General features: G+C 47.9%; 4 protein-coding genes and 2 long non-coding RNA genes across 30 annotated transcripts in view; 4 read left to right on the top strand and 2 right to left on the bottom strand.

Annotated features, from left to right (window-relative positions):
• The first annotated feature begins 8,108 nt into the window (after positions 1–8,108).
• Positions 8,109–42,264, top strand: MUC13 (mucin 13, cell surface associated). Of its 2 annotated transcripts, none has more exons than XM_049105404.1 (13): positions 8,109–8,249; positions 13,892–14,106; positions 15,961–16,647; positions 20,515–20,637; positions 21,499–21,605; positions 23,351–23,406; positions 26,749–26,912; positions 30,316–30,441; positions 30,772–30,904; positions 31,541–31,578; positions 33,802–33,886; positions 36,889–37,087; positions 41,798–42,264. In XM_049105404.1, the coding sequence occupies exons 2-12, from the start codon at positions 14,061–14,063 to the stop codon at positions 37,085–37,087; spliced, it is 1,764 nt and encodes a 587-aa protein (XP_048961361.1). In that variant the 5' UTR covers positions 8,109–8,249; positions 13,892–14,060; the 3' UTR covers positions 41,798–42,264. The 2 variants fall into 2 exon arrangements, with proteins under 2 accessions (XP_048961361.1, XP_025330523.3); XM_025474738.3 differs by lacking the exon at positions 41,798–42,264 and adding an exon at positions 38,211–39,448.
• An 11,240-nt stretch (positions 42,265–53,504) lies between these two features.
• Positions 53,505–169,394, top strand: ITGB5 (integrin subunit beta 5). Its single transcript, XM_025474752.3, has 15 exons — positions 53,505–53,735; positions 62,713–62,798; positions 72,691–72,895; positions 83,592–83,841; positions 93,450–93,618; positions 115,265–115,426; positions 117,142–117,237; positions 119,040–119,129; positions 128,439–128,573; positions 136,128–136,557; positions 158,080–158,302; positions 162,855–162,958; positions 166,506–166,625; positions 168,060–168,226; positions 168,852–169,394. Exons 1-15 carry the CDS (start codon positions 53,666–53,668, stop codon positions 168,945–168,947), a joined length of 2,403 nt encoding a protein of 800 aa, XP_025330537.1. The 5' UTR covers positions 53,505–53,665; the 3' UTR covers positions 168,948–169,394.
• A 2,734-nt stretch (positions 169,395–172,128) lies between these two features.
• Positions 172,129–202,348, top strand: LOC112676954 (uncharacterized). Its single transcript, XR_003146777.3, has 4 exons — positions 172,129–172,242; positions 172,710–172,798; positions 197,140–197,186; positions 200,902–202,348. It is a non-coding gene; the product is annotated as an uncharacterized LOC112676954 (long non-coding RNA).
• On the bottom strand, positions 184,104–212,215 carry UMPS (uridine monophosphate synthetase). The gene is made up of 6 exons (XM_025474765.3): positions 211,984–212,215; positions 205,231–205,384; positions 202,221–202,892; positions 200,462–200,637; positions 198,846–198,960; positions 184,104–184,476 (listed from the first exon to the last, which is right to left on the bottom strand). Exons 1-6 carry the CDS (start codon positions 212,137–212,139, stop codon positions 184,307–184,309), a joined length of 1,443 nt encoding a protein of 480 aa, XP_025330550.1. The 5' UTR covers positions 212,140–212,215; the 3' UTR covers positions 184,104–184,306.
• A 28-nt stretch (positions 212,216–212,243) lies between these two features.
• LOC125754250 (uncharacterized) lies at positions 212,244–224,301 on the top strand. 2 transcript variants are annotated; one of them, XR_007407953.1, is made up of 2 exons: positions 212,244–212,592; positions 222,629–224,301. It is a non-coding gene; the product is annotated as an uncharacterized LOC125754250 (long non-coding RNA). The 2 variants fall into 2 exon arrangements; XR_007407954.1 differs by lacking the exon at positions 222,629–224,301 and adding an exon at positions 212,817–216,003.
• KALRN (kalirin RhoGEF kinase) overlaps positions 213,914–285,026 on the bottom strand; it is a 659,950-nt gene continuing 588,837 nt past the window's right edge. For 10 of the 23 annotated variants that reach the window (XM_035710078.2, XM_025474776.3, XM_049105377.1 and 7 more), the window contains 23 exons: positions 278,542–278,672; positions 274,409–274,475; positions 273,303–273,406; positions 273,048–273,117; positions 272,678–272,764; positions 271,909–272,001; positions 271,100–271,150; positions 270,161–270,238; positions 266,645–266,830; positions 266,113–266,284; positions 262,012–262,250; positions 260,132–260,388; positions 256,383–256,506; positions 255,146–255,205; positions 239,369–239,396; positions 238,713–238,884; positions 236,129–236,250; positions 235,332–235,463; positions 233,744–233,908; positions 231,539–231,617; positions 225,553–225,753; positions 221,612–221,750; positions 213,914–220,863 (listed from right to left, as the gene is read on the bottom strand). In XM_035710078.2, coding sequence (XP_035565971.2) covers positions 220,318–220,863; positions 221,612–221,750; positions 225,553–225,753; positions 231,539–231,617; positions 233,744–233,908; positions 235,332–235,463; positions 236,129–236,250; positions 238,713–238,884; positions 239,369–239,396; positions 255,146–255,205; positions 256,383–256,506; positions 260,132–260,388; positions 262,012–262,250; positions 266,113–266,284; positions 266,645–266,830; positions 270,161–270,238; positions 271,100–271,150; positions 271,909–272,001; positions 272,678–272,764; positions 273,048–273,117; positions 273,303–273,406; positions 274,409–274,475; positions 278,542–278,672 — 3,303 coding nt within the window. In that variant the 3' untranslated portion in view covers positions 213,914–220,317. Of the gene's footprint in view, positions 220,864–221,611; positions 221,751–225,552; positions 225,754–231,538; positions 231,618–233,743; positions 233,909–235,331; positions 235,464–236,128; positions 236,251–238,712; positions 238,885–239,368; positions 239,397–255,145; positions 255,206–256,382; positions 256,507–258,072; positions 258,272–259,274; positions 260,389–262,011; positions 262,251–266,112; positions 266,285–266,644; positions 266,831–270,160; positions 270,239–271,099; positions 271,151–271,908; positions 272,002–272,677; positions 272,765–273,047; positions 273,118–273,302; positions 273,407–274,408; positions 274,476–278,541; positions 278,673–285,026 lie in introns of those variants that run through there. The other 13 variants (XM_049105387.1, XM_025474945.3, XM_025474958.3 and 10 more) reach the window with 7 other exon arrangements.

Raw genomic sequence — 285,026 nt, 5'->3', positions numbered from 1 at the left:
GCTAAGATATGTTACAACTGAAGGTGGTAGAAATAAATACGGAGCAGGAAAAGCTATAGTTGGATTCATTCACAAAGCATGAAAACATTAGGCATTTAAAGCTTATGGTAATTAGGGGCGCCTGGCTGGCTCAGTCAGAAGAGCATGCAACTCTCCATCTTGGGGTTGTGAGTTTAAGCCCCCCTTTGGAGGTAGAGGTTACTCAAAAATAAATAAATAAATAAATAAATAAATAAATAAAGCAAGCAAGCTTATGGCAATTCCGTGTATTACTCATGAGTATTCTGTATATCAGGTGTTAAGGAACCAATAGTGAACAACGGTTCAATAACAATAGTGAGCTTCATTCACTGTCAGTTGACTTAACCATCATTGGTTCTGTGAATTTCTCTCTTTCAAGACTATTTAAAAATTTTTAAGTAATTTCTACACTCAACTTGGGGCTCGAATTCACAAGGTCAAGATCAAGAGCCGCATGCTCTTTCAACTAAGCCGGCCAGACGCCTTGCTTTTTTATGAGGTATGGAAGCTAGTCCTAGTCGTATCCTGACTCGCCCTACTAGAAAGCAGTTTGATGGAGGGGCAGTTGTAAAGTTTTATTGCAAGTTTGTGAGTGCGGGGCTGAGATTAAAATCTTTCTGAGCCGGAAGAACCACTCTCAACCACTATTATCAAACAAGAATGGCTTTTGAAGTTACCTTTTGCTAAAAACCTAATAATGATTCCTAATAAACTCAACTTCTCATTACAATGCAAAGTGGCATGTACATGCAAATTTTTACTGTGGTAAAGTCATTTCAACAACTAATGTTGTATAATTCACAAGTAATGTATAGCTGCTTTCTATACTTCTCCGTGTGGTCAAAAGCTAAAATGAGGGACGCCTGGGTGGCTCAGTGGTTGAGCATCTGCCTTCGGTTCAAGTCTTCAGGTCGTGATCCTGGGGCCCTGGGATCTAGTCCCACATTAGGCTCCCCGCAGGGAGCCTGTGTCTCCGCCTCTTTTTCTGTGTCTCTCATGAATAAATAAATAAAATTAAAAAAAAAAAAGTGAAAATGAAAAGATCTTCCTCCCCATACAAATTTGCAGCCAATATATTTTTTGAACTTAAACTACGGGTTCCAGTAGTGTTTTTCAGACTTCATTACAAGTGTGAAGAAAATTTCTATATTCCAAAATCTGTTTTACTACATAGCTGAGAAGAGTATCTTCCTAAATTTCAATTATTATTATTATTATAAATTTTAATTGGAAGTAATTAATTTGCAATATAATGACATGCTAAAAGGCAACCACCAATAGAAGAATTTAATGGAATTCTATAACTGCCTTCTGAGCAATGAATATACTTAATTAAAATTACATGTTCATGGGCTGATGTCAGCATTTGACAGCACCTATCTGTGTGGACAGACATTTTCAAAATGAAATACATAAAATTTCATTATAAATCAGCATCAATAATTAAACACTTGGGCAGTCCCAGTGGCCCAGTGGTTTAGCACCGCCTTCAGCCCAGGCCCGGGATTGAGTCCCGCGTCCGGCTTCCTACATGCAGCCTGCTTCTCCCTCTGCCTGTGTCTCTGCCTCTCTCTCTCTATCTCTCTGTGTCTCTCAGGAATAAATAAACAAAATCTTTAAAAATATATAATTGAACACTTGTGATCAATTTTGATGATTGGGAACCTGATTTTGAACCTCAATAAGCAAAATATTATTCCTGCCAAAGAATTCCTTTCTTCTATTAGTAAACCAGTATTACCAAAAATTGTGCTCGATTATTACGATCTTTTAAATCTCATCAATAAAATTTATTTTGGGAATTTGTTTTCTTTCCTCTGTAAATGTGTACATGATATCCTTAATTTTGCCTCTTGGCCCACCAAGCCTAAATACTTACCATCTAGCTCTTCATAGAAAGCGCTAAGCCTGACCTAAGTCACCGTCCCACCTGTGCTATTATGATAGTAAATCTACTTCATGGTTTTGAGTCAGTAAGTGTAAAGTGTGTAGAATGGTGGTGTGTGGTAGGTGCTTTTTCAATATAAGTTATTAATATTAATAGCTATATTTCTGGAACTCTTCTGAGCTATACAGAAATTGTGGCCCTTACAAAAGGTTATCTGTAGGTGAACAAAAATGTTCTTTTGGATAGGCGTCACTAAAAGTGCCCTGCACCTGCAGTGGTTACTACTTAATCCACCCCAGGTCTTTTTTTTTTTTTTTTTTTTTTTTTTTAAGATTTCATTTATTTTGATAAGAGAGAGAGAACACACAAGCAAGGGGAGTGGCTTGCAGAGGGAGAGGGAGCCTCGACAACGTTGGGCTTGATTCCAGGATCCTGGGATCACGGGGTCACAACTGGAGCCAAAGTCCACCCAGGCGCCCTCTCCAGCTCTTTTTTTTTTTTTTAATACCTTTGTGCTTCTCCGTCTCCCCCCCTTCTTCTCCTACTTCTTCTGGTAGCAGCTTTATTGACATAGAATTTTTTTTTTTAAAGATTTTATTTATTTATTCATGACAGACAGAGAGAGAGAGAGGAAAGACACAGGCAGAGGAAGAAGCAGGCTCCATGCAGGGAGCCCGATGTGGGACTCGATCCCTGGTCTCCAGGATCACACCCTGGGCCAAAGGCAGGTGCTAAACCGCTGAGCCACCCGGGCTGCCCCTAGAATTTATATAGCATACAATTCACTCACTTAATTCAGTGCATCGCCACAACCAATTTTGGGACATTTCCATCATCCCAGAAAGAAACCAGCACTTTCTCAGCCATCATCCCCAAATCCTCCCACTCCCCCCACAGCCTTTGGCCATAACTAATCCACTTTCTCGTCTCTGTAGATTCACCGGTTCCGGATATTTAATATAAATGGAATCCTCTGATATGTGGCCTTTGGTGACTGTCATGTTTTCCCCAGCATAGTATTTTCAAGCTTCATCCACACGGTAGCTTGTATCAGTACTTCTTTTTTGTGGCAGAACAATATTCTAGTGCATGGATGTGCCAGTTTGTTTATTCGTCAGCTGATGGACGCTGGGTTCTTTCTGACTTTTGGCTATTATGCACCATGAACATTCCTGAGTAAGCATTTGTGTGGACATATTGTCAGTTCTCCCGGGGGTACCCCGAGAAGTAGAACTGCCAGGTCACATGGCAGCTCGATGTCCAATGCTGAGGAATTGTCAGACTGGTTTCCCAAGTGGTTGCACCAATTTTGCATTTCCACCAGCAGCGTATGGGGGTTCTGATTTCCCATCTTCACCAACACTTGCAATCAATCTGTTCTTGTTGTTGTTGTTGTTGTTGTTATTATTATTATTATTATTATTATTACAGTGATCCTAAAGACTGTAAAGTGATATCCAGCTCATTTTTGATTCTCTGAGATGAGGACTGGGGAAAGCCACCTTCCTCGCCCACTCCATGCGGGGTCCATGTGGGGACGCCACCCTGAGAGCCCCACCCTGAGAGAGCACCAAGCTTTTGACACTAAAATTTAAGTTTTTTTTCAAAGGAGAAGAGGCTCCCAGAGATTATGCCCCACTGGTAGCTCTTCAGTTCACAAGTTCAGACATTTACTTGACCCTCTCAGAAGGCATTATTGGGAAATGTGGAAATATTTTTCAAAGGACTACAAATACTTAGAGGCAGATTATTACCGGGGAGCTTGACTCCACAGGATGAGATGGCTTCTGGAGAGTAGTTCTGCAGAGGCCACTGCCCACCTCCCACCCTACATCCCTATGATTTACTGAGACATAAGCAGCCTTCTGAGGAGAGGAACCAGGGCCACTGGGAGAGAGGTCTCCATACAGGAAGGAGAAGTGTCCCTGGAGATGCAGGAGGCGTCCCTGAGTGTCCCTCAGTGTCCCTGAGGCAGGAGGCCAGGAGGGTGAGTGGTTTCTGGTTCTGCCCTGTGAGGCAGCTGCTTCCCTGGGTGGAGCAGAAATGGGGACATTTGCCCCTGTCAACTTAAAATAGCCAGGTGTTTTACTGGCAAAATAAGCACAGACAGGAACAACAGAAGAATTAGAAACTACGGCAGACCACAGGCAAGTCCAGAGACAAAGGGAAGGGAAAGTCAGCTTCTGTTAGCTTTTAGGAGAAAATCAGGGAGACTTGTTTGAACAAAAGTTCATTGGAGAAGAACAAGAGTTGGAGGCTGTTTCCTCACTGGCTGCCACTGGCACCTGGGGCAGGGAGGGAGCTTCCTTCTTTTTCTTAAAAGCAGGCTATGAAATTCCTATGTGAAAAGTGTTCTCCTTTGTCAAGATAAGGCTGATCTTCCTGGGGCACCTGGGTGGCTGGCTCAGCGGCTGAGCATTTGCTTTGGCTCAGTCCGTGATCCCAGGGTCCTGGGATCGAGTCCCGCATCCGGCTCCCAGTGGGGAGCCTGCTTCTCCCTCTGCCTGTGTCTCTGCCTCTGTGTGTGTGTCTCTCAAATAAAATCTTAAAAAAAAAAAAAAAAAAAAAAAAAAAAAGAATGATCTTCCTTCTTCCTGCTGGTTATACAGGCTGCAAGAAGCAGGACATGCATGAGCACGCCCCTGCAAGGACTTCCCCACTCGGCTTTAAATGAGGTCTCTGAAAAAAATAAAAATAAATAAAATAAATGAGGTCTCTGATTCTCCCACCCCCGAAGAAAGTCCGCCAGTGGAGGCTATTGTGTGCCTACTGCGTGCTGGCTTCTGGTGGGCGTCACTCTTACTGGGTGCGCTTAGCAGAGTGTTTCAAGGTGAGCCCTTCCCCTTACACATGCACCCACCACATCCTGACTGTGTCCTTCATAGCACTTTGTACAGAGGCAGCTCAGAGATGCTCATTTCAGCTCATCACTATGAACTCAGAGCCTGGGATAGAGCCTGGCACTTACAGATACTCTAAAGTATTTGGTGGATGAAGGAAATAATCTAAACTCAACACTGGCTGGTGGAATCCAAGTCTATTACCTCCCTGCATACATTATTTTGCAGTTTATTCCCAGTAAAAATAGAGTATTGCTGGAAATTTCCTTTGTTATAATGACTACCTAATATTTTTCTCAACAACTCACCAAATTTGTTTTGACCAAGCTCAGCTTTTGGATGTTTATATAGTTTTACATTTTTTCTTTCTTTCTCTTAAATTTTTTAAAAAAGGATTTTATTTATTTATTCCTGAGAGACAGAGACCTAGGCAGAGGGAAGAGAAACAGGCTCCATGCAGGAGCCCGATGGGGGAGCCGGATGTGGGACTCGATCCTGGAACTCCGGGATCACATCCTGAGCCAAAGGCAGATGCTCAACCACTGAGCCACTCAGGTGTCCCTCTTTTTTTTTTTTTTTTTAAGATTTTATTTATTTGAGAGAGAGAGAAAGAAAGAGAGCATAAGCTGGGGGTGAGGTAGAGGGAGAAGCAGACTCCCTGCTGAGCAAGGAGCCTGATGCGGGGCTGGATCCCAGAACCCCGGGATCATGACCTGAGCCACAGGCAGATGCTTAACCTACTGAGCCACTCAGGCATCCCGTTTTACATTTTTTTCTTTGAAAAATAATAGTGATACATCCTTGTACAAATGTCTTAGAGCTCATGTCTAGCTATTCCCTTAGAACAAATTCTTAGAATGGAATTGCTGGTCAAGCGATATGTCCATTTTCTCTTTTTTTTATTGAAGTATAATTAACATTTGGCATTATATTAATTTCAGGTGTATAGATTCAACAATTCTATGCAGCACCCAGTGCTCATCAAGATTAAGTGTACTCTTTAATCCCCATAACTTCTTTCACCCATTCCCCCACCCTCCTCTCACCTGGTAACCACAAGTTTGTTTGCTGTAGTTAAGAGTTTGTTTCCTGGGGCACCTGGGTGGCTCAGTCAGTTGGATGATGCCTTCGGCTCAAATCATGATTCTGGGGTCCTGGGGTCTGGCCCTGAGTCAGGCTCCCTGCTTAGCAGGAAGTCTGCCCCTCCTCCAATCCTGGCCTCTCTCTCTCTCAAATAAATAAAAAAAAATTTTTTTTTTAAAGTATGCTTCTTGGTTGGTCTCTTTTGTTTCTTTCTTTTTCTTTTTTTTTTAAAGATTTTATTTACTTATTCATGAGAGATGCAGAGAGAGGGAGAAGCAGAGACACAGGCAGAGGGAGAAGCAGGCCCCACCCAGGGAGCCGGATCCGGATTCCATCCCAGGACTCCAGGATCACGACCCCCCCCACAAAGGCAGGTGCCAAACCGCTGAGCCACCCAGGGATCCCCCTTTGTTTTGTTTCTTAAATTCCACATATGAGTGAAATCGTACAGTATTTGTCTATGACTTACTTATTTTACTCAGCACAATATCCTCTAGATCCAACCATGTTGTTACAAATGGCAAGATCTCATCCTTTTTTATGGCTGAATAATATTCCATCACATATATCTAGCTATATAGGTAGCTATAGCCATAGATACGGAGAAAACGTACACCTGTGTCTGTCTATACCCAGATCTGCATCCATCTACGGACAGTTGGGCTGCTCCACTGCTCGCCTATTGCCAATAGGGCTACAATGAACAGAGGGGAGCCTGTGTCTTTTCAAATCGGTGTTTGCATTTTCTTTAGGTAAAAGCCCAGTAGTGGAATTCCCGAATCTTACGGTAATTCTGATTTTAATGGTTTATTTCCTCGTTGATGTCTTTGCTGGCCGGTTCATCGGTTCATCAGCCTGTCGTGCACCCTCCCCCTGTCTGTGGTGTCCCGTTACTCCGGGGCTTGCTCTCTAGCTCCACACCCCCGCGGTCGGGAGGCGCAGGGTACGTCTCAGTCCTTTTCTAACTCATGGAGATTTGTTTCGTAGCCGACGGGGAGCCGGGCCGCTGGGACCGCAGGGACCCCCGCGTGGGGCGCTCTCGGCTCCCGGGGGCGGGGCGGACGGGGCTGCACTGCCTGAGCTCGGGGGTGGGGGTGGGGTCGGTGGGGTGGGAGCTGGGCGGTGCAGGTCGGACCGGGCGGCCCTGCCTGAGCTGGGGGTGGGGGTGGGGATGGTGGGGATGCGGGAGGGGGTGGGGGTGCGTGGGGTAGGGGTAGCAGTGGGGATGGGGGTGGGAGCTGGGCGGTGCAGGTCGGACGGGGCGGCCCTGCCTGAGCTGGGGGTGGGGGTGGGGATGGTGGGGATGCGGGAGGGGGTGGGGGTGCGTGGGGTAGGGGTAGCAGTGGGGATGGGGGTGGGAGCTGGGCGGTGCAGGTCGGACGGGGCGGCCCTGCCTGAGCTGGGGGTGGGGGTGGGGATGGTGGGGATGCGGGAGGGGGTGGGGGTGCGTGGGGTAGGGGTAGCAGTGGGGATGGGGGTGGGAGCTGGGCGGTGCAGGTCGGACGGGGCGGCTGTGCCCGAGCCCGGGGTGGGGGTGCAGGTGGGGGTCGGGGTGGGCGCAGTGGGACGGGCACGGGGCGGTGCAGGTCGGGCGGGGCGGCCCTGCCCGAGCCCCAGGAGTGGGGTGGGGGTGGGGATGGTGGGGATGGGGGTGGGGATGCGGGTGGGGATGGGGGTGAGGATGGGAGTGGGGGTGGGCGCCGGGAGGTGGGAGCTGGGCGGTACAGGTCGGACGGGGCGGCCCTGCCTGAGCTGGGGATGGGGGTGGGGATCGTGCGGATGGGGGTGGGGGTGGGAGTGGGTGGGGATGGGGGTGGCAGTGGGGATGGGGGTGGGAGCTGGGCGGTGCAGGTCGGACGGGGCGGCTGTGCCCGAGCCGGGGGTGGGGGTGCAGGTGGGGGTGGGGGTGGGCGCAGTGGGACGGGCGCGGGGCGGTGCAGGTCGGGCGGGGCGGCCCTGTCCGAACCCCAGGGGTGGGGTGCAGGTGGGGGTGGGGGTGGGGATGCGGGTGGGGGTGGGGGTGAGAATGGGAGTGGGGGTGGGCGCCGGGCGGGGGGAGCCGGGCGGTGCAGGTTGGACGGGGCGGCCCTGCCCGAGCCCCGGGGGTAGGGATGGGAGTGGGCGCAGGGGGTGGGGTGGGAGCTGGGCGGTGCAGGTGGGGGTGGGGGTGGGGGTGGGGCTGTGCCCGGGGCCGGGGGTGGGGGCGGGCGCGGTCCCGGGCTTCGGCCCGCGCGGAGCACGGCGGCGGGAGGGGCGGGTGCGGACGGCGCCCGGCGCGGGGCAGGTCCCGGTGGGTGCGGGCGGGCCGCGCTGCTGGGTGTCCGCCCCGGGACGCTCCCCACCGGCCTGCTCGCCGCTGCTGACCCCGCGCTGGGCCCGGGGACGTTCCAAGTGCCCAGACTTAGCAAACTTGCCAGGTAAGCGGCGCTGGCCTTGCAGCCGAGCGTGCTGGGAGCCCGTCTCCCAGGTGGGGCCCCCCGGGCCGGGGTGGCGTCGGGTCCGCGGGCTGCGGCCTGGAGCTTGAGCCCGTGGCATCCCTCCCGCGGGGGGTCCTGCTGCGGGCTTGCCCCCCCACCTGTCTCTGCCCCTCCTCCGCTCCTGGACGGGCCTCTCCCTACAGGTGACCCTGGCGGGCTGCTTTCAGGGTGAGCGGCACTCACCTGGCTGTTTCTCAGCGTGTCTGTGCAGCAGGATGGGCTCAGGAGCGTCCTACTCCGCTATCTTTCCAGAAAGTGGGGTATATCCGTTATTTTTAAGGATTCATGAGAGATCCAGAGAGAGAGAGAGAGGCAGAGACACAGGCAGCGGGAGAAGCAGGCTCCATGCAGGCAGCCCGACTTGGGACTCGATCCTGGGACCCAGGGGTCATGCCCTGGGCAGCAAGCAGATGCTCAACCACTGAGCCATCCAGGTGTCCCCTCCTTTTTTTTTTTTTTTTTTAAGAGATTTTATTTATTTAATTCATAAGAGACACACAGAGAGAGGCAGAGACACAGGCAGGGGGAGAAGCAGGCTCCATGCAGGGAGCTGGAGGCAGGACTCGATCCCAGGACCCAGAGGTCAGGACCTGAGCCCAAGGCAGACGCTCAGCCGCTGAGCCACCCAGGCGCCCCTGGGGATGTGTCCATTTTTTAAAGGTCTGTCATCCATATTCCCAGCTCCCCCTTCCCCTAAAGACTGTGGATAATAAGGTCTGTGTGTCACACTCCGTCGCCAACAGTAATTTCTATCATCCTTTAAATCTTTGCCGGTGACATGGGCCCATTGTCATAGCATCTAACTGGCTCCCAGGGCTGGGCAGCCTCTCAGGGAATTGCTCGTGAATACGTGCAGAGGTTTTATTTCAGATTTGTCATAAAGAAGATCATTCCTGAGAAAGTCAGATCAAAAATTCCTTCTTAGAAGAGACATTTCAGGGGACACCTGGGTGGCTCAGTCTGTTGAGCATCTGCCTTCGAATCAGGTCATGGTCTCAGTCCTGGGATCGAGCCCCTCATCGGGCTTCCTGCTCAGGGGGGAGTCTGCTTCTCCCTCTCCTCTGCCCTTGTGCGCTCTCTCTCTGTGTCAAATAAATAAATAAAATCTTTTTTTTATAGATATTTTTTTAAATTTTAATTTATTTATGATAGTCACAGAGAGAGAGAGAGAGAGAGAGAGGCAGAGACACAGGAAGAGGGAGAAGCAGGCTCCATGCACCGGGAGCCCGACGTGGGATTCGATCCTGGGTCTCCAGGATCGTGCCCTGGGCCAAAGGCAGGCGCTAAACCGCTGCGCCACCCAGGGATCCCTAAAATCTTTTTTTTTTTTTTTTTAAAGAAGAGACATTTCATAGATAACTTGACCAGTAATCAAAAAGGATGTCTGTCAGTATGAGGATAGCTGCCCGTTGAGCTTAAGCCCTGAATGTCAAGCTAAACGTCATTGCCCAGCCCCGTGCTGGGAGGGGGATATAGGAGCCAAATTTCCAACAACAGGCACTTCTCTGATTAACTTTCATTAGAAAACAGCACAGTTCAGCTCCAACTGCGGCTTGGTGTAGTTTTTCTCTTTTCCTGGTGTAATGTGACGTTTTTCATGGTGCTGATATTTTGTATTTCTGTTTTAGTTAACTTACTTAGTTACTTCCTCACCCACATAAGTCTGAAGGGCCTTTCTCCAACTCACCCAAGAACGTGTTCTAGCATGATGTCTTCTGAATGTCAGACAATTTACTACCATCCTCAGGATTCTTTTTTTTTTTTTTTTAAGATTTTAATTATTCATGAGAGACACAGAGAGAGAGAGGCACAGACATGAGCAGAGGGAGAAGCAGGCTCCCTGCAGGTGGGACTGGATTCTAGGTCTCCAGGATCAGACCCTGGGATGAAGGTGGCACTAAACCGAGCTACTGGGGCTGTCCGCCCCCCGCTTTTAAAGATTTTTGTTTATTAGACAGAGCTCTAGCACATGCCCTTGTGCATGAGTGGGAGGAGGAGCAGAGGGAGGATGGGCGGGGGGGGGGGGGGGGGCGGGTGGTCTGGACAGACCTCCCCACTGAGCAGGGAGCCTGATGTGGAGCTCGATCCCAGGACCCTGAGATTACGACCTGAGCCCGAGGCAGACACTCAACCAACTGAGCCCCGCAGGTGCCCCTGAATTTACTTTTAATTTAAACTTTACATCATCACCTTCCTTTATCACAAATATTAAGTCACCATAAAATAAATACAATAAAAATAAAGTGTTAGTGGGTCCTAGGTGGGTATCTCTGTCAAAGGCTCTGTGCCTGGGGCTGCTCTGTCTTCCTTGTAAAAGAAAATATCCAAGCACCAGCGCAGTCACAGACACGGGCAGTAAATGTGATTTTCTCCTGGTGTAATCAGAGTGACTGAAACACATTTGAAAAGGCAATTACTTTCCCCCTCCAAGTGAATCAGTATTTTCCAATGGTGACCACAGACCACTTAAAATCATCTTGTGTGCCACAGGCATCCTGGCTGTCACACCTGAGCACACATCAGAGTTAACCTAGAGTCTTGTTAAAACGGTTGGGGAGACGGCTGAGGCAGTAAGTCCGGTGCTGGGGCTGAAAATATGCATTTCTAAAAAGCTCCCAAGTCATGGGGCTGCTGCTGATCTGGGGAACACTTCGAGGGCGACTGCTGTCATTGCATCATCTCTCATTTTAGGAATAACTAGACTGGGGAAGCTGACAGGTGCAAAGTAGACACCACTGCGACCCCCAAACAGGTGCTAACATACTCCCTTCTGTTGATGGCAGTTTTTCTCTCGAGGAGCAGCAAACCCGAGCCCAGTACTGGCACCCCTAAGAGCTGTGTTAATAATCCCCAGCACCACCCAGTCCTCCATGAGGAAGCCTGAACTACAGTTTGTTTGCACACCTACTGGCACCTCCGTGTAGCACCTTTCAATGAGCCCAGGAGGTGAGAAGTCAGGCTACTTCCTGGGGAAAGCCCCTTCGTATAACTTCTCCCAGAGCTTAGTTCCAGAAGATGGATAATGGAATGGTGACGTCGTCGGAGAGGCCGACAGGGGCCTGATCCCACAGGGAGTGTGCATTTTATTTCAAGTGCAGCAACAGGAAGTCATGGGAGCATTTCAACAGCACAGGCCCCGCGGTTCATTTCCTCCGTGACCTTCCTCACAATGTGAGCTTACCTGGTCTTTGTTGGGTTGGTTGTTGCCCACCCTCCATGAGGGCTTCCCTGCTTTGTTCACTCCTCTGTCCCCAGCAGACACGTAGCAGGGGCTCAGTTAACACTTATGGAATAAAGGAAAGAACAGGCAAATGCCAATGAGTTTGCCTGAGGGGCAGGGGGCAGGGAGGGATGCAAAGTAAACGATGGAGTCCTGCGTCTTCAGATTCACAGTATGTTGGGGGAACCGATTTTTCAAAATAAGTTGTTGGTTGACATAATCAAATTATTCGTAAAAGAAAATTCATAAAGCAATGTGGGGAAAATACTCTCCCCTCATTTTAAAGACACGCTGCTAGCCAGACAAACTGAAACAACATTTTACATCTTTAAACACGCTTGCATGGCTAATACCCAACTCCGGTGAGGGTGCAGATGATTTCATAAGCTTTACAAAGGCTATATTCCCTTCAAAAGGAAATTCAACAACAGATATTAAGAGCCATAAAAAAAATGTTTGTTTTTTTGTTTTAACTGAGAAATAACATTTAAAAATGACCCTCTGCCTGAGAAATTAATTTCTGGGACTTTATCCCGAGGAAATACTTTCAAATGAGTGGAAAATTGTGTGTGCAAACTATTTTTTTTGTGCAAACTATTAATATACAGAACAGCACAGATGAATCTCAACATAGTTATGCTGAGTGAAAGAAGCCAGACCAAAAAATAAAAATTCCAAAACCCTAGTACATCTGTATGATTCCATTTATATAAAATTCTAGAAAATGCAAACTAATCTATAGTGACAGAAAGCCAATGCGTGGTTATCTCGGCCTGGGGTTGTGGGGAAGGATGGGCACAAGACTTTTGGGGATTGTGATAATATTTGCTATCTTGATTATGACCATCATTTCATGGGTGTACGCCCATATAGCGACTTTAAATATGTGCAGCTTCCTTTACATTCTTTATGCCTCAGTTAAGTTGGAAAATAAAGGAGAAGGAAAGGACTGGATATCCACAGTAATATGGATGAATTTTGAAATTGTTGTGTGAAGGAGGAGATCCAGACCTAGAATAGTACATACTGTATGACTTCATTTATATACAGTTCTAGAAAAAGCAAACTAGTCTCTAGTGACACAAAGGAGGTCAGTGGTTGCCTAGGTTGGGGATGGAGGGAGGACTGGACTGCAAAGGGGCAAGAGGAAACTTTTGGGTGCGATAGAAACGTTCTGTATCGTGATTTTATTTATTTATTTATTTATTTATTTATTTATTTGTTTGTTTGTTTGTTTGTTTATTTTGTATCGTGATTTTAATGGTAGTTTCACCACCATCTCTACGTAGGTGGATATACATCTATTAAAACTCATTGAGTTTGACACTTTAGATGGATCCGTCTATTGACACAAATAAACAAAAAATTGATGTAACTCGACAAAGCAAATTTAAAAAGAAAAAAGAAAAGACGGAAAAGAGCCTTCGATTTAACTTTTGGTGCCAGGAATCCTTCAGGCTGAGAATTACAGCACGGGGGTGCTGTTTATTTGTTTGGAAAAAATATTTCAGTGGGCCTCTTGTCTCGATAAGAGCAAACCTGAAATCCTATTCCCTAAATGGAGACTTTTGAGACAACAAGGAAGGAACTTTCTGTGGGATAACATAAAAAAAGTTTTGCCTTCACTAAGGTCCAAGGTAAAACTCGGACTAATCTTCCCAAGGGGTGGCTGGACTCACCCCCCTGATGGGGCTACACCCCGGGGAGCTGGGCTTCGGAGGGGAGGGGAGGGGAGGGGAGGGAGGCCTGGGTTAGGAAGCTCCTGGCCTGAGGGGCGGGCTGGTTCCTGAAATGGGAGAAGTCAGGGGTTCCCGGGCCAGAGGGAAGTCGAGAAGCCCGGGGAGTGAGGACAGGAGTCACCTGTGTCAGGTTTTTCCTTTTGCTTCGCTTCCTGAGCTGTCGCCCACCCGCCTTGGTGGAGTTAGGCCTAAGGCTACCGTGTTTGAGGGCACTAATGGGGCCGTCCAGGTAGAGTGCGGCCGTGGCCAGCCACGGGAGCCTGGAGACGGGGTTACAGAGTTGCTCGGAGTGCCCACCCGGGAGGCCACCCCAAAACTGAACACCCCCCAGTGTGGGGAGAACATGAACCAGCTCCCCGGGGTTGGCGAGCTCCAGCGGGAGGGACCGTGCGTCTCCCTGCTCCCGGGGCAGGGCGTGGAGCTCGGGGCTGTTCCCAGGAGTCACCCGCTCCTAAAGGGACATTTGGGACGTGAGGGGGTTCGCTACTCCCCCTCCCCCACCCCATAGACCTCGCAGGGATGGGTAGGCTGTTTTCAGCTATTTGGACTGTGATAAATTGGATAGAATATTTTGAACAGAAAAATACTCTCTAAGGCCAGGCCCACTTCTTTTATCTCAAAAGCTCAGAGGAGGAGACCTACCCGACGGGGGGCCAAACCCCAACAAGTAATTGCCTCTGGCTGGTTGACGTCAGTTAACGACTGGACTTTGTACCCAGAAGAGAGTTAAAGCTAAGGACGGTTGGAGATAAAGTCATTTCCTCCTTGGGTTGCCCAGCAAGGACGTCGAAAATGAAAGGCCTTATCCTCCTCGCTCTTCTCCTTTCCATAAGCTCAGGTAAGAAACATTTTATAACTTTTCCTTCCTTTAATCACCCTCGCTGTCTTGGAGGTAGACCCAGCAAGCTTCAGGCACCGGTTCCGAGGCCCAGAACGCTGATTATTTTATGGCTGGAATTCCTCTCCGGTTCTGCTCATGGTGAAGAGAGACCGAGCAGGAGGACGGGCCTCGGGACTGGCGTGTGGGGTTCAGCGCAGCAGAGATTGGTCTTCCAGAGCTCCTCAGCCCAGAACAATTCAGTAGGGGTCTGGTGCCTGGTAGCCTTTGCTTGGGCCCCCACAAGTCACTTGGACCCTAAGGCGGTGCAGGGACCAGGTTTCATCCCTGGTTCTGGCATCAAGAGTCTTTTGCCCCCTTCCACAAGGGAATCAACGTTTACCTCTGGAAAAATCCCTACACCCCTCTGGGTATTGGTTGGCTCTTCTATCAAACGTGGATGATCGTATCCGTTGCACAGTTACCATCTGGCACAGGGAAAGCCCTTGTTTGATGAAAAGAGTAGCAGAGGGATCCCTGGGTGGCGCAGCGGTTTGGCGCCTGCCTTTGGCCCAGGGCGCGATCCTGGAGACCCGGGATCGAATCCCACGTCGGCTCCCGGTGCATGGAGCCTGCTTCTCCCTCTGCCTGTGTCTCTGCTTCTCTCTCTCTCTCTGTGACTATCATAAATAAATTAAAAAAAAAAATTAAAAAAAGAAAAGAGTAGCAGAAATAGGTCAAGTTGACCAGCTGGTGAAGTGTTTTCTTCCTCCTGGAAGAGCAATTGTTTATCTCTTCAACCTTTTTTTTTTTTTTTTCCTCTTCAACCTTTAATGACTATTTGAGCCAGGCCCTGTTGAAGTGAAGAGCCATTCTGCCAACGGGGACTCACAGACCCAGGGGCCATTGGCAGGGTTTTTTTGTTTTTTGATTGTTTTATCTGAGGGTGTAGGAATTGCTTCCTCACTAAAACTTATTTTTTTTAAGGTTTTATTTATTTATTTGACAGAGAGAAAGCACAAGTAAGGACAGAGGGAGAGGGAGAAAGAGGCTCCCCACTGAGCAGAGAGCCCGAGGTTGGGATCCATCCCAGCACCCTGGGATCATGACCTGAGCTGAGGCGTCCCTCTCACCAAAACTTTAAAAAAATATTTTTTTTAACCAGTTGTCAATGTCCGAGTTCTTTGAGACAATGAAGTGTTCTAGGGGACTAATCACCGGACTGCTAAGAGTTTATTACTCCATATGTCCAGGTTTTCCTAAGAGTTGGAAAAAAGCTAACTCTGATGATCACCCTTAGGGCAAAGATGATCTCTATTCATCTTACTTTTTAAAAAATTAATGTGTCTAAAATTATTTAATGGGTAAGCATCACTAGAATAAAATTTTGGAGGAAGTTTAATACACACTTAAATGAAGTATTTTTATTTCATCATTCTTTAAACACACCCCCTTTCCAACTCTTCCTAAATTGCCATATAAATGGGAAATGAGGACGATTGCCTTAAACTGTAAAGATAAAAGGTGGCCACTTTCAGGTCATAAGAGTGCCCCCTGCTGTCATTTCCCATCGTCCTCACAGAGGACAGGCACGCAGAAACCATGCTACTTCTCAGTACTGATCTTCCTACATATTAACTTTTTGCAATAGATTTCAGTAACATTTTTTTTCGGTTTTGTCTGTTGAACTTCTCATTTTATTTATTGTGGGATTTTGTGTGCGTGTTGGAAGTGGTCATGTATTTTCGTTTTTAATGTAGTCGCCTCTGCTTTTCAGGAAAGAGTGATTGGATACAAATTAGTATTAAATAGTAGCAACTGCCATTATATATTGAATGTTCTGTCTTCTGAAACTTGGTGTCTCTCTTCCTCCAGCCATCCAGTCAGTCACTCCAAACTCAACTGCCGCCACATCAACTCCTACCACAACTCCTACCACCACACCAACTCCTACCACCACACCAACTCCTACCACCACATCAACTCCTACCACCAAACCAACTCCTACCACCACACCAACTCCTACCATCACATCAACTCCTACCACCAAACCAACTCCTACCACCACACCAACTCCTACCATCACATCAACTCCTACCACCAAACCAACTCCTACCACCACACCAACTCCTACCATCACATCAACTCCTACCACCAAACCAACTCCTACCACCACACCAACTCCTACCATCACATCAACTCCTACCACCAAACCAACTCCTACCACCACACCAACTCCTACCATCACATCAACTCCTACCACCAAACCAACTCCTACCACCACATTAACTCCGACCACCACATCAACTCCTACCACCAAACCAACTTCACCTATTTCTACCTCATTGGTAAGTATGACTTCTGTATCAAGTACAGTTTCAACCACCACTGTCACCACCATCTCAGCTGGAAGTGGCAACTCAGACACAGCTACTACTTCAACAATATCAGTGACCAATAACGGATCATCCGTCAACACAACCACACAGAATAATTCTTCAGCAGCTACTAGCAGTGTCATTTCGTCCAAGACCAGCACCCCAACCATTCCTTCCCCCCCAGGTAAGAGCCATTCCTTGCCTCAAAGACTGCTTGCTTGCAGACTCAGGGCATTGTGGAGGAGGGTAGGTAAGTGTGTTCTGTTGGTGGAGGGAAGTGGGTATAAAGACACCCAAGGTTTCCTTGCATATAAACCCCTGAAATTAAAAACTCAGAGTCACAAAGGCTAGTAGTGATGGCAGAGAGCCTAAACGATAACCCGCAGGCTTATTCTGTACCTTCCCACCTATGTCACTTCAAGCTAGGTGTGGAATGTTTTTATGAACTTGGACATCACAAATGCTCCTTCTCCCCAGGAGATTTTTACAAATAGCTTCAGCATCCCTGAGAAGGCCAGATCCAAATAAATGCTGTCTCTCCAGCCCCACTGGTCTACTTGCCTAATCTACCCAAGGAAGGAGTCAGTTCGACCCTGGCTCCTTAACAGAGGTTAGTGAAAAAAGTTACAATGGTGGCTGATCACAGTTTGAATTCATAGAATTTGAGCCTGAGGGATAGAGAGCCAAACAACAGCAATGCTCAAACAGTCCTAGACATGGTTGGGGCCATTGTCCAAAGGACCAATGTTTTGGGAGTACTAAGAGATGGCAATTGACCTCAAGCCAAAATTATTGAAACCACTGCCTCATTTCTGGAAGTTTCGTCTAGAACAGGAGCAAACCTCATCAGTAAAGGCAAACTAGTAAAAATGTTAGGTTTTGAGGGCCACAATGGGGTTTCTTTCTGTTGCAACTACTCCACTCTGCCATTTTAACATGAAAGCCATCAAGGTCAATATACAAATGAATGAGCCTGGCTGTATACCGATAAAACTTTATTCACAAAAACTGAAGACCAGTCAGATTTGGCTCATAAGTCATTGTCTGCCAACCCCTGGTCTATAATAATCCTCAGATCTAGGCTGGAAGGGTCTCAATAGATCCTGTCATTCTCTGGGAAACTTGAGGCCCAGGAAGGGCAGCAATTTGCCCAAGGTCAAAGAGCAAGCTGATGTCTCCCCACACTGACTTCTTTTGGCTTCCCCCGTGTTCTTTGACAGATCTACGAAATGGATGATTAAGCAAGTAAAGCCAGGGCCTATATGTAAGACCTGGTTCCTAGTCTGCTTTCACGAGCGAAGGGCCCGCCCTGAAGGCTAGGCCCCCTGGGCCACAGCTGCACAACCAGCTCTAGTGGAGTCTAGTGGAGTCTGGGAGTCTAGTGGAGTCTAGTGGAGTCTTTCTAAGCCATTTCTGCTTCTCCAGATGTTCTCTCAGAGGAAGGCAGCCGCCTTATGTTCTTGGCCTGACCACTAGCTCACTGTGGGGATAGGGGCAGATCACTTCTCTCTTGCCTTCAACTTCCCCAGCGTCATAAGGTGTGAGTGAACTAAATGGCCACCAAAATCCCTTCCAGCTGTAACATCCTGTGACCTTATTCCTGGCACACAGAACCAGCTGACAGGTCTGTCCTTTATTGCCAGAGAGAAAGCTTACCAGGAGTTCTTTGTCTGGTGTATCCTGAGTGGAGTTGACTCAGTTTCTTCCCTAGCATTTTCCAAATCACCCTGGCAATGCAACTGAGGCTTTTTAAAAACCCCTTTTATTTTACTTAGGATATTAACTCGTGCCTTATTAGAGGGGTGACCCTACTGTTGTTTATGAGATACTGCGCAATGCTCGCTTTCATCCCAGGAAGGCTTCCTTTTTTTTTTTTTTTTCTTTTAACTCTCGAAAAAAAATTTTTAATACACCTTATTTTTTAGAGCAGCTCTTTGTTTTAAAGATTTTATTTATTCATGAGAGACACAGAGAGAGAGAGAGGCAGAGACGGAGAAGCAGGCTCCAAAATGAGGAGCCTGATGTGGGACTCGATCCCGGAATCCTGGGATCACAACCTGAGCCAAAGGCAGACGTTCACCTGAGCCACCCAGGTGCCCCTCTATGTAGGTTTTTGAGTGGACATGTTTTCAGCTCCTTTGGGTAAATACCAAGGAGTGTGCTTGCTGGATCATATGGTAAGAGTATGTTTAATTTTGTAAGAAACTGCCAAACTGTCTTCCCAAGTGGCTGCACCACTTTGTATTTCTCTCCAGTATGAGAGCTCCTATTACTCCATATCCTCATCAGCACTCTTTTATTTTTTATTTATTTTATTTATTTGAGAGAGAGCATGAGAGGAGAGGAAGGGCAGGGGGAGAGAGAAAAGCAGGCTCCTTGATGAGCAGGGAGCCCAAGATGGGACTCGATCCTGGGACCCTGGGATCATGACCTGAGCCAAAGACAGATGCTTAACCAGTGGAGCCACTGAGGCACCCCCTATTTATTTAATTAATTAAAAAATATTTTATTTATTTGAGAGGGAGCGAGAGAGCGCACAAGCCAGGGGAGGGAGAGTGGGAGAGGAAGAGGGAGAAGCAGGCTCCTGGTTGAGCAGGGAGCCCAATGCCATGTGGGACTCAATCTCAGGACTCCAGGATCATGACCTGAGCTGAAGGCAGATGCTTAACAGATGGAGCCACCCAGATGCCCCCTATTTTTTATTTTTTAATAAAAGTAAATTAGGCCCACAGTTATGAAAGAAAAAAAGCTTAAACAGGACAAAAGTATATGCAGTAAGAACTAAATATCCCTCCTATCCTAAACCCTGAGGACCCAGACCTCTGTTTTCTTCTCCAGAGGCAATTTCTATGGCCAATTTCTCATATATCTTTCTCCAGAGGAATTTGTGCAAATACAAACATACATTTTCGTCTGTTTGGGCGTACTCTGTCCTTTTTATCACAAAAGAGAAGATGCTCTACACATTGTACCTTGTATGTAGCTTTTTAAAAAATCAGCAACTTCTACCTATAGTTCCTTTTTTTTTTTTTTTCTAAGATTTTATCCATTTATTCATGAGACACACAGAGAGACAGAGACACAGGCAGAGGGAGAAGCAGGCTCCATGCAGGGAGCCCGACATGGGACTCGATCCCGGGGCTCCAGGATCACGCCCTGGGCTGAAGGCAGCACTAAACCCCTGGGCCACCTGGGCTGCCCATACCTATAGTTTCCTGAGAATATTAACACCTCTGGATCAGTCATTCAAATCTTTTCTGAAATCAGAGCTCAGAATCATTTCATTTGACAGAGATGGAGAAAAGGGCCAGCCAAAACAACCATTTCATTTCCCTCTGACCCAACTCCACTCCCCATTCCTACCACCTCTCTAGAGAGAGGAAAGGTGCTCCTGCACCTGCACCCTCCCTGGTCTGAGGGCACCAGCCAGTGGCGTAGAAACCATTGCAGTATAACTGTCACATCCATTGAGGTCGTCCTCTCAGAAAGCCGGGGGTGCAGTGTGCCCTCATCACTTCCTCTGAGGATCTTCACTGAGCTCATCTGCAGGGTCCCCGTACCATGACCTTCCTGTCTTCACACGTCTGTATGCCTTGTACGCTAACCCAAACAGAATACCTGGTTTCTTTGGCGGGGGCGGGGGAGGGACTTCGTGCCTGTCCCTCCCCATAAGACAGCTCTTCATGCTTCTCTAGAAAATAGGATGCTCTCTTTCGAATGGTCCTGGGAAACCCTACCTAGTGGTAGAGGCCCAGACATCAAGGTTCTGGGGGATCCTTGAGATCCAGAGATGCTAAAGATGAAACTAGGTGATTGCCGTCTCTGAGCAGACTCTTGCCCGCCAACCTCTGCCTTTACTGTCGACAAGCACTGGGCCCCAGAATTTCAGCACAGCCCATAAGCTTATGCCTCTTCCAAGGGTGGGCCATGGAGTAGCACAACCAAGGAAGAGAAAGTGCCCAGGAGGAAGGCAGGAAGTTGTTAAGGTATGTTTCTGGGTGTCATCTGTTGTCATGCTGTGCATTTTTAATCCCATTTTCCTCTCCCTCAGGCCCCAGCAGTCCTTGCCAAGGAGCTCCCTGTAAAGGTGATTCTTCCTGTGTTAGCCTGAACAGTACCTACTTTTGCCTGTGCTTCTTTGGATATTACTATAACTCCTCCACATGCAAAAAAGGTGAGTTATGAGGGATGAACCCCGAGGAGCTGCATTTCAGACCTAAAGTGGAATAGAAAATGAGAACAGTGTCAAAAGTAGCCTCCAGAATAGTAGATACAGGTAGAGGATAAGTTATAGGCAACAAAGATCAGCTAAGCAGAGAAAAATCTCCTGCTTTTATCTCAGTGGCAACTAGAAGAATCACAGGGATTAGAGATATTCCAGAAGCCAAACCAGATGTTCCTATCTCAGCACTCATAATCTCATTTCTGGGGATACACTCTAGGTAAAGGACCCCAAATATAGAAAGTTTTGTGCATAAAGATGTTTGCTGCAAACCTTTCTTTCCTTGTAAGTAATCAATAGCACGAAAGCCAAAAAATGACTATCAATGAAGATAACATATATTTCATAGGGTCTTATGCAGCCTTTAAAAATAGTAGTTATGAAAAAAATAATAATAATGGGGAGGGTGCCTGGCTGGCTCAATCACTAGAGCATGTGACTCTTGATCTCAGGGTCTTGAGTTCAAGCCCCACATTGGGCGTGGAGCCTACTTTAAAAAACAAACAAATTAATAGTTATGAAGACTAGGTAATTATTTAAAAAAATGCTTATCACATAACAATACTTAAAGAAGACTCATAGAATCATAACGATATAAACTATCCGTGGAAAAAAAGAGCTAAGAGAAATACACCAAAACAAAAATGATTGTGTTGGGTTGGGTGAGATTTGGGGGTCACATTTTTTTTTGTCTTTCCAGACTTCCTGAAATATCCTTGTATATAGAATTTAAGAATAGTCTGTCTTTTAAACAAAATGGAAACTAACCCTCTTTACATTAAATATTATAAAAAGATTCTGTTTGCATTTCAGGAAAGGTATTCCCTGGGACAATTAAAGTAGAAGTATCAGAAGTATCTGGTTTGGGAGATGAAAATTCTCTGGCCTATCAACAACTCCATAATAAAGTTATTGAATTTGTAAGTATTTTCCAATCATTCTTCCTATACGAGGATTCTTCATTCTAACACTTTCTTGCAGCATGTAGGACTGGTATTCAGGTGGCACATGCAGGTACAGCTATCCCAGTCACTGAAACAGTGAAAGGCACCCTTACTGGTTGGTAAATTGGTGTCCGGTCACCCAGGCCCCTCCTCTGGGACCCCTGGGCCTCCCCATGGTCCTGTACCTAAATGGGTAATACCCAGCATGGCGGGGGGCCTTCAGAAGCTTGCTCCAAGATGCCTGGGTGGCTCAGTGGTTGAGCACCTGCCTTCAGCCCAGGGCGTGATCCTGGGGTCCCGGGATCGAGTCCCACATGGGCTCCCTGCATGGAGCCTGCTTCTCCCTCTGCCTGTGTCTCTCTGTGTGTATGTGTAGGTCTCATGAATAAATAAATAAATAAAATCTTTTAAAAAAAGAAGAAGAAGAAGAAGCTTGCTCCAACCATGCCATACCCATTGATACAAAAGCTACTAGATTTTTTTTTTTTTAAGTAGCCTTGCCCAGCATGGAGCCCAACATAGGTCTCGAACTCATGACCCTGAGATGAAGACCTGAGCTGAGATCAAGAATCGGACACTTAATCAACTGAACACCCAGGCACCCCTACAGTATTTTCAAATGGACTTGGAAATATGATGTTTTAAGACAAAATGATATTCATAGAATGGAAGAGAAAAAAAAAAACTGTTTTCCTCTCTACGATCAAACTTGTATACATTTCTATAGTAGCCTGGCTTCTTTTTTTGATGTTTGGTAAAGGAACTCCATTTGAATTAATGACTGTTACTTTTCTCCCCGCCCCCCCCCCACTGTTAAAAATGTCAAAACGAACAATAGCTTTGCGTCATTTTGTTTTTTTAAAAATTTATGTATTCATGAGAGACACAGGGAGAGAGAGGGACAGAGACAACAGGCCGAGGGAGAGGTAGGCTCCATGCAGGGAGCCCGACGTGGGACTCGATCCCGGGACCCAGGGTCACACCCTGGGCCGGAGGCAGATGCTCAAGCCCTGAGCCCCCCAGGCGCCCCAGTTTCACTTCGTTTTGATTATTGCAAGTGAATGTGTCAACATGAAAAGGGACGGAAATCTGCATTCTGGAACCACAGATATTAGGTCTGAAAGTACTTAGAGAGGACATCCAGCCAATGTTTCTGAAAGTTTAGTTTTAAGGAGAAAAAAAAAACGTAATAAGTCTCACTCACCTCATTTTTATTTTATTTTTATTTTATTTTATTTTATTATTTTTTTTTTTCACCTCATTTTTAAAAGGCCGACTGTTGATTTGGCTGGGTGCCTTCGGAGTCTGTCTTTCTTCTAGATAGCTCGGACATGTCAATCTTATTATTTTATTTTATTTTTATGTTTTTAAAAGATTTTATTTATTTATTCATGAGAGACACAGAGAGGCAGAGACACAGGCAGAGGGAGAAGCAAGCTCCATGCAGGGAGCCCCACGTGGGACTTGATCCCAGGACCCCGGGGTCACGACCTGGGCCGAAGGCAGGCGCTAAACCGCTGCGCCACCGGGGCTGCCCAATCTTATTATTTTAGAACAAAAATTATCAGAAGGTGTTTGAGCACATGTAAGGGGCAAATTGCTGCAATGAACCACATGATATTTATACAGATGAGGTTAGAAATGTGTTGGCGTGAAAGCTTCTAGTATCACGTTTCTCCCCTCTTTGTGTTTGTTATTAAATCTGGTTTCCTCCTCCACAGTTTGGGGGCGCATTTCGCAATCCTGATTATGGACAGACCGTAATTGATGGAGTAAGGTAAGTTTGCGGGGACCCATGGGATACTTTGGAGGCAGGTGTGGGTTCCCTCACCTCCGTGTCCTCTTGAGTTCTCTGCGCGGCACTAATGCCCTCCAGTGGCAGGTCCCAAGAAGAGGCGGTCAGTCTGAGCACGCACAGGGCTCTGCTCCCCGGGCACTCGGACCCGGCTGCATGGGCCGGCTGTAGCTTGGGGTGGCAAGATGCTGTCTGTGATTGGCTCCTCGGCAACCCGTACCTCTGGCCCAGGGTATCTATCACCTGGGACCTGTTTGCTTGGTTTCGTTCCTTGGCTACAAACCGCGGCTGGTCAACCTCTAGAATGTGCATTCCAGGGGCCAGGAAGAGGATTGAACGGCTCACGGTCAGCTCTTCTCATGGGGGTGGGGAAGTGAGGGAGAGAAGAATATCCCAATCATACACCCGGCCACCGGCCACCGAAAGGCCAGGAGTGAGCTCTTGTTGCTGGAAGAACGAGCAATGAATGAGCATATCAACGCAGTGGCCAGCGTCGGATGCCACGGGGGGAGCCAAAGAGGCAGAGGATTCTCAAGAAGTTAGTGATTCGGGCTTGGCCTCCTCTGAAGCCTGTGAATACACTTGCGCTTGCAGGCCAGGGAAAGAATGTTCTAAGATGAGTGGAGTTGTACAGAAAAAGCAGCCCTAATGTAGCTCTATTTTATGGTTTTACTTTGCCTCTGTCTTGATGAGCTTTGTCAAGCCCTTTGTGGAATAAGCTACGGTACACATACTTCATACCTGTGAATTCAGAGGAGATCTCCTAAAGGTGGTGAGCTTTGAGCTTGGGCAGGTGTTTTAAGGTCCCTAAAGTTTTGTTAAATCATCTGCATAACTGGGATAATCTGATTGACTTTCCTGGAACCTCAGGAGGAGTAAGTGGGGTATCATTTGAAAAACAGCCTGTACAGAGTGATTGGCACATACTTGGTTTCAACACGCGGCAGTGCCTGGCTATTCCCCTTCCCGAACAGGGACCCCTGCAAGTGTGATGGAGAGTTGGTCCCATGGGACCATTTGGTGGGGAGGGTTCCTGGACACTGTGGTGTAGGTTTCCTTTTTAAGGACGTACTGAAAGGGAGCCAGGAGCATTGAGAGGCAACCTTCTTTTTTTTTTTTTTTTTTTTTAACTTTTATTTATTTATGATAGTCACAGAGAAAGAGAGAGAGAGAGGCAGAGACATAGGCAGAGGGAGAAGCAGGCTCCATGCACCGGGAGCCCGATGTGGGATTCGATCCTGGGTCTCCAGGATCGCACCCTGGGCCAAAGGCAGGCGCTAAACCGCTGCGCCACCCAGGGATCCCGAGAGGCAACCTTCTACTTGTGAGCTCAGTGTTCTGGAGACGAACCAGCTTATGCACCTGGAACCAGCTTACCAGGGCCCTGTGTCATCTAGAAAGGCATGGCTTAAGCTCTGGCCCAATGCTCTCTGCTCTGCCCCCTGAGCTCCTTCTCTACTGTACCGATGTTGGAATTGGAAGGATCCTCAGAATTTCTCAAATCTCTCTTTGGACAGAGGAGGAGGCTCAGGCTCAGGGAGGCTGTGACTAGCCCTGGGCCAGGAAAGATGGTGACAATCTTGGGTCTAGATTTCAGGCCTCTTAGCGCCAAGCCTACTGCTCTGATCATTTATGCTAAGCCGTTTTGTCATTAGATATACGGTGGTTCCATTGTTTCCCTCTTTTTTTTTTTAATTTTTTTTTTAATTTTTTTTATTTATGATAGTTACAGAGAGAGAGAGAGGCAGAGACACAGGCAGAGGGAGAAGCAGGCTCCATGCACCGGGAGCCCAATGTGGGATTCGATCCTGGGTCTCCAGGATCGCGCCCTGGGCCAAAGGCAGGCGCCAAACCGCTGCGCCACCCAGGGATCCCCATTGTTTCCCTTTTTTAAAAAAATATTTTTATTATTCATTCGAGATACAGAGAGGGAGAGAGAGAGACAGAGACACAGACGGAGGGAGAAACAGGCTCCATGCAGGGAGCCTGATGTGGGACTCGATCCCGGGTCTCCAGGATCAGGCCCTGGGCCGAAGGCGGTGCTAAACTGCTGAGCCACCCGGGCTGCCCTCATCGTTTCCCTTTATTATAATATCTTGCCCCCTAAATCGGAGCGTACACCTGTAGGTTCTTTGAATGAATGAACAGTGGATGGCATTTCTTTCCTAGCCTCACTGCAAAATGGTGCCACAGATTTCTGGTCATTTTTCCACCGATAAAGAATGACTTGTATCAAACACTCCTTTCTCACTGCCGTGTACTTTCCACGGCCACCTCTAAATCCTATGGTCAATGAATCATTGGAGTAAGTTTTAAATTAGAATCTGAAGCCTATTTTTTTTTGGTGGGGGGGCGGATCCCTTGTGCGGTGACTGGTCCTAAAAACAGAATTTGGTTCCAATCTTGGATTTTTTTCCTCAATTGTTCTGAAGAACTAACCTGGCTGTAAACATCTAAGTAGGTTGGCTGTTTTCAAGTTTCTGATATTTATTCCAAAGTCAAAATGGAATCTAGGAAAAAAAAAAAAAAAAAAACGGGAAAAATAGATCATGAGTCCTAAAAAACATACAGTCATCGGTTGTTGAAGAGAGGAGTTTTTGAAAGTCCTTCCTCTCACCTCCACCCTCAACCCTGTCTCTTTTAGGGGTCATATCACCCGATTCCTCTGGGACAGTTCTAATCCTCTTGGATTAGAACTTGGCACAGTGATTCTTGGGGCTTCAAAGTGCAGTGCCCAGTAGAGAGGGAGACTCCTACAATGTCTTGCCCATCGCAGGCGCTCGGTGTCTGGGGATGTGACGGGGTGCTCAGCTCAGGCTCCTGCAGCCCCGCCCCCCCATTACAGTGTCCCACGTGGCCACCTGCTGACCCCCCGGCCCTCTCGGGAAATGACCCAGACTCCGTGGGGTGGATGACTGCTCTCCCTGCAAGGGAAGAATGTATACCCCCCAGTCCCTCGAAGTACAAGTGAAGTTTCCCAGCTCAGCAAGAGGCCTCCTCCTGATTTTCTACAGAGTGTGACACGTTACTGTTCCAGACATTACCTGTTCTACTTCTGGTTAGCCTCAGGCTTCTAGCTCCTACAAAGGATTGTCCACAATTTTTCCCAATAGCTAGGGATTTCCTCTGAGCACACATCGAAGAGAGAGAGATCTCTGGGCATATCAATTTGCCCTCTGACTGCAAGCCCAGGCCCCCGTACTTGGGCCCCAGTTGTGGATATAGGACAGTGGGTCAGGACTGGAGCTGGGAGACTGGGGGGTCTGGGAGGTCTGTGGATCCTTCGGTTCAGTTCATCAAGTGACGGGTTCATTTCATTTCCAGCATCCGTCCTTCAGCGAGACTAGAGATGCGTGCTGGCGGTACTGGTGTTGAGGTAACGGTCCTAAACATCTTCGCAGAAACGACAAAAGAAAATGAGGGGACCGTGCTTAAATTAGTTACAAAAGCGATTGAAAACAACACAAACAACATTCTAGGATATTCTAGTAAGCATTCAATATTTTCATTCAAAGTTTGCTTGCGGGCTGACCTTTCTGTAAACATTTCCATTCCCTGGGAGAAGGAGGCAGGAAAAGCAGGACAATTGAATCCATAGGATGAGCCCAGTTCCTGATAACCACTCTTTCTTCCTCCCTCTTCTCCCTTGCTTGCTTCTGCTCCTTTCCAACCAGCCCCCCATGTCATCCACTGACCACTTTGCTTCTCTCTTTGGACAGTAGTCATGGGCCAGTGGTCTCTGGACAGGAAAAGCTGAAAAAGGGAGAGACAAGGAGGCCTCATACCAAACTGTAGCTTCCAAATGATCACAGAAAGCCTTACTGACCCTGATTCCCCATTAGGCTGACCTCCAAGCTCCCAGCACGACTGAAACAATTCCCTTTTGCTGTGTTTCAAACCACCCCCAAGCTTAGCGGCCTGGAACAACAACCATTTATTCATCACAGTGCCACAATGTCCCTCCCTGCCTCTCTTGCCCTTCTCTTTGGTCATGCTGAGCCTCCTCCTTGAATGTAGATGCTCTGGGATAAAACACTTGACATTCTCTCGGAAAAGATGGCAGCTCCTCTGCCCTGTACCCTCTCCTTGGGCTGCCGCCCTCTTAGCAATGTCCATTCAACTCTTCTCCATCTGAATAGCATCTCCCAGCTGTAGAGACTGGAGAAAACTAGTTGTGTTTCTCTCGTGCCACCTATTTACGTGATGGCAGCCAGGTCTGGCATTTCTGTGGGCCTCGAGCGCAAAACACACACACACACACACACACACACACAGAGCCCTCCGTTCGTTTGCCCATCTTTCCATTTTACCTGTTTGCTCTTTGTTGTTGGTTTTTCGTTTGTTTGTTATTTGGGGTTTGGTTTGTGGCAAGCCTGAGCTCATTTGGGGCTCAAGACTTTCTCTGTCACATTTTTAATTTTCTGTCTTTGGTTATGGGACCTTCTTTCCATGTTTTATTTATAAATCTCATCTGGGAATTTCCTGTGCAAACCATGCCAGTTTCTTAAGTTACCTGACCCTTTAAAGATTTTATTTATTTATTCATGAGACAGAGAGAGGCAGAGACACAGGCAGAGGGAGAAGCAGGCTCCATGCAGGGAGCCCGACGTGGGACTCGATTCCGGGTCTCCAGGATCATGCCCGGGCCAAAGGCAGGCGCTAAACTGCTGAGCCACTCAGGGATCCCCTCTCCCATTTTTTAAATTTTTTATTTATTTATTTATTTATTTATTTATTTATTTATTCATTCATTCATTCATTCATTCATTTATTTATTTATTTATTATTTATTTATTTATTTATTTTCCCTTTTAAAAAAAAAACAGTTCATTGGATCATTAGCAGTTGCACTGTTAGAATTATGTTTCTAGAGATTATGTTCTTGAACTATTTTCATCTGCCAGAGTCTCATGCCACCAAATGACACCTTTCCCTTTCTGAACATTTCAGCTTACTCTCTCAAAGTCCTACTCTTGTCTCGCCTGTCACTTGGTGGTTGTCTTCCAAGGGACCCGTCACTTCTGTCTGCCTGTCAGGTTCTCCGTGGGATCAGGATTTGGTCCAGAATAGCAGTTCATGTAGTCAGAACCTCTACCTTAAGGCAACACATGACCTTGTCTTGTCTTTTGGCTCGATGAGACTTCTAGCAAGTGTGAAGAAGCTGAGGGTCTCTGTCAACACGGAGACTGACCACTCAGGTGGTCGCTAGTTGAAAATAACCAGTGCGTTCTTCAAGATAAAACTGGGGTCTCAAAAAAAAAAAAAAAAAAACTGGGGTCTCCTGTACAGTTCTCTCACTTCGGCTCTCCTTCATAATGCCCTTGGCCCTGAGCTCTGGCCTAAGTGAAACCATTTGGCCTCAACCCAGAGAATTGCTCTTTTTTGACAAGTTCTCCTGCCATCGCTCCACGCTGAGATCAGGCGTGTGGTCTTAGATACATTAACAAATGACCAAATGATGCCAGCTAGAGATGGCCACAGAGCATGAAACACCCAGCAAATGGAAGCGAGAGGAAAACACCTTTTCTTGCTCTCCAGCTTCTGCAAAGACAGATTCCCTCTTCTGTGTTAAAAGTTGTCGAATTGCTTTCCTGGACTTTTAGTTGGAGGCATTTTCAAATGGCAGATGATGAAGGAAGGTTGGTTACAGGTGTGGGTTGTTTAGAAGAGAGTAACCGCCTATCTGTTTCACTTGCTCCTACTCTTGCCCCCTAATCTATTTCCAGATTCATCTTTTTATTCCTTATGCCTTGCAGCCTGTCTCCAGACTAATACTCTTAAAAGGCTGCTTTCTCTGTTTTCATGCTTCTGCTCAAAATCTACTAGTGGATCCTCAGGCTTGAAGGATGAAAGTCAACATTCTTAGCCTGGTATTCAAACTCTGCTGTACCTGTGAATGAACAAAAGCACGATTATTGGTTGAGGTTCCTGTAGTTGGCACTTGCATTGACATTAACGTATTCAATTCTCACAACAATTGTGTGAAACAAGAATTATTAGCCCCATTTTATAGACAAAGGAAACTTGGATCCACCAAAAATCAAATGATTGAACCGACAGCTCATAGCCAATAAATGGCAGGGCCAAGATTTCTCAAACCTCTCCCGCCTCACCACACCACCTCTCCCCTGCCCAAGGACAATTTCACTACTCACTGACAAGAGTCCTTTGCTTCTTTTCATGCCTGGTTTACACCACTTGACAGACTTCACCTCTCCTTTGACTGTTCAAAACTTACCTAATCCTTCAAGTCCTAGCCTACCTCCTGTCTCCTCCATGGTGTTATCTTTAGCTAGTGGAGCCCCTGAATTCCCATTGTACTTAAAGTCTGGACTGTGAGTTGATCAGTGTGACTCTCTGTGGGCTCAGACATGTAACCCTACAAAGATGGGGCCCGCAAGTTATATAGCTACTGTGTCCCTTATAGAACCCAGCATAGAACTAAGTGAAAAAGAAATCTTGCCCTTAAACATAATTGCACTACATTGGACTGAATTAATCTGAATCGAATTAATATAAGGAAATGGTCATGGAAGGGAAAATTAGGGAGTTGGATTTCATTATTCCAGATTTTCCTCTGTTAATTCCCTAAACAGGGACACCTGGGTGGCTCAGCAGTTGAGGGTCTGCCTTTGGCTCAGGGCATCACCCCAGGCCTGGGGATCAAGTCCCACATCAGGCTCCCTGCAAGAAGTCTGCTTCTCCTCTGCCTATGTTTCTGCTTTTCTCTGTGTGTCTCTCATGAATAAATCTCAAAAAAAAAAAAAAACAAAAACAAAAACCTAACATATAGAAAGGCAAGTGTTATAACAATGGAGTGGAGTGCTTTCACAAGTTACTTTATCCATTTTGTTTTGCTGACTATATTTTTTAATTGTTTGTGCCTCTCAGATCAATCTTTGTGTGATTATTTCAATTGTGAAAAGGAAAATGCCCAGGACAAGTGTGACAATGGTTTGCTGTGTAAATGCAAGCCAGGGTTTGAAAGACCTAACCCACAGATCCCTATGTGTCTTGGTGAGTGTTCCATTTGCTTATAAATGTTCTATATACATCCTCTCCTTTTAGCATTTGCAAAATACAAGCTCTACTGCTTGTTTGCATGTGCATTCCAGAGTCTGAGGAGTGTGGATTTGGGCTTTAGACACACTGGCCTGGACTGAAGCCTTGGCTATGAGCTGGTGAGGCGGCCCATGGGCAGCTTCCCAGGGAGCCCATTATATGCACAGCCAGGGAGCACCTCACTTTACCCAGAGAAAACAATATTTAAACGCTGTGCTCTGTGACCTATCACTTTGGGGTTGAAGAGATTGTTTCTGATAATTACTCCCAAATTCTCTTTCGAAGCTTCTGCTCCAACGTGTCCTGACACCTGCAATGCAAACAACAATAGGCAATGCTTAGTGAACAAGGACAACACGGGCGTTGAATGCGTGTGCCTGTCAGGCTACAAGGAAGATGATCATGGGATCTGTCAAAAGTAAGAGAAATCACTCCTTTTTAATCTTACCACAACTGGAGCTAGCCAGAAAAGGATAGAACTTATAGACATATGAACGGATTTAGGGCCGGGATGTCGTAATGCTGCCATAGGTTGGTAGGTGTGAGAGCACCATCGTATCATCGTCAGCAGCATCAGCAGTTGTTGAACATTCCCTGTGTGTTGGAAACCGTGCTAAGTAATACGTGTCACCTGACAACACTGTCAGAAATGAAGTCCTTCCCCATAGCAGAGAATGTAAATAATAAGCTCACAGGGCAGCAAAAAAGTGGCAGAGCCACGTGGTCTTGCAGCTGAGGGGGCCCCACAATGCTCCATGCCTCTGGGGTTCAGCTTAGCTTGAATAGCTGCATCTTCCTGAAGCTCAGAGGATGGAGTGTTCAGTCAGTGGGAAATGGGGCCCCCTGGAATTGTGTCCCCGCTCAGCCCTCCAGAGCTCCATGGAGGGTGCTCCCCTGGAGAACATGAGCATAAGGAAGAAAGGAGGACGAGGAGAAGGAGAAGAAGGGGCGGGTAGAAAGAAAGGAAGAAGGAGAGGAAGGCGTGGCGGTTGGGCGGGCTCTGGCGTGCTCCCCACAGAGACTCTGTACTACAGTTTCCATTATTGTATTTTAGGTGTGGATTTGGCTACGGTGGAGTCAACTGTGAAGACCGTGAGTACACAATTTCCTTTTTTTTTTTTTTAAGTTTTGCTTTGTTATCAAGTTTCTGAGAAATATGGAACACATTCACAATTCAGCCCAGGACTCCAGAGTCTCTGGCTCCCTTCATAAAGAGCGAAAAAACCTGCCTGCCGTTTGTGTTCTGGGTCCTGGCATCCCATGCCTGCCCTTAGGCCATGGGCAGCAGCACCTCTGTTATAGAAAACAGCAGAAGCCAGCCCAAGGGGAGGGCTCTGGACTCGGCCAGACCAGAGGGGGGCATCCTAACATTCTATTCATTGTCTACATTGGCTTAAATACGGGTTTGCTGTTACTACAAAGATAAAACCAGTATATCCCAAAAATGTTCATGGTCGTGGGAGAGCAAAACTAAAAACCATTTAAATATGGAATCTTTCTGTCCCAGAGCTATTTACTAGCTTGTATGTGTTGTTTGCAAGTCCAGGTGCTTCATTCTCTCCCACGCCCCACCCCCACCGGATTGGGACAATATTAACATATATTTTTGATGATATTATATTTTATTTATTTATTATTATTTTTTAAAAGATTTTTATTTATTTATTCATGAGAGACACAGAGAGAGGCAGAGACACAGGCAGAGGGAGAAGCAGGCTCCATGCAGGGAGCCTGACGTGGGACTTGATCCTGGGTCTCCAGGATCAGGCCCTGGGCTAAAGGCGGCACTAAACCGCTGAGCCACTGGGCTGCCCTGATATTATATTTTAAATTTTACGTAATGAACTAAAGACTGGTGATCCAAGATGAAGGAAACATTACTGTTGGCCTCCCAGCCAGCCACAAAGTTAGTGATAAAAAATGCTCTGAATTTCTACCGAATTTTGCTGCAAAGCTGGATTTGTTAAGTCTTTTATTCCTTCCGGGCTTTCAGCATCCACACCTACAAAGTGAGAGGTTCGGACCAAATGGCCTTTGTGGTCTTCCCCAGACGCGGCCTATGCCCCCATGAATTGAAGCTGGAGGTGGCCTGTGTTGGCAGTCACGAAGCAGAAAGAGGCAGGGCTCTAGAGCAGCTCTGTCCAATAGAAATGTGATGTGAGCTTCATATTTAATTTCCAGTTTAAAAAAATTTTTTTTAAGATTTTATTTATTTACTCATGAGAGACACAGAGAGAGAGAGAGGCAGAGACACAGGCAGAGGGAGAAGCAGGCTCCACGCAGGGAGCCCGACGTGGGACTCGATCTTGGGATTCCAGGATCACGCCCTGGGCCCAAGGCAGGTGCTCAACCACTGAGCCACCCAGGCGTCCCCAGTTTTAAAAATTATTATTTTTTTCTCTTTTTTTTTTTCAGTTTTAAAAATTCTAAGTGAACTTCTTAGAAATAAGTGACCTTGATTTCAATTTTAATTTTTTGATTTTTATTTCGCTTAACATATCACACGTGTTTTTCGCCACGTAATCGATATAAGAAGTTATTCGTGAGACATTTTCCTTTTTTCCCTTCCGTACCGTGTGTGTGAGATCTGCCGTGGGTGCTCTACTCACAGGCCACCTCACAGCCACGTTGTCGTGCAGCAGACGTGGAGGAGGAGAGTGGGTAGCCATGGGCTCTCCCCTCGCGGACTCTCTTAAGCCCCTGTTAAGGGATCCCTGGGTGGCACAGCGGTTAAGCGCCTGCCTTTGGCCCAGGGCGTGATCCTGGAGACCCGGGATCGAATCCCACGTCAGGCTCCTGGTGCATGGAGCCTGCTTCTCCCTCTGCCTACGTCTCTGCCTCTCTCTGTGTGTGTGACTATCATAAATAAATAAAAATTAAAAAAAAAAAAAAAAAAGCCCCTGTTAAGTGACAAATTTCACTCCAGCCTAGTTCCCTTCCTTATCAGCAAGGCATGGTGGGGGGCAAAGGCCACAGAAGTCAGGAAGGGACGCGCCCCTCGATGGAGATCGCACCTCCCCCGGAGTCCAGGAAGGCCCTGCCCGACCGCAGCCTCCTCTGTGTCTATGGCCTTCTCTCATGGGGCGAGGCAGCCTCAGCTGATTGGGTTCTACAGACACAGTTGTGGGGTGGCACTGTAGGGGCTGAGCCACCCTCTCACCCAGCCTGTCACCCAAGCTGGCCCCGGTGGGCTTGGGGCCCAGAGCCCAACTGTCTTCTTCACCATCGTAAACCAGTGGGGGCCCACGAACCTGAGCAGTAGACTGTGGGGCTGCTTGTGGGAGGCTGTTCATACCCTTGGCTTTTCCTTTACAGAATTTCAGCTGATCCTCACTATCGTGGGCAGCATTGGCGGCGCCCTCATTCTCGGCCTGGTGATCGCATTGATCTGCTTGACAAGGTACGGGGTGGACACGTCCCGTTCTCAGGGCACAGCAGCACCAGGGGCTCTAACCACAGCCAGCCGTGCTGGGGCAAGAGAGGGGACATAAGGCGAGCCTTCTCCAATACTATTGGCTTTTTTCCTTAACCTTAATTTGCTTTGGCTTCTATAAGCCATAGATGATTACTGAAGAAAACAGAGAAATGTGTAAAGGGGCACAATTAAAAAATCACTCCCAAAACTTCCCACCCCGAGCCAATGAACATTCTGGCATATATCTTTCCAGATATTTTTTTCTTTTAAATGATATTATAGACATAATTTTGTATCCTTTGTGTGGAGTTGTTTTTTTGTTTTTTGTTTTTTTTTTTTTTTTTTTTTTGTGAGAGAGAGAGAACATGTGCAGGGGGCTGGGGCGGTTGGTGGAGAGGGGCAGAGGTAGAAAATCCCAAGAGCACAGAGCCTGACTTGGGGCTCGATCTCATGACCCTGAGATCTTGACTTAAGCTGAAACTAAGAGTCAGATGCTTAACCAACTAAGCCATTCAGGTGCCCTACCCTTTGTGTTAAAAAATACATATTTCTAGGGTTTCTTTTATTATTATTTACTTACTTGAGAGAAAGAGCAGAAGCAGGAGGAGGGGCAGAGGGAGAAGGAGAAGCAGACTCCAAGCTGAGCAGGGAGCCCGACATGGGGCTGGATCCCAGGACCCCAGGATCATGACCTGAGCCGAACCCAGATGCTTAACCGACTGAGTCACCCAGACGTCCCCCCCACCTTTTAAAATATATTTGTGAAGGTTTCTTTTTGCTTAACACCGTAATGTGACATAGCAATCGTTTTCTGATGTCACTGAAAAACTCTGTTAGCAGTTTTCCATCCCACTGATGTTGTCAAGGGTCACTGGACAAGGCCCTGCCGGCCCAGGAGCCCGCGGCAGTGGGCCCAGCACCAGTGTCAGCTGAGCCCCGTGACTTGTTCTCTCCGCCAAGCCATGGTGCAGCCTGGTGTCTTAAGCACTCTTCCTAAGAACTTGAGTGGAGTCCTTCTGTTTATTTAACAAATATTTAGATAAAAGTTCCCTCCATCAACAGGGACAGGGAACACTGTTACCTCTAAGCTATCCGAAACGTGCCAGGTGGGGATGCACTTTGGTCCAAACAAGCTGCTTGTTGGTAACATTTCACTCCTATTTTTTTAAAAAAAGATTTTATTTATTTATTCATGAGAGACACAGAGAGAGAGAGAGGCAGAGACACAGGCAGAGGGAGAAGCAGGCTCCATGCAGAGAGCCTGACGTGGGACTCCATCCCGGGTCTCCTGGATCAGGCCCTGGGCTGAAGGCGGCGCTAAACCGCTGACCCACCAGGGCTGCCCTTCACTCCTATCTTTATGTTTTGGCAAAATAGGTATTTTCGCACTATAATGTGAGCAGATAAATAGATTTTGCTTCTTCTTTTTTCTTTTATTCCAGTTTGATATTAACTCTTACTCAAAGCCTGAATTAATAAGGATGCAAAGCTGAGAGCTGGAATGTGAGCTTCCCTTTTCTAGGAAGAGGGCCAGAACATTCTGTTCTGGAGCAAGGCTGTCTGCTCCTCTCCCAGGAGGATTGCATCACTGTCTTGGGTCCCCAGCATCCTCGGGGGCTGCTCGTGGGGCCTTGTGACCCCCCTCCCCCCCACAGCTATGCATCTCAGCTCCTCCGTGCCGCAGAGCCCCTTTGCCCCCAGTGCAGCCTAGGTTCATGATTCTGGGGAAAACACATCAAGGATTAGAATTTCCTGCACATTTCAAAGGGAATGAAGCTTCTTGCCTCCGGTCCTCAGTGAGGCAGGAATGCCCTCAAAGGGCGGGACCTCTGCTGCAGGCCGGGCTGGCCACCAGGTGTACAGGGTGGACGGGTCCTCCCTGATGACATTTCCGGCAGGTGCCACTCATTCTGGGAGTGCCCTGGGGGCATCAGAGATGCGGCCTCTCCACTCCCTACTGGGGGGGGCGGGGTCAGTGCAGGCACTGCAGGGGCAGGTCTGTGGGCTAGAAGGAAGGGTCGCAGGTGCCTTCCTCACCACCAAGTGCTTCCCTTTGGCTTTGAATGCTTGCCCCTTGAGGGGCTACAGCAGAACCTGCAACATACTTTTTCTCCTTGTAAGACCTTCCTACCTTGAACTGGTTTTATTGACCAAGGTGCTTCTGTAGACGTTGACTTTGTTTGAGTCAAAAATCATTATATCGGGCGCCGGGGTGGCTCAGTCTGTTAAGCGTCTGCCTTCTGCTCAGGTCATGATCCCGGGGTCCCGGGATAGAGCCTCCTCCCGGGCTCCCTGCCAGTGGGGAGCCTGCTTCTCCCTCTCCCTCTGCCTGCCGCTCCCCTTGCTTGTGCTCCTCGTGCTCTCTGTCAAATAGATAAAAGTCTTTAAAAAACAAAAATCATTGTGTCACATATCTTTTCTCCTTAACTTCTATGATTATTTCCATATGTAATTCAAAAGCACACTTAAGAAAAGTGATATTATTAGCAAAATTTGCATGAGACCAAGGGAATTGGGTGGCAATGTTGGATCAGTGTTTACGTTCTAGTTTTAATGGGTAGAGAGAGCTAGGAGACTAGAATATATATAGTGTGTATATATATGTATGTATAGTATATATACACATAAATAAATAATATAGCGAATCTATAATGAACGAAGTAGTGAAGTATCGTGAGTAGCAGGGCATCAGGTCTAAGAACTTATTCTTAATGGTTCAAAAACATTAACAATTGGGGAATCTGGGTGAGGGACGTATGAAACCCTGTGTAATTTTTGGTTTGTACCAAAATGATGTATATGCAATATACAAATATATGTAAATCCGAAATTCTCTCAAAGTTTGAAAACATTTTTATTTTTTTATTTTTATTTATTTATTTTTTGAAAACATTTTTTTTTTAAACATTTTTAAGAAAAGAATATCAACGTTTGCTTCGAGGAACTTTCTGCCATCGTCTGATCCTAAATCTCCTTACCATTTATAGGTCAAAGAACAAAGACAAGTATATTGAAGAACAGAACTTGATTGAGAACGACTTTCAGAATCTGAGACTACAGCAGACGACAGGCTTCAGCAATCTAGGAGCAGATGGGAGCATCTTCCCTAAAGTCAGGGCCAATATCTCCGGTCAGCCACAGAATCCCTACGCAAACCACAGAAGCATGCCCCGTCCTGACTACTAGGTGAGTCAGTGGTCTTTGGAGTGAAATATCCTGGCGGCAGCCTTTTTGGTTTCTGTTTTCCAATAAAAAGAGAAAGATTAGAGGATGCTCCCTCCTGTTGTTTTGGTTTTGGTTTTGGTTTTTTGCTCCCTCCTATTGTTAAATGCCCACCACTTGGTCCCTAACACTGACCATCTATGTGACTTTAGACGCATCACTTCATTTCCCTGGCCTTCTGTTTCCTCAGCTATAAAAAGAAAATCAGTTGAGATGCCCTTAAGGTCCCTTTACATTATGAACTTGTATGGATATGACTCTAGTCGTCGTGATGGCAATTCCCAGGCTGTTTGAGGACCTAGGACCGAGGTCAGGCCTGGGAAGAAGTGCTGGAAGTAAACATGGTTCTGTCCCTTCCTTCCAGGCTGCCCACGTCAAGGCAAATCTCTCCCCCCGCCCACCCCACCCCACCCCACCCCACCCCCACCCCCACCCCCACCCTCCCAGACCTCAAGGCATAACCTGATCAGTTTCTATGGAGATAAAGCAAGTTAGGCTAGGGCTATTTTATTTCCCTTGGGAAGACTTTCAAGGAGCATGGCCTATATTCATTAGATTTGTATTGGGGATCGTGCTGCCGTTGCTTGGTGTGGGCTGAATGAATCTTTAAGAAGCAGCTTTGAGGGGGATTCCTGGGTGGCACAGCAGTTTGGCAGGCGCCAAACCACTGAGCCACCCAGGGATCCCCATCCAGCATAATCTCTAGAGAGAAACCCTTAGAGGTAGAGTGAACACGGGATTTAGAGCCAGACCCAGGTTTGAAGTCTTGCCCTTTCTGGTGCTCGTGTTAGCTGTGTGATCTTTGACAACTTCCTTGACCTCTCTGGGTTCGTTTTCTCATCTGTGAAATGGACAAAACAAAGCCTACCTGGTAGGATGAAAACTAAATAAGCTAATAATGGGGAGAGAACCTAGAGCAGTGACTGTTCTAATCTGAAAAACAGTGTTCAAATAGTTCAAATAATGTTATTTGAAGTAATGTCCGTAATCCTTTAATTTTTCTCCTGTATTTCTTTTGCACTGCTTCTAAGAGGTGTTTTTTTTTTTTTCCTGCCCCCCTCCTCTCTTTCTCTCTTTTTTCGTCTAGAATGGTAAAAATTGGGGCCTATCCATGGCCCTGAACCCAATGTATGAACTTTCCTTTTGAGTGTTTAAAAGACTAATGGAGAAGTGAGCAGCCGGGAAGATCTGGCCTTTGGTATTCATCTGCCACCCAGCACCCAGCCTCTCTGGATGGAAGTTGTGACTACTTGCAATGCATGCAGCTTGTTTGCTAAGTACCTACGGAATTAAATGCACATAGATGCTATAAGCACTTGTAAGACAGTTGATTTTATCCAATCAGTACAATGGTTAGGTATTTGGTGGTTTTTTTTTTTTTTTTTTTTTTTTTGGTCCTGGCAGGGCAACAATAACCACTCCCAATCTAGAGGAAAGCCCCCCAAGATTGTGGACGCCTGGGAGAATGTTGCTTTGAGCTGATAGCCTACAGATCCACGACCTCATTCTGAGACTCTTCCGCATCAGCTGTGTAGGCCCCAGGGCATGGAAAGAAATACCATCTTGTAAGGTTCTCAGGTTAATTCTTGACCAAGTTAAAATAGGATGCTCCTTCTGTCCAGAGTAGGCATTTCATCACGCTTGCCCTGGGTGCCTCACACCAAGGAGACAGAAAAAAACACGTCCCTCAGCTTTTTGGGGAGAAGTGACCAGGAACGCAGGATCTTTTTGATGTGCCTTCGAAGGCCCAGACTAGAACTGTCCACCATGAAGTACGTTCTAGAGTTTTTGAAATGCCAGTAGGTTGGTGGAGGTAGGGAGAAAAAAACGGTAAAACCAAGAGTGAGAGGAATAGAGGCCGAAGGAAGGTAGGCAGGAGGAGGAGCGCAGGAGAATGCACGCTGCATCCACCCTCGTCCCTGGATCCCCTCCTCCAGGAGCCAACAGACCTTTCCTCCAATTCATGTTCTGCCCACAAGCTGGAGCCTAAGGAAGTGTGAAGCTGAAACCCCAGAAGCCAGAGCTGGAAGGCACTTTGAAGCTGCAGATTCTGTTTGGTGGATGGTGAAAGAGGGAGCCTGGGTCCTGGATCCAGATGCCCAGCCTCCTTGTGATGCAGATTCCAGCGACCTCATGGAGGACTCCGCTCTCCCTGTGGCGCTGCACACGCAACCACCTCCCGCATGCGCCTTCTGTTGTGTTAATAGGGCCCTTGTTTGTGTCTCCTATCTGGTCCCCTTGCAAGTTATTTTTATTTGTTGTTACTATTATTTGTTCTTGACTATTAACTAACTATAAGAGGTAACAAATAAAGTGTCTTTGGTAGGTGGTGTCCTTCCTTGTGTTTGGGGCCTTGGGTGATGCACATAGCAGGGAGTCTCTTTCTTTCTTTTTATTTAAGAAATTTTTTTTTAATTTGAAAGATTTATCCTTTTTTTTTTTTTAAGAGGCAGGGAGAGGCAGAGGGAGAGAGAGAGAATCTCAAGCAGACTCCCTCCCCCGCCCCCCAGCACAGCCCTGACGTAGGGCTCGGAACCGATATAGGGCTCACTCTCACGGCCCTGAAACCATGACCTGAGCCAAAATCAAGAGTCAGACACTCAACCTGTTGAGTCACCCAGACTCCCTTAGTCTCTCTCTTTCTTTTCTTTTCTTTTCTTTTCTTTTCTTTTCTTTTCTTTTCTTTTCTTTTCTTTTCTTTTCTTTTCTTTTCTTTTCTTTCTTTCTTTTCTTTTCTTTTCTTTTCTTTTCTTTCTTTCTTTCTTTCTTTTTCTTTCTTTCTTCTTTCTTTATTTTTTCTTTTTCTTCTTTTTTCTTTTTCTTTTTTTTCTTTTTCTTTTTCTTTCTTTTTCTTCTTTTTTTCTTTCTTTCTTTCTTTCTTTCTTTCTTTCTTTCTTTCTTTCTTTCTTTCTTTCTTTCTTTCTTATGATTGTATATATTTATTCATGGGAGACACAGAGAGAGAGGCAGAGACAGGCAGAGGGAGAAGCAGGCTCCTTGTGGGGAACCTGATGTGAGACTTCATCCCAGCACCCTGGGATCATGACCTGAGCGAAAAGCGGATGCTCGACTACTGAGCCACCCAGGTGCCCCGCCCAGTCTCACTTTCAATAGCAAACATAACACGTGGCAAACCAGATTGAGTGATATCTGCAGTCCTCATTAGGGGCTGTTAGATCATCCAGGGTAATTTTTAAATCATGTAATAGATATTTTTGGCTGCTTCCCCAAACATTTTGGGTGGGACCAATCTGACCCCCAGCTCCCAGGATGGATCTTGCTTGGCCCAACCCAATCGGTGGAACCCCAACCCCCCTGCCAGTGATTGATTCAGTGACCACGTGGCATAAATGAATGCAATTAAGATAAAGCCTAGATTGCATTTATTTATTCATTTTTAAAAGATTTTATTTATTTCCTTGAAAGAGAGAGAGCATGAGCAGGGTGAGGGGCAGAGGGAGAAGCAGACTCCCCACCGAGCAGGGACCCTGATGTGGGACTCCATCCCGGGACTCCAGGATCATGACCAGAGCTGAAGGCAGATGCTCAACTGCTGAGCCATCCAGGCGCCCCTAAAGCCTAAATTTCAGTAGGATGCTTGGAGAAAGAGAAATTCTTTGTTCACTTAGCAAAGTGGGCTTAGGGATGTGAGGTCTCAGACTGCTTGGTTTTTCCTGAGCTCACAGGTAGAGGAGGGCAGAGCTAAGAGAACCATGGAAAAATGGAGCAGGAACTCCGATCAGACCATGCCTGAAGCATTGGACTTTACTGTTGGTCCACTGTGAGTAGTTATTTCTATTTTTGGAGCTGAAAGCATCCTCACTGACACCATTCGTGTTTACTCTTGCCTTCTTAAGGCTAGGGGGTAAATGGGATAAAAGAAACGCCCTTTTGAGCTACTAATACCTGTAAAGAAAAAAAAAAAAAATACCAGGCAGCCTGGGTGGCTCAGCGGTCTAGCACCTGCCTTCGACCCAGGTCCTGATCCTGGAGACCAGGGATCGAGTCCCACGTCGGGCTCCCTGCATGGAGCCTGCTTCTCCCTCTGCCTGTGTCTCTGCCTCTCTCTCTCTCTCTCTCTGTGTCTCTCATGAATAAATTAATAAAATCTTTAAAAAAAAAAAAACACCTGTAAAGACACTAGCCATTAATCAGCAAACAGCAGCAGAATTAATGTAGATGTAACTTAAAATTGGTTAACCTTGTGATGTGTCCTCACAGACTATCTCTTACCTGCATGTTACCTCCTTTACGCTTGAAGACGATTCTGGATTCATTTTAGAAGTAGGCTGTTTGAACCTCTTCTAGAGAGTCCCACCATCCTTGTGGCCTGCTGCACCACAGCATGCCGGTTTCCACCACTTCTCGAATATCCTGGGCCATATAAACTCCAGGCTTCATGAACCAGAGGATCATCCATTTTTAGAGACTTTCATTGCTACTGTTTAAATAAGAAGAATGCCGTAAATATGCATATTTGTAATGTTTTTGAAAATGGCTTTCACATTCAAACTTCCAATTCTTGCATAATATGACCCACAATTCATTTGTTTCTGCTCACTGGGAACTTTGCAGAAGTCTTCCAGGCTGATTGTCCTGGAACCTTGGAGGGCGGTCGGAATGAACTTCCCGCGATGCGAATCTGATCACCACGCTCCCTTTTATGACTTTCAGGGGTTCTCCACTGAGAGGATAAAGTTCACAGAACTGAAGCAGACTCCTGTGGCTCATCACCCCTGGTCACCGGGCTGCTGTCACCAACCAGTCCAGCTCTGACTACTTCGCCCCTCGCACCGCTCCACCCCCCAGCAGGAACACTGGTCACACCTGCTGCTCCGCAAACACACCTCCTCTTCGTACCTCCATTTGTCCACTCATGCTGTTCCCTGCACTCGGAATGCCCTTTTCCTAAAATCTTTTTTTTAAAAAGGGAGGGGGTGCCTGGGTGACTTGATTAAGCATCTTCCTTTGGCTCAGGTCATGATCCTGGGGTCCTGAGATCCAGCCCCACATTGGGCGGGGGGGGTTTGCAAGGCAGGGAGTCTGTTTCTCTCTCCCTCTGCCCCTAGCCCTCTCTGCTCCCGCTCTCCCTCTCCCTCTCTCTCAAATAGATAAGTAAATAAAATATATTTCTTAAAAAGGCCCTGTTCCTTCAACCATCTAATAATCACCTCCATCTGTCTTGATCAACTAAACTATCATCCCCTCTGACCAGCTTTCCCCAATGCTCTCCCTCCCCCCACAGCACTCCTCAGCAGGGACATGCCTCCTTCACATCCCACGGGCATCCCGGGCATCCCGAGGCCACTTCCCCCAGGAAAGCAGGTGCACGGTGAGTCTGTGTTTTCTTCTCCCCAGCACAAGGCCCGGCGTGGAATATTAAATGATTGCAGAACAGCAATGTAAAACGGACTCTCCCAGCTTGGTCTGGAAGAGTCTGGTTCATCACGTGGTAAGGGCTTCCCGAGCCCATCGAACCTTGTCAGTGTCTACACTTCAAATATGTACAGTTTATGGTGTGTCAGTTATAGCTCAACAAAGCCATATTTGTAGGTGAGGGGCGGTCCCTCGCACAGGGGCCCCTCCAACCTGGACAGAGGCATCCTCCCATCACAGCCCTAAGGCAGGAGGGGAACGTGTCCGTGTTATGTGTTATTCTGCTGGTCTCTCCCTAGACTGAAGGTTCTGAGGTCAGCCCTGGGGGCAAGGCCCTGCCAACAGCAGGGCTCAGCTGTCCATCGGAGTCGCCTGACAGGGTTTAAAACTCTGGTGCCCGGGCCCCATCACAGAGCCCTCCTTGGCCGAGGGCAGCCTGAGCATCAGGATTGCTTAAGTCGGGCAGCCCCGGGGGGCTCAGCAGTTTAGGCCGCCTGCAGCCCAGGGCGTGATCCTGGAGACCCGGAATCGAGTCCCACGTCGGGCTCCCTGCATGGAGCCTGCTTCTCCCTCTGCCTGTGTCTCTGCTTCTCTCTCTCTCTCTCTCTGTCTCTGATGAATAAAAAAATAAAATTTAATTTAAAAAGGATTGCTTAAGCCCCCCAGGTGACTGGAATGTGCAGCAGATTTTGAGAATCGCTGGTTCAGATCAGCGAGTGGTTGGACTTCTCACAGCCAAGACCCAGATCACATCATTTCTCATTCCTTCCCCCGAGAGTCTAGAAACCAGGAGTCCGTGGTGCACAAGAAGCTTCAGGGGACTCTGAGCTTCCTTTGGAGAAAGAGGACAGGCCTCCATTTGCCATTACCAGCAAAACAATTTGAAACTTAAATCCCTGGGGCAGTTTTGCCCCTGAACCAAGTCCCCCCACCAACCCTTCCTAGCGGCAGGGCAAATTCCATGGCCAGTAGGTGGCGTTGTACGCTTTGACTTGCAGAAAACCCACCCACTGGTGGGGGCAGCTCTTTCAAAAGGCTTGCCATCCTTAATTTTGAATGCATTACTTCTAAATAATTTCCCCTCGAGTTTTTCTTGGTCTCTTCAATCCTCCTCACTTTTGTGCCAGGGAGACATGAATGTTAGCTCCCTCTTGTAATATCTGCACCATTTTTACTGGGTCATTAGAGATCATACATGGTTCCCTTCCTTGGCTCTAAAATACCTGAGTATTGAAGTAGTATTAACATCATATTATGGTGCATACTATTTGATACAACTATTCAGATAGTCAATGTTCTCTTTCTTTTTTTTTTTTCTTTCGAGGGGGAGGAGGTAAGGGAGAGGGAGGGAGTCTTAAGCAGGCTCCATGCCCAGTGCAGAGCCCGATGCAGGGCTCTATCTCACAACCCTGAGATCATGACCTGAGCTGAAATCAAGAGTCCGACAACTGACTGAGCCACCCAGGTGCCCCATCGATGTTTTATTACATGGTGATTTTCCAAAATAGAAAAAGGAATCCATTTTCATTGAAAATTCTTCAGTGAAGATAAAAAACAAAATGCCACCGGGGCGGGGGCGGGGGAGGTCTCTTTCATCAGCTTTCATAAGGTGAGCATGTCTGCCTGGATTTTGTTTTTTTAAAAGATTTTTATTTAGGGCAGCCCTGGTGGCACAGTGGTTTAGCGCCGCCTGCAGCCTGGGGTGTGATCCTGGAGGCCAGGGATCAAGTCCCACGTCAGGCTCCCTGCATGGAGCCTGCTTCTCCCTCTGCCTGTGACTCTGCCTCTGTCTCTCTCTCTCTGAATAAATAAATTAAAATCTTTAAAAAAAAAAAAAGATTTTTATTTATTTATTCATGAGACACAGAGAGAGGCAGAGACATAGAGGGAGAAGCAGGCTCCATGCGGGGAGCCCGATGCGACTCAATCTGGGACTCCAGGATCACGCCCTGAGCCAAGGGCAGATGCTCCATCGCTGAGGCACCCAGGTGTCCCATGCCTGGGTTTTTTAGAGAATGAAGTTGGGGAGAGGCCTGGGGCACCGGATGGGGGTCTTCCCCTCAACTTCCAGCTATGAAATGTGGGGTCTTTTATCCAAAGAAGCTTGGGACAAAATCACCAAAGGCTTAATAATTCCCACAAACCTGATTTTCATAGCCCACAGTCATGACATATGGCCCAACAGAAGAATTTTCTTCAGCTACCAAGGTGAGAGAAGGAAAACATTCTGCACAGGTCAGTTCTGGAAGGTTTGGACTAGGTATTGAAGGATGAGTCCGGGTTTACTAGTTGATAAAGATCAGGGATAAGGCCTTCTGTGGAGAGGAAACACCAGTGTGCAAGGGTGAGAATGTGTTTGTGAGGCTGAAATGCCGGGTTGGGGTGTGAAGCGCCTTGCATGTTATATCACCATTGGATTCCTGGTCTTTCCATTACATTATGAAGCAATTATGAAGCCTTCTTTTTCTAAAGAGCTGGCTGGCTAAACAACTCTGATTAGCAAAGCTTTTACTCAAGTCCTAGCTTCTGATGTAGAGCAATGTGCAAGCCCTCGGTGGTCTCTTTGGAAGGAGAGAGGCCAGCTTGTCATGTAATGGCTTATGGGCAACCCGCCTTGGGTCTGGCTTGGCTCTGTCCTGCGCATCACTCAGAAAACAGTGATTTGGGTGACCTGGTCTAAGAGCCACAAATCCTCATAGCTAATTACATTTTGATCTATTGATCTGAGGGCAAAAGGCCCTGTGTTTGCTGTCAGTGCAGATTTAACTGTGGGTAGGGACGAATGCTGGAAGGGCAGCTATTAAGCATGGAGCTCCGTGTAATGAAAGGCCTACTGCAACCCTGGAGGGGCCACCTGTTTAACATGACTTAGAAGACTAGTAGGTCAAAGCTAATGCCCTTGGAAGTCATTGAGGTCCACCTCCCAAATCGAGGGAGTACAGAGTAGATTCAATGAATAATTATTGAATGCCAATTGAGCCAGGAGACATCCGAGCACCCCACACACGTGAACGTCCTTTATGTTAACTTATTGGTCCTGGGCGATGCCTGGTACAGTTGCAGGGGCTGCCTCCTAGGCTGCGAGGCTGGAGCTGTGGGGGTGTGGTGCCAAGTATGTCAATAAAGTCTATGCCTTGTGATGGAAAAAAAAATTATTGAATGCCAACCATGCCTACTGTGTCTCCTATGTAGGAATTTTTAGATGTATTTACTAATCTAACTTGCACACAAATATATACTAAAATAATCGCAAGACCACCTATTAGATGGCATTGCACTTTAGAAAATGTTAAAATATTTCTGTATTTTTTTCTCTTTTTTGAAGAGTTTTAATTTATTTACGAGAGAGAGAGAGAGAGCACAAGCAGGGGGAGCGGCAGAGGGAGAGGGAGAAGCAGACTGCCTACTGGGCAAGGAGCCCAACACTGGGCTCAATCTCAGGACCCTGAGATCATGACCTGAGCCGAAGGCAGACACTTAATGGACTGAGCCACCCAGGTGCCCCAAGATTGATTGATTTGAGGGGGGCAGGGGCATAGGGAGAGAATCTCAAGCAGATTCCCCAGTTGAGTGTGGAGCCTACATGAGGCTTGATCTCATGACCCTGAGATCATGACCTCAGCCCTGAAACCAAGAGTTGGATGTTTAACTGACTGAGCCACCCAGGCATCCACCCCCCCACCCCAGCCACATTTTTGAGTAAGTGTGGCCTCTGGAAGGCTTGTGGTCTGAATGTTTAGTTGAACCTAGGAGGAACCTCTGGTGGGCACTGCAAGCATCACGTTTTATGATCTCTGAAATGGCCAGAGCAGATACCGACTTCTCTCTACTGAAGTCAGGGAAGAGGAAATTATCAAAGAAGGAGCCTACAAACACAGTAATTCAGACAGGGTGCTGATGGAGGCTCCTAGGACATCATTTAAAGAGGTGGGGTGAGGGATCCCTGGGTGGCTCAGTGGTTTGGTGCCTGTCTTCATGCCCAGGGTGTGATCCTGGAGTCCCAGGATCGAGTCCCACATCAGGCTCCCTGCATGGAGCCTGCTTCTCCCTCTGCCTGTGTCTCTCATAAATAAATAAAATCTTAAAAAAAAAAAAAAAAAAGAGGTGGGGTGACCATTTTCAGAGTCTACTCTCAAGACAGGACCTCACAGTCTTCCCACAGGCCTGGCATCCTCTGTTAAAGGGCAGTGGTTTTTTGAAGGACAATTTTTAGTGGGTACAACAGGTTATGTAAACAAGAGCTTGCTGCCTAGTGCCAAACACATTCGACTTCACAGGTAGTAATTATAAAGCCAGGTCTGGCATGGACTAGTCTTCTCTTTCCACATGAGCAAACTGAGGTCCAAAGAGGGACAGGCAGTGGCATGGTTGTTCAGCTAGGTTATGGCATTGAGACTGGAATTCAGTTCTTCTGATTTGGAGCCTAGATCTCTCATGTTCCTCTACTAGCAATTTTTTTTAATTTAGTTTATTTATTCATGAGACACACACACACACACACACACAGAGGCAGAGACACAGGCAGAGGGAGAAGCAGGCTCCTTGCAGGGAGCCTGACATGGGGCTGGATCCCAGCACCACTGGGATCATGATCCAAGCCAAAGGCAGATGCTAACTGACTGAGCCACCCAGGCGCCCCTAAAAAAAGTTTTCTAAAAAGAAAAGACACATGCCAAGATTAGTTGAAAAATATTAACAACTTTTACTGTAATTGTATTCATGGATATTATTTTAAAATGTTTTAGTTCACAAAAGCCAGAAAACACACATTCCCTCCGGAATACATAGTCTTAAAAGTCTTTTCAAAACTAGCCTTTGAAAAATTGCTCCCAGAAAGATATAATAATGAGTGTTTTCAGAATTGATAATTATATGAACAGAGAAGGTGAAAACTTACTAAGGGTGTGCTAGCTATTTTGTAAGTTTAATGCTTACATATGTTTCTTAGCTCCAGAGAAATACAACATTTCTAGGACTTACAGCTACATTTGTACATTAAGAGCAACAACATAAACCCCTTTCCTTATTACTGAAAATCTCTGTCAAGACCTGCTCTGTGTCCTGTCTCTCAGTGTGAAATTCTATCCACCTCAGGCTGGGTTGGCACAGGGATTATTCTCTCCTAACCAGGACCATGGTGTAAAGGAGGAGAAAAACCTATAAGGAACATTTTCCTATACAAAGAAATAGAATTTGGTATTTTTAATTTTTTAATTTTTTATTTTTTAAAGATTTATTTATTTATTTATTTATTTATTTATTTATTTATTCATGATAGACATAGCGAGAGAGAGAGAGAGAGAGAGAGAGAGAGAGAGAGAGGCAGAGACACAGGCAGAGGGAGAAGCAGGCTCCATGCTGGGAGCCTGATGTGGGACTCAATCTCGGGACTCCAGGATCGCGCCCTGGGCCAAAGGCAGGCGCTAAACCACTGAGCCACCCAGGGATCCCCAGAACTTGGTATTTTTAAAATAGAAAGTAAGCATTAATATTAAAGAAAATTTTATGTATGTTTCATAACCCCATTAATTGCTGCAAAATAATTTTCTAATATTCTATCACTGGGGTCATTCATTTCTTGCTCTGTGACAAATCCTAGGCATGACTGCTAAAAGCAGAGTAAATTAAGTAAATTACCTAAACTGAGGCGAATACCGTAGGGCTGTCTCCCCCTTCCACCTTGAACTCCCCCCCCACCCCCGCATATTACATTACGACTACGTACTGGTAAAAGATTTTTGATCTGAATTATAAATTGAACTTCAGAATGTGACAACGCACTGTGGGAGGGAGTTAGCATGTAAATCTGAATTGTGAAACAGAAAGGTTTTAACTAGTCTGATTTTTAAGCGTTTAAAAAAATATGGCAAAATACACATTAAATAAAATTTACCATCTCAGCCATTTTAAAGTGTACCGTTCAGTGGCATTAAGTGCACTCACAATGTCGGCGACAATCACTGCAATCCATTCACTTCTAGAACTTTTCCATTGCCCCAAACTGGAAACCCTGTATCCATTAATTAATAACTCCGCATTCCCCCTTTCTCTCCAGGCCCTGGTAACCTCTATCACACTTCCTGATTCTTCGAATTAGTCTATTCTAGAGACCATAAATAAGTAGAGTTACATAATATTTGTCCTCTGCGTCTTATTTATTTCACTCAGCACGTTTTCAGCACCACTGGGATCATGTGTTGTGTGGTAGCCTGTGTCAGAATATCGTTCCTTTCTCAGGCTAAATAATGGCCCATTGTATGTAGATACTACATTTTGTTTTTCCATTCATCTGTTGATGGACATCCGAGTCCTTTCCACCTTTTGGCTTCTGTAAATAATGCTGCTTCAGACAAGGGTGTGCAGCTAGCCGAGTCCTTCTTTTTCAATTATTTTGGGTATATCCCCAGAACAGGAGTTGCTGGATCATAGGGTAATTCTACGTTTAACTTTTTGAGGAACTAACATTGTTTTTTTTTTTTAAGACTGTTGTTTATTTTTTATTTTTTTATTTTTTATTTTTGTTTTTTAGTTTATTCCTAGATATTTTATTGTTTTTGGTGCAAATGTAAATGGGATTGTTTTAAGTACTTTACTGAATGTTTTTTCTTTTTTCTTTTTTTATAATAAATTTATTTTTTATTGGTGTTCAATTTGCCAACATACAGAATAACACCCAGTGCTCATCCCGTCAAGTGCCCTCCTCAGTGCCCATCACCCTTTAATCCCCAGCCCCCGCCCTCCTCCCCTTCCACCACCCCTAGTTTCCCAGAGTTAGAGAGAGAGAGAGAATCCTCAGGCTGACTCCTCGCTGACTGCAGAGCCCATCCCACAACCCATGAGATCATCACCTGAGCAGAAATCACTAGTTGGAGGCTTTACCAACTGAGCCACCCAGGTGCCCCCTGTTTTAAAACTAGGAAGAAACAGGGGTGCCTGTGTGGCTCAGTCCATTAAGCGGCAGACTCTTTCTTGATTTTGGCTCAGGTCCTAATCTCAGGGTCCTGGGATCACACCTATCCTTGGGCTCCAGGCTCTCGGCTCCTTGCTTCACAGGGAGTCGGCTTGAGGATTTTTCTCTCTCCCTCTCCTTCTCCCTTTGCCCCTTGCTCCCCACCCCTCCTTTATGCTTGCATGTGTACATGCACTGTCTCTCTCAAATAAATGAATAAATACACCTTTTTAAAGAGTAAATAAGGGCAGCCCCAGTGGCACAGGGGTTTAGCGCTGCCTTCAGCCCAGGGCGTGATCCTGGAGTCCCAGGATCGAGTCCCGTGTCAGGCACCCTGCGTGGAGCCTGCTTCTCCCCCTGCCTGTGTCTCTGCCTCTCTCTCTCTCTCTCTCTCTAAATAAATAAATAAATAAATAAAATCTTTTTAAAAAAGAGTAAATAAAACTAATAAGAAACGGAAAATATCTCTGGGTTGTCCTTGTTCGAACTTTGAGAGTCAAACCCAATCCAACCAGCAGTCTCCTTCAAGCTCAGAAGCTCAGCAATGACCAGCAGGGGGATGTGCCCAGGGCAGCTACAAGGGAAGCTGTTCAGGGAGCTGTGGGAAATGCTGTCTGTCTCCCTTCATGAAGGGGTGCATCAGTGCACCCTGACTTTGCCGACTGGAGGAAGTCAAAGCATTCGAGAGGCACTTCTACCCTCCAGCTTCATAAAAAGAATAAAGAGTTCTAGAACAGGATAAAAGCCACAAACCCAGAAACCAAAAGCTTCGGAGGGATTAGAAAAGGCATTTTCAAAGTAGTTCTAAGATAATGGAGCACGGAAGAAGGTTGTCATCATTTGGGATTCAGTGGCTAACGGCAGGTCTGGGCAGGTTGGGAACCACCAGGTGGGACAGGATGGGAACGGATTTGACTGCAGCGCTTTCCAAGTGCAGTCTAAGTAAATAGGGGCCTGTAACTCCCGGTTTCCCTGTCTTTCCAGCCCCTGGTAACCTCTATTGCACTTTCTGACCCTATGAATCTGCCTGTTTTAGGTATATCATATCGGCAGGATCATACAACACTTACCTGTTTGTATCTTGTTGATTGCACTTAAGCGAATAAGGGTCCGACCTGTGCATCACCGTATTGGGGGTGGGGAAGGTGATGCACAGAAGACCGGACATCAAAAGGCCTAAACTTGGAGGATGCCAGATAAATGCAAATTAGCATGCTTATCGATGCCATTTACTCAGTTGTTGAGACTTAGTTAAGTCCTTCTATCTAATCTATCCTTCCATCTCAGCCAGACAAATCTTCTAAAATCACCACTCGGCACATCCCAGTTCAACCTCTCTGGCTTCCCATTATTTATGATCATTGCCTCCCAAGGCTGGATAGGAGTTGCTCCCAAGGCCACTCTCCTGAGGGACAGAGAGACTTAAGATAGACCCAGGGAAGCCTCTGCAGCACCAATTCTACTGGCAAGTATTTGGGGATAAGCATGACTGACTGTTATCCCAGAACAAACACAAGGATGGGATTTTAGTGCAATGTTTGCCTGCGGTTTATGGACGAAATGCTGGCCCTCAGTGGAATTTGGAGCTCTGCCCCCAGGCACGGTATACTACGAGAATAATAAGTTTACTTCCTCAGGCATCAGGGCACCACCTTGGCAGAGTTGGGAGGGGAGGGGGGGTACAAACGAAGATTAAATTCCAAACTCCTTAATCTGGGCAATCAGAACTATCTCCACCTGGCCCTTCAGAACTATCACTTTCCTCTTTACTCTTTAACTGCTTTCTGTTTTTGTTTTTATTTTTTTTAATTGTACTTTTATTTATTCGAGAGAGACTTGATAGCAAGAGAGCACGAGCAGGGGGAGGGACAGAAGAGAGGGAGAAGCAGACTTATGGTCGAGTGGGGAGCCCACACGGTGTCGGATCCCAGGACTCTGGGATCATGACCTGAGCCAAAGGCAGACACTTAACTGACTGAGCCCCCCAGGAGCCCCCTGCTTCTATTTTTAATAAAGGCATTCTGAACCTTTGGACAGGCAGCCCAGCTCTGTCATTTCTTCCAGCAATTTCTCACCTCTGCGCCTCACTTTTCTCGTCTGCATAACAGTGAAGGTGTGGGGAGGATTATGTGAGTTAACATGGCAATTCAGTGGTGTGCCTGGCTAGCCGGTTCCCGGCCGTGGTGGGCATCCCTGTCACTACTGCCCCGGGCAGGAAGGCCACCTCTTCTCCTCCTCCTGCCTGTAAACCATTCCAGTCCTTTAATTAAAGATTTTATTTATTTATTCATGAGAGACGCAGAGAGAGAGAGAGAGGGGGGTAGAGACACAGGCAGAGGGAGAAGCAGGCTCCATGCAGGGAGCCCCATGCGGGACTCGATCCCAGGATCCCAGGGTCGGGGGGCGTCAGGACCTGAGCCGAAGGCAGACGCTCCACCGCTGAGCCCCCCAGGTGCCCCTAAACCCTTCCAGTCGTAATGCACTCATTCTGTCCCAGTCCAGCCCACCTGTTCCTTCGCAGGCTGTCGGGGGGGCTGGAGGGGGGCAAGCTCCTCACCCTCACTCACCTCCCAGCGGCAGTTTCAGCACCAGCTCCTGCGTAAAGGACAAGGTGACAGCGGAGCATCAGTTTTAACAGTTTAGCTGCACGGAAACCGCCCCTGGGTCGGGGTAAGGGAAAGGGGAGGAGATGGCAGCTGGTCCAGCCTCGAATCCTGGGAGAGGGCAAGGCGTTAACCGGTAAAGGGGGCCTTAAGGGGCGCCCCTCGCCCCGCACGCCTCCCCCCCTCCCCGACCCAGCGCATCTGCTCGCCTGGCTCCTGCAGGCGCCCGGGTCGCGGCTCCAGCGAGCGCTCCCGCCGCGCTGCGACTTTGGGGGGCCCGGACGGCGAGGTCCTGCGGGCGTCAGGAGGTCCCGAGGTCCAGCAACCCAGGGGCGTGGGGGGGGGCGCCCCAGGGTTGTGAGGGGGGAGCCCCAGGGTCGTGAGGGGGGAGCCCCAGGGTCGTGGATGGGGGGGCGCCCCAAGGTCGTGGGGGGCGCCCCAGGGTCGTGGGGGGCACTCCAGGGTTGTGAGGCGGGAGCCCCAGGGTCGTGGCTGGGAGCGCCCCAGGGTCGTGGATGGGGGACACCCCAGGGTCGTGGGGGGGCACCCCAGGGTTGTGAGGGGGGAGCCCCAGAGTCGTGGCTGGGGGCGCCCCAGGGTCGTGGATGGGGGACACCCCAGGGTCGTGGGGGGGCGCCCCAGGGTCGTGAGGGGGGAGCCCCAGGGTCGTGGGGGGGCACTCCAGGGTTGTGAGGGGGGAGCCCCAGGGTCGTGGCTGGGGGCGCCCCAGGGTCGTGGGTGGGCGCCCCAGGGTCGTGAGGGGGGAGCCCCAGGGTCGTGGATGGGGGGGCGCCCCAGGGTCGTGGGGGGGCGCCCCAGGGTCGTGAGGGGGGCGCCCCAGGGTCGTGGGGGGGCACTCCAGGGTTGTGAGGGGGGAGCCCCAGGGTCGTGGCTGGGAGCGCCCCAGGGTCGTGGGTGGGCGCCCCAGGGTCGTGGATGGGGGACACCCCAGGGTCGTGGGGGGGCACCCCAGGGTTGTGAGGGGGGAGCCCCAGGGTCGTGGCTGGGGGCGCCCCAGGGTCGTGGATGGGGGACACCCCAGGGTCGTGGGGGGGCGCCCCAGGGTCGTGAGGGGGGCGCCCAAGGGTCGTGGGGGGGCACCCCAGGGTTGTGAGGGGGGCACCCCAGGGTTGTGAGGAGGGAGCCCCAGGGTCGTGGCTGGGGGCGCCCCAGGGTCGTGGGTGGGCGCCCCAGGGTCGTGTGGGGAGCGCCCCGCAAGCGCGCGCGGCAGGGCGACCTCACCTGGGCGCCCCGGGCTCCGCGTCCCGGGCGGGTCCCCGCGCGGGGGGCGGAGCTGTCCCGGCCCGGCCCGCCCCGCCCTGACCCAGTGGCCGCCGCGCGGGGCGGGGCGGGGGGCGGGGAGCGGGGAGCGGGGGCCGAGCCGGGCGCGCGGCGGGGAGGAAGGGGAGGAAGGGGAGGGGAGGGGAGGGGCGCAGGCGGCGGCGGGCAGAGCGCGGCGGCGCGTCCCGGAGCCCGAGCGCCGAGCCCGCCCCGCGCAGCCGCGACCCCCCGGGGCAGCCCGGGCCCGGCCGCCGGCGGGCGCTGAGAGCGGGGCATGCGGCCCCCGGGCCCCCGCCGAGCCCGCCCGCGCCGCCGCTGAGCCCGGGCCCCGCCATGCCGCCGGCCCCCGCGCCCCTGTGCGCCTGCCTGCTCGGGCTCTGCGCGCTGCTGCCCGGCGCCCCAGGTGAGCCCGCGGCGCGCACGGGCCGGGGGGCGCCCGGGGGTGGGGGCCGGGGGGCTCGCGGGTCCTCCTGCGCAGGCACCCGGCGCCGGGGAGGGCGCGCAGCCGGGGCACAAAGCGCCCCTTGTGGCCGGCGGGGGCGGGGGCGCGGGCGGGGGCTGGTCCCTCGGCGCTGCGGGGCCCCGGGCTCCGGCCGCCTCCCTTAAAAGTTGGGATCCCGCCCCCCCCGGAACTTCCACCGCACACCCCGAGGGCGGCCGGCGCCCCAACCGCAGCAGCCCCCCGGGCCCCCCCATCGGATCCCTCCCGCCGGGCTTCATCCCGAGGTTTGCGGAGCTCGCCCCGGACTTCTCCGGACTCCGGAGGACTGCGGGCGGGGGCGGGGGCGGGGATGTGCCGCGGCTCTGCTGCGCCGCTGCCGGGGGCTGTGCCGGGAGCCCCCAGTGACCGCTTTAAGTTTTCGGAGGCGAGACCCGGCTGCTTGGGGCAGCCCGGAGGCCCCAGGGGAAGGATGCTCCGGTGGCGCCGGGCTGCCAGGCGGAGAAGCCGCCCCAGGCCCTCCAAAAAAAAAGCAGGAAGCTCCGATCTTTCCCCTCTTCCCCGAGGAAGTCCTTGTGCGCTGCGGTGCAACATTGGTGCTCCATCGGTGCAACATTGGTGCTCCATCGGTGCAACATTGTTGCAACACTGGTGCTCCATGGGCGCAACATGGATGCTCCGTCGGTGCAACATTGGTGCTCCATCGGTGCAACATTGTTGCAACACTGGTGCTCCATGGGCGCAACATGGATGCTCCATCGGTGCAACATTGGTGCTCCATCGGTGCAACATTGCCCCGCCGGCTTGCTAGCCGGAGATGCCCTGCATTGCTCTTGCAGGCCAGGCGGCCGGATGCGGGACTGTACCCCTGTGGTGCCCCATTTACACGAAGGCACTGAAGGTTCACCTCGGAGAGGAGGGTTCTGGGCAAACAAAAACCTCCTTTAGGCCCGAATTCAGACTCAATACTACAGCAAGACTTCTTTAACGGAAAAATAATCACTCTAGAGCTTGGAGTAGATCAGTGGTTTCCAGACACCCATCTGGCAACCAGCAGCGCCCTCGGTGATGTTTTCCTGCGTCCTGGGTGGGGGGTGGCAGGGAATGCAACAGGGAAGATGAAACTTGTTGTCACACATAGGAGTTTATCTTTGCCAGTGGTCCCCTGCCTCACAAGGACTGTCCTTTAATTTGAAATGATGTCTTTATTTTTGGTGGGAAAACTTTTTAATAACTTAGAGTGGTGAGAGAGGATAGTTTTTCTTTTTTTGGGGGGCAAAATTTTAAAAATCTGACAGTCCTGTGTCCATTTCCCCCTCCTCTTTTTCTGTTTGTTGGTCTTGTTCTATTCTTAATGTTCTGTGAGATCCCAGGGTTTGGGAACTGCTAAAGGGAAGGATTTCTAAGTTCCCCTTACAGCTTGGCATTCTCTGATCCTGATAAAAACTACAGTGTTTTTCCACTTGGGAGGAATTCTTTTAATACATTGCTTTACATTTGCGAAGCAGTTTCTGTTTTTCACGGCTCACACGCATCTTCACAGCGATCTCCACCTTTCAGATGGGCCACAGACGCCGGAGTGACTTGCCCACTCTCCTCGTCCGCGGATCATGGGGCTTTTCAGGCCAGGGCCCTTTGTCCCACACGATGTGGCTTAGCCAGAGAGAGAAGCATCGAGCCGCGGTGGTTTATTTCTAATCCCTGCGAGGTTTCCTCTTCTTCGCCGTTGCCCTCTTAGAGCGCAGCCAGCCCGCGGGCCAGCAGAGCCTGGTGGAGCAAGGCCGTCGCTGGCTTCCAGACCTGTCATCGCCCTCTTAGCCCTGGAGCTTCTCACGGTTAGCAGGGGCTGCCTCAGATCTGCGTGATTTCTCCTAGTGCCCCAATGTTGGGGAGCCAGCTTCAAACAGTTTGAAATAGTGTTTCTTTCTCCTCGCTTCCCTTTCCTTCTCTTTCTCTTGAAGTATGGCAGGTACTTTTTCCCAGAGCTTGTTTCCTGTCCTGCTCCTAGGAACGTGATTGGAAAGAAAAGCCTTCGTTGCCCAATGAAAGAAAGAGGTGACCTGCAGGGCCGTGCCTGCCTGGGTGTCCCAAGGCCAGTGGCCAAGTTGCCCATCTGTTGCTTTCACTAGACTTCCCTCCCTAGGTTTAATCCAACAGGAAACAGACTTTTAATTTGAGAGGGCTCATTGCAAACAAGCCCCTGGCTGGCTGACAGCCCGCCCTGTCCCACTGTTATCTTCTGCTCTCCTTATACCGCGGCCAAGAGCCTGCAGACAGGACTTTAGGACATGGTCTTCCCACCGAACCAGGGAAGGGTTTCTCTGGGGTGAGGCCTTTGCTCCTCATGAAGGAAGGGGCGGAGCGTGGTATTGATCCTGCTGCAGGGCTGGAGTCATGTTTGCTATCATAGTTTATTAAAAAAACAACAAATGTTCTTTCAGGAAATGCCCGGTAAATTAGAATGCTCTAAATGCCAAAGGAGCCCTTTGTCCTGTTCAGCGGGCTCCTGTGGGCGGCACTGTCCCATCCCCTACGTCGCAGGTCCTATGGCCTGGGAGGGGGCCTGCTGGAATTCGGCCTCGGCTTTGCAGCTCTTTTCAGGTACCCAGGCCTAGGTTTAGTAATAACAGGGCCGCGGGATGCCAACAGTGGGCTTGGTTTGGAGACTGCTCTTTACCCTAGGTATTTACATTTTAGCTCCACCATCCTGGAATTAGGGGGGCTTTTTATAAGGGGGATTGAGGCAGAAGAGGGCAGGGTCTAATTAGCTCTAATTAGTATTCTCCTCCTGCTTGTTCTCCATGCCTATTTAGCCTCTGAGGCAACGGAGAATTAAAATATCTAAGTAGTTGGCGAGAGGCTTTTTGTGCCTGCCTGCCCTGGTGACTAGTTTCTCTTCCCCAGCCGGCTCCTGGAAGTATTCTGAAAAGTTGTAACGATATCAGTGATGTGGAGCAGTTTTGCACTGCTTAAATAATAGTGTCCTTTTCATGTGGCGGCGTGCAGCTGGGTTAAGGGGGGTGTGTGTGTCTCTTTTCACAGGTATTTTCTGTTGGCTCCGGGGCAGGCTTCGGAAAGCCCAGAGCTATAGTTTGTTTGCTTTCTTTCCAGTTGGAATGGGATTAATGGGCTTCGTAAATATAAAGGAACACTTTCTTTATAGGCATCCGTTTGTTTCTGAGGCTGCTTCTTGCTTCTGTTGAATGCGGGGTTTGATTCCTGGGCCACCTGGTGAAAAGTTTGCTCCTAGGCAGGCCTCGACACATCCCCTACTGGGGATGCTTGGAGGGGGAGGTAGTGTGGTCGGCACTCCCTACCAGGGTCCCTCCCCTGCCCGCCCCCACCAACTCCCCCGCCAACGCCAACACCACCCAACACCACCGCTGCCACCGCAGTTCATAGGAGATGGTTGCTTGCCCCTTGTAGAGCTGGGGCCTGCTCCTGCACTCGTCCCCTTTACCTGTTTCACGCTCCCACTCAGAGTGATTCTGTTAAAACTCAAATCAGATCATGCGATCTGCTTAAAACCCTCCAGTGGGGCAGCCCGGGTGGCTCAGCGGTTTAGCGCCGCCTTCAGCTCCAGGGTATGATCCTGGAGACCCGGGATCGGGATCGAGTCCCATGTTGGGTTCTGCTTCTCCCTCTGCCTGTGTCTCTCATGAATAAATAAATAAGATCCTTAAAAAAAAAAAAAAACTTTCTAAAAATGTAGTTTTAGATTTACAGAAAAATTGAGAGGATAGTAGAGAGAGTTCCTATATACCCACACTCAGTTGTGCCTATTATTAACATTTTACCTCACTATGGTACATTTTTTACAATTAATGAACGACACTAATATGTTATTACTAAAGTTCATACTTCATTTATTTATTTTCATACTTTATTAAAAAAATTTTTTTTAAGTAGTAGGGCCTTTTTAAAAGCCCAACAGGAGCCTTGAACTCATGACCCTGAGTCCCATATTCTACTGACTGAGCCAGCCAGGTGCCCCTGAAGTTCATACCTTAGTCAGGTTTCTTTAGTTTTTACCCAATGTCGCTTTTCTGTTCTAGAATCCATTCAGGATGTCCCATAAATTGAGTTGCCACATCTCCTTAGGGTCCTCTTGGCTGTGACGATTTTTCAGTGTTTCCTTGTTTTTGATGACCTTGATGGTTTTGTGGACATATTTTGTAGATTGTCCCTTTGATGGGATTTGTCTGATGGAATTTTGGGTTTTTGGAGGAGGCCATAGAGGTAATCAGTTGCCTTTTAAAAAATTATTTTTTTGAGGGCAGCCCGGGTGGCTCAGTGCTTGAGCATCTCCCTTCAGCCCAGGGCCTGATCCTGGAGACCCAGGACCGAGTCCCGCATCGGGCTCCCTGCATGGGGCCTGCTTCTCCCTCTGCCTGTGTCTCTGCCTCTCTCTCTCTCTCTGTGTCTCTCATGAATAAATAAATAAAATCTTTAAAAAACAATAAAATAAATTATTTTTTGAACAGGTAATATAGTCACATGATTTTTTTTATGGTATAACAATTGTACAGTGAGAAATCTGTTTTCCATTCTTCTTGCCCATCAGTCTAGCATATTGCCTTGACCCCTTTCCGGCAGAGATTATCCCTGTTAGGTTTCTTTATGTATCTAGAGTGTTTTCTATACGTATGTTATAAATATTCCTGCCCTGTCTTTATTGAAAGATAGTACTAGACCCACTGTTGTACATCTTGCCTTTTATTTTTAACTTCGTGATATATCAAGGTAAGGCTCACATCAGGGAGCACGCACATTCTTTTTCAAAGCTGCACATCTTATGCAATTATATGAATTGGTGTTTCAAAGCACAAGTCCTGTCTGTCAAGCTGGATGTTTTGCAGATGTGTGATGTTCAGAAAGGCAGTCTTAGATGGGAACTCAGACTGAGATAGAGCCTTCCCAGGGCATATTTACAGCTTGTGGTGACATCTTTGGATCAATGACGATCTAGTTGCTAGATTCGGACCCAGAAACATTTTGTCCGTTGTGTGAGAAGTTTTGGGGGGCGTGGCTCGGGGTGTGCGGAGAGGCACTCCAGCGGCTTTGCCTCTTGAAAAAAACCAAACAAACAATAATGAAATGTTTTTATTTTCTGTTGTCCTGGCATCGGTGACTAAAATGTAATTTAGGATCATGAGTAGCCCACTTCCCGCTTGGATCATGAAGGTGCCACACAGGAACTGTTCTGAATATCGTGATCTGTTCTCGTTTGTGTGTTTTCTAGGTGAACACACACCCTAAATACTCATGATGCTTTTCCCACTATCCCAGCTGAGTGGTGTCCTGTCCCCTCTCCCCCTCTGCCGGTACTGGGTCACTCCAGCTTGGTACTCGTTTCTGTTATCCCATGGAATGTTTGGGATCAGGAAATTCTACTTGCTGGATATGTGCTTTAGAAGATGTCGTCTGACTTTGGCCATTTGGGGTGGAAAGAGATAGGGAGAAGCTGCATGGAGGGAGGCTGGCAGGAGGCCACTGCAAAAATCTAGACTAAGTGCAGAGGCCTGGCTTGGGCATCGTGGGGCAGGAGGGGGCAGGCAGGAAGGGTTGGATTAGGAGAAACATTTCATACATCTTGAAGGAATGATCGGCCGGACATGGTGGCTGCCTGGATATGATTGATGAAAGAGAGGGGTGAGTCAATGAGTCTCGGAAGGAGAGCATATTTTTAGATTATGGTTTGCAGTAAACCCTGGCTTCAGAGATATTAAGGGCCTGCAGGCAGTTGCAGTTGAGCTGGAAATAGTCACAGCGCAAACCAAGAAAAGATGTGGCCATCGCCTGGGCCACTAGTGCCTCTTTCCGTGACCTAGACACAACATGCTGACATTTGTGAACTCTAGCTGTTTAGCTTTTTATTCATTGCTTCCGTCCTTTCAAAATGCTGTTAGTGCAGAGTGACTCATCCAGCCAAATCCAGACTCTGCAATATTAATAGGTGGGGAAAGGAGAGATGCCAAAGGGAGGAACTCTAGCGCTATGACATGTATTAGCACCCAACCTGTGCTTCTGGGTCTGGGAGTACTTGTCTGCTACCTGCTGCCTGGCACCCTGAGCTCCCCGGGAGCAAGGCCTGGCTCCTCCATCTCTGTATTCCTAGCGTCCCCTAGTCCAGAGCTTGGCATTTAGTACATGCTTAGTGCAGGTTTTCTTGAATATGAATCCGTCCCAGTAGCAGCCTAATCTTAGAGGAATCATTTTGAGTGCAATAAAACTACTATTGCATGTGAGTATGTGCTAGTAATAGAAGCAATTAGTAAAGCAGGACAGTAAATATTTTACAGTTGTTCAGTATGTTTTCATCCCAGATGTCTGCCACTTCCTTGGAGCCTCTTTGGTATCACATCCAAGATCTTTTGAGGCTGGTGGAGCAGGAGGCCAGAGCCCAGTCTGTCCGGGCCAGAGCTGGTGACCCCTTACTGCCCTGAGCTCAAGAGCCGTGACCCAAATTCCTAGAGCTCACGGATGAGGCCGTGGCAATTAGAAAGTGGTCTTTGTGAATTTATGTCGGTCGAAACAGAGACATCAATGAAACATCTGACCTCAAATTCCTCTCTGATTGAGGGCCTGTTATCAAGAGGACCCCGGAGCTCACTGGTCACCCCCCCCACCCCACCCCGAGTCTGGGATGGCTTAGCGATTGCCAGGCATCCCCCATATGGTCACTTGCTACACAAGCGCCCCCGTTCTGACCTCGTTCTTGTAGATGGGGCTTGTTTCAAGGCACTTACTCTCGTTTTCTCATGTTTTCATCTCTAAAATGAGCTGGCTTGATTAGCTCACTTGAAGACATTTCTAGCTCTGAGGATCTGCAGTTCCAGTATTTTGTGGAAAGGGTTTTATTCATCAAAGGAAGTGTTATGCCACAAGGGCCTGAGTTTGTATTTGGTGAAGAGCGCAGGGGAAAGTCGCTTTTGTTTCCCGTGTGATCCTCTTCACCCCACCTTTGGGTTTCCGACACATAAGGAGCTTTGGGCACAGAGTAGAACTGGCATTTTGAAACTCTTTCGGCACACATTTTTTTTTTTAAGATTTTATTTTTTTATTCATGAGAGGCACACAGAGAGAGAGAGAGAGAGGCAGAGACACAGGCAGAGGGAGAAGCAGGCTCCATGCAGGGAGCCCAACGCGGGACTCCATCCCGGGACCCTGGGATCACGCCCTGGGCCAAAGGTGCTAAACTGCTGAGCCACCCGGGCTGCCCCCATTATTATTATTATTTTTAACGCTTAAGTGCCTATTTAAAAGTCATCAAGCGAGTGGATTCACTTTAAAATGAGGAAGGAGCTTGTCACTGTGAGCAGGAGCCAGGTAGGCCCTAAGTCCTGGTTGTGCATGGTGGTTGGTCCCAGCTTGTTTCTCCAGAGAAGTGTGTCCCGGGTCCAGGACTTGCATCCAGGAGATCCTGGCACAGGCCTGGCGGTGAGATTGGGGTCCCGCAGCTCTGTGGTGCGTTAGGGTTCTAACAAGGTGGCTGATGGGGCCCTGGGGGCCCAGAATTCAGGGTTGGGGTCTCTGCCTGGGGGAAAGCCTGACTGTACCCCCTCCGGGCCTCCCAAGCCAGCCCACCTCCCTTCCCAGCATGGCATCTCTGGTCCTGCCAGTCTCTCCTCCCTCCTATCCCGCAGGCCATTCTTATTCCAAGTGGTATTTGTTCCCTCTGGGGTTCCTCAGGATGGCACAGGATGGCTCCCCATGTCACTCGATTTCTGTTTTTACTGCTAGTGACAAGGGAGAAGCAGGGAGTTAAAATTAGCAAATTTAGGAAATGCTGCAGTTTTGAGATGTCTTAACAATAATCGTTTTGAATGATGTTTTGTGGAGTTCACTCCGTTGTCTCCTCCACTCTTCCTTTTAATCTTTTTGGCTCATTTCCCCCCTTACGCTTCGAGCCCTTCTTTGTAGGGCTGATGGCCCTGCGTTTCTTTTTTCCATCAATTCAGTGGGTCTCTCTCCTCTTGACACTCAAGGCAATGACTGGAAGAGATAAGTGGGTCCACTAGTGATATGGGGGCTGAATAGAGCCATTTTCTTTCAGAGAAAAACCAAATTGCTCTTGATCAAAAGAAATGTATCCTTGAGGAGGAAGGGAAAAAAGGGACCGTAAGTCTCACCAAGGACACCTGCGCTGCTGGCAAGGTTGTGGGGGGTGGGAGTGGGGTGGGGTGGGGTGGGGAGTTGAGGGGGGTGGTGGCTTTAGCTTCACCACCACAGTTCAGATTTATGGAAGAGAAGGGATTGGCCTTGCTTCGAAATAACCAACCTTCACAATGATAAAGGAATTCTCTTCTAATCTTAGTTTCTGTTGTTTTTACCAGGGGTGGGTTTTGAATTTGATCAGGTGCCTCTTCATTTGCCCAGGGAGGTGATGATACGGTTTTTCTTGTTTGACCTACTAACAGGTATACGGAATTACTGGATTTTCTTTATCTTAACCCAACATTGATTTCCTTGGTTACATTCTTCTTCAAAGATTCTTCTGGCTTCTTTTGGTGCACTGGGATTTGGTATGATAGTACTTGATTTAGGACTTTTCTTATGCCTGAAGGAGAGCAGTCTGTTCTCTCTTTCTTTCTTCTTCGTACTATTTCTTTTGGTCATTTTGGGTGGACTAAGTGTAATGATGCCTTCGGTAAGGGAGGACCTACTGTGTTATGGGGGTAGAAATCTAAGTGGGTCCAGGAGAAGAAATAGGGGTTGCTAACACAAGTGTGCATGCTTAGTGGGTGCTCCAGAAACTGTCGGGGATTAGCCTCAGCCAATGTGCCTTGACCTGCCATTAGCCCGGGGGCCTGTGCCCTTCAGCTGTACCCAGACTCCCTGCTAAAAAAGGAAGTGACTCCTCCTCCCAGCCCATTCAAAGGCCTCCTCAATAAGGCTCATGGCCAGGAACTAATTGGTACATCTTTATCTTTCTTTGAAGGTCTCAACATATGCACTAGTGGAAGTGCCACCTCATGTGAAGAATGTCTATTAATCCACCCAAAATGTGCCTGGTGCTTCAAAGAGGTAGGTCTGTGGTGGTAGGCGTGGTGGGAGGGGCCTGGCTACACCCAGCGCACACGTCGTCGACTGTGCAGAGAAAGGGGGTATAGATTTTGCAAGCTGCCTCCTCTTCTTTTTCCCAGGGCGATGACAAAGCTACATTTTTATAACGTGATAAGTTCAGTTGGGTCTTTAGATAGTATTAAGGGTTTTAGTCCTATTTTAGGAAAACAAGATCTTCCTTCCCTTTTGTCGGGGAGCCAGTTGTGACTCTTGTATAGTTTCCTGCTATTTGGTAAAAGATCTAAGCATGCGAAGTGACTTTGTTGTATAATAGTTCAAAACGTGCGTGGGTGGGCGGCATGTGAATGGAGGCCAGTCATCTTCACGTGGCTTATCTGAGGATGAGTTTTATGAATCAACCTTTCTGGCAAAATTAAAAATAATGGCTGCTGTTTCTTCAAGCCCTCTAAGAAGGGTTATAAGTTCGGGGAAATGTTAGGCATATTGCTGTCCTAAAGCAGTCACGTATCAGAACTTGGTGGGCTCATCAGCAAATGATCAACTTTTTTAAAAATCACTGCTTTGACGGAAATTTCTGGGTCACTTTTCAAAATTGATATTAGAGCACGGGGCACACACCCTCCTTGCACGAATGCACTGTTAAGGTCGTAGATTTTTTTAAGTGTTGATTTGTTTTAGAGATAGAGAGAGTGCACAAGTCGGTGAGGGTAACAGAGGGAGAAGGACAAGCAGACTGTGCTGAGGGCAGAGCCCAACATGGGGCCGGATCCCACAACATTGGGGTCATGACCTGAGCTGAAATTAAGAGTCAGACGCTTAACGGACCGAGCCATCCTGTTAAGGCTCTCCTGTTAAGGTTATTTTTTGGAAGAAGCTAAGACTTGCCACCTTGGACAGGCTCAGTGTCTGCAGTTCAGTGCATGGTGCCTGGCTCAGGAGGACAGGAGATGGCTCCTGGGAGGCTAAGCTTCTTTGCCATGATGGAGCCTCAGAGGTCTGGGGATTGCTTCAACCTTGGATGGCTACAGACAGTCGTGTGGGGAAACCCACGAGACTCCACACACTTTGTGCATAGTCTTGTTGAAAAATCGAATGCTCAGAGAGGTAAAGTGACTTTTTCAAGGCCACACGCTGTGCCAAAGCTGGGTTTCTATCTGGCGTCTCGGACTTCTGAGCCCAAGCTCTTTCCCCTAGGCCTCTTATGTGTGCCCTCTCTAGAATTTTTTTCTAGCAGAGAGTGAGATTACTAAATAAATGATCCCAACCCCAATAAATATTCCCAAGATATGAACACTTCATTGTGTATGTGCTTAGTTGTGGTGTATTTGTTGTGAACTTTCTCTAAAACCTTTCATACCCTGTGACTTGCACAACAAATCCAAGTTCCTTGGCCCCTACCTGCCTCCTCACCATCATCCCCCATCGGGAACTACCCGAAAATCCCCAGAGAGCCCTGCCTGATATACGCTCTCATGGTTTTCCCTGTGCTACTCCTCCTAGAAGGTCTTCCTGGCTTCTCCTCCTTTCCCTAACATTTTGTCGTCTAGTTTCCAAGACTCAGCTCTGGACTCCCCTACTCTGTGAAGACTTTCATGGTTTTTCCCAGACACATCGTCCACTTCTTCATCCATCAGTCCAGTACACCCATACCATTGATATAAGAATGTTCTCTCTCTCTTCTAGAAAGTCAAGGCACATAAAACACAAGGTTTTATGTGTTTTCATCACTGTTGTATCCCCAGGACCCAGAGTGTTGTGGGGCACACAGTAGTTGCTCAATAAATATTGACTGAAGGATTTCACTGGTTTGCTATTTATTGCGTGTCTGCATGTGCAGGCCAAGACCACTTCTTTGTCTCTCCATATTCTCTACTTCTTTGATGACACTTAAAAACGTTTTATTATGGGATGCCTGGGTGGCTCAGTGGCTTAGCACCTGCCTTTGGCTCAAGGAGTGATCCTGGAGACCCGGGATCAAGTCCCACATCAGGCTCCCTGCATGGAGCCTGCTTCTCCCTCTGCCTTGGGCTGGGAGGGAGAGAGGAACGTGGACGTCCCCCTGGCTCATGGAAATCCGTTCATGGTCACTGTGTTAGGAAACAAAGTCAAGGGCAGCCCGGGTGACTCAGTGGTTTAGTGCCTGCCTTTGGCCCAGGGCGTGATTGTGGGGTCCCAGGATCAAGTCCTGCATCAGGCTCCCTGCATGGAGCCTGCTTCTCCCTCTGCCTGTGTCTCTGCCTCTCTCTCTCTCTCATGAATAAATAAATAAAAGAAAGAAAGAAAGAAAGAAAGAAAGAAAGAAAGAAAGAAAGAAAGAGAACAAGGAAAGGAAAGGAGAGGAGAGGAAAGGAAAGGAAAAGAGAAGAAAAGAGGAAAGAAAAGAAAAAAGAAAAGAAAAGAAAAAGAAAGAAAACAAAGTCAAGAGAGCCAGGTTAACGAGGCCATGCAGGGGGCTCCTGGCTGGCTCAGTTGGTGGAGCATGCGACTCTTGACCTCAGGATTACAAGTTCAAGCCCCACGATGAATGCAGAGATTCCTTAAAAATAAAATCTTTTAAAAATATTTTAGATTTTTAAAAAGATGATTTATTTGAGAGAGAGAAAAAAATGAGCAAGCAAGCAAGCACAGGGGGAGGGAGAGCGAGAGGGAGAAAGAAACCCAAGCAGACTCTCTGCTGAGTGTGCAACCGAACATGGGGCTCGATCCCATGACCCTGAGATCATGACACAAACTGAAATCAAGAGTCGGATGCTCAGGAGCACCTGTGGGGCTCAGTCAGTTGGGCGTCTGCCTTCAGCTCAGGTCACGGTCTCGGGGTCCTGGGATCAAGCCCCACGTCGGGCTCCCAGGTCAGTGAGGAGTCTGCTTCTCCCTCTGCCCCTGCCTGCTGCTCCCCCCTCGGACACTTGACTCCCTGTGCCACCCAGGCACCCCAAAATAAGATTTTTTTGTTGTTGCTTTAAATTTAAAAAGCAAAACAAAAACAAAATCAAAATAAATAAATAAATAAAAAGCCATGCAGCAGAACTGGGTACAGAACCAGCAAGAAGCGCTGAGTGGGCCCCAGAAAGCTCCATCCCTGTGGGAGAAGACAGCAATGGGGGAGCGGCCTGCGCAGGGGAGGTGGAGTGAGGTTACCAGGAGTGTTAAATGCAGAGCAAGGATCCCCTCCCCACCTCCAGTAAAGTAAGAAAGGACTGTGAGACGGAGAGACGGGGAGTCCCGACGGGACGTGTTGGGCGACCGACTGGTGCAGGTAGGCAGCGACAAGGCGGGCGGCGGAGCAGCATCCACATGAACACACGGTTAGGAACCTGCCCCCCCCACCGCCCACCAGGCACCAGGCCTCGATGTACCCACGCATCACGCGCCCCCCGGTGCCCGCCGGGCTGTGGTTAGGATGGCCCTCGGCCGCACCTTCTCTGTCTCCTCGCTAAAGGGCCCATCAGAAACCACTCCTGAACTGCCCGGACTCAGCTCCGAGACTCACGAAGGCCCGGGGGGCAGTTCAGCCCCCAAAGACGACGGAAAGCTGCTTCCCCGTGCAGGCATCACAGGAAGTTGTTCAGCCGAGACCGAGGCCCCGTCCAAGCCCAGGGCCACTGGGCCAGAGAGGGAACCCAAGTGTGGGCTGCGGCGATGCAAGGCTCCTCGAGATCACGTCGTCCACTATCGACGCGAGCACATCAGACTCGTGGAAGTACCGGCACAAGGAAGAAAAGAAACCGAAGATAGACCGCTGACCCCGGCTTCCAGATCCCACTGCTTCCGTTTGCTAGAAGATACCACGGATGACAGCGGCCGGCTGCCGGGGAACAGGCGTTCTGCTCATTAGCGTCCCATCCGAAAGCCCTCGCGCGCACCGGTCTCACTTCATACCCAGGGAACACTGGAGGGTGGCAATTTCCACCTTCATTTGACAGATCGAGAAACTCGGAGGAAAGCTTGGCAAAACTGAGATTTAAACTTTGGTTTGGGGGCACCTGGGTGGGTCAGTTGGTTAAGCATCTGCCTTTGGCTCAGGTCATGATCTCAGGGTCCTGGGATCGAGCCCCTTGTTGGGCTCCCTGCTCAGTGGGGAGTCTGCTTAGGATTTCCCTCCCTCTCCCTCTGCTCCTTTCCCCCTGCTCATGCTGGCTCTCCGTCTCTCTCTCTCAAATAAATAAATAAAATCTTAAAAAAAAATAAAAAATAAACTTCAGTTTTCTAACGACATGTTGTTTAAGCCCATCTTTCTTATCAACTATGACTCTGCCGGATTCTTGGCTGGATCTGAGGAGTCCAAGATGAATACGACATAATTTAGGTTTTCAAGAAGATGATGATTTAGTCAGTAACAGGCATGAATACAAATTAATACAATAAAACATTTTTAAAAGATTTATTTATTCATGAGAGACACACAGAGAGAGAGAGAGGCTGCCCTTGACTTTGTTTCCTAACACAGTTTACCGGTGGCTTCAGACTCACCATCTGGCATCAAGAACAGCTTCCAGACTCTCCTGTACCCCGAGACCAGGAGTTTGGGGGGCTGCGAGTCCTTGCCTCTGCTCCCCTGTTCCTGCTGCACACAAGACGGCGTTAGAGGTTAATTGAACCTTGGGTGACCGTGGTCTGGGTCCCCAGCACGAGAGCCAAAAAGCGAGGGCAGCCTGGCAAACCCCCAGTGGCATCCGTCTTGCAGCTCGGGCGGGACTGCGGTAGCATCCCGGGTGGGCTCCTGGGGGAGGTGGCGGCGGCCGGCCTGTGACCCCCCCTTGGGCTGGGAGGGAGAGAGGAACGTGGACGTCTCCCTGGCTCACGGAAATCCGTTCATGGTCATGAAAGGACTGATCGAGGCCGATTGTAGATGCTTCAGAGATAATTGCTCGGGGATCGGATGAGCGGCTGAAGGCTGCAGAGGGATTTCTCCGTCCCCCGGCCGGGGCCACGCGTGCCGGCGTGTTCCTCACCGCAGACTCCGGTTTGCAGCGCTGGCCTTCTCCCCTCGCCCCCCACGCCCCCGAGGGCTCCCAGGGAGGCCGGCCTGTGCCCCCCTCCCTGCCAGGCTCTCCTCTGGGCACCGGTTTCCTCGTCTTCGTCCCAGAAGCTGGCCTGTCGGCCTCCTTTCCTGCCGGGGTCCCTCTTCTCCCAGGGCCTGCTGTTTCTCCGCTCCCCCCACCTGCTGTTTCAGAAGCCAACAGGGATCCCCCCAGCAAAACCACCACCCACATCTGGTTAGAGTTCCAGCCTTCAGCCAGAGGAGGCAGGTGGCGTGCACGTACCGAAGGGCATGTGGCACGCTCGGACAAACCCGAGGGAACCCAACCCCTGGCTTTGGCTGCAGGGGAGAGAGACTGGGGTGAGCAAAGTGGCCGGGGCGTGGGGTGTTACCACGTTCCAGCCAACCGTGGAGCTCATCATAAGCCTCCACACAGCAGGCGATGGAGGGAGTAGAGGGGAGAAGGTTGCCACAACTTGCAAAGGCCAGTGTTGTCACTAATGAAAGGGATCTACCTTTGGAACACTTCTCTTGTCTTTTCTACATTACCCCAGAGTGACCAAAAGCCATAAAAGATGTTTCAAGTTCCTGTTCCCATTCTGTTTCTGCTCTTGGAAGTTTGCCCATAATGCAGTTTCCTTTTATATATCCTTGGAGGGTCGACAGGTGTGTTTCTTGAGACCGTGGACAGATGCTTCCCCCGTGAGCTGGAACCCCTTCCAGCACGGAGCCTCGCGAACGCGTGTAAGCAGTTGAGCTGCGCCTCATTAGAAGCCCTTCCCGGAGCTAGCTTCCATTTTCCCATGTTGAGATGAGGTCTCCCCTCTGCTTCCATGCCTGTTTTTCTGCATAAGAGAGAATATTTATCCTCCAACTTGGACAGATGGCAGGAAGATCTCTGCCTTGGGGGCAGCAGGGAAATACTAAATTCTAAGGGATGGAGTCTGTGGACCCAGAGTGAGTTGCCTGCTGCAGGATTTACCATTGCCTTTGTTGAGATGGCAGGGAGGTGATGCAAAGAGCGCAGGGAGGTGACACAAAGAGCTGCAGGCAGCTGAGGCCAGGTGAACTGGAGTTGCTTGGGTGAACTTAGGCATGAACTCTGGCATCTGGGCCTCTGCTTCCTCACCCACAGAGAGCACGGGACTGGCACCAGCTGATGCTTCCCCTTGGAACTTGCTGTATTCTGGGTCTAGGTGTCAGGGCTCTGGCCTCTGAAGGACAATCCAGAGAAAGGCTCAGGAGTGGAAGAGAAGCACTGGGGCTTGTGGGGTCAGCATTCCCTGTGGGGCCTGCAGTGCTCTCTGTCCTTTTCTTGGGCAGCAAGAATCTAGGGCTAGAAATTAGTCATGGCTCTTTTCAGACTCTGTGCCAGATGGACCTTCAGCTACTGTGGGAACCCCACCATGGAGGTAGCTCCCTTATTCTCAAAATGTGCTTCAGACCTGCAAAGCCCACAGGTGCCTCGGGTGGTGTCTTTGACACCTTAGAGCCCTGGGACAATGACAAGACTCAGTATCTAGGCAAAGATGTCTCAGAGGCTGTTGGACACATCAACGTCGGGCCTGTCCTAACAGAGGCCACTGAACTTTGCAAAATAGGTGAAGATTGTTGACAAACTGATGATAGAGATGGATAGCACTGAGACTAAATTTGGTACAGGCGCCACAGTAGGGTGTCCCTTGCTGTGTGTGCAGCTGGAGCTCCTGAGAAGGGGGCTCCCTGTGTTGTCCCATTGCTGACCCGGTTGGCACTTTTGAGGTCACCTTATGAGTTGCAGTTTGTTTTATAGCAGGCTCTGTGCCCAACATGGGCCTTGAACTCACAACCCCTAGATCCAGAGTCTCATGCTCTACTGACTACTGAGCCAACCAGGTGACCCATAAGTTGCAGGTTTAATGTGGTCATTGGTAGTTCTCATATGGACAACCAGGTGACAATAGAGAGGTTGGTGGCCCTCCCTCACCTGTGCAGGAAACTTCAGGGAAGCCATGTGCATTGGAGTGGGGGTTTACCACAACCTCGAAGAAGAGTATTAAGGGGAAATAAGGGGAATGAAGAGTGCCTTGCTCCTCATGTCCTAGAGATTAAAGAAGCCTCAGAGCCTCTAGAGTACGTTTGGGAAAGCCAGACACAGATCAAGTTATAAGTGGTTTGGGTGTGGCTGCCTCTGAGTTCTCCAGGTCTGGGAAGGATGACCTGGACTTTAAGTCTCCTGATGATCCTAGCAGGTACATCTTCCCTGGCCAGCAGGCGGCCCAGTACAGGTTCTCCTGGTAGTGTTTGTCAAAAACCCCTTTGAGCAGGATGACTGGGAAGATTGGATGAAGTTCGCCCTAAGTGTTAGTATCCAGGCAGTAGGGTGTGATCTCGATGACCAGGCTGAAATGGATTGCCAAGGGGTGGATTAGGAATCATGCAACTACCTCTTGCTTAGAGTGCAGCAGGATGGCTCTGTGGCCTAGTCTATTCCAGAATGCAGGCTGCTCCAGATCAATCAGAAGGGTGTCCGGGGAGACCCATCACTCTGGGGAGACCAAAGAAGCTTTCGTTGCCAACTGGGTGGCAGAGGTGTGCACTGGACTGCTCAAGACAGTGTACCTTGACAGTCTGAACTGAGCCAGGCATAACCAGCTTGTCAAGTGGAGGAGCTGGCAGCCAGGCCCTGTAGGCCAGCAGGAAGTTCAGAAATTCTCGCCAGGTAGGCTCTGAGCAGGTGAGCCCCTGAGCCCTTCCAGCTCGGGACAGCCAATTAGACCACCGCTGCAGGCAGCTCAAGACAGCAGACCGCTACTGCAGGGCCTTCTGGAGGTTACCTCACCTTTCCCCCACCCCTGTGCTTTTTTACTGCTTCATCCAAATTTCTACACCAGCTTGACCATTTGGAAGCCAGTTAGGAAAGCCTACCGTTGAAATCTTGTATAATTTCAAGGAAAATCATTGTAAGCGAGAATAATTATTTTTCTCACCTGTTCCACATGTGTGTGGAGCCACTTATACTTATGGCACCGTCCCTGAGGTTGACAGGTAAGATCTCCAGGGGTTCGATATACAAAATAAACATTCAGTTGTAAAACAAACAAAAATGACAAATCACAGAGGCCCAGAACAACACATCTGGTTTTACGTATGTAAAAACACTGCAAATTCTTGACTTCTTGGTTTGGAATCTTGTGAAGGCTCTAACGGGCACTGGCCAGCCCCGGGGCATCCTCGTGTCTGTGGTCCTGCCAGCAGTCTGGCTCCTAACACGACAGTGAGGACACTTGATTCATTTGAGGCTTTCTGGCAAAATGTTACAGAGGCGACAGGAAGGGATGGGCATCATAACTCGTCCAGCCATCAGGAGGATTATCCAGTCCAGCACTGGCATCCAACCAGCTGGTGGAGGCGATCTTATTTTCTACCATTCACCAGTGAAAGGGTGTTAAGAGAGAAACCCAGGTTTGCTTTGCTGCTAAAAATTCCCTTACTGGAAAGAAAAAAAATTCCCTTACTGGAAAATGATCAATACTTACCAAGTACCATATTTTATAATAGAGGATATTATTTCATTTTAAAGTGAATGGCCTATGGACATCTGGGTGGCTCAGCGGTTGAGCATCTGCCTTCAGCCCAGGGTGTGATCTTGGGACCCCGGATTGAGTCCCACATCAGGCTCCCTGCATGGAGCCTGCCTCTCCCTCTGCCTGTGTCTCTCATAAATAAATAAAATCTTAAAAAAATAAAATAAAATAAAATAATTAAGTGAATGGCCTAAACTCCTGGTGCCCCCGATAAGGCTGGGTCGTCCTGTTACCCAGCCTTCTCCTAAATCCGGCTTCAGAAAAGAAAGATATATCTTATCAGGGTGGCTTTATTGTTCAAACATGGTAAAGATTATAAGAAAGAAATGTAATTTTGGCCCATCTGCACTAATACCTCAACAATATTCAAAAAAATTTTGTTTTGAATCCTAATGCAGATATAATTTTATTTTCTGATTTTTTTCTTAGTATGTTTTGAACTTTCTTTTCACTGTTCATAATTTTGAATGACTGTCTTCTATGGAGGGCAGAGACCATGTTTTTCTTATGGTTGAAGGTTTTAGGTTTACAAGTTTATAAGATCGTGCTATTCTAAATAACATTGCAGTATATATCTTCTAATGGAGTTTCCCCTTTTTTTTTGATTGACTTCTTGGGATAAATTCCTGGGAGTGGACCACTGGATCAAAGGGCACAATGTTTATTGCCACGTTGTCTTCCAGAATGGTTGTGTAATGGGCAGTGCCTGCAGGGTGGATGAGTGGGCGCCTCAGAGGTTAACTCTTGATTGCCTAAGTGAATGATAAGTACTTGTCCACTTATATGGTATCTTTAAAACATTTTTAGTTGTGCCACTGACCATTTCAGTTACTCTCTTCCAGCTAATCGTGCAGAGACAGGCCCATTTTCCTTTAGGAGAATTTTGATCGTTGGAGTAACAGCTGAAACCAAACTTTTTTTTTTTAAGATTTTATTTATTTTTTCATGAGAGAGACAGAGAGAGAGGCAGAGACACAGGCAGAGGAAGAAGCAGGCTCCATGCAGGGAGCCCAACGTGGGACTCAATCCGGGGACTCCAGGATCAGGCCCTGGGCCAAAGGCGGATGCCTAACCACTGAGCCACCCGGGCGTCCCAAAACCAAACATTTTTATTCTGCATTTACAGTTTACAAAGTACTTTCAGGCCCAACACCTTAATTAACCCTTGTAATCCTTGGTGAGGCATTTGGGGTCAGTGTTCGTCACTCCCCACATTTGGATGATGAAAATGGAGTGCGGAATGTGGCAGATGCACCAGATGCTGATGCGCCTACAACGTGACACCTCACATCTGGGAAGACACCCTGAGCACTTTTCTGCTCTCTGCCTGTGTTTCTGCACCTAGGACTTTGGCAGCCTGCGCTCCGTCACCTCTCGGTGTGACTTGAAGGCAAACCTGGTCAAAAACGGCTGTGGAGACGAGTTTGAGAGCCCGGCCAGCAGCACCCAGGTCCTGCGGAGCCTGCCTCTCAGCAGCAAGGGCTCCAGTCCCGCCAGCTCAGACGTCATTCAGATGACGCCACAGAAGATCGCCCTGAACCTGCGGCCGGGTAAGTGCCCTGGGGATGGGACGCGTTCGTCGTGCCAAGGTGAGCCAGTGCAGGGAAATGGCAGAGCTTGGCCCAGGCCCCAGGAGGCAGAGTACAAGGCTCCCGTGGACAGATAGGTATCTTTGCTATTTGTTTAATCAAGGTAAAATATATGTAACATAAAATTTAGCATTTTAATCATTTTATTTTATTTTATTTTTTAATTTTTTTTTAAGATTTTATTTATTTATTCATAAGATACAGAGAGAGGCAGAGACATAGTTAGAGGGAGGAGAAGCAGGATCCATGCAGGGAGCCTGATGTGGGACTCGATCCTGGGACTCTGGGATCATGCCCTTAGCCGAAGGCCAGACGCTCAACCACTGAGCCACGCAGGCGTCCCAGTTTTAACCATTTTAAAGTATGTAGTTCAGCAGCATGAGATACATTCACCATGTCTATCACCACCGTCCCTCTCCAAAACTTTTTCATTATCTCAGCCCGAAACTCTGTGCCTATTAAACACACATTCTTTTATTTTTTTTCTTTAAAGATTTATTTATTTACTTGAGAGAGTGTGTGTGCACATGTGCTCTCCAGAGCAGAGAGGAGGGGCAGAGGGAGAGAGAGGGAGAGAAGCAGACTCCCTGCTGAATAGGAACCCCATGACCCTGAGATCAGGACCTGGGCTGAAGTCAAGAGTCCTAGGCTTAACCAACTGAACCATCCGGGTGTTCCTAGACGCTAGTTCTTGATTCCACTCCCACCTTCACTCTGGCAGCCACTATTCTTTCTGGCTTGAGGAGTTCGACTACTCTCCATGCCCCATATACGTGAACCCATACAGTACTTTTACTTTTGTGTCAGGCTTATTTTACTCAGAGCATGTCTTCAGGGTTCATTCACGTTGTAGCATATGTCAGAATTTGCTTCCTTTTTAAGGCTGGATTAAACTTCATTGTTTAATCCAGCCTTATACTGGATATTATACTGCATTTTGAATGTCCATTCATCCATCGGTGTTTCCACTTTATGGCTATTATAAATAATGTGATTGCAGTTTATGGGAGGATACTGGTAGGTTTACTCCCTAGTTAATACAAGTTTCTCAGGAAAGTGCTGCTTTCAGGAAAATGTAGTTTTTCGTGTCAGCAAATTCCATTTGAGTCCATGGCATGCTGAAGGGACAAACTTTTAGAGTAGAGGTATTTTGTTCTATGACCCTAGGACCTCTGCAAGCCCTAGGATGGATTGTGATATGAGGAAACAGATTTTGTGTACCTACTGTGTCCTAAATACCTAGCCTACTCTAAGGTAGCTAATACCATCGTCCACATGAGGAACGACCGGCTCAAGGTCTACCAGTTAGAAATGGTTACTCCGATTCAGTCCCAGGTCTTTGTGTCTAGAAAACTCATGTTTTTTTCTAGTTCATCCCTTTTTTAAATATAATATTCTACATTTACATTTAGATTTAGAATTCTACATTTAGATTCTACATTTGTTGTGTTGTCAAAAAGTGGATATGCATAGGTTCAAATTAGAAAATATCACATTTTGAGAGAAGGTAGCTTATTTTCAAATTCCTTTGATTTTTTTAGCCTTTTATTCTATCTCATTGCCTAAGAAACCATTGGCAATCACTGCTTCCAGATGGTTTGCTTTAGACTTCAGGGCCACTTGGAGCCGGTGGCAGGATCATGGATGTGGCTAGCCATCCTGGGTTCCAGCTCTAACTCCGGGCTGAGCTTGCAGGACCCAAGCAGGCTACCCCACTCTTTAGCTCTCCAGGTCTTTGTCACCTTCATTCCTCACAGCCATGTTCAGAGGCTTAAATGAGCCTTTTTGTATAAATAACACTTTAAAAAGTCAAAATTTCCGTTCTTTACAAAGAGTAGCAGCCAAAGATGCAGATTCTGGAGTCAGCTAGGTCTAGGTTTGAATAGCGATTCTCCGTGTCTCAGAGATGGATTTAGCTCCGTGCCACCATCACAAGCACTTAGTGATGCTGGTTGTTGGTGTCATCGTATATTTAAAAATGTTTAATCTGCCTATTGAGTTGTTTTGGGAATAAGAAATGAAAGGAGGATGTACGCAGCTCTGCTAGAGAGAGAGGCACAAGCTACTAGGTTGCTGGGGATTAATGTGGGGATTAAGGGACACTTAGCCTTTTTGTTTGGTGAGATACCACGCTGAGAGAGAGAAGGAAGGAAGGGAGCCCTTGCAAAGGCCTGTGCCTGAGTAGGGAAGAGTCAGCTGAGCCTCTGTGTGGGCAGCTAGGTGGTGGTGTCCTCTGGGTCGAGGTAACTCCTCTCCATACGTGAAGACAGGCTCAGGGTCAGGGCTGTGACGGAGAAGGGGATGTAGGAGTTGTGCAGAATGTTAAGATTATTTGAACATTGTGTGGGATAAGAGTAGCTATCAATTAATGTGAATGATGTATCTTCTCTCTTAGTTAATCACAGTAAAACAGTAACTTAAAGGAAATTCTTCAGAAATCATCCACTTTTTAAAAAAAGATTTTATTTATTTATTTGACAGAGAGAGAGGCCACAAGCAAGAGATTTTTATTTATTTGACAGAGAGAGAGGGTACAAGCAAGGGAGCAACAGGCAGAGGGAGAGGGAGAAGCTCCCCACCCACCTCCAGGAAGCCTGATGCGGGGCTTGATCCCGGGACCCTGGGGTCATGACCCCAGTTGAAGGGGTCACCTGAGCTACCCCGGCGCCTTTCATCCACTTTAATGCAATATTATTTTTCATTTCTACTAGACTCTGTCTCTATTCTCATATTCATAATTTTCACATACTTAAGATGTATTTATAATCATGCGCTGATGTCACTTAATAATTAACAAAGACCAAAATCCTTGTCCATCTTCATCAGAAAAGCAAGTTTGTCAATCAAGTTTATAGTTTCAGGTCATCATCAGAGGAGGTTTTTAACTAATACTTTTGGAACTCCTCATTTAGAATTGTTCTCAGAGCCTCTGGTTTTCTCTCTAAGAAATATATACCTTCATGGTGGCAAATCCTTATTCTTTAGGGTAGAGTTAGTTTAGGAAAGTGTTGAAGGTCACACAAAGCCAGAGATGCCACAGTTTTGTTTTTTTTTTAAACAATTTTAATTCTACCTAAAATCACAATGAAGGTATGACTCTGAGGCCGTTCTTTGATTTGATTTGCCACCTGGCTTTTTAAATAGCCCCCAGCGAGGAGTTAAAGAAGTGATTCAAGTGAAGGTAGCCTCCTTGGGCAAAGTTTTCTTGGCATTGCATTTATGCACAATACTGATTTATGCATAAAGCTCAATATAAGCTCAATTAAGGAAGAAAGAAATCAGTCTTTTTTTTTTTTTTTAAAGAAATCAGTCTTATTTTGATATGCTTGTGGTTGTGCTCTGAGTCATCACATATATAAGCCATGTTTTAGGGATCCCTGGGTGGCTCAGCGGTTTAGCGCCTGCCTTTGGCCTGGGGCGTGATCCTGGAGTCCCGGGATCGAGTCCCACGTCGGGCTCCTGGCATGGAGCCTGCTTCTCCCTCCTCCTGTGTCTCTGCCTCTCTCTCTCTCTAGGTCTATCATAAATAAATAAATAAATCTTAAAAAAAAAAAAAAGCAATGTTTTATTTTGCTTATTGAATTGTCTTGGAAATAAGAAACTAAAAAAGGGTGTTAGTGGCTCTGCTGGACAGAGAGGCACAGACACTGGATTGCCAGAGATTAGTGCTGGAATTAGTTGAGGTTGCTAATTTTATAAGTCAGGGCATAGTCACATGTCCTGGTAAGCATTATGACACAGTTTCTGATATTGGAAATAAAATGGAAAGCATGATCCTATTTTTATACAAAATCATGACATGGGTGGTGTGTGTGAGCTCTCTGGTTGTGTGGAAGGCGTGCTGATGGAGAGCCCATTTCTGGGAGGTCAAGGTGATGGAGGGGTTGGCTGCCCAGTTCAAATACACCTAAGCTGTGAGTATGTTTGTCTGTAGATATGAGCACTTGGAGGAGATCTGATGAAAATATGAATTCCGAAAGGTCTAGAACCTTGCAAATATGTTTCTCAAATATAGAAACGCCTGAAGCCAATGAAGCCTCTTAAAACCTTAAGAATTTTAATTGTTTTTAAAGAGGCAAACCCCAGCTATTTATTTATTTGGGGGAAGAAGAGGATTTTATGTTGCAGTTAGCAACATTCAATTTACCAAGTGCGTAGTTAACCTCAAGGTAATCACCCCCCTGACTCTGCAGAAGGCTTTCAGGTCTAGTGGTGGGTTTTTCCATTTTTTATTTTTAGAAATGCTTTTTTTTTTTGGTCTCCTCCCTTGCCCTGCTCCCCTATACCTCATAATACATTCATAATACATATTTGTTGAGTGAAATGTAACACTTCGCCAGCCTTAGACTAGACTAATCAAAGACAAGCCTTAGCGTACTATGAGTGATACTTCAGGAAAGCAAAGTTACTGTTCCAGGTAAGCCTAGGGGAAAAAAGAAAAAAGAAAACTTTTCCTCTCTGTGGATCTTTTTATTTTTGCTTTCTTTCTTTTTTTTAAATTTAATTAAGATGTGATTCACATGCCATAGAAATCAACCATTTTATGTTTATTTTATTTATTTATTTATTTATTTATTTATTTATTTATTTATTTATTTATTTATTTTTAAGATCTTATTTTTAAATTAAAAAAAATTTTTTTTTTATTTTTAAATTTTTTAAAGTTATTTTTTTTTAGTGATCTCTACACCCAATGTAGGGCTCAAACTCATTACCCTGAAATCGAGTTACATGCTCTTCTGACTGAGCCAGCCAGGCGCCCCAAGTCATCATTTTAAAGTACATAATTCAGTGGTTTGTAGTATATTTGCAGCATTGTGCAACCATCACCATTGTCTCATTCCAGAACCTTTTCCTCACCTCAAAAAGAAACCTGGTATGCATTAACAGTCACTCCTTATCTTTTCCCTCCTGGCCACATTCCACCTTAGGCAACCACTAATCTACTTTCTATTTGTGTGGTTGTGCTTATTCTCGACATTTTATATAAATCAAAGGTATGTGGCTTTTTATGTCTGGCTTCTTTTACTTTGCAAAATATCTTCAGGATTCATTGATGTTGTAGCATTTATCAAGACTTCCTTCCTTTTTATGACCAAATAATATTCCTTTGTATATGTACAGACATGCCACATTTTTGCTGATGAGTATTGGGGCTGTTTTCACTTTGGGGCAATCATGACTAATGCTACTGGGAACATTCATGCACAAGTTTTTGTGTGGACATGTGTTTTCAATAATCTTGAGTATATAACTAGTAGGAGTAGAATTGCTGGGTCATATGGTAATTCTATGTTTAACTTTTTGAGGAACTGCCAAACTCTAAGTAGGATTTTGTGTAAACACAGGATCATGTTTTCCATTTTGTTTCCAATCCTGGAAACTGTATGTCAGGAAAACAATCTAAAAAAATTCTCAACAAAAGATATAAACTTTAGAATAAAGCTTATTGAAACGGTAAATAAAAGGCTAGTGGTGGTTCTGAAACACTGGGGGCAGTTAAAAGGTTTACTTGTCATTAATTTTCCTTGAGCCCATTGGGTAGTTGTTTTTTTTTTTTTTTTTTCATATTAAAGCGTTTTATTTTGAAATAATTGTAGGCTCACAAGAAGTTGCAAAGGTAATAGTGTTCTGTTTTTGTTTTTGTTTTTAAAGATTTATTTATTTATTCATGAGAGACACAGAGGGAGAGACAGAGACACAGGCAGAGGGAGAGAAGCAGGCTCCCCCAGGGGAGCCTGATGCGGGACTCGATCCCAGGACCCTGGCATCATGCCCTGAGCCAAAGGCAGATGCTCAACTGCTGAGCCACCCAGGCGTCCTCATAGTGTTCTTATATACCCTTCCCAGCTTTCGCTGATAATGTCATATAACCAAAGTACATTATTGAAACCAGGCAGTTGACATTGGTACAGCGCTATTAACTAACCTAGGTGATTGGTTACTTTTGAGATGGGTTTCCTGCCAGCCTTTGCCTGTGCTGCTTTTTTCCCCCTTCTCCTCCAAGCTTCTACTTTGGAGAAAGCCAGTTACCTGACTTAGGTATTGCGTCTGCCACCCAGACTGATAAGAAGCACATACCTTATTAAGAAGTCTAAGAAAGACTTGATGGTGGATGGAGAAGAGGTTGGCTATGCATAGGATGCTTGTGCCTTCCCCCCAACATGTGTAAAGTGAAATCCTAACCTCCAGTGTGATGGTATCAGGTGGTGTGGGGTCTTTGGGAGGTGATGAGGTCATGAGGGTAGAGCCCTCATGAATGGATTAGTGCTATGAATTAAAAAAAAAAACCCCAGAGGGCTCCCTTGTCCCTCCTGCTGTGTGAGGACACAGCAAGAAGCTGGCAGTCTACAACCCAGAAGAGGGTTCTTACCAGAAATCAACCATGGATCTTGATCTTTTTTTTTTTTAATAAATTAATCTTTTATTGGTGTTCAATTTACCAACATACAGAATAACACCCGGATCTTGATCTTAGACTTACTTGGAGCCTTCAGGACTGTGCGAGAGGCATTTCTATTGCTTAAAAGTCCCACGCAGTCTGTGGTACTCGTTAGAATAGCCCAAATGGAGTAAGACAGGGTTCTTTTCTTTTTTCTTAAAGATTTTATTTATTTATTCATGAGAGAGAGAGAGAGAGAGAGAGAGAGGCAGAGACACAGGCAGAGGGAGAAGCAGGCTCCATGCTAGGAGTCTGATGTGGGACTCGATCCCGGGTCTCCAGGATCACACCCTGGGCTGAAGGCGACCCTAAACTGCTGGGCCACTGGGGCTGCCCCAAGACAGGGTTATTTTCAAGGAAACTAGGAATGCCAAGGCCTAATGCTTGGGGGCAGACACTGGTGGAGGTCAACCATGTCTTCCCACGGTTCCTTCCTTGGTTCCATCTGTCAAGAGTCTGAATTCTGGAGTAAGGAGTAGGGTGCGTTATGGCACACCAGCCTTGTCCTAGGCCAGGGAGCCAATTCTTTGGTTCTAGGTCTGGATTTAATTCTGGGATACTGATTTACCTTCTGCTACAGTAAACAGAAGAGCTAGATGACAGTCAGAAGGTGTGCACCTGGACCCTAATTCCTCGCTCAGCAGAGGTCCTGTTTGTAATGTAGCTGATTTTAACATGTCCCTTCTTTCTGTTAATTTTCGGCACAGAAGGGTAATTCTGAGGAATCAGAAACTACTTCTATTTATTGAAGGGTGGCAAGAGTCTTTAGTGGATGGAATACTGCTGTGTCTGAACACTTGAACAAAAATCAGTCTTAAAAACACAAGAAGTTGGGACGCTTGGGTGACTGGGTGGCGCAGTGGTTGAGCATCTGCCTTTGGTTCAGGGCATGATCCCAGGGTCCCAGTATCGAGTCCCGCATTGGGCTCCCTGCATGGAGCCTGCTTCTCCCTCTGCCTGTGTCTCTGCCTCTCTCTCTGTGTCTCTCATGGATAAATAAATACAATCTTTTTTAAATTTGTGTTAATAAGATATTTTAAAAAATAAAATCAGATATAATTGAGGTCACGGTGAACTGACCCCTCATTCTGAATGCAAATGATATTACCCTCTTTCTTACACCCTTCCCTTTTTGGAAAACTGGGAGAAATACTTCTTTTTTTGGGAATCCCTGGGTGGCTCAGCGGGTGAGCACCTGCCTTTGGCCTAGGGCGTGGTCCTGGAGACCCAGGATCGAGTCCTGCATTGGGCTCCCTGCGTGGAGCCTGCTTCTCCCTCTGCCTGTGTCTCTCTCTGTCTCTCATGAATGAATAAAATCTTAAAAAAAAAAAAAAACAACCCAAAATACTTCTTTTTTTGCGTTTGCAGCCCCCAAACGGGGAGGGGTATGTGTGCTTTTTCAGTAACCAATTTCTCTTAGAATTTGATGCCAGGACCTTTCTCACTTGAGAGTAGAAGCCTGCTGAGCACATACAAACTTGTGTGTCACACCTTGTTTCCCTTTTTGCCCTCACGTCTGGAAAATGTGGAGTTACATTTAATGCCCAAGGCCGTAGCCATTCACACACAAGTTTCCGGCAGAATTTTCTGTCTCCCTTTTTATCCCTACAGGAAATTGCTCTAATAACTGACTTTTGGGGGCAGCCCGGGTGGCTCAGTGGTTTAACGCCGCCTTCAGCCCAGGGCGTGATCCTGGAGACCTGGGATCGAGTCCAGCGTTGGGCTCCCTGCGTGGAGCCTGCTTCTCCGTCTGCCTGTGTCGTTGCCTCTTTCTCTCTGTCTCTGTGTGTGTGTGTGTCTCTCATGAATAAATAAATAAAATCTTTAAATAAAACAACAACAGACTTTTGGAGGCACTCAGGTGGAAGCTTTTCTCCTCCTGTAAAGGTGTTAGCAGACATTGTCTCCTTTGATCCCCGTAGTAGTGAACATCCTCCCATTTCCCGGATCCGGAGCGTGAATAGCAAGTTTAGAGGAGCCCGAGGTCTCCCCAGTTCTTGGTGACCAGAGTTCCAGCCCAGCTGTCCTTCTCCAAGCCTCGCAGCCTCTTCCCTCCCTCAGATCCCTCTCCAGATGCAAGCCCTGGCCTGGTCCTGAAGCACCCAGATGCTTCTACCACAAAAAGGCAGAAGTGGGTCTGCATTAAAGAAAATGTAGTCGGGAACTTGGGGGGAAGGGCACAGGCGACCCCGCAAAGAGGTCAGGGGTTGGACAGAGGGGGGGGGGGATTGCAGGCTGCACCCCCTGGGGCCTGGGCCCGCCTCTCCTCCCTCCTGCCCTTCCCCCCCCCCCCCCCCCCCCCCCCCCCCCCGCCCGATGTGTCATCCAGGCCTGGGAGGGGCGCAGCGCCCGACCGCTCCGTCCGCCTGATGGGAGCCAGAGGCCGACCTCGCGGCAGTCCAGAATTCCTTCTGGAAGAAAGCTCCAACATTCCTGTGCTTGAGTCAGGTTCTGATGGTTTTTAAAAGCCGGCTCCTATGCGCAGGGGCCCCAGGGACCGCCCCGCGGCGGTGTCCGGGAGGGAGGGAGCAGCCGAGACAAGTCTGGGGAAGCGGCTCGGGCTGTCACTCAGGCAGCAAATAATCATAATAATTTGCCTTGGTTGGGGCAGCCGGGAGCGCCTGTGGCCTTCATCAGCTGCGGGGTACCCGGGCTCAGGATGCTCCCGGGGTCACCTCCAGAGGTGGAACCTGAACTGAGGCCCTTTGATCATTGGGGTCTCCGTGGTCCCGTCAATGCAACAGGCCTCTGTGGGGTGGGAGGAGGGCAGGGGGCCCCTGTGGTTGGGCTCCCTCCCCCGCAGGTTCAGGAAGGCTTCAGCCCGCCGGCTGTCCGGCTGTCCACTGGAGGACAGGTTCGCTTCCCTGGGGGGTGGCCGCCAGCAGACCCGGTGAGGACCCAGCTGGGGGAGCCAGCTTCACTGTGGCACCTCTGAACACCCAACGCGTGTGTCCGGATTTCAAATGTGGGTGCAGCTTCTCGGCAGAGAGAGTTTAAGGGCGTGTTGGTGCCTCTGAAAAATGAACAAGCCCAACGGCAGATAAAATTGCCTGGTATGATTGCTTCTTGAAGTTGGTTCCAAATGATGTGTTTTTAGAGCTTATGAAATAATTTAGGATCATCATCCTGGCATGAGTCCTCTGGTTGTTGTGCTGACTTGGGCCTTTCTGTAAACCCTGGGAGGTGACCCTGCAAGGCCACGCCTCCCAGGCACCGACTTTTCATTTATTTCCCTCCGAATTCATTCCTCCTTCTCCTCTGCCCTGTTCCTGTGGAACCAAAAGTTATTTTCTCTCTCTCTTTTTTTTTTTTTTATTTTCTCTTCTTGTAGCTGGTAGACAAACCCCGTAGCGTTTCTTTTTTTCTTTCTTTCTTTTTTCCCCCTTCATGTTGATGGTGCTAACATTTGGAATCTGTCTTCCTGTATTTATACATATACCTTCTGATGATAATGATTCATATCTCTGCTATCCCAAAATGTCACGGATGCCCAAGAACTAAGTACTATTGTCCATAAGTGGCTAGGGAAATAGAAAAGGGTGAAATAGAATAGAAAATGTGAAAAAAGAAAAAAAAAATGTGGCAGAAGCATACATTTTTTTTTTTTTAAGATTTTATTTATTTGTGAGAGACACACAGAGAGAGGCAGAGACACAGGCAGAGGGAGAAGCAGGCTTTGCACAGGGAGCCTGACGCAGGACTTGATCCCGGGACCCCAGGGTCACACCCTGAGCCAAAGGCAGACGCTCAACCGCTGAGTCACCCAGGTGTCCAGAAGCATAAATATTTTTGCCCTTTTAAGGGGTATTTTAAGTAACTGTGTGTCTCACCGCCTTGGTCCTCTTTCTTCCCACCTCAGTTCTTACTCATGCACATATCTCCTTTTGTTTATTCCCTCTTTTCTATTTCATTTCCCCCCCCCCCCTCCAGTCTCCTCCTGGTCACACTCCCATCAGAATACTACTGGGGAGACGAGTTGTTAAAGAGTCCCCTTAAAAACCTGAGCTAAGTATTTGGAAGGAGAACCTATAACGTCCCCCTCAGCACCATGTTCCCTTCCATTACTGTACTTCCCAGAAAAAATACTTCTGCCAAAAGGCACTAAAAAAAAAAAAAAAAAGGCAAGAGGGGCCTAGCTTTGAAAGTGAAATCCATCCCTTCAGCCCCCAGCAAGTTGGATGACCTCTCCTGTATACGGCCTCTCTGTTGGCACAGGTGACAAGACTACTTTCCAGCTGCAGGTTCGACAGGTGGAGGATTATCCTGTGGACTTGTACTACCTGATGGACCTCTCCCTGTCCATGAAGGACGACTTGGACAGCATCCGGAACCTGGGTACCAAACTCGCTGAGGAGATGGGGAAGCTCACCAGCAACTTTCGGTTGGGGTTTGGGTCTTTTGTAGACAAGAACATCTCCCCTTTCTCCTACACAGCGCCAAGGTACCAGACCAATCCGTGCATCGGGTGAGTGACCAGGAATCCTTCTGTTGGGTATTTAAGGGCGGGAGAATGGAGTAGCAAGAAAACGTCGCCCACAGAAAGGGGAAGGCGTATTTGGGGGCAGGGCGGGAGCAGACTTCGTGTGTAGTGTGATCGGTGATGACCCAGTTCTGTCCCCCTACCGCTACGTGTGAGGGCATGAGCCGTTGCAAGGCTGTAGGGAGCTATGATGATCGGAGCTCATTTGTTTTCCTGCCTGTCTGACACTCAGCACTGTTTTCTACATTAAGACTATGTTGTCAGGAAGTGAACGCCCAGACGTTCCGGGAGGGAGCGGGCGGCGGGACAATGTAGACTTTGCCCTTGTGTAGGGTGACCCGAGGTCCTTGGGGACAAGCGTATTATTGGTTGTTTTTGTATTTACATAAACTTACCTTGACAAAATGAGATGGAAATCCTGTGTTTTCAAGGTACGACTTTTTCCCCCCACTGTAAGTCAGGTACTTGAATCAGAAAATATTTGACATAAAAAAAAAAAATATTTGACAGATTATCAGAGAGCAGGAATATCTAACTGCCACAGCACACAAATCCAAAAGTATGTCATGATGGAAGTTTAGTTCCTGTTCCTCTAAATCTAGATGAAGCTCCTGGTCAGTGGCCACCTGTCTTCCAAGCAGGGGCTCAAGGACCCAGGCTCTGTCCACCCTCTACTTCTTCATCTTCCACATGTGGTTTTTATGGTCATTGCGTCCAGGTGATGGCTCATAGGAGGAGCTGAGGGGCCAGGACTTAGTGGCCTTTGCCTCTTCGGCTCCTGCGTTTTATCAACCAACAGAGTCCTCACAAGGAGGCTGGAAACGAGGTTAGCTGTGCCCAGGAAGAAGAGGAAGCAGGGTTGGTGAACAGGACTCTGCCATCGTGTACTTGTTGGGGGGTGTGGGGGGGTCATAGCCTCCAGCTTCCCTAAGGCAACCTCTATAGGGCTGGTTTCTTTCCAGTCTTGCAAATGTTCCCATAAATGTTTGTGACAATGAGTGGTAACTTCCAACTCTTTCTTCCTCATCGCTACATTCAATGTTAGTCAGGCTTTGGAATATCAGGCCCCAGGAGAGTTACTAGGTAAGAAACAGCTAAGACTTAGGTTCTTTTTTTTAAAGATTTTATTTATTTATTCATGAGAAACAAAGGCAGAGACACAGGCAGAAGGAGAAGCAGGCTCCCTGCAGGGAGCCCGACGTGGGACTTGACCCCGGGTCTCCAGAAACACGCCCTGAGCCAAAGGCAGATACTCAACTGCCGAGCCACCCAGGTGTTCCCAAGACTTAGGTTCTTACCAAGTGTCAGGCACTGTATGAAATGCCTTGCACCATATGGATTATCTCATTGGAATCCCATGACAGTCTTTTGAGGTCTCTATGGTAGCCGTGAGCTTTGCCAGATGAGGAAACCGACACTTTACACAGCTTATCCGAGATGACACAACTAGTAAGGGGCAGCCTTGGGGCAAGAATCCAGACAAACTGCTTTAGAGTTTGCATTCCCAGTGACACGGTGCTTGCTTTTCCCCATCCAAAATCACACAACAGCACAGATGCTTTCCCAGAGTCCAGTTAGAAGGTAAGACCCGTCCTCAAACCAAGCCCATTCTCAAGGTGCTTTGCCTAAGGACAATGTTAGGCCCATGCTACTGTCACAGTCCTCCAATCTCGGTGGCTCAGCACCATCAGAGCTTATATCTTGCTTGTATAAAATTTGTTGAGGGTTGAGCTGCTTCCCTTGGCAGGGGACTCAGATCCCGGCCCTTTCACTTTATGGTGGCATTTTTGATTCCTGGGTCACTTGGCTGCCGCCAGGGAGGAAGAGCACTGTTTCTAAGCCCATAAACCTGTCCAGCTCCTCAGCTCATCTTCAGCAGCCTCAACAGCATCCAGCCCTGGGTTGGGCTGGGTGGTTGGGACGTGGTGGTGTTTTTATGGTGGTCATGTATGTCCTCCTTAATCTTCCCAGATCCTCTGGATATTCTCCTTGAAGCTCCTCTAGATCATCCCTTACCGTTTGGGAACTGACCCAATGGTAAGAAAATAAAAAAACAAGAAAGAGGCTTAAGGACAAAAGTGATTCTAAGTTATTTAACTGTGAAAAGGCCTGGCGTCACCATTTGCTGGGTTTCGCTTTCTCCTGGCCACAGGTGGCTACTGGTCCTGCTGGTGCCACTATCACTCTGGTCCTGTCTCCAAGGCCCCTTCAGCTGAGTCTCGGTGCCAAGTGTCCTATGATTGGAGTTTTGCTTCTTACCTGGTGTAACAGCATCTTAGCCAAAACTTTCTTCAGTTCATCAAGAATCGTGATCCTGTTTGCTGCTTTTTCACCCCTGCCCTCTGATTGAGTCCTGTCTCCAGACGGACAGGGTGTGTCTCCGCAGTCATTTCTCCAAGGACCATGACTGTGAGATATGCTAGAGTGAAAGCCCGGAGAGGACGAAGGATTGGCTCTGGGAGCTCAGCATCCAAATATTCAAGGCTATCACCCACCACTTTTCCAGAGTCCTTCTCTGAGCCCTAGAAGGCAGACCCGGTTGTAGACAGTGACAGTCCTCACAGTGAGCACAGACACTCTGAAAGACCCACGGGACAGGAAATCTAGTGAAGAATGGGTGTTTCGAAGGAAGCATCAGGGCTAAGTTAGGCAAATCTCTCCTCCAAGCTGGGTGCCACGTCAGGGGGTCCCTCTGCGGCTCAATGAGACAGGCTGGGGTTTATCTCCCCAGGACCAGGCAGTGGCAAGCGGGTGTGGTGTCCCAGGTCTCGGAGGTCCCCACTGCTCCTGGGGAGAACGGCGAAAGGTGGCTCTTCCTGGGTCCGATCCGGCCTGTGTGTGCTTGGTTTGCTTTTCTAAATTTTAATGGCATTGCGTATTAGTTACCTACATTTTAAAAAAAACTAGAAGATTTGACCAAGAATAACCAGGATGGGGGCACCTGGGCGGTTCGGTTGGTTGAACATCTGGACTCTTGATTTCAGCTCAGGTCGTGAGATGGAGCCCTGCTCAGCGTAGAGTCTGCTTCTTCTCTCTGCTCCTCCCCCTGCTCGCACTCTTTCTTTACTTTTTTTTTTTTTTTGCGCTCTTTCTTTAAAATAAATTAATAAAATCTTAAAAAAAAAAAAAAAGAAGAAGAAGAAGAAGCAGAACCAGGATTTGCACGTTTTCTAGAATGAGGAGGACGTCTGGCAGAGCTGGGCTTGTACCTAGCCTTGGCCGCCGCTGCTGCCACCACTCTCTCGTGTGACGCCTGACCCGCTTCACTCGCCTGCCTTTCATCCCTGGCTCCGGGCACATGGTCTGTGATCCTCGTCTGTTCTTTTCCTTCAGCTAGTGTGCAGAGAAGTCACAGCGCTCTTCTCAAGCTCCAGTGGCATCTTGCTTTGGGCTTTTCTCCCCCGTGGGAGTGGAAACAGCTGTGACCCCCAGGGAGTTTTGGGAAGATGGGGTCAGGAGGAGTGGCTTAACCACCTGTGCAGGACACCTCGGAGAAGAGAGAGCTGGCTCTTCATGGGTCTTCCTGAGGTTTGTCCCTCCTCCTGCTCCAGATAGTTCTGCCAAAGGATCAAAATTCTAGACTCATCCTTTCCTACCTTAGAATGTGCTAGAAATGCCAGAACTGAAAGTAGTACCTGGTAAGTAGTACCAGGGCTGCCATAATAAGAAAAAAGGTGTAGCATAATTTAATCATCTGATTAAAGAATTGTTTTTTTTTTCTCATTGTAAGTTTTTAAAATTTAAATTCAATTAATTAACATGTATTATTGGTTTCAGAGATAGAGGTCAGTGACTCATCAGTCTTATATAACACGCAGTGCTCATCCCATCACGTGCCCTCCTTACTGTCCATCACCTAGTTACCCCATCTCCCACCCACTCCCCTTCAAGGACCTTCAGTTTGTTTCCTGTGATTAAGAGTCTCTTATAGTTTGTTTCCCCCTCTGATTTTGTCTTGCTTTAATTTTCCCTCTCTTCCCCTATGATTCTCTGTTTTGTTTCACAAATCACATCTGAGTGAGATCATATAATTGCCTTTCTCTGGTTGACTTATTTCCTTTAGCATAATATCCTCTAGTTCCATCCACATCATTGCAAATGCAAGATTTCAGGTTTTTTGATGGCTGAGGAGTATTCCATTGTGTATATATACACCACTTCTTGTTTATTCATTCATCTGTTGATCGACATCTGAGCTCGTTCCATAGTCTGGCTGTTTTGGACATTGCTGCTCTGAACTTTGGGGTGCAGGTACCCCTCAGATCACTACATTTGTATCTTTGGGGTAAATAGTAGTGCAATCGCTGAAACACAGGGTAGCTCTATTTTCAACTTTTAAAGGAACCTCCATACAGAGTGGCTGCACCAGCTTGCATTCCCACCAACAGTGCAAGACAGGGTTCCCCTTTCTCCACATCCTCACCAACATCTGTCATTTCCTGACTTTTTAATTTTAGTCTTTCTGACCGGTGTGAAGTGGTAGCTCAATGTGGCTTTGATTTGTATTTCCCTGATGCCGAGTGACGTTGAGCATTTTTTCATGTGTCTGTTGGCCATTGGTAAGTCTTCTTTGGAGAAATGTCTGTTCATGTCCTCTGCCCATTTCTTGATTGGATTATTTATTCTTTGGGTATTGGGTTTGGTAAGTTCTTTACAGATTTTGGATACTAGCCCTTTATCTGGTGTGTCATTTGCAAATATCTTCTCCCATTCTGTAGGTTGTCTTTTGGTTTTGTTGACTCTTTCTTTTGCTGTGCAGAAGCTTTTATCCTAATGAAGTCCCAATAAAGAACTGTTTAATTGCTATTCTGAGTAACAGGAAGAGTGTCATGGGGGAAAGTCAGGTGGTGTTCACTGATACAGGATTTGAAGGATTTAATGCAACATGTTATCTTTGGTCCTGAACATACTTTCTTCTGCTGGAGGTAGCTTGTTGTTAAAATACATGTCATGTCTCTGGGTGCCTGGGTGGTGCAGTCATTTGAGCGTATGACTCTTGGTTTCAACTCAGGTTGTGATTTTGGGGTGGTGGGATTGAATCCCGCATTGGGCTCAGTGTGGAATCTGCTTAAGACTCTCTCTCCTGGGATCCCTGGGTGGCTCAGCGGTTTGGCGCCTGCCTTTGGCCCAGGGTGTGGTCCTGGAGTCCCAGGATCGAGTCCCGCATCGGGCTGCCTGCATGGAGCCTGCTTCTCCCTCTGCCTGTGTCTCTGCCTTTCTATCTGTGTCTCCCATGAATAAATAAATAAAATTAAAAAAAAAACTCTCTCTCCTTCTTCCCCCTCCTGTGCTTGCTCATGCTTTCTCTTTCTAAAAAAATACATAAAAAAAAAAGAAATATATGTCACATGTCACGTCACATTTATTTGTGCAATCTAAAAAAGCCAAATTCACAGAGACACAGTAGTGGACTGGTAGGTTGCTGGGGCTTGGGGGCTGGGAGGTGGGAGAAATGGGGGAAAGGTTGGTCAAAAGGTACAGACTTCCAGTTATAAGAGGAGTGTGTTCTGGAGATGTAATGTACAGCACGGTGATGACTTGGAACGTATACTTGTATACTTGGAAGTTGTTAAGAGAATAGGTCTTAAATGTTCTCGCCACACACACACATATGGAAATAGACATGAAAAACTTGTACAAGAGGGATAACACATTTCATCCTTCCTCATTTATGTTTTTTCTTACCCTTCCTGTATTTCTTCCAAGGGGACATAGTATTCCTTCACCACCTTGATGGTACGATTTTGTTGTCTTCTGGAGTATCTTATGGCTGATGTGAAGTCTGCTGTCCGTCTAATGGCTTGCCTTCTCTCTGGTGGCTTTTAATATTTTCCCGTGCTTTTCATATTCTATAATGATACGCATTTCAGTGTGTCTAGGCTGAATTTACTTTTATTTACATTGCTCAGAATCTGGTCTGCTTGCTTAGCCTGAGAATACATCTTTATTCTTGAAATTTTTCAGGCATTTTTCTCTTTTCATCTCCCCTTCATTTTCTAACGCTAATTTCCATAAATAGGAAATTTCTTCTAGTTTACTATTTTGTTCTTCAGTTGTTTCATCCGTATACTGAAGTTTCAGTTTTAAATTTCACTATTTGTTGTTTGATTCTTTTCCAAACTTCTATTTTTTTATACTTTTTTTTTTTTTTTTCCAGAGCCTTCTGACTTTTTTCCTTCTAATAATATCCTGTTCTGGCTTTGGTATCTATTCTTTCCTCCCCTTTAATGTCTTCAATATCCTAGTTTTGCAGTACTTTAAATCATTCTCTTATCTCTGTTTCTTGAACTGCGGATCATTTAGTTGGTTGCATTTGTGGACATTCCTTCACGGTAGTTTGTTTCATTAGCTCCTCTTCATCGGAGGTGATTTTCCATGCAAGGATCACAGCCCCAGGCATGCTGGCCTGTCTGCGTCCTTGCAGGGCGGTTGTATGTTTGCCGCTGCCAGGACCCCCTGAGTTTCAATGGGATTAGTTTTCCTGTTCATTTCTCAGTTGAGGGGTTCCTTCACCATAAAAATAGTGAATTCTGGCTTGCTTAGGCCTGGAGTTTACAATTTTTATGGGTGATTCATCTCGCTCTGGGCCTGGAATGGAGCTTCCTTGCTTCTTTCCCAGGCTGGAATTTTTATCTTTGATTTGGGGGCAGGGCAGCTCTTTGTGTGCTCAGCTTTGTGCAGAGAGCTCTGTTCCAGTGCCTTATCCATCCCTGTTAAACTCCTGCCCCCAGCCCTTGCATCCGCTCGGGATACATCCAGAAGCTCTTTGGCATGAGCTCTTGCTCCAGGCCCACCTAGTCTCGTAAGCGTGCTCATTTGTTGAACGATTCTTTTTCTTCATTTCTGGCACTTGGGATTTCCCTGCTAAACGTCAATATTAACATTTTGAAAAAATTTTGTGTTATTTAGCAGGTCTAAATGTTTCGAGTAAGGGGGATAGGTCTTTCCACATCAGCTCATCCATTAATATTGTCCTGAAGCCCTGGATTATTTTCTGGATTTGTCTGAATCTGGTATCTTTAAATTGTAATCACTTTTCATATGTACATGCTCCCCTAGGCAAGTTAAGCATATATATATTTTTTATCTTCTTGGTTCATAATCCTTAATTTAGTAACTCCCCATACATGTCCCTAAACGGGGCTCTATGGATAGATGCAGGGTAAGAGATGGAGCCTTCCTTGGCCGTAGACCCCCAAACCTTCACTTTACAGACCCAGACCTTCAGTTTACTTAAATAAGTTAAATTAAATAACTAGTCACAGAAGACATCATAATTTTTTTTTTTAAGATTTTACTTATTTATTCATGAGAGACACACAGAGAGAGGCAGAGACACAGGCAGAGGGAGAAGCAGGCTCCATTGCAGGGAGCCTGATGTGAGACTTGATCCTGGGACCCCAGGATCACAACCTGAGCCGAAGGCAGGCACTGAACCCCTGAGCCCCTCCAGGTGCCCAGGACATTGTGACAACCAACGGGATCTGCGTGACAAAGCCTTTTTCTTCACACTAAGAGATTTGGTTATAGTAATTTCTCTGCCGTGAAGGCTTCTCTGGCAAACATATTTTTTAGTGCCTGACTATTTAATAAATAGTAATTCTCCAATTAGAAATATATCTACTTAATGCCGTTAGCAGGAATGAAAGGGAAAAGGTGGAAAATGCCGAGCTAATACTGGTGAGCCTTTCACAGCTTCTCCGGCTTTCTCACTGAAGGACAGCTGCTCCTCTGTTCCTCTTCCTCCCTTTCCTCAACCCACCCGATCAATTGTGACAACACACAGCCGCCTGGAGTCCTAAATCGCGGACCAGCACGGCACAGAGAGATGTGGTGGCTTGGGGGAAGGGAGCTGGTGTATATTTACTTCCTCCTGCACCTGTCCGCTTGTCAAATAACTACTGATGGGACCTCAGCTCCTTCTTCCGGCTGGGAGTATAATGTCTGTGACCTTTTCTCCATGGCAAAATGAGACGGGAATAAAACGTTTGGGTGGCCTGGGTCATACAAAAATCTGTCCTGTCCAAGCACAAGGTGTGGGTAAAGATTTGGGGAAGAAGGAGGGAGTGAAACAAAGGGAAGGCGGACAGATGGAGAAAGCATGTAGCTCCTGCCCCCTGTCCAGAGAGAGCAGGGCCTGTAGGGCAGTGGGGTGGACTCTGTCCAGAACCGGTTTGTCGTGGTAACAGGTGGATGAAGCAGGCACTGGAGGTCCCCAGGGAGAGTGGAATGGCCTCGTAGAAACTAGAGGTTGCCTCTCATTTAGGGAAAAGGAGCCTGTCCAAACCTGCCCTGGCAGCAGTTAGGCAGGATCCCCAGTAGTTGCTGAGCCTGTTTCCCTTCCCACGTACGCCGCTTAAATTGGGTTATAAAGCCTTCCCTCTGTGCCTCTCCTTTAGTGGGTTGTTTTTTTTTTTCTTTCATTTTTCATTCTGAAAGAGAGGCTTCCCTAACATGGCCCCCAACTGCGCAGTCTGTCCGTGTGCCTTCCTGGCCTCCTGTTGGTCCATCCTCACCCTCACTTCCACCCTCTGGCCTCAGGGCCGTCCTGTCCTCGGGCTCCCCACGTGCTCTCCTGCCACAGGGCTCTTGCACGTGTGCTTCTCTGCAGCTAGGACCCTCTCCCCCCTCACCTGGAGAAGGCATTTGTGAAACAATGTAAGGCCTCTCTTCCTGTGTCAGTGGCCACATGTCAAGCTGAGACTCCTAGATCCATAATTGGGATCTGACTTCCTCCAGGTATGGGGCCATGTGGGAACTCTCCTACTGACTGAAGATGCGGTCATCCAGTATCACAGGAGAAAGAGGCAGCACTAACATTCCTTTGAGGTGCAATACTTGCCTCTTCCCAAATCACCAGATAGAATTTTCCATTCGAAGATGGTTGGTTTTTGAATTTCTGCTGCATTTAGGAGAACTGGTCGTTTGTCATGGCAATATTTGTAAAAGGAATGAAGAAGCAGAAAGAATGTTTTCATTCCTGTTCCTTTAACATTTGCTCATGTGCCAGAACGTCCTGGCACACGAGGATCCGTGAGTGGCTTGGCGCAACGGGATTATGTGACCTTTTGGCACACGGCGGCAGCGGAGTTGCTGCGGGAAGCTGGTTTCTCAGGGTAGCTCTGTTCAGGCTGCTCCCACTCGATATCGCCCCCCTTCCTCAGCCCACAAGAGCCTTCCCTGCTATGCTGCTAGGCCGTGGCGCCCGAGCCACTGGGCAGCTCGCACCTCTCAAGGCCCACGCCAGGGCTCCTCCAGGACGTCTTCCTCCGACCACAGTGGCCCACCATTATCTCTACTTTTTTTGAACCATTTTTCATTCCGTCCCCTTACAGCCTGGACATACTACTTGCCTGTGCCTGAGGCCTTGACGTCTGTAGAATAAGAACTGTGTTGTTTCCTCTTTGGGCGCTCCAAGGAGAAACCGTGCCTGTCCCAGGGGCACACAGTAGGTGCTGTCCCAGGGGCACACAGTAGGTGCTGGAACATACTGACGGGTGCTGCTTGAGGCCCTCAGTGAACACACAGAGTACTTGGTTGTTTAAGATTCACCTACAGTGATGCAAAGTGACCCTTCTCTTCTTTCTCTCCAGGTACAAATTATTCCCAAACTGCGTGCCCTCCTTTGGCTTCCGCCATCTGCTGCCTCTTACCGACAGAGTAGACAGCTTCAATGAGGAGGTTCGCAAACAGAGGGTGTCCCGGAACCGCGACGCGCCTGAGGGGGGCTTTGACGCCGTCCTCCAGGCGGCTGTCTGCAAGGTAACCTGGTTTCATCCCTCCGTGTGGGCGGGCTTTGGCACTGCCCGTAGGAGACGGCCGATTTTGAGCCACCCCGGCATGTGGTTCCTGTCCGTTCTTACGTCAGAGGGTGAGCTCAGGGACCCGTGGGGAATCTACAGCAGTCACATCAGCTGGGGCTCAGTGATGGCTCAGAGATGGCTCAGAGCTGGTGCGTCCCTGTGTCAGGGTGTGGCTGTGTGCAGTGGATACGGTCTCTGCCAGAGGACAGCTGTTCTCTGTTTGTATGTTAGGCCCTTTTGCTGCTTTTCAGGGGAAAAAGGCCAAGTTCAAGCCCTGTGCATAGAAGCTTGTTGAGCTTGCTGGCCCAATTTTCGTAAATCTTAAAGATTGCTGTATTAGGGAATCTGGCTGAAGAAGAGAATTGCATGTCATCTTAGGTTGCATTTCTGTTTGTTTGTTTTTCTCCAGCTTCTCCGTGATATATGAATCCATAGGGAGGACGTAGACTTAGGTCAGAAATGAACTCATGCTTTGAGAGGTTCCAGTCTCAGTGAAATATATAAATGGAATGTTGGTAATAACTTCTTTTTTTCCGTAATTGAAGTATAGCGGACACATGATGCCACATTAATTTCAGGTGTGCAACGTAGTGATTCGATAGCGTATGTATTATGCTGTGCTCATCACAAGTGCAGCTGCCGTCCACCGCCATACCACACTGTCACAGAACCATTGACTATATTCCCTACACTGGACCTTTCATCCCTCGAAGTTATTCCTTCCAGAACTGGAAGCCTGTATCTCCCTCTTCCCTGCACCCATTTTGCCCGCCCCCCATCCCGCCCTCCCAACCTCCCATTTGGCAACCATTAGTTTGTTCTCTGTATTTATGGGTCTGTTTCTGCTTTCTGTTTGTTCGTTCATTTGTTTTAATTTTTAGGTTCCATGTAAGTGAAATCATAAGGTATCTGTCTTTCTCTGATCTATTTCAACTTGGCGTAATACCCTCTAGGTCCATCCATGTTGTTGCAAATGGCAAGATCTTAATCTTTTTTTATAGCTGAATAATACTCCATTTCGTATGTGTGTGTATATATCTTTCTTTATTCATCTACTGATGGACATTTGAGTTGCTCTCATACCTTGGCTATCATAAATAACACTGCAGTAAACATAGGGGTACATAGATCATTTCAAGGGTTTTCATTTTCTTCGGGTAAATACCCAGTAGTGAGTGGAATATCTGGATCATGTGGTGTTTATATTTTTAATTTTTTTAAAAAAGATTTTATTTATTTATGAGAGACCCAGAGAGAGGCAGAGACACAGGCAGAGGGAGAAGCAGGCTCCATGCCGGGAGCCTGTTGTGGGGCTTGATCCCTGCACCCGGGATCACGCCCTGGGCCACAGGCAGACGCTGAACTGCTGAGCCACCCAGACATCCCTATTTTTAATTTTTTGAGGAACCTTCCTGTGATTCCTGGCTGCACCAATTTCTATCCCCACCAGCAGTGCAGGAGAGTTCCTTTTTCTACTTGTCCTCCCCAGCACTTGTTAGGTCATAACTTATTCTTCAACTAATTTTCTACTGTCAAAACCACCACAGAAGATTTTGAAGGCAGTCACTCGTGAATTTGCTATCCCAACATATACTTTTACAATTCTTCCATAGTGGTTATCCTAGAGCAAGTATAAATGATCATGCTTTCTTGGATTTGAGGGCAATCATTGGGTCTCCCATGTTTGGGGGGAGGGTTGGGAAAGGGGACTGGAACTCAGTTTGGAGAAGCTCCTATTCATGTACTAAGTGGAAAGCACTTAGTTGTCCACGTACATAGTTTCTGACCTCCGAGAGCGTGTGTTCAGTGTGTCACAGACTCACTTTTCTCCACTCAATCTTGACCAAGTGCTAAAAGGGCCACAGTTGTCCCTTCTGAAATAAAAAGTTGAAATGGTAGGCAGGGAGGGATAAAAGGAAGGAAAAAATGGGAAGAAAGTGCAGTCTCCTACTGTCTGTTGTCATTTGCTATGTTCTGGGGGCCACCGCTGGAGAAGGTCTCCCGTGGCTCCCTATCCAGGACTGCTGCAGCGTGACCTTCGCAGCTGCTGGCCAGAGCCACATGGATGGCTTCAGAGGCCCCCGGTGCTCTGTAGGAGTCCAGGAAGGCCAGGCGCAATGTGGCTAGGATGTGGTCTGCTCTCTGTCATTACAGAGAGCTGTCACAATATGGACCACTTGTGGATTGGCTTCAGAATGAAAAATTATATTTTTGACTGGCATTCAGGCATTGATGGTACGAGGCATCGTCTTCACAGATATGCTGTCAAATCCGCTTCTTGGCGGGGACAGATAGTGCAGGGAAAACAAGGTCCCTCCCATGGCCCCATCTTGAGAATTCGGTGGATTTTCTTTTTTGCAGGGAGGAAATCCTCTTGAAAGCTTGGGGGAAAGAACTCAGTGACAGGAGAAGCAACCCCTTGTTATATTAATCCTGTTAGCGTAGTTGGAGTGGCATGATTGGATGCTGGAGGCACAGTGGTCTCCGAGACGCTGCTGGATCCACTCTGGTGCCTGCAGAGCCTTCCTTTACCACCCCAGGCCCATGCAAATCTTCTTCCCTCTGGAAACTTCGTATATCAAGACTTGAGCATTTCAGAGATGCTGACAGATTGCTTGAATTCATAGCCTGATCTGGTGTGGGAATTCCTGTTGCCTGAGAGGTACTTCATGGGTATGTTTCTGTCCTGTGTCTGCTGGCATTCCCTCCCTCCATGGCCTTTGCAGTCAGCAAGTACCTAGAACGTTAACAAGTGCTTGGAAGCATGGAGTCTGGGAGTCAGCAGCTTCTTTCTCCCTTACTATTCCTTTTCACGTGTGTTTATGTTTGGAGACATATCCAGAAATTTCTTTCGTACTTGGAATCACCCATAGAAGAAATGCCTTCCTTCCTGGTTCACCACACCCTTACTTACAGAAGCCGGATATTGAAAGTAGGTTTCGCTTACCCTTTGAGGAAAGACTACGTAACAATCACACCCTTAAAGGACATGTAGAGGCTTGTGAATAATTCTTAAGATAAAGTAAGAGCAACAGAGAGGAAGTGGTCAAACAGATGATGCTAGGTTACAAACAAAAGAAGAATGTGGAAAAGATGGGAAGCGAATAGAACGAAACATTAACAGTCACTGTCGCTGGTCATAGGACTATGTGTGATTTTCATTTTCTTTGCTGTTTAGTAAATTTTACGTTTATCTACATTTTCACGATGCGTTTGTATGATTTTTTTTTTAAGTTAGAACGAAGCATCTCAAACGTACAAAAGTAGAGAGAACAATGGAATTAAACCCATGTACTCTTTTCATCTTTGACAGTCATCAGCTCCTAGCCGATCCTGTTTCATTTGTGTTCCTCATCGCTCTCTCTCCCATTATTTGAAGCAAATCCCAGATATTTTAAAATGATATTTAGATTTTTTTTTTGATATTTAGATTTTTAAAGATAATTTGATTTTGAGAGGGATTTGTGGGTTGTTTTGTTTTGTTTTGTTTTGTTTTTGAGTCCTGAGCATTTCTGGCTCTGTTTGCCAAGTTTTTTGCTGCCTCCTCATTGTTGCAGATTAAAGGCCCTTCCACTTAATCCCGAAAACCAAGCATGACAGCACCTGCAGGCCTGTGAGCTGTGCTGGGAGAGCAGGGTCACGGAGGCTGGAGCTGGCTGGGCAGCTGTGTCCCTCACCCTCCCGCCTCCACAGCAGAGTGACCCCGAGCCCTTGGCGGTGAGCTGATAAACGGCTTGAGCAGCTCACAGGGGAAGCTTTGTTCTGCTTCCATTCTCCCCCGGGTTTTCTTGGGATAGACTGTTATCAGCTTGTGGGATTTAGGGGTATGGAATGTTCACATGCCTGACCTTAATCCCACCTCCGCGGCCCACTTTATATTTCTTGGAAAGCTGTTCTTTGCAAAAAGAAGGAAACTGTTTCCCATTTAGGATAAGGACCCTGATTCTACGAGGACAAGTCTTTTCTTTTCTCCCAGCCTGTCACACTGCTGCGAGAGACCCCTTGAAAGGCGCTCACAGCTAAGGGACGCCTCTGCCCTCAATGCAGGCATTCTTTTCCCAATGCATTCTGTCCGGCTAGGTTGCATAAAAAGGAATGCAAACTGCCCTTAGTTTCTTATCTTTACCTAGAAATCTATCCTCCAGCCTTTGTTGGTTAGAATAATAATTTCCCCATTACCACTTGTATTGCTCCCCCAGGACTCTGTAGAAGTTGACTCTAGGTTGTTTATTCTCAAATTGTGTGGATAGAAATGTGATGAGTGGGTCGGACTGGGACTGGGGCTGGGGCTGCTTCCCCTTCTCCCTGAACTGGGCCTGCCCTTGGCCTGGCAAGACAGGGGACGGGTGGCCAAAGAGCTCTGCATTCCAGGTTGCCAGTCACCACTTTGTTGTTGTTCACGGTTAAAGAAGTGACCTGCGAACTTGAGCTTGGCTGGGTGCATCCTGGCCGCAGAAGGTTCTAGGGGCTGCTTTCTCCAGTCAGACAGAAAGTAAGATCTGGGTGACCCAGCACATTCCCCTTTTGGCTTCAGCTTCTAGCACCCCAACATTTATCCTCCACATCCTTCAAGCACTTTGGTTGAATATTGATTCTCTAATTTTGCATTGTTTGTTAGATTTTTTTTTTAAGATTTTATTTATTTATTCATGAGAGACACAGAGAGAGGCAGAGACACAGGCAGAGGGAGAAGCAGGCTCCATGCAAGGAGCCTGACACAGGACTCAATCCTGGGACTCCAGGATCACGCCCTGGGCTGAAGGCAGATGCTAAACTGCAAGCCACCCAGGCGTCCCTGTCCCTGTTTGTTAAATTTTTAAAGCATTGTATCTCCTCCCAGAAATAGGTGGATGAGTCAGTCTCAAAGCAAACAAAGTAAGTTTACAGGCTGAGTTAAGAAGTCTGTGGCATGGGTTGGGTCCCTTTATGCCTTTGTTGATGAGAACATTCTAATCTAAAATGGAGACCACAGCCCCAGAGTTGCTGGGGGGAGGACAGCTTCACTCCGGCCACACTTTCTGCAGGAATGCAAATTCCGGGGACCTCTAGAAACAAAAGCAATTGCTGCCCTTGCTCAGCCCTCACCCACGCTCCGAGCGTTTCACGTAGGTCCTCTCTGATGCCACAGCAGCCCTTCAGGGTGTCTCGGGCGGCGGCTGAGCCTGGCCTTCGGAGAAGGACCCGCGTGGCACAGGAGTCGTGAAACGTACGGGTCGGAAGGGCGAGGGCAGGGCCTGGCAGCGGGTCTGGTTGACTCTAAAGCCCGGGCGCTGACGGTCGCCTGGTGCCTGGCGCTTCGGGGGCCCCAGACCGTGGCACGCAGAGCAGGGAGGACCTGACTGTGCAGGCTGAGCCTCTTCCACGCCGCCTGGCTCGGTGCAGGCCAGCCGACCTCCCGGGGCCTCGGAGCGCCCATCTGGAAGGTGCCAGGAGGTGGGATCGGAGGGGGAGCTCCGGACACCATCCGGTTGTGCGGCCCAGTGCTACTTTTCATAAAGGGCTCGTCGTGGCCCCGCCCCGTCTGCTCAGAGCCCTCGATTTGGCTTTTTCGGGCCCTCCTGGTGAGGCTGGGGCCTCAGGCCGGGGGTGGGGGGGCTGCTACGGATCCCGCGGAGGGTGGGAAGTTCCCCATCCCTGGGGTCAGGCCCAGCTCTGAGAAGTTTCCACTCTGCCCTCCCCCCTCCCTCTCGCAGTGTCCCCCACAGCGCTGATCTGGGTTTTGTTTTTTTTTGGTTTTTTAAAATTTTTGTTCTTCACTTGTTTGGCTGACTTCTTTCAAACCTCAGACTTGGGTGGTTTTTCTTAAGCATGAGTTGAGAAACGGAGGGACTTGCTCGAAGCAGGTAGCTGTCCTCGGCCCTTCCTGACCCCTAAGGAACTCCCTGTCATGGTCCGTGTCCACGCGGTCTGGGTTCTCCACCGCCCTGCGCCAGCTGCTTCTGCAGGCTGATTGTGCCGCACCCCGGGCCTTGCTCCACCCAGGAGCTCTGCCCCTGGCTCCGTGTCTGGGGACACACCACGACGGTCTGGAACTGCCCTGTGGCCACCTGGGCAGGTGTGTAGGCCCTGTGCCCAAGCCCACGTGGCGTTTTTGCCGGAGGTGGTGAAGATTCTCCTGGGCTTTCTGTTTTGCAGATGCTTGTGGTTTAATGTGCATTTTTGAATCTTGTAACCGTTTCGCCCCTGAGATGATGTTTCCTCGTTCTGTCTGGAGCCTGTGAACTGTGCTTTGGGCATCGGCTGCCCTGCTGACAGCTGCTTGTTGACATGGGGCCTGGGGATGGACGGAGGGACATCTCAGAACTGTCACCAGGGCGGGGACGGGAGCTTCTGTCTCTCTCTCTGTCCCCCAAAACACGGCTGCCGTGCCTGCTTCGAGGCTGTGCGCGCCCCTGGGCCTGCGGGGCTGATGAGGGCAGGGAAGAGCCCTCCTGGGGAGAGGGTGGGAGGCTCACTCCACCCTGGGCTGTGTTACCATGCCTGGTGAGGATGTCCCTGTTTCAGTTCAAGTTGCCGGCTCCCCTGTGCTTTAAATGGCCTTTGGCAAAGAGGGAAAGAGGCACGGATTGATTCTTGGGCTCTTCTGGCCCTGCTCTCTCTCCAAACCTCCACCCCAGGCCTCTGCATTCCAACCACGGTGACCTTGACTCCGTTATTTCTAACTCATGTAGGGAGGGCCCTTTGCACATGCTGTTTCCTCTGTTTGCAATACTCCTACTGTATTCCTGCTTTTCTTTCTTTTCCTTTTTTATTTTTATTTTTTTTGATTAATAAACTCTATTTTGGGGACAACTGGGTAGCTCAGCGGTTGAGCGTCTGCCTTCGGCCTAGGGCATGATCCTGGGAGTTCTGGGATCGAGTCCTGCATCGGGCTCCCTGCACGGAGCCTGCTTCTCCCTCTGCCTGTGTCTCTGCTTCTCTCTCTGTGTCTCGCATGAATAAATAAAATCGATCAATCAGTCAATCAATCAAACTCTGTTTTGTTTAAGAGCAGATTTAGGTTCAGAGCAAAATAGAAGAGAAAATACAGAGTTTCCATTTACCTCCTATTCTTGCCGCCCTCCCTTCCAGCCCCACGCCACCCCACCACCATCAACATCCCCCACCAGAGTGGTATATTTGTTACAATCCATGAACCAGCAATGACACATCGTTATCAGCCAAAGACCATAGTCGACTCTGTGTTCACTCTTGGTATAGTTCTATGGATTTGGATGCACGTACAATGACATGTTTCCACCATTGTTGTACCATACGGAACAGCTTCACTGCCCTAAAAATCCTCTTTGCTTCGCCTCTTCATCCCTCCCTTCTTCCCCTCAAACCTGCTTTTCTTTGACTGTCTAATCTCTGCCTACTTATGCATCAGACTTCCACTTACTCGTCTATGCATCGAGGAAGCCCGATTGAGCCTCCTGATGAGGTCAGAGCACCAGGCCCTTGGTCACTTCTACTCTGGTTACCATTTTATTTGTATTTGAGCCACTCTTTGATGTCTGCCTCCCCTTTGAGACAGTAAGACCCCTGAAGGCAGGGACCCAATCTCTTTTCTCACTACCATATTTCCCTAGCACCCAGCACATTGCCTGACACATAACAGGACCCTCTTAAACATTTGGTGAGTAAACAGATGCCTTGTTCTCACAGATTCATTAATGTTTCTAAGTTCAGGAACCTGGCAGGTCCACCTGGCTCCAAGCCCATCCGCCCTCCTGTTGGACCAGGCTGCCTCCATGTCATTTACTGCACTGTGTATGCATCCATTAAAGAGAACCAGAAGCCCCATTGTTGGCCATACTTCCAGCTCAGAAAGTAGTTATCGAGTGCCCAGTGCGTGTTCAGGGGCAGGTGCGGTGGAGAAAACTGAAGAAAAATGGGAAAAAGTCCCTATCCTTGGGGTTTGATTTGAGCTTGCAGATCCACCAGTAGGTAATAAACAACCTATGTGTAAACATTAGCGGGAACCATGTGAAGTTACTGATACTTGATGATCAATGGTACTTGATACTTGACTAATAGTTTCTGCTAAAAAAAATAGGAACTTCATGTGGTTCAGCTTCACGCATTCCAAATACTTCTCTTCTTCCATTTGGATTGGACTGTCCCGTAGAGTCTACATCAGACACGATCTGTTGCATGTTATTGGGCTTGGGCTCGAAGGGAATGTCTAAATCCTGACTCACAGGCCAAGATTTCTTTCCCCAAGGAAAGAAATATTACACTTTTGCCCTCCTTAGGTTTAACCGCAGAACAGATTTTTTAAAAAAAATGTTCATTGCGAAGTACGGATGGAAGCAGGAAAAACAACTAATGGGAACATAATTATTGTTATAAAGTGACAGAAATAGACTTGAATGTGAGCACGATTGGGGGGGCCAATCAGAACTCACCCCTGTTGTCCTCATGGGCCGGTGTCCATGGCTCCCGAGTTCAGAACTGCTGTGGGATCTGCCTGCCGGCTGGTCAGACAAACCCCCTTTTCCTTCCTCATTTTCTCCCCCAATCTTGTTCTCCCTCCCAGTACTTGCCGGAAAGGGTAAGGTACAGTGATTTGTTACTACTTTTGAAGACTGCTGAGTGGGTACGGTGTGCAGACTCTGTGTTAGGGGCTGTGAGGATGCCTGGATGAATGAGCCACAGCACCTGTACCTGTGAGCATCACTCGGGCTGGAAGACAGGTGCTTGTCCGACAACCTGCGGTACCAGCGGAGCACACAGCGGAGTGCCCAGAGCTGGCCCCTTAGGACCTACTGACTGAATCACAACGTTCCTCTCCCTCAAGGGGTCACCTCCTTCTCCTTGCCTCTGGGTCTCCCATACTGATGAAGTTATTGATTACCATTGGTTCAGTGCTTTGTGAGAGCCAGGCTTCATGCCAAGTACTTCAAAGGGCTCATTTTACTTCATCCTCGGAATGTGGTTTTAGTGTCCCCTTTTGACGAAGAAACAAGCCTGGAAAGGTTGAGTAATTTCTCAAGGTTCTGGCAGCTAGAAACGAGAGAGCCAGAGATGGAACCGTGCCCACTCACCTGCCTCCGAGGCGGGAGTTCTTCCCCTTGATGTTAAGAGTGCCTGCTGACCGTTGTGGTCACGCAGGGGCAGAGCAGTGGGAGGCGTGTGCTCCTGAAGACAGCGAGTCTCCATCCAAGGAACCATTATAATTTCCCACACGAGGAGGACCGAAACAGTCCTCGGGGAACACGGTTGTACGTGCTGCTGTTCTCTGGAGCTAAGAGTTTCTTGTTTATCAGGAAACAGTTACAACGTGGCTCTGTCGGCCCTGAGGACTTTCCAGGGAGCCCACTAGTGCCGTCCCACGGTCAGAGCACCGATGCGCGAGCGCAGTGAGCCCTTGGCTTCCCTGTCTGTAAAATGGGACTTTGACTATCTGCCTTCTCATCCATAATTCAGGGCTCTACTCACAGCGCTGTGGCGAGACACTTTTCCAGATGGTGGGTCTTTTCTAGCAGTGAGGGAGCGAGTGGGTGATGGGTGACTCGTCAGTGCGGACGGAGGCCCATGGGCTGTATCAATACCTCCACTTTAATTAGATTGATCTTGAGGTCAGAAGACCCAGTCATGGGACACCCGGGTGGCTCAGTGGTTGAGTGCCTGTCTTCAACTCAGGGCGTGATCCCCAGGGTCCTGGGATCGAGTCCTGCATTGGGCATCCCATGGGGAGCCTGCCTCTCCCTCTGCCTGTGTCTCTGCCTCTCTCTGTGTGTCTCCCATGAATAAATAAATAAAATCTTTAAAAAAAAAGAAGAAGAAGAAGACCCAGTTCTGTAAAGGTAGTGTTTCCATCCTCACTGAACATGCTCCTCGGATGACATATGGATTCCAAGCCGCCTTGTGTTTGAACACCGTGTACCAGAGAGTGTTGGGAGTGTCGCCTCCAAACAAGCAGGCCAGCCCACGTTCATTCGGGCGGGACATCAGCTTTCCTCACGTTCCCAGGAAACAGCAGTCCAGGCTCTCCCTGGCACTCTCCCGTAGGGGCATTCTTGAGGCCACCCTTCTCGCTGGTCATGCCCTGTTATGGTCCCTGTGTGTACGCAGGTTGCTCTGAGATGGATCTGGGGACTGACAGACCTAATGGGAGCCCAGTGTCAGCCCTGTCTTCCTCTGTGAGGTCAGATCACATCTGGGGAACTGCCTGTGCCCAGGGGGCTGTGTTTAAGACACATGTTGACGGTGAAAGAACAGAGGACGGTGAGTAAGTGGCTGCTGCTGGGCTTGGAAACCAAATCTTAGGAGCAGTGGTTAAAGGTCAAGCAGGAGGAGAGATACCAGGGAAGAAGCATCATTGACCTCAGACATCATTGCAGAAGAGGGAGTAGACTCCCGCGGCTGTTCTTAAGGGTGGGAGGTGTGCTGGGGCAGCTGCCAGGAAGTAGGGTCAAGTTCAAGGTAAGGAGGAGTTCTCTAACCAAGATCTCTGCTCAGCAGCGGAGTAGGTTGCCAGATGGGGCAGTGAATGTGTGCAGGGTCCCCCCTGCCCTTGGGGTGGGGACACCAGAGGATGGCTCCTCGCATGGGGCAGGAGCGAGGACAAGACCACCTCTGGGATTCCTCCCAAACTTCAGGTGCCGTGTATTTCCTGTGAGTCAGTTTTGTGCCCCGTCACCGCTAGTGTGTGTGGTCTTGGAGTAGTCCGTTCCGGCCGGTCTTCTGTGGCTCCTAGCAGTGCACCCCCTAAGCGGCATTTGTGTTTGGCCGCCATCACCGTGAACTCCACCATGCATGCTCAATTGTGTGCCAAGCACAGCTTCCTTTGACCCGGTGCCTAGAAAAGCTTTCCCTGCCCCCAGTGGCCTTTCCGTGGAGCCACCTTGCCATGGGGTAAAAGCCTGGGTACAGTGGGGAGCTGTTCAGGGAGACCCAGGGACAGATTGGAGGTTAGCAGGGGAGATGGAGCCTTTTTTTTTTTTTTTAACGTTTAATTATTTATTCAAGAGAGGGAGGTAGGAGGGGCAGGGGAGAGGAAAAGAATCTGGAGCAGACTCAGAGCAGACCTCAACACGGGGCTCCGACTCATGACCCTGGGATCATGACCTGAGCTGACACCAGAGTTGGAGGCCTCACCGACTGAGCCACCCAGGTGCCCCTGGAAGCTTATTCGTGATCTCTTGAGTGACCTTCCTCGTTTGTCCGACTTTGCAGTCCCTGATGATGACAGAGAAGCCACATCCTCTGCTGCCCAGTCCCCATGCTGTCCTGGGCCAGAAGTCAGAAGTAAACAAGCCAGCAAATTTGTCTTCATTCTTGGGAGGAGCCAGTTTTATTTTTTTCTCCAGGCCAGGAAGGCCTGGTCTGCCCTCTCCGTTCCCGCTTCCCCATCTTGCAGGGACTCCTGTCACAGAGCCCCAGGTCCCCCTGACTGACTCTCAGGCCTGGCTGCCCGGTTTCCCCGTGACCATCCCCGCTGTCTGCCCGCCTCTCCCAGCTCCTGCTTCTGCAGCTCGTAGCAGACAGCAAGCGATGCCGTAGCCATCGGTGCTTCCCATATTTAGGCATTTGAACGAAGATGTTTGTTAGATTGGGAAGCATACGAGATAGCTGGTGGAATTGTGAGGGATGTGGTCAAAGCTTCTGGCCTTGCCAGGGAGGGTTTCGGTGCCCGGCTCCGACTTTGTATGCTCATTTGCTCGCTCTTCACTGAGTGCCGAGCGCGGGGCGGCTGCAGTGCTCTTGTGATTCCAGGGCTGGGGCTCTGAACCCCTCTCTCTCTTCCCTCAGCTCCAGATCTCTGCTGCCGAGGACAAATTCCCTACTGAATTTTCCACCCTGGGAAAGTCCTCTCTGGCCCCAGGCCCAGTGAGACGGGTCCCTACAGAATTGGAGGGTTGGCCTCCAGGGACATTGGGTCAGCGATTTGGGGCTTGGTGACAGCTCCCTCAGCCACTCCTTACCCCTGACACACACCCACAGTCCCTGGGTGGCTGCTTTCCACCTAATCAGTCACCTACCCGTGTAGACTGCCTTCCGGAGCAGCCGGGCCACACTGCGTCACCGTCACACGTCCCTGCATGGTGGAGGGAAGAGGCCAGGAGGAAGGTGGGCCTCCGGCTGTGCCCACTCGTCTACAGCATTTAGGAGGTGAAGGGAAAATTTTGGAAATCGTGGGTAGCCTTGCCCGAGGGCTGTGGCTCGGCGTAGGAATGGACAGCGTGGGACTGGCCAGTGCTGGTGGCGGACTAGAGATGACAAAGATAATAACGAGGTTTCTAGAGAAGGTGTTGTCAGAAACGGGGAAGCCTGGAGGGGCGGTTGAAGGGGGTAAGGATGGTGCTGCATCTTCAGATGAGCTGAATTCCGGGTGACGGCAGACCTAGGAACAAAGCTCAGGAGAGAGGTCAGGTGCAGGGTGTGATGGCCAGTCATCCAAGCAGATCTCTACAAATGGGAGGAGGGGCGGGGCGTGTTAACCATTGACCTCAGCCACCTGCTGGGAGAGCAACCGGAGGGGCAGGGGTAGGACAGTGTAGGGGGCCCCAAAGGAGCTCCGAGTGGGCACAGAAGCCCCAGGAGCGAGGCCTGCAGTGGCCATGGGATTGGTTCTTTTCCTTGGCTGCACATGGGGCTCCTCCGGGGAGCTTTAAAAACCCTGAGGGCCGGGTAGCAGGTCAAGCCCAGGGAGAGGAGGACCCCTGCGCATTAGTACTGGGGAAGCTCCCCTACAGGACCCGAAAGTGCAACCACAGCAGAGGACCGTGGGTGCACGCGGGAAGGACACAGGATCCGGGAACTGCTGTCTGGGGGTCACATGGAGAGATCTGATGAGAAGAAATCATGGAGAGGGCAGCCCCGGTGGCTCAGCGGTTTAGCGCCGCCTTGAGCCCAGGGCCTGATCCTGGAGACCCAGGATCGAGTCCCACTCGGGCTCCCCGCAGGGATCCCGCTTCTCCCTCTGCCTGGGTCTCTGCCTCTCTCTCTGTGTCATCAATCAATCAATCAATCATAAAAAAAAATATCGTGGAGAGCAAATAGAAGCCCTGAATCTGCCAGTCTTAGAAAAGAGAGAGAAACAAGTGAGATGGGCAGCGTAGCTGGGTCACAGGAAGAGTTATTCTCAGCTGGTCATGAGCTGGTCATTTTAGGCACATGGAAAAGGAACGGAAGAGGGAATGACAGATGGAACAAACTCGGGGTGGGAGGAGCCCTCCTTTGGGGACAGAGAGCTCAGAGAGGCCAGGAGGATGCCCCTCTGACTGAAAGGCGTCCTCGGGCTGCGGGACCAGACCCTGCGAGCCGCTGGGAGGACACGAGGCCGCAAGCCCTGTTACCTGTCTCTCTTGGTGATGAAAAAGGTGGGGTCCCCCCCCGAGTGGGTGCAGGGATGGGGCTTGGAAGGCCGAAAGAGACATTGTGGCGAATTTGATGTGGATCTGAGCCCCAACCAGAGGGAGTTAAATGAATCGTGGCCTTGGCCAGGTGCCAGAGGTCTTGCTTCCGAATCTGGTCTATTTCCACCCGCCCAGCCCCTGCCATTTTCCTCCAGGGCTGACCTCTGTGGCATCTGATGAAACCGACTTTGAAATATTTTGTTTTTAGTCTGAGACATGGAGGAAAAAACATTTTTTAAAGGATTTTATTTATTTATTAGAGAGAGAGCACGAGCAGGGGGCGATGGGAAAGGAGAGGGAGAAGAGACTCCGCACGGAGCAGGGAGGCCGACTCGGGGCTCTATCCCAGGACCTTGGGATCGTGACCTGAGCCGAGGGCAGTTGCTTAACCAGCTGAGCCACCCACGCACACCAAGACATGGAGAAAATTTAGCTAAATACATAGGTCTGGGGTTTGTTTTTTTTTTTCCCTCTTAAAATGATTTTTTTTTTCCTAAAAAGAAAATATATTCAATCTAAAAGTATAGAAAATGCAGATGAGGGATGCCTGGGTGGCTCAGCGGTTCAGCATCTGCCTTTGGCTCAGGTCATGATCCTGGGGTCTGGGGTCGAGTCCCACATCGGGCTCCCTGCATGGAGCCTGCTTCTCCCTCTGCCTGTGTCTCTGCCTTTCTCTGTGTGTCTCTCATAAATAAATAAATAAAATCTCTTTAAAAAAAAAAAAAGAAAATGCAGATGAGCAGAAAGGGGAATAAACATTACCCATGACCCTGCAGTGCAAAAGCAAGATTGTGTGCTTCTGAATTACAGACTTAAGGCACAGCTTCGTAACTCCACGGAAATAACGAGGACAGTCGTGGTCTGTGCCCCTCCTCTGTCACCCTCCCAAGGGCCCCCCGTTCAGTCGGTTTTATAGGATTTGCATTTTAGAGAAGAAAAGTGGTCCTGGGCAAGATTGAGTAATTTGCCCCAGGCCAGAGAGACAAGCTGAGGCAGGTGTGGGGCCCACGGGAGGCTGGCCGGGGACAGCCCCCTACGCCTGCCCTGCTGCCACCAAACGCAGGAACGTGTCCAGGCCGCGCTCCCCGGCACATTCCTGACATTTGTTCTGTTCATGTCATTTCTTGTATTTTAGAGTCTTTATGAACAAACCAAGTCTTCTTTACACAAAACAGCTTTATTGAGATCTAACTGATGTACAATAAACTACACATATGGAAAACGTACAGCTTGAGCGATGTTGACGCGTTCACACCCCACCTGTGAGAGAGACGCACATGTCTCTATACACTGCGGTTGAGATAATGAGCGTATCTTTCTCTCCCTGGTGAGTGTTTGTGCTCCTTCATCATTTCTCCCTCCTGTGTGTCCTGCTCCACACCCCAGGCAGCCACTATACATTAGTTTGCATTTGGCTAAACTTGTATCGGTTGAGTATATATATATATATATGTATGTATACTTGTTTGGCCTGGTCTATTTCACTGAGCACAGTTATTTTGAGATTTTTCTATGCTGTCAAGTGTCTCCATCCTTTCCTTTTGTCACTGAGTAGAACTCTATTGAATGGATGGACCATAGCTTGTTTATCCGTCTACCTGTTGGCAGATACTTGGGTTGTTTTCGAGATCTGGTCGTTTTTGCCTGTTAACATTGAGCCCCTTTAAATGTCCGTGTTCCAGTGTTTGTGTGGATGTTTGCCTTTATTTCTTTCATTTTTCTAGCTGGGAGTGGATTTACTGGGTCATCTGGTGGGTGGTTAACTTTTTTAAGAAACTACCGACTGTTTTCCAAAGTACACTTACCCTTTCCCATTCCTAGCGGCAGTGTGTACTCCACATCTCCATCGACATTCGACGTGGTCGATCTTTTTCATTTCAGCTGTTCTGTTAGGTGTGCAGGAGACTCTCACTATGGTTTGAATTCAAGTCTTTTTTAAACTTTCCAGTATGCAGTACTTCATCGTCGCTGTGATGGTTGTGGAGCCTCCCCAATCAAGCAGTGAAAGGTGAAGAGAAGAAATGTAGAGATTACTAGTGGTCTGAGAGTAATAACTATAGACTTTTCTTTTGTAGCCCCCTCTTTTATGTGCTAAGGGCTTTTTAATATGTTATGTCTACATCTAACATCAACCCTGCAGAATAGGATTTCCTCCATTTTACAGATGAAGAAGCCAAGGCTGAGAGAGGTGTCTCAGTTCGAGCAGAGCAGGTTTGGCCTCAGCCTCATCTGTTCAGAAGCTCACGTCCTCTGGCTCCCACACCGCATCCATTTTGTAGCTATTCTTTCTTTGTTTTTGTTTTTCGTTTTTTTTTTAATATTTTTTAAAGATTTTATTTATTTATTCATTAGAGACACAGAGACAGAGGCAGAGACACAGACAGAGAGAGAAGCAGGCTCCCTGCAGGGAGCCTAATGTGGGACTTGATCCCAGGACCCTGGGATCACGACCTGAGCCCAAGGCAGATGCTCAACCGCTGAGCCACCCAGGTGCCCCGCTATTCTTTCTTTGAAAAGAACCTCCCACTTTCCCACTATTGCCGTCTGCCCCAAACATGGAAAACAGAACGTAAGCCTTCAAAATAGTCCAAGCCTTCAAAATAGTCCAGGCAGACGGTAGGGAAATTATTTCTAATGTAAATTCACTGTGGAGTCACTGCTTATATAATCTGAGCCCAAAAGCCTGGGTGAATGAATAAGCATGTCCTGACTCATTCCCTGCAGCCCGACCTCTGGGCCAAGTTTGTTAACGTCACTTACATAACAAGAGTCCACTTCAGAGAAAACAGAATTATTATTATTATGCTGTGCCGTTCTTTGTTTGTAGAGCTATTTCTGTTTCAGATGCAACCTTTCAATTTAACTAACATTTATCTTGGACCCAGCGGTCATTAGCTGAGAGCCTGCTAAGTATTTTAATGAATTCTTAAATTTATCCCCCACCCCCCCCACACACATACACCCCTATTACTAACAAGAAGAATATTTTTGAGGTGTTAAATGAATTGGTCAAAGCTGCACAGGTGATTCAGGGATGGCAATGAAGGGAAATGGCTCTCTTGGGGCACCCAGGTTCTCTGTTGCCCTGTGTCCTGGTGGCCAGCCTCCTTGAGGTTCCTACAAGCTTCCTCCGGGAAGCTGGCGTGGAAGAAAAGAAGATGGAAACAGTTGAACAACAGATCAGCATTTGAAACCCGATCTTGTGAAAGTTGTACTTGCTTGTGAAAGACAGCTGGGGGGACAGTGGTTAAAAGAGAATGATCCTGCCTGTCTTCTCACCCCTAACCCCAATCTGGTGCATGTTGTTTCAGTTGCTCTTACTCTCTCTTTCATAGAAAGTAATGCTCATTTCTCACATGGTTTGCAATCCCACCCGCCATCATCACATTGGATGCTTTGTTTTCCACTTAATGTTACACAATGTTTATACATAATTTCATACTTTTTTATCATTTCTAATGGCCAGAGAGGAGGTATCTCTGTTTACTTAACCATTCCTGAATGGGAGGGCATTCACATCTTTCCCTGCGTGTCACTACTGCTGAAAATACTGCTGTGTGTATTTCAGAAAGCTTCTTGCAGATGGAGTCCCTTGAAGTCGAATCCCTGAGTCTAAAGATTTTTTTTTTTTTTGAGAGAGAGAGTGAGAGAGAGCATGAACAGGGGGAGGGAGAGGGAGAAGCAGACTCCCCACTGAGCAGGGATCCCGATGTGGGGCTCAGTCCCAGGACCCCAGGACCATGATCTGAGCTGAAGGCCGACGCTTCACCGACTGAGCCACCCAGGGGCCCCTAGATGTATCCTTCTTGAAGGGTTTTTTTGTTTGTTTGTTTGTTTGTTTGTTTGTTTGAGGTCCAGTTATTGAGGGATGATTTACCCAGAGTAAAATTCACCCTTTTAGGTGAAAGTCTTCCAGCCAGGGGATCCCTGGGTGGCTCAGCGGTTTAGCCCCTGCCTTCAGCCCAGGACGAGATGCTAGAATCCCGGGATCGAGTCCCATGTCGGGCTCCCTGCATGGAGCCTGCTTCTCCCTCTGCCTGTGTCTCTGTCTCTCTCTCTCACTCTGTGTCTCTCATGAATAAATAAATAAAATCTTTTTTTTAAAAAAAAAAAAAAGAAAGAAAGTCTTCTAGCCAAGTCTATAGTGAAGAGAGAGATTATTTCCCTCACCCCAGAAAGTTTCCAAGCATCCCTTTGTTGCTGAGCTCTCCCTTTACCCTCTGCCTTTGGCAACTACCAATTTGTGTCTGTCTCTATATTTTTGTCCTTTCCCAAGTATCATATGAATGGAGTTAGACAGTAGGTTGCATTTGGAGTCAGGCTTTTCTCATTTATCATCATCACGCTTTGGCGATTCCTCCAAGTTGTGTGTATCAGTAGCCTTGTTCCTTTTTGCTCAGAATAGTACTCCCTTGTATAGATGTACTGCATTGTATCCCTCTGTTCACCACTTGATGTACATTTGTTTCTAGTTTTGAATGATTATGAATAGCTGCTATAAATATTAGCATAGGGGGGCACCTGGCTGGCTGTCAGTAGAGCATCCGATTTTGGGGTTGTGAATTCAAGCCCCGTGTTGGACGTAGAGATTTCTTAAAAATAAAATCTTAAAAAAATATATATTTACATAGAAATTTTCATGTGAGCATAGGGTTTCGTTTCTCTTGGGTAAATACCAAAGAAGGGGATTGCTAGGTGGATGGAAAGTATATGTGCAACTTTATAAGAATCTGCCAAGCTGTTTCCGAATTTGCTGGAACATTTGTGTTCTCACCAGCAATTATGAGAGCTCTAGTCATACCACAGCCTTACCAGCACTTGGTATTGCCAGAGTTGGTGTTTCTGCCATTAAAATGACTATCTAGCGGCTATCTTATTGTGGTTTTAAGTGCATTTCCTTAATGACTAACGATGTTGAGGCGCCTTCCATGCACTTATTTTCATCCCTGTCTCTTCTTTGGTGAAATGTCTGTTCAAGTCGCTATCTTTTTATTTTTATTTTTTAAATATATTTTATTTATTTATTCATGAGAGACACAGAGAGAGGCAGAAACACAGGCAGAGGGAGAAGCAGGCTCCATGCAGGGAGCCCGACGTGGGACTCGATCCCCAAACTGGGATCCTGCCCTGAGCCAAAGGCAGACGCTCAACCACTGAGCCACCCAGGCGTCCCAGTCGCTATCTTTTTAAATTCAGTTGTTTTCTTTCTTTTTTTTTTTTTTTAATTCAGTTGTTTTCTTACTGATCTTGGAGTTCTTTACATATTCTGGATACAAGTTCTTTATCAGATTTTTTATTTCTTTGCAAATGTTTTCTCCCAGTCCGTGCCTTGCCATTTCATTTTCTTAATGGTATCTTTCAAAGAGCAGATGTTTTTAATTTTGATGAAGTCCAATTTACCAAATTTTATCCTGCGAATCATCTGATCTAAAAAACCTTTAGACTCTTCAAAGGTCACAAAGGTTTTCTCCTATCCCTTCAGAAGCTTTAAAGTCTTAGGTCTAGTTAATTTTTGTATACAGTAATAGGTATGGGTTGAGCTTCATTTTGTTTCCCACATGGATGTCTAACTGTTTCAGTACCTTCTATTGAATTGATATGTATGTGGGTCTATTTATCTCTGTCTTGCTCAACTGTCTATATGTTTACTGGGTATCTTGATTACTGTGACTTGATAATAAGCCTTGACCTTAGATAATGAGTCCCTCAACTTTGTTGTTTTTAGATTATTTGGCTAGTCTCCATTGTTTGCCTTTCCATATGAATTTTATTTATTTTTTTATTTTTTTATTATTTATATTTTTTATTTTATTAAAAAATTTTTAAAAAAAGATTTTATTTATTTAATCATGAAAGACACCCAGAGAGAGAGAGAGAGAGAGAGAGAGAGAGAGAGAGAGAGAGGCACAGGCACAGGCAGAGGAAGAAGCAGGCTCCATGCAGGGAGCCCGACATGGGACTCAATCCCGGGTCTCCCGGATCAGGCCCTGGGCCGAAGGCGGCGCTAAACTGCCGAGCCACCTGGGCTGCCCTATTTTTTTTATTATTTTTAAAATATTTTATTTACTTATTCATGAGAGATACACAGAGAGAGAGAGAGAGAGGCAGAGACACAGGCAGAGGGAGAAGCAGGCTCCACGCAGGGAACCCGATGCAAAACTCGATCCCAGGTCTCCAGGATCACATCCTGGGCCAAAGGCAGCACTAAACCGTTGAGCCACCTGGGTGCCCTCCATATGAATTTTAGATTCAACTTACCATTTTCTCAAAAAGCCCTTCTGGGCTTTTGATTGGGATTGTGTCAAGTTTATCAATCAATCTAGGGAGAAATGACATCTCAGCAACATTGATAGTTCTGATCCATGGAAACTATTTCTGTCCATTTTTTTAGGTCTCTGATTTTTTTTTTTCTAAAGATTTTATTTATTTACTCATGAGAAACACAGAGAGAGAGGCAGAGACACAGGCAGAGGGAGAAGCAGGCTCCCTGTGGGGAGCCTGATGCAGGACTGTACCCCAGGACCCTGGGATCACAACCTGAGCCAAAGGCAGATGCTCAACCACTGAGCCACCCAGGCATCCCTCTAATTTTCTTTAAGGTTCTTAATACACATTGTCAAATTAAAGATTGTTCTACTTTCTTGTCAGGGTGTTTAGCACATTGTTGTGTCCTCATGGATAACAGATTCACATTTTTCCTGCAAAAAGCACTGTTGATTTTTATTCTCTCTCTCTCTTTTTTTTTTTAAGAGATGGGGGAGCAGAGGGAGAGAGAGAATCTCAAGCAGGCTCCATGCCCAGCACAGAGCCTGAGGTGGGGCTCCATCTCACGACCTTGAGGTCATGATCTAAGCCAAAATCAAGAGACATCTAACTGACCGAGCCACCCAGGCGACCCTACACTCTCTTGATTATGCTTTATCTCTAAGCATCCTGCCCTCCATTCCACACTCCATGGCTTACAATGTACTGCTTTATTTATCTCACCGTTTTAAACTCTATCAAAATCTAACGATATGTGCAGAAAACTATGTAAGAGTTCATCTTGGCAAATTTTCACAAGGTGGAAATACCAGATCAATGAGCAGAACGTCAGCAGCCACCCAGAAGCCTCCTTGCGACCCTCTTCAGTTATTAAATCCCCTTCCAGTCCTGCCGCCAAAGGGAACCACTGTCTCGACTTCTAACACCACACGTTAGTTTTGTCATGGCTTAGATTTCATTGCTGTCAGAGACCTTCTAGGTTGATTGTTCTAGGTCCCCAAATTGTGCTTGGCCTCCTCTTTGTGCCTTTGCTTGTACCTACAACACCCACCCACCCCCTTCTGCTTTCTCTTTCATTTCTTCTTCCAGCTTTCCTCCCTGCTCAGCTTGTTTCCTGTGCCCTGGGAAGACTTTCCCTCCTCCTCCTCCTCTCCCGTTTCCATTGATGTTGTATGTATCTTCCGTAGCGCCCTCATGATGTGTTGGAATTGTGTTTCCATTTGCCCATAAGCTCTTTGGGATTTGGAACAAGTTCTTCTGTGGACCCTGTGCTTTCCATAGGCCCTGGCACACAGCCAGAGGTCAGCAGTTATATGTTGGATGAATGTTGAGAGTCAAGGAGACTCATCCTCCAAAGGTTAGGTTCCTCCTCACAGGAGGCATCCTGCCCTCAGCCCTCATCGGCTTAGCTTCAAACCCATTTTTTTCTTCCTCTCGTTAGTCTGACTTTTTTGTGATTTATTATTATTATTTTTTATTTCTATGCTGCTTTTGGAGCAAGGGAAAAAATAGTGTAGTTCTTTAAGGCTATTACACTCATCAGTATGGTGAGAGAAAACAGGGTGATGCCCTCCACCCCTCATCTGCCAGAAGAACAACAGCTCTTCACTTGTAAAGTCTGTGAATCCAGCCCTCGGCTTTCATGTCAGGTGCTCATGTGTAGATAACTCGCAGTATGTTTAATACTTCATGTGTTCACTCTGCTACCAAAATATTCAGGGATGTCCTTACACTTTTGGTAAGAAAGTGGCCACCAGGTGTGGAGGTTGGTCTCTGTGCACGTGGGCTTCTCCAGGGCAGGCTGTGTCTCTTCTGAGCTCTGTGGTATCCTCCCTGAGTGGTTTCTAGAGTGCTCCCCCTCTATGCATGTAGGGGAATGCCTCTGAATCAGACCATGACCCCGGGAGATGGGCCAGTGCCCTGTCCAATGTCCTGGGGCAGGCTTGGGCAGCCATCAGAAATGCTTGACACTCATCAAACTTCTCTCTCTCTCAGGAGAAGATCGGCTGGCGAAAGGATGCGCTGCACTTGCTGGTGTTCACTACGGATGATGTGCCCCACATTGCACTAGATGGAAAACTGGGGGGCCTGGTGCAGCCACATGATGGCCAGTGTCACCTGAACGAGGCCAACGAGTACACTGTGTCCAATCAGATGGTGAGGGCTGGGGACCTTTACCCTGCTCCCGTGATCCCACCCGTGGTCCAGGTGCTCACCTGGCCCTCTACTCATGGACTTTCCATTCTGTTCTGGGAATTTGATTTTTATTCCATCTTCTCCAGCCGGGCTTCTAAAACTCCTTATTAACTCAGAACATTTCTCACAGATTTTTGTAGCTGATTCATCTTTCTGCCATTGTTCACTTAAACGCAAGCGTTTAGTTAAGGAAGAGGTGACCTGGGCAGACAGGATAGATCTCAGAGGGTGGAAGAGATCTTACAGGAGGGCAGGGACTATGCACCTGCAGAGATCAAAACTGGGATAGAAGTTATATGGCAAAACAAGTGAAGACAAAGCCTTGTGTCTTCTAGAAATGGGCTCCCTGAGGCACTGAGCTCCATCAGTGTGAGGAGTGTGGCTGCAGGTGTCCTGTACAGAATGGGAGGCCCCAAGGACCTTCCACTGTCAATAGTCTAGGACCATGATCATGTCATTTAAAACAATCCGTGCAAAACTTCAAACAGGTATACTAGTAGGCCAGTGAAATGAATTGTGTACCTACCATCCAGATGCAACAGTGATCAAGATCTTATCACACTTTCTATGCAATTAAAAAAAAAATCTATACTCCCTTTCCAAATCCACTCTGGTGTCTCACTAGAGAGAAATATTTTATCATTTTCTTTTTTAGGCAAGCCTATTTTCTCCAGTTCCTTCCTTCCTTCCTTCCTTCCTTCCTTCCTTCCTTCCTTCCTTCCTTCCTTCCTTCCTTCCATCATTCTTCCTTTCTTTTTTGATTAAGGAAAAAATTATTGTTTTAAGAGAGGGAACGAGAGAGAGCATGAGCAATGGGGAAGGGGAGTTGGAGCAGCAGATCCCCACTGTTAGGGGGCCTGACATGGGGCTCAATCCCAGGACCCCGAGATCACGACCTGAGCCAAAGGCAGATGCTTAGCCACCTGAGCCACCCAGATGCCCCTGTCTCCAGTTTCAGACTTTTCATATTATCCAAAAATAATGGAGCCTGGAAAAAGGACTCATAACTATAAAACTTGATAGCTATAACGCTGATGAGAACCTCTGTACCCATCATTAGCCCTTAAAATCCTTAGACTTAGATTAGACTGCCTCTTGGCCTCCCCCTTCCCCTCCTCCAGGCCCTTCCCCCACCACAGCCCAACTTCTAGTCCAGAGGTCAGCAAGCTCTTCTGCCCATCCTGAGTCATGAGCAGGACCTGTGAGGGGCATCGGCAGGCCCAGTTGTTGGTCTTAGGGGAAGGAAAATAGGGCAGGGAGATAGGGAGGAGAAGTCTTAGGGAAGAGAGGAAAGATAACAGGTGCTGATGGTAGATAGTAGGATGTGGTGGCTGGATTCTGCGGAGCCTCTATTCTCTGCCCCATCCCTGCCAAAAAGATGGCAGCACAGACTAGGTATGGGAAGCTCCCACTCATCATGTCTCCATTCTGGCTTGGGGGGGTGGGGTGGGGGGGATGCATCCAGTTTGGGAGGTGCCAGAGGGTCCTTTCCTGGAGATCTCTGCATATTTCCCCACTTTGAAGCTGCCAATGGGGCCTGGTTATTAAGGGTGGCCAGGGGAAAATGCTTTTCTTAGCAAGTGATGAGTTCCTGAGTACATGTTGGAGCTGGGGGCTGGTCTCCCGGCCTGTTAGAAATGTTACCGCCTTGACCTTTTTTTTTGCCTTCGTTCTAGGACTATCCGTCCCTTGCCTTGCTTGGAGAGAAATTGGCCGAGAACAACATCAACCTCATCTTTGCAGTGACAAAAAGCCATTATATGCTCTACAAGGTATGCCTGGAGGGAATGAGGGGGCTGGTGGCCTGATTCTGGGGTCCATGGTGACCCCAGGGTGAACAGGAGATTAGAATGTGGGGCTGACGGAAGTGTGGGGAGGCGGGGTGAGGAGCATTACCAGCTTTGCTCTTTGTGGGAGGAGATCCAGAGGAGGGGTGGAATGTGGCTCTGTCTTGACCTAGTGGAGAATAATAGCATTGAAGAAACTATTAGCATTCCCCCAGCAGCGCAGGCCTTTACAAGCAACATAAACATACGGTATCTAGTTTGCTCCTGAGCAAAGCTTTGGAAATAGTATGAGCTCCCATTTTGCAGGCGGTGAAATGGATATCCAAAGTGTACAGAAAGCCCAGGCATCGGTGCAGGCTACATCACTAACTCCATTATTTGGAGTTTTTATGCAAAACTTCATAGGGCAGACCAGGGGGTGAGTCTGAGACAGGAATTCCCAAAGACAGCAACAATGTCTTGAGTGAATAGAGCAGTCTGTGCATGAATCTGTTCCGTCTAAGAGACTTTTCCTGGGTCAGCGTCCGGAGCATCATTATAAGCTCCCCTCGTGAATGTGTTCTTTCTCACAACCATAGGCAGATCGCATTTTGAACTCGAAGTCTCCGAGTTGCTCAAGGAGTGTTTGTGTAAAACCCAGCTCCCCTCTGACTTCCTTTGCCCTAGGAGGTTATGAGAACTGAATCAGCAAGCCCCCCCCCAGCCCCCCCCCCCGAGCCCTGCCGGCCCCTCGGACCGCCAGCCCCGGGCCCCTCTCCAGTCTGCTCTTAACCATCTACAGAAGAGCCTCTGTCTGTTTTCCTCATGCATCTGCCTGAGACTATCACTGATAAAATGCCATTGACATCTACTTGAGCTCTTTCTCCTCTTCCAGTCCGAATTGATTTTAAAAGATGAAAACGAGGGATAAGGATTGTTTTTCTCGTTTTGTGCAGCGGAAGCTAGCAGGACAAAACCTGTCCGTTTCCAAGTAACATCTCTAAAGAGTTCGCTTGCACAGACGCGACTGGGTGTGATTCTGGATGCTTCAAGAGAGAAGCCATGCACTGTGGCCCAAGCCGTCCTTGATCAGAACCAAGGCCACCTTGTTCAGAGAGTAGGCCCGTGCAGTCTAAGGCCGGCCGAGAGCAGTGGGTGATTCTAGAGGTCTCTCTCACTTTACTAAGTCCCATACTCAGGCACTAGGACGAATGAAAGAGGAAAGGCAATCCCTTCAAGGCTGCCTGCTGTGCCCCGGGGTTTCACCCAGACTTACCCAGCTGTCCCTGGGAGGCCACCATTCACATCTCAGTTCCTCATTCAGGATAGAGATCATACTGAAGACCCTTGGAAGAATTTCCTCTTTTACTCTTGCTGAACAGAGTGAGGGCATCCCTGAGCTGAACCTGGGAGTACAGATCTCTGTAGACTTAAGGAAAGATGGTGAGAATATTCAAGACCACGTTGCCTGTCGAGGATGGAGTTTCAGAGAGTTGTCTGTTACACGCGGGAGGGGAGGGGTCTTCCAGAAGGAACATGACATTCTAGTTTGGGAACAGAGCTCATGGGCCCTCCACACACAGGCTTTCAGAGGTTGAAATTCCACAGCCTGCTGCACAGCTCTGCTCCCCGGGGCTGCTTCTCGCAGCTCCTTGGGGCGTCTTCTCCAGTTCATGGTGTGAGAGTGGGGTGCCGGGGGGCCCTTACTGGTCTAGCTCAGGAGAGCAGTGCTTACTCTTTGATGGTATAGAAGGGCAAAACTGGCTTATATTTCTTCTTTCTTGCCTTTTTTTTTTTTCCCCCTAAAGAATTTCACAGCCCTGATACCTGGGACAACAGTGGAGATTTTACACGGAGACTCCAAAAATATCATCCAACTGATTATCAATGCATACAATGTAAGTCATCAGTTTCTTTCCCATCGCCACCTCCACCCTACCCGCCCCACCAGGGCTCCACAAAGCTGATGTGCACACCGGTGGGCAGTGAATTATGCAAGATTTTATGTATTTATTTTAGAGAGAGTGTGTGAGAGCATGAGCAGGGAGAGAGGCAGAGGGAGAGGGAGAAGCAGACTCCCGGCTGAGCAGGGAGCCCGACATCAGGCTCCATCCAGGACCCCAGGATCATGACCTGAGCTGAAGGCAGATGCTTAACCAACTGAGCCACCCAGGCGCTCCTTTGCTGCCTGTCTCTTGAGTTTGGTGCCTTCCTCCTTCACTCAGGTTTAGAGTGGAGAAGACCATCCTACTTGATGCGTCCTCTCCCCTCACATCTGCCCTCTTGCCTCTCCTCAAAAGTTGAACCCAGGGGGATCCCTGGGTGGCACAGCGGTTTGGCGCCTGCCTTTGGCCTAGGGCGCGATCCTGGAGACCTGGGATCGAATCCCACGTCGGGCTCCCGGTGCATGGAGCCTGCTTCTCCCTCTGCCTGTGTCTCTGCCTCTCTCTCTCTCTCTCTCTCTCTGTGACTATCATAAAAAAAAAAAAGTTGAACCCAGTGATCAGCAAATGGCTCCGTCAGACTCGGGCCAGTGGCCCCTGCACACGTGTAGGTGCTGATTTCACTATGGCCTGGGCCCATCGGAGCACCATGCTTGGGTGGGCACCAATTCCCAATTCTCTGCACCCGCCCAGCTGCCGTGGCGATCCTGCCCGTGCACTGGCTGGCAGTGAGCAGCATGCACGCTGACCCTTGCCCCATGGGGGGGCAGGACACGCAACATTCCCCAGGCTCTTAGAGCTTTGCGGAGGAGAGCTGCAGACTAAAGCAGAATATAAGAATCTGAGAAGAAACAAAAGGTCTTTTGCCTACCCGCTTAGATCTGATTGTAATTAGGGCCTTCCAGGGGGTGGGGCCGGCAGGGCCTGGAGAGTTCTGTGCTCTGTAACTTGTCACATGGACTTGGCTCTCTCTGAGTCGTCAGTGTGGCAGTCACAGCTGTCCCTTCTGCATGCCAAGCCCATTTCTGTGATCCCCAAACCTTTCTCCTACCTATCCTCCTTTCCATCAGTTCTACGTAGCCAAGGAGTACCTGGCTCATACCTCCTTTCCCCGGGAGAATGGCAAGCCCAGTCCCTTGTGCTGGCGTGTGTGGACCCTCAGCTGGCCCTTCCCTGCGTGGCCTCACTAGGGTTGTGGCTTCCAGCCTCTGCCCGCCCCTCATGGGGCCTGGTAATTCCCAGACTGGAGTTCAGAGTGCACCTTCCTGTTACAGCAAAGTTATGGATAAAGCACATACAGTTTAAGTAGTTCTCTTAGTCCTAGATTGTGTAAAATAGACAGTTGGGGGCTAACCTGGGAACCTTATTATCCACTGTGGAGTCACATGTGTGGGAGAAAACCATCTTGCTTCCCCAACCGTGACGGATAGACAAGTGACTATTCGGAGCTCCGCCTTTCCAGCGTTCACTTTGTCAACCTGCTGATGCAGCCAGTGTTTTGAGTTATAAGATGCTGCTCAGCGGGACCAGGAGCCAGAGGTAATGCCCCTGCCACTGGGGTGCCCCAGAGCCCTCCCTTGATCTAGGGAGCTTCAGTGTCCTAAGGGCGGTGAGCTGCATGGCAGTGAGGATTTGTGGATGGCTTTCTGACCCCTGCCCCCCCGTCTATTGTAGGTAAGGGTGCTCTTCCCCTCACAAATGCTCCAGTTCCTTCTCAGTCCTGGAACTTCCTGTTGAGAGAAACCAAAGACTTCCTTCCCCTCTTCCAGCCCATTCCCCAGATACTGACATCCTCTTTTCTGTTCTCGGATTTCTAAGTCTTCACCAGACCCAGTGGGCCCGGGTTTTTCGGGTTCACCTTATCTTTGGTGGTTTTCACATTTCCTCGGTGAGTGGAGACACAACCTACCGAGAGAGTGTGTCTGAGAAGAGAGTGGGTGGGCGAGGGAAGGGGCCCAGGCCTGCCAAATGTCACCCCCTTTGTGAGGGCCACTCCTTAATGTGAAGCCCTTTGACCTCAAGCTCTGGACACTGGACTAGAGGAGTCAGAGTTAGAGCCAGACCCCCCGCCTGGTGCTGTTCTCCCCGTCTGTCGGGGGTGCAGGGGCTGAAAGGTCCCTGGGTAAGGAGGGGGTGGCTGCTGGACCCTTTCTCCCTGTGTTTGTGTGTGTGTGTGTGTGTGTGTGTGTGAGAGAGAGAGAGAGAGAGAGAGAGAGAGAGAGAGAGAGAAAGAGAGAGACCATAGCTTGCCTTCTGCCAGGCCAGGGCCTTTGAAGAAGAAATGGCTGAAGGGCAAGCCCATCTTGGGCTCTAGGGTGGGGTGAGGATTTCTTCTGGGTTTCTGGGGAGGAGCCCCCTCCCAGCATTTCCATCCTCAGTCAGCTCCTGAGTTCAGATCCCGTTGGGAACCTGGCTGGCCTACCTCAGGGGCTCCCCCAAGAGCACTTCCTGCTGAAGGTCTAGGCTCTCTGCTCCCCATGGCTTTAATCAAGGAGGACATAATGACTCTGAGATGCATGGAACTGGCTGGATGGGAAAAAGCACTCTGCTCCATTGGTGCTTCATGTGCCCAAGTGGTTCTACTCTTTGACATTTGTGTGGGACCACTAAACACGAGGGAGCACAAGGCATTATTGCCGGTTCCCTGTGTGGGAGCTCATGCATGCCTGGGGGTGTTCTTTCTCTGAAATATGTTACAGTGGCCCCGAGTAGGTTTATTACATATAAATTCTTTTGTTTTAAAGATTTTATTTATTTATTTGACAGATCAAGAGAGCAGAAGCAGGGGGAGCTCAGGCAGAGGGAGAGGGAGAAGCAGGCTCCCCACTAAGCAAGAAGCCCGATGAGATGCAGGGCTTGATCCCAGGACCCTGAGATCATGACCAGAGCTGAAGACAGACACTTAACTGACTGAGCAACCCAGGAGCCTCCAAATTCATTTTCTTTTTTTTTCTTTTTCAAATTCATTTTCTTAATGAAAATTTAAGGACCTTTGTAACATGCCCTGTGTGGTTGGCAGAGATTGGGAGAGGAGTAGAGAGCCCTCTCTGCTACTGAGGAGTCAGGGTCTGGATGAGTAGAGAAAATGATCTTTTCCAGGCAGGAGCTACATTTAATCTGCAATGACTCCCCTGAGGAACTCTGGGAGTCCATGACTGTAGTTCAGATGGCTCCTATGAAAGAATGTATTAGGGGCGCCTGGGTGGCTTAGTTGGTTAAGCATCTGCCTTCAGCTCAGGTTGTGATCCCACAGTCCTGGGATCAAGCCCGCTTCTCCCTCTCCCTCTACCTATTGCTCTCCCTGCTTGTGCTCTTTCACTCTGTCAAAGAAATAAATAAAATTGAAGAAAGAAAGAGAGAGAGAGAGGAAGAAAGAAAAAGAAAAAGAAGTAAAGAAAAAGAAAAGAAAAAAGAAAGAACGAATGAATGAATGAACATGTTAGGAAATGAGACACACAACTTATGAATGAACATTGGAAACTCCAACTCTTAAGATGGCTGATTCTGGAATGCTATCCACAGGGACGATTCAAATTCAGTGGAAAAAATTTTAGAGCGGTGTTCTTGAGATCATGAACAAAATAAACTGCAGATTTAAAGTGTAAAAGTCATCAAGTTTTGACATATACACAGTTTTGAAACCGTTGCCACCATCAAGATACGGAACATGTGTATCAGCCCCAAGAGGTAGGATCGTTGATAATCCCTACTTCTGCCCCTCCCTTCAGTAGGGATTTTAAAGATACTAAATACACAAATATGAGCCAGCAAGGTGTTTGGAGGAAAGTCTAGTTGGTGGAAGCCGCATTGGTGCCTGTTGGCGCTCAACACTGACTAGTACCTGTTTCGCTGGCTGAGGTCATTTCTGACAGACCAGAGGCCAGGGCCGGGCCTCGAGGGTGTGCGTGCATGCGTGTGTATGTGTGTACGTTTAGCTCTGCTTTTCCTTTCTCCTGCTTCTCTCCCCGGCCTGTGTCGGAGCCAAGCTGGGACTGGCCTGTTTGCTTTCCTCTGTGTCACCTTACTGTCTCGGCGGCTTGTGGTGGGTTCCATGTGAGTCATGCAACAGATGACTAAGTCTGGGTGTTGACTTTCAGCTCTAGAGAGCTGGCCAACCATCTGTGGGGACATTCTGAAGAGATTTTGGTTGAAGCACATATAACAGATGAGATAGCGGTAGGGTTTAGCTAGGCTGAGGAGGGAGCAAGATGGGAAGGGTATGTTTAAGTCCATGTCTTGCAGACTCAAGTCTGTTGTTTGCAGCTTTGAGAGTGTGCAATCTTCAACTCTGGGCTTTGATTTATATATTTTTGCTTGCTGTGCCAAATTCTTCATTTTGAGAGATTACCAAGTCCTCCCAAGGGCGTTTAGCAATGTGGAGCTTGGCTGTACTGTAGGTGCTAGGAGAGGTTCTCTCCCAGAGCCCAGAGGGAGGCTGTGGGTGCACACCACACAGAATACCGGCATTGTGTCACATTGAGAAAGGGCAATAAGGACTCAGAATCACGGAGGACTCTTTTCAGAGTGGGAAAGAACAGAAGGAGCTGGAAACTGCTAGACTTGCGTGTGGAGGGTAGTGTCAGAGGCTGTGGTAGATGTGTCCCCTAGCGGAGCACACGTTCCTCTTTTTGTTGTTGCCATAAAGTGTGCACCCACCCACTCCACAGCTGGTCTGACTTAAAGCAATTGCAGATGTGTCCTAGGATGAGGAGTAAGGACATCTCCTCAGGGGCACATCTGGTGGGAGCTAATCGAATTTCAGGAGTCATATATAAGTCTTCATGCATAAGAACTGCATTGCCTATGGCTCTGATCCTCTACTATATTTTATGCTCCATTCCATCCATTCATTCATTTGTTCAACAAATATATACTGATGGCCTAATGTATGGCAGACATCATCTACACCTTGGGCAAAAAACAGTGAACAGAACAGAGTCCTACCCTCTGGGAGCCCATAGTCTTTTACAGGAGATAGACCTTTATGACCAGAATACAACCTGACTGTACTTTCCAAGGCCAGAATACTTCAGGGAGAAGGCCTGGTTCTCTCCTACCTGCCTCCAGCAGCTGAATGACTCTGGACGAAGCCTCTTCTTTGGCCGTAGTTCCCACTTCCATAAACTGACAGGTCTGAACTGAATTATCACCATGATTCCTACCCCCTCCCTGCAAAACATCATAAGAATTTCTGATTCCTGTGGGGAACAGGAATAACACAAACTTCAGATCACAGCACAAGGCTTTGGGTCTTAATGGCCAGAATGGAGCATAGGTGGGATTTCCACCTATTGTAGTTACCAGTTCATTCAATAGGAGTTCCAGTCCCCAGTGCTCTTTCTCCTCCATTAATGCTTCCACGTGGCAGCTCTAAGCAGATCCTCATGGAGAGGGAGCACTAGTGTTCCCTCCCAGTGTCTTGTTGGCAAACCCCAGCACCCTTATGTTTTATGTGTCTGATACTAAGTTATATTTTACATAGCTCCAGTATACCTGACCTTTTTATGATCTATTGATTTGCCTCATTCTCATAGTTATTCACAATTAGAAAATACATATATTTTAAATTGACCTTGTCTTAGAGTATAAATCTGCAATAATCAAAATAGTATGGTACTGGCACAAAAACAAATACAGAGATCAGTGGACAGAAAAGAGACTCCAGAAATAAAGCTACAGTTGCATGGACAATCAATCTGTGACAAAGTAGACAAGAATATACAATGGAGAAAAAGTCTCTTCAACAAATGGTACCGGGAAAACTGGACTGCCACATGCAAAAGAATGAAATTGGAATGAAAGTTAGAGCACTTTCTAACATACACACAAAAATAAATAAACTCAAAATGGATTAAAGATCTAAACGTGAGACCTGAAACCACACAAATCTTTTTTTTTTTTTTAATTTATTTATGATAGTCACACACACACAGAGAGAGAGAGAGAGGCAGAGACACAGGCAGAGGGAGAAGCAGGCTCCATACACCGGGAGCCCGATGTGGGACTCGATCCCAGGTCTCCAGGATCGCACCCTGAGCCAAAGGCAGGCAATAAACCGCTGCGCCACCCAGGGTTCCCGAAACCACACAAATCTTAGAAGAGAGCATAGACAGTAATTTCTCTGACATTAGTCTTAGCAACATTCTTCTAGATGAGTCCCCTAAAGAAGGGGGGGGGGAGCAAAAATAAACTATCGTGATGCATCAGATTAAAAAGGTTCTGCACAGTGAAGGGAACCATCAACAAAAAGACAACCTCTAATAGAATAGGAGAAGATATCTGCAAATGACATATCCAAACACAGGGTTAATACTCAAAATATATAAAGAATTTTATATAGCTCAAAGTGCCTGGCTGGCTCAATCAGTAGAGCATTTGACTCTTGATCTCTGGGTCATGAGTTTGAGCCCCACGTTGGGTGTAGAGATTACTTAAAAATAAAATCCTAAAAAAAAAGGATTTATACAACTCATTACCAAAAAAGAATCTGATTTTAAAAATGGGTAGAGGACCCAAATAGACATTTTTTGGAAGAAGACGTACAGGTGGCCAACAGACACATGAAAAGATGCCTGACATCACTAATCATCAGGGAAATGCAAATCAAAGCCACAATGAGGTATCACTTTACACCTGTCAGAATGGCTAAAATGAAAATGATAAGAAATAGCAGGTGTTGGTGAGGATGTGGAGAAAAAGGAACGCTCGTGCACTGTTGGTGGGAATGCAAGCTGGGGTGGCTACTGTGGAACACGGTATGGAGTTTCCTCAAAAAATTAAAAGTAGTATTGCCGTATGATCCAGTAATTCCATTACTGAATATTTACCCAAAGAAAATGAAAACGCTAATTTGAAAAGATATGCTCCTGTGCTTATTGCAGCATTATTTACAAAAGCTAAGATATGGAAACAACCAAAGTGTCTCTCAGTGGATCAAGTAGTGGTGTATATACACAATGGAATATTACGCGGCCATAAAAGTGATATTGTGCCATTTGTTATAACATGGATGCACCTAGAGGATATTGTGCTAAGTGAAATAAGTTGGACTGAGAAAGACAAATACCAAATGGTTCTACTCATAAGTGGAATCTTAAAAAACAAAAAAGGAAAGAAAGAAACAAACAAAAAGTAGAATCAGACCTATAGATAAAGAGAACAAACTGATGGTTGCCCGAGGGGAGTGGAGGTGGCAAATTGGGCAAAATGGGTGAAGGAGAGAGAAAGCTTCTAGTTACGGAATGAATAAGTCACTAGAATAAAAAGCACAGTATGAGGAATAAAAAAAGTTTTTTGACCTGTATTTTGAAAATCATTTTAAATTTCTTCCACCAGGTCTGAGCCCCTTAGCATAGTTGCCATTAAAACATCACCCATTCATTCACCAAAAGCTTGTGTTCAAGCCTAGGGAGAAATATGATATGGCTTTTGGGACTCACAGCTCAGTGGGGAAAGCAGCTTTGTCCAGAACTAACTGTGTTCAGCAGGAGCACGCGTGTATGTGGAGAGGCGCTCGCGCAACTCCCTGCCAGTTGAGGCTGGCACAAGAAGAAGTGGCTTTAAGAGAGAGAGAGTATTTTTAGAGTTGTAGAAGCACTTGGACAATTTGTTGAAAAGGGGAAGACTATTTTTTGCAGAGAGTTTTTTCAACAAGCTATTTGTTGAGAAAACTACAGGTCGAACTTATTTGAGTTTAGCACTACAGGCTCAGCAAAAAAAGAAAAAAAAGAACCCCATGAGAGGGAGAGGCCGTTATTCCAGCCATCTGTTCAATTTGTCCCCTGAACTGCACCTGATAAAGGAGGGTTGGGGCCTCGAGGCTCATCAGTCAACCTTGGGGTCCGTGTGTCTCTCAGAGTGTGTGTATCCTGCCGTATTGAATTTACTTCATGTATAAACATTTATTTTTTGTAAGACGTGCCCCTAGACACATGCCAGTTCATTGGGCCTTAGCCTCCCACGTGTGTCCTCCTGAGGGATTTTCAGTGGCCAGTTTTTAGACTTTACAGGCGTCCAGAAAATTGCACAAACTTTTCACAAACTAAATACTTCTGAGTATCCAGCATCCAGGTCAAAACTTGATTATTACTAACACCCAGAACCACCTCTTGTGCGCTCTTCCATTGCTTATCCCTGCAACGATAACCATTAATTTTGCCTCCTTTTAAATTTCATATAAGTAGAATCATACAGTACATATGCTCTTTGTGTCTGGCTTCTTTCAGGCCGTGTTATAAGATTCATCTATGTCGTGGAATGTAGTTGTATTTCATTAATTGTTACTGGATGGTATTGTGCAAACACACCATGATTGTTTTGTTAAAAGTCTGTTCTACTGTTGACAAGCATTTGGGTGGTTCTGGTCTCTGGCTCTTGCAGGCAGTGTTGCTATAAACCTTCACGTAGGTGTCTCTGGTCAGTACACATCTCTGTTGGGTACAATCCTGCAGTGAATTGCTAGGTCCAATGTTGGTCCAAGCATCGTAGATGTTGCCCTAATGGTTTTCTCAAAGCTTGTGCATATTCACACTCACACCAGCAAGGTGAGGGCTCCAGTTGCTCCACATCCTTTCCAACACCTGATATTTTTGGTCTTTTCTTTTTTTCCATTCTGATGGGTAATTTTGGCTCGATTTTTATTTCATTCCCCATCTTGAGTTCATAATCCACATGTAAGATACTATTCTTTCAGAACGTAGTTCAAAACTCAAAGGATGTGGCCCTCATCTGATGGAGGGTGTGAGTGTGAGGATTGACAGGTTCCAGGAGAGAATGCCTACTGAACTGGTTTTGAAGGTTGATGAGATGCTAGCCCAGGGAAGAGAAGAGAGAAGAGCCGTTGACTAAGGGAGCATTATCCTAAGCCCATGTTGACCCCCAGAGTCTAGAGAACACATGGCAAGAGTTGAGGATCTGCGTGTCCAAAGCTGAGTGAGGATGAGAGGTGACTCTGGAAGAGCGAATGGGGACAGAGCATCCCCCCTTGGAAGCAGATAAAGTTACCATATGGCAAGTGGACTATTGTCAACTTCTCTGAGCTCACGGCGGGAGACTTTGGGCCAGGTCTAGCAAGGTGGTGTGTGGGTGTGGAGAGAAGGGAAAGGATGAGGAGGGGGCAGGGAACCAAGGGAACCACTGGCTCTTGGCATTGGCCTGGCTCATGAGTTAGAGACCATCATGCGGGCCTCAGAGAACCAGTGTGGAAAACATCTCCACTGCAACTTGTACTAAATGGTTCTGGCTCCGTCTTCTCTCTCTGTTCAGAGCATCCGGTCTAAAGTGGAGCTGTCTGTCTGGGATCAGCCTGAGGATCTTAACCTCTTCTTCACTGCTACCTGCCAGGACGGTGTGTCCTACCCTGGCCAGAGGAAGTGCGAAGGCCTGAAAATTGGGGACACGGTAAGTCCTCACCTCCAATTATACCTGTTAGTGTTGGTCCTCGTTCTTTGGCTCCTGGTAACTTCTGTGACTTACTAGAGTCCTTCAGGGGTTTATATTCTGTCTTCCAACTCAGCATCCTGGGGGGATGTCTGCTATGTGTTGTGTCTTCAGGGTGCCAGGCGGACTTGTTAAAAATCTCCAGGCGGTAGATAGCATTGCCACTTGAGGCTTCCTCCACTTGACATTGTGCCCTTAGTATTTTAAACCATCATTATTTTCATGTGCCAGGGATGAAATTAGGTTGGGGAGGGTATGGTGGGAACGAATCTAAGAGAACTGCCCTTCATTCCTAGTCCTCCACAGCTTGTTCTGTGCTTTGGATAATCTGATCTCACTTTTCCCTTCTGCAAAATATGAAGAGAGCCGTCCACTTTCTCTCATTTGATCGCATGGGATGGATAACTCCCCAGCAATGGAAGGCTTAGAAGCTTTGCGTGGATCAAGTGGGTATAATTAAATGACGAGGAGGAAACCTTGTATGTAAAGGTTTGTGCTTGTGTGCCACACCAGGGCCTTGAGGAGAGGGAGGAGAATATATGGGTGATAGGAACAGAGAACAAACACACGGGCACAGGGGCAGGCAGAGTGGTGATGGAGAGCTGTCCACATGTCTTCCAGACCTTCCTGCTGCCGTGGATCCTTTCCCTGCCATGTTGACAGTTTCATTGCCGAGAATATAGAAAGACAGAGAATGTTCTCTTCCCCCACAAAAAAGGAATCTAACTGAAGCCAAAAAATTTATAGGGACCTTGAAAATAGATGACCATATCTTTGGGGTGTTAAGCACTCATGATGGCCATGGTGGATATAAGCAGACTTAGACCCTGGGCTCCAGGGAAACAACTCAAAGAGATGTAGGTAGAGCCGCATGGCTGGTTGCACCTCGGTATGGTCTTCTGGGGCTTTCCCACATGCCATCTCTGGTCACAGCTGCCCTTCACCCATTGCGACACACAGGCATCCATCTCCCCTGTTCTAAATCTTACTGTGGTGCCTTGCTCCACCACAGGGACAATTCAAAATATGGTGTCAACATTGAGAAAGTGAAGGACTCTAATGAGTAAGTAATAAATCTTGATTTAAGACATCTTTTTTCCAAGTTTTCTTCTGTTAAAAAAGAGGGCCCAATGAGTTGTTAGATGATACATCATTAAAAGTGAAAAATGATTATTTATGGCATTTAACTCAGAAGGTGCTCCTAGAATAAGGTGACATTACTGTAAAAAAAATATTTCTAGTCTCATCTTCCTAATTCTATGAATCAGGCTTTTTGGAAGGTGTACTTTATTCTAGATAGATGCAAAATAGGAATAGAATTAATCCTGGACTTATTTAGCAGTAAGTAATATTTTACCCATACGTGAACTATTTGGGTGGGGAAAGCTTCGTCTCACTACTTCTGATAAAATTTTATAGTTAGTACTTGTCAGATTTCACAATATATTTATGTTGTCTTGACCGGTTATAATGATTAATCAGTTCAGGTGATTTTTTTGAAAAGCACGGAAGCCTAATAGTCACAAGGTTTAAAGAGAGGAGTTTTTTTTTTTTTTTTTTTTTAAGATTTTATTTATTTATTTGAGAGAGACAGAATATGTGAGCAAGACAGCACAGCAGAGGGAGTAGCAGGGAGAGAGGGAGAAGCAGGCTCCCCATTGAGCAGGGAGCCCGACTCGGCTTGATCCCAAGACCCTGAGATCATGACCTGAGCCGAAGACCGCTTAACCAACTGCACCACCCAGGTGCCCCTAAAGAGACAGTTCTGGAAAACAGAAGGAGGCAGAGATAACCAGGGAAAGGGACACACAAGTGAGTTCTTTAGATCTGTGGGTAAATGTCTGGTGCAGTGTGTCAGGAAGGCAAAAAAGCATGAAAAGCACCCAAACAAGGAGCCCTTTACCTGGAGAAATAGGTGCAGCGGGCCACAGGTGAGAAAGAAGATCCACAGCACACACACGAGACACCTGGGTTTCAGGAAAGTCCTTGACAAGGTCTGATGGTGACCTTACAAGTCAGATAATCATGTAAGTCGATGACAGCGCAGTTAGGCGGACTCGTAGCTGAGGCAACTTGCTCCCTAAAAGTGTTAGTAACGTCAGCTGGAGGAGGACCTGCGTGAGGTTCCACGTTCTCTCATCTGTTCGCGGTCACTCCTGGCTGCAGTTGAACTCACAGAAGACCTGCTTATCAAATGTGAGAAGGTCACAGAACTGGAGAACGCAGATTATCTCATCACACAGGAAAACCAAGGTCTAAAATCACTCTCAGCATTCAGCTGGCTTGAAATCATAGGGCTGATATCTTGCATTTAGCTCAGAAGATTAACAGGGTAGAGGAAATTCGGTTTGAGAGTGATTTTTAAGAAAGAATCGGACAGATTCTGATCCTCAAAGGCTTAATGTTGAATGAACAATGTCGCTTAAAAAAAAAAAAAAAAGGAAAAAAAAAAAAGGGAAAAGCGGCAGCTGAGGTCGCGTTAACAGAAGTATTCTGAAACCCCGGAGAGAATGGATCCTCTCTTCTTGGTGTGGGTCAGACTGCATCTGCAGTTCTGCATTCAGTTCTCTCTCTCCTCTCTCTTTTTCAAAGGACGAGTGAGTGACAAGTGTCACGATGAATTGTCTGGAAACCAGGAAGGTCAGAGGAACTCATGTTTGTTGATAATAATGATAATCCATAGGTTTCTTTTGGGATGCAAGAAACTCAAGCAGTTTTTACTGCCTTAAGCAAACACGAGAAAGTTGTTTCGAGACTCTTGGGGCCCCTCGTGGGCTCGGGAGGCATGTGCAGTTAGCCTTAGGAGCCACGATGAGCTAGCTCTCGTTCAGCAGTGGGGGAACTGCCCTGTGAGGACAGGTGAGAAGAGCGGAGCCAGGGCTTTCCGGCTGTGATGCTGGTACCTTAGACCACCTTTCCCTGGCCTCTTGATGGCTGTGATTCTGATCTAGCGTATCTGCTTCAAAGGGTTCGTTTCAGAGCAATGTATGACAACAAAGAAGCACCCCCTCCATAGGGAGCATCATTTATTGAGAGCTTTTATGCACCTTCCCTCATTCAGTGCATGCACCCCAAGACTTGGGGGGGCAGGGAATGGGGTGCTGCGCTCATTGCTGCTGAGCATCCTGAGCTTTGGGAGCGTGACAACCCGCCCCAGATCCCCCAGCTAACGAGTGGTGGACTTGCAACTCAAGCCAAGATCTCCTGACTAGTCCTCCTGACCGTGGAGGCAATAACACGAGTTGTATAAACCCCATTTCATGGGGATTTACCGTGACCGCGGCTTCCTCTGCTTCCTGCAGCACCTGTAAGGTACCCATTACCCTGACTTGATGTGAGAAAGACTGGGGCTCCAAGGGGGGGGGACCCGAGAAACTTCCCAGAAGTCCTGCTGCTATTGAGCCATGCGCGCTCAGAGTCAAATCTGTGTTCTCCCTCATGCACTTGGGAAGCAAATCTTCCTAGGAAGCCCCAGGTGGCATCACTACCGCTTACGGACAGACCCCCTCATGTACAGATTTTGGGTTTTGCTAGGATAGCTCGGGAAACTGAGAACATTGGCTAGAAGATGAAAAAGGACTTTAAATGGCATTTTTTCCCCACGAAAACAAAAACAAAAAATCTCGGTTATATTGGGATGAGTTGTAGAGGATCTGAAATAGGGACAGAAGAAAGGAGCTTCTCCCACACTCATCGCCCTGGACAGCTCTTCCCCACGGGTGGTCAGCAGCCCCCTTTGGCTCAGAGGGAGGCCCCCAGGGTGGCTCACTGTCCAGTGTTGTCTTGCTGTCCAAGAGGCCACGGGCGTCACATGGCCCCTGGCTCTACTGCAGGGGCGGTGGCAGCAGCCACTCACCCGTCCCTGGACATGCTGCTGCCCCCAAGGGGGAGGGTGGCTGGAGTTGAGGCTGCAGAGGCAGGCTTGGGCCACACGGGTAGGACGTAGGTGCCAAGCTAAGGTATCTGGCTGTTATTTGGCAGGTGCTGTGGTTTGGGGAACGGCAGGAGGCAGGCGGAAGGGCTCAGGAACTTACGTGGAGATTCGGGATTAGGGAAAGCGGTCAGGATATCCCTGGGTCTGGTCCGTAGATGAGGACATGGCCTATGGGGGTGTGTGGGGGTGCAGCCTTGGGACGGCTGGGTTCAAGTGGCAGCCAGCTGAGTCTCACCCCCTTGTAACTAAAGCTTCCTGCAGAAACGGTGGAGGGGGACCAAACAGAGGCATTATGCTCACTTCCAGCCAGACGCCGTGGTCTGGTGACTTCTCCTGCATCCTCTGGGTTAGGAGATCTCTCCGGCAGGAAGCAGGAGAGTTGGTACGGGGCGAGGGACAAAAGAAGTCCGCCTTAGATTAAGCCTTGGAAGTGTCAAATCCAATGAGGTCCCCTTCTCCAGTGATTTCAGTTTTTTCCCTGATTTTCCTCCCCTGGTCCCAACACCAGCCAGTGCTGACTGAGTGGGCCTGGCCACTGGGAGTTGGCTTTCTCATGAGCTGACTTTGACAAATCAGTATGCAAGTGGCCAGCCGCGTAGCCCGCGCTAACACCCGGCACAAAGGACCTAGTGAGCCCCATCACGGGCTTCCCACAGCGTCCCCCTCTCCTGTCCCCTCCTTTGGGGCTCTGTTACCCCATGCCCATGCCCAGCGCTTTGTTTCAGCGAGCTCCTGGTGGACTTGGCATCGGTACAGCCCCCGGTTTGGTGGGTTTGGGGTGGGGGCTGGGCAGCCCTTTTGAAAGCGTGGGTCAAGCCAACAGCCCTGTGGGGAAACCGGGAGCATCCCAATGAGGCTTAAATAACAAGACTGGATGGGAGGGAGGCCTGCTGTGTCCATGACCTTCCTCTGGAATCTCAGAGTGGGAGATGGAAAGTCTCCAGGAACTGGGGGAGCCTTCAGTACCGGTTGAAGTCCACAGTAATCAGGAAAAAGTCTCGTTCCAGCTGCTTGACAGACTCTGGATTCTTTCCTGATCCCTCCGGGAAATGGACTCTGCAAGGAGGGTTAGCAGAACGGATGGACTCGTTGTTCCTAAAGGACTTTTTATAGCATCCCTGTGCCCGGCAGGACCTGCGAGCCCCAGTGGCTGAACTAGACGGAGCCCTTGTCTGGTTATCAGGTGGCTGGTCGCACGCCAGGCTGCGTGGGCCCGACAGCTGGGACGGGCCGGTCGCGGGCTTGGCCAGGGAAGGCCCCTAGGACGCCTGCGGGCCAGTCCTCCTTACTCCGCCCGCCAGGCAGGCAGCCTGTGAGCCTTCCTGAATCCGGGGAGCTGGCTGCCTGCGCCGACGCGGGGGCTCCCCTGGCTTCTCCACTCACTCCCCGGCGAGCACAGACACGTCGGTAAGACCAGGGACGCTTCGTTCTCTTGTTACTCTGTCCCTTGATGCCCGCAAGTTTCCCTGGGGGCAGGCGATGCTCACAGAGCCACTCCTCCCAGCTCTTCAGTCATTAAACCCCTTTGGCTCGCGGTCTCGGTTATCCCTTTGGAGCTTATTCCACTTCTGACGCCTTTGGGAGGCGAGAGCTTTCCATTTAACGAGGCCCGCACGCTTGTAGCCTTGGGAGCTCGTGGCCCTGCGCAAGTCATGGCTTCTGTCCGGAGGGACGGATGTTCACCTCCGCTTTCTCGACAGCCCTGTGGGCGGCTTCCGACAGGCTTCCCACCTCTCTCCTGTCTGTCGGTGTGGGTCATCGCTAGCCCAAGGCCGGGAGGTCTGGAGATGCCTCGTCACCACCTTGGGGATCACCATCGCGTGGTGCTTCCAGTTAGCAGGACGGCCTCTTCCTCTGTACCCGGATGTGGACACTGAGCATCTGCTGCATCCCCTACGTCCAGGGGATGACGTGCCAGGGAGAGCCCCGCCCCACCCCACAGCGCTAAGCTCCCCCACCCACCAGCCGTGTTTTCTCTCTAGTGAGTGAGAAGGCCTCATTTTAGGCCCCGTGACCGAGACCCCGGTGGGGATGCCCAGCACGGTGCCTGGCGCAGGGAGGCACCTGACACTCAGGAACTATTCGTGTTTGTTGTCATTAGATGGATTTCGGTTCCCGGGTGGGTCCTCATCTTGCTTCCTTACCCAAGAGCCCACCGATATATCTCAGGTCCTTGAAACTTGGCACTGAGCTTGCTTCTGTCCATTTCTCCCCTTGCCTCCTCCTACCGTCTGTGTAGACCTGGAGGGTGGGGGTGGGGTCGTCCCAACCGTCTGCAGCTGGTTGTGCTCTCCCAGCAACCTCTGACTCTGGCTGTTGGCCATCATCCTCAGTGCACCTGTCCAACAGCACCTCCTGGGACGCCCCTTGGCTGACCCCACTTCCTGGATGTCTGTCGTTGAGGCCTCTGGAGTCACGCCTGCTGCCAAGACCCGGCTGAGCGCTGGGTCTGCCCTCCTGCTCAGTCTCCTCTGCCCCCACCCTGGGGTGTCCCTGGATGTCACAGAATCTGAGGGGAGGCCTTTTAGAGTTCTAAAGACCCCAAAGTGATAGGGATCTGTAGAACGTTTAGAAAGAACATGTTTTCAGTGTTCTCCAAAAAGACACATTGTTACCTAAGAGTGGCCAGTAAAGCCAGTTATAGATGACTTTTTAAAAAGAAAAGGAGGGCAGCCCGGGTGGCTCAGCGGTTTAGCGCCGCCTTCAGCCCAGGGTGTGATCCTGGAGACCCGGGATCGAGTCCCACGTCAGGCTTGCTGCATGGAGCCTGCTTCTCCCTCTGCCTGTGTCTCTGTGTCTCTGCCTCTCTCTCTGCCTCTCATGAATAAATAAATAAAATCTTTAAAAAAAAAAATATTTTAAAAAGAAAAGGAAAAAGAAAAAAAATAAATAAAAAGAAAAGGGATTTTATTTATTTATCCACAAGAGATGCAGAGAGAGAGTCAGAGACCCAGGCAGAGGGAGAAGCAGGCTCCATGCAGGGAGCCCGACGTGGGACTCCGTCCCAGGACCCCAGGACCATGCCCTGGGCCGAAGGCGGCGCTCAACCGCTGAGCCCCCCGGGCTGCCCCATGTGCTTTGTTTAAAGAGAAATAGTCTGTCCGTGTGCGTGGCGTGTGTCGTCTGTGATGACTTGTCATCTTGTGGGAGATGCAGCTGGGAGGACCAGTCGGAGGGAGAACTGGGGCCACGTAGCCTTTGGGTGTGTCTGCAGGGAAACAGACCCTGTGGAAGGGACCCAGGGCCCTCTCGTCCCTCGTCGGGGGCGCAGGTGCCAGGGTCTGGGGACGTCTGGCCTGTGAGGTCAGGGCATGTCCAGCTCGGGGCCTGGCACAGAGGACGTGGCCAGAAGGGATTTGCGGGGTGCGTGACTTTCATCGTGGGGAGGGGGGGGCACAGGATGAAGGTGAAATGCAGGGGGGCACCCCCTCCCGTGACCTCAGGCCGGGCTGCGTGCCCTCTGCGGGCAGGGGCCGGGACCCCCCGGGGCGGCTCGCCCGGGCCCCTGGGTGCCGGGGAGGGGGGGTTGGTGGGGGCCCCGGCCGGCCGCGCCCCAGCGTCTGCTCTCTCCCTCCACGCAGGCGACCTTCGAGGTGGCGGCGGAGGCCCGGGGCTGCCCGGGCGGCCCAGCGGCGGCCGCGTTCACGCTGCGGCCCGTGGGCTTCCGGGACAGCCTGCAGGTGGCCGTCGCCTACCACTGCCGGTGCGGCTGCAGCGCGGGCCCCGAGCCCGACAGCGCCCGGTGCGGCGGGAAGGGCACCTACGTGTGCGGCCTGTGCGAGTGCCAGCCCGGCCACCTGGGCAGCAGGTGCGAGTGCCAGGAGGGGGAGAGCCAGAGCGGCCGCCAGCACCTGTGCCGCGAAGCCGAGGGCAGGCCGCTGTGCAGCGGGCGCGGGGAGTGCAGCTGCAACCAGTGCTCCTGCTTCGAGAGCGAGTTCGGGAAGATCTACGGCCCTTTCTGCCAGTGTGACAACTTCTCCTGCGCCAGGAACCGAGGGGTCCTCTGCTCAGGTAGGCTCCCCGCCAGCCCGGGCCCCCCTAGGGCGCATCCCCCCCCGCAGGGCGCCCCGTCTGACCACCTGCTTCCCCCCGGGAGAAGGCGAGGGCAAGCCTTGCCTGCCACTGGGCCTGGGAGGGGGGACCAGCGAGCAGGACACGGCGGCAGGCCCAGCACCCGCCACGTGCCTGTGGACCCCCAGAGTCAGAGGGGTGGGCTGTGCGTCCTCCAGGACTTACTGGCACAGCATTCCTGACAGGTAGGTGCTTAGTTTCTTCTTGATTGCCTCCCGGGACGGGGCGCTCCCTGGGGCCGGGAGTGGTCCTTCCCTTGTTAGACATCGTGTTCTTCCCCTATCGCTGCTTTGACCAGTCGCTGTAGACTTAGTGGCTCAAAACAACACAAATGTGTTCTGTTACTGTCCTGAGAGTCAAAAGTCCGAAGTGGATATCATTTGGGTAAAATCCAGGTGTCAGCGGGGCTGCGTGCCTTCCCGGAAGCTCTGGGCAGGGGGAATCCATTCCCTTGCCCGTCCCGGCTTCTTCTTTTTTTTTTTTTTTTTAAGTTTTATTTATTTATGATAGTCACAGAGAGAGAAAGAGAGGCAGAGACATAGGCAGAGGGAGAAGCAGGCTCCATGCACCGGGAGCCCGACGTGGGATTCGATCCCGGGTCTCCAGGATCGCGCCCTGGGCCAAAGGCAGGCGCCAAACCGCTGCGCCACCCAGGGATCCCCCGTCCCGGCTTCTAAGGGCTGCTCCTAGCCCCTTCTTCCATCTTCAAAGCCAGCAGCGTGGCATCCTCAGACCTCTCGCGGAGTCTGACTTCTGCTTTGTTGTTCCCTCCCTCTCTTTCTCTCTCTGACGTTCTGGCTCGCTCTTAGAAGAAGCCTTGTGATTCTGTTGCACCCACAAGGGTGATCCCAGAGTCTCCCCATCTCGAGATCTTTGATGTCACCGCTCCTGGGGTTCTGGGGATCGGGCTGCGGGTCATCTCTGGGGGCCATCATTCTGCATCTCCTGCAGATGCGGTTTGGAAGTTTCTTTTTGATTGAGCAGAAAACTGTTTCTCAGTAATTTCCACCCGCTGATTCACATTCTGGACGCCCTCCTCCATATGACAGCCTGTCAAACCTCTGAAAATTCCTTAGGTTTCTCTTTTCTTCCTTTTTTTATTTTTTTCGGGTCTGTTCTCTTCTTTCTGCACTAGACACCGAGTCTCTCCCCCCCAACCCCCTTCTCAGAGGGCTCTGTTGTTGAGCGTGCTTCTCAGAATCGAGGGTGTTATTTGTCATCCTGGAGAGCGAGGGCCCAGCCCACAGTTCAGCCAAACATTTCTGTGATCTGGGCGTTCCACTTCCATTAACGCACCCTAACAATGTGCCCACTTTCCTTTGTCTCGTCTGTGAAACAGCACGTGATACTGTTGAGCTGGGGTTTTTTTTGTTTTGTTTTGTTTTGTTTTTTAGCTTTGCTACCAAAAGCTGAAGGTTTTTTTTTTTTTTTTTTTTTAATTTTTCAAATGAACTACAACCAAGCCAAGCTTTTGTGGCGTCATGTTTGAGCACTAAAGTTTTTTCATGTAAGCGTAAGACTTTCCATGGATTCTAGTTCTATTACAGTTTGGCCGTTCCCCATTCTGGGAGTTGCATTCTGAGATGAGATACAGTAAAATCGTGTCTCAGGGGGTTCATTCCATCCAACACCAGGGCTGCCTGCGAATCCGGGGAGTGCAACAACCTTAGGCAGGATTGTAGTTCCTCTGGCTGTGTATGCTGTTGTTGCTGGGATTCCTCCCTCGAGAGTGGGCTTCCAGCTGGGACGCACTGATTTGGAACTTTGAGTATAGGAGGGAAGATAAAGCAGAAACATGGGACGCAAATCAGAGCATATAAATGACCTGTCGGGATGCCTTGGTAGCTCAGTGGTTGAGCATCTGCCTTTGGCTCAGGGCATGATTCTGGGGTCCTGGGATTGAGTCCCACATCAGGTTCCCCACAGGGAGTCTGCTTTTCCCTCTGCCTATGTCTCTGCCTCTCTCTGTGTGTTTCTCATGAATAAATAAATAAAATCTTAAAAAAAAAAAAATGACCCGTCACTGTGAGAGGAATGACCATCCTTCTTTGGAAGGAGCAAGTACTGCGAGTGGCCCAGACGTGGGTTTGCAGGGGAGGCCTCCTGGGGCTGACCACACAGGGAGACAAGTATGAGGACACCCGTGGGAGCGGTGGGGCCAGCATGGTCACAACTGGGATTGCTCCAGAAAGTGCAGGCCATGTGACTGTCATAGAGGAACGGAAGGAAGATGTCACGGGGAATGTCACAGGTGGAAGAAATTAGGTTTCTTCCTAATTTCTGAGTGTGCCACAGGGATCTGCTCTTTTCTCTGTCAAAGTGAGGATAGATTGGGATTCGCTGGATGGCTCTGAGTTAGCAGAAAAAGTGCTAAGGGTCAGGCAGTCCTGAGTCTAAATCCCATACCACCACCTGCTGCTTGTGTCACTTTGGGCTTCAAGCTCCTGTAAGCAATAGAGCTCGTGCACACGGCACCTAGCGCTCGGCCTGGGATAACAGGGCTCACTGAGCCCTTGGTCCTTTCTGAGTCAATGCCACCCCTGCTGGCCAGTGCAAGAGGGGCCATCCCTTCCTTCCCCTACCCCCCCCAACCCCACCGGCCCCATAAACTGCCAGGCATTGCCTCAGGGGTTCCAGCGTGGTGAGTGGCCTCCCAGGCCCTTTTAGTCTCCCATAAAAGCTCCAAGGAGCCTGGCAGTATCTATAACTGGCTTACAGCAGTGTTTTTTGTTTCAAACATATTAGCAAATAGTCTCATGAAACTGTCTCTCCTTTCTCCTCTGCTATGTCTTTATCCAGAAGGCTGCTCCTACCATATTGTGTCCCTATTGCCAGGGAGCAGGGGCTTCCAGGTCAGATGACGTGTGCAGAGTCCGTCCTCCTAATTCATCAGCCTGCTGCCCTGTGGCTTCCCTCTCATGCTTTTGGGTTTCCTGCCTCAAAATGGCTCATCGCCCTTCGTTTCTGCGTTATTTTGAAAACTGAAGAAGAAAGACCTAGACGTGGCGCTTGGTAGGAGGCAGGGCCCAGCGCGCGGTAGATGCCTCCTCTCCTCCCTCAGATGTTAACATTTCTCTGAATACAGCACAGGGCCTAGGGGTGCAGGGCACCCTTGCATTTCGGATTTCCACCCCGGGGGGTTCTCTCCCTGCACTCCATATGATCCGTACAACCCTGTGGTACTGGGAGACTCTCACACGTCCCTGGGTAGAGAGCAGGGAGGCTCTTGACGCCCCGGAGGCTCCCCCACACACTGTGTTTCAAGTCACTAACTTCTCAGCATGGCTGGGGTGGTGCGTCTTTTCTCCTCCCCCCCCCCCCCCCCCCCCCGCCCCATTGGAAAAGCCATGCACGTTCACAAAAGAAAATTCGAAAACCGATCCGATCGATAGTTGTCTGGTCAGTCCTTGCCGTCTGCCCCCTTCTTGGTGACCAGGGTGAGTGTGGACCACCTGGTGCTCCCGGAGGAACTCTTCCCGCACTGGTTCACACGCGTTCCTTCCAAAACAGTGTGCTCGGTCAGATAGCTGGAGAAACATCCTGAGGTTTGGAAGAGTAGAAAGAAGTGAAATAAATTGTTCATAATTCCGTCGATCATACTTCAAGAGGTTAGTATCTTGCTTTCCAAACTCTTTCTTCTAAGTATACAATTTTGTGTCTTGCTTCTTTGGGGTAATATTCTATCCTAAGCAGCAGTTAAGCTTGAATGACTGTAATACCTCATTGATCGGAACACTTTGGCTCTCCTGCCAGCGCCTCCCCACGTACCCTCCCCACCCCTTCGCTTGAAAAGCGACAACTAGTCAAAACGCGAAGCTCTCCAAGTCTTAGTGGGGAAAACAGTTTCTGGAATGAGGTCACTGTTGTGTTTGATTATTTAGGAAGGACGTAAGACGGAGCCCGGCTCCAGGCAGGATGTGCTGCTGCCCTTGAGCGTAGCAGCTCCTCCGGCCACGTGTCTCCAGCATCGAAGCTGGCGGCAGGGACGGGGCGGGAGGGGGGTTCCAGCCCCCAGTGCCTTGGCACGTGGGGTGAGCTTGGGGCTCCCGCTCCGGAACCGTGCCCGTGGGTTTCGAGTTCCTGGACGGCTGTGATGTTTGGGGTTTTGTGGGCGAGAAGTCTGTTTCCCGACAGCCCCTCTGGTCTGGAAGGTGCTGACTCAGAGGCTGGGGAGCCGCTGACTTCAGCGCTCTCCCACGGTCCCTCCCGCCCTGTCCCCGCAGCCTGGCCCTGGCCCAAGGGGCCCCGTGCTCGGGTCGGCCTCCGGCGGGGCTGCAGCCGAGCTGGGCACGTCCTGGAGAAGCTCCTTCCGCTTCTCTCTGGTCCCTCAGTCAGAGGCTTAGAGCCCCTTGTCCCGTTGCCCTCCCCGGCCCCCAGAGAGGACCAGGGGGGAATGGGAGACAGTCCCGGTTTGTAACGTGTCATATGGCAGGAAAGTCAGTAGAGGAGCAACCAGACTAAGGTCCATCCTCAGTTGAACAGCTTTAGTTACTACTTTTGGGGCACATTCTCACGGGAACGTGTATGCACTTGGGGTAGCTCTGTTTCCCTCTGGATTCTAGAAGCAACAGAACCGCAGACTGTCCCCGTGTGTGCAACGGGAGCTTTTCGGAGCCATTGTGAGGGTTTCTGTTCTTCTGAGTCTCATGAAGCCTTGATCTCTCAGCATCCCTTCTTGACCACTGGAGCAGGAGAAGTAGGACATGTCTGTTTAGTTGCTCTTAATGTAATAGAAGATTATTGCTCAAACTTTGTTCTTTGTTGCTTACCATACGCAAACACTGCATTTCCTGGGATTTGAGCTACTCCACTGTGGTAAGCTGTTGAAATCACGCTCAACCCTGAAGCTTCCAGCACTCTGCGTAGTTCAGATGACTGCACTGGGGTACAGTGAATAACTCGCTAATGGTCAGCCTACTTCTTGGGTTTTTACATATTGGGAAAACATAAATCAAGCAGGATATGGAATTTTTTAAAAGATTTTATTTATTTATTCATGAGAGACACAGAGAGGCAGAGACACAGGCAGAGGGAGAAGCAGGCTCCATGCAGGGAGCCCGACGTGGGACTCGATCCCAGGACCCCGGGGTCATGACCTGGACAGAAGGTGGCACTAAACGGCTGAGCCACCCGGGCTGCCCAGAATATGGAATTTTGAACAGAGCCCTTTTGGTCTTGTGACCACAAGATCCTAAAAGTGAATCTAAGTAAGCTCTCAAAAAGTTTACTTTCTCTAATAGGCTGTTTGGTCAGTTTTTATTTTATATTTTTATTTTATTTTATTTTATTTTATTTTATTTTATTTTATTTATTTTTAAGATTTTATTTATTTATTCATGAGAGACACAGAGAGAGAGGCAGAGACACAGGCAGAGGGAGAAGCAGGCTCCATGCAGGGAGCCCCATGTGGGACTTGCTCCCGGGACCCTGGGATCACGACCTGAGCCAAAGGTAGATGCGCTTAACCACTGAGCCACCCAGGTGTCCCACATTTTCTTTTTAATATAGATTTTTGTATAGATGTATAAATCCTCTAGTATGTGGCAGGCAAGCAGAGGTTAAGGGGCATCAGGAGTTCTCTCCCAAACATAAAAAAAAATGGGGAGCGATGGTAGTGGCATCATTTCCAGCGGCCAGAGCCAGCCTCCAAGCACAGGCTCTGGGTCTGGGCTGATGGCTTCCAGAAGGCTTCACGAGGCTCTGCGACACGTCTCCAGTTACAAGTCCCTCTGACATTAAGGCTGGTTTTAGACTCCCCGATTCTTGCCAAATGAAACACCTCCTTTGGCAACAGTCACCCAGCTATGTTTATAAAAGTATTTCTCGCCATATTTATCCTGTTTTCTTCAGAAATGTGATTTTCACCCTGAGGATAAGTATCCTGGTGGCTGTTCTTGGGTCTGTGATCTCAGTTGTACTTTCTGCCACCGCGTCGAGATTCTCATACTTCATAAATGGCTTGTTACAGGACCGTGTTGAATGCAAGTCCACAACACAGGCTTTGAAAGGTGCCTTTTGCCACAATGAGATGCCACCTCACACCGGTCAGAATGGCTAAAGCTCACAGGTCAGGAAATGACAGATGTTGGCGAGGATGCGGAGAAAGGGGAACCTTCCTGCGCTGCTGGTGGGATCGCAAGGTGGTGCAGCCACCCTGGAAAACAGTGTGGAGGGTCCTCAGGAAGTTGAAAATAGAGCTACCCTATGACCCAGCAATTGTTGCACTGCTGGGAATTTACCCCAAAGATACAGATGTAATGATCCGAACGGGTGCCTGCACCCCATTGTTCATAGCAGCAATGTCCACAATAGCCAGACTGTGGAAAGAGCCCAGCTGTCCGTTGACAGATGAATGGATAAGGAAGATGTGGTGTAGACACACACACGCGCACACACGCACACACACACACAATGGGATACTCCTCGGCCATCAGAAAAACTGAAATCTTGCCATTTGCAAGGATGTGGATGGAACTAGAGGATATCATGCTAAGCAAAATAAGTCCGAGAAGGACAATTCTATGATCTCACTCATCTGTGCGACTTAAGAAACAAAACAGAGGATCATATGAGAAGAGAGAGAAAATTAGAACAAGATAAAATCGGAGAGGGAGACAACATGAGGGTCGCTGGAGAGGAGGTGGGCGGGGAGATGGGGTAACTGGGTGACGGGCATGAAGGAGGGCGCGTGATGTAACGAACACTGGGTGTTATAGAAGCCTGATGAGTCACTGACCTCTACCTCTGAAACCAATGATACATTATCTGTGTATTAATTGAATTTATTTATTTATTTTTAAATTTGTTGTCTTTCATACGTCTGTAGTCCTCATTTGTCTTTTTTTTTTTTTTAAAGATTTTATTTATTTATTCATGAGAGACACACAGAGAGAGAGGCAGAGACACAGGCAGAGGGAGAAGCAGGCTCCATGCAGGGAGCCCGACGTGGGACTGGATCCCGGGACCCCAGGATCACGCCCTGGGCTGCAGGCAGCACAAAACCGCTGTGCCACCGGGGTTGCCCTGTATTAATTGAATTTAAATGTAGAAAGAACAATATCAGAAAACACACATACACAAAAGAAATATCCCATCAGTAGAGACTGTCCAGGTAGTTTTTATTTATTTGTTTGTTTGTTTGTTTGTTTATTTATTTATGTCCAGGTAGTTTAGATACACAAAGAAGTTTAAAATATCAATTTTGCTAGCAGTTTTCTCCTTTTCAGTGCCCTGCTTCTTTATTATTGCTAATTCAGATCATAGGAAAAAAAAATCAACCTCCATAAATACAAGGCGTGTACAATGAAAAAAAAGAACAGTGCCTTTTGAATGAACCAAGATCTGACATATTTAATTTTCTGGAAAGGGGCCTCTTAGAGGGATTACTGCCACGGTGTGCCTCAGGTGGGAGAGCCTAGAAAACTCTTCAGGTTTTTACATGTATATCAATCTCTGCTCAGTTTGTTGATGGTGTTACTGAGAAATATAAAAACACAAAAATATACATATTTTTCAGAGAAAGGGCCTTTTTTCCCCCCAAAGGAATATCTGCATCTTGGTTTCCCTTATCTGCTATCACACAAATCCTAATTATGCACGTGACAGCAGAAGTCGAGGGTCCTGTTCCCTTGCAGAGCACTTGGAATATGGAGGCTCTAAGAACAGAGTTTGTTACAGGATTCTTCAGTAATTAGGATCGTAAGGAATGCTGTATCCCTCATTAGTAAAGACACTTCTGCAGAGGCCATTTACCAGTGCATGTTCAAATCTGGATCCTAAACCTGCCACTCCCCCTTTCTACCTCTGTGACCTTGGACTCTAGACTTACCCTCCCTGACAGATATTTTTTTCAAGTTTTTTTTTTTTTAAGATTTTTTTATTTATTCATGGGAGACACAGAGAGAGAGAGAGAGAGAGAGAGGCGAGACACAGGCCAAGGGTGAAGCAGGCTCCATGCAGGGAGCCCGACGTGGGACTTGATCCCAGGTCTCCAGGATCAGGCCCTGGGCTGAAGGCAGTGCTAAACCACTGAGCCACCCGGGCTGCCCCTTTTTTCAAGTTTTTATTTAAATTCCAATTAGTTAACATACAGCGTTAATAGTAGTTTCCAGCGCATGGTATAGCGATTCAGCGATTCCATGCAGTATGCGGTGCTCATCATGACAAGTGCCCTCCTTAATCCCCATCACCCATTTCACCCGTCCCCCACCCACCTCCCTTCTGGTAACCCTCAGTTTCTGACAGGTTTTCTTATCTGTCAAATACCCCAGAGAGTTGTTGTGAGCATCTAATAGAACAATGTCTGGGGGCCGCCTAGGTGGCTCAGTCAGTTGAACGTCCAGTTTTGACTCGGGTCGTGGTTTCAGGGATGTGGGATCAAGCCCCGCATCAGAGTCTACCTGAGATTCTCTTCCTCCCCCTCTGCCCTTCCCCTCCTTTCTCTCTCTCTCTCTCTCAAATAAATAAAATCTTTGAAAAAGAAAAAAAAAAAAAAAAGAAAGAAAGAACAATGTCTGTAAAGCTCCTTGCATGCTGCCTATCCATCAGGGGTGTTGAATAAATGTCACTACCTGGCCTCCTCACTGCACCCCTTCCTGGAGGAGCATTTTCTTCCACAGAGATAAGCATCAGACATTGATGGCATCAAAACACTTTGGTTTCAGAAGTTCTCAACAGGCACCCCTCGACCAAGAATTCTCTAAGCAGGGGATCCCTGGGTGGTTCAGCAGTTTAGCACCTGCCTTCAGCCTGGGGCCTGATCCTGGAGACCCAGGGGATCGAGTCCCACGTCGGGTTCCCTGCATGGAGCCTGCTTCTCCCTCTGCCTGTATCTCTGCCTCTCTGTGTCTCTCATGAATAAATAAATAAAATCTTAAAAAAAAAAAAAAAAGAATTCTCTAAGCATTCCAACTGTATCCAGACGTTGCTCGAGTTCACTTGAAAGACAAAAAGGTACCAACATTTAGGGCCTAGTCCTATAATGAAACAATGCAGCTTTCAGACTAGCCACCTGAACCGGGCACACTGGGCTGCTGGTCTCTGGGGTCAGCCAGCTCCTTGCATCTTGTGATTGGAGAAAGTTCTTTGGGAAAACCAGAGCCGTAGCGAGTATCCGATGGCGGTGCAGCTGCAGGTACGGAAACCGTGATCTCTGATTTGATCTCTGCAGGCCATTTTGTTTTAGGTGGGTTGCTGATTTCCTCTCAGTCCGTAAGAGCGCATTGAGCATTGTTCACATGCCGAGTGTTGTGCTGGGCGCCACGGTTACAGAGCTGGAGTTGCTTGCAGTCTTGAATTAATTTATTTTATCTTATTTTTTTAATTAATTTCTAAATGTTTGTTGCCCCTAGAATTTTCCATGTCTCAGAAACTTGCTGGGTTTGAGGAATGAGGATATGAATCATTCATACTTCTCCCTTCACCATCTGACTTTTATGAGCTCTTGAAAGACAAGGGAGAGAGGATGGGGAAACCATGTTGGGAACCTGCCTTGTTCCATGCTCTTCGCTTAGCTCTGGGAATGGAGTTTGCTTACTGCCCAGATCTTGTTTCTGCAAAGATCTTAACAATTCACCGGTGATCTGAATCACCCGGGATCGAATCCCACGTCGGGCTCCCGGTGCATGGAGCCTGCTTCTCTCTCTGCCTGTGTCTCTGCCTCTCTCTCTCTCTGTGACTATCACAAATAAATAAAAATTAAAAAAAAAAAAAAAAAAAGAAAGGGAGACGTGCAAGAGCAGCCCCTCTGATGAGGACCCTGAGCACGCCTTTGAACTTCAGGACGTATCCTTAAGGGCATGACACTTGTGAAAGAAATAATGAGACTTAGAAAGCAAAGGAAAATCCTAGGAAGACCGTGAGAACGCTAAAAACAAGGTCTCGGGAATGTATGGGGTTGAGTGGTATTAGTTTTTTGATGTTACAGACTAACACTTTAGACAGTTTTCCGTTCTTAGTTAAATTGAAAACTGAGACCTCCAGTGTTGCTTTCATTTCTTGGTTGTTGAGCTGTGGCTTTGAGTTTGGTCTTGATTTGGAAACTGTGACATAATTGATTATCGGCCTCTGCTGCTCGGTGCCTCTGGAGGGGTGGGGCGGAATTGGATGGAGGAACCCTGTTTTCCTTTGGGGTGAGTGTCCATGACTCTAAGAACACTGACCTAAGAACCCCACCCACATGCAAATACTCCCTGGTGTCGGAAGGTTGCTCTGAGTGAGTCTGACCTGCTGCAACTTTTGCTTGCTGGGTCTGGGACCCCTTCCTGAGCCCTGCCCGTTGCCCTCTGACCCAGAGAAGGGGGTTGCTCCAATCATTCCAACCCACAGCCGCCACCCCTAAAAGTTTTGATCATGTGACCCCGCCATCCCTAAGCTAAAGGAACGTACTTCCCAAGTTGGTGTGTTATTTCAGCATTTTGCTCTCCCCACGAGCAAGCACTGAATAGTGGGATTATGTGCGTCTCGTGCCTTTCCCCGTAGCATCAGCCACATACACACACAGTGGGTCAGCATTTGTATTACCTGTTCAGCCGTTCACGCTCGGGGAAAGTGAAACCCAGACCCTGGACTAAAGCTCACTCTGATTCTTTTAAGTAGAGGCTTAAACTCACAACCCTGAGATCAAGACCTGGGCTGAGATAAAGGGTCAGACACTTAACCTACTGAGTCACCCAGGTGCCCCATGTGATTCTTGATTATAGAGTCACACCAGGAGAACCTTGCAAGTAAATAGTTACCTCATTTCTACCTAATTTTACTTGTTTTGATGCGCTTGAGGCCCTGCCCAAATCTCTGGATTATGGACCCAGCCTTCTCTGCCGCCACCACCCAAGCACTGAGCCCACATTTTCCAAGTCTTACCTAATAAGTGCTCTCTACTTTAGTCAGAATTTTAGGAAACATTTAGTGTCTGTTTTCCGAAGTGAGTGTCCGTCTGGGTTACATAACGATGTAGCAGACGCAGCAGACCAGACTGAAGGACACACGTGAACCAGGACACTGGCTGAGGTACCCGTCCTTCTGGGACTATTACCTGATGGAAGGTGGAGCATCGTTCTCTTTGTATTCAGTGGGTGTCTATCAGTTGTTACTGATTATGCTGAACCCACTGTCTTTAGATGAACCTTTGTTGGCCTGTTCTAACTTATAAACACTTTTGACATGAATGATGTCATTTAGCTGTTGTTACACTACCAGGTGATTGATGTGGCTGTTACGGATCTGACCCAAGTGGGGGAGGCTGTGGCTGGGAAGATTGGCCTATTGGCCACACTCCCCACCAGAAGCCCACCTCCCCCTGCTCTCCTGGGGGTGTTCTTGGGCAGCTGCTTCCTGCCATCTTGTGGCTTGGCCGAGCTCCTGGCAGCCCGGCTTCAGCGTGGCCCACTCATGTGACATTCCAAGCCAGCCCCGTCCATTAAGAGTGCTGCATCCGGCTCTGAGCAGTGGCCAACACGGCAACCGTTAACCAACCACAACACGACAGGTTTCCAGGTTGAAAACAGTAACCCTCTCATCCTGTTGCAGTGACTGAGAAGGTAGGGAATTCAGGTCTCTCCAGATGTGGTTGGCATTCCCCCAGAGGTGCCTGCCAGGTGGATTGGGCAGGGTAAGCCAAATTCAAGATGTTGATCTGAGAAACCTCTATTTCTTTTGGCCACAGGCCGTCTGTTTTTCTGAGTCAGCATTCCTTAGGATCCTATGAGGACTATGGTTCATCTCACTCAGCTGTTTACAGGCCTCTTTGAAACTGGAAAGATGGGTTCATTAAAAAACATAGATTTTTTTTTTCCACCTTCCATGCATTGCTTTAATCTCCTGTGATTGATAGAGTCGGACCAGAGACCAAGTCCTTTCCTTGCTGCCCTCACATGAAATGCAGTAGTAAATCGAGGGACTTGGCAGCCAGGCAGCAGCATTGAGAAGTCAGATGCTGAGACAAGGAAGGCAAAGGCATCCTTTGGGACTGCTGTTGCCTTTGACAATGGGGTCTTAGCTTTCCAACCAGTGCTGCTGTCTCATGTTGTTGGGGCATTGCCCCTTGGGGAGCACCACCAGTTGACCTTGTCAGGGCCGGTGCATCGACACTAAGCCAAGGACAGAGGCGCCGCTGGCCCCGAGACCTAAGATGCACCATTGTGCACATGTCTGAAGAGCCTCTTGCTAGAGAAATCCGAACAATATGCAAGATCAAAAGTGGGGTACAAAGCTTGTGACTTCTGCTTGACTGTGACCTACCAAAGGAAAGAGAATTCTTACCCATTTTTTTCCTCGTGGTGTTCCAAATCTCTGGACTTTTTGGACACGTGTTAAGAATTTGAAATATCTCAAGAATCACATTTGAGTTCCTAAGGCTCCGTAATACTTCTCCACTCCCTCTCTAATTTACAGCTTTGGATGGCTTCCCTCCGGGCTTCAGGCGTGTCCTGCTGCTGTGCCCAGCCTCTCGCCACATGTGCTGAGCATCTACTGTATGCTCGACAATTCTAGGCATCGGGCAAACAAAAATAAAACGCTTCGGCAGCTCCTTTGCAGGATCCTTGGCCTCTAGAGACCCATTCAGTGCTGGCGTGGTCACCCTCTACCAGTGCCCCCTCGAGAATCTCGTCACGCCCACACCGACCCGTTGCCCAAACCTGCTCCTGAGCCCCCTTGAGCCGCTTGACTTCTCGCATCTCCACTGGGCGTCTTCAGCGCACCCCAGTGCCAGGCTGGCTCTAACCCATCTCGTGCTCTTCCGCCCGCCGTGCTTCTCTTAGGATTCTCCTTAGCTCCCCTTCGCCCTTCGATGGGTTTGTGGAAGCTTGAAACCCAGGGATCTTCCCTCCCCTCCCCTCTCCTCACCGCCCACACCCCACCTGCCAACCACGTTGTCCACGGACCGCTACGGGTCTTTGAAATTCACCTTGTCTACGCCCCCTTGGCCACCGTCCGGTCTACCTGCGCTGCCCGCCGCGGGGCGATTGCTGCAAAGAACGTGCTAACGGTCAGCACCTCGTGGCTGTTTTGCAACGGTCAGAACCTGGGGTGACTCGGGGGGTAGCCGGGGATGGTGGGCCACAAAGTAGAAACACGGAAGCTGTGCCGTAGGTGATGAGGAGCCGGGAAGGGCTTTCCACAAGAGTGTCGCCACATGGTTCACATTTTAAGAGAATGTGGCAGCCACGGGGGAACGGCCGTGGGGCAGGGCCGGCGCACGATGGGAAGGCAGCCAGGCCGATGCCGCCTCCGGGCGTAGGGGTTTATCGTTCCCATTTGGGGCCTAAAGGATATACTTGACTCTTTAACACTCAGGTCTCCTTCCTCCAGAATCTCCCTCCTCCCCTCTCTCCAGTCCATCCATTTGTCCACCCACATCCACATCCCTACAAGAGGCCTGTATCTAGTTCTACACCCTTGCCTCCCCTTCTAGTAGATCTCTCCTCCTCAGATACTTCCCTTCCTGGCTGCCCAACTGTATTCATCTTCACGAATGCACTCGTGTGACTTCGGTTTTTTTTGCACCCAAAATGCCTTCCCCCCTCTGGCTATTCCAAAACCTGTAGCTGAACTTGGAGCCTGTGACAAGCTGTCCAGATTTCCCCCTGCTCTGCCCTCGCGACCGTGGAGGAGGAGCGATGGAGTCCACATGGTCTACTGCCTTTACTTTATGAAAGAGGCCAAGGGATTTAATGGTCAGTGATTGAAAGAGCCGGTCTTGGGGTGCCTGGGTGGCACAGGCTGTTGAACATCCGGCTCTTGGTCTCAGCTCGGGTCATGACCCTGAGATTAAGCTGATTAGTGATAAAACTAAAACAGCACATAGGATAAATGTTCAAGGAGCCCAGGGCTCCGAGTCAGGCTCCGCCCTCAGCGTAGCGTCCACTTGAGATTCTCTCTCCCCCTCCCCCTCCCTTTGCACCTCCTGCTTGTGCTTTCTCTCTCTCTACAATAAATAAATCTTAAAATGGGGACACCTGGGTGGCTCAGCGGTTGAGCCTCTGCCTTTGGCTCAGGGCGTGATTCTGGAGTCCCCAGATCGAGTCCCACATCCAGCTCCCTGCATGGAGCCTGCTTCTCCCTCTGCCTGTGTCTCTGCCTCTCTCTCTCTCATGAATAAATAAATAAAATATTTTTAAAATAAATAAATAAATACATACATACATACATACATACATAAATAAATAAATAAATAAATAAATAAAAATAAATTAATCCGGCTCCCTGCATGGAGCCTGCTTCTCCCTCTGCCTGTGTCTCCGCCTCTCTCTCTCTCTCTCATGAATAAATAAAATATTTTTAAAATAAATAAATAAATAAATAAATAAATAAAAATTAATCTTAAAATAAAAAGAGCCAGTCCCGTAGATGAGTCTATTGCACATTTTTAACTGCACCACACCCTGGGCTCCTTGAACATTTATCCTATGTGCTGTTTTAGTTTTTATCACTTAACCATGACTGGATTATGCTACAGAGGCAGCATATGTATGGTTAAGAATATGGGCTCCAGAGCCAAACAAACGTGGTTTAGCTCCCCGCCCTGACACCTACGTGCTGTGTAGCTTTGGATAAATTACGTGGCCTCATTTGGACTCCCTGTGCCTCATTTTCCATCTCTGAAAATCAAGGTGGTACTGGTACTGTGGCCCAGGGTGTTGGGGAGGGCCGATGAGATTATCCAGGTAAAGCGCCTCAAACAATGCCCAGCCCATTATGAGTATGCCGTGAAGTTTTTCAAGGTTAAGAGGTTTTAAAAATGGCTTGGTGTCTCCGTGAAATAAAAAAATCTCTTGGGGCAGCCCGGGTGGCTCAGCGGTTTGGCACTGCCTTCAGCCCAGGGCATGATCCTGGAGACCCGGGATCGAGTCCCACATCGAGCTCCCTGCATGGAGCCTGCTTCTCCCTCTGCCTGTGTCTCTGCCTCTCTCTCTCTCTCTGTGTCTCTATGAATAAATAAATAAAATCTTTAAAAAAATTATTTAAAAAATCTCTTGACGGCAGCACATGTCCATTCTCAGCCGCACAAGACAAAGAGGTTGCCAGTCTGTACAGTAGACAAGGCTCCATCCCTCTTTCATGGACAAGGACTGGACCGCTGCCCAAAGACCGCCAGCAGGTAGCTCGGCTTGCACAGTAGCACCGTCGAGAAGAGCCGTCCCTGAACCGAGCGGTTCCTGGGCATTTCGAGTGGAGTGACAAGGACAGGACGGAGCTGGTGGGAGGCCAGGGACGGAGAGCGGAGTTCGGGCTGGGTGTGGAGCCAGGCGCCGGGCTTTGTCGGGGAGCACTGCCCTGGGCCCGGGGATGCGGCCTTTGCGGCCTTGCAAGGCCGGGGCACGAAGGGCCCTCGCCCCTGGAGGTTGCTACAGGGCCCCTCGGAGGGAGGGAGCAGGAGCAGGCCCTGTGCCATTCAGAGATCCCCGTTCCTTTCCTGGAACCAGAGTCAGTGTACGGGAGGGAGAGGTGACGCGGAGAGGGGGGCTGCCCCCTGGGACCAGACCCGGAGCCACCCAAGAGCGGGGACACGGGAGGCCTGCTGGGAAAGCCCGGGGCCCGGAGGCCGGGCCATGTCCGGCGGTGCTGCCCGCTTTGTGTCTGTGCTGGGCCCTGCCTGCCGTGCGCCCGCAGGCCCAGGGTCCCTCACAGGCAGAGGCTCAGGGGCTCGGAGGTGGTTGCCTGCTTTTTTTTTTTTTTTTAAGATTTTACTTATTTATTCATGAGAGACACACAGAGAGACAGAGAGAGGCAGAGACACAGGCAGAGGGAGAAGCAGGCTCCACGCAGGGAGCCCGATGCAGGACTCGATCCCGGGACTCCAGGGTCACCCCCTGGGCTGAAGGTGGTGCTAAACTGCTGGGCCACTGGGGCTGCCCTCAGTCTAAAATGAAGAAACCAAGGGACAAAGGGGATAAGTGCCAGGAACCGCTGGCTAGTGGCAGATCCGAGGCTGGCTCAGGCATCCGGGCCTGGACGCCACGCGTCCCGCCCACGCCCCTGCCCCACCTTCCCGGTGTTTCCTTGTGCCCACATTCTCCAGCACCCGCGTTCCCCAGTAAACAGGCTCCTCTTCATCCTGAGCCTCTGCGGAGGTCCTGTGCCCTCTTGCCTAAGCCTACTGGGCCTTGGGAACATTTCGGGCAGGCGGAGGGCCGGGCCCCCCGTGGGCTCCCCCAGCTTCTCAGGACCCCCTTTACACATGCGCTTTCCCCCTCTGACCCCACCTGCGCCAGCCTCGACTTCTCCCCTTCCCTGTCACTGACGACATCCAGGCCCTTCCTATGCTCCCCAGAGTCCTTGGCCGCTGCCTCACGCTCGCGTCTCCCCAAGCCCTGCGTCTCCCTGCATCTCCCCGTTGCCCGGCGCCTTGGCGGCCTAGCACCTGCTTGCGTGGCTCCAGGGGCATTCGCAGCGACTCTAGCTCGTCCCTGGGCAGCCCCGTGTGCCACACGCTGAGTTAGGGCCTCACCTGCAGGAGCACCAGACCCCTCGGACGTCGCCGTGTTGCAGCCACGAGGAAGGCCTTGTCCTCATCGACGGACGAGGAAACGGATCATCGGACGGGTTTAGGGACCTGGGCCTGGGGTGACGTCCTGAGTGGCGGAGGACAGACTTGAAGGTGGCTCCGCGGGACGCTTGGCGGCTGGGCTCTTGAGCATCGCACTCAGGCCACAGCCCTTGCCCCTCAGCTTGTCGCCTCCCTGTCTCCCCGCGTCCCCCTCCGCTGTGATCTCTCCTCTCCGGAGCTTGCCGTTCCCTGGATCCCTCTGTCTCCCCCCGAACCTTCTCTTCTGAGTCCGTGTCTCCAATCAAGGAGTGCACACGTGTCCCGTCCTCAGAAGACCCTGCCTTCCTCCCCATCTCTTCCTTACTCTACGCAACCCGGGGCCTGCTTGCCTCCTCTCCCTCCGGCGTCTGCCCTCGGCCCTCCAGACTGTGGCGAAACCTGGCAGCCACCTAGAATTTGCCCTTCTTGATCTCTCCTTGCCCTTGCCGGGCCTTCCTCTCGTGTCCCTGTTGGCTTCCAGGCCCCTGGTTCTCCTCCCTCCTCTCCAGCAGCTCCTTCCCAGCCGGCTTCGAGGGCACCCCTGCCTCTAAATAGCCGCGATTCTACTTCATAAAAGGAGGGAAGGGGCCACGTCTTGGCCCGCAGCCCACACAAGCACAGTGTTGCTGATGGAAAGCTGTTGAATTCTGTGGAGCTGAAATTCTGTATAAATAGACACATTTACAACTTCCTGTCCATTTAGCCATCAATCATTGTAACAAAGGTAGTGCTAATAACAACTTGCACATGGAGCGAGTCACAGCCTACAAAGTGCTTTCACATGCCCTTCAATAGCCCTCCCTACGTGCAGTGAAAATATTTTTATGTCTGCACAGCATTAAAGGGGCATCATTAAATTCAACTCCCTTTGCCAAGGCGTTGGAGGTAACATTATCAACGAGCTGTGTTTTGCTGAAGGGTCCTTGCTTCGGCCCTCTGGGTGCTGTTAGCCAGGATCGTGTCCCCAGCCCCCCCATTTCACTGTACTGGTGATGGGTAAGGTCATTGATCCTTGGGACGGGGCCAAATGACCCCTGTTGTCATAATAACGTGTTCCTAGTAGGAGCATTAGGGGAGGCTGAGGGCTGACCAGAGACATGGGGAATCTCCGTGCGTGCAGGTTGAGGCCCGGCCTAGGATCTGAGACATTTGATTAGGCTAAAGCGTAACCAGACTGACCTGTAGGTTTTGAAGACCTGTATGAGTCACACGTTTTAAAGGAGACTTGGAAACTGTAAACAAGATGGCAAGTAGTTGTATCTCTCTCTCTCTTTTTTAATATTTTATTTATTTATTCATGAGAGACAGAGAGAGAGAGGCAGAGACACAGGCAGAGGGAGAAGCAGGCTCCCTGCGGGGAGCCCAACATGGGACTCAATCCTGGGACCCCAGGGTCACACCCTGGGCCAAAGGCAAACGCTCAACTGCTGAGCCACCCCAACGCCCCAAGTAGTCGTATCTTATATCGGCTCTTGCCCCATGGTAGTCCTGTGTTGAGGACCTTGAGGCTGCGCCAGGGCTCCATGGATCAGCAGGTGTGCCACAGGCAGGAAGGCGGGCATGCAGCGTGCACCCCGTCTTTGCCGTAGCTGCTCAGGCCGCTGGTGCAGCCGCAACACCAGCCCAGGAGCTTGCAGCTGCAGCCCCAGTTTGGCTTGTTGGGACTTGACTTTGGATTTGTCAAATATCTGAGGCCAGAGGCCACATGGACGAGGCTCTCCTGTTGTCCTGCGGCCCCTCAGCAGCTCCCCAGGTGCTTGCCCCCCACCCGCCCCGCACAGGGAGGGGAGCTGGGGCCACTCATGCTCCGCCCACTTTCTCTAGGTGTCTTGCACGCTGCTTCTTGCCGTGTCCTTGCTGCTCAAGGGTTGGGGGGGCTTTCTGGAGTGGCTCCTGTCTCTGGTGGCGAGTCCTGTCCCTCTTTTGCCCATGACCCCCAACTTTCTCTGCGTGAGCGCTAGGTCCGGGGCACACTCAACCTCACTGACCGCTGGCTGGCCCTGGGGGCTCTTGGGTCTGTGCGGCATCAGACGTACCCGACGCCCCCCCGGCTTATTGCCGGTCCGGCGTCACGGTGGAGGGTACGGAGCAGCGGGCACCTGGCCGGCCTTCCCCGCAAGCAGATCCCATCACTCCCAGGCCCCGGCACCCCGGGGAAGCGAGTTCTCCCCTCCGCACGCTCACGCACGCACTTCACCTCAAACCCAGCTCTCCCACAACATAATAGCCTACGTCTTCTCCAAAGCGTTGGCCCTTTGGAACGCGACGTCGGGTCATACTTGGCTGCTGTATTGCTGCCGCGCGCTGGAGCGGGACGGAGAGCCCTAACTTGCCGCAGCAAAGCAGTCCCTCTGGCCTGGGTCCCATCTTGCTGCTTGCAAATACGGCCCTGCCCTTGCCCTTCACTTTTTGTGCTTCTGCTTCACGGGAAGGTGTGATGTGCAAGCTGTTGCAGCGTGCAGAGCTGTATTCGAAACCTGCCCCGGAAGCACACTCGCTTTGAGCTGCCTTTTGGAAACCGCACTGATGGGTAGACAGAGGGGCGGACAGGAGCTGGAGCCGCGGGTAACCTGCTGGAGTGAGGGCGGCCAGCCCCTGGATGGTCACCGTACAATCCTTGCAATGTGGCTGCAGGTCTGGAAGTTTTCATAATAAGAGGGTAGGGGGAGAATGACCCCCAGCAGTGACCCATTCTTAATTTAAAACAGGCTCTTGAGTGGTCCAGCCCTCGAGGCTGGGAGTGAAGGGGTTGTGCAGATTGGAGCCACTGCATCCAGAAGACTTCCTTCCTGCGGGGGGTGGTTTCTTGCCTGCCGTGGCCTGAACCCCGCACTGCTCATGGGCTGGGTGGCAGGAGGGGTGTGCAGCCTCCGCCGCAGCCAGTTCCCCCCACCCCTGCCCGCCGGCTGGCCACCCCCACCCCTGCCTGGTGTAAGCCTTGAGCAGGGCAGCTGCTCCCTCCTGTGTTGCTCCTTCACATGCCAGCTTCTAGGCAGTTCGCTGCACTCCCAGCCGCCTGCTGAGCCAGGCCTGGCTCTCCTCCCCCTCCCCAGAGGGCTGCCATATGCCTGGGCGCTGCCTGGGAAGTGGGAGGGCGCGGATCTGCCGTGGCTCCCAGCCCCTGTGCGAAGCGAGAGGCTGTCTGGCCCCGGGCGCTTGGGAGACTTGGTCTCTCCAGATGGCCTCCCTCCTGCCTACAGATTCTGGGCACCCCAGAGCTGATGGAGCGGGAGGGGCGGGAGGTGAGTGGCAGGCGAAGAGGCTCTTTGCAGTTAGATCCTGACCTCAATTGTGGGTCACACTCGTTGGTGGTCTCGCAGAAGGTGCTGGGATCCAGCTGCCCGGAGGAAAACGCGAGGCCTCCACCCACCAGCCCGATGCCCCCCGCCCGCCACCCGTCTCCTGCTAGTACATAAGCGGGTGCTCAGCAATGCAGACTTTCGGGCCTTTTCATCTTAGCCTTAGCAAAATAGCTTCGGGAAGGAACACGTGCCACCAGAGTAGTACAAGGCATATTAATGAAGTTACGTGCCTCGGGTGGCACTGCTTGCTGCCTGTGTTAGCGCAGAGGGCCAGGCGTCCAGGGCCAGGCTCTTGGTCCCCTTGGAAGCTGGTGCTCTTCATGCTTTTCACTGAGCGACACGTTCGCTCACCACACTCACACAGGCTTGTCCTCTGAGCCGAGTGAGCCCCTGCCCTGCACCTGCACGACCTCAGGGGATGCCCGGTCAGTCCCCCGCTTGCAGGCCGGGGAGAGGGCCCCTCCTGCGAAGGACGGACGGCTGGGCGACCCTCAGCTCTCGGTTAGGGCTCCTCTGCCCTCTTCCCTCCCGAGAGGCAGTGGGTGCTGGAGGTCAGCCTCCCTGGTGGGAGCGCTGGCTCCGACCGTCACCCAGCCCCTTCATCTCTGTGTCTGGCTACGTCAGCCGTGGGTGAGGATGCCAGCGCTCCCGGCCGTGGGGCATGGTGGTAGGAGCTGCTCAGGTTTACGCTCTAAAGCCTGGTGTGCCCAAAAAAAAAATAAATAAAATAAATAAAAAATAAAGCCTGGTGTATGTATATACACCGCTGTCGGGTCAGCCCCCCCACCCCCACCCCGCTGCCCTCGGCACCGGCTCCTGAATCCTCCTGCCCTGGGCCACGGGCCTGAGGCCCGAGCGAGAAGTTCGCATCACTGCACGCTGGGGCTGTAACAAATTACCACCGAGTCAGGGGCCTTTCACAACCCAGCTGTATCGTGTTCTCTTGAATCCTGGAGGTCAGAGTCTGAAATCGCTTTCGCTGGGCTAAAGTCATGCATGGTGTTGGCAGGGCCCTACTCCCTCCCGGCTCTGGGGAGGATCTGTTTCCGCCCTCTCCAGCTTCTCCAGCTGCATTCCTCACATTCCTTGGCTCTCCGGCCTCTTCCTCCATCTTCAAAGGCAGCAGCTAGCGTCTGGCTGCTGTTGTCCTATGGCCCCGGCCTTCTGTGATCGGATCTCCCTTTGTCTTCGGTGGACCCTTGTGATGGTATCGAAGCCACCGGGAGAACCCGGGAGATGCTGTTGTCTCCGAATCCTTCACGTAGTCACGTCTGCAGTCTCTCTTGCCGTAGGAGGGGATGCCCACGGGTCCTGGGGATGAGGATGCGGGCATATTTGATGGCCATTCTTCACATGACATCTGAGGCAGGAAGAAGCTCTCTGGGGTCCTGGTCCTGTGGCCAAATGCTGAACCAACTTGGAGCGCTGCCCCAGACCTAGCTGGGCCACACAGGCCTGGGCCCCCTGCTGTCAAAGCCAATGGGCACTGGGCCCTTTCTGTCTGCCCAGACACCACTGGAGGCCCAGCCTCGTTCTGTTGGCTTCCCCGGTGCCTGGCGCACGGCTGGTGCTGGGCACTTGGTCATGTGTTGGTGCAGGCGGGCTCTGATGTGTGTGCTCTGTGTGTCCCTTTAGGCCACGGCGAGTGTCACTGTGGAGAATGCAAGTGCCACGCGGGTTACATTGGGGACAACTGTAACTGCTCCACAGACATCAGCACGTGCCTGGCCAAGGATGGCCAGGTCTGCAGCGACCGTGGGCGCTGTGTGTGTGGCCAGTGCCAGTGCACGGAGCCGGGAGCCTTTGGAGAGACGTGCGAGAAGTGCCCGACCTGCCCAGATGCTTGCAGCACCAAGAGGTAACGGCGCCCTCTCCTCTCCCCCGTGTCTCACCCCAGACCAGGCCCGTCTTCCAGCCCATCGGCCCCCGGGGCCGGCCAGCCTCTTCCTCCCATCTCCTACATCTTCCCCTGCCCAACCTTGCTGGGGAGCGAAACTCTTACTAACAGTGACTCCATGTCAGCAAAACTGTATATTAAAATAGAGTCTTGGGCAGCCCTGGTGGCACAGTGGGTTAGCACCGCCTCCAGCCCGGGGTGTGATCCTGGAGACCCGGGATCGAGTCCAACGTCGGGCTCCCTGCGTGGAGCGTGCTTCTCCCTCTGCCTGTGTCTCTGCTTTTCTCTCTCTCTCTCAATGTGTCTCTCATGAATAAATAAAGATCTTTAAAAAATAAAATAAAATAAAATAAAATAAAATAAAATAAATAAATAAATAAATAAAATAGTCTTTGAGGGGCACCTGGGTGGCTCAGTTGGTTAAGCATCTGACTTTGGCTCAGGTCACGATTTCGGGGTCCTGGGATCAAGCCCTGCATTGGGCTCCCTGCTCAGTGGGGAGCCTGTTTCTCTCATTCCTCCCTGTCCGTGCTCCCTCTCTTGCTATTTCTGTGTCTCTCTCTTAAATTAAAAAAAAAAAAAAAGTGTCTTTGGAATGCTGGTTCCATGGGGATTTGGTAAGAAAATAAAAACAGAACAGAAAAACAAGACTGCTATTCCCAAGTGTAGAAGTTAGCAGATTATTGAGTTAAATTGTTATTATTATTTAAAGATTTTATTTATTTATTCATGAGAGACACAGAGACACAAGTGGAGGGAGAGGCAGGCTCCATGCAGGGAGCCCAACGTAGGACTCGATCCCAGGACCCCAGGATCATTCCCTGGGCTGAAGGTGGTGCTAAGCCGCTGAGCCACCCGGGCTGCCCTACTGAGTTAAATTAAACTGGTTTTAGTACCAAAATAGTGGCTTCTCAGAGCCTTTCGACTGCTGTTGAGTATTTCAAAAGGGTATTTAGTATGCATCTGTTTTTCAAATGAGCTGGACCCCCCCCCAATACTAATATTTCCTAAATAATGTTGCACAGGACACCCGTGTGGCACATGCTGCTTTGAACAAAACATAATCAGAAGGTAGACTGGACAGGAGGCCGCCCGACCTAGATAAGGCATGCCAGGAGCAGACCACAGTGGCTTTTGAATTTTCTGCTCCATTTATAGAGATAATGGAATGCGGGCCCCGCGCTGCCGCTGAATGCGGAGATTGTCTGGGCAGTGGGCACCAGGCCTCCGCTGCCCCGGCCACGGGGTCCCGGTCCCCGGGTCTGCCCGTCCCCCTCCCACCAGAGGGCGAATGCGAGGGAGCGACAGGGATCAAGGAGCTTTGCTATCAGGAAGGCAAGAGTGACCATTCCTCTTGAATTTTGCTGGAGAAGCAGCTGTGTCAGCATCCTCCTTGCTGAGGGGCCTGCAGGGAGGAAGCGGGCACCGATAATCAGAAACCAATCGTAACACAGACCTCGTTTCTCTGGCTGGGGAACGCAACTGTGCAGTTTTCTTTTTCTTTTGTGTGTGTGTGTGTGTGTGTGTGCAGTTTTCTTTTTTTTTTTTTTTTGCAGTTTTCTTTTGGCAGAGCTCCCCTCCACACGTCTGATCCGATCGTGGAGGCCTCGCTGCTCTGGAGCCTGCCCTTGCTCAGCAGCGGTGGGTGGCAGGACCCCTGCTGGGGCGATTGCCTCAAACCAGCCGGGCGGGGGTACAAGAGAGCTGGCTGCAGATCCAGAGACCAGATAGGCCCAGATTTTATTGCGTGTAATTGGAGAAGAGCGAGGCAGAGGAAGGGAGAGGAGACACAGATCCCCTTTAGACCTGCAAAGAGTGGAGAAGTCACGGAACCCCGAACTGATTTCCTCCTCCTCCCCGGGGAGGGCGGGTGGGATGCTGGAGCTGGGGCCCAAATAGCTGTGGCCAGGCCGAGTGTGGGATCACACGTTTTAGGGCAGACGGGGGGCCCCTCTCCAGCTCCGTGGGCCGCAGCTCGCAGGTATGTGCCCCCTGTCCTTGGGGCCCGCGGGGTCGGGGGGCACCCGAGGACGACACACCTGGAATCAATAAAAGTAGAAAAAGCCGCTTCTCCCCTTCTGCCGGAGCCACAGGCAGCATAGGTTTGGCGTAGGTCGGTTAGAAGGCCCGACTACCTTCGCGTTAGTCAAAAGGGCACAACCGGGCAGCCCGGGTGGCCCAGCGGCGGTTGGGCGCCTGCCTTCAGCCCAGGGCATGACCCCGGGGTCCCAGGATCGAGTCCCATGTCGGGCTTCCTGCGTGGAGCCTGCTTCTCCCTCTGCCTATGTCTCTGCCTCTTTCTGTGTCTCTCATGAAAAAATAAAATCTTTTAAAAAAAATTGTACAACCACCATCGCTGCAAACATTTAAGGCGTCCACTTCCTAGAAGCCCTGGCACTGGATGATTTATTGCCCATTCCGCGACACCAGAGACCAGGAGAGCTGAGGGGCCATGAGGAAACCACGATCCCCTCTGAATCTTGGGGCCACGCCTCACCCTCCATCTCTTTGCTCGGTTGCAAGTGTTTTTTATTTTATTTTTTTATATATTTTTTAATTTTTTATTTTTTCTGCAAGTGTTGTTTTAAACAAACCCCCCTCGCTAGTGACGGAGGCCAGTTCCCCGCTCGCTGCTTTGCCAGGAGCCACCAGGTCGCCGACGCCCTGTGTCGTGTCTGTTGTGTCGCTTGGCCCTGCGACCTCGGAACAGGCCGCTCCGCTCCCTGGCGCGGACCGAACATCCCTTCACCTTGGCTGAGGTCACACCAGCCTCAGCTGCCTCCAATTAACAGGCCCTCCCACTAAGCGTCTCAGCAGTGTGTGCAGAGGGCCAGCCTTCGAGCGCGTGACTCCAGCGTCTCCCCAGCTTCAGCCCGGTGGGCGGGGCCTCCAAGTTAGCCGGAGAATTAGGGAATGTTCTCGGAAGTGGCCCCGTGGTTTAGTGACAAAGCGGGGGTGCAGGTGGAAGGCTCGGGACACCTCTGCTGAGGCGGAAGGTGGCTTGGGGGCCACCCGCGGGGTGTCCATCCGGGCCTTCCTGCCTCCGGCCCAGTCTCCGCGGCCTCCACTCTGGGCCTCTGCCTGGCCTGGGGAGCGTGGGGGGGTGCAAGCGTTACCCACCGGTTTGTACCTCCAGAATGTTTGCAGGAGGCGTTCCCAGGGGAGTGGCATTTGATGGCCGGTTCCGGGGTACAGGGACTCCTGGGGACATCTTCCTGGCTCTCCCCCGCAGCGCCTGGCAGAGGCACTGAGGCTCCCAGGCCCCCGGGCCTCCCCGTCCCTGGACGGGTCCTGATGAGGCGCCGCTCGCCTCCCCCGGGGCCCTGGAAACGGAGAAACCGGCCGCAGTCTCAAGGAATTAAGAACAGGGTGCTGACCCGGCCGGCCGCGCAGGTGGTCGTGCATCCCCCGTGCTTTCTTCCAGAAAGCTCTGCAGACAGCCGTGCTGCTGGCCACGGCGGCCCTGGGGGGCCCCCCTGCGCTCCGCACACTTGGCTCTCGGGCCGCACCCCAGGCTTCCCCAGGAAGCGGCTGTTTCCAGGGTGCTCTCCTCCTGGCAGGCCCCGGGGCCCCAGCCCACTCCCCCCGGGGCTCCGTTTGGGCTCCCCCATCCCGCCCCCTGCTCAGCGGGGAGCCTGCTCCTCCCTCTCCCTGTGCCTGCTGCCACCCCCCACCTGCTCGGGCTCTCTCCTTCTCAGATAAGTAAATAAAATCTTAAAAAAAGAAAAAATGAACTGTGCACCTGAGATGGGAAGAGAGGGGCTCCAAGGGTCTCTTTTTGGCTCCTAACCCACTTTCTCCGGGAGGAGCCTGTCACCCTGGTGCCTCTACCAGAGGCTGGTGTAGACCAACTCACAGGAGGGAGAAGGGGCACCAGGCTGAGGGGCTCCCCAGCGCCAGTTCACAGGCCTCACGGTGAACCTGCCCCAGAGGGGGGATCCCAGGGCTGTAGTCAGGCCCTGGCCGCAGTATTTTCTGGAAAGCCTCCCGCCCCAGGAGAGTCTAATATGTAGGAGGCTTGAGGGCCCTGCCCTGGCGGTGATCCCCCAGTGGAGATCTTGGGAGCTGGGGCGACGTGGTGTGTACATCAAGCCCTGGCCAGTGGGGTGTGAGGACCCCTGTGCAAGGGCCAGAACACCACTTTTTAATCACTCTGAAGTTTCCTGCTTGGGGCAGACTCCTCGCCGGCGTCTGATGCAGCAGACTGCACCCGCGTTTGGGCTCCTAAAGTCAGAAATTGAAAGGTCTCCAACCTGCAACTTGACGTGTAGACCAGACATGCCTCTAAGCTGACACGTGTTCCTCCAAGGACCCTCTGGCTTCCCATATAACGGCAGTCAGGGGCCAGCAAAAACATTGGCTGAGGCCAAAAATCTGAAGATGGGATGAAGTTAGAGCCTTCAGGGGCCCAGGCCCGGAAGGACGGTGGGCCACGCACCCCTGGGGGCCCCGTCACTGGCGGGGAACTACCGCTCGGCATCTAACCCCCGCATTTATCACCTCTCTTCCAAAGGGACTGCGTCGAGTGCTTGCTGCTTCACTCGGGGGGCCCGGCTGAGAACCAGACCTGCCACAGCCTGTGCAAGGATGAGGTGGTCACACGGGTGGACACCATCGGTGAGTGTGCCCGCGTGGCCCTGGGCAACCGTCCCCTTTTATATCTTGGCAGACGCCTCAAGGCTTCCCCACAGTGGGGACGATTGGTGGTTGGGGCGGCCTGGGGGCAGGGCGTTGGGGGAGCAGGGCTGTTCGAGCCTTGAGTTAGGAAGCACAGCGTCAGGGACTTGGGGTGCCTGTGCTAGGCTGTCTGCAGGGCAAGACCTTCATCACAGGTGTGCATCGCTGGCATCCGGCCCTTGCCTGGCCGCAGGTCTCAGGCTCTCTGAGAAGCCAGTATGTCAGGACAGGTCGTGTTAGCTGCTTTAACGAACCAACCCCGGACCGCGGTGAGTCAGCAAAATCTAGGTCATCCATTGCCAGGCCGCTGCAGACATTGCTGGTTGACAAGGCCTTCCGTGAGGCCATTCAGGAGCCAGGCCCTCCCACTGCGAAGGTTCCACCCTCCTCGAGGTCCGTGGAACCCTCCCCGCTCATCAGCACATGGGGGAGGACAGCGAGGGATCACGTGAGACGCCTATACGGGCCAGGCCTGGAAGGGGTGCCCGCGACTCCCACCTGCGTTTCTCTGGCCAGAACTCAGCCGCCTGGCCACACTGACCTGCAGGGGTCACGGGAAATGTAGTCAAGTTCTGTGCCCAGGAGACGGGGAAACCATGTTTGATGAACGGCTGCCTGGTCTTTGCCACATTTGGGCTCAGCCTGGTGCGGCTGTCACGATGCCGCAAGGCGTAGAAGGGGCCGAGCTCTCGTGGGGCCCGGGTTGCACCTTGGCCCGGCGGCCGGCATCTGTTCCTGCAGCTCTCCGCCGTGCCTTGGTCCGTCCCTCTGGCCCCGCAGCTCACATTTGAGGCTTCTTCTCATTCTAACCACTCCCGTTTGACGCCATCCATCCATCCCTGTGCCTTTGCCCCTGGACAAGTGGCTCCGAGCCCATTTCTGGGTGGGCGCCCCAGGGAGGCTCAGACCGAGGTGCACAGACCTTTGCTCCCCACCGTCTCTGGGCCACCTCCGGCCCTCTTCTAGCACAGCCACTGCTCTCCTGGCCGAGGAGTTTTTAAGGGTAAGGGATGCAGTCACCTATCTTAGCCCTCGATGCACACGCGGGCTTTGGAACAGGTCTGGCAGCTGTACTGACCCCTCTCCAAGCGGCCCTGGGTCGGAACCCTCATGCGTGCTGGTGGCGATGCAAAATGGGCCGCTACTTTGGGAAATGGCCTGGAAGTCCCCCCCGCCCCAAATTCAATAGGGTCTCCACACAGTTCAGTAATACCACTCCTGGGTAGGTACACGGGAGACCTGAAAACACCAACAAAACCCCGAGGAGGCTCGCAGCAGCGTTGTCCCTAAGAGTCAGGTATTAGAAACCACCCAGATGTACGGGAACTGGCGAACAGGCACGGTGTCCCGACACGCGCTGCCGCGGGACGGATCTTCCAAGCGTCCCGCTGTGCGGGAGAAGCCGGACAGGTGCAGGACGCCTACGGCGGGATCCCATCCACGTGAAATGTCCAGAACAGGCAAAGCACAGAAGCAGAAAGTCGATGGGCGGTTGGCAGGGGCTGGGGAGGGAAGGGGATCGAGACCGACTGCTAACGGGAAGGGTTTCTCTTGCGGGTGATGGGAATGTTCTGGAATTAGATGGTGAGAAGAGTCGCACAACATTGTGAATATACTAGAATGACAGACGTGTACGCCTCAGATGGTGAGGGAGAAACAAGCCTGTACCACGGAAGGGCTTCTGCCTCAGGCTCCCTTGCTGGCAGCCCTGCCCGCTGCCCCTGCCCTCGGCTGCCCAGCCTCCCGTCTTGGCCCTGACGCGCCGCCTGCAGAGGCGTCCTTGCTCCTGCCCCCTTGGTGTTCGCCGACCACTGTGGCCCGGTCCTGGCTCCTGAGTACGTGGAGCCCTGCGCTGCGCCGAGCCTTGCTCGTTGGGCGCCTACTGTGCACCGGGGCGTGGGCGAGTCCAGGCGACCAGCGGGGAGCCTGCGGAGTCGGTCTCCTGCCACCCTCCTGCCGCTGCCTCTGCTTGCGACTGGGGGCCTGGCTCGCGGCAGGTTCTGCTCGCAGACCTGGGGCAGGGGCCCCGCCTAGGCACGACTGGCAGGAGGGACAAGCCCCCAGGGATGCGCCCGCGCTGGGGCAGCCGCCGCCGGCCTCTCCGTGAGAAGGCGTCTGCTCAGAGTCGCTGTTTACCCTTTCCCTCCTGCTCCTGGGCCTTGTTCATGCGCGATACGCTCACACTCACCCAGTCCAGGCCTTCAAATTTGATAACCACACTAATTTGTCTGATTCGAGGTTAAAACTCCTTCGAGGGGGCAGCCCCAGTGGCGCAGAGGTTTAGCGCCGCCTGCAGCCCGGGGTGTGATCCTGGAGACCCGGGATCGAGTCCCACGTCGGGCTCCCTGCACGGAGCCTGCTTCTCTCTCTGCCTCTCTCTCTCTCTGAATAAATAAATAAATAAATATTTTAAAAAATAAAATAAAATAAAACTCCTTCGAGCGGTAGCGCTGCCAAGGCCAGAGGTGAAAGGCATTTCACGCCATAACCTCAGCCCACTGGCCGTTGCTGCGATGTCCCCTCCCCTTCCCCGGCCCCCTTGTCCTCCTGGAGATCAGTCTCTTTCCCAAAGAAGCCTTGGAGTGCCGGTGACACCTGGACAGGGGCTTGTGCCTCCGTCGTGTTGGGGTGACAGCGGTGTGGGGCCCGGCGGGGAGTGCTGCAGGTGATGGCTGGGTGGGCCCGGGCCCCACGCCAGCAGTCCCCACACTGGCCCGCTGCATCTGTGGGTGCAGGCAGCACAGCAGGTGCCAGACCCTTGTCCAAACGTCCTCATCCCCCTTGGTCCAGGCTAGCATGGAGCTGCTGACGCTTGCCCGCTGCAGCCGGCTTGCAGCCAAGCTGGACTCCGCCGTGAGCCCTTGTCCCGGCCCCACAGGCCCCGGGGTGGCTCCTTCTTTTCTGTGTCGCTTTAACATCCAGAGCAATCCCCCTTGCCAGCCTCACCCCCAGGCTTAATGCCAGCGCCTCCTTCTGCTTCACATCACTCCCAGCTGACACCTGACACCTCAGACTGTTTGAAGAGCCCCTCTCTTGCATCCCCAGGGAGGCCTCACACCTCAGGGCATTCATGTCCCCAGAGCTACCCAGACTGTGCTAGAGCTGCTGCATTCCTGACCTGAGAAACCTGAGCTCATCTGTAAAGACCCAACCTCCCCTTTAGGCCTCTCTGCACCCCTTTCCTTTTTATTTTTTATTTTTTAAGATTTTATTTATTTATTCATGAGAGACACACAGAGAGAGAGAGAGAGAGAGAGGCAGAGACACAGGCAGAGGGAGAAGCAGGCTCCATGCAGGGAGCCCGACGTGGGACTCGATCCCGGGTCTCCAGGATCAGGCCCTGGGCTGAAGGCGGCGCTAAACCACTGAGACACCCGGGCTGCCCTGCACCCCCTTTCCTAACTGAGGTGCTTGGCTCCCCGCCTGTGCATCACCATCAGCACGCCGGGTTGCTCAGGGTGGACATTTCTGCTTGGTTTTCTTCCAGTGAAAGATGACCAGGAGGCTGTGCTTTGCTTCTACAAAACCGCCAAGGACTGTGTCATGATGTTCACCTACACAGAGCTCCCGAGCGGGAAGTCCAACCTGACAGTCCTCAAGGAGCCAGGTGGGTACAGGCCGGCTCTGCTCCCCGGGGAGCTCGGCTTCTGACACGTTCCCCTGCTCCGGGCTTGTCGCCCTTCTGTCCTCACTGCCTTTCCAAACTCCAGAGACAGGAGGGTCATCATTTCTCATAAATTCCAGGATCTGGGGTGTCGGGGTGGCTCAGCGGTTGAGCATCTGCCTTTGGCTCAGGGCGTGACCCCGGGGTCCTGGGATCGAGTCCCTTGTCAGGCTCCCTGCAGGGAGCCTGCTTCTCCCTCTGCCTGTGTCTCTGCTTCTCTCTGTGTCTCTCATGGATAAATAACTAAAATCTTTTAAAAAAAGAGAGAGAGATTGAGACCAGGATGTAAGGCGGCCCCTACCCAGCTCTGAGAGTTTGGAAGAAAGGAGGGCATACGCCTGGGGACCCACTGCTGGGTGGGGCTCGGGGGGCATGGTCTGCAGGCAAGGAGACAGAGCATTGGGGTAAAAGCCACGGCACAAGCCTGAGCTGCGCGGCTGACGACGGGGAGCAGCTGCAGGGTCTGCAGAGTGCATGCCTGCGGGTGTGGACGGTCCAGGCTCCCCTCAGGGACATCTGGGTCCGCACCCAGCTGCAGTGCTTACCTGCCCGAGAAGGGTTAGATGGCCATGCTCGGCTCCCGGGCCACTGAGGAGGTCAGGCCTCAATGGCGACCTTGATAATGCCGCCTCATGCCTTGGACCTAGGGAATCCGAGTTTCTAGTGTGACCCCTTTCATTTTTCTCCAGAAGGGGCTCAGGGTGAGGAGAAAAAGATTTGCTCCCTTCAATTTCCAGCATTGCAAACTGTTTTTCCAAATTGAGCCAGACCACATAATGTGCCCTCTCGGGGCCAGCGGCGGAGGGACCAGCCCAGGACGCATGCCTGCAAGAATGAGGCTTTGTCTTCAAGTGCTGGCTTTGCGGTTCTTTGAAAATAAGCACATTTGCGTCAAAAGGGCCCCACTAAGGGCTTACAAATGTTGGCTGGCCCCCAGCCCAGCCCTTGTGGATGTGGCTCCAGGAGGCCTCCTGCCTGCGCAGTCTGCTCCTGACACCATTTACGGGGAGGCTGCGGCCCATCCAGTCCGGAGAAGGAGCACTGGCGCGAGGGGCGGTGCTGCTGAGCACACGCTGCACGCGGCCGCCCAGGGTCTGGTCTGCTTGTTGCCACACGGAGACCCGCTGTGTGGTTTGCAACAGGCGCCATCCCTCCTGGACGCTTCCTTTGTGCGCCTCGGAGAACACCTCTGGCCCCCTCCCCACCAGGTCTTCCAGAAGCAATGGGAGGACCTAAGCGAGAAGAGAGGAAAGGCATTTGGTAGAGGCGCCCCTGTCGCGCCAGTTAGGTCCCAGGTGGGGTAGGGTGGGGTGGGGCCGGCAGGCGCGTCGTGCTATCCTGGTGCCTTCGCTCACTCTGCCTCCTGGTCCCCTCCAGAGTGTGGGACTGCCCCCGACGCCACAACCATCCTCCTGGCCGTGGTGGGGAGCATCCTCCTGATTGGGATTGCGCTCCTGGCCATCTGGAAGCTGCTGGTCACCATCCATGACCGGAGAGAGTTTGCAAAGTTCCAGAGCGAGCGATCCAGGGCCCGCTATGAAATGGTAAGCCGAGGGGATGCTGGAAGTAGGAAAAAGAGGTCAAGCTCAGAGGCGTGGTTGAGGTCACACAAGCTTTAAGGCCCGCTACCATCTTTGCCATTCAAAGCAAAGAAACGAAACGAAGTCCCATTCTGGCTGCTGAGAACGCACGGCCCCCCACAGACCCAGCTCAGGACGCTCACGGGCCAGTGGCACGTGGCGCAGCCTGGGCAGGAAGCATCTGGATGGCCCCAGGGAGCCCACAGACTCAGCAAAGGACCTCAGGTTCTTAGTCTGTTGCAGCATCTATTTGCACGAGTCTTGCCTCCCAGGCCAACCGTATGCCCCACCCTAGAGACTGAGTACAGTGAGCCCCCCTGAACCCACAGGAAGTTTCTCTTAAGGTTGGAAGGGACTTCAGGGATGGGCTGCTCCAGCCCCTCGTTTCAGGGGTGAAGAGTAGAAGCTCCAGGACTGGGAGGGTCTTTCCCAGGGCAGGGCCAGGCCTGTGGCACAGGGCGGTCACCCCCCCTCACGCTCAGGCCGCTGCCGTCTGGGGTGACCTGCCAGGGAAGGGCCTCTAACCCTGAGCGGCGTCTGTTCAGACGAATGGACGCAAACACGTGCTCTTGCCTTGTGTGTTCTGTAGGCTTCCAACCCTCTGTACAGAAAGCCCATCTCCACACACTCCGTGGACTTCACCTTCAACAAGTTCAACAAATCCTACAATGGCACAGTGGACTGAGAGCCCCTTCTCCTCTGAGGGCCACAGGGGGCTGACGACAAGTCAGAGACCAGTACGCCTGGCACGGCCACTCGACTAGATCGTGGCCCCCGAGAGGGACAAGTGCACACGCCTTCCTGTGACCCTGGGGGCCAGGAGCCCACTCCCTGCACCGGGAGGCAGCCCGTGTGCCACCTAGCTGCTGGGCCACAGCCACGCCAGGCGGACACCCCTCCGAGCCCGGGAAAAGGCCCGGGACCGCGCCGCTCTCCGCTTTCCGCACCACGTCCAGCGCGTCGTCTCCGGGCACCGCTGGGAGCCCAGGCCGCCTCTCCCTTCCAGGAGGGCTGAGCCTCCAGGCTGCCCAGAGGAGAAGGCTCTTGGGGAGCGTCGGAGTGTTTAAAACCAACACACGCTCTGGCTTTTGTGTTGATCATTTTTATATGAAATAAAAAGATCGTGCATTTATGGTATCGTTCTGATTACTGCAAATGGTCTGCCTGGTATCTGTCCTTGCACAGGGGTGTGGGTGATGGGATCGTGGAGATGCCTGCCGAGGGCACGGAGCTGCAAATGCCAGTTTCCCAACTCTGTCCGTGTTGGTTTAGTACTTTTGTAATGAAAGGGGGAAAGTTTGGGATTGAAAGTAAAGATTCAAACCAAAAGAGTGTGTGTTTGCCTGACATTCTCTGTGGCGTGCGTATTCCTGTCCAAAGTGGTCCTACGCGGTGCCCCCATGGGGGGTGGAAAAGACTGTGTCCTTCCTCAGGGGACCCAATAAGCCAGTCCGCTGTCCCAGACCTAGGCTCCTCGGGGTGCTTGAGGGAGAGCTGAGTCTGTGCCTTTGGACCCTCCCGGGTGTGGGGTAAAGGGCGAGCCCCGCCCTAGAGGCTGAGAACCACCCACCGGCCTGCCTGCCCGGCCCCAGGTGCCGAGGCTGGAAATGCATCCTGCTCGTGAAGAAAGATGGGATGGGACTTCCGCCCACGGGCACTTTCTACGTGGAGAACAGTTCCTTTCCAGCACCTCCCCAGTCAACCCCTGTATCCCAACGAGGCCCAGAGCCTACTTCAGTGTTTCTTCCTGCAGGTTCCTGAGGTCCCCTCCGGTTCCCCTGAGACTGAAGGGCCCCGACCAATTCTCTGATCCTGCCCCCCAACCTCATGAGAGGCAAGTGTGAGGGAGGGGCAGTCACTCGCCCAGGGACCAGGGTGTGAGCTGATGACAAACGGGCTAGGCCGGGTCTCCGCCAGCCGCCGCGCCGGCCTCCTAGCGCCCGTGCACTCCAGCAGCATCTCTTCCCCTGATCAGTTTTTCTGCTCTGGGCATCACGTCAAGGCTATTAGGCTTTCATTCCAAAAAGTTTTTTTTTTTTCATTCCAAATTTATCTGTCCTCAGCCTTGGTCTGATGTCCCTTACTTCACTTTGGCGAACACTGAGACAAGGGCCTGCCTGTAAATAAGGCCTCTCACCTGCGGCCAATACGACAGATTCATGCCTCAAAGCCTTTATTGTAGTGGGGGCACCTGGGTGGCTCAGGTGGCTCGGGTCATGACCCCGGGGCCCAGGGATCCCCAGGCCCTGGGGTCGAGGATGCATCGGGCTCCCTGCTCAGCGGGGAGGCTGCCTCTCTCTCTCTCCCTCAAATAAATAAAACCTTAAAAAAAAACCCACCTTGACTGTAATAAAGCGAAATGTAAATAAATATATAAAATGGATCAACTCGTGGCTTTGAGGCTAAATTGAGAAAAATACGGTTTTGGAAGAAACTGGGTTTCTCTTCTGTTTAATTGTGGGTTTCCTGGAGACAAATCATTTGCTTGCTGAAAGTCTTCTATTCGGGGATCCCTGGGTGGCTCAGCAGTTTAGCACCTGCCTTCAGCCCAGGGTGTGATCCTGGAGACCCGGGATCGAGTCCCACGTCGGGCTCCCTGCATGGAGCCTGCTTCTCCCTCTGCCTGTGTCTCTGCCTCTCTCTCTCTCTCTTTCATGAATAAATAAATAAAAATTAAAAAAAAGTCTTTTCTAGCAGGCAGCTCTGTAAGGCGCTGAGCCACAGTCTAAAGGCTTATCTGCTCCTGGCGTCCACCCGACAGGAGTTGGGAGGATCCGGCCGGGCCGCCCTCCCCAGCGGCTCCCGGTGCCCTGCTGCCCCCTGCGGGAGGCTCGGGCCAGGCTGCTGGGCGGCCTCGCTCCTGAGCCTCCGACCCTGCCTTTGATTCTTACTTATTCCTCCCCTCCGCCCTCCGTCTATGCCAGCCCCCGCCCCCAGCACCAACGGGGCTCCTCAGCACGAATAGGAGCAGGACGTGGAGGGGGCTGCGGGGCGGCTGACCCGGCCCTTCCTGCCGCCGCTGTGGAAGCACCTGGACATGCAGGGAGCACAGGCGGCTCTGGAAAAGCCTCTCCCCACAGCTGTTTGGAAGGATGTTAGGGAGGCGCCTGCTGGAAAGGACGTGGGCAGCCCGGGGGGGCTCAGCGGTTTGGCGCCGCCTCCAGCCCAGGGTGTGATCCTGGAGACCCGGGATCGAGTCCCGCATCGGGCTCCTTGCATGGAGCCTGCTTCTCCCTCTGCCTGGATCTCTGCCCCCCCCATGAATAAATACATAAAATCTTTAAAAAAAAAAAAAAAAAAGAAAGGACAGCTGGGGGCTGTTTGCCTTTGTAATTCATCTATAGCGACTTAATATACGGGTCTCCAAATGGTACTTACTTTAATTGATTTTAAACGACTTTTTCTAATTGCAAAAGGAAGACATGGACAAGATGGGAAACAGAGGTATCCTCAAGACAGAATCTTTTCTCATCATACCAAGCAGGGTAACCACTCTAGCTTTTTGTGTATGGCTTCAGTCTCGTTTTTTTTTTTTTCTATGAATATATATGTAATTTTGACCAAATTAGGATTTGTCGGACTGTCGCTCTCCTTAAGAGGACCAAGACCTTATTTGACCAAGACCTAGTTCTTTGTCAAACTAAAGGAAAAGCTACTCCTTTGGGGGAAGAGATGGGCTTTTAAAATCTGTTGAATTAGGATCCAAGCTTGAGGTTGATTGTCAAGAAACTCTTGGGATAGATTTCGGGTAACAGCAAACAGATGGGGAGGTGGGAGGGGAGGAAGGACCTTTCTCTCCATCGAGGATCACCTGGTAACTGGGTAGCTCCTCCCTCTCTGCGAGGGCTGCCAGGTGCAGGCTCCCTGCCAGCTTCTGGAAAGGCGCCTGGGCCTCCGGCCACCAGCAGGCTTGGTGACGCTGCAAGGGGCAGTGGAGGATGGGAGGAGGCTGACAGCGCTCGGCTGCAACCCCGGAGGAGGTGAGGGGTGGACCCACGTGTCTGAGGCGCCGAGGGGCCCGGGACGTGGGTGCTGAGCCGCGCTGGAAACGCCACGGGCAGGGCGCGTGGGGCAGTGAGGCCTTCTGGGCCCTCCGCGTGGGCCGGGGGCTGGGGAGGCCTCCTTCCGCCCCCCGCCTGGCTTCTGTCCCCCGCAGCTCAGGGCCCCCAGCATCAGGCCCTAGACCCTTGGGGGAGGGTGGGAAGGGCCCAGAGTGAGGCGGGGAGAGTCCTGTCTGCGGTGCCCTCCTGGGCTCCCACGGGCCCCCTGCTGAGCTCGCAGCCCTGGGGCGGCTGGTGAGAAGGTCTTCAGATCCAGTTCCTTTCTCTAAAGAGCTCAGTGCTGGCAAGTTCTGCTCCTTTCTTTTGTCACGTGATGGGGCCTGTCTGGGTATCTCAATGGTCAGGACGCTGGGACCTAAATGCAACAAGCCTTTCCCTCCACACAGGATTTTGGGATCCTTCTGACCCTGTCCTGCTCTACCACTTCTTCACCGTAAGGGCCTCCAGTTTTGTTGCAGAAGGGCGCATCCAAACTGTAAGTAACCCTAAACCCCAACCTTCGAGGATAGGGGGCTACTTAACCTCTCTGTGTTGTGGGCCCTTTCAGCATTCTGGTAAATGCTACCGACCCCTTGTCAGAATAATGCATGTAAGTGTGTAAATGTAAACATAACCCAAAAGTCTGGACCTAAAACTCTCCATCTTAGTTTGACTCCAGGAACACCCTCGAAGGCCTGTCAGTTAAAGCTTTGTCGGTCGGCTTAGAATAGCAAACCCCTGAGTCGAAAAGCAGCTCCCCCGCCCCGCATTGGACCCTTACAATAGGCCCACCTGGTGCTCAAGGAAGGCACTTCTGCGTTTTTACAAAGGATGACCTTGAGGTCAGCCACCCCGCGGGGTGTGAGGGCTGACAAGGGAGACCCCAGCTCAGGGAACCCTGCTCTGGTTTGACGCTCTTTCCTCCACACCGCACGTCCTCCCGGAGACGTGACTGTCGGCTTCTTATCCCCGAGCTCACGTGTAGGGGTGGTCACATGGTGCTTGTCTGTCTTTGTCGGACTTCTCTTAGCACAAAACTCTCTAGGTCCATCCGTGTGGTTTTAGCGGCAAGGTCCCATTCTTTTTTATGGCCGAGCAATATTCTATTGTATATACCTATGGGCATGTGTACACGTGTGCGTGCACATCCCGTCGCCTTTATCCATTCATCTGTCCATGGGTACCTGGATTGGCGTCTGTAACTTGGCTATTGTAAATAATGCAGGACGTTTCCTTAGATAGGCACCCACCCAAGGCATTTTTTTCATGGAGGAAACTCCACCCTGTTTTGCACAGTGGCCACACCGGTTTATATTCCTACCACTGTAGGTAGGGGGCACTTTTCTCCACATTCTCACCAACACTTGTTATTTCTTGTTTTTCTGATTCTACCCAGTATGACAGGAGCGAGGTGACATCTCGTTGTAGTTTTTTTTTTTTCTTTTCGTTGTAGTTTTGACTCGCATTTCCCCGATGATGAGTGATGTTGAGCACCTTCTCGTGTGTCTGTGGGCCGCCTGTAGGTCTTCTTTGGAGAAATGCTTATTCAGGGCTTCTGCCCACTTTTTAATCAGTTGGTTGTTTTTCTTGGTTTTGAGCTGTTTGAGGTCTTTATATATTTTGGATATTAACCCCTTATCAGATGTATCATTTGCAGATGTCTTCTCACATTCCATAGGTTGCCTTTTCTTTTTTTCTTTTTTTCTTTTTTTTTTTTTTGCCTTTTCATTTTGTGTGACAGTTTCCCTTACGGTGCAAAAGCTTTTTATTTTGGTGTAGGCTCAATAGTTCACATTTGCTTTTGTTTTTTTCCTTTGCCCAAGGAAACATCCATAAATAGGTTGCTAAGGACAGTGTCCAAGAGATTACTACCTATGTTTTTTTTTTTCTAGCAGTTTTATGGTTTCTGGCCTCACATTTAGGTTTTTAATCCATTTTGAGTTTATTTTTGTATACGGTAGAACATGTGATGCCTCTAGCTTTGTTCTTTCTCAGGATTGCTTTGGGTATTTGGGGTCCTTTGTGGTTTCACATAAATTTTAGCATTTTGATAAAACTTTGGTATTTAGACAGGGATTGCATTAATTTGTAGGTTGCTTTGGGTAGTAGGAAAATTATAATGATTCTTCCAAACCATGAGCATGTAATATCTTTTCATTTATTTGTGTCATCTTTAGCTTTTTTCATCAGTGTCTTTCAAAGTATAGGACTTTCACTTCCTTGGTTAAATTTATTCCTAGGTGTTTAATTTTGGGGAGTGCAATTGTAAACAGGATTGTTTTCTTAGTTTCTCCTTCTGCTACTTCATTATTAGTGTATAGAAATGCAACAGCTTTCTGTATTAATTTTGTATCCTTCAACCTTACCGAATTCCTTTATTCTAATAGTTTTTTTCTGGTGGAGTTTTTAGGTTTTCTACATACAGTATCATCATCTGCAGAGAGTTACAGTTTTATTTCTTCCTTGCCATTTTGGATGACTTTTATTTCTTGTCTGATCACTGCAGCTAGGACTTCCAGTACTAGTGTTGAGTAAGAGTGGGGAGGGTGGACATCCTTGTCTTGTTCCTGGTCTTAGAGGAAAAGCTTTCCATTTTTCAACATTGAGTATGATGTTAGCTATATGTTTTTCACATATAGCCTTTGTTATGTTGAAGTATGTCCCCACTAAACCCATTTTCTTGAGAATTTTATCATGAATGGATGTATTTTGTCAAGTGCTCTTCTGCATCTACTGAGATGATCACGTTTTTTTATCCTTCCTCTTGTTAATGTGATATATCATGTTGATGGATTTATGCATACTGAACCACTCTTGCATTGGAATAAATTGCACTTGATCATGGTGAATGATATTTTTAAAGTAGTGTTGAATTCATTTTGCTGATATTTTGTTGAGAATTTTGCATCTATTTTCATTGGGTTTTGGTTTGGGGTTGTTTTTGTTGTTATTTTTGGTAGTGTCTTTGACTTTGGTATCTGGGTAATGCTGACCTCACAGAATGAATTTTTCCGTCCTCTGTTTTTTGAAATACTTTGAGAAGAATAGGTATTAACTCTTCTTTAAATGTTTGGTAGAATTTACCTGTGAAGCCATCTAGTCCTGGGCTTTTGTTTGTTGGAACTTTTGTGATTGTGGATTCAATTCATTACTAGTAATAAGTTTATTTAAATTCTTTAGGGGTGCCTGGGTGGCTTAGTCAGTTAAGCATCTGCCTTCGGCTCATGTCAGATCTCAGGGTTCTGGGATGGAGCCCTGAGTTGGGCTACCTTCTTCGTGGGGAGTCTGTTTTTCCTCCTCCTTCTGCTCCCCCTGCTTATGCTCCCTCCCTCTCTCTCTCAAGCAAATAAATACAATCTCTTTAAAATACATATATATTTTTTTTATTTCTTCCTGATTCAATTTTGGAAGATGGTATGTTTCTAGGAACTTCATTCATTTCTTTAGGGGGTCCAATTTGTGGCATACTATTTTTTTGTAGCAGTCTCTTATAATCCTGTGTATTTCTGTGGTGTCACATTTATTATTTCTTCTCCATTTCTGATTTTGAACCCTCTTTTTTTTTTCGTGATGAGTCTAGATAAAGGTTTATTGAGCTTTGTTTATCTTTTCAAAGAACCAGCTCTTCGTTTCATTATTTTGTTTGGTCTCTATTTCATGTATTTATGTTCTAATATTTATTATTTTTTTTGCTGCTATTAGCCTTGGGCTTTGTTCTTATTTTTCTAGTTCTTTTAGGTATAAGGTTAGGTCGTTTGAAATTGTTTCTTGAGGTAGGCCTATATCACTATAAACTTCCCTCTTAGAACTTCTTTTGCTAGGCAGCCCCTGTAGTGCAGCTGTTTAGCACCGCCTGCAGCCTGGTGATCCTGGAGGCCCAGGATCAAGTCCCACGTTGGGCTTCCTGCATGGAGCCTGCTTCTCCCTCTGCCCGTGTCTCTGCCTCTCTCTCTCTCTCTCTCTCTCTCTCTCTCTCTCTGTGTGTGTGTCTATGAATAAATAAATAAAATCTTAAAAAAAAAAAAAAAGAACTTCTTTTGCTATGTCCCAAAGATTTTGGACTACCATGTTTTGTCTATATGAATTTTTTTACATTCTTTTTGATTTCTTCCTTGACACAATCATTGTTTATTAGCATGTTGTTTACCCTCCATATGTGTTTTTCCCAGATTTTTCTTGCAATTGATCTCTAGTTTCATAGTCATTGTGGCTGGAGAAGATGCTTGATGTGACCTAAACCTTAAATTTATTGAGACTTGTTTTGTGGCCTAACCTGATCTATCCTGGATAATGTCCCATGTGCACTTGAAAAGAATGTGTATTCTGATGTTTTTGGATGGAATGTCCTATATAGGTTAGGTCCATCTAGTCTGATGTGTTATTCAAGGATATTCTTGCCTTATTAATTTTGTATCCGGATGATGTATCCATTGATATAAGTGGGGTGTTAAAGTCCCCTACTATTATCATACTTTTGTCAATTTCTCCCTTTATGTTCATTAATGTTTACTTTATGTATTTAGGTGATCCTAGGTTGGATGCAAAGATATTCACAATTGTTATGTCCTCTTGTTGGATTGATCCTTTTATCATTATGTAGTGCCCTTGTCTTTTGTTACAATCTGTTTTAAAGTTTATTTTGTCTGACACAGGTATCCTGTGTCCCTGTGACCCTGACTCCCTGTGCTCTCACCTCCCACCTTCCATTTGCATGTGTATTTTCATCCCTTCACTTTCAGTCTGTACGTGTCTTTAGATCTGAAGTAAGTCTCTTATAGGCAGCATACAGATATACCATATATATTTTTTTTTTATCCATTCAGTCATCCTTTGTTTTTTGATTGGAGCATTTGGTCCATTTACATTTAAAGTAATTATTGAAGGCAGCCCTGGTGGCACAGTGGTTTGGCGCCGCCTGAAGCCTGGGGTGTGATCCTGGAGACCTGGGATCGAGTCCCACATCGGGCTCCCTGCATGGAGCCTGCTTCTCCCTCTCCCTCTCCCTCTGCCTGTGTCTCTGCCTCTCTCTCTGTGTCTATGAATAAATAAATAAAATCTTTAAAAAAATAAAGTAATTATTGATAGGCATATATTTATTGCTATTTTGTTCATTGTCTTCAAGTTGTTTTTGTAGCTCTTCTCTATTCCTTTCTTTATCTCTGCTCTCTTCCCCTGTAGTTTGATGGCTTATGTTAGTGTTTTGCTTGCATTCCTTTCTCTTTATTTTAATGTGTCAACTACAAGGAGTTGTTTGTTTCTTTAAGTAGGCTCCATGCTCAGTGTGGATCCGAATGTGAGCTCACAACCCCAAGATCAAGATTTGAACTGAGATCAAAAGTCAGGGTGCCTGGGTGGCCCAGTTGGTTAAGCCTCCAATTATAGGTTTTTGATCTGTGGTTTCCATTGGGTTCATACACAGCATCTTTTTTTTTTTTTAAAGATTTTATTTATTTATTCATCAAAGAAAAAGGGGGGGTGCGGTACAGACACAAGCAGAGGGAGAAGCAGGCTCCATGCAGGGAGCCTGATGTGGGATTTGATCCCAGGACTCCAGGATCACACCCTGGGCCGAAGGCAGGTGCCAAACCGCTGAGCCACCCAGGGATTCCCCATATACAGCATCTTATGCATATAGCAGTCTGCTGTGATGGTCACTTAAGTTCTAACACATTCTAAAAGTACCAAACTTCTACTTCCTCCTCCATGTTCTGTGTATGCCAACTTTTACATTTTATTTTGTGCATCTCTTGACTAATTTTTATGGGTATAAATGATTTTACTACTTTGATGTTTTAACCTCTATACTGGCTTTAGTAAGTGATTAATCTACCTTTACTATAGGTTTGCTTTTACCTGTGATTTTTTTTTTCATGATTTTCCTCTAGTTACAGACTTTTCTTTCCACTTAAAAAATCTTTAATTTTTCTTTTAAGGCTGGCTTAGTGGTGATGAACATGTTTAGGTTTTGTTTGGGAAAATCTTTATTTCTACTGGATAGAATATTGGCTATTGGGTTTTTCCTTTTCAGTACTTTAAATATATCACGCCACTCTCTTCTGGCCTGAAAAGTTTCTGCCAAAAAAATCAACTGATAACCTTATGGGGTTTCCCTTGTATGTACCTGTTTTTCTCTTGTGGCTTAAAAAAAAAATCTCTATCACTTTTTTTTTTTTTTGCCATTTTAATTATTATGTGTCTTGGGGTGGACCTCCTTGGGTTAATTTTGTTGGAGGCTCTCTGTGTTTCTTCAATCTGGATGTCTGTTGCCTTTCCCAGATTAGAGAAGTTTTCAGCTATCATTTTTTTAAATAAATTTTCTGCCCCTGTCTTTCTCTTATCCTTCTGGGATCCCTATAATGTGAATGTTATTACACTTGATAGTGTCACCGAGTTCCCTTAACCTAGTCTCACTTTATTACTCACTTTTTATTTTTATTTGCTGTTCAGCTTGGTTGCTTTCCTTACTATGTTTTCCAGATTGCTGACCCATTTTTTTTTTTAAGATTTTATCCATCTATGATAGTCACAGAGAGAGAAAGAGAGAGAGAGAGAGAGAGAGGGGCAGAGACACAGGCAGAGGGAGAAGCAGGCTCCATGCATCGGGAGCCCGATGTGGGATTCGATCTCGGGTCTCCAAGACCACGCCCTGGGCCAAAGGCAGGCGTTAAAACGCTGCGCCACCCAGGGATCCCTGCTGACCCATTTTTCTGCGTCATCTAATCTGCCGTTGATTCCCTTAAGGTATTCTTTATTTCAGTTATTGAATTTTTCAGCTATGTGTTTTTTTAATATGTTCTATTTCAAAAAAATAAAAAATAAAAATAATAAAAAAATAAATATGTTCTATTTCTTTGTTGAAGTTCTGAGTTCATATACTCTGCTCAAATCCAGTGAGTATCTTTATGACCATTACTTTATCAGTCATGTTGTTTATCTTTATTTCATTTAGCTCTTTTACTATGATTTTTGTCTTGTTCTATTTGGGACATATTCCTGTATCTCTTCATTTTGTCTAATTCTGTTTGTTTCTATGTATTAAGTAGGCCAACTACATCTCCTGGTCTTAAAAGTAGTGGGCTATGATAGAAGAGGTCATGTGGCACCCTATAGTGCAATCCCTGCCAGTCACTAGAACTAGGTGCTCCAGGGGTGTCCCCTGTGTGGGCTGCATGTGCCCTACTGTGAGCGTCTGAGCCATGGTTGCCTTCAGCCCAGCCAGCTGCAATGACCTGCTCTCTGTGGGTGCACTGGGCAGGGTTTGGTCTCCATGCTGTTGAGAGGCCTGTTTGAGGCCACTTTGGGCTCGCTGGTGAGTAGGGCTGGCAGTCAGACTTGTGTCTGCAGTTAGCCTCTGTTACAATCTGGGGCAGGGCTTGCTCCCTGCCTGGCTAAGTGAAAGGCTCGTGTTGGTGGGCAGAGCTGGCAATCAATGTGCCTACCACAGGTCAAGCAGCCATTTCTTTTGGAGAGATCACTGAAAGCAGCCAGAGGTGAGGACCACCAAGGCTGATTCTTGGTGGAATAAGATTTTTGTCTTCCTGGTAAGCAGGGCTGGATGTGGGAGAGCTTCAGCACATCATTAAGTGTATTCATTAGCTATCGTTGTGTAACAAACCACAGAATTCCATGGCATACAATAGTTAACCTCTATTATCCTGCTCACAGGCTTATAGACCAGTTGGCTCTCCTGTGGAAGGTTGGTGTGGGCTCCTCGCTTTTTTTTTCTTACTCTTCTGAGACCTGTGGGCTAATCAGGGCATGTTCTTCTTATGGTTGTGGCAGAGGTGAAGTTAGGGTGAACAGACACAGGAGTCTGGGTTCAGAACGAGGACCCTGTCACCTCCACCCATATGCCATTGGCTAAAAGTAAGTTACATGGCCAAGGCTAACATCAGTGGAATTTGAAAATATTCTCCATCTCAGACGCAAGGAACTGCTGTGTCACATGGCGAAGTTTGTGGATTCAGGGAAGGAGGGAGGATGGGGACAATAATAGAATTGCCACTTTAGTTTGGGTACTTTCTATTGAATCTCGAGAGCAATGGAAGAATATGCCTGTCAAACTGGGATTGATAGGAAGGAAAACTGCCCGTTGTCTCTTATGATGATAGGAAAGTCCTTTTGAAAGTTTAGAACCTAAGTTCCATAATGACAACAACAGTGATAGGTTGCTTCACTTCCTGTGTTTCATAAATACTGGTTGATTAACTGGTGAAAGAATATACATATGTAAATCTACATATAGACATAAAGGGGTAAAAAAAATGAATTGAATGTACCTACCTATATTGAAAAGGAGTAAAAAGAATATAACAAAAATACCAAATTAGAGTCAAGAGACAGGGATTCTTATCCTTACTCTGCTTGTAATGAGCTCTTCTGAAACGTTGTGCACATCATTTCTCATTGGGCCTCAATTTCTTCATCTGTGAAATGGGGTGATTGGATTAGATGATCTCTACAGGGCTTCCGATTTCAGTTTCCTGATTTTTTTTTTTTTTTTTTTTTAATTCATGAGAGACACAGAGAGAGGCAGAGGCACAGGCAGAGGGAGAAGCAGGCTCCCTGTGAGGAGCCTGATGCAGGACTTGATCCCAGGACCCTGGGATTACCATTTGAGCCAAAGGCAGACACTCAACCACTGAGCCACCATGGTGCCCCAGTTTCCTAGGATTCTAAGTCAGCACTCCAGCTGCTGGCAGATCCCATATCTACTGGCCAAATATCCCCGCTGTGCCTCTGCACCACCAGCTTCCACCTGATGGGCCCTTTAAGAGGCACAAGTTCAGTGCATCTTGCTCACTGGTGTGGATCTGAGTCTGAGCCCTGAAGGGGTAAGACCGGGCTCAGGATTATTGGTTATGGCAGGCATCGCCCCTCAGGGCCTACAGTCTGCTACTAGTCTGATTCATTTTTCTGGGTAAATCTTTATCCTTGAAGTTCAATAATTTTTACAACATATGCCTAAGTCTATGCTTTTGTCCCTAACTCCTGCCTAGAATGTAGCGGGCTCTTTTACTCTGCAAACTCAAGTTTTTTTTTTTTTTTTTTCCAAACTAGAAATTGTCAGTTATTCTTAAAATGATTTCCTCTCCTCCCAGAATGTCATCTTTTTTATTCATGCATCTGTCCTCTAAGGCGCTCATCTACTCCCTATTTCCATTTCCTTGTCTCTGCTCTGAATTTTGAGGATTTCTGCCACTTGATCTTCCAGCCCACGCAGGTAGTTCTCAATATTATCATACCATCTTTAAATTTTGCATCACACTTTCAAATTCAAAACTAAAATCATTAAAAAAAAAAAAAAAAAAAACAACTAAAGTTATTGAAGTGCTCCCAAAACGTGGGTCTTGTTATTTTGGTCTCTGAAGTGTGATGCTTCCTGTGGCGACTCACTCTAACCAGAGGCCTTTTGCTGGGCCCCGTTCCAGGTACAGAAAATACCGCAAGAACACGAGAGTGAACCCCTGCTCTCTCGGAGCTCACACGTGTTGTGGGAGGTTTTCTCTTCTTTCTTCCCCCCCTTGCTGGATTTCCCAGGCACTTTGTCTCCCTGTGGCTCTGCGCACCTTGAGGGGGGGGCACTCTACTAGGGCAGCAAACCTATGGCTGGGTGGGAGGCCTGCACACTCGGAAGGGCCAGCACAGTAACTGAGGCTAGGCTCCATCAGAAGTCTCCGTTCCTCCCAAGCAAGGGAAATCCAGTTGACCCTCTGGTGTACACACACACACACACACACAGACACACACACGTGTGTGCCACTCCTCCCTCCCCACTATTGTTCCCTCTTCGTACCTACCTTGACGGAGACAGCACCTGGCACCTGCCCTCTTCAGAGATCCTGGTGAGGCCTGTGGTCACACTTCCAGGTTTTACCCCAATGAACCCAGGAACCATTTTGTTCAGAAGAGATGGGTGAACAGGAGTTGAGAGGAAATAACATTAGAGACGCCTTCCAGGTGCCACTTTCACCCTCCGTGCCTTTTCCCAGACACCTTACCCAGCTCCAGGGGCCACGTTAGGGAGCCCTTCCTAGGGATGACTCCCATCGGCAGGATTACGGTTGGATTGGGACTGAAACTCCGGGTCTGGGTTAACCAGTGTGCAGTGACCGGTTGGCCATTCTAGGTCTATACCCCTGTGGCTCCGCAGTGAGGGGAGGAAGACCAGGGTTCTTAGGTGCCTCCAGCACTACAAACCAACTGGCTTATGTTTTACTAACTGCCTGGATACTAGACGAGGCCAGGGATGGCGTTCCCCACCCGGTGGTCTTATAGACGTTCTGGGCGCCCTGTGAGGACTGTTCCACCTCCCTCACTAGGACAAGTTGTAATGCTCAGAGCCTGGGCTCTGTAAACACGCCCCGACTGAGAAGGGGCTACACTATCTACCTAACGCCTCCAGAATGCTTCCATGCCGAACAGTACGCTCGTAGCTCCTGACGGCGCCGAGTTGTCTGAACCAGTTTGTGTTCCAAAGCTCTGGGAGTCCAGACCACCTGGGTTTTTGCTTAGATAAAAGGCCTGGAAAAGCACTGGGCTTATTCTCAAACATCAAAATCAGAGGAAGCACTTGCTAGAAATGTAGATTTCTAGGCTTCACCCCGAATCTGAGGCAGAACCTCTGGTGGGGCCCAGAAAGCTGCATTTTAAATGCATGGTTGGGGCCTCGGATTCCCTTCCGTCATCTAGTGGGCCCTGGAGGAGTTTCAGTAGCAGAGCAGGCCGGGCCGACAAACTGATGTGGCGGGAGCTTAGGCTTGCGAAGGGCGGCTACAGACTGCAGCACAGGAGGGAGGCACCAAGATGGCTCATTCCATCCCATCAGCTCCGTAGTTCTGAGCGCTTCTCAATGTGCTGGTGGAGGAAGAACCGAGCCTTCAACCGCGATTGCCCCACTGGCACACAGCACTACTCAAGCCCTTTGAGCATGCAGAGTGGGGGCCGTTTCAAAATGGTCACCTGAGCTCACACTCTTCATTCCCCTCCCTCCAAGATGCTTCCTGAAAAGACAAAAGAACTACAGAGAATTGGGGTAAATCTCTATCAGTACTGGAGAAGAGGAATCGTCTAGAAACTCAGACGAACCTGTGGGAAACAGTGTATTTGGGGCCAGGGGAGAGGGGACACTCACAGGGCACATGCAGGAAGGGGGATGTCCCTGGCCCCAGCTCAGCAGAAACCCAGAACTGCTGAGAACAGTGTCCGCTCTCTTGCTGGGCTTTCTCTTTATTTCTAGTGAAGGCCGACTTCCCGGTCCATGACAGGTGCGGTGATTAGGCAGGATCCTGAGCAAACCATCAAATGGAACCTTAGATGTCTTGACACTACGGTCTTTTTTAAGTAAATGAAAGAGCAGCTTGTCCACTTGTAATCCACGTGAGGCAATCCACCTGTGACTGGCAGCACAGGTCCACAGCTGCTGCCTCAGTGACAGAATGAGTCAGGGCGCCTCACCCTTGGGTGAAATGGAAGCCAGATGCTGGCTTCAGGGTTACAGCTCCCATAGTCTGCCCCCCCCATCCTCCCTCTGGATATGTGGACAATACTAGTAAGAAGGAAAGGAGAATAGCTAATATGTAAATATCATTTGGGCGTCACATAAGACACAGAATAAAGGACACATGAAATATTGCACTGGTTTGAGTCTTTTGAGGTCTTAAAATTTTTGTGTCACAGCAATTACTCAAAAAGTTGATCTAGAGATGGGGGAAATGCTTGAATGTGAAAGTCCCAAACACACACAGAACTCTGACTGCCTGACCAACATCAGTGTCAATAAAAAACAAGAACAAAACAAATGTGAAAATGAATTTATTTCAGTAACAATGCAGTGATTACTCATCATTCAGTATTTCCTAAAGACTGTCAGAAATCCAGAAGTCGCTCCGACACAGAGCCCATGAAAGAATCCAATCCACTAAGTGCTGCTTACTGTTTCAGGCCAGTGCATCTCAGGAGACAATGTAGCTTCGAGGTCTTCACAAAAAGGTATCCAACACACTCAAATACCGAGTCTACTCAAATAAGCTTCCCAGGCAGCTTTTCGGTACAACTCAGCTGCTTCCAGACGATTAAATGATGTTATTATGCCCCGGCCTACAATGATGATATCAGAACCTCGTTTGCCAATAACTTCCTGTGGGCTATTGTACTGCTGGCCAAGATTATCCCCTGCAAAAACACAAAAGTCACTCTTTAACACAATAGAAAAAAAAAAATCAAGAAACCAAACAACTACTTTTCTGGAAAAGTATCTAACTAGCTCTAAATAAGTATGTGCCGTTGCTCTCCATGCTGCTCCTGGAGAGCAAGTGATTAAAAGCAGGTGAAGGGACTCCTTGGCTGCGCGAGAGACCCTCCTCGCCAATGTCGAATTTTAGAGCATTTATAGTTAACAGTATCAAAACCCAGTAAATCTCTTATGTTGCCAGAAAAGGTTATTACCAAAAAACCAAAAACCAATAAAAACTGGCCTCACCACCAAAGACAACTATAGTACACATCTCAGAATCACTGTGACACGGTTGGAAAATTCCTCACAAACCTCCAACCTGACCACAACCATAGCCCCATCAAGTACTCGGACTATATACAAACCCTAATCCTGAATTTTGACTTCCTATACTCTATCATATTTAATTAAATAACTTGTTTAATTGAAGTATAATTGACATATCCTATAATTCAGCTGCATGTCATAATGATTTGATATTTTTACACATTAGGAACTGATCTCTAAGAAAAGTCATTACTGTCACCTCACAAAGTTACTTCCATGTTGATTATGTTCCCTATACTGTATATTACATCCTCATGGCTTATTTTATTTTATTTTTAATAAATTTTTATTTATTTATGATAGTCACAGAGAGAGAGAGAGAGAGAGGCAGAGACATAGGCAGAGGGAGAAGCAGGCTCCATGCTGGGAGCCTGACGTGGGATTCGATCCCGGGTCTCCAGGATCACACCCTGGGCCAAAGGCAGGCGCCAAACCGCTGCGCCACCCAGGGATCCCTCCTCATGGCTTATTTTATAACTAGAAGTCTGTACCTCTTAATCCCCTTCACCTGTTCTGCCCATTCCCCAACTCCTTCCCCAACTGATAACCAACACTTTGTTTCCTGTACCTAGGAGTCTGTTTCTTTTTCTTCTTTTTTTTTTTTTATAGATTCCTGTATAAGTGAAATTGTAAGGTATTGGTCTTTGACTTATTTTACTTGGCATAATACCCTCTGGGTTCATCCATGTTGTCACAAATGACAAGATTTCACCGTTTTTTTAATGGCTGAGTAACATTCCATTATGTGACATATTCCACATCTTTCTCCATTTATCTATTAATGGACACTCGGGCTGCTTCCATAGCTTGGCTATATGTTCACCCAATGAACATATGGGTGCATATACATCTTCAAATTGGTAGGTTTTTTCTTCTAGTAAAATACCCAGAACTGGAATTGCTGATTGTAGGACAGTTCTTTTAATTTTTTGAGAAGCCAGGACTGTTTTCCACAGTGGCTGTATCAATTTGCATTCCTATGCAACACTAAGAGACCACGGTTCCCTCTTCACATCCTTGTGAACACTTGTTATTTCTTGTCTTTTTGACACTAACCACTCTGATTGGTGTGAGGTGATATCTCATTGTGGTTTTGCTTTGTATTTTCTTTGATGATTAGTGATGTTGAGTGTCTTTTCATGTACCTGTTGGTCTTCTGCATGTCTCCTTTGGAAATAGGTCTATTGAAGACCTCATTTTTTTTTTTAATCCAGGGCATTTTTAAAAAAAATAAAATGCATAAGTTCTTTATGTATTTTGGATATTAACCTTTTATCCTGATGTGATGTATTATTTGCAAATTCCTTCTCTCATTCAATGCGTGCCTTTTCCTTTATTTGATGGCTTCCTTTGCTGTGCAAAAGCCTTTCAGTTGGATGTAGCCCCAATATTTTAATTTATGTTGCCCTTGCCTATGGAGACCAATCCAAAAAAATATTGCTAAAAAGTAATATAAAAGAGCTTAACTGCTTATGTTTTCTTCTAGGAGTTTTGTAACTTCAGGTCTCACATTCAAATTTGAATATAGGGCAGCCCGGTGGCTCAGCGGTTTAGCGCCACCTTCAGTCCAGGTCGAGATCCTGGAAACCCAGGATTGAGTCCCATGTCGGGCTCCCTGCATGAAGCCTGCTTCTCCCTCTGCCTGTGTCTCTGCCTCTCTCTTTCTGTGTCTCTCATAAATAAGTAAAATCTTTAAAAAAAATTTATTTTGAATTTATTTTTGCATATGATGTAAGAAGTGTTCCAGTTTTCCCAACACCATTTGTTAAAGAAACGGTCTTTTCCCCATTGTACACTCTTGTCTCATATAAAAGTGTTTATCTTAGGTCTCTCTGTTCTATTCCATTGACCTATGTGTCTGTTTCCATGTCAAATCCATATGACTTCAATTACTATAGCTTTGTTGTTATAGTTTGAAATCAGGGAGTACAATACTTCCAGCTTTGTTCCTCTTCCTCAAGACTGTTTTGATTTTTTTTTTTTTTTAAGATTTTATTTATTTATTCATGAGAGACACAGAGAGAAAGAAGCAGAGACACAGGCAGAGGGAGAAGCAGGCTCCATGCAGGGAGCCTGACATAGGACTTGATCCCAGGCCCCCAGGATCACTCCCTGGGCTGAAGGCAGTGCTAAACCGCTGAGCCACCTGGGCTGCTCCTGTTTTGACTATTTGAGGTCTTCTGTGATTCTATATAAATTTTAGGATTTTTTTGTTCTAGTTCTGTAAAAAAAAAAAAAAAGTCATTGTTATTTTAATGGAGATTGCATTGAATCTATAGATTGCTTTGGGTAATACCGACGCTTTATAATTCTTTCAATCCATCAGCACAGAATACTTTTCTATATATTTGTATCTTTAATTTCTTTCATCAATGTCTTAATAGTTTTCAGAGTACAGGTCTTTCACTTCCTTGGTTAGATTTATTCCTTGGTGTTTTATTCCTTTGGATGCAATTGTAAATGGGTGTTCTCTCTCTGATAGCTTATCGTTAGTGCATAGTAACAGAACTAATTTCTGTATGTTTATTTTGTAACCTGCAAACTCTACTGAATTCATTTATTCTAATAGTTTTATTAATAGACTCTTAGGTTTCCTGTAGAGATATATCTCATTTTACTGCACTTCACAGAATTTTTTTTTTCCTTCAAATTGAAGGTTTGTGGCAACCTTGCATTCAGGAAGTCTCCTGGTCTCATTTTTCCACTAGCTTCTGCTTACTTTTTATCTCTATCACATGTTGGTACTTTTCCTATTTCAAACTTTTACATTATTATTCTATTAGTTAATCTGTGATTAGTGATCTTTGTTACTAATTTTATTGTTTTGGGGCACAATAACCTGTGCCCATGTAAGATGGTGAACTTAATAAATATGTGTGTTCTGATTTGTTCCATCACCAGCCAGCTCTCTCCTCTTGTCCTTTCCTACTCCCTGAGACACAGCAATACCGAAATTAAGCCAATTAAATAACTGTAAGTGTCTAAGTCAAAGGAAGAATCACGTCTCTCACTTTGAATAAAAAGCTAGAGATGATTAAGCTTAGTAAGAAAAAGGCATGCTGAAAAAGCCAAGACGGGCTGAAAATTAGTCCTCTTGCACCAAACAGCAAAGCTGTGAATGCAAAGAATAAGTTCTTGAAGGAAATTAAAAGTGCTACTCTACTGAACTCTACTGTAAGTAATACCACCTTATTGCTGATGTGGAGAAAAATCTTAGTGGTCTGGATAGAAAAACCAACTATAACACTTTCTTAAGCCAAAGCCTAATCCAGAGCGAGGCCCTAACTCCCTTCAATTCTATGAAGGCTGAGGGACACCTGGGTGGCTCAGTGGTTGAGTGCCTGCCTTCAGCCCAGGGCGTGATCCTAAGTCTAGGATCAAGTCCCATATTGGGCTTCCTGCGGGGAGTCTGCTTCTCTTTCTGCCTATGTCTCTGCCTCTCACTCTATCTCTCCCATGAATAAATAAATAGAATCTTTAAAAAAATAAATAAATAAGGTTTAAGGAAAGAAACTAGGGGTAGGGGCACCTGGGTGGTGCAGTCAGTTGAATGTCTGACTCTTGGTTTCAGCTCAGATGATCTCAGGGTCTTGAGATCAAGCCCTGTGTCAGGCTGAGCTCAGTGAGCAGTCTGCTAGACTTTCGCTCTCCCTCTGTCCCTCCCCATCCTCTGTTCTCTAAAATAAATAAATAAATCTTAAAAAAAAAAATAATAAGTGTAAGGAGAAGCAGCCAGTGCTGATGTAGACGCTGCAGCTATCCAGAAGAAAGCTCAGATAATTCATAGAAGTGGCAACACTAAACAGAATTTCAAAGTAGATTAAACAACCTTCTACTGAAAGATGATGCCATCTAGGATTCTCATAGCTAGAGAGAAATCGATACCTGGCTTCAAAGGACAGGCTGACCCTCTTTTGGTTGAGTGTTGATGCTGTTTGTGACTTTAAGCTGAAGCCAATGCTTATATACCATTTCAAAAAATCCTAGGGTTCTAAAGAATTATGCTAACTCTACTCTGCCTATGCTCTATAAATGGAACAGCAAAACCTGGATGACAGCACATTTGTTTACAACATGGTTCACTGGCTATGTTAAGTCCACTGTGGACACCTAGTGCTCAGATTGATTCCTTTCCAAATGTTACTGCTTACTACAATATACCTGCTTACCCAAGAGCTCTGCTGGAGATGTAGGAGATTAAGGCTGTCATGCCTGCTAATACAACATCGATTCTGCAGCCCATAGCAGTAATTTCAAATTTCAAGTTTTTATTTTTTTTTAAAGATTTTATTTATTCATTCACGATAGACATAGGGGGAGAAAGAGGCAGAGACACAGGCAGAGGGAGAAGCAGGCTCCATGCAGGGAGCCTGATGTGGGACTTGATCTGGGGACTCCAGGATCACACCCTGGGCCAAAGGCAGGTGCTAAACCGCTGAGCCACCCAGGGATCCCCCTCAAGTCTTATTATTTAAGAAATAGATCTCATGGGGGCACCTGGGTGGCTCAGTCAGTTAAGCATCTAACTCATGACTTCAGCTCAGGTCATGTTCATGGGTCTTGAGATCGAGCCTGCATCAGGCTTCATGCTCAGCGGGGAGTCTGCTTGAGGATTCTCTCCCTCCCCCAACTCTCTCTCTCAGGTACGCATGTGCACTCTCTCTAAAATAAATAAAGAAATCTTAAAAAAAAAAAATCTTGTAAAGCTATAGCTGCCACAGACTGTGATTCCTCTGATAGGTCTGGGTGGGAAGGGATAGGAAGAGGTCAAAATATCAGCATTAGCAGGAAGAGTTTGGAAGTTGCTTCCTGCCCTCATGGATAATTTGAGGGGTTCAAGATTTTAGTGGAAGAAGTAAGTGCAGATGTGGGGGAAACAGCAAGAGAACTAGAATTAGAAGTCAGGCCTGAAGATGTGACTAGATTGCTGCAATCTCATGATAAAACTTAAATGGATGAGGAGATGCTTCATATGAATGAGGACAGAAAGTGGTTTCTTAAGATGGTATATCTACTGGTCAAGGTGCCATAAAGACTGTTGAAATGACAACAAAGGATTCAGAATATTACCTAAACTTAGTTGATAAAGCAGTGAAGGGTCATGAGTTCAAGCCCTGTGTTGGGCTCCACAGTGGATGTGGAGCCTACTTAAAAAAAAAAAAAAAAAAAAAAAAAAAAAAAAAAAGCTGTCAAACAGCACTGCATACTATAGAGAAATTGTTCATGAAAGAAAGAGTCCCTCGTACAACACACTTCACTGTTGACTTATTTTTTAAAATTGCCAAAGCTGCCCCAATCTTCAGCAATCACCACCATGATCAGTCAGCAGCCTTCAAAACTGAGGCAAAATCTTCCACCAGCAAAAAGATTACAACTTGCTGAAACTCAGATGATGGTTAGCATTTCTTAGCAATAAAATATTTTTTAATGAAGATATGTACTTTGTTTTTGACATAAAGCTACTCAACACTCTACAGTATAAAATACTCTATAGTATAAAAACACAACTTTTATATACACTGTGAAACCAAAAGATTCACTTGACTTGCTTTATTGGAATATTTACTGCAGTGGTCTGGTACTGGAGCTGCAGTATCTCTGAGGTGTTCCTGTGTATAGTATCATGCCATCTGCAACCACTGAGTTTTACTTTGTCCTAATTTGGACGCTTTTTATTTTTCTTGCCTAAATGCAGTTGGTGGACTTCCAATGCTTAATGAGTTTTTTTAATTTAGGTATAATTGACATAGAACATTAGTTTCAGGTGTTATGACAATGATTTGGTATTTGTACACATTGCCAACTCACCACAGAAAGTAGTTGACAGCTATCACCTTGAGTAATTACAAATCTTTGTGTGTGATGAGAACTTTTAAGACTTTTACTCTCTTAGCAACTTTCCAATACGCGATACAGTATTATAGTCACCATGCTTTACATTACATCCCTGTAATTTATTTTATAACAAACTATGTACCTTTTGACACCTATAAACTTGTTTTGTTTTTAGATTCTACATACAAGTGAGATCATGTGGTAGTTGTCATTCTCTGGCTTATTTAACAGCATAATGGCCTCAAATGTTGCAAATAGGAAGATTTTATTATTTTTATGTCATAACATTCCATTGTGCGTGTATATATATTAGTATATAAAATACATACATATAATCGTATATACACACAGTATAAACACATATATGTATATATCTTTATTCATCCACTGATGGACACTGAGGTTGTTTCCAGACTGTAGCTATTAAAAATATTGCTGCAATGAATACAGAGGTGCTTGTATCATTTTGAGTTACTGTTTTTGTTTTCCTTGGTTTAACACCCAGAAGTGAAATTACTGGGTCATATAATTTTAATTTTTTGAGGAAGCTTTACACTGTATTCTGTATTAGCTGTGCCAATTTACATTCCTGGCAACAGTGTACAAGGGTTCCCTTTTCTCCACAGCCTTGCCAACACTTCTTTTTAATAATGGCCAATCTGACAGGTGTGAGGTGATATCTCACTGTGGTTTTGATTTGCATTTCCCTGATGATCAGTAATGTTTAGCAACTTTTCATGTGCCTGTTGGCCATCTGTATGTCTTCTTTGTAAAATGTCTTTTCAGATCTTCTGCCTATTGGTTAATTGGATTGTTATTTTCTTGGCTACTGAGGTATATATACATCTTTAATGTATATTTTTGGTATTAGCCCCTTATCAAATAGGATTAACAAATATTTCCTCCAATTTAGTAGGTTGCCTTTTAATTTTGTTGATGGTTTCCTTTGCTGTGCAGAATTTTTTAAATTTGATATAGCTCCTTTGTTTATTTTTTGCTTCTGTTGCTTTTAGTTTTGGTCAGATTCAAAAAAATCACTGCCAAAACTGGTGTCAAGGACCTTACCCACCTCTTTTCTTCTAGTTTTATGGCTTCAAGCCTTATTTCAAGTCTTTAATAACCTACTTTGTATTAAATTCTGTGTAGGGTGTAAGTGACACAGTTTGCTTCTTTTGCCTGTTTTTCCAACACTGTTTTATTGAAGAGACTGTCCTTTCCCCATTATATATTCTTAGGTCCTTTGTCATAAATTAGTTGACCATATATGGATGGGTTTATTTCTGGGCTTGCTACTGTGTTCCACTGATCTATGTCTTCTATTTTTTATTTTTATTTTTTTAGATTTTATGTATTTATTCATGAGAGACATAGAGAGAGGGACAGACATAGGCAGAGGGAGAAGCAGGCTCCCCAGGGAGAGCCTGATGTGGGACTCGATCCCAGGACCCCAGGACCATGACCTAGGCCAAAGGCAGACGCTCAACCCCTGAGCCGCCCAGGTGCCCCTCTGTATGTTTTTATTTCACTACTGTTTTGATTACTATAGCTTTGTAATTATAGTTTGAAATCACAGAGTGTAATGCCTCTAATTTTGTTGTTCTTTCTGAAGATTGGTTTGGCTATTTGGGGTCTTTTTTGAATCCATACAAATGTTAGAATAGTTTGCTCTGTTTCAGTGAAAAATCCCACTGGAATTTTTATGGGGAATACACTATTTTTAGTAGTATGGACATTTTAACATTAGGTCTTTCAATCCATGAACATGAGTATCTCCCCATTTATTCGTGTCATCTTCAATTCTTTCATCAAGGTCTTCCTCTGGTTAAATTTATTCCTACATATTCTTTTTAATGCCACCGTAAAATGTGATTATCTTAATTTCTCTTTCTGACAGTATGATTTTTTTTTTTTTTTTTAGATATATTTATTCATGAGAAACACAGAGAAAGGCAGAGACATAGGCAGAGGGAGAAGCAGGCTTCCTGTAAGGAGCCCAATATGGGACTAGATCCCGGACCCCGGGATCATGCCCTGAGTCAAAGGCAGACACTCAACTGCTAAGCACCCAGGTGTCCCTCAAATGTATAGAAACACAACAGATTTTGTATCCTGCAACTTGACTGAATTTTTTGGTGGAGTCTTTCAGGGTTTGCTATATAATATATACTCTCCAAACAGTGACAGTTTTATATCTTCATTTCCAATTTGGATGGCTTTTGTTTCTTTTTCTTGACTAAAGTCTGGGGCTAGGACTCCTAGTACCATGAAATGAAAGTGATGAGAGTGGGCAACCTCGTCTTGTTCCTGATCCTAGAAGAAAAGCTTTTATCTTTTTATTGCTGAGTACGATGTTAGCTGTGGGCTTTTCATACATGGCCTTTATTATGTTGAGGTATGTTCTCTCTACACTCACTTTAAGTCTTTATCATAAATGGATACTGAATTTTGTCAAATGCTCTTTCTGCATGTGTTGACATGATTATATGATTTTTAAATTTTGTTAATGTGGTATATCACATTGATTTGTAGAACTTGAACCATCCCTATACCCCTGGAATTAATCCCAATCATGAGAAACAGAGACAGAGAAAGACAGCCACACACACATAGGGTAGAAGGAAGCAGACTTCCTGCTGAGTGTGGAGCCCAACATGGGGCTTGATCCCATGAACCATGACATCACGACCTGCTGAAACCAAGAGCTGGATGTCCAACTAACTGAGCTACCCAGGCACCCTGGTGCATGATCCTTTTAATTCACTGAATTCAGTTTGCTATTTTGTCGAGGATTTTTGCATCTGAATATACTGGCTTATAATTTTCTGTTCTTGTGGCATTCCTGTCTGGTTTTTTTTTTTTTTTTTTTAATTTATTTATTACGATAGAGAGAGAGAGAGAGAGAGAGAGAGAGCAGAGGGAGAAGCAGCAGGCTCCATGCCGGGAGCCCAATGTGGGACTCAATCCAGGGTCTCCAGGATCGCGCCTTGGGCCAAAGGCAGGCGCCAAACTGCTGAGCCACCCAGGGATCCCTCCTGTCTGGTTTTGGTATCAGATTTATTTTGGGGCCTAACACACTATCTACCCTGAAGAATTTCCCATGTGCACTTGAGAAGTATATTCTATTACTTTTGGATGGAATGTTCCATATATATATTAAGTCCATCTGGTCTAATGTGTTATTTAAGGCTGATGTTCCTTTACTGGTTTTCTGTTTGGATAATCTATCTATTGATGTAAGTGAGGTATTAAAATCCCGTACTATTCTTGTATTACTATCTCTCCCTTTAGGACAGTTGATGTTTTCTTTATATATTTAGGTGTGCGTATGTTAGGTGCAAAAAGATTTACAAATGTTACATCCTCTTGTTGGCCTGACTCCCTATATTATGTAATAATGTCCTTGTCTCTTATTGCAGGCTTTGTTTGAAAGTCTATTTGGTCTGATAAAAGTCTCTTTCTTCTGGTGTCCACCCGCACGGAATATCTTTCCTATCTCTTCACTTGTAGTCTATGTATGAAGTGAGTTCTTATACTTTGCTTACATCTGAAGTGAGTCTCTTGTAGGCAGCAATATGGATAGGTCTGGTTTTTCAAATCCATTCAGCTCCTCTGTCTTTTGATTGGAGAATTTAGTCCACTTAATTAGTTAGGTATATACTTATCACCATTTTGTTAAATTGTTTCCTGGGTGTTTTATGGTTGCTCTGTTCTCTTGCTCTCTTCCTTTGTGGTTTGATGACTTTAATTGATATATCTGGATTTCTTTATCTTGTGCATCTACTAAAGGATTTTGTTTTGTTGGTACCATAAGGCTTACGTATAACAACTTACATCTATTTTAAGTTGATGACAAATGTTTAACAACATTCTAAAAGCTCTACATTTTTCTCCCTCTCCATCTTTTACATTTTCTTTTCTTTTTTAAAAATATTTATTTATTTACGATACAGAGAGAGAGAGAGAGAAGCAGGCTCCATGCTGGGAGCCTGACGTGGGACTCAATCCCAGGTCTCCAGGATCACACCCTGGGCTGAAGGCGGCACTAAACCGCTAAGCCACCAGGGCTGCCCTCTTTTACCATTTTCAATATCACATTTTATACCTGTCTTACAACATATCCTTTAATTTTTGTAGTTACAATTATTTTTATTACTTTTGTCTTTTAACTTAGAAAGACCTAATCTGCTACCTTTACTATATATTTACCCTTCCAGTGAGATTTGTTCTTCTATGTTTTATTCTAATTAGCATCTTTGTTTCAGCTTAAAGAAGTCCCTTTAAGAATTGTAAGGCTGGTTTAGTGATGATGAACTCCTTCCTCAGCTTTTACTGTTCTATAAAACTCTTTACACCTTTCAATTCCAAACTTAGTTGAGTAGAGTTCTTTGTTGGAAGGTTTTTCTTTGAGTACTCTGAATATATTTCACCACTCTCTTCTGGCCTGTTTCTGCTAAAAAAAAAAAAACTCGGTAAGTCTTACTGGGGTTCCCTTGTATACATACAAGGGGGTTTTTTGCTTTTGCTGCTTTTAAGAGTCTCTCCTTGCTTTAACTTTTGACATTTTATTTTTTTCTCCAAGTTTTAAAATTCCAGCTAGTAAACATACAGGACAATTGACATTTTGTGTCTTGCTGTGGATTCTTTAGATCTTTTTTGGAACTTTCGGGGCTGCCTGGGTCTGGATATCGGTTTCCTTCCCCGGGTTAGGGAAGTTTCCAGCCATTACTTCTTACACTAATATTTCTGTCCCTTTCTCTCTTCATTTTGGGACCTCTGTAATGTGAATGTCAGTCCACTTAATGCTGTCCATAAGCTATCTTCACTTTTTTCATCTTGCTGCTCTGATTGGGTGAGTTCCCCTACCTTGTCATCAAGTTCACTGATCCTTCTGCTTCATATAGTCTGTTTTTAAAAAAGATTTTATTTATTTATTCATACACACATACATACATTCATGAGAGACAGGGAAAAGCAGGCTCCCTGTGGTGAACCTGATGCGGGACTCCATCCCAGGATCCTGGGATCACTGCCCTGAGCCAAAGGCAGATGCTCGCCCACTGAGCCCCACCCAGGTGCCCCTAGTTTGTGTATTTTTTAATTATTATATTCTTCAACTCTGGGACTTCAATTTAGTATTTTCTTTTCTGTTGAAACTCTCACCGTGTTCATCCATTTTTCTCCTGAGTTTGGTGAGCATCTTTAGGACTATTACTTTGAACTCCTTATCAGGTATTTCATTACTTTTTCTGAGGTTGTATGTGTCTTATTCTTACATTGGGAATATAAAGCCTTTTGTTTCTTCGTTTTGCCTGTTGCCTATTGGTTTTTATACATTAGATGAAATAACCACCTCTCCCAGTCTTGAAAAAATGGCCTTGCAGAGTAGATAAAATTTATCGTTCAAGCAATCTATTATATTTTTTAATGGCTCCCAGCAGTTGGAAGTATGCCAAGACTTGTCAGTGTCCCAATCAGCAACTAGATTCAGGCTGACTGGAAGCCAGACCCTCAGGCAAGAGCTTTTAAAATCAAATATATATAGTTCTGTGAGATCACAAGCATAAGCCCTATTGGCCACCAGAACCAGGTTATTTGGAGGTATCTCCCCAGTGGCAGTAGCAAAAATCAGGGCCCCAGATGAGCATCAAGACTATTTTTTGGGAGATACTGGCAAGCTGTGATGAGGGAGAGTGTAAAGATGGTGTCTACTAGCTTTGTTCCTGAAAACAGCTCTGTAGGTCCCAGGTATGTGCCAAACCTAAAGCCTGACCTCAGTCTCAAGCTCCCAAACAAGCAAATATGCCTCTTTCATAGAAAGACTGGTAGAGGTTGCCTGCCAAGAACTGTTGCTTTGACTGTTAATAGTTCCATGGGACCCAAGACCATAAGCTCCTCTGGCCTCCAAAGCTAAGTGAATAGGGGATGTCCCCTGGGCAGCTGCAAAACTCGGGACACCAGCTATAAATAAAAACTCCTTTTTGGATAATACTGGTACTATGGATTGTGGCAGGGGTAGAGCATGAAGATTAAATGTGTGTGTGAAATTAGGTGCCTGCTCCCCATGCCAGCACTTTATTACTACTTCTGAGCTGGGACTTAGAGTGAGTCCAAGTACATGAGCCCTTTAAGAGACTATGGCTAGAAGCCCTGTTGGTTTTCCAAAGTTGGGAGTACTTGATATGCAGTTCAATCCCTTCACTCTTTGATTCCCCCCACCCACCCTTTTCTAAAAAAAGATTTTATCTATTTGAGAGTCATGGAGATACTGAGAAAGCACAGGAGGAGGACCCTGGGATCATGACCCGAGCCACTCAGGCGCCCCTTGACTTGTGAGATTGCGTCCCAGCCTTTCCTCCCCACTCTGATGTGGTTTTCTTCCAATCTCCCAAATGTACAGTCCTTGCTCAGCCAGACTTTAGGTTTTTGTTTTTTTTCCCCAGAGAAAATGTCCCGTAAATAGCTGCCATTTCTGTGTCTGCGGGAGGAGGTAAGTTCAGGATTTTCCTACATTACCATTTTGTACCAGAGCCCCACATTTTCCTTTTAAAATTCTGTTGCTCTTTGGCTTATTTTTCAAATTTAAGATACTTTAAATACTCCTACAAGGCTAGATCCTATCTAGGCAAAATAATTATGGGGCTTATGATGAACATTAACAGTTGTTAAGCACAGTATTAAGACATCCTGTGAACTGCATTACATACCTCATTATCTAATTTAAGTCTCTTGACAATCCTTTGAAGTCAACACCGTGATTATCCCCATTTATACTTTAAAACGACACCAATTTAAAGTAACTGTCTTGTCCAAAGATACTGACTCAAAACATTCAGTGCAAGTTAAAATGTCAAAGGTTGTCAAGCCCTAAGGCAATTGTTACAAAGCCTGAGATGGGTAAGTCATTCTGCTGCAGCCTATTCTGAAGCATATAAAATCTGTAAATGGTATAGGAAACTGCCACTATTCCTTAACTTTTTTGAAAGATTTTATTTATTGCTGTGACTGGGTGGCTCAGTTGGTTAAGCATCCAACTCTTGATTTCAGCTAAGGTCATGATTGCAGGGTTGTGGGACTGTGCTCAGCACAAACGTTCACTTGCTCTCTCAAATATATATATATTTTAATTTTTAGAGAAAGCATGTAAGTAGGGGGTAAGAGAGGAAATCCAAGCAGACTCGCACGGGGCTTGATCTCACTACCTCGAGATCATGATAAAACTGAGTGAGTTCCTTTCTGCTTAGTCGGCAGAAAACATCACAGAAAATAAAAGTACAGTTAAACCCCAAAAAGGTGGAATCTTCCTCAAGTATGGTTATATTATTTATATACATAATTAACCTTGAGAGAGCTGACAGGAATCTGCTAGTTTAGAATTCTTGTACAGCATATTGTTCATTCCTCCAACATTTCTATTAATATTTATGGACCATTTATGAAACACAGGGGAAAAGGTAACTCTGGAAATGCAATACAACATCAGAAATATAAACCATTCTCCAATTCAATGTGCATTTGTGAGTATATACAAAAGAAAGGATACAAAAACACACCAATTATGTGATTATCTCTGGAGAGGAAAGCTAGACTGGGGAATGAATGGTGCATTGGAGAGAGGACTAGTATAAAATCTACTTTTAACATTCTTCAAGTAACTTCTATTCCACTCAGCTAGCAATTTTTCTTGCACAATTCAGGAAATCAAAGCCACCGAGTCCCACAGAACATTTAAAAATACATATTTTTATAACCAGTTTATTCCCTTTACTATAGATTATATTTGTCCTGTTTTTTAGCCACTATTACTACTTGTCTCAGATTGGTGAAAATGTTATTTTGAGAAACATGAAACACACTCAAATTAGCACATCATGGTTCTTCAAAGTCTTCTAACAACTAACCATTGGATTTTATATAGTCTAGAGCATTCTTCCTTGATCACAGAATGCCTCTTATGGCAGCATATTCAGAATATTAGGAAAGATTAATCAGTTTTTAGGCATATTTCAACAAAATATCTAGGTTGGCTTCATAGATTATTACAGTCCTAGATGAACAAGCTTTCTCTTTAGCAACTTTGTAATAAGACAAAATTTTACTGCCTGTAAAGAAGCATTTTGGAAAAACCACGACAAATAAACATATTTACCTCCTGCTTCTAACTGAACTCCTGGAGTCAAATGAAGAAATTCTGGCTTCATGCTTACTCGGGAGCCGGAAATAAAACCAACCACAAATTCAGAATGCTCCTCTGCCATTCTAACCTAAAAGGAATGTAACAGGACAGATTACAAGTAGTTAATTACAGTGAAAAATAGTTCTATAAGTAAAATATCAACTCAGGTAACTAATAACAAACTTTCACTATTTTACAAATGTCTTTCATATCTAAAACAGATAATCTTAGGGCAACCCAGGTGGCTCTCAGCGGTTTAGTGCCACCTTCAGCCCAGAGTGTGATCCTGGAGACCCGGGATCGAGTCCCACGTTAGGCTCCCTGCGTGGAGCCTGCCTCTCCCTCTCTGTGTGTCTCTATGAATAAATAAATAAAACAGGTAATCTTAGATATGAATCTAGATACATCACCCATTATCACCCTTCTCCCAATTAATCATACCTTAAAAACATGAAAGAATCCTATACTGTGTGCATCTAAAATTGAGATGCTGAATAATAATGCTTGGGAACCCACCTGCTTCTGAAGAGGGTATGTGGAGGGTACTCTAAAATACATTAATAATGGTATGAAACTAAACTGAAGACTTACTGCCTACACCTCCGCAGGGTACTACTCCATACTCGAACACCTACCATATAAAAATAGCTATGTTGTTAAGACCTAGAGAAATCTCACATTTTACTATATTTCTTTCTTTAACACTTGCCAATAACTTATCTCCACTATTTCCATTCCTTCTCTTCACATTTATAGAAGTTTCCCTAGAAGGCTGTCTTTCATGAACCTCCTACTGTTCTATTTGTGTTGCTACCAAGTATTACCACCTACCAACAAGCAATATCTTGTCCTTGAGCCAGACTCCCAGAATGCGAAGTATTAGCACTGACTCATGGACTGTCTATGAGATCTGGGAAATCACATTTATAGTCAATTTAGGGGTGAGATTAAAACCTAGCCCCATGGCCATGTGATTTCATAGCTCCACAGAGAATATTTGAATATAAAAATTTTTTTTCATGTAAAAATTAACATTAAAATTCCTATTACTTTTAAAAGTAAATCTGTAAAGGAACTTTTTAACTAATTATCCAGCTCATTTTATTCTGGTGTGCAGGTGTTAACATATATGCATTATAGGAACTTTTAATAATGGGGGGGGGGGTTACTGGAGAAAACACTATGTCAGAACTCTAGTTTTCTCACACAATACCAATCAAAAGCAAAGACTTAAAAAACATTAGGCTGTTGTGATGAGAATGTGCATCTCTGCAGACTTGGGAGATTCTGAGGAACTGCATGTCTGAAGAAGCCCTTCAATTTCAACTCATGGCAAAATGAAACAAAAAACCAACTATCTAAAGACCAGGCTGACCAAACACCTCTCAATGTTTGTGGCTCTTAAATGCCCACTACAAAATATAAAATGTTATTATCAGGAAACTCTAGCCACCTAGCATTACTGTCACCCTAACAGCTGTTTTTTGGGGAGGAAAAGTTCCATTAATCTCAAATTTAAGATGTTTGCTTTCCCTGTAACTTATAGCACAAGAGTCCTGGCCTTCTATCACCCCATCCCTGTCACTTACCGCTGCTTTAGTATAGTTGCCTGTAGCCAAGGAGCCAGCAGAGCTCATCTCTGCAATGAGTAGGCACCCCCGGTGCAAAGGCAGGCCTACTTCTCTCAAGCCTTGCACAACCCCCGAGCCTGGCACCACGTGAGCATTGACCAGATCTGCCCAAGATGCTATTTTGAAGACTCCACCTAAAAAGTTGAAAAGAAGATAATGGTTTTTGTTTGCATATTGCCTTTTTTTCCCACCCCAACTACACTCTCAAGTAATCTCATAATAACATGCTAATGAGACAGTGAAGCCCCTGGAGAACTGCAGTGATTACCTGGTGACCTATGGGTTCATCTGTGAGACTGTTCACCTGGTGACTAGTTGCAAGAGCACGATGAGCAGAAAGTCTTATAATTTCTGCACTTAGTTATCAGCAACACTGATAAGACTGGTTTTCCTTGTAGGCTGAAAGCTTCTAATGGCCAATAAACCATGCAAGTAGAAATGGGACTGCAGTGGGAGATGGGCATTTAAGGCTGAAGACGCCAGCATTCTAAAATGCCTCTGAGGATGACCAGCGTTCATTCTGCAGGAATCTCTCAGCAACTTTGCCGTCTCTCAAAGCTTCTACTTGTTCCTTAGGTCTCTTACTGTCAACAGGCAACTATATTCACTTTAAAAGTGGACAGCAGGGGATCCCCTGGGTGGCTCAGCAGTTTAGCTCCTGCCTTTGGCCCAGGGCGCGATCCTGGAGTCCCCGGATCAAGTCTCACATCGGGCTCCTGCATGGAGCCTGCTTCTCCCTCTGCCTGTGTGTCTGCCTCTATGTCTACCATGAATGAATGAATGAATTAATCTAAAAAAAAAAAAAAAAAAGTGGACAGCAATACCCTTAATCGACTTCTGAAACAACTATATGCAAACCTGTAGAGTTTGTGTAACTCTTATATTAGTAGATAAAGCAAGCAATGTGATGATGGTGGAACACCTTAAGCACAGGTAGAAAAGTCACAGACAAATCTATCCTAAAGAATTAAATCTATTCTAAAGAATTAAGCACAAGCACGTACTACTTTAAGAATAACTGTTATCTACGAGATGCCTATAAAGTGTTAACCCTTCAATAGATATTTTATCCTGTTATTTAAGCAAAAAAAGCTGTCCTATACATTATGGCAGAAACTTCCATAGAACAGGTAGAAAATTAAAATTTTTTAAACCAACATATGCTCTATTTTGAGTTCCTATTTAACAACAAAAAAAGTACACCAACAGATTTTTTTTTTGCCAAAAATAAATGTTACAACTTTATACTTCTATTTCATTATTTCCTCTATCTCCAATTTTCATTTCTCAAATATTCAGAACTGTGTTCTGCCAAAGCCAACATCTGTCATTCTTGTCTGCCTAGAACCTGCATCCCCTTCTGGCATCAGCACACCCATTTTCTTTGGGGAAATTACCTTTAACCACAGCTTATTTCAAAAAATTTATAGTTAACCAGAAGTGGGGCATATATCACCAAGCTAATAAAGGTATTATTCTATAACCCAGGCCTCAGTGACTAGTTTTGGGTAGGCATGAGGAATGTGCCTACCTGAGAAGGAAGTTGAGAGAAGAAAGCAGAGCTGAGATGGCAAGAAGTCCCAAAAGACTTGTACTTGAGCTCCTAGATCCAACCATCCCTGACAGACTGTTCTATGGCTGGACTTTCAGTGATGTTTCCTTTTGTTCTTCAGGCAGTTTAGGCTAAATTTGTTTTTGCAGGTTCCTAAATACTTACCTTCATACTGTTTTTTTACTGTGTTTCCTATATCTGCAAATTTCCGGTCTTCAAATATTAAGAACTCATGGCGTCTTGCCAGAGCTGTTAGCTCCTTCATCACATCCAGAGTAAAATCATTCAAAATATCTACGTGAGTCTTGAGTATGCAGATGCTGGGTCCTAAAGCATCTGCTAGCTGTAACAGCTCTCTGGACTCTGAAATATCAGCAGACAGACAAAGATTGGTCTCTTTCTTCTGCATAAGCTTGAAAAGCTTCGATGCAACTGGGTGGATCCTGGGCAGCTCTGCACGTGCACCAAAGCTGAGTTCTCTGGGAGCTTTGTTTACAGAAAGGAGTGAATCATTATGATTAGCTGCCACAAAAACATTCTCCTGAATAAATCTCTTCACTCTCTCGACCATCTCAGCATCAATTTTTTTCTGATGCTCAAGAATCTCCAGCATTTTGGACAATGTACACACTGAGTGAAGATGGATCCCATGTGCCTGCAACTTGTCTTTGCCTCCTTGCTCTCTGTCCAGCAGCACTATGGCATCAGTGACCTTCAAGCCCTCCTTCTGAAGAACCTCAACAGTTTCTAAAACACTAGATCCACTGGTGACAACATCTTCAATGATCAAACAGGTTTCTCCTGGATTAATAGCTCCTTCTACAAGCCGCTTTGTACCTAGAAAAGAAAAAATACTAATTTCAATTTAAAATTATTTATTTCAGCCAACTCAAGATATATCTTGCATTATAAATTTGGCATTGATGAAGAGGTGGATGACCTAAATCTTATTTTCTGATAGTCTGAGCTACTTCATCCCTGATAAATCTTCAACGAGCCATGATTACCAGTGTTCAGTGTTCCTGTATCTGAAAATTCTCAGTTACATATATAGAATATTTACAGCAAAACTAGCAAATTCCCTTACAGTGTAATAAACACACTTAAAGTGTTCATGATCAAAATTTCAAATATGGGGTTTCTTAAAGCAAGATAATGTAGACCAAGGAAAGTTATGAAACAGTAACCCAATATAATGAACCATTCCTTTTTCCATCAACAAACAAGTTCATTATTCAAGATTAGTCAAACAGCAGGCCTTTTGAGGAAATAAAGAGAAAAAATATTCAGCAACCATTTAGATCCATCACTACAACTTTATGAATTATATAAGCAATGTGAGTGAATGTACTTCCTCACTCCAACTCCCACCATATACCTGCAGATAATCTACACAGACTATAGACTCATTTTCTAGTTTCCACAATCAAATCTGTCTTAAATTAGTGAGCAATTTGTCCACTGTTTGAGCTTTATCACAGGTACCATCTTTGCCTTTCCCCATTTCTTTCATCCCCTTAAACTGGCAAATTGAATTGAACCAGCTTAGACTAGAATGTAAGACTATGACACATACATACATAATTTCTGATCTTATTCTAAGAAATATTTTTAAAAATATAAATAAAAACAATAGCTTCTGCATGGGCAGGGATTCATACAGATAAACACTGTGCCATCGAGCAGCAAAAATACTGTTTTAAATGGAGAATTTCAAAGTATAACACACACCCTAAATGCTTCGCCACTTAACTCATGGTCAGTCTTGTTTCAGCTACATCCCCACTTTTTTCCTCCCCTGACAATTTTTAGAAGCAAACCTTTGATGTCATGATTTTCATCACAAAAATTTTTAGAATGCATCTTGTAAAAGATAAGGACTCTATTATAAAATCTAACAAAAATACTACCACATTAACATAAAGCACACACAAAAAAACATTAATTCCCCAATGTTGTCAAATTTAAAGTCAGTTCCAATATTTTCAGATTGATTAAAAATTTTTTTTTGGTAATCTCTATCCTCAATATGGTGCTTTAACACTCAACCCCAAGGATCAAGAGTCCCATGCTCCTTTGACTGAGCCAGCCAGGTGCCCCTGGATTGATTTTTTTTTTTAAGATTTTATTTGGGAAAAAAAAAAAAAAGATTTTATTTGGGGATCCTTGGGTGGTTCAGGGGAATCCCTGGGTGGCTCAGCTGTTTGGTGCCTGCCTTTGGCCCAGGGCGTGATCCTGGGGTCCCGGGATGGAGTCCCACATCAGGTTCCCCACGTGGAGCCTGCTTCTCCCTCTGCCTGCGTCTCTGCCTCTCTCTCTCTCTCTCATATGAGTGAATATAATCTTTAAAAAAAAGATTTTATTTATTTATTCATGAGAGACAGAGAAAGAGAGAGAGGCAGAGACGCAGGCAAAGGGAGAAGCAGGCTCCATGCAGGGAAGCCCGATGTGGGACTTGATCCCGGGACCCCAGGATCATGCCCTGGGCCGAAGGCAGAAGCTCAATCACTGAGCCACCCAGGCATCCCTGATCTGTTTTTTTAAAGCAAGCTCAACAGGGCACCTGGCTGGCTCAGTTGGTTGAGAGTCTGATTTTGGCACAGGTCATGATCTCAGAGTCTTAGGATGGAGCCCCACATTTGGTTCCCTGCTCAGCGAGGAGGCTGCTTCTCCCTCTGCCCCTACTTCCCCCCCTGCTTGTGCTCACTCTCTGTCAACTAAATACAATTTAAAAATAATAAATAAAATATAAATAAAGCAAGTTCACATGTATAAAACATACCTTATAACCTACTGCCAAGGACCCATGAAAATAAACCTTCCTTTAGAGAATTTTATGTGGCATTTCTCTTTATGCAATTTAGATTATAAACATACTAGGAAAAGTAGGTGTTCTTACAATATTCTGACGAGAGAAGGATTAGTTAAAAATGTTGGGTTTCATAGATATGGTGCAAAAGAAGCACTTTTCAACATTGTTTAGTCAATACAAAACATTTTACCCCTAGACTCTAAAGGAAAGGAAGGCGATTTACATAATAGTTAACTAATCCCTAAAGGACCTATGAAGAATATTCAAGGCAACTTTGGCAAACATCAGTGCCTAGAAGAAGAAAAAAACTATAACATTATCAGGTTACATATCAACTTAAAGCATACAATATTTTTATTTTACCATAATCCTTTGTTTCTTTCCTTCTAATAAGCATTGGAATTTGGTTGGTTGAACAGATAACTGTAGCCAATGGTAAAGCGGTATAAGGTACTCCACACACAGTGTCAAAATTGATTCCTGCATTTTGGGCAGTTTGGAATAAAATATCTGCAACCTGTAAGAAAATGAACACAAACTAAATATTATTATCTTAAATGGTATATAAATCATGTTAACATAATATTAAAGACAGTAATAAACTAATAGAAGGTAGCCTCAAACTTGATCAGAAAAGTATGTATGCCTTTTTGTTAAATGACCTCTCTATAAATTCCAGTTACAAATATAAAAACACAAGAATGAACCCACTTGTCTAAATGACTCAGAGTCTGGGACACCTGGGTGGCTCAGCGGTTGAGCAGCTGCTTTTGACTCAGGGTGTGATCCTGGAGTTCTGGGATCAAGTCCCACACTGGGCTCCTGCATGGAGCCTGCTTCTCCCTCTGCCTATGTCTCTGCCTCTCTCATGAATAAATAAATAAAATCTTAAAAAAAAAAAAAAAAGGGGAGGGGGTGCAGCCCGGGTGGCTCAGTGCTTTAGCGCTGCCTTCAGCCCAGGGTGTGATCCTGGAGACCCAGGATCAAGTCACACGTCAGGCTCCATGCATGGAGCCTGCTTCTCCTTCTGCCTCTCTCTTTTTCTGTCTCTCATGAATAAATAAATAAGATCTTAAAAAAAATAAAAATAAAAAAATAAATGACTCAGGGTCTGCTCTGAGAGCAACACAGAACGTGTTGGGGAAGGCTATGATGATGACACCAAAGACTAAGAATGGCTCCCAGTCCTCTCAGTTTCCCTTAGTAATCCATTATGATTTGACTATTTAAACCTTTCCATACACCTGGTAGCTACATTTTCTGCCTGAAAGAAGTCTTACTGAGAAGTTTCATAAGAGAAACTAAGAGAACAATACTACTTAAATTGCATCAAAAAGAATAAAATACCTAGGAATAAATTTAACCAAAGTAAAGACCTGTACACTGAGAACTTTAGGATGCTAGTGAAAGTGAAGGCAGAAATAAATGCAATGGTATTCCCTGCATATGAATTATAAATGTCTATATTACCCAAAGCAGATACAATGCAATCCCAATTACAATGGCATTTTTTTTTTTTTACAGAAATAGAACAAAGAATCCTAAAATTTGTATGGAGCCCCAAAAGACCCCAAATGGCCAAAGCAGTCTTAAGAAAGATACAGCTGAAGGCATCATACTCCCTGATTTCAGACTATACTACAAAGCTAGAGTAATCAGAAGAGTGTTCTATTGGCATAAAAACAGATACATAGATCAACAGAACAGAATAGAGCCCAGAAATAAACCTACACTTTTGTGGTCTATTAATTTATGGCAAAGGAGCCAAGAACGTACATTCTTAGGAATGGGAAAAGGACAATTTCTTCAATAAATGGTGCTGGGAAAATTGGACCACTATCTTACACCATATACAAAAATTAACACAAAACAGATTAGACTTGAATGTAAGATCTGAAACCAAAAAATTCCCACAAGAAAACATAGGTGGGAAGCTCCTTGACATAGGTCTTGGCAATGATTTTTTGGATTTGACAGCAAAACTAAAGGCAACAAAAGCAAAAATAAATAAGTGGGACTACTTCCAACTAAAAGGCTCTGTATGGTAAAAGAAACCAACAAAATGGAAAGCAACAACAACAGGGTGCCTGATTGGCTCAGTTGGTTAAGTGTCTGCCTTCAGCTCAGGTCACGACCCCAGTCGTGTATCTGTCTCCTTCTCCGTCTCCCTCCCTTCGGTTGGGTGCTCACTCACTCTCAAATAAACAAATCTTAGAAAGGAAGAAAGAAACCCACCCAAAATATTTGCAGATCATATATCTGATATGGGGTTAATATATAAAGGACTCATATACCTTAGTAACAATCAACCCAATTAAAACATAAGCGGAGACCCAGACAGACATTTTTCCAGAGAAGACAAATCACCAACACATACATGAAAAGGTGCTCAACATTACTAATTATCAGGGAAATGCAAATCAATACCACAATGAGATACCATTTCACCCTTGTCAGAATGGCTACCATCCAAAAGAGAAGAATAAGAAGTATCAGCAAGGATGTGGAGAAAAGGGACCCTTGTGTCCTGATGGCAGGACACTATGCAGCCACTATGAAAAACAGTATGGACGGTCTCAAAATATTAAAAATAGAACTACCTTATGACCCGGCAATTTCATTTCTGGGTATTTAACTAAAAAAACCAAACCAAAACACACTGATTTTAAAAGATATGTGCACCCCTATATTTACAACAGCATTTCCTACAACAGCCAAGATATGGTAGCAACCTGGGTGTCCTGTGTGGTACAATGGAGTATTACTCAGCCATAAAAAAAATGAGATCTTGTCATTTGTGACATGGGCAGACCCTGAGGGTATTATACTAAGTGAAATAAGAGAAAGACAAATACTATATGATTTCACTTATATATGGAATCTAAAAAAAACAAAAGAACAAACCAGAACTAGACTCATTCTCTAATGGCCTAGCCGTTGCCAGAAGGGAGGAGGCGGAGAAATGAGCAAAATGAGTGAAGGAGGGTGGGAGGTACAGGTTTCCAGTTACGGAAATGAATAAATTATGAGAATTAAAGGTACAGAATAGAGAATAGTGACAGATGGTAGCTACACTTGTGGTGAGCACAGCAGGAAGTAATTCATCCAATCATTATGTTGTACACCTGAAACTAAAGTAACACTGTGTGCCCGCTATACTTCAGTTTAAAAACCATCCAACAAAAGTAAAAAGAAAAAAAGAAACAGATTCATAGAGAGCTGGCAGTTAGAGCAGAGTTGGGTGGGGGGGAGATAGGAGACACAGCTGAAGGTGACTGAGGGTTTAAAATAAATGTCACTGGGAAGAAAAGTACAGCATAGGGAATATAGTCAATAATAATGTAGTCACTTTGTATGGTGACAGACGGTAACTACACTTATTGGGGTGAGCATTTCAAAATGCATATAATTTCAAATCACTATGTTGTACACGTAAAACTAATATGTAGTTTTACTATATATTATATATAGTATACTATATATGTATAGTATACATCAATTAAACATTTTTAAAAGGAAAAAAAACATTTTTAAAAGGAAAAAACCCTAAGGACTCCACCAAAAAACTATTAGAATAAGTGAATTCAGTAAAGTTGGAGGATACAAAATCAATATACAAGTATCTATACCTGTGCTTCTCTACACAAAGTAGCAGAAAGAAATCAAGAAAATAATCTTATTTACAATAGCATCAAAAGGAATTAAATACCTAGGAATAAATTTAAGACCATTAAGACTCTGATGAAAGACACTGAAGATGACCCAAGTAAATGAAAAGATACATGATGCTCATGGATTAGTAATATTAATTCTTGCTAAAATGTCCATACTATTCAAAGGGAACTACAGATTCAATACAATCCCTATCAAAATCTTAATAGCATTTTTCACAGAACTAGAACAAATAATCCTAAAATTTATGTGGAACCACAAAAGACCCAAAATAGCCAGAGAAATCCTGAGAAAAGGGATCCCTGGGTGGCTCAGCAGTTTAGCACCTGCCTTCGGCCCAGGGTGTAATCCTGGGGTCCTGGGATGAGTCCCATATCAGGCTGTCTCCATGGAGCCTGCTTCTCCCTCTGCCTGTGTCTCTGCCTCTCTCTCTGTATCCCTCATGAATAAATAAAATCTTAAAAAAAAAAAAAAAAAAAGACAAAGCTAGAAGTATCACAATCCCAGACATTAAACTACAAAGCTGAAGTAACCAAAACAGTATATAGTACTGGCACAAAAAACAGACAAACTGATCAATGGAATTGAGCACCTGGAAATAAACCCACTCACTTATGATCAATTAATCTACAACAAAGGAGGCAAGAATATACAATGGGGGGAAAACAGTCTCTTCACTATATGGTGTTGGGAAAACTGGACAGCTATAGGCAAAAGAACTAAACCAGACCGCTTTCTTACGCCATGAACTCAAATGAATTAAAGGCCTCAATGTAAGAACTGAAACTATAAAACTCCTAAAAGAAAATATCGGCAGTAAACCCTTAAAATCTCCTCAGACACAGGCAACAACAACAACAAAAAACAACTGGAATACATCAAAATAAAAAGCTTTCGCACAGGGAATAAAACCATCAACAAAACAGAAAGGTTGGGACGCCTGGTGGCTCAGCGGTTAAGCACATCTGCCTTCAGCTCAGGGTGTGATCCTGGAGTTCTGGGATCGAGTCCTGGGATCGATTCCCACATCAGGCTCCCTACATGAAGCCTGCTTCTCCCCTCTGCCTATCTCTTTCTGTGTCTCTCATGAATTTAAAACAAAAAACAAAAAACACACCAACCAAAAAACAGAAAGGCAACCTACTGCTTTTCTCTCTCCCATCAGTATGGGAGAAGACATCTGCAAATGACATATCCCGTAAAGGGTTAAGTCCAAAATATACAAAAAACTCATACAACACAGTATCAACAGAACAATCTAAAAAAATGGGTAAAGCGGGACCCCTGGGTGGCTCAGCAGTTGAGTGCCTGCCTTTGGCTCAGGGCATGATCCTGGGATCTTGGATCGAGTCTCGCATCAGGCTCCTAGCAGGGAGCCTGCTTCTCCCTCTGCCTGTGTCTCTGCCTCTCTCTCTATCTCTCATGAATAAATAAAATCTTAAAAATAAATAAATAAAAAAAAATTCATTATGCTCAGTATTCACATGTGGCTAGTGGCAACTCTACGGGATGGCACACTCAGAACCTTCAATTCAGGGTGGTCAGCAGTCCTGGCTGGTAGCTCATTGGATAGACCCCACCTCAGGCCCTGCCTCTTAGAGCTACTGGATCAGATCAACACCGCTCAACAATATTCCCAGGTGATTCATATATACTCAGAGATTGAGAAACACTGTGCTAGGAAGCTCTAATTTGTACAACAGGTTTCGTTATTTTGACCAAAAAAGTGCCTCCATCAAATAGGTCTATCCTCCGGCCTTCATTTTCGCTCCTGGCTACAAAGTGCAAAATAAAATCCCCCTTTCTAAGCAATAGCACTTCCAAACATCTTAGCAGGAGCAAGAGCTACTGAATTCTTTCCCCACCCGCATTTTCCTCTGCCCCCCACAGTTGTTTTCTCAGAGTTAAATACACAGACCTCCTTGGACTGTTTCTGTGCTCTGGACAGTGCCCCAAACTGGGCTTCCTGGCTCTTGAAAACCATGTGTCAAAGCCTGAGGTCAACGAGCAGGCTGCTCTCTGGGTCCTGATAAAAGACAGGAAACTCGACTTTTCGTTTGTGGGCCCAGTTCCTGATCTCCCACAGAAGCAAACCCTCAAAGCTTGGGCTCTATTTCTTATTTCTGCCCAAAGCACACATCTTTGGGCAGAAATGTATCTGCTTCATTAAAAAAAACAAAGGAAGCGAGGCGGCGTGGGACTCTCGATCTTGGGGTCGTGAGTTCCGGGCCCACACTTCAGCGTGGTAGTGGTAGTTAGAGATTACTTAAAACAAACAAACAAACAACCCCCCCCTTTTTTTTAAACTTTAAAAAAAGGTCTTGCAGAGTAGCGCCTGTTCACCAGCACATCCTCAGAACTTAGAAACTCTAAAATGAGTAGGGATGCGAGGGGCGGGGGGGGGGGGGGGGGGGGGGGGGGGCCCTGTAGGGCACCTGCCTTCCTTCCACCCAGGGCGATCCTGGAGTCCCCCAGGGCCAGTCTTGCATGGGGCTCCCTGCATGGAGCCTGCTTCTCCCTCTGCCTGTGTCTCTGCCTCTCTCTCTCTCTCTCTCTGTGACTATCATAAATAAATAAAAATTAAAAAAAAAAAAGATCTAAGTCATTCAGCCTCCTACATACTAAAAACAGATCAAATGTGTAACTTTCAAAAGTAAATCCATATTGAATTGCTAAATAAAATAAAATATAATAAACAAATAAATAAATGGTGTAACTTTCTGAAATGCCTTTCGTCATGGTGATTTCTGACTCTTTACGTACAAAAGAGCCTCGTGCCCCTTCCCTGGGGCGCCCTCTTCTTTGTGAGGACTGTGTGTACCGAGCCGCTGTCCGAACTTGAGCCCATATAAAACTGCCTCCTTTTTCTTTCTTTTTTAAAAAATACTTTATTTATTTATTCGTGAGAGACCCAGAGAGAGAGAAAAGCAGAGACGCAGGCCGAGAAGCAGGCTCCGTGCAGGGGGCCCAATGCGGGGCTCTATCCTGGGACCCGGGGTCACGCCCTGGGCCGCAGGTGGCGCTAAACCGCTGAGCCACCCAGGTGTCCCTTCCTCCTTTTCCTTCCCTTTTTTTTTTTTTTTTTAAATCTTATTTATTTATTAGAGACCCAGAGAGAGGGGCAGGGACGCAGGCCGAGGAGAAGCAGGCTCCGTGCAGGGGGCCCGACGCGGGGCTCTATCCCGGGCCCCGGGGTCACGCCCTGGGTCGCAGGCGGCGCTAACCGCTGAGCCCCCCGCCCCGGCGTCCCTTCCTGCCCCTGCAGTCCCCAGGAGCCGAGCAGCTCCCGGCCCCCGGGCTTCTGGGGCCGACGCCCTGGGTGCACCGCGGAGGCGGCCGCCGCTGGGCCGCCCTGCTCCCCGCCCGCAGCGCAAGTCATTCCCGCGCCGGCCGCCCGCTCCCTGCTTCCGGCCCCGTTCCTCCCTCTCCCGGGCGGGCGGGCACCTGGCTCAGAAGCCGCGGTCGCGACACGATGCCACGCAGATCGATGTAAACCGGGGAGGAGAGCCCGCTCTTCAGCACGAAGTCCCCAAACTTGAAAGCCTGCACGTCGTACAGACCGCTCACCAGGGCGCCCAGCGCGGCCTCCGCGGCGGCCATGTCCGCGCGCTCCGGGTCGCGTGCCGCAGGGGCCCGCGGCGCTCCACTGACGTCACGCGAGGGAGCCCCGCCTCTTCCGCCCTCTCTTCCGGGCGCGCCAGAGGCGGGGGGGGGGGTCCTCCCGCCGCCTGCGGATGGGGTCGCTGGAGTTCGGGGCTGCACGTAGCGAGCCTGATTCCCGAGCCGTAAAGCGCAGGCTCTCCAGACAGACGGTAGGAGTCCTGCCCGCCCCGCGGCTCAGGGCCCCCTCGGGTGTCCGCTTCCGGGCCGCGCCGCTCCCCGGCCCGGGCCTCACCGAGCGGTCCCGATGGAGCTCCCCGCCTTCGTGGCCGCGGGCTCCTGCGGCCGTAAAGCGCTTGGCCGGTCCCCGTTCGTGACGTCGCGCTGCGCCCCGTGGACGCTGGAGGATGACGTCTTCATCCCGGCTGGGGTAGCTCAGCGGCTCGGCTCCGGGTAATGAGTGCGGGGCGGGGGGGGTGCGGAGCTGCTGGGTCTTGCCAAGTTGACCCGCAGATCCCAGCGAGCCTGGTCTTTAGGAATAGATCCCTTGAGGTGGGGGCGGTTCCCGTAGAAGGCGATGCTTTAAAGGATGTCCTTTAGAGGCTCATGATGCTTACTCATTTACATTGATGCCGACTTCATTTCTATATATTTAATTTTATTTATTTATTCGTAAGAGACAGAGACACAGGCCGAGGGAGAAGCAGGCCTCGCGCAGGGAGCCCGACGCGGGACTCGATCCCAGGACCCCGGGGTCACGCCCTGGGCTGCAGGCAGGTGCTCAACCGCTGAGCCATCCAGGTGTCCCCTCCTTTTTTTTTTTTTTTTTTTAGGATTTTATTTATTCATGAGAGACACAGGCAGAGGGAGAAGCAGGCGCCATGCAGGGAGCCCGACGCGGGACTCGATCCCAGGACCCCGGGGTCACGCCCTGGGCTGAAGGCAGGCGCTAAACCGCTAAGCCACCCGGGCTGCCCCATTTGTCTATTTTTAGTGTCTTTTCTTTGTGCTGACCAGCCCGTGGGATGAATCTAGGCGTCTCTTTTAAGATCTTATCTATTTTGGGGATCCCTGGGTGGCTCAGCGGTTTGGCGCCTGCCTTTGTGGCCCAGGGCGTGATCCTGGAGACCCAGGATCGAGTCCCGCGTTGGGCTCCCTGCATGGAGCCTGTTTCTCCCTCTGCCTGTGTCTCTGCCTCTCTCTCTCTCTTTCTGTGCCTCTCATGAATAAATAAAATCTTTAAAAAAAATCTTCAAAAAAAAAAATAAATGAGATTTAAAAAAAAAAAAACCCACATTTTTGTTCTTGTTGGCAAAATAAGCTGATCAAAACACTTTTCATCTCTGACACTCTAGCTAATCAACATTGTACCCCGAATCAGCCTCATTCACACTTGGGTGGCGCACACAGACCTGATCCCGTCCGTCGGCATAGGCTAATCCAGAGTCCATAGCATGATGCATAGATTGGTGAGATCCAGCTCAAACGGCTTGACAATTTCCTAACATAGTTGGTACCTGGAACACCAGAACGAAGTGAATGACACAGCTGAGAGTTACTTTTTTTTTTTTTTAATGGATAGAGAAATACCTTTGGATACTTCTCCAGGATACAAAATTGTTGCTTTCCTCCCATAATCCTGGGCAAAAAGTGTTGTAATAATAACATGATATTTTCGACTTGTCAAAGCCTTCATATACTTGGAGAAGAGAAAAAAAAATTACCCTTTCCTTTGAACAATGGTTTTAATTAAAAAGAAAAAGACCACCAGAGATAATATCTTTAGTATAGTATATTTATAGGAATGCATAACTTGTGAGATGTACATTTTGAAGTTTCATCCATAACTTAGAACATTTACCATAGTCATAATAACAAGACAGCAGGTCATCACTTTACAACATTACACATGGGTGATTTTGACTTACAAATAAAATATTTACAACCTACCTTTACAAAACGACGTTGTGTGCATACAAAATGAACTGCAGAAAAATTTAAAAATAATAAAACAACCAAAAACCCAGAAGATACACTTAAGGCAGACCAGCAAGACACTGAAATAATTAAGGCTGTGGAATTCTTCTGCACCTTGAAAATATAGAGCTATTTATCAATACTGTGGAGTGATTTTAAATCAATTGTTACAAGCCTGATGGAAGTATGTACTTATATGTATATGTATAATGGTCCCTATGGGGAAACCTATCCATTTATGGATAAGGCCCTTTATCTGAATGGCCAGAGAAGCCCTCCAAACTCTCAAAAGACCTGGTGGGGAGGGGGGTCACTCAAAACCAATAGGTGCCAAGGCAGTTTGCAAACCAACTATTAATTATTCAGACATAAAGATACCCCTACCCTAGGTAAACAGCCTAAACGATGGTCCCATTATGTTTCAGGCTTTGTTCACTTTTCTTTGTGGACTTCAAAGGACAGCAAACAGTTCACACATGAGTAGACTCTTAACTCCACCCATCAGCCCTAATGGTTTTGAATGGCCCTAAAAGGTTTTCTAGTAGAAAAACTGACCGACCCGGGCTGTCTTCAACTGGATAGATTTCTGCATATGAGCAATAACATATACATACATATTATACACTATATACATGTACAGATGTACATATATCCATATTTTCCAACAGTTTGCATTTTTGATCACTACCGTTCTCTGACTAGGATCTCATTCTGACGGGTATGTTTCGGTTTTCACAGTCTTCACATTTGTCCTAACTACTGGTGTTACTCACCTTCCCCATAGAGTCGGCTGGAGTTTGGCAGAAACAGAAGTAAAAGCACCAGGATCAAAAAAATCAGACACAGAGATGACAGATATGGCTTAAGTTAGTAAGAGAAGATGTATGTTTTGTTAACTTCAAATTCATAACCACAGTCTCTGAGATCATGGTAACAGTCCCCATAATACTCCAGGATGTGGATTTATTTCTTGATAGAAGTCAGGCATTGATGGAACTCTTAATGCTAGCTATCCCTGGGCTAGCAAATTAGCTTGCTTCAGTTAAGTTGGGACGCCAGGAATTTTATTTGCACTTTTCCCCCACCACCCTCCCTTTTTTCAACTAACCTCACCCTCAGAAGTAACAGGTATCTGAAAAGACAGTTGATCTTGATCATTTGAACACAACTGAATCGAATCACATTTTAGAATCTCCCAACGAACAGGCTGACAGGAAAACACGATAGCCTATGAGTATTTTAGGCTTTCATAAGTATTAATTTCAAACTTTCCATAAGTGTCCCTGAAAGATGAAAATATGTCTTAGAATAATTGCTTTTTCGTCTCCTCTAACTTCTATACACATGGAAAATGCAGAAATGCCTTTCACTGAAAACATGGCCTGTGATATTTCTGTGTTCTATTTCTATATAGATTTCTCCCATGAGTAATATTTCCTATTAAAAATGTCTAGTGCTATGGACAAATTTCAGCTCTTTTTAACCCTCTAGAATTAACGAGACAGCTGAGAGCCTTGTAGTTATTAGAAAACAAATATTAACAGAGTAGCTTCCCTTTTCCTAGTGGAGTATGTATGAACCTTGTCTTTTCTAACCACCCCCCCCCCCCGATTTATTAATTTCCAAAGGATCCCTAGACTTTAAATAGTTAAGAAAAGCCATAATGCAAATAAACCCATTGGAAGCTCGAATACTATGTTAGTTAGCCTAACCCAGACTCCATAGAGATGCTACACAGGAGAAAAAGGAACAGGAGAAAAAGGAATAAAGCCCACATTTCTCAAAACTGAACAAGGGAGTGGTGAGTTTGCACTTTTGCCCTACTACAGAGACCCATATGTTTGCAGTATTTCCTCCTCTATCAAATTTGTGGGACAAAGTTTCGGTTAATACATAGAACCACTATCTAGTTTATAATGCATTTGCTCTCTCATGTTCTCACAAATCTAAATTTCCATGCACTTTCACGTAGGCAAGCAAACGAGGAATGACTAACTCATGAGCACTGAATCATGGAGACTTTGGGAAAGCAAATATGCTACTCCTGAAACACCTGATTATCTCAAAAAAAAAAAAAAAAATCCAAGGTTTTCCTTCCAAAATCCAACAGTTCAATTCACTTCTACACCCATGCATGTAGTTTGCCCCATGTAAGGGATGCTGATGAGATTCTGAGGAAATGAGTTGTGGTATCAAACAACACTTTATTCTCACTTCTGCACTTCCAGGGAGGAAAGTGGCTGTTTGAGTTGGTCTCTGTCAATTTTTCCAGAGCATAAAGCTTGAGAAGAGAGAGTAGCAGTTGCTTTGGAGGGCATCCTATTCTGGGTCTGCCATCAGAAATATTGGAGAAAACAGTTTATTCACACAAGACCATCAGCTCTCCTAACCTTTTTCTGTAGACAAGCTTTTCAAATGATTGAAATTACAGGCTAAGACCAAGTAACATTTAGACAAAGAGCACCTGGTACTTCCAATTAAAATCAATTTACACAATTTATCTTATGAGTTTGCAAATGGTTTCCTAAAACATGAATATTGAAAACCCGGAATGTTCAAAGTCACTATCAATAAAATCCTTAGCACTGGCAGTGTATAGCACTTTAAGAAAATCAAAGTATTTTTTAGACATCCCAACTATGCTATTTTTGCAAGATTCCTATGAGATTAAAGTCCCTCCTCCTTCCACCACCACCAGCGCTCCCATTTTAACAATGGGGACATTTGGGACAGAAAAAACAAAGACTTTCTGTAAGAAAGGACGAATCAGGAAGAGCTGAGGTTGAAACTCAAGAATTCCTGGCCTCACCCTATATTCAGATGTTTTCATTGAAAAGATAGTTTAACATAAAAAAAAAAATGCTGCAGTATCAGTCAATCTAAGTACAACGAGCTTCTTTATCTCCCATCCTCCCCTCTGAAAGGCACTACTATTTATAAAGGCTTTGTGAATGACAAAGCGACAAAGTGGTGAAGCCAGCTTTTCCTCTGCTTCCTCTACTCCCCCAAAAGTGTTATGGCTGTGGGGGTCCTGAAGGACACCTCCGACATTACAATTTTTTTTCTTAAAAATTTTCCCACATTCAGCTGTAAGTGAATATAAATCTATTTAATTGGAAATAAATGTAAAAGATGCAGTAAGTCATATCTTTAAAAAAGCATTATGAGTTGTCCCTGATCTCTTCCTTCTTTCTGCATCCCACCCTTACAAAACGAAACAAACCCCAAAACTCTATGTAACAAATATAATAAGCCAAGCAAGAAACTTATGACTTTAACCAACATTAATTTTTCCCATTTCAACTGGAAGTTCACCCGCACGAATTCCTAGTGAAGTTTCGATTTCAAGAACTACGACAATTATGGTGGAAGTGGACCATTTTCTCTTCTCTCCTCTCTCTACCACAAAGTCATAAATATCTGGCAAAACAGGTACATGAAAGTGGTTTCTAATCCTTTTTGCTTCAGGCAGTTGCCCACAGAGCAACCTCAAGTACACTTCCCAGCCCCACCTGCAGGGATTCCTTGTTATTTCCAACTGGCTCTGGAGAATTCTTGAAGCAGGACTGCTGTGCATTGGGGAAGGAACAGGGGCTTTTGCAGACAGGGCACCTCTCTGTTAGTTTTCTTTAGTTACCAAACTATATAAAATACACACCCTTTCTCTTAGGGCCTCTATTAAATTTACTCTAGTCTAATGATTGTACTTTGGCTCCAGTTAACAGAATCAGACTACTTTTCATTTCTACGTCTAACCTCTCCTGTCTCCTCACTTCCCCAACGTGTGTACGTGGGAGGAGGGGAGATCCCACGCAAGCCCACACCGGGGGCGTCCCTGGTACGTTCTGATGTAAACGCTGATATCGAAGCTTTGGCTCTAACATTCTGTCAGCTGCCCTCCCACAACAGGATTTCGCGAATGCTCCTCTGTGCCCTCTCTGCACACTGTCCAAGGCCCTCATCTTCTCCAGCAGAAACTCAGCCCATCTCTTACATGGTCATAAAAACTCTAAAGGACTCAGCAGGGAGTTCTGTAGTCCTCGTACACAGTGGACAAGACAGACCTTGCCAAGCCGCACTTGATGGGTATTCGCAACCCTCAGCACCTGCCCTCCATCCCGAGATGAGCCCTTGGGACCAGGCTCTCTTCTTTTAGGCTAGATCTCACAATGAAGACATGTTTACTAAAAGGCTTTTTTTTTTTTTTTTTTTTTAGTAAATGTTTTAAATTTTAAAATATCATATCAGATAGTATTTGTATATACACGTAGGTTTAAGTGGAGACTAGGGGGTTTGGTCAGGGGCGGGCTCGGAGCAAGGGCGCCTTGGTGACCCAGGGTCATTTGGAACTAGGAACCAAATACAGGTGGAATCAGTATCCAGGTATTTGGTTAATCCTAAAAATACGAAGTGCTATCTAGTCTTATTGCTTGTACTTCCTACTAATTGGTTAATCTATAATCTTGGATGGGATGAGGTGGAGGGTGAAGGAGGAAGTCGACTGATGAGTATTCTCAATTCTACATTTCCGCTGTGGGAAGAAGTGTTTTTATATATTAAAGTTCAGGCTTCGTTTCCACCATTCTTTTTCATTTAGATAGATTTGTAATTCTATTAATCCTCCCTAAACTCTCTGCCCGCACTTCTGTGCCACACGCTTCGAATTTTCTCCATCCTCTCATAGGAGAGAAGTGATGCCATTCAACCTGATTTGAGGACACATACTTGAGTTACAGTCTTAAAATATTATTTGCATAACAGCAATTTTCAAAACACATCCCAGAAAACAAAGGGTGGATCATGTACCAACACAAAAAAAACCCCGAATCTTCCCCCAAAACAAAGAAAAACAATCATGAAATGCCCAGGCTGAATTTTTTTTTTCCCCCACTAGTGGGGTAAAGGGCAGTTCAGAATCACCTCGTGTGGAGAATACATGCCAGAAAGCAGCGTTGGCCTCAAAAGTGCAATTAGTCCTTTTGGTCCGGGGAAATATCAGCGGCTGAGTGGTGATAGGTACGGCAATCACAGTTAAAACTCAATGCTCTGTTAGAGTGATATATCAGATTTTATTCCATGGCTTCAAAAAGGACTTAGGACCAGGCCTTTAAAGGCCTATATGGCTGCCTCCTTTTGGTAAGTACCCCTTAGCTTCCACAAGGGGTTAGAAATAAAGCAAGCCACCTTTCTGAGCACTGCATTCTACAGCTGTAGAAGAAGTCAGAAAGTGTTGTTCCGTTGTTCGTAGGAACCGTAGGAAAGGTTTCTATTTGCCCTTTTGTGTGAACCTGTTATATTCATTACCTAGTTCGAACCGAGTGTAGACATAAAAATAGCCCCACAACTCTTAACTGTATTTGGACTGATTTCCCGGCAGGCTTTCCTGCCAGATTAACTCTGAGCTGCCAGTGAATTTGGGGGTAGCGTTTCATATACAGAACCTCTGTTAATCAAATAGTGGTGACTGAGAGAAAAATCTTCTCATTCACAGGTTGCAAAAGGGTAACATTGCTTTCTCTTAATGCACAGGTTCTGGTAAAAGATTTCTATACAAGATTTATAAAATGCTCTAAAAAACTTGTCATCTAATTGTGCTTAGTCAAAACAATGTAATGCTTCGGTAAATAAATTACTGTCTTAACTGGAGCACTCAAAGTTACTTATGATTGATCTCATATATACCTCTATATTATAAAACTCTGAAACCTGAATGGGATATATTTTACCGTATGTGTATATGTATCCTATTAAGAAACTATATCTAAGTAATCTAAACCAGAATAGTTGACATACATGACATCTCTGTTAAATAGAACTTTTTTTGCTTAAAATTTCAGCAGAGTTAGAAACCGTCGATACTCACTACAGTGAGCTTCGGCTTTGCCCAGTTAACCACGCATTTTGGAACGCACTGTTCACACTTTATAACAGCTAACATTCTTGTCATCCTTGCCCCCCTCTTTAATGCTTTGGGTGACTCTTGGCATCTTTCTCTCTTCTAACTGACCTTCTGAAAAGCCCCTGGATTTAGGGTAATTTTACTGCTGCCCAGACCCTGAATAACCACTGACGAGGTTTAAGAGGTACATCTCTCAAGCCAGAGAACTGCATGGAGTGAACTAACAGAATTATTTACAGACATTCAGTCTTGCTTTGGTTCACACTGCACTTCCATGTGGAACCCCAAGGGCTAGGAGACAGCTACGTCCCTTGGTTCACCCGGTTGACAATGTAGCTCTTGACATTGGGAATGGGCCGCACGTCGTTCTGATGCTTGCGGCGCTCGATGAAGCATGCCAGGCGGGAGGTGTCCAGGGGGATCTTGGAGTAGCTGCCGTTATGAGGCTGCAGCCAGGGATGCTGCAGGCAGGTGGCTGCCGTGGGCCTCCTCCGAAAGTCCTCCTGTAGGATCACGTTGATGAAGTCTCTGGCAGCATTGCTCACGCCACAGAAGTATTCGTGCGGGAAGCTGAAGTCCACCCTGCACACATTGATACAGGTCTCCTCTTTACTCTCATCCAAGAAGGGGGACACCCCACTCAGCATGACATACGTCAGAACCCCGATGCTCCAGATGTCTGTGCCCAGGGAGACGGGGATGCCTTGGATCACTTCCGGGGCAGCAAACTCGGGGTTCCCCAGCAGGTGGTGGATGTGGAAGTGACCCGAGATCTGGACAGCATCCTCCAGGTCGATGAGCTTCACCCGAGGCACCGGGATGCGTAGGTCAATGAGCAGGTTTTCGGGCTGAGGGGACGCGGGCGTGAGGGAGAAGAGAAGGCAAGTTCAGCTCCCCGTCCCGACCACCCGCAGGACTCTGGTGGCTCACCCACGGCTCTGCTGTTCTGTGACAAAGCCTAGAGCGCGAGAAATTGCCTACGCAGAGCACACGGGCGCCTTTAAACTAGACTGAGTTCTGGGGCGCCTGGGTGGCTCAGTGGGTGGAGCACCTGCCTTCAGCTCAGGTCATGATCCCGGGGTCCTGGGATGGAGCCCCACATCGGGCCCCCAACGCTTGGGCTCTCCTGCTCTCTCCAATACATAAATAAAATCTTAAAAAAAAAAAAAAACTAGACTGAATTCTGAGTTTGGGCAGCATTTCAGAGAAGCTGTTTGACATTTCAAATCATGTCTTCTCAACTACCCCCTGCTTCTCCACTGGCTCACAAAAAGAATGAAACGTTCAGTTTGGAAAACGGGGGCTTCTTTTGGAGCACCACAGAGACCTGACATTTATGGGCTTCCTTCCAAAATGTCAGGGGTAAAAGTGGTAGAAGCTTCCCCACCTTCTCTCACCCCAGATGTCACCGTGACTCCGGTGTGTTAATTCACGGAGAACATGCTCAAAGTTGTGTGATGACCCAGTCTCCGTTTAATATTTGTAAGGATTCTAATCTATGTCAATAAAACGACTTAGACTGTACATCTCTCAAGGGTAAATGAGTGACAGGTCGGACTTAGCCATTTCCCTGCGAGGGCAGCTATTGCTTATTACCTTTATGTCCAAATGGGCAACCCTGCAGTTGTGAAGGTACTGGAGAGCTTCCATGATGTCCCGGATGTAGAAGGCTACCTTCTCTTCCATCAGCTCGTCATGATTCATAAGGTAGTCTAAGAGCCGGCCATCATCCATCCTGGAAGGGGGAGGAAAAGGCAAAGGAAGTAGGTCTGTAAAGAAATGGCAAGCTGACTCATACAAATCCGTCAGAGCTTTAAAATCTCTCCTACTCCCTCTTACAAACGGAGGTCTATGCTGCCACACATGCATATTGTATCTATTTGTTTGCTTGTTTACTTATCTGTAAGATTTTACTTATTTATTCGTGAGAGACACCGAGAGGAGAGACACAGGCCGAGGGAGAAGCAGGCTCCATGCAGGGAGCCCGACGTGGGACTCGATCCCAGGACCCTGGGATCACAACCTGAGCCCAAGGGAGACGCTCAACCACTGAGCCACCCAGGTGCCCCACACATGCATATTTTAGTTAGAGCCCCAAATTAATGTTTAGAACTAAAATCAGTTAATTTAAAAATCACACATGTGATGTGCTCCACGGAAGAAATCTGTGTAACCTGAAGACACATTCTATGTTATTGAACTTGAAATTTTCTCACGAGGGGAAAGGTCTGACACTCCATTAAAAGGTTAGATTGCAAAGAGAGAAAGTCTTGAGAGAGAGAGAGCGCGCACTTTCTGATTAACAGGACGCCTGGGGGGCTCAGCCTTTGAGCATCTGCCTTCAGCCCAGTTCCAGTGAATTTTGATTCACTGGAACCTGGTGGCTGTGAGCTGCCCCAAAAATGTTGTGCAAATTCCTTTCATTTATCAGTTTTCAGTTGAGGAAAATAGAAAGTGGGCAAAGTTTGTCTTATGCAATCTTGACCCTTTTTTGGATCCTTTGCCTTTTGAGCAATTTTCTAATCGTAAAACCCGTGACCGAGAACATGGATGGTGGAGCCAGCTAGATCCAGATTTTTTTTTTTAAAGATTTTATTTATTTATTCATGATAGTCACACACAGAGAGAGAGAAGGGCAGAGACACAGGCAGAAGGAGAAGCAGGCTCCATGCTGGGAGCCCGACGTGGGACTCGATCCCGGGTCTCCAAGATCGCTCCCCGGGCCAAAGGCAGGCGCCAAACCGCTGCGCCACCCAGGGATCCCTAGATCCAGATTTGAATCCTGATTCTATCACCTAGAGGCCGGGGGGCTTGGGACAAGTCAATTAAACTCCGTGTTGGTTTCTTCATTTTTAAACTGGAAATCACAACAGCAATCACGTTATGAGGGCCGTGCAAGAATCAAGTGAGACAATGAGGCCTTTGAACATAATTGGTAGCAGTCGTAAGTGCTCAGTAAACAGTATTTCCAGGTCCCCCGCGCCCTCTTAAGGAAGGAGTTGACCAGATGTCAGACTGCTATTCTCTGTGCATTGAGCTGACAAAGGCACATTCCCCAGAAATGCTCAGGCAGGGGAGCTTGAGCCAGAGGCAGAAACGACCTTACCTCCTCCCCACCCCGCCCCACTCCAGCCAAGTTTCCCTCCCCTTCTCTAGCCGGTTCCTTCCCTCCTGGTCTCTCCTGCTGCTCTCCTTGACAGGAGTGAAGCCCTAGGACCCTGCCAAGGGTGGGGTGGGTGTGATAAGCATGGAATGAAGTAGGATTGGGTTAGGTGCACCCCACCCTTCTCGCAGCACTGCTCCCAGACCTGCACGTCTCAGCACCAGGCTCACTCTCAAAGCTTTTGGGTAATGCAGATGCCCAGGCCCCCCTCAAACTAGGCGATCAGAACCTCGGTTGCCTGACGGAGAAAAGCTCTACAAGAGATTCGGGTGGCCACCAAGGAGGTGATCTCTGGTCACAGGGTTTACCTCAGGCGCGGCCTCTCCACTGATCTTTCCTGGACCTCTAGTCCCACAAACACATTTCTATGTTCTCTCACAGCAACTCTCTCCAAAATACATGGTTCTTTCTCAGCATTTGCCACGTTAAACTGAAATCATTCACTTGCCGATTGGTCTTCGTCATCAGACTTTGGACTTCTCAAAGACAAGAGCCACCATCTTCTCATCTTTATTCCTTCCCCGCGGGCCCAGGTCCACACAGACGCTGGCCCACAGGGAGTGCTCAGTAAACATTTGCTAAACTGGCTCAATCCGCCATTCATCTGATTTAATCCCTGTAACATCTCTGAGAAGTGGAAATAATTCTTCAGACTTCACAGATGAGGACCTGAGGCCCCGGAATCTAAAGGCCCTGCCCCAAATCACAGAGCTGGGATCAGAGTCCAGGCTCTTCATTCAAGAATTGCACTGTGGCAGCCTGGTAATCGGCATGGCTCCTTGGAACGATGCAAGCTGGCCAATGTGAAGGGGCAAAGGGTCCTGGGTCTGCCCTATTACCTTGATACGCAAGTGATGATACCTTTTTACTGGAACTCGGGTGTCACACATTGTCACATGTAAATGAAAATAGTTCACTGCCAACAAAATACACCTTTTGAGTTAGGAAGCTCCCAAGAAACAGGTTCGGTTCTGGCAGCCTGCTTATAAGTGTGTTTGTTAAATCCAAGGTGACAGTTGATCTACTACACAGCTATGTAACGTATCACAAAAGAATTACAAATATTAATAGAGTTGGTTCTGTTTTGTTTCTTTTCAACCAATTAAAAAAATGTAGCTAAAGATATTTCGCCTTTTGGATGTCTTTTTTTCAACATAAATAAATTTTAGGTTACTGCTTCAAAGGCCCTCATACACAAACACCTGGACAAACCAGCACACAAGAGCCACACTAAAATGACAACTGAAAAGCTGTAATTGGGGGCACTTCTGAACATAGGCTCATGCGGAGCCATACACAGCACTGGTCTTGGGTGCAGGGTCATTGGCAGGCATCTGATGACATTTCTATGAGGGCTCCATACTTCTGAAAGGACTTTGTTCTTTTTAGCCTCTGTTAGACCCTTGTGAACCACAGGACACGATCTCTGTTCTTAGCTTGGGGGCCATAGTGGCAGAGAATGTGCTTTATTTGATGCGTTCCGGGGCCAAGTATATGATTGCCCGAGTTTCTAGAAAATCTGGAATGAGTGGACTATTTCAAAGGTAAGGCCCCACTTTATTTTTTATTATTTTTTAAAGATTTTATTTGAGAGAGAGAGAGTGCGAGAACAGTGGGAAGGGGCAGAGGGAGAAGGAGAAGCAGACTCCCTGCTGAGTGGGGAGCCTGACAGAGGGCTTGATTCCAGGACCCTGGGATCATGACCTGAACTGAGGCAGATGCTTAACGGACTGAGGCACCCAGGCATCCCCAGGTTAAGGCTCCACTTTATTTTTTTTTTTAATTTTTAATTTTTAATTTATTTATGATAGTCACAGAGAGAGAGAGAGAGAGAGAGAGAGGCAGAGACACAGGCAGAGGAAGAAGCAGGCTCCATGCACCGGGAGCCCGATGTGGGATTCGATCCCGGGTCTCCAGGATCGCGCCCTGGGCCAAAGGCAGGCGCCAAACCGCTGTGCCACCCAGGGATCCCAAGGCTCCACTTTAAAAGGAACTTCTTGGGTGGTAGACCGTGGAGGCTGTGGCAGTGGAGCGATGCACAAACCCCTCTTTCATTTCAACTCCACCCCTGTCAATAAGCCAACTGTTGATAAACTTTCCCTAAACCCCTGCCCAGTCCACGAGTCCATAATAGAAAGAACATGAGAATCAGAGCGTGGCAGATACGGGTTCATGTCCCAGCTTCCCTAGTTGTAAGGATCTTCCTTATTGCTGATTTTTCTAATTGATAAATGGGAACCACATTTTTATAAAATGGATGGGACGTACAACACTATGTACACCGCAGGACGTTGTACAAAACGTGACTGCCACTTCCAGCAGACAATAAATAGCCCAAACAGCTGGAGATCCCCTAAGAAAAGCCTGTACTTACAGTTCTAAAATCAGGATGTAGGATGTAGGGGACTCATAGGTGTCATGGAGAGTGATGTACTGGGGGTGCTGCAGGTGCTGAAGCAGGGCAGCCTCGTGGGCAGCTTGCTCTTTTTTCTTCATTTTTTTGCTGACGAATTTCACGGCGACATCCTTGCGGGTAGCCTTGTGAATGCACTTCTTTACTATGGAGAAACGGCCTCTGGAAGGCGAAAGGGAGAAAGCATGTTGCTAAGCTTCATCAATCAAGTAGGTCTTGTTTTATTCAAGGATGCGTGAAGTTTTATCTGAAATGGTTAGACTAACATTTTATTAGGAATCCTACTTTCCTCCTTTTAAATTATTATGTTATCTTTCAGAAAGGCCATGTTTTCCTTCCTTAGCATTTCAGGGTTCTTTGAGATGCGGAAAACTAATATCGTTTTTAGTCAATAGATTTCTCCATCACTTTGAACAACCACCACGGGGTCAGTTTTCTAAGTGGAGTATATTTCTCTAAAATACAACAATAATAATAATGTTAAAGAAGGAGGAATTCTACTCTGATAATTTCAAAGACTTTTTTTTTCAAAGACATTCTCTAAAGAGACAAGTTTTCTTTTTTGTTTTTCATATTATCTTGGTATTTATTATCTTGGTATCTTCCTAATATACACAAAAGTAGAGAGAATAATAGATCTGTGCACCCAGCAGCCAGCTTCAATAATTATCAACATTTTGCCAATTTTATTCCATCTATTCCTTTCCTACCTCTTGCCTTTCCCTGTAGTATTTTTAGCAAAAATCCAGATATCATGTTATTTCACTCATAAATACTTCAGTTTGCATTTCTAATTGACAAGGACATTTAAAAATGTATAACCACCATGTCATCTTCACATCTAACCAAATTAGCCAGACCTAAAATAGAATGGTTCCCAGACTCAGCTGCAGCCCAATAGGAGCTAGTAAGAAAGTGAATTAGAAGGGGAACTGGTCAGCAATGGGACCAGAGAAAGGGAGTCAGAGGTGACAAGCAGTGCCACCCTAGGCCTGTCCCTGCGGCACCCTGACCCATGAGTAGAGGAGTCAAAAGAGTCCATCCCTCTAGGGGAAATGGCTGCATCCAACACCATGGGTACCACGAAGATTGTCCAGCTGACTCCTTGACCTCGCTCTGTGCTCACCAAGTGACTTTCTGACAATAATAATGTTTTTCCGTGATAGATTTTCACTAAAGAAGAGAATATGCCAATCAATACTAATTGATTAGCAAATACTAATTGAATGCCCATTATACAGAAGACGTTATTCTTTTTGCACAGTAAGCAAATATTTGGTCAAACTGATAGTTCTATATCATAAAATAATAAATTACCTTTTTTAAAAAAGTAATCTCTATGCCTAATCTGGGGCTCCAACTCATGGTTCTAAGATCAAGAGTTGCATGCTCCACTGACTGAGCCAGCCAGGCACCCCTTCATTATGTTTTTTTTTTTTTTTTTTTTTTAGATTTTATTTATCTGAAAGCCAAAGAGGGAGAGAGCACGAGTGTGGGGAGGAGGAGAGGGAGAGGGACAAATAGACTCTGCATTGAGCCCGGAGCCTGAGGCAGGGCCCAATCTCACTACCCTGAGATCATGACCTAAGCCAAAGACAAGAGGGAGGCGCTCAACCACCTGAGCCACCCAGGCACCCCCATTCTGGCTTTTAACAGCACTCTCTTGTTTGATTATCAGAGGTCATTCCTTCCAGAGGACTTTGGATGCATGAAAACAATTGAATGCTAAGGAGAGCTCGCCTGAACTGAGTGGCCATGTTCAGGTGCTCCTATATCTCAATTTTTAAAAAGGGTTTTATTTATTTATTTGAGAGTGAGAGAGTTAGGGCAGAGGGAGAAGCAGGCTCCCCACTGAGCAGACAGCCTGATGCGGGCTTGATTCCAGGACCCCAGGATCATGACCTGAGCCAAAGTCAGCTTAACCGGCTGACCCACCCAGGTGCTCCTGTACCTCAGTTTTTTAAAAAAATTGTGCTTATCGAAGTTATGCATCCCCATGATTTAAAAAGTCAATTAGCTTTAAGGTTTCTTATTAAAACAAATAGTATCCCATCCTCCCACCCCCATTTTCCTCACTTAAGTGGCAGTTTAACATACTAGTTAATTATATTTTAGCCTATTGTTTGGGTAGTCTATGTCTGTGTGGCTAATTCTTGGTGTTTGACACCAACTCTGGAAAGGGAGATGTTATCCTCTCTCCCCTCCCTGTCCCCATCACATGGCCACTTTCTCCATCCCGTCCTCCCAGCAGAATGATATTTTAATCAATATTCAGGGTTTCCGTTATTGCAACTAGGTCAGGGGCTATGCACAGTTGAAGCTCAGTAAACTATGAATATTTTCCTTTTCGTGATAGAATTCAGTCCTCATTTCTGACAAAGAGTGCTCCTTCTGAGGACCACTCCAAGATTAATCTGGGACTAAGAAGTCACTGCAGGGTAACTGAGTGGTGGTTTATATTGTAGTTCAGTCCTCAAAGCCTTGCTCAGCTTCAGTGCTTTGTGTTCTATCTCTGCACAGCTTGAAAGCAGCCCAGGATTTGTGTTGTTCCATGCACAGAATTAGGGGATCTCCTTCTTTGGCTCTTCTCATTGAGATTTCCCACACATTCTTTGGCTCCCATGGGCCCGTCTTTCTAGATGGGATTCCTTCAGAGTTTTAGCTTCTTGCTTAAGTTAAAGCAAGGAGACAAAGAAGGGAGGCAGGGAATGGCATTTTCCTCCTTTGTTCAGCTTGAAGGCGATCCTCTTTCCTGCCTTTTGGCCAGAACGATGGGTTTCTTTTGGAGCTGCTCCCTGTGCATGCTGCTCAGTTCCCTAGTTTGGCCCACCCTTGGGTTAAACCCAACAAACCAACCAGAGAATTCACTGCCACTGTCCTGGACTCGCTTCAAGTTTTAACTGAGCTCCCCATTCTCCCTGTTATTTGCTTTTCAGAATCTTGAGGTAGTTGCTTTTTGGTATTTTGTCCGGGGATTCTGGTTGTCAGTGGGAGAGATGGGCTACCATGGGCTTACTGTCTACCTTGGCCCGCTCTGGAAGCTGGCTGACTCTAAAAGCTGGAGACTGAACAGTGTTTGGAAGCTTTGAGTGTGGGGGGTGGAGCCTGTCAGCTCGCCCAATCACTGTAGGGTGGATCTGAGTGGATGGTTTAGTTGGGAAAGCTCCAAAGTCAGTATCTTTAAGACTTTCTTCTTGGGCTGGCCAGATTTCCCAGAGAAAGATCCTCCTACTTCCTGCCTGGGCAGAGAAGCCCCAATTGTCCGCTTGTAGAAGCTGAGTGGTTAAGAAAGCTGGGGTCCCGAAGACCCAGCATGGATACAGTCTCGTAACGGGCCTGTCTGCAGGGAGGTTCTGCTGCCCCGCACTGTGCCAGCGTCCCTGAGAACAGAGGCACTTGGTTTTACCCTGTCTGGAAAATGGACCTCCAGCCTTTTCCTGGATGGGGTGGGACAGTCCTACAGCTGCCTGCAGCTGGAGAGGAGATCTGGAGCCACAGTCTCTCACACAGAGTGTCAGCCCATCCTTCCAATTTCAGCATCCTCTTTACACCACTTTGCCGAGGTACTTGACGCTGTCAGGACCCAGGCCTTTGAGGAATTCTGCTGCAAAAGTTGTACTGGCTCTTACTTGACCCCACAACTGACTTGGATTGAGTTCCCCAGGTCTCCTAGGTCATTTGTCACTCTCTCACTTGTTTTCTGCTTGGATTGTGTTACTATAGTTGTCTCTCCTTCCAGTGTCCTCCTCCTTATGTGCCTGATCAGAAAAATTCCTTTAGTGGAGATTCAGTGATTCACAGATGGCCGTGGTCAACTTGCAGTCCTGCCCTGGCCCTCCTACTTTTTTGGATCATGTACAGGTAACCAGTCAGCAATCCCAGGGGACAACCCTCTGGCTTCTTTACATTGCAGTGGTGCCCATCTAGCTTATTTCAGGCTAACCGTGCCATGCTCAAATACTCTTTCCTTCTGTAGATGGACTTCAGGAGTGAAGGTATTTCTTTTGCACCATCGTTTTTATAATACTTAATTACCATTTTTAACAATATAGTCCTATAGGCCCAGAATTTTAGGTTTAAGTGTAATAGAGAACGTTGACTCACTTTTATGGCTCACAGATACCTTTCGTGTGTCTCACATAAGTATGTGTTTTATTTCCCTTCTATTAACATACAGTATTTTTGAAGGATCTTCTGAAAATACGAGGATTCTACTTGGAGGGGAAAAACCTTCAGATTGTTGGGGATGAGATTAAAAAAAAATCAATTGTTTTGAACAGATCAGAAACTTGATCTCACCTTTGGGAAATACTAAAACATGCACCTCTTCTAGCTAAAACATGCCTTAGCCTATGGCTATCAACAACAAATGCACGTCTTGGGAAGGAATTCAGTGGTGCGTCTAGGTGATATAAGCAGTTTCATTTAGAACCAGGTGGAGATTATACTAGAATCATACCTAGCTTCACAAAACTTCAATACAATGGGGCAAACTACATTTTAATTGCTAGAGCTTATTTTTTGACAAAAATTGCTACAGTGAGCGACCACATATGCTAGTAAAACAAACACAGGCTTCAGAATTGGGTAGCTCAAGGTTGGAACCTTGGCTCTACACTTACCAGTTGCGGGACCTCAAAATCATTACATAACAAAGCCTGGGTTCTTTTTCCCGGAAATCTACTCAAACACCACCTCACGGTGTGGTAAGGATTAGATTAAACACATCTCATATAATATCTGTATGGTATTTGGAACACTATAGATACTCAATAAGCATCATCATCAACATCGTGTAAATTTCCATTGGCCTTTTTTATTCCTCCCTCTATCCACACAAAGTAGAGTGAAGGTTGGTTTTTGAAGAAAGGTATAATGATGAAAGGTCATGAATTACATTGTGACTCCTACCTAAGAAATGGGAAAGACAAACATTTGGGCTCTCTCCACAATCTGTCACAATTACCCCACTTAGGAAATTTTATGCTTCATTGGGAGACGTCAATCAGAGGCACAGATGATGGTAATGGCCCACCGTTAGTGGGTGCTCTTTTATTTATACATCTGGGGAGGGTGGAGGACTTCCAAGAGACCTTCTCACCTAGACCACCTAGACCACGTGCAAACTAATGCACACATAGAGATGAACCTCCTTTTTGTTTCTTTCCATCAACTATTTTGTGAAACAGGTGACAGATTTTTTGTTTCATTAAAAGTCATATTTTTATCTTTTTATTTTTAAGGACACACCTTTCTAACCAAACTAGAGAGAAATAGAGGTTGTGTGTGTGTGTGTGTGTGTGTGTGTGTGTGTGTGTATGGGGAAGGGGGGTACCAGACTGGAAATATCCATAAAACAATGTGATTGGGCTTGACATATGGACATATATAGAGACCTGAACCAAGAATTAGTGGTTATACCTTCTTCTCAGGAATGCATGGAACTTCTAATGAAAAACTGACCACGTACTGCAAGTAAAGCAAGTCCCAACAAAAGTCAAAGGGTCAGCATCATATAGATCAAGTTCCTCAACTACAATGTGATTAAGTTAGAAATCAGTAACAAGATAATTTGTAAAAACCTCACAGTTGGAGATTTTAAAATATTTCTATTACAATTAGGTCAAAGAAAAAAAAAAATCACAGTTGACCTAAATGATAATGAAAGCGCCACGTATCACAACTCAGGAGCCGTTGCTAAAATAATACTTTGAAGTCTGGGACTTAAATCCATATATTAGAACAGAAGAAAGGCTGACAGTTGATGAGTGAATCCTCCGACTTAGTGTAAAAAAAAGTGCAATAAAAATACACATAAATGTTCTAATTTTTTCTTACTCTAGCGAGAATACATTTAGTAAGGAAAACAACACTAAAAGCAAGTCATTATTCTGATGTGATGATGTTAAGTGCTCACGAACGAAGGAAGTGAAAACAAGGTCATTACCTTCCAATTTCATTCAGCTCAGTATAAGCTGAATCAAAATTTTCCTTCCAAGAAATGGTGGCACCATCAGCAGCAGCATCTTTGGAAGAGAGAGAATCCGTTTATACTGAGGAAGTCATACAAGAATAAAGAAAAGGTCAACAGAAAAGCTCCTGCATGGCCCCAAAGCAATTCTCGTGACCAAATATGGAGTCTAACTCGGTGGGAAAATGCCAGGATTCTCTGAAATGTGATTTAAAAAAATATCATCAAAGGGGACGCTGTCAGGACAGAGTCAGCAACCCCCCCACCCCCACCCCTGTGCCATCTACAGAAACAAAAGAAAACTCGGGACAATCAGAGATGTGACCTCTGGGTATTTTAGAAATTTGGTAGAAAAAATTAAGAGAAAGAAAAACACATGGGAGGTCTAGAAAAGCCAGTGAGGATCAGGGCTGAGGGGGCAGCAGCCGAGGTTAGGGGACGAGTTACAGGCCCAGAGCGGGGAAGGAGAATGTGCTCAGAACCTCCTAACCGCGGTCACGGTCACTCTGCTGCGTCAGTGAGGGCTCCCGGCACTCTGAATGATTGAGCTTAGCCCCAAATACAGGCCTGAGCACAACGTGTGGCAGCAATACCTTGTATAATGTGTTCATTTCACACACACACACACACACACACACACACACACGTGCACACTCACACAAGCATGCACGCCGAGACGCATTTGTGCTGTCCTGGGGACCAAGTCTCACAAGGTGCAAAACAGGGGGCAGGATTTAGTCAGCGGCTTGGGAGGCGAGGACCCAGCGGGCCAGGGGCTCTTCCGACCCGGACGCCCTCAGGCCACCCAGAGCACAGCCAGGCTCACGCTCAGGTGCCTGTGTCTGTGGAATTCTGATGAAACAGAGACCCAGGGCCCAGGGTTCCCAGCGAGTCATGGGTCCAAGGGAGCAAAGCCGCTGGGAGGGAGCTGAGCCCCTGGGGACAGCCCCTCCCAGACCCAGCTAGGGGACAGGGGCTGGACGGTAGCTGAAGGCCCTAGAAGGCTTGTGAGGCCGCCCTGGACACCCTGGGATCCCCTTAGCCCAGAAACACACAGGCTTGTGGTCTCTCCAGGGCAGTGACCTCCTCCACCCCGACACACACGGGCCACTCCCTCGTGCCAGCACGGAACCCCAAACTACTTGGGGATTTCTTCAGGCTGACAAGTGTGCTCTTCCAAAATGTTCTTGGATGGGCGGCCCGGGCGGCTCAGCGGGTTAGCGCCGCCTGCAGCCCAGGGCGTGATCCTGGAGACCCGGGATCGAGTCCCACGTCGGGCGTCCTGCGTGGAGCCTGCTTCTCCCTCTGCCTGTGTCTCTGCCCCTCTCTCATGAATAAGTAAAAAAACCAAAATGTTCTTGGGACCAAGGTGGCTTGCTGAGACAGTGAACAGGTGGGATTTGTAAAATACTCACACCTAGCTAGTTGTAGGTGTATCTAAATTATCTGACACGTCTACATAAAAATGTACCCACCCTGAGGAGCGCCTGGGTGGTTCCGTTGGTTAAAAGTCGGCCTTTGGCTCAGGTCATGATCCCAGGGGCCTGGGATGGGGCCCCAGGTGTCGGGCTCCCTGCTCAGAGAAGAGCCTGTTTCTCCTTATCCCTCTGCCCCTCTCCCCACTCACACGCATGCTCTCCCTCTAATAATAATAAACAAAAAAAATCTAAAAAAACCCCGTATCCACCTCGAAAAAAGACATTCTGGGAAGGCTGGGTATGGGGAAACTATCAAATACTCTTTTTGATCCAGATCTTTCAACTGGGCTGCTTTCCTCTCCCAGTTTAAGTGGTGAATGGGGCTGAGATGCTTCGAGGCTCACTCCCGCCAGGAAGGGGTTCCCAGGGGAGGGGACGTTGGGTGTTCCCACCTAGGAAAGGGGGCAGATAGCGTCCAGGTGACTCCTGACTCCTGCCAGCCCCTCTCTGTTCCTGGAGACGTACTCAGGTGCTCAGGGACCCTGGTAGGCCCAGGGTAGACACGGTGGTGGGACCGTGGTGGGGGTGGGGACCTCACTTTTGCTCTGGGTGAAAAACCAGACTTTTCAGCAGGTGTCTGCAACTGACGCTGACTTGAGTCCCTCGAGCCTCTTACTTGGCTGAGCGGCCGGCCCATCCAGGTGGCCCCACCTGGCCAGGTGCCCCCCTCCGTGCCCCGGGGAACCCCACTCCGGGGACTCACCGTACTCCGGGAGTCGCACGAACTCCGAGGGCTCGCTGGGAAGGCTGATCCCCCAGGGGTTACTGGCGCTGACTCTGAACTGATAGGGGCTCCCGGGACTGAGGTCCTCGATGACCAGGTAGGTGTCCAAGGTCGAAGCTACCGACTGCTGCCAGGCCTGGGAACCTAGTGTGCGATTTCCGAGGAGCGGGGAAGAGAAAAAGCCAGGGGGACATCGTTGCAGAGGCCTTCGGCAAGCAAACAAAGGGACGTCGACACACTGCATTCAAGGAACAGTTGTGCTTGCTGCCTGGGTCACCTGTGGCCCTGCGGACGCGGGGGGCCCGCAGAGGGGGCGAGAAGGCCGAGGTTGATCGTGCAGGACTTACCGAAGGATGCGTGGCCACTTTTTAACGAGGCATAAAAATGTGTTATAAATAACAAGATGAAAGAAAATACGCATTTGGAAGCGGAAACAGAGGGGAGCCGGCCAGGCCCCAGCACTCCACGCGTGAACCACACTGTGCAAGGCGGCCGCGTAACCCTCTCCTTTCACTTTCACACTTAAACCGCCAGAAATCCCGCGGGGTTGGGAACGTGGGAAACTGAGGCTCAGAAAGATGAGATGATTTTCCTCAAGCCAAGTGGCATGATGGGCTGAGAGCTGAGCCGGCTGCAGAGTACTAGCCTTGCAGACGTGTCCCCTGGCTCAGCGCGACCCCTTCTGGGCCAAGAGGGGGAGACCCAAGAGCACAGCAGCTTCACAAAGATGCAGAAACCATCAGCTTTGTTGCGTAGACGAAAGAAGAGTTGAAATACTCTGAGTAGTGGCGAGTAAAACAAGTGATTTGGGTTCTGGGCACAAACAATTGCTGGAAATTCAGCTGCATAATTCCCCATGTGGTTCAGGGACGTGCTGTTAACAACCAGAGCCACCGGCAGCCTCTTGTGTAACCGATTCTTGCTAACAGGCCACAGGTTCGGGTGCTTCTAACTGCGATGAAGGTGTGCACCCTTAGCAGGTAAACATAACGAACTTACAAAAACGAATGGTTTTTAAGAATCATTATATGCACATATGTATATAAAATTTAGAGGTCACACAAAATATATATGAGATCTATATTTATATATGTGATCTCTAAATTTCATCTGGGGGTGGGGGGTAAAGCCCTGCTCGTGCTACCCTCGTTATCACTCCGCGGGAAGGATCAGGAGCCAGTGAACTTGACACCTGGGTCTAATGCCCACCCTGCCTCTTAGGAACTCCTGTCTCGTGTTCCTTAACTTTCTTTAGGTTTTAGCTTCCTCATCTGTAAAATGGGCCTGATTGCCCCATTTGTCTGGGTGATGGGGCTTATTAAGAACAGAAATGCACGCAGAGGCAGGCAGGAGGCCTGCCACACGTCACTATCACTTTGGCAAAAACGCCTGCTTGAAGCTAGAGACCAGAAGGAGGCTGTAGTCTGGCACTGAGGTCTTTACGCTCAGTTGGAAGACACAGGAAGGAACAGGCTGGAGGGCATGGAAGCAAGTAGTTTAGGACTCTGAAGGGTCTCCTTTTGAGAAAGAGAAGAAAGAAAAAGAAGAGTGGGGGAAGCCAGCGCACCTTCCTCTCTGTACTCCACGGTGTAACCAGAAATTGTGCAGTTGCCCGTGCTGGAGGGAGGCAGCCAGCGGAGGATCACGGAGGTGCAGCTTCTCTCCTGGGCAATGGGGCGGTTAGGGGCCGCTGGGACACCTTCGGGACAGAAATTACGGTCAAGTGCTATTCCTGCAGAACGTGGCATTTTACACCAAGGTTGCACATTACCTAGGAAACCATACCCTCCCCGTGTCTCAAATTTTTTCTCTGGCCTTCTTCACCAAGGGGCGTACCTTTCCCCAGGCCCTGGAGAGGCCCGGCAGATACTCCTGGGGGCTAGGAGTTCTTCCTTGGGCTAAAGACTGCACGCTGGACGTAAAGCTTGGCCAGAGGAGCCATGCAGGAAGGCATGGGGGGCCGCAGGTAGCTCTCAGCGAAGATTCCTTCTCTTTGCCTTTGCTGGACCTTTACTTTGGGATTTCACAATGGACCTTTTGTTCCCCAGGTCCCAGGGAGCCCTTGTAACGTCCACTTAAAATGTTTGATTAACACAAATTCATAGAAACAGGAAATAGAAAGGTGGGTGGCTGCCAGGGACGGTGGGGAGAGGGAACGGGAGCTGTTATTGAATGGATATGGGATTTAGTTTTGCAAGAGAAGAGTTCCAGGGATTGGTCATACAACAATACGAATGCACTCAACACTACAGGATGTACACTTAACATTGGTTAAGATGCTAAATTTCATGTTACAGGTATTTTACCATAATAAAAAAATATTTTGAAAGTCTAAAAAGCATTAGACTAGCAAAGAGCCTGTACCTTGCACTTTAACCGTAGCAGATGTAGACGTGGTGCCGTGGTCATTTGTTGCTATGCAGGTATAAATCCCACTGTCTTGGGGCATCAGATTGCAGATCTTCAGGGTGATTTCTCCCGAATCACTAGAGATACCAAAAAGATGCTCTTCAGACTCCAGGAATGAGACAATTGACTGCTGGGTAAAATCCCATAGAGTGGACACACGGTGCGCTGAGCTGAATCCTCAGGCCCAAAGTATCCTCCAGCTCTGACTTTCCCAACACACCTTGGGGGATCACCTTGTCTTTCTATGCTCCCATTTCTTTGTGGGGGGAAATTCTTGCCACCCTCATCTCCCATGTTTGTTGTATATCGGGTACAGGGATAGAAAAGGAATGCAACGAGAGAAGAATCAGAAAATGGTTTGAAATCTATAAAGTCCTATACGATATTACTGGTTTTATTACCACTAGGAACTTTGTCCTAAAATATTCTCAGCCTCACACATCAGTAACAAATGGTACAAGAAAATGGAGGGGTGGGACGCCCGGGGGGCTCAGCGGTTTAGCTCCTGCCTTGAGCCCAGAGCATGATCCTGGGGTCCTGGGATCGAGCCCCACGTCGGGCTCCCTGCGTGGAGCCTGATTCTCCCTCTGCCTGTTCTCTACCTCTGTGTGTGTGTGTGTGTGTCTCTCTCTCTCATGAATAAATAAATCTTAAAAAAAAAAAAGGAAAATGGAGGGTTATCTGGGTGGTGGAGTCGGTTAAGCATCTGACTTGGTTTTGGCTCAGGTTATGACCTTGGGGTCCTGGGATTAAGCCCCATGTTGGGCTCCGTGCTCTGCACAGAATTTGCTTAGGATTCTCTCTCCTTCTCCCTCTGCCCTCCCCCATGCTCTTTTTCTTTCTAAAATGCGTGAATAAATCTTAAAAAAAAAAAAAGAGAGAGAGAGAGAGAAAAGAAAATGGAATGACTGAGAATCAAGATACTTAAGTATTTCAAACTCTACTATGGGACCCTCAAAACAATTAAGTGAATTAAGGAAAGGACACATTTCACCACTAAATGCTAACTTCCCCAGTAGTCCCAATCGGGGGTCCAGGATATCACAAGGGAAACACTGCTCGGAAAGGGTGAAATGCAGCAATCACGGTCAACCCCGCTCCCTCCCCACAGCCTGCTGCTCTTTTGGATCCTCACCAAGCACTGACTCTCACACCAAGTTCCAGGGGTCCACTGATCTTAGGACCTGGCCATCCCTGGCCATCTTTGCTGGGCATACCATTTCATATGAATAAATTTTTTTTTTTTAAGATTTTATTTATTTATTCATGAGAGACATACAGAGGCAGAGGCACAGGCAGAGGGAGAAGCGGGCTCCATGCAGGGAGCCCGACGTGGGACTCGATCCCCAGGACTCCAGCATCACACCCTGAGCCAGAAGGCAGATGCTTAACCACTGAGCCACCCAGGTGTCCCCATATGAACAAAAATTAAGTTAATGGATGGGAGTTTGATTCTAGATGATTCTTTGATAAATGCTTAAGCACTTAGGGCTTGCTACTGCTTGTGCACTGTAAACAGCAGTACGCCATAAAGTTCATCCTCAGTAGCAATAAATAAATAATAACAGAATGATTTGGAGGCAGTCAACTGAGTTTTTTTTTTTTTTTTTTTTTTTTAATAAAAAGCCTTTCTGTGTAGAAGCATATTTATGGCTGGATTTTGTGTTTAACATTGCATATTTTGGAGCGAGTCTTTTTTCCCCCCTTCTTCTATGGAAATTGTTCTTAGGCTAGTGGAGGAATTAAATAGATCACTGTTTCACTGGAACCCCGAGGGACACAAAGGGAGCAGGATATTGGGATGTGAGACCCACATCCCTTCCATAGGTCTGGAGCCTTTGCCTCTACTGCTGACATACAGAGTGTCTTGGGGATCCTTCGGGAAAGATCAACCAACCAGGTGAATGTAAGTCAGTGACTGTCAAAGCTCTTTGACGGTATGGTTTATGCTTGACCTGAGAAATAAAGGTTTATGTTTCTATTTGTTGAATGTGGGTCTAGAATACAGTCTTTCCAAACTATTCGTGTAGGTTCAGGTGTGCCTGTGTGATGCTGAGCAGCGTGTGACCCTGTGCTGCGCATCACCCAGCTGTCTGACAGGCTCAGTGGCAGGCCGCAGTGAGTGGTGGGGGCCGTGCCCACAGCACGGCTGTGTGAGAGCACTGTCTCGAGAGCACGCTTTCATGAGCCACCCATGTTGGTTTTTTTTTAATTTTTTTTTAAATTTATTCATGAGAGACACACACAGAGAGAGAGGCAGAGACACAGGCAGAGGGAGAAGCAGGCTCCATGCAGAAGCCCGATGTGGGACTTGATCCCAGGTCTCCAGGATCACGCCCTGGGCCAAAGGCAGGTGCTAAACCGCTGAACCACCCAGGGATCCCCGCCCGTGGTTTTTGACTCAATTTCTCTCCTAGCCAAGGCCAAATATTTGTGCCAGAATAAGCTCCAAAGCAGCTGTCCTCCCGCAGAGGCGAGGTAACCCAAACAGCAGCTGCCCCGAGGTGCTGGGGGTGTCCACGTGGGGCGATCCACTTACCAGGAGGAGACGGTGTATGTGGCCGAACTGTTGTCAGTGTCAAGGATGTTCTGGTCTGGCCCCTTCCAGGTGATGGTGGGCTTTGGCCGTCCACAGACTTTGCACTGCAACGTCACTGTGTCCCCGAGCAAGCAGGTCACATCCACCAAGGGCACAAGGAACTCCGGGGCCACTGTGGTCCAAGCGACGTAAATCAACATTTAGAACAAACAGAACAAATAGTCATTTTACAACACAACCTTCTCATCCCCCCACCCCATGTGTGATGATTCAAATAACCTTCAGCTTAATACTGTTGGACCATCTGTGTCCCATTAAGAAGTATCTTACAAATAGTAAATGTTTATCGTAGAAAATCAGGAAATACAGATAAAAGAAGGAAAAGCTCCACGATGTCCTTCCTGGTACAGAGGTTACTACTGCGAACATTTTGGTCTAATCCATACACCTTTGGCTTTAATCCACACACATTTTCTTCCACAAATCATACGTGTTGCAAGTTGTGGTCTTTTCCAACCCAGCAGTGTATCCTAAACACCTTTCCTTGTCCATAGCGCGGAACTACATCACCATTGTGTACGGCCTCTTCCTCACTGATGGACTTGCCACATTTATTTAGCCAATCCCCATGTTGTCAATCCTACTTTTTAACTCACCTTCTTGGATGAAATTTGGATTTAAGATCTGAAAGACACAAAGAAACAGAAAATTGCTTAAATCCTAAACTAGTAAAAGAGAACAGGAGGGCTTTTTTTTTTTTTTTTTTTTTTTTTAACCCTAGTGAGTAAAAAAGAAGTACAGTTTAGGGAGATGGAGCCTGGAGTCCAGCCTTTATTGTTTGCGACCGTGTCCCCGTGGCAGTCCCCACCCCGGGGCACCTGCTCAGCCTTCCTCTCTACGCTGGTTCTGCACGTTCCTCTGGGCGGCCCAGGGCCCCAGGCAGGTGTATCAGGGCCCCAAGCTCTGCTGGCTGCAGCTGGCCTTTCCCTCTCGCATTTCCCTTCCTCACGGCTCTTCCTCCCGGTCAGATGTGTAAAGGCCGCCCTCCCTGGCCTCCTTCCACATGCACTCGAGCAAGGCATTGGTGCCGATTCTTCCCGGCATCACGGATTTTCAAAAACAGAGCACCTGATGTGGGCCAAACCGGAGGGGCCGTTGACATTAACCGATGACCTCTAACCCAATGGTTTCCTCCCACATGTAGCCCCCTCCCTCCCAGGAGGGGAATGTTCCCTTCAAGCAGCTACACGCGGAGCTTGTCTGGTGGGGAAGGTCCTCCCGTCCATCCTCTCCCCAGCGTGGCCTCCTGTCGCCCAAGCCTCCATGGGGCAACTTGTAAAGCACTGACCTAGGGGGTCTAGTCCTTTCGGCTGCTTAGGTGAGACAGACCCAGGCCCACTAAGCATCAGTCGCATGACTGGTTGGCAGAGGCACCGCGGGGGCTCTTTACACACACTGTAAAGGCCGCCTCGTGTCCCCATGGCTTGTCACGGAAGGTGGACTTCTGGCCAACTAGCCATGCCGAAAAGTCACCCCTTCTTGATTTTTCTCTCATCTTTTGTTTTATCGCTAAGCACACGAGTGCAGGTTCACCCTTGGTGGGGTGAACAAAACATGGATTTTGGAGTCAGAAAGTCTGGGGCTCACCTCCTTTGTTTCGTATGATAATCACTTATGATCTATTATATCATTTTCCTTCCCTATAAAATGGGGATAAATAATACTTGTCGCAAAGTGTTATTGCAGAGATCGAGTGAGAAATATATGTCAAGTGTTGGCACAATGCTTGATGGATAACAAGCGTTCAGTGACCACTTAAGTAAAGAAAGATGATCTACTGCCCTACGACCCAGCAATTGCACTGCTGGGGATTTACCCCAAAGATACAGATGCAATGAAATGCCGGGACACCTGCACCCCGATGTCTCTAGCAGCAATGTCCACAATAGCCAAACTGTGGAAGGAGCCTCGGTGTCCATGGAGAGATGATGGATAAAGAAGCTGTGGTCTATGTATACACTGGGATATGACTCAGCCATTAGAAATGGCAAATACCCACCATTTGCTTCGACATGGGGGACCTGGAGGGTATTATGCTGAGTGAAATAAGTCAATCGGAGAAGGACAAACATTATAGGGTCTCATTCATTTGGGGAATTTAAAAAATAGTGAAAGGGAATAAAGGGGAAAGGAGAAAAAATGATTGGGAAATATCAGAAAGGGAGACAGAACATGAGAGACTCCTAACTCTGGGAAACGAACTAGGGGTGGTGGAAGGGGAGGTGGGCGGGAGGGTGGGGGTGACTGGGTGACGGGCACTGAGGGGGGCACTTGATGGGATGAGCACTGGGTGTTATTCTGTATGTTGGCAAATTGAACACCAATAAAAAATAAATTTACAAGAAAAAAAAAAGAAAGCTGATCTAATTCTAGTCCTTTCCCTTCCACTAAGCAGCCTATTGTTACAGAGGCTTTTCTCCAAGTTTCTGTTGTCAAATTCTTCTCTGCTCCATAACGAAGCCAGACAGCTCACGTGCCTCCCAAATGGCCCATTGCGGCCTTCCTACTCATCTCCCTGTAACCACTCATGTCCTGTGTGAACACAGTTTCTGCTGCTGCTTCCCTTACGTGGGATCCACGTGAGCCCTTTGGAGCAAGATGCTATCTTCCCCCTTAGGATTCTCCTTGGCGAACCAATTGCCCACATATACCACTCCGGGTTCCCACGAGGTGAGCTGCGCAAAACTGCAATGCCAACTCTTGGGGCTGCGTGTCTTGAGACTGAGCACTACGGGGCCCTCTGCTAGTCTCAAAGGTCATGTGCACCACTGCCCGGCCTTCCTTAAAATCTGTGGTTCTCAATCTTTAACCTGGGCAGCTTGAAAAACATTAAAAGACCGATGCCTGGACCTCAGGCCTAGAGATTCTTCTAGTTGGTGTGAAGTGGGGGGCCGGGCGTGAGGATTTTTGAAAGCTGCTTGCAGTGAATCAACAGGCCGCCCTGGTTGGAGGGCAGCTGCTGAGAGCGCCCTCTATCCAAGGGAACCGGCCTCCGGGAAACCAACTCCCTGCCCCTGAGGCTCCTCTGGGGTGGGGTGGGGATATGTGGGGGCATCTGGTAGAGGCTGCTTTTCCCACACCTAAGAGACCCCTTCTAGGTGAGGAAGCCCAGGGCTGTGGCAGGGGGACAGCCAGGGAGCATGGTAGGCAGCAGCACGTCACTCGTGGCAGTGCCGGGGAGGCCACAAAGGTCTCCTCCAGGCTTAGGCGAGGCCAAGAGAAGGACATCTGGACCATCAGCTCACAGTCAAAGAAAAGGAGATAAAGAAGATTTTCTAAATGTTATCAGTGCTTATCACAGGGTGATGAGATCAAGGGCGGCTGTTCCCCCCTTCAGAAAACATTGTTACCTCCTCCAGGCTGCTGCAAGATTTTGCAAGATAGATGCCAGAATGGAGGCCCTACCCTGAGGATTTATAAAATGTCTGAATTTTGAGAGATTTTTTTTTTCTTTCTCTTCTTACCTGGGAGTTCCAAAAATCCTGCAGTCAGTGTGTTTCACTTTTGTAATGTTTTTTAAAGGAAAAAAAAGGTGGGACACCTGGGTGGCATCTACATTTGGCCCAGGGAGTGATCCTGGAGACCTGGGATCGAATCCCGCATCGGGCTCCCTGCATAGAGCCTGGTTTTCCCTCTGCCTGTGTCTCTGCCTCTCTCTGTGTGTCTTTCGTGAATAAATAAAATCTTAAAAAAAAATAAATAAAGGGAAAAAGGGCACAGTTGGAGCTCCTAGACTGTAGGTTCCTCAAGGACAGGAGCACATTACCCTTCTTGTACCTCAGACCTCTAGCCTGGCTTCTGCTGTGAAATGGGCATTTAATACATGCTGGTCTGTTGGATGAATATTTGATCTTTGTCCTCATTCCAGTTCTTCCAAGAATTGGGAATGGCTCATAAGTAGAATCTGGAACTAGGTCCGGACAAGCTATAAAATAATTACCCCAGGGCATATTACTAATAATATTCAACCAGAACCTGCTTTTAAACACAGAGGGAAAGCAAACTTTTGGGAAAATGATGAAAAAAAAAAAACCCCAATAAAATCCATTGCCTCTGAGAAAGGAGGCTCTCAGAGGCCTTCCACATGGGAGGGAACGTAAGCTTCAGCAGCAGACAGAGCACATTGGTCCAGGCCCCAAGCCAGACAGGCTCTCTTGCCTTGGACAACTTTCTTAAGCAGCTTAGGCCTCAGTTTTAGCTGTAAATTGGGGATAATCATGCCCACGTGAAAGCTCGTTGGACCCAAGGGCTCATTTGTTTGAGGATTTATTGAGCTGCCTGTTGGCTGTGGTCAACAGTGAGCAAGGCTGACACGCTCACCGCTCTCTTTGGGCTGAACCCCTGGTGGGGGGGGAGATGGAACTCAGTGACCTCTGCACGCGTCCAGGATGGCGCCTGGCTGATGTTAACGACCAGCCCTCCACAGACACGGAGCCCTGCCTTCTCGCTCGTCCCAACGCCCCTGTTAGGACTTTAGGGTAGAAACGATTTGGGAACGCTGCCAGCTTCGTCCAGTGGCCTGTGTGTTCCATCCTGATGGGAATCCACAAGGGAGTAAGACAGTGATTACACAGCAGGAGTGACAGGGAGGAGACAAATGACACATGGAAGAGACACATGGCACGTTTCTATGTGAACATTTTAAGTGGGGTTTCATGAATCCGCACTGTGGTAGTACTTCCATAAAACAGCACCCCAAACTGCTGTATAGGGAATTTCTTGCCTTTTTCCTCTTTCTCATCACTCCCAACTGCATTCAGGATATTATTAAACACACACATTGTCTAAAAAGCAAATCTGGGCACTGGGAGGCTCAGTCAGTGGAGCGTCTGCCTTCGGCTCAGGTCATGATCCCAGGGTCCTGGGGTGGAGCCCCTCATCAGGCTCCCGCTCAGCGGGAAGTCTGCTTCTCCCTCTGCCTCTGCCTCTCCCTTGTCCCCCGCTTGTGCTCTCTCTCAAATAAATAAATAAAATCTTTTAAAAAATGAAAAAAAAAAAGCAGCTCTTCCTAGTTTGGATGTAGACTTAGTGGGAAGTTGGAGAGAAAGGTTGCCAACAAGCCTTCCTTGCAGGTTCTCTGTCTGGAAGGGGCCGTGGAAGGCATCAATCTTCATCCCTCTGTCTCTGGCCTGGCCCAAGCGTTGCCGATAATGGTAATAACACCAGTGATTCATGTAACATTATCTAGTTGGCAGAAACCACTCACAAACTCCTTCATTTGCTCATCCCAAACTCTGGGAGCATGTGCCAAGCAGGTGTTATTTGTTCCTATTTCCAGATGAGACAGGGAAGTACGTGTAAGGTCACACAGCACTCCTTCCACGCCATTGCATTCCGGGCACAGGCAAGGTCTTGGAAAAGCATTGTGACACTTCGTCATTGATGCCAAAGGCCTCCCTACTTACCTTTGCTCCCCAACCTTCTTTGCATCCTATTTCTACCTAGCCCTCCCCTTTCAACTCCTTTAGCAAGGACCGAGAGCCTGGCTGAAATCCACGCTAATGCTTTTTCTGACTTTGACTCTGGATTATGCCCATGGAAGATTCCTCTCTCATTTTTCCTTTCTACTTTGACTCAAGTTGGAGTATGGACTGGAAGGGCATCATGACAGCCTTCTAACACCGTAGTGGAACAGCCCATGCATTTGTCTAAGCCTTCCTGTGGACTATAAGGCCCACGTGGGCAAGAACCTTGTTCACTCTAATTGCCTTGGAGCCTAGCACACTACCTGGCACAGAAGACTCCATGGGTATTTGTCAAATGAATCAAATAAATAAATAAATAAATGGGAGGGACTCTAATTTGGAGGAGGACAGTTGATGAAGTGTCTTGCCATGAACTTAGAGTGTTTCTTCTTTCCACCATTGGAATGACTTGCTCTGGAGTTTCATGAGTCAGTCCAAGCCTGAGAGTTAGCCAATAGTGATCTTTTCCCCCTCTCTGCTCTTCCAGAGGCTGGTACCTATGGCTCTGATCATGTGCTTCTGTCTATCATGACATCTTCCCTGCATGCTATCACCTTGCCAGACCCATGAACCCTTTGAAGAGAGTAATCCTTTTTCCATGTTTTATGCACCATTTGTCATGCTGCTTAACATTGCATCTTGCACATAGTGGAGGGCCAAGCAGTTGAGTCAAATTAACTCATCCAATTCGCAGACTAGAATCTAGGCCCCCTGACCACTGTGTTTAATGATCATTGTTGGTGTGTGCAGAGACCTGAGCCATCATATCAGCCTGGGCCTGGAAGGGTTCATCATAAGCTACACATATTTCTTGAAACCTAATGTTTTCCTTCCTTAGAAAGAGTTTGAGAGTCCATGGAGAGTGGCAGATGGAAAAGAGGGGAGAACCAGAATCGAAATGGTTAAGATAGTTGAGGAATGATGTTGTATAAAATGCACACGTCCTCTCTCAGGAAGACGCAAACCCGGGAGGGCAAGGCTGGTATAGACAGGGCTTGGGAACTGCTTTTATTTGAACAGCAGAGGGCGGCAGGTGGTCACGCTTGCTCCTCGAGGGAGAAAAGAACCACCACAGTGTGGCCCACCCGCAACTCCGTTTGTTCCCTCCGGAGACAATTCCAATTGTTTTCTTCAAAACGGGAGGGCAGCGAGGTAATGGGAAAGAGTTCTAGGCAAAATCAACCAGCACTGAATAACAAGCTGAGCTTTGAAGAAATCTTCAGTTTCTCTTTCTTGCCAGTCAACGTCCAAGATTCTGGCCCCGTGTCCTGAGAGTGAGGGCAAAATTCTTGTCTAGAAAACCAGGTGTCAATTGACAACAGAAGGAAAACACTCCACCCCATTTTCCCCCAATCCCTCATCACCGGTCACAAAACACGGTTCAAAACCCTGTATCTAGAATGCAGAAGGAATCAAAATGGCCAAAAGAAACTCAAACCAAATGTTCTAAACTCATCTCAGAACTACCTTGAACGAACCCAGAATCTGTACAGTCAGCCTTGTTTTCCTATCCCCGTTGTGCTTTTTTCATGGGAATCTCTGTTCGGAAGAGGAAGGGAAGGGATTTTAGATGATTTTTAGTTGAGGGAATTTGGCCATAAAACGAACAGATATAAGAAAACCGATTTCTAAAAATTTAGGTATGATTTCCGGTTCGGAGGTTTAACCCTTTCTGTTTTTATTCTCACCAAACGAGACATGGTTTTCTAAACGTTTCGAAACTATCCCTACCCCTGCTCATCTCTAAATGGACACAGAGCAAGCTGCAAGACACAAAGGACGTGAATGCAACACAATCCCAGACAGCAACGGGATTGGCTTTGAAGTAGCTCCTTACTCCCTGGGTATTTTCATGACAATCTAGTTCTAAGTATTTTTTCTTCCACGTGGCCCTTTGTCCCCCTTTGATTTGATTGTGATAGAAATGTTTTACCCCAGAAAAAAAAATGTTTTAAAATTTCCAAATGTATACATTTAAAAAATTATTTTTGTTCCTGGTTTCTGACTTTATTGTACGGTGATCGGAGGCCTTGATCTCTAGGATACCATTCCTTGAGTTTTGATGAGACTTGCTTTATTAGTACACTGTACGTTTTTGCAAAAAGTTGTGTGTGTTCTTGAGAAGAATGTGTCAGCCCTGGCTATTTGGTACAGGCTTCTGAATGTTCATGTGTCACATGAGCTGTCTTATGGGGATTCCTAGTCCGATTCCTCTTCCTACCCCTCCTCAGTATTTTGGTTAGAGAACATTTGGTGTGTCCTTGAAACTAAAAAGGATAAAAATATGTTTTTTTAACATAATAATGAAAAAAATCCATCACCCATTCCATACAACAGTTAAAGCAGAAGGTGGTTTATAACTGTGCACGCGTGGGTCTCCCGTGCTCTCGGTAGCCTGGAGTTCTGTTCAGAAGGGACTGGGTGAGGGGTGCTGTAATGACTTCTTTTTTATACATCAGATGTCCAACTTGGAAGTCAAGATCTTGGAAGTCCAAGATCAACTTGGATAAAGGCTCTATGGATGATTGCTTTGAGGTCTCATCCCTTAATGATTTCACCCTTTTCATATTCTTACTCCAAAACTTCTTTTTTTTTTTACTCTTTTTTACCGACTGCTAGGTCTTCTGCAACAGCCTTCCAGTAGACCTGCCTGTCCACACTGCCGTTTCCTCAGGTTCCAGCTATCTTCCTAAAGTGCAGAATGAGGGGCACCTCACTGGTTCAGTTGGTTAAGCGTCCGATTTCAGCTCAGGTCATGGTCTCAGGGCTGTGAGATAGAGCAACGTGGGACCTGGGAGAGGACCGACCCTGCTTAAAATTCTCGTTCTCCTTTTCCCTCTTTAAAAAAATAAATAAGTAAATAAATAAAATATAAAGTACAGAATGAAACACAGGGACTCTGCTTAAAACACCTACTTTTGCTCTCATCGTCCACTGCATCAAGTCCAGGCTTCCTAGCAAGTTTCTCGAGATCTTCATAGTTTGGTCCCAAGTCATCTGCTAGGTTTTTTCTCCTACAGCTCTTCTCACACACCTAAACCCCAGCTACCCAGACCATGTATTCTCAAAATATGCCAGGCACTTTCATACCTCGGCCCTTTGCTCAGGCTCTCCCTTCCTACTTTACCCTCCCCAGGACTGTTTACAGGTTAGTAGTCCAGCCAACCCACACGCTTCCATCTTGTGAAGCCAGTAATCATGATCACAGGCTTCCTAGGAGGCAGGCTGTGAATACACAACCTTGGGGAAGTTACTTAACCTCTCTCTTCAGTTTTCTTATCTGTAAAACAGAAATAATGCTAAGAGTACCAGCACCTGGGTGGCTCAGTGGTTGAGCATCTGCCTTTGGCCCAGGGCGTGATCCTGGAGTCCCAGGATCGAGTCCTGCATCGGGGTCCATGCATGGAGCCTGCTTCTCCCTCTGCCTGTGTCTCTGCCTCTCTGTGTCTCTCATTTATTTACACACACACACACACACACACACACACACAAGCAGAGACACAGGCAGAGGGAGGAGCTGGACGTGGGACTCAATCCCGGGTCTCCAGGATTACACCCTGGGCCAAAGGCGGCGCTGAACCACTGTGCCACCTGGGCTTCCCGTAAATAAATAAAATCTTTAAAAGAAATGATAAGGGTACCTACGTATTGACAGTTGGGAGGAAAGGGCTCAGCAGAGCCAGGTACGTAGGAAGACTGATAAGTAGTAGCTGCTATTATTATTAGCCCGGTGCCCAAGTGGGTGTGTAAACATCTACTGAATGAATAAATTCATGGCCCCGTGCCTTTTAATAGAGCACATTGTAAAGTTTGCTGTGTAATATGAACATTTAATCAAACCTGCCTCTGTCTACGTGGCTGATGCTTCTTAAGCATGGGACCTGACCTGATCTTATGTGAGTTGTCAGCTCTCCGTCTTACTCGCTGCAATGCTTTGTTAACTTTTGATAAATTGAATTGACTAGGATATCATGTTGAGTGAGCCTGTAGGCGAAACCTGATAGCCCAGGGCTGGGGAGGGAGGGGGAGGCCTTTTCTTCTCTAATAGCTGGCTTGTACAGCAACTTCTCCCGGGGCAATGGCACCTCCTAATCTCATTAATGTACAACATATATGAGACGGGTGAGGCCTCCAGACTAAGGTGAGAGAGCCACGGGACACACATGACCGGGAGCATGGGGGTGCTGAGTGACTGCACTGGCCTGAGAAACCGATTCAGACATTTCCAACCCGTGTGATCGGATCTCTTTTCTTGGCATCTGCGGCTGGACTCCTGAGTCACCGGAGAGGGGTGTGGGTGAGGCCAAGTCATCACCCCCACTGTCAAGGGATTTAGAAAGTTGTAGAGGAGGAAATTCTCCTCCAACAAGCAGATGTGCAGCAAGGGAGGGCCTGACCTTCTTGTTCTCCTTCTTCTTCTTCTTCTTCTTCTTCTTCTTCTTCTTCTTCTTCTTCTTCTTCTTCTTCTTCTTCTTCTTTCTTCTTTCTTCTTCTTCTTCTTCTTCTTCTTCTTCTTCTTCTTCTTCTTCTTCTTCTTCTTCTTTCTTTTCTTCTTCTTCTTCTTCTTCTTCTTCTTCTTCTTTTCTTTTTTTTTTTAAGATTTTATTTATTTATTCATGACACACACAGAGAGAGAGGCAGAGACACAGGCCGAGGGAGAAGCAGGCTCATGACCTGAGCCAAAGATAGACGCACAACCACTGAGCCACCCCGGTGCCCTGGGCCTGAACTTTCTTAAGAAATTACCTGAGCCTCAGTGAGCAGACCTCCTCCACATTACGTGCCAAGTTTGGCCTCTCCATGCACCACAATCAAGACCTGCTCTCTCTCGTTCTCTCTTGCTCTAAAATTGTTTCAACACCCAAGGTGGGGCTTGAACTCATGACCCTGAGATCAGGAGTTGCATGCTCTACTGACTGAGCCAGCCAGGCACCCTAGACCTGCTCCTTCTGTTGGTTGTGTGACCATGACCTCTCTGACACTGTTCACTCTCAGAGGGTAAGAAAATCCCATCTTCACAGGGTGGTTGGAAGGAACAGAAGAGATAACAGATGTGAATATGCAGTGGAAGATTTTCTTGTAATTCTCCCAGGAATGAGAAATGCCAGCTCTGGCAAGCTAAGTGCCCTCCCCTTAGTGGCAGAGTAGAAATCAATCTGCGTGTCAGGTCCGAACAAAGCCGGGCAACAAGAGTGAGTCTCCAGGCCAAACCCATCAGATATATTACAAAGAAAATATTTTGTAAAAATAAAAAGAGAGGAATGCGATGCTTCACTTTCTTTGCTCTAAAGAGTTCTTTTCATACGAAATTTCTTTTTATATAATGCATTAACAGGCATCAGTGGAAACACACTGGTGATGCCAGGAGGTCAGTCACCTGACTAGGGGTGTAAAAGTTTCCTTCAATCTGTCTGGCCAGGTTATTTTGAAGCTCTGAATCTGGGACAGGGAGCCAAAGCAGCGAGGTGGGAGCAGCAGGCTGGCTCTTTTAAGATGCACAAGCTGGGCCTGGGGAACTGCGGGTATGGGGAGGGAAAGAAGGGTCAGCTCTGGCCACTCAAACCCTTCTAGGGCTGGGGGTGGACATTCCAGCCCGATCTCAGGAGGATGTGCACCCAGGCCATTCCTGGTGCTACTTCAAAGCACATTTCAGGGTCAAGGCAGAGAATCTCCGACTTCTTCTGTTGGAAGGTCTCCGTGTTTTCAGTTAGAAGTTCAGGAGAGCAAAGGGTCTCAGGGTCCACTTGATATCACACCTTGGATCTGTGTGGTGCTCCAAGGATGCCACAGCGCATACACAAACACCTGTGGCCTTGAGCTGTGTGACCTCTCAGGCGACCTGAGGCTCAGCAAGCCTAAGTGGCCCGAGGCTTCACAGCCCACGGTGCCCGGACTGCAAGTCGGGTTTTCCGACTCCTGTTCCGCTGTTCTTCCCATCTGGTGTTTGCCTTTGTGTGATTTTCGAAAAAAAGTAATCTTTCGAAAAAAAGTAATCTAAAAGTAATCTCTGCACCCAATATGGGGTTTGAACTCACGACCCCAACACCAAGAGTCGGATGCTCTACCTGCGGAGTCAGCCAGGTGCCCTGTCTTTGCGTAGTTTTTGTTTAAGTCATGCTTTAGCCCTGGAAAGCTGAGAAATGATATTCCTCTTTGTTGAGCTGGAGAGTCGAGCAACAAATCCGCACAGAAAACTGGCCCTGGAAGGCAGGTCTTCTCATCTGCCAGGATCTGTGTTTTAGATTAAAAACCACCTGGAGGTGGGGGGATTCCGAGAGGGGAGCAGGGCGGCGGAGGTGGGGGGAACACGGCCAGGGAAAGCCGGCATCCGCCTTCAGGGCACCTTCTCGCTTTCAAACTGAAAGGTACAGCTTCTCTGCCTCAGTTTCCTCTTCTAAAAGTCTCTGAAGGGGCTGGGGGTGGGGGACGGAGAGGAATGGGGAGTTGTTGTTCAGTGGGTACAGTTTCAACTTGAGAGGAAGAGAAGTTCCAGAAATGAAGAGTGGGGACGGCTGCACAACGCCGTGAAGGTATTTGATGCCACTTAAAAGTGGTCGCGACGGTAAATTTTATGTTGTGTGTTGTTGTACCACAGTAAAAAGTAAATGGAGGGGATGGGGTTAGCGGAAGGCTTCTACATGTCCGTCGACTCGGGACTCTGGGGTTCCTACCCTCACTGGAGATTTCCTTCCAAAGCAGCGTTGCCTTCCCAAGTGCTTTCTCCCCTCACCTCTCAGAACTCTCCCCCGCAGGACCCCAACCCTGTTCTTACACAGAAAGGGACCCCTGGGCTGACCGTCCTGCCGCGGGCGTAATGACCGAGGCGGATGTCTGCATTTAGTCTGCGTCGCCGATGAGGCTGGCTCCTTGTTGGACGGCTGGGGCAGAGATGGAGCTTTTTGGAATCGTGACAATCAAAGTAATTTGATGGATTGATGTCCTCTGCTAAAAGTGGCATTGGGCCTTCGCTTTAAAATTCAGATGCGCTTATTTAATTGGGCTTGACATAGAGCTGGACTGAGCCACCCCACCCCGCTGACGAAGGCCTAAGTCTGGGAGGCCGGTTGAGGCCTGACGGAGGCAAGTGGGGCTGGGGGGCAGGCGCGCGATCCCGAGTCCCCGAGTCGCAGCACGGTCCTCGGACAACTTGCCGAGATGGCTTGGGTGTGGGAACCTGCCCAGCTGGGTCCTTGCGAGAAATCTGGGACGGCCCAGGGAGGCTCCGGCCCTCTCAGCGGTGGGCGCCGGCTCAGAGGGGGAATGCAGGGTCTGACCCCGCGAGCCCGTGTCCAGCCTGTGAGCGCAGACGCTGGGCAGGGCCGGGCCGGCGCCGGCAGGTGGGCGGTGATGCCCAGCAGTGATGCTGGGCTCAGCATCACACCTGTCGCCCTCACCAGGAGCCGGCAGTCAGCCGTCTACGCCGTGCTGGGAAGAAATGAACGCATGGTAACGTGCTCCCCAACAGCCGAGCGTTTGATCTGCAGCCCGACTGGACTCTTCTTCCACTTGGAGGTATTTGTCTCGTGTTTAACATCCTCTTTCCACCAGCTCGCAACGTGTCATCAGCACAAGACAAAGTAAGGGGAGCTCTGGACGGACCCCTGCCGCGTCTGGAACAGTTCCCTCCGTGTCCCGGATCCGCAGCAGCGAGGGGGACTGGGAGCCAACCTCGGGCCCGTGGGCTGGGCCGAGTGGGGGCTGCGCCCGACTCTCCACGAGCGTCTCCCCACGGGGAGGCCCTACGTCAGAGCACAGCCGCCTCCTCCTGCGGAGCTGCGTGTTCCTGGAGAGCCTTGGAGGTCAGATCCCCGGGGCTCAAGGGGCTCCGCTGCCTCTTCATTAGCTTTCGGGGCGGTGTGCGTCGGCCTCCGTGACCTGGACGGTGGGGCCCAGGCCAGCCCTGAGGGTGACCAGCAGCCGCCGTCAGCACAGACCCAAGGAGACGGCTCCTGAGGGCCCCTCCAAACCACCGAGCGAGAAGAAGGAAGGGGAGTAGCGAGCGTGTAGGGACCCGCGTGTGGGAGCAGGAGCGCGGGCAGCCCACGGGCCCGGCCAAGGTGACGCGTCCAGGCCCAGCGCGGGCCACGGGCCGCCGGCAGCCACGCGACGCACATCCCGGGCTCAGGCTGGGAAGGGCGAGCGAGCTGGGGGCCAGGCGACCCCCGGACCGTCACCCAGAAGCCAGAGGCCCTGGGGGCCGCCTGACCCCTAAGCTGGGTCTGCTCTGCCATCCACGTCGAGGTGAAGTTCCAGTGGCCTATCCCGTGGGAAAATTGTCGCCTCGTGTTGAACACGTTGCCTTTCTAGGTCTAGTTTGTTAACCCGTGTCTGCAAACTCTGGGGGGGGGGGGGGCGGTGCCAGGACGCCCGCTGCCCCCCGCAGGGCCCTGGGCTAACCACAGCGCTCGGCTGCTTTCTCACCCAGGCCCCCCGAACAGGCTGGTTAGCTCAGCGTCTGCCGCCAGGATTGTATTTGAAAACTTGGGGATCCCTGGGGGGCTCAGTGGTTTGGCGCCTGCCTTCGGCCCAGGGCGTGATCCTGGAGACCCGGGATCAAGTCCCGCATCGGGCTCCCTGCATGGAGCCTGCTTCTCCCTCTGCCTGTGTCTCTGCCTCTCTCTCTCTCAATCTCATGAATAAATAAATAAAAATCTTAAAAAAAAAAAAAGGAAAGAAAACTGCAGACACGCATCAACACAATTCATGGCTTGCCTCCATTCAGCATGAACATCTAATGCCTTTGCTTACGCATCCCAAAGCACCCCCCTGGGACCCATCTCACCTAGGAACCTTAGAAATGTGTTCAATTCACAAAGCAGGGCTAACGTGTGTGTGTGTGTGTGTGTGTGTGTGTGTGTGAATGTGCTTTTGCTTATCTAACCATAGATAGAGTGGAGCATCTGATGACATCACTTAACTCTCTCCGTTTGCATTGTGAGCCTGGCCCCAAATGGCCCTGTGCCCACTTCCTGCATTAAAGAGCAGGGTGGTGGGGCCCCTGGGTGGCTCAGTGCTTGAGCACCTGCCTTCAGCTCAGGGCTGATCCTGAGGTCCCCGGATTGAGTCCCGCATCGAGTTCCCCACAGGGAGCCTGCTCCTCCCTCTGCCTGTGTCTCTGCCTCTTTCTGTGTATCTCTCAAGAATAAATGAATAAAATCTTTAAAAAGAAAAAAAAGAAAAAAAGAAGAGCAGGTTGGGAAAGCTGCTTTTCTCTCCCCATTCCACCTAAGCTGAGAAAGGTCCCAAGTTGCCTTCTAGATCACAAATACACAGCTTTTCTCCTCCCTCTGCCTGAATTTCCTCTACTTGAGGAGGACATCAGTGATACAGCCCAGCGAAACTTAGACCCGCAGATATAGATGTGACGAAGGGTCTACAAGCGGATACGTGTGGGCTCCATGGGAGCTGGTGCCTATCCTATGAAACACAAAGAAAGCAGAGGCACCAGTTTCCCCCTGGCTTCCTCATTCTCCAGGATACATTTAGACCACGAACGCCATACCCACTTCCTCCCACAGTGGAGCCCTGCATTGACCCACACCTGCTGGATTTAGCTCTGTGGCAATACCCACACCCACAAGCAACCATTGCATCCTGGCAGGACTCCTACTTTCAACCACTTGTCTCTGGCCTGATTCAACACAACTGGCATCTTCCACAGCTGACTTACTCCTTCTTGGGCAGAGTGGTCTTTCTTGGGTTTTGTGGTGGTGGTTGCCCTAATATGGTGGTGGATTTCTTTGGGATGAGGTCAAATTAGAATAAGAATAATAAAAGTCCATCTGGTTAAGTGAAAAGCTTAGGTCTATAAAAAGGAAAGGGTTTTTGAAAATACTCTTTATTTTGTGCTTAGAGGAAATCTCTAAACTTTTTTCCTTTTATTGGTGATGGGAACACAGATTTGGAGGAAAACATTTCCATCTACTCTGAAAAACAAGATGGCAGGGAAAGCCAGGTCCAGGTTTGCTCTAATTGTCTAGGGTTTGTAAATTTATGAGGGTTGTCACTCAGTGGCAAGCCATGCAGAGTCCTACTTTTCTAACCCAAGAGAGTTTCTAGCCAAGAAGGGGAGGGAAGTTGGCTCAATGTTCCTGATGGAAGTGTTGGTTCTACTCCCATACCCCTCGCACCCGATAGTGTCAGAAAGGTTCCCGACAACATTTTAGTCTCCCCATCTCTAGAGAGACCGCTGCTAATGCTACAGAAGGGAGGCCATTCCCAGGGCTGCTTTTAGTTTCTGGTGGGACAGCCACCACCCAGGAGCCCGGGGGCCGGGCAGAGGTGGGTCCTGCAGTGGCTACAACCACTCGTTGGCTCTCAGCCAGCCCTACACAGTAATAGGGATCAGGTCATTCACCAGGCCACACCTAGGCCACGCTTTTGCTGGAGCCTCAAGGGAGCAATACGTCCTAGCAGAAGAACCAGATGGAGAGGATAAAGGGGAAAGAGAAAGAGGGAAGAGGGAGGAAGGGGAGAAACAAAAGAGGGAGAAACTCAAACTAAAAGGGTTCTTTCAGCTGGGAATCGGCCACTCTTCTTAACGCCATTTTCCATGGGGGAAAAAAAAAAGTGCTCTAAGTGTCCAATAATGAAGTTGGATATTTTCTATACAGAGCCATACCCACCAAGAAGGAAATATTAAGCAAGCATTCAAGAGAACCAGATGTTTTAGGTTTTTTTTTTTGTTTTTTTGTTTTTGTTTTTGTTTTTAGAAAATATCTAGGTCAGGTCTTCTATAAAAATTGAGCTGAATGAATGTCCTTTTTAAGTTGGGACGGGGACACCCAGAGGTGCCCTCGTGTCACCATTTATCCTTGACTGACTGGTCACTTCGGCAAGGTCACCGGTACAGAACACATTGATAAAGACAATCATTATAGCAAATAGGACAACAATAGCTGGTTCTACCTCCATGCTAGTATTAGGGTCAAGATCATCACACTCTGACTCCTCGGAACTGTTCGTCTCCTTGGAGGGCAGCATGAGGAAGGGGAAGAAAGAGAACACAGTTAGAACATAGGCAGCTCTTGCTGGAGAGTGAGGAGAACGTCAGAAAGGCACGAGCAATGGGAAATCGGGCAGAGAAAAACACCAGGTGCTTCTAGGGTAGGGGTGCTGATCACCCGGTGGGGGGGGAAGCATGCTCTTTCGGGGCGGGGGGTGGGGTGGGTAGGGAGGGAAGGAGGCTGGAATCATGTGCCGCCCCGCATCTCGTGGGAAACCGCAGTGGAAGGGGCAACCACAGGAAACAGAAGTGCTGTAGAATTTAAACTCTTGTCTTCTGTGAGGCTGGGCTTCCCCGAGGAGAGTGAAGGAGGGGATACAATTTCTTTTCCCCAAGAAGGACGGTAGCATGGGTTTTGGTTGTCCTTATTTCGCTCAGGAAGGGGAAAAAGTGCCGCGTGGGTCATCACCCAGCATAGTGATGTTCAGCATCAGCAGTCTAATTCCCACTGTCCAGAGTCAGGTCTTTTCCGAGGGCCCAATGCAAAGAAAACGGATCACATTGTTTCAGGATGGCGGGGGGCGGGGGCGGGGGTGGGCAAGGGGCTGCCGAAGCTTAGCATCAGTGGGTTCATGGTAAGGGGGGGGGATTGTTACAAAACCAGTAACTTGGGCTTTGCCACCGTGCCTCCCCTTCCCTGCCCACGTGGGAGCCTGAAAATGATGTCGTCTGAATTCTGGGGAAAAGAAATGAAACTCCAGCAAGGCCATAGTGGCCCTGAGATTCCAAACCTCAGACTTCACGGGGTTGGAGGTTTGGCAAGCACCCCTCATCTCCTTACCCCGCGTGTGTTTTCAAACCTAGGATACTGAACGGGCAGCTTTGAGAGCTTCGGTATGAACCAAACATCTTGCATTTTTATAAGAATAACGCTGCAGATAATTTCGTTATAAGGCATGTGCACAGTATCAGGAGAAAGGTATAAAGGAAAAAAAAAAGATACTTACTTATTTGAATCGAAGTTGCCGGGAGAAATAAAAAATAAAAAATAAATTGATCTTGCATGCAAAATCCTGCTAAACTACTTCCCCTCTGGTCCCCACACTGGGAAAAAAAAAAAATCCCCATCCACCCAAATTGAGATGCTGCAGGGTGGGAGTAGATGAGAGGTGGGACACAGCTCTGGAAGACCTTACTCACTTTAACAGAGACTTTGTTGCCCAGAATATCCTTGGGTTTACGAGCCCCTGTGGCTTCATTTTTACCCGTGTTCTCCACTTCTGCCCGCTTTCTCATTCGTAGAGTATGCCATGAACATGACTTCCTGTTGTACCAAAAAATGCACCAGTCAAAATGGCAGGTCAGGGCAGAGTGAGGCGGTGGGTGGGCTTGCCACCCTTGGGTGAGTCAGTAGGTGAGATGCTCCAGTCAAGCCCCAGCTTCAGAGGCCCCGAACCTGCACGCCAGCTCCTGTGGTGGCTGGTAGCTGATCCTGCCTCCAGGAGGGAGAGTGAGGATGGGCTCTGGCCCCTCCTGAGAGACGTGCAAGGTTGGCTGCAGCACTTGAGGAAAATACGAGGACTGGGTGATTAAACTCTACCAAGGAAGTCTTTGTATCCTACTGATGAAGCCTCAGAGGACTGAGGAATTCCCTTCCTGAGCAGTATACTGGATGGTGGAAGAATGAGGTGGGGCTGGGGAGGGGGGTTAAACAGAAAAGAGAAGTGTATTTTATGGTGCAGAAACTACTGGTACATTCCCAGGACCACATATAAAGACCAAAAGGATGATTTTGAGGTTCGCATCTCATTATTTGCATCTGGGCTGTGGCTACTCCCAAACACTGTACTACGGGTAGGATTCTCTTCTAGGGCATTTGATTTAATACACAGTTGAGCACCACTCATTTATCTGGTTATTTTAGGATAAAGGGTTTCTTGGTTTATGTCCTCCACATCACTCAGTGTTTGTGAGAAAAGAGCTCTGTTGAGCGTTAAGAGGTCCTAGAGATTTCCTGGTGGGAGAAGACCCATTACGTGCTCCCAGGGTGGTGGGAACAGCAATCCCCTCTCATTCTACTACCCCAGCTTCCTCCTTCCTACAAAGGGGTTGGAGGCTCCTTCACGGACGTGTAAAGAGAAGCTCGGAGCTGAGCTCCTGAGTTCCACGTATGTCCAGGGCTCAAAAACAAAAATGCCAAAAGCCAAGTCACAAATAGCATTGATGACCCTGAGCAGGTGTCATCGGTTTCAGGTGTGGTCACAGAATTTGGATGAAGTTCTATCATTGTCTGGAATAAGTGAGGTTGGCCTCCCTTCAGGGTCTCCTTGTCAAACTTAGGGCTTTGCAGACAGAGCTTGATGAAAAGAGCCTTCGTTAAGGGAAAGAGGAGAGAGAGAGGGAGGGAGAGAGAGAGGGAAGGAGGGAGGCAGAGAGAGAAAGGGGCACAAGGTTTAGGAGGAAGGAGAATGTTCTATTATGTCAGGACTTTTAGGATGTCCTGAAGGTGTTTCCAAAGTATTTATCACTAACACACATGTTCAGTGCTCACCCTTCCGAATAGGAAAGAGCAGTTATAGTCACATTCTCAAATTTTGGGGGGATGTGGGCTCCATCGGAAAACAAGAGTCTCTTGGCCAGACCGTCTCTTGTGCCTCCTGAACAGGCAGGCTCCCTAGCATACCAGCAACTCACGTCGGTTGTTGTACCTCAGCAAGAACAGTCATGGAGACTAACCCTAGACAGTATCATTGTTAACTTCAGATATTCATTCAGCTCATAACTTTAACCCCCAAATCCACTACCCTGACTCAGTCTGAGAACACCTTTGAGTCAGGGAGGTCCATGCCGCATGTCCTAGGGTGGACAGCCCAGTGGGCGTGGGCGTGAGTGTGGGGCATGTTCCTATGTTTATTACAACCCTCTGGGTCATTCCATATGGTTGGTGAGAAGCTAGAAATGTTACAAATAATGTTCAGAAGGAAGACTCAGAGTAGTATCAGTGGCAGGACAGGCTCAATTTCATATTCTTCTTCCCAGAAGAAGTCGTCATCATGGTTTGGGGAGCTTCCATCACTTGGCCACGGGAACTGACGTGGAAACAGGGTTTCAGTAACATTTATGCTGGAGACATCACACCCAACTCTGACTCCTGTGCTCAGAGTAGGCCCTGGGGGCGTGTCCTTCACTGATAAATAGCGACAACCACTTCAAGTCTGTGGCTCTGCTCCCCCCCTGCCCCCCCCCGCCCTTCCCCCCCAACCCTTGTGCAAGAGGGGCTGACAAGGGACCAGAATGACCCATTTGTACTTGGATCTGGTCTCTTTCACCCAGCCTGATGTCCCTTCTCCCTTCCCTCCCGTGGAAGGTATAAAAAAGTGATCAAAAGACGCCAACGTGAGGAGGAAGTGCTGAGTGGCTGGATAATTAGATCAAGAATCATGACAAGTTAGCTCTGTAAGGCGACTGATTACTAAGGACTTCAATGCTTTGAGGGACCTTATTTCTGAGGCTTCTTAAAAGGTACCAAAAGCAAATGTCTTTAGAATAAAATGAATTGGGTCTACTATGCCTTGGAAGCCATGACTGCCTTCCAGCTGGGCCTATGGTTACCTAGCAAGGCCAGGGGCAGCTCGGTAGCCTCTGTGCCCTGAGCTCGAGAAAGGGCCAAAGAAGTACTGCTCTGCTGGTATCCCCATCAGCCGTCTTGTGGGGGGTTCCCTCTACCTCTGCCGTGGAGGGCCACATGGCATGGAAACCCCGGGGGTGTAGGGGCAGGCCAAACACTGCCCTGTACCCCAGTCATTCCTTTACATCAGCACCTCAAGGGCACCCAGCTGGACAGCATTCAATCTGTATGATTCCACACCTTAGGGGTTAGAGACAGAGAATATGGGCTGCTGAAGGGAAGGCTAGTATTGGAGCTTTAGCGACAAAAGTGCTTTTTGGGGAGGAAAAAACTGCCAATGCATTCAACCGATTCCTAAAATACAGAAAAGGGGGGGGGGGGGGGAAGAAGAAGAATTGTTTGCACATTTAAAACTCCCAGAGTAGTGAAATAGGGGAAAAAGGGTCAACTAGTCTTTAGCCTCATTAAAACATGCTCATGGTGAAAATTTATTTTACATATTTAAAATAGTACATTTAAAATTATTAGTTACATTACAGGTACAATGATGAACATTGTGACTCTCCATTTATATTGCACAACCTGACTTCATCCATATGGGGTTCTTTAAATAGTGCAAAATACTTTATACAGGAATGTGTTCGGAAGGGTCTTCGCAACCAAAATAAGGAAAAGAAATATTTTACAAATTACCATGAACATATATATTAAAGTGACAGGGGAGGGGAGAAATTAAAAAAAAAAAAGTTACAATCTGTACAGAGGAATTGCCACAGACAACCAAAAAGTTCCCTCTCTCCTGGGAGAAGCAGCAGGCCTCCGACCTGTACAGGTCTGGCGTTTGTGCTAAGGTCATTTTTTGGCGTCAATCAAAAAAAAATAATATATATATTTATGTATCAGTAACTTAATACAATATAAATAAAGTCCAGTCCAGTGAATCCTGTGGTAGGTCAAATGGAGCAACAGAAGGCATGCCTTTTGTCATCTAGGGTTTCAGTAGGGTTCTTTTCTTAATGGGAGAGGGGAGGAAAAAAATGAACAGAAAATTATAAATGAAAAGGGGAAAAAAAACAAACAAAAAAAAACCAAACCCACAGCCACTACTGTCAACAGCATCAAAAGAGCCCGGAACAATCCAGCCTGGATGCCCCATGCTGCGTGTGGTTCCAGCACTCAAACATTGGTTCCGGTGGTACTGTCGAGAAAAAGCAGCAGGAATTCCCTAGCGTGTGTTTGCATTTTTTTTGTGTTCTTTGTTTGGTTTTGATTTTTTTTAATCCACACACTCCTCTCCCGGGGAAGCCAACGAGGCACTTACTTGATGCTTCCGTCACTATTTTCTGCTGCCGCCGTGGCTTTGGTGAGGGGCGCCAGGACGCTGCCCGGGACCCAGCCCTCGGCCGCGGGGGAACGGTCGCTGGCAGGCTGGTACACCAGGCACATGTTCTGCTGGTTGACGGCGAGGACCTGGACCACCTCACCTTGGCTCACACAGATTTCGTTCTCCTTCAGTGCATAGTAATCTTTGATCACGGCCATGGATGAGGTCCCGTTGCAGCCTCCCAGGTCGCCCTGCTAGGACACAAGGGCGAGAGGGGCACGGACAACAAGAAGGCTGGTTCGCACGGCTGGCTCCACAGCCCTGCGGGGTTAGAGGCCAAACCGCCCACTGGCAGGGTGAATACCAGGCAGAAGATTATCCTGAGCCATAAAGTTGTATCTAGAGATAAGCTTCGAAATTCTATTTTTTACAACAAGGTTGCATATGGTAGACAAGTAGGTATAAACCCTTTCCTCTGGAAGCCTCCGGAGCCTGCAACCTTCCCACCAGCATCCTCTAATGTGAGCAAGAGTGTGGCAGAGGCACAGGGGTACAGAGCACCTGGGCAGAGGGATGTTGGGGCAAAGGTCAGGCCCGGAGCACAGAGAGACCCTTTGAAACATTTTTTTCTTCCTTTCAAAAAAGCATCGGTCTTCTGTTACATTCTGATCTTCTTTGAGCTGGGAGTAACAATGAGATGTTTGCCCCGTTCAATGGCAAGACCATGACCTACCCTGACCGAACTCCAGCGGGAACAAAACTCCTCTGGTCTTGCCCGTATTCATTAATACAAGAGGGCCTGCCTCTGTGGCCTTTTCACAGGACTACCGCAGGAAAGCTGCTTGCACACCTGTACCTCCCCGCCAGGGAGGCCTGGCTACCTCCCAGAGTGTGATCAGAGCCAGGAAATCTTCCGTAAGTTTGACAAAAGGCCAATATGACTTCAACGAATTCACGAGGGGTTTTTATCATAGAAAATCATTTCCAGGTAATGTGATGAAATAGGTCAAGGACAGTTATTCTAATACAGAATTGACCTCAGACAATAGCGGATTAAAAAAAAAAAACTTAGTTCATTTATTAATAGTGAATGTTAAAAATCAAGATCATCTAATCATTTGGATAAAACAAATAAAACTGTAAGATCAGAACACGTGAATAAAAAAGTGTGGACACTATTCACAGATCCATTAAGTTCTAGAGGCAACCGGAGCCTCATGAGATTAAAGAGGTTGCTAAGGTCCTGGAACAAGTGAGTTGCAGAATTTGGAATGGGAACCAGATTGCCTGGATTCCTAATCTAGCACTTTTCCCACTTATTCTTCTCACACCTGCCACTCTGTAGGGTCAAAACGGCTGTGTAGACTGGGTCTACAGTTAATTCTATGCTGCTCTCATGGTGATGTTTGAATCGTGGGTTACCTGTGATAAACGTCTAATCCAAGGCTGCTTTCCCATTCACCCACAGAGGCGCAGTTTCCCCTCGCTGCATCAGCCAGTAGACGGTGAAGGACTGTGCCGCAGCTCACCATGAGAAAGGGCCATCTCTTTAAGATGTCAGACACTAGAGTTGTGACTTAGGTGACCCAAACCACAGCTACTCTGCTTGGTGTAAGTCATAACTGCTCCTACGATATTACCTTATATCTGCAGGGTTTTCTGCAGACAACAACAGCTCTTTAACCCAGAGTGTCTGAGCAGAGGGAACTGGTCTAACTCCATTTGCAGGGGAAGAAAGAGAAATGATTGAGACGAGGCTGTATTTAGTGGGTTGTTTCTGGTCAAAGGAAGAGCATGAAAAAGAAGCTACTTCCTACAGTGAGCCTGGAGGTGGCCCCTCAGAGTGGTGAGGGTGGGGGTAGCGGGCTGTCACTTACCTTGCTGGCCTCAAACTTGTCCCCAGGCTGGTGGTAGTCAAACCCTGGACTGCCATTGGAGGTAGATATCTTCAGGGGTGGCAGTGGTGGGTTATAGCTGGAGCCCTTTGGAGGCTTCTCAGAGCCCGCGGGGCCAGAGGAGTAGGGCCTAGGGCTGGCTTGGGGAACCCTGGACGGCTGGGACCTCATCACGGCTGTGCTCCTTTCTTTCCGCTGATACTCAATGGGTGACTGTAGGGCTGTGGGGTAAGAGCGGACGGTTACTCTAAACTCCGGGAATCCCACAAGGATTTGGAAGCTTATTATAATGGGCTTTGTGCCAGGCATTGTGGTGATACACGGGGAAGACACTACCCTTGTTTTTAAGGAACGTACGATCTACCGTGAGAATTCAGAAAGCTACCTTAATGAGGAAAACGCAAACACGAAGCGATACCCTCTATGAGGTGCCTGGTGTTGTGCAAAAGGAGGGAGAGAAGGCTTTGTGTGTGTGTGTGTGTGTGTGCGCGCGCACACGTGCGTGTATGTACCCGGGGTGGTGGTGATAACACTTCAGACTCTGCAGGAGGTAGGCAAGTGTGAAGTGTGTCTGGGCAACAGGATGCAGTCAGATTACCTGCAGCAGCAGAAGGTCATGCGCCTCCGTGGAGGAAGAGGAGACGAGACAGGTAAGGGAGGTTATTGGTGCCGTGGTTGAAGGATCTACAAAGCCAGCCTAATGGGTTTGGGTGTCATTTTGAAGATCACAAAGAGTGACTGGACTAAATGACCTTGAACATTTTAAGTTCTTTCACCAGAGCCACATTCAAAGAACATTAACTTTGTGGCAGTTGGGAGGAGGGACTAGAGAGGCTGATTCAGAAACTGTGAGATAGTGACCAGCGAGGGGCCCACGCAGAGCAGAGCCGGGGAGACTGTAGAATGGCTACAGGGTGGCAGGCGTTCCGGAGGGAGACTCGACGGCCACAGCCCCGATGGGAGGGGGAGGCAAGGGCTGAGGGTCACTCCAATTTGGAGACTGGGAGAATGGTAGTTAGTAGAAGTCCAGAGATAGAGGAAAGGTGTGAGCTCTGGTTTACAGAGTTTAAGATAAGAAAGTTCCAAGGCCTGGCCCGAGTTCTCAGGCTGGTTTAGCCAAGGCAAAGCCATTCAGGGCAATAATGACTTCAAGGGCTGGCCCACTTCTGTCATTCTTATCAAGATCCTCTGTAACAAATATTTGAGTGGGTTAACAGCTGGGGCCTAGAGAACTTTCATGGACAGGGATATTTCTAGAGTGATAAGTATGTATTTCAGTAGGACTCAACACAGGGTCACACTTCTTCACCTCTGAGGTCTCAGGAGGGTAATATTGGCCCTGAGATGCCTGCACATGTCTCTGAGTAAAAGATGCCTGGCCCTGCTCTATCATCACATCCTTGTCCCTCGAGTGTGTCAAAGTATAAAACAGGCTCCGGCCAGAGCTCAGTCTTTCTCCCTGGAGGGTACTCTGTAGGCATTCAATATTTAAGTATGGATAATCTAGCTCAGGAATATCTCCATAATTCACTATAACTAAGAGAAAGGTCCCTTGGAACCATGTAAAAGCCTGGATCACCAACTACACTCAAAGAAATGCAGTTCCACATTTTAAGTGGACAGCAGAGAGTTTTGAAGCAGGCCTCATCACAGTGACCGTATGGATCAGACCCATCACATGGAATTGGAGTATGACCTGATTATATGCAATAACCGTGCTGAAGCGTTTCAGAATATTACGGCTTTCTAAATGAGCTACACAGAGGGCCTTCGTCCTTCTGCCGGCCTCAGTCTGCACTACTCAGGTCTTAGGAAGCTGTGCATCTCAAGCCTGATCCTGTTTCTTTCTTTGCTTTGTTTGCTAGGGAGCTCATAGATAAACGTGCGCCCTACCACCAGCGACTATGCTGTAGTTTATGGTTAAAAGCCCAATATTAAGTTATATAGTTCTGGGTTCAAGTCTTTGTTTCATCACTTACTGTTTTTGTGACCTTGGACAAGTTTATTAATCTCCCTGACTCCTTTTCCTCACCTGAAAAATACAGGATGAGAGGACTTACCTTTTCCTGTTTACAAGAGGATTAAATGTGATAATACATGTGCGCACATGCTTAGCACTGTGCTGGGCCATGTGTGTGCGCCATTGTTATTTCAATTATTTCTGGTTTTGATTTTTTTCTTATTTGTCTTTTGTACTGAATCGATAAACTTAAAAATCTCATCCCAGCTTAGAACTTCTGACAGAAGTTCTTAAGTACTAGAATGCAATTTAATGAATATATTTTATATATGTGTACTTTTTGTAATAAAATCATTTTATCAACATAGCTGTTGATTGAAAGTTCTACATTCAGAACCTGTAAACTATATACAACTTCTGCTGCTATCCCCTCAGGGCTGGGCTGGTGTTTAATTTTAGATTTTTTAGAATGAGAAAGAACCCTAGAGATCACAAAGTTTTTTTCACCAAACTGTTCTACAGCTGGGGCATGACCCTCAAATACTCTGACACAGTGTGAGATTGCTTTGAAGTTTCATGTTTATCTTGCTATATAATTTCTTTTCATTTGTTTTAAAGTAAATACGATGAGTGAAATTCCTTACCATGCAGTTAGCTGATATTGTCTACAGGGAGCTGTGCCATGTTTTCCCGCTTCCAGTACTGCTGGCAGGCACACCAGAGCACGTGCCAATGTGGGCAGAGCAGATCGTCCCTCCTTTTCCCCAAAACAAGCCAACAGAGGCCCAGAGAAATGTTATGATTTGCTCACGGTCCTCAAGTGGTATGTCACGTTTAATCTTTCCCATAGCATTCAGGTCCACGCTGGACAACCAACCAGTGCTGCTTGTGCCGTTCAAAAGAGTCCAGATTCTAATACTGGCAAGGGTGACACATCTGACAGTGGATCTGTGTCTGTGCTTTGGTGTGTGTCCGTATACAGGCATACATGCTGCTCAGTGTGTGTGCGCGTGTGTATGTGTTCATGAGTAAATATGCTTGCTGAGTCTGTAGGTGTGTGTGTATGTGTACATACAGGCACATGTGCTTGCTGAGTCTGTGTGTGCATGCATGTGTGTGTACATATGGGCATGTGTGCTTGCTGAGTCCACGTGTGCATGTCTGTGTATGTGTACATACAGGCACACGTGCTTGCTGAGTCTGTGTGTGCATGCATGTGTGCGTACATATGGGTATGCGTGCTTGCTCATTCCGTGTGTGTGTGTGTGTGTGTGTGTGTGTGTGTGCGCATATGCACACACAGCCATATGTGCCTGCTAGGTCTCTGGGCTAACTTCATTTCTGGCTACATTTTGCCTTCAGCTTCCAGTTCTGTTTCTGCACAGAGACTTCTGAGTGCATCAACTTGAGAGATGAGCACTGGTTTAAAACCGTACACTTCCTGTCACATGGTAAGCTCAATGTGGAGACAACGCCAGCGGTGAAAAGAAAAAAAGAAATGCAAACAAGGTAGCAGCGCCCTATCACTTGGGCTCCCACTGCCAGGTAGAGGACTCCTGGAGGGTCCGTAGACAGCTACACTCTCTGCATAATCATGAGTTCTGGGCAGCTCACGGTATTACTGAAACTGAGAGCTTAGGAATCAATCACCTCTCCTTCGAAAGGCTCAGGATGGCTAGCAAGGGGACTTATGTAGGCTCTCCCACTGATCTGTCAAACTCCCAGTTATCACCTGTGAAAACACTAGCCATTAGCCACCAAATGCGAAAACACAGGACCCTGATACTCAGCCCCTAGGACAAGGGGGATACGCCCCATTCAGATTTCTGCCGCAACTACTATTAGCTGTCAGTCTTGGCCACAGGCATATATGCTGTGTCTCGGCTCTAAGAGAATAGCTCTTCTTTTGGAAAGATGGGGCTTCCTTATCATGTTCCATCTGCTCCACTGACCTATCCAGGTTCAGAAAAATCCTAAACAAAGTGTTTCCGAAAACTACAAACCTATCATCCATATAAAATGTCATCAGGGCTCATGAAGTCACTGTAAGCCCAGACCCAAGGGAGCTCAGAGGTGTGGGGTCCCCTGAAAATGGCCCTATTAGAAGCCAGGCCTGTACCTACCATTTAAGAAGTCTCGCTGTGTTTCTAAGACTTGATTGATGTCCTGCACCCAGGCCTGCTGAATGTCCGCGTTGGCAGCTTGCAGAATGACCCTCTCAGAAGTCTCCCTGTTCATGAGTGCAAACTTGCAGGGGTCATTGTCCACGTTCTCCTCCAGGACCAAGTAATTCATCTGGAAGAAACCAAGTTGATTCTTTTCATTTTTAAGTGGTTTAAAAAAAACAACAACATGGTACAGTTCCTCAAAGTATTTACTTCAGGAGTCATTTCCAAAATTTTGTCCTGGATCTAATAGCTAACCATGCTGGTTTCTGACTTTGAGTGAATGGCCTGATCCTGGAGAACATGCAGGACCTGCAGGACCTCAGCCTGTCTCTTTCTCTCAAAATACTTGACCTTTGCAACCACAGCTTCTTTGGCCGAAAGACCATCAAGGTTCTGAATCTGTACTCGCTCCAGATTTCTGTCTTAGGGAAGCAGCTCCCAGGATTGGCTCTCCCCTGTCCCTTGTCATCCCCGGCGGGAGCCTTACCTTGATGCTCCTTTTGAACATGTAGCCCGGGGTGAGGGATCCCTTCCTTAGCAGTTCACTGAAGATGACAATTTGCTCAAAGAGGAACACGCGCCTCTCCTTGGTCCGGGACTGCATGCCTGCGTCCAGCTCAATCACATAGAACGTGTCCTGTTGCAGCAGCTTCCCCTGGGCAGTCAGGGTGCCCTGATGGAAGCAAGTGCAAGGAAGTGGGGTGAAGGAGGTGAAAAACTGGGAGGGGGCCACAGCTCTCTGGGTCTACAAACCTGCCCCCGTAAGAACACAGACAACAGACTGGACACTAAAAGCCTCAGGGCTCTAGTTAGAGACTGAATTAGGATCCATCTCACTCAGGTAGGGCAGACACAGAGCCCTGGGGAGAGGGGGAGAAGGGAAAGAAGGCTATGAAACCACTAAGAAGCAGCCCTAAGAAAATGCCAGAAGGGAGGAAGGTAAAATGATTAGCTAAAAAGATGTTCAGATATTATCCTGCTCTTCTTATTTTTTATTAAAAGGAGAACAGAAAGTGGGTGACACCCGTAGCCTTTTTGTCCTCAGAGCTCTGAGAGATATTGTCTGCTTGGCTCCCTTGTGGCATGGGCCAAGGACCTGGGGTACTCTTATGGCCATGGACCTAGAACCAACCTGCGGCCAAGGGAAGTGATGTTGGCAGGATGACAAGTCATCTAATGAGTTGGGCCCCTGTCATTTCCTTCTGTGATTTCAGGATGGAGTCTTAGTTAGAATTAGTTTAATTCTGAAGTCTTCGTCTCCTGCTACCGATCAACAGGTACAGCTAGAGTAGCATATACAGGTGCCCATGTTTTACAAGATATTTTTCGGGGTCCTGTGATCCTTCTTAAAATGCTTTGAGCTAGCAGGCCACTTGCCAGCTCACATAGGGGGAGCCTATGTGGTTTGCCGGTTTCTAGCCTGATTTTCAGACACATCTTCACATCTTCAAAGGAAATTAGGCCCAACCCAGCAGGTCTTCACAGAAGCCATTGGAGAGCTTTGCTTTCTCTACTGTTTGCAGCAAGAACATGCTGACAACTGATATCTGATAGCAGCCAGAGGGCCTCCTCTGAACCATACTCTCTCAGGTGATGACTTCTGCCGTTTAGTAAAAATGTGGGTCATTCTCTGCACATGATGCCTTATTCCAAACAGTACCTAGCACACGGGTCATTTTTCTTTCCCATTCCTGAGAAACACCTGCCCTCTGCTTGGATCACGGCTCCTTACTGTCAAGGTCAGCAGCCAAACAGGCTTATCTCTACCCTGGTCCAAAGTTAATATTAAGCTAGTGACCAGCTAGCCAGGAAAGCTCTAAAAGCTCTATTACTGTTACATAAGAGCCTGACCCATGAATTACAGCCCTGCTGATGCCAAAGGGAAAGCTAGAGAGAATTTAAGAGAGAGAATCTACGGGAGGAGGTAAGCTTCTCCCAGGCCCAAAGCCCAGGATTTTAGAAGGGACAGAGGGATGGATGTTCATGGTCCTTCTTAATTAGCTGAAGGAACTCAAAGCAGATTCTCTGAGATTTGATGGAAAAAGGAGATGGTGGTGCTTGATTGAAAAGAGAAGATAATTTTACAGTCTGCGTGTGGCCTTCTGTGCACTCACGTGTGCACGCACAACACAATTCCTGTGGAGTCGAATGCTGATGTTGAATTCCTGTCAGTGCTCAGTGCCCGCAAAGACCCAGAGAAAGTCAAGCCAGACTCCTCCTCAGAAACAGGGGCACATCAAAGCATAAGAGCAATAGGGATTACATGGTTTGTTCAGAATAGCCTCGGAATAGACCTAGCATCGTCCCAAGGGAGAAAGTGTAAAAACTTGATCCAGTGTGCCTAGAGAAAACCCATATAAGGACTCAGGGTATCTTTCTGCTGCAAACCCCTGCTTGCTCTAATGCCTCAGGTGGAGAACTGGTAATCTATGAAAAATAAACAGCAAAGAAAACCCTCCACATAGTTCCTGGTCACAGGAACAAAGCAATGGCAGACAGGGATACCAGGAAGAGCTGGGAAGGCAGGGAGGACAAGAGAATTGGGATCAAGAAGATGATGAATCTAATTCAGTAACTCAAACCTGAATGTAGCATCTCCTAACTTTACTTATAGGCCAGTCTACCTTATTTCTATCCTATCCTATCCTATCCTATTCTAATTTAGCCAGGGGAAAAAAGCTATTATTTTCCTTATTATATCAACTTCTTTTTTTCCCCCTTGTTATATCAGCTTCCAAGAACCCCTTTTCTCTAGAAAGGAATAATAAAATCTTAGGTTGTAGAATTACCAGGAAGCAGGATTAGAAGATCCACATCTTTCTCTAAGGGGTTCAACAATCATTAAATGCCAGTCAATAATTGTGTCAGTTCCAATTTTAAATTAATACTCAAAAACAGATATTAGATATAGTTAGCATATGAGGTTTGGATATAAACTAAAGGCAGCCAATTATCAAGTTTAAAGTAGGAAAGTCAATTTTTTCTTCAAAGATTCACTGTTATGGGTTGAATTGCCTCACCCCCCAATTCATATGTTGAAGTCCTAGCCACCAGTATCTCAGAATATGACCATATTGGGAGATAGGATCTTTTCAGGGGGAATCAAGTTACAGGGAGGTCATTAGGGTAAGATCTACTAGAACAGGACTGGTGTCCTTATAAAAAGGGGAAATTTGCATACAGAAAAATGTACAGAGGGAAGACAACGTGAAGACACAGGAAGAATGTCGTGTGAACATGAAGACGGCCATCTACAGGCCAAGGAGACAGGCCTGCACAGATCTGTCCCTCACAGCCCTCAGGAGAAACCATCACTGCCTACACCTTGATCTCAGACTCCTAGACTCCAGAAAAGTGAGATTTTAAATTCTGTTGTTTAAGCCACCCAGTCTGTGGGAATTTGTTATGGTAGCCCTAGCAAACTAGTTATTCACTGAAGCCAAAATTCTGGGGACATCTAGCTGTTTCTCCTAAGATTGATTCTTTTCTTCAAAGAACAGAAATGTGTACATGATGTTTTAAAGCTTTAAATGTTCATTTAACTAAAGAGCCAGCCATTATGTAAACCTATTTACTAGAACCACTCTCTCCAAAAAAAAAAAAAAAAAAAAAAATAAGTTCTATTTTCCCTCTGTTGCTACTTCCATCCCATAGTCTCGCTCTCCCTCATAGTCCTTGCACTCATTTCTCAAGCAAGAAAGCAAAGGAAAGAGGTCACCAGCAAGTCTACAGTTACAAGGAATTTGGGGTCTTTCTAACCCCCTCTAACTGTGACTCCAGCTTGGTGGACTGCTCTGTAGCTTCCTCTGACTGCCCTATCACTGGATATCCTAAATAGATCAATCTTCTGGGCCCATGAGCCAGAGGGGTCTAGCGAGAAGGCACAGATGGTGAGTAGAGGCGGCGGAGGAGGCGGGCATGGGGCTTCAAAGGGAAGCTGCCTCAGAGCCCGGGCTCCTGCTGTCCAGAAGAGAGAAGGCTCAGAGCATTCTTAAGGGCTCACCTCAAAGCCCTGCAGGCGTCCCAGATTCATCATGTCATTGCAGCGTTTTGGAACAAGGCACATTAACTCCACTGCTTTCTGTGGGAAAGAATAATAGCAGCTCAGGACGGGGATGAGCACTCAGGCAGGAAGCTTAGGGCAATTCCGTGCAGGAAGACAGGGACCTCCCGGGGGCTCCCTGATTCCAGGGAAGGACACTGGTCCCTGCAGTCCACTCCTAGAGCAGTGCGGGCTTTTCTGTTCTAGTTGGGGTGTTGGTCAACAGTGCAGGGCTCCATGTGAATCAGGGACCCCACGTGGCAGAGAACGCTACCCAGCCAGCCTTTTCCTCCTTCCCACTTTTATTTAGCGATTCTCTTTCCTTCTCATATTTTCTTTCTTCCCTCTGTTGCTTCTTGGCTGCCTAAGCAACAGCCTAGCCTGGCTTGTGAAACACTAGAGGTTTTAACCTAAAATGACCTACCAGAATGGTCTGTAACCTCTCTGGCTTAAAATAATCCCCATGGTGACATTGTTTCAAAGGACTTTACTTAGGGAGTAATCTCGGGGGTAGGGGAGGGAGTGAAAACAGGATATGTTATGTGTTGAATTCAAATAGTACCTGGGCTCATGGATGAAACTGCACACGGGAACCCTGAATCTCTGAAGGATGTCAGAGGACTCAAATATCCCCCTTTCCCACCATAAGTCCCTGGAGCCACGTGGAGAACATGAGAGGAGCGAAACTCTGGTCTTTCCCAGGACAGAATTCTCAGGTTCGAGAAAAACACTCCGTGTGTTCATTACTACTGGCGGTTCCCCATCCTGTGGAGCTGCTCTCTGCAAGGGGCTCTGAGAGGACTCCGCCCAGACCCCCGGTCCTCCAGATCCAGTTCTTCCCCCTTAGATATGACATCCAACACCATCGCCAAGGACGGCCAGCGCTTTGAGAAGACTCACCTCGATATCCGAACACTCCAAGCCAGCCTTCTCACTGTATCTCAGGAAGTCCTAGCAAGTGGGAGAAGCGGGGAAGGGTGCAGGAGGGTGACATCAGTTAGGCCAACAGAGCGCCATAAAAAACCCACCATCGTAAAACCTACAATGACACCCAGACAACTTTCCTCCCCAACAGACATGGCAGTGTGTCGCAGAAGCGGAGATATGACGTTATGAGTCACATTGGAAACAACAACAGGGAGAAAACCCCCAGATACTCAAAGAGGAAAAGCTATGGGGAAAGGGAGGGAGAGGGGGGAGAGGGGGAAGTTATGTCCAGAAAGCCTGGGAGAAAGGAGAGCTCAATCTCTCTCTTCCATGTACCTCACATTCTGTAAGACAAACCAAGTCAAACCGCTTCAAAAAGTAAAATATGATCAAATTTTAGGTACTCCTCATCTAAGCTTTCCAGGGCCTTGCCTTTGCTTATCTTTCTCCTTGTGGTCGCTCTGGTTTTATGTTCTTCCTATTTTTTTATCTTTTAAAGATCCCAAGTGAGTGATGGTGACAAAGGAAGAAAGCAGCTTGAAAGAAAGAAAGTGAACTGTCAACCTCGAAGACAGGAATGACATGCGTGCAATTTATTTGGAGGCAGAGCTGACCCAAGTAGAGGACAGGCAAGATAAGAGCCCGCAGGCGGCACCCCGCGCCCCCCGGCCTAGTTCATGGGGAAAGTGTGGTGGGGACAGAGCCTCACGCTGACCTGCTCGCCAACTCAGAGCCCAAGAAGAGCCTTCTCCGGCCCTGCCTCAGGCTCGCTGCTCTCTTACCTTGAGGAGCAACTGATATTTTGTGATTCTCTGAATGGGCTTGATAAGGAAGTCGCTAAGGGTCAGCCTTTGATTTATCTCCTGTTTCACCTCCTGGAACACAAGGGAGCGACGTTAGAGGAAAAAGGAGCCAAAGAACTGGAGTCCTGGGCATTAGGGTTCAAGGTGAGAAGGACACACCTTCCCGTTTGCCATAAAGTCCTAGAATCCTCAAACAACGTGAGGGGCAGAGCTGCCACACAGCCGCTCGTGCGTTACGGACAACACGCAGCACACCTCGTGGCCACCTTCCGCACCGCATGTACCTCCCGCCTGTGTCCTCGCCCCAGCCCTGGGGACGAGGTGGAAGGGGAAGGGGTGTCTGTGGTCTCTGATGCTCCAGGGCCGCGTCAGAGGGGCCTCTCCCAGGGCCCGGGCCCAACGGGCTGGGTCCTCAACGCTGATCTGCCCACGGTCGGCCCAGGGCTCTTCCCGGGGGCGGCCTGGCCTCTCCTCGAGCAAAGCGAGCACCTTCCTGGAAGGAGCCTGAGAGAAGCCCTGGGGAGGGGAGCGGAGACCTGCAGGTGCCTCGGAGCAGTCTCGGGGGACAGAGCCCTGGAGAGTGGGTCACGGTCCTTCTGCCAACGGGCCTCCGCCAGCGGGCCACCTGGCCGCCTGGGCCTCCGAGCCCGGCCCTGGCCCCACCGAGGCAGCCCCGGCCTGAAGGTCCCGGAGCCGTGGGGGCACCGGCCCACCCTTCCTCCCCGACCCGGCCCGGCCCGGTGCTTACGTCGAAGTAGGCGTCGTACTCGGCCACGATGTACTCGGAGCGCGGCTTGTTCTGGCAGTACCACACGTAGACGTGCAGCTTGCGCTCCTGCCGAGGCAGAGGGCAGGCGCTCAGGGCTCAGGCCGCGGGGAGGAAGGAAGGTGGGGGGAGAGGGGGAAGGGGGAGCGCGAGCGCCCAGCCGGGACGGCAGACAGACGGAGAAGCAGGCTCCGCGCAGAGCGGGCGGCCCGACGTGGGGCTCGACCCCAGGGCCCGGGGATCAGCGCGTGAGCCGGGGGCAGCCGCTCCACCACGAGCCGCCCAGGCCCGGGGAGGACAAAGGCCGGTCCAGGAGCCCGGCGGTGGGGCCCAGAGCTGCGGGCGCACTCACGTGTTTAATGAAGAGCTGGGCCAGTCTGTCCTGCTCCTGGATACACTTTTCCAGTTCAGCCAGGAAAAAGCTAAAAGGAGGAAGGGGGTGTAAGGGGGGGGGAGCCACATCCTTCAGAACTGTAGTATTGCTCGGCGAGAAGATCAGTGACGCCAGCCTCTCCCCCGACCCGACCCGACCCGACCCTGGACCCCGAAGGTCAGGTGCAGGGGAGGACGGAGGCTCCCGGGGTTCTCAGGACTGCGGAGCACTTACTCCTTATGCCAGTCGTAAATCTGGTGGATATTTCCAAACACGATTTTATCCTTCCCTCGCATGTCCTCGGGGACACCCTTTTCTTCTATTCTCTTCATGAAGCCCTACAGAGCAGAGGCAGCGGTCAGTGGGACATCTTCACAAGAAAGCTATCCTGCCAGCCCCATAGGGCAGCCCCATGGGCGGGCCCACCCCACAGGGCTTTCTGTGCTTTCTCAGGGCTCGGCCAGGACTTTACCCCATGTGGGGCGACACACGCAGCTCTGATGAAGTTCTAGGTCTCTTTCTTGGTCTCCCCAGCCCCCTAAAGAGAAAGTCTTTTTCATTCAACCATCTAAATGCCCCTAAGGTAAACCCTCAAGGAGAGGGAGCATGTTTTTTTTTTTTTTTTTTTTTTTAAGATTTTATTTATTTATTCATGAGAGACACAAATAGAGAGGCAGAGACACAGGCAGAGGGAGAAGCAGGCTCCATGCAGGGAGCCCGATGTGGGACTCGATCCTGGGACTCTGGGATCATCCCCTGGGCTGAAGGCAGATGCTCAAGCTGAGCCACCCAGGCGTCCCAAGGGCACGATTTTATTTACTACCAAGTTGACTCTTAACTGTGGATTTGTCAGTCTTGTCTTATGGGTGGATTTTTCATTGTAGCCTCTTTTCCTCTTGGTAGCCATAACCCTCTCCTTAATCTCAGAGGACTCTACGCCCCAAGGTCTCATTAGGGGTGCCCTGCTTGTAGTCACGGTGGCTGGTAGCTCCGAAGACTACATGTCCGTATGGTTAAATGCCAAAGAAGAGCTCTTGAGACAGTAACTTGGTCACCTGAAACAAGGTGAAAGGACTCCGCTCTAACCGAGAGGCTCCCCCAAATGCTGCAGCTTTGAGACCCCATCTCCCTCTGAATCTCTCATGATATTTCAAGGAGAAAAGAAAAGAAAAAACCCAATATATTTCATTCGATCTACTGTAATTTTTAGTTTCATTTCTGCAAATACCCAGAGAGAGCAAAATACATGTGACCCTCAAGTTAAAAACACCTTGGCTCAGGTAGGGTCCAACCTGCCCCTGGCTGGGTGACCGCAGACCCACCTTGCGCCACATACTCACCTCCACCACAATCCCCAGATCCTTGACATAGTCTTTTTCTGTCTGCACCAGCTCATTCAGGACAAACCTGGGCAGGAGAATAAGAACAATGAGGGGTCCTCTTCTTTGTGAAGCAAGACATCTTCACACTTAAGTTGACAGGAACGTTACTTTGGCACCTTTGAGACAAGATGAGCCCAAACCCCATATCCGGCACCCTGCAGGAAGGCGCTTTCTGGGGTTCTCTGTGAGAGGGCCCCACGCCTAGAGGTGGATTCCCAGGTGGCACACAGCAGCCGGCGGTGGGTGGGGGGGTGACCACGACGCTCACCATTCAGTCTTTTTCTTTCTGTTCTTAATGATTCTTCCTCCCTCATCTATAACTGAACAGCCGTATCGATACGAGGCAGGAGGAGTCACAGGCACTTTGACAAAAGTGACTTATGAAAGCTTTGAGGCCAAGGGCTCACCATGAGACTTCTCTTCCTTCATTTCAACTCCATTCTGTGCTTATCAAGAGGAGGAGGACATTTGCTTGATAACCAACCTTTGAGGCTTTAGAGATACCAACATCAAGTGAGGTCTCTGAGATACAGAAGCTGCCATTATTCAGACAGGTGGCCCTGGTACCTGGCCTGCAACCCCCCCCAGTCAGGGACAGGAGGTCTGACTGCAGGCACCACATAATCACAACCTTCAATGCAGCAGCCTCCCCTTCTCCCCAGCAGACGTGGGGTTTAACCACTACAAGGACCCTTGCTTTCTTGGTTTCTTCCTTGTTCATGATTTCCTCCTCTCAGAGTATTTGCTCCGTGCCAGTGCTTCATCTGGGGTTTCTCATGCTTCGATCATGTGGGTAGCGTAAGCCCTGCTTTATATAGAGGAGAATACTGAGGCCACGTTGCCCAGGATGACAAAGCCCCCGGCAGAGTTGGGATCTGAACCTATTACACCACAGCCCAAAGAATCTGCTCTGTCACTGTTGCCCGCTGCCTGGCAAGCTACTCAGACCAGCTCCCTGGAGTTCCTGAGACTCCACACCCAAGCACTTCTCTTTCTTTCTGTCCAAAGAGTAAAGATCTGGACAGAAAACACTCAGGGCGGTGCACAGGGGCAGGCTGGGTGCTGTGCGCCTTTCCTGGAGTCTGACTCGGACAACCTAAATGCGAAGAGAGTTTTGCCTGGAGCCACCCAAATGCGTTTTAGGCCCAAGTGGCAGAAGGGGTACAGCGCTGGGATGCCCAAAGGGGACCCGAGCATAAGCATTGTGACTATTCTGAACCCAGGAAGCAATTCATCTGAAATTCCTGATCTACATAGCGCAGAGAACCAACAGATCCCCGGGTCTGGGCCTCAGGGTGATGGGGAGAAAGAAAAGGAACACACGCTTCTTTATCGGCATGCCCAGTGCTTCCAACCAGTTTCCTCCCTCTAATATGCACAATCCACAATCATGTGTTATAGGCCACAGGAAGGAACTGGCAAGGCCAAATAAAAGCATATAAATATATCTTTAGCATGGCCCATGCTACTGCTTAGAAGAAAGTGGTAAAACCCCACAGGAAAGTGGGAGTGGGAATTTGGGGCTGGGAGGGCCCTCTGGAGATGAAGTCCAGCTCTCTGTCTCCAGGCGATATTTTTATCCTATGCTATCTGCTGACAGAGTGAGGGCTGTCCTGGGCTTTCCAGCCCTTGGGGAAGGGGAGTGATTAGACTAGGTGCTGCTGGTGGGCCTGGCATCACTTCCCTTAGAGCCCCAATGAAATAATTGGGGAGATAATGACACATTAATAGACATTTTGAAAAGGTCCATAAAAGATTTAAGTTACATGCCGCACAAGACAGTACATGATTAATTGCCAAATAAACTGAACTGATAATAAAGCATTTAAAAAACTGTTTAGGTCTTCATTAGTCAAAGTTATTGACAATGTAAATGTTATTCTTTGGTCCAACTAAATTTCTTCCAACTACAGGTCAGACCTATTTCTAATTTCTGTGTCACACAATGGTGGGGAATGGCTGGGATCTTGTACAGAAAATCCTTCAGAAGTTTTGCACTGGCTGTTCCCTCAGCCAAGAGCACTTTCCCTCCATGACTAATGGCTAATTCCCTACCCCCTTCTAGTCTTTGTGCAAATGTCAGAACCATTGAAAACTGCAAATGGCCTCAACCATACTCCAAATCTCCCTTATTATTTTTTCTTTTTCCATCTTCTAACATGTTAAATAATTTATTTTTATTTTGTTTATTATATAATTTCTCCCTTTATATAGTGTACACTTGCCATGAGAACAAGGACTTTTGTTGTTATTGTCTTACAGAAACATCCCATACTTTGGTGCATGACAGGTGTCCAACACCTATTGTTCAATGAATGAGTGGCTAAACTTGAAGACAATCAAGTCCATTCTCAGCTTTTTTCCCTTCCTGGACGAATAACTATTTGTTTTCATCTTTTCTCCATGGAGCTCCCATTTAACCCTTTGATGCTTGGACGGAGTCTCCATTCTCTGTGTCTTGCCCTCTCTGCCCCCGCCCCCACAACCACCACTCCCACTCCCTGGCCTCTAGCCTCACACAGAGTCCACAATCAGACATGTACACATCCTCTCTTTCATCACGGCCATAAGTTACAGCAAGAGTGATGAGACATTGTAATCGTTGGATTTTCAGGATAGCTCAGGATGTGGAGAGCTGTGAGTCAGGCAAGAGAGTAATAAGAGGGAGAAGAAATGGGTAAAGAGAGTAAAAGAGACCACAAAATTTTGCCTGTTGAAGCAAAATCAGACAATATCCCATCTGGAAGCAGGACAATGGCTTACATGACTGCTTATGGGCCCGTTCAACCAAAGTGACAAGAGTAGTGACCGGCTTTGCCAAGGACCACCTGCTACCGTGAAGGTCTCCTCTGTGATCTGAGTTTTGCTTTGGCTTGGCAGAGGACTGGAACATCGGCTCCAACTCTGCATTTACGTAAAAACAACCCTGAGAAGCTAAAGAGAACCAGCTTTGTACAAGTCCTAGAAAATTTCCTTGTAGGGATGGTATTTTTCCACCTCTCTTCCATTTTTGGGGTTCCTCCGAGTACCCATAAAGTTGGAGGGTAAATTTGGAACTGAAGAGACACTTGCCCAGCTCTACCATGAGGTGACAGCCCTGCTCTGAGGCCAGGCCCTGGCTATGACGTTTCTACTTTTGTTTCCTAGGAAAGAAAGTCATTAATGGTCACTTTGCCTGCTTCCAGGCAACAGAAGGACCTGGCCTCACTCAGTTTTGTTAATCTTCATGTCTGTGACCAGGCTAAAGGAATGAGTCTGAGGGAGAAGGACGGACTAATTAGCAAAGGGACCAGTTCTCTGGGCTTTACGATCTCTCACACACCAGGCCACGTCCAAGACTCATCAAGCTCTGCTCCCAACATGGAGTCAAATTCAAGATAAGAAAACTAAAGTTTTGGAGGAATTGTGGTTTTGCCTTGCTGGTATCTGATATCTTCTTAATCATCTCAAATGACAGAAGACAGACTCAACATCAGAGTGGATAACTCAACCCTTGCATAAAATATGGGCTTTCGTGAAATGGACTGCAATGTGAATTGTATTTATCCCCAACTATATTTTAAAAAGTGAAGAGGTTCTCTTGGAGCAAAGCCCATAAATGGGTACTAAATGAAACCGTTAGAGGAACAGAGCTAGGCCCTGACCAGCTGGCACAACAGATGCTTTTCCTATCTAGGACTTCTCTACGTTTTGAGAAATGGATCCTCAGGTGAAACTCTACCAGACTTTCTACCGTGGATTCTCTAATATGGGACCATAGGAATAGCCCCATAGTTCCCTGCATTTTGTTGTTTTCCTTTTATCAGCATGCTTTAAGTTTCTCACAGCCCTTGGTGATATGCACACTTTATCCATAACAGCTGCTATCTCCCTGATGATGCTTCAGCCTAAAATTCTTAAAGTCAGTGCCACTGCAGTGCCTTGTTTATCCCAATGTTACCCTGTACAGATGCAGGTCATCTTTACTTAGAATGAATGGTATCAATGGAAATAGAGTGAGGGGAACCCCTCTGCCCAAACTTCCTCCGACCTTAGTCCACTGTCCAGCATACACATGCACACTAGGGTAGAATCTGGGGAAAGTCACTTACATCCGGCCTCTCAGGGCCTTGGCTTTCTGTTCTTCTTCCAAGTTTCTAGGAGGTGTGGGTGGGGTCATCCCCTCATTCAGGCAGCCTACAGGGTCTTTCAAGCTTCCCCGGTATGAACCTCCTTCTAGAGTCTGAAAAGAGAAGAAAAATAGCCTCAGGGAAGTGTATATTGAAAAATCATCTGGAGGCCCTTGTGTCCCCTCCAATCTAGCAGCAGCCAGCTTGGTAGACCAGTTGCCAAGGCTGTTCTCACTGAACATCAGTGAAGTGCCAGGAGGCCGGGTATTCCTCTCTCCCTGCAACAGACTGCCCAGAGCGGCCGCCTTCTCCGGCAATCAGGATGAACTTGGCGTCATGTGCTGCCAATTTCCCAACATAATGAAAATCATCAAAGTGACTTATCTCTGGGTAAGGGCTGCAGAGGCTAAGCTAATCATTGCAATTCCACACTAATGAAGCAGAAAAGAAAATCATTCGTGGGGCCATCAAATCCCAACTGATAAGGGGAGGGTAGTGACAGGAGAGTTAGTTGGGTAAACTCACGTTTGTTAAATTGGTTACATTTTTTTCCCCAAGAGGCTGATGACACGTAGACAGGAAGAGGTCAGCAGATTCAGCCTTTCCCAAAAATATCTTTGCTAAGGTTATTTACCAAGGGTTTTCTTTCATTCATGAATCCTTTTAATTTCCTTTAATTAAGGTGCTGCAGGATTAAGAAACAAGGTAAAAGTAAAGCTACAAGACTCTAGAAAGAGTTAAAGGCAAAGGATTCTAACCCCAGATCTGTTAGTCACTGGATGATCTTAAGTGAGACAGCTGCAATTATTCCCTGCGTGCTTCAGGGTTTTGTTTTGTTTTGTTTTCAGTTTTCAAATGAGATCTCTCCTTCCTACAGATTTCTAAGGAACAGAGACAATAAATGTATAATCCGTTGGCAAATTAAAAATATTCTACAATGATGAGCTCCCCCCTGCCTCAGAGCTTTTAACAAGGATACTCGAAAATGAGGCCAATCTTAGCATTTTTACAGGTGTCCACAAAGTAAGATCACACAGTGATACTTAGCATTTCATTATGGAACTTGGCAGAAGCAATGTGGATAAACAGTAAGCCTGGAGATCAAGGTCAAGGTGAGCAATTCTAAGACAAACATGGGAGTCTAATCCAAACTACCCACACAAGAGGCCTCTTTACAACAGCCTCTGCAGCTCAAAGGAAAGGCTTCACTTTGGAAGTCTTTGAAAACATCAGCCCTAAGGGTAAAAGTCATAAAGATCAAAAAGTCTCCAAAAAGGCGGGAGAAACAAAAGGCTTCATTCAGCATGGTGTTAACCTGCACTGGGAGTATCTGTCTAAATTCTCATAGCTGCTATAGTTCAAGACAGGACGAATAAAAGCAGGAAACGTCCAGGGGAATGAAACAAAAAGCAAATGAGGTGCCCAATGGGTCATTCATTACATGAGAACAGGTGGTAGATATTAAGGCTTAAAGCAGATGGGCGCCTGGGTGTCTCGGTTAAGTGTTCGATTCTTGATTTTTGGCTTGGGTCATGATTCGGGGTCCTGAGATCACGTCCCACATTGGGCTCCACGCTCAGTGGGGGAGTCTGCTTGAGAGTCTCTCTCTCTGCCCCCCCCTTTCTCTTTTTCACTCTAAAATAAATGAATATATCTTAAAAAAAAAAAAAAACTCAAGTAAAGCTGAAAAATTTAAAGCTGAGAAGAGAGGTCAACTTCCTTCCTCCCCACCAACCTGCCAAATCAACAAAATGTACTGAGGGCTGAGCATGACTTGTTACCAACACCAGAAACTAGAATTAAGAAGAGAGTGTCTTCAAGTTTGACAGAATTTCTTTTAACTTGACATGAAGTCAGGACAAGTAATCCACCGTGGAAGTTGTTATCCTGAGAAGCAGCATAGGCTAAAAATACAGAAAGGTCAAGGAGAGTTTAGCTAAATTTATAGATTCAGGATCTGTAACCAGTTATTAAGGAAATGAGAGTGTCTGGTGCTGGGGTCTGACAAGCCAGTGGACAGGCAGGCTTTTCAAGACATGTGACCCGTTCCCTGGTGCCATCGCCAGAGACAGGCTCCCAGGCAGATGGACCCGGCTGGTGATTGATCTGATTACAGGCCTTTTACTTCCCCTCCTCCTTGTCCCATTGTCCCATTATAGTCTTTGTTCTGCAGCCTGTTGGCTGGCAGGATGCTTACTGGAAGGCCCCGGGCAAACAGGCTTACACCTCTGCCTACAAGGCTCTCCTGTGGAACATCCAGCTTGGCACGGTCCATCTTCAACCTTGTAGAATGAAGGGTATCTGAGGAGTCTGAATCGTCACACAAGGAAATATGCTCCATATTCTCCTGCCTGGCCTATTCTATGAGCAAAGAAGCCCAAATTATGTCTGGGGAAAGAGTCTCTGTGAGGGGGTGAGCAGGGCAGAGGCAGTGAGAGGAAGAAGAGAGAAAGAAAGGGTCTGGCTAAGCTGGGTAGTCTGGGTAATCTGCTTCATGATGGTGTTGGCTTTCAATGCTTATAACTCAAATGCAATAAATTCCCTCTGAGGACCTGGCTACCAGAGCTGGAGTGGGGATCCTGGGGCCCAGCCACGGGCAACTGGAGGTGACCTGCCACTGTCTGTGCTGCTCCTGGTGGGAAGCAGGCAGCATGGCTGGTTGATGAGCCATGGGCTGTGGAGCCACAGGGAGGACTCCTGCCTTGCTCGGGGCTCAGGCCACATCCGGTAGTCATGTAGAGAGATGTCAGACTGCACATCTGAGGAAGGAGATGTTGCAACAGTCCAGACAGGAGAGCATTTTGAGCACTGACTCTAGACTGAGCCTCATTAAGGAAGGTTCCGTGCTGGATCAGAGTTGGCACATAGTAGAAGTCCAAGAATCTACGGAATGTACCATGGGGCTCTTGGGGAGAGGGAAAAAGTCATCTGATAAAACAACAGGTAAGGGTGCTGCTCCAGCATCACACACCACACCAACCTCTTAGCTGCCCAACCCTGTTTGAAAAATTTATATACTATTTTCTGGACAAAATTAGATTGTACTTATTTCCAGGCAAATTAAGGGTGTGGATGGGGAAGAGAACTGTATAGAAGGAAATGCCATGTTTAGGCAAATACATTTCAGGTTTGTGACTTTCTCTTAATTTTTTTTTTTTTTTTTTTTTTTTTTGGTGAAAATCGAAACTTTCAACAAGCTCAGGAACCTTTTCCATAGAGGGAGGCCAGAGGCACCCAGTGCCACAAAACACACACCTCTACCATGGGTGTGATGCGGCCATTATTTTCTTCCCTCTGGTCTCTTTCCTTCCCTCTTCCCTTGTCACTGATGAAGCAGGCCGACTCACCTCGAGGAGGGCAAAGCATACATATACACAGCTGCAGCTTGGCCCTAGCCATGTTTGGTGCCCCACAGGGCTGGCCCAGGGAGGTGAATGCTATCAAAGCAGGAGAACCAGAGGGCAGGAAGCAGGTAGACACATTTTAGGATGCCAGGCTACCAGGTAGTCTGAACAAGACCTCAATCCCGGCCAGCCCCTACCCCAAAGGCAAAGGATTATCAGTCAAGGGGCCACTGGTACCATCTGAAGCCCAGTGAACTACTGTGACATCCTACATGAGGATAAGGGCTCTGAGAGGAAGTGTTCTTTCTAGAGGCTTCATCTTTCACGTCAGGCCGGCTGTGAAATGCTGTGGCTGTTTAGAAACACATGAGATTTTTCACATGGCCCGGAAGTTCTTGTTCCTCAAACTTGAGGAATAAAACCAAATCATATAGGTTGTTGAGCTATTACCCTGCCCTGTTCACCCAACCACTAACCTATTGGCTGACAAATACTGTGTCCTCATGGCCCAGGACGTGGTAATGGAAGAAAGGGACGGCATTGCTCCCTTCTGACATTCACAACACAGACGAGGTGGCTAAGAGCTAACATTTGTAGGATGCTTGCTTATCATTGTACAAAGCACATTCACACCTACTCAATCATCATGGTATCCCTTTTAAGATAAGATTCTGGTGGAAGGAATCATCACTGCTGATAAAGGAGATAAAAGAGAGGCCCAAGGAGACTAGGTACCTTGCCTGTGGCTACGCAATAAGGAGCAGAGGCAGAAATTACAATCCAGGTCTGATTCCTTACACCCCCACCACTGCCACCACCCATCCTCAGGTCTAGGAGAAGGTTTATTAAAAATCACACAGGGGGAAGCACCTGGCTGTCTCAGTTGGTAGAGCACTTGACTCTTGATCTTGGGGGTCATCGGTTTGAGCCCCATGTTGGGGGTAGAGTTTACTTAAATAAATAAAAAGGAAAACGATACAGGGAAAGCAGGAAGAGTTCTTACTCCAGGCTTGGAGTTAGAGACAATATCTTAACACAAAACGTGGAAAACATGTGTGAGATATATTTGTGGGGAGGTGGGTGGGCACCTTCTCTTGGCAAATAAAAGCAGTGATTAAAGACCAAGTCTGGTAGATGAGAACTCAGAAGTGTCCTCTGATGTCCAGAGGGACTTGCCAAAGGAGTTCTGGGGGAGCTTCAAGGGTTTGTCTGTACTGTAGGTGAGCTGGAGAACCCCTATCCTTGTTTCCTGCCAGCAACCCTGGGGCAGAAGCCTTGGCACAGTCATGACCACGTGGCCATCAAGCACCAAGGGTGGCTCTGGGACTCCGAGACACAAAGGGTCTCAAGGCTTTTGGGTGGAGCAGAATTTGGTGCTATCTCTGGAGCAACCAAAAAAGAAAGAATCCAAGCCCTAGATATAAAAATCCAAGTGTGCTAGATGCTCCTATGAAATTTCCAGACTCTGCAAATTGGAAAGAAACTTATTAGCTCATCTTATACCGAACTAAGATAACTCCAACCCCCTGGTCTAGGTTCCACCCTCCAGAGCAGCAAAGAGTGAGATGAACCCTTCTTTCCCATGGCAGTCCTCAATTAATCCGGAACGGCTCTCCTGAGCCTTCTCTCTCCTAACTTCTCCCCAAATTTAACGCAGTATCTTTAACTTTCCTTCAAATGACAGGGACCACATGGTACTGTTTACCTCCTCCGGGGCCCTTCCACGGAGTTCAAGACCACTGCAGAATGCTGCATTCAGAACCTGATGCATGACTCACACACTGCTCATGGCAGGTATGGGCTGAAGACCTTTTAGGACAATGGGGCTATTATTCTCCTTGACTGTACATTGTACTTTCATTGACTTGGCCTATGATCACAGTGGCTATTTTGGCAGCTGTCACACTGTGGTACGTTAGTCAAATAAAAACTCTGGGACTTTCGTAGGTTCTAGGTCTTCCCTTTTCTAAGCCACAGAGCTAATGAAGAGGAATACAAGTCTCAGAGGTAAAAATGCAACTCGGGATTCTCAAACACGCCTGGGGAAACAACCACTTACTGTTGCTTCCTTGCTATCCCCCAGTGGGTATGTCCTGGGATGCGAAGGAGGAAAAAATAAAGGGAGGGACAAATGATCAAATTTTGGTGAGAAGATTCTGAGAAACCAAACCAAACGCTCCCTCATTCCTCTCCATGGTATGGGCTTGGTTTTACTTGTTTGGCCAAAGAAATCTCTATAATTCTGGGTTCATTGCAGGTCCTCAAGAAAGAGTTATTGGTGGAAGAAGAAATTAAAGTTCTCATTGTGGGAACGTACCACAGAGAAACCACTCATCTGATAGATGTTTGTTGAGAGCCTATTACAGGGCTGATCTGCTCCATCGCCACCCCACACTTCCTCTCTTCTGGGAAACCTGCTCTCATGGACTTCTCAATAGCGGCACTTACCTGTTTAACACCAGATACACCGATTACACAACCAGAGGCCTGCAGGGACTCCCAGCAGTGCTAAGGTGAGCAGTCACAGCAGGATAAAAGTAATCCAAAATATAGAAAAATATAGCCTTTTGGAAACAAGTGTCTACTGATGTGTGCACAAAAGCCTCCTATATACTCATGGAAGAGGGGAAAATAATGTCCTAAATGACCAATCATCTTGCCGGGTAGGGAGGCTGCAAAGATTAAGACAATGAAAAGATTGAGGTGCTTTAACAAATAACCCAACAGAACCCTCTAAGGGCTGTCCCTGGCAGTGGGCGGCTTACACAGTAACTGCCATAGGGCTGCAGAGCTCGCCGGGGAAGCCCTTCTGGGCAGATGAGATTCCAGCGGGGTCCTGAAGGACTGTTATGCTTCAGATAAGCAAAAATACGAGGGGGAACATTCCAGAGAAGTAGGGCGGCATGAATAGAAACTTGGAGGGAGGAAAGCCAAGTGCGTAAGGAACACCATTTGGTTGGAGCAGAGTTCATCTACCAGAAGAAATAAGTCGTCGTAGGCTGGCTAAAAAAACACGAGAATATTGGATATGTGTGAATTTTATCCGTGGGCCGGTGATTTCCAAAGTTTGATCATCTACCTCTATCAGTAAACACAATTTTGGTCATGCATTGCCAAAACATG

The sequence above is a fragment of the Canis lupus genome, chromosome 33, assembly GCF_003254725.2.
Source record: "Canis lupus dingo isolate Sandy chromosome 33, ASM325472v2, whole genome shotgun sequence".
NCBI lineage: Eukaryota > Metazoa > Chordata > Mammalia > Carnivora > Canidae > Canis > Canis lupus.
Note: the sequence above shows the minus strand (reverse complement) of the source record. Positions and strands in the feature narration are given on the sequence as shown.

Coding starts and splice junctions, on each gene's coding strand:
- ITGB5 (XM_025474752.3), top strand. CDS start 53,666: ATGCCGCCGGCCCCCGCGCCCCTGTGCGCCTGCCTGCTCGGGCTCTGC. Junction 93,619..115,264: donor TCCAGGCGGCTGTCTGCAAG/GTAACCTGGTTT, acceptor TCTCTCTCTCAG/GAGAAGATCGGCTGGCGAAA. Junction 168,227..168,851: donor CCAGGGCCCGCTATGAAATG/GTAAGCCGAGGG, acceptor TGTGTTCTGTAG/GCTTCCAACCCTCTGTACAG.
- UMPS (XM_025474765.3), bottom strand. CDS start 212,139: ATGGCCGCCGCGGAGGCCGCGCTGGGCGCCCTGGTGAGCGGTCTGTAC. Junction 200,638..202,220: donor AGTAAAAAAACAGTATGAAG/GTAAGTATTTAG, acceptor TCAACTTTTTAG/GTGGAGTCTTCAAAATAGCA. Junction 184,477..198,845: donor AGTTCAGTTAGAAGCAGGAG/GTAAATATGTTT, acceptor GTGTTTTTGCAG/GGGATAATCTTGGCCAGCAG.
- MUC13 (XM_049105404.1), top strand. CDS start 14,061: ATGAAAGGCCTTATCCTCCTCGCTCTTCTCCTTTCCATAAGCTCAG. Junction 30,905..31,540: donor GATCATGGGATCTGTCAAAA/GTAAGAGAAATC, acceptor ATTGTATTTTAG/GTGTGGATTTGGCTACGGTG. Junction 33,887..36,888: donor GCATTGATCTGCTTGACAAG/GTACGGGGTGGA, acceptor TACCATTTATAG/GTCAAAGAACAAAGACAAGT.